The sequence below is a fragment of the Parasteatoda tepidariorum genome, chromosome 5 (genome assembly GCF_982258835.1).
Source record: "Parasteatoda tepidariorum strain Cologne lab strain chromosome 5, Ptep-v5.0, whole genome shotgun sequence".
Classification (NCBI taxonomy): Eukaryota; Metazoa; Arthropoda; class Arachnida; order Araneae; family Theridiidae; genus Parasteatoda; species Parasteatoda tepidariorum.
The window spans coordinates 10,272,670-10,561,027 of NC_141759.1; the positions used below are offsets into that span (position 1 = coordinate 10,272,670).

General features: G+C 29.0%; 7 protein-coding genes and 1 long non-coding RNA gene across 16 annotated transcripts; 4 read left to right on the forward strand and 4 right to left on the reverse strand.

The window, feature by feature from the left end:
* The first annotated feature begins 9,774 nt into the window (after nt 1–9,774).
* Nucleotides 9,775–25,026, forward strand: LOC107437006 (zinc transporter ZIP1). Its single transcript, XM_016048868.4, has 2 exons — nt 9,775–10,473; nt 23,931–25,026. Exons 1-2 carry the CDS (start codon nt 10,150–10,152, stop codon nt 24,591–24,593), a joined length of 987 nt encoding a protein of 328 aa, XP_015904354.2. The 5' UTR covers nt 9,775–10,149; the 3' UTR covers nt 24,594–25,026.
* A 2,955-nt stretch (nt 25,027–27,981) lies between these two features.
* LOC147808558 (uncharacterized) lies at nt 27,982–28,329 on the reverse strand. Its single transcript, XR_015433606.1, has 2 exons — nt 28,193–28,329; nt 27,982–28,154 (listed from the first exon to the last, which is right to left on the reverse strand). It is a non-coding gene; the product is annotated as an uncharacterized LOC147808558 (long non-coding RNA).
* A 1,208-nt stretch (nt 28,330–29,537) lies between these two features.
* On the reverse strand, nt 29,538–142,190 carry LOC107437007 (NBAS subunit of NRZ tethering complex). 2 transcript variants are annotated; one of them, XM_087163397.1, is made up of 58 exons: nt 141,786–142,190; nt 138,480–138,519; nt 138,285–138,390; nt 137,855–137,902; nt 135,601–135,644; nt 134,475–134,608; nt 132,200–132,294; nt 130,820–130,876; nt 127,521–127,758; nt 126,383–126,448; nt 123,987–124,115; nt 122,563–122,682; nt 119,907–120,050; nt 118,880–119,052; nt 116,168–116,237; nt 115,179–115,304; nt 113,240–113,391; nt 111,927–112,082; nt 110,858–110,936; nt 108,196–108,437; nt 106,979–107,056; nt 105,710–105,775; nt 103,343–103,472; nt 101,978–102,112; nt 99,951–100,124; nt 98,044–98,114; nt 95,102–95,170; nt 94,476–94,535; nt 93,604–93,726; nt 93,384–93,486; nt 88,185–88,405; nt 87,180–87,292; nt 85,755–85,834; nt 84,348–84,443; nt 82,046–82,167; nt 79,494–79,581; nt 78,722–78,796; nt 77,749–77,903; nt 71,890–72,019; nt 68,822–68,957; nt 68,609–68,685; nt 65,067–65,228; nt 61,732–61,934; nt 59,238–59,348; nt 55,103–55,350; nt 53,922–54,037; nt 50,108–50,206; nt 48,640–48,753; nt 48,277–48,368; nt 46,836–46,992; nt 43,617–43,762; nt 43,244–43,327; nt 41,548–41,656; nt 41,340–41,426; nt 40,384–40,526; nt 38,588–38,714; nt 37,726–37,854; nt 29,538–29,958 (listed from the first exon to the last, which is right to left on the reverse strand). In XM_087163397.1, exons 1-58 carry the CDS (start codon nt 141,870–141,872, stop codon nt 29,656–29,658), a joined length of 7,038 nt encoding a protein of 2,345 aa, XP_087019523.1. In that variant the 5' UTR covers nt 141,873–142,190; the 3' UTR covers nt 29,538–29,655. The 2 variants fall into 2 exon arrangements, 1 of the variants encoding a protein (XP_087019523.1); XR_015433605.1 differs by lacking the exon at nt 41,548–41,656.
* On the forward strand, nt 142,181–153,766 carry LOC107437008 (U3 small nucleolar RNA-associated protein 25 homolog). Of its 7 annotated transcripts, none has more exons than XM_087163398.1 (8): nt 142,181–142,262; nt 142,425–142,502; nt 143,622–143,726; nt 145,009–145,122; nt 145,204–145,311; nt 146,734–146,783; nt 149,122–150,273; nt 153,172–153,766. In XM_087163398.1, the coding sequence occupies exons 2-8, from the start codon at nt 142,481–142,483 to the stop codon at nt 153,712–153,714; spliced, it is 2,094 nt and encodes a 697-aa protein (XP_087019524.1). In that variant the 5' UTR covers nt 142,181–142,262; nt 142,425–142,480; the 3' UTR covers nt 153,715–153,766. The 7 variants fall into 7 exon arrangements, with proteins under 7 accessions (XP_087019524.1, XP_071041125.2, XP_071041126.2 ...); XM_071185024.2 differs by having other exon boundaries at nt 142,192–142,246; nt 142,410–142,502; XM_071185025.2 differs by having other exon boundaries at nt 142,192–142,246; nt 142,410–142,502; nt 145,207–145,311.
* An 849-nt stretch (nt 153,767–154,615) lies between these two features.
* LOC107437009 (uncharacterized) lies at nt 154,616–180,121 on the reverse strand. Of its 2 annotated transcripts, none has more exons than XM_087163400.1 (11): nt 179,952–180,121; nt 179,371–179,484; nt 168,756–168,830; nt 167,508–167,567; nt 163,230–163,286; nt 163,041–163,071; nt 162,782–162,868; nt 161,872–162,025; nt 158,431–158,575; nt 156,667–156,776; nt 154,616–155,547 (listed from the first exon to the last, which is right to left on the reverse strand). In XM_087163400.1, exons 2-11 carry the CDS (start codon nt 179,459–179,461, stop codon nt 155,299–155,301), a joined length of 1,059 nt encoding a protein of 352 aa, XP_087019526.1. In that variant the 5' UTR covers nt 179,462–179,484; nt 179,952–180,121; the 3' UTR covers nt 154,616–155,298. The 2 variants fall into 2 exon arrangements, with proteins under 2 accessions (XP_087019526.1, XP_087019527.1); XM_087163401.1 differs by having other exon boundaries at nt 163,041–163,067; nt 163,226–163,286; nt 179,952–180,093.
* A 17,297-nt stretch (nt 180,122–197,418) lies between these two features.
* Nucleotides 197,419–205,847, forward strand: LOC139426388 (modifier of protein aggregation 4). The gene is made up of 3 exons (XM_087163402.1): nt 197,419–197,555; nt 203,255–203,378; nt 205,621–205,847. The coding sequence occupies exons 1-3, from the start codon at nt 197,549–197,551 to the stop codon at nt 205,694–205,696; spliced, it is 207 nt and encodes a 68-aa protein (XP_087019528.1). The 5' UTR covers nt 197,419–197,548; the 3' UTR covers nt 205,697–205,847.
* Nucleotides 205,848–239,134: 33,287 nt separating this feature from the next.
* LOC139425568 (uncharacterized) lies at nt 239,135–242,199 on the forward strand. Its single transcript, XM_087162615.1, has 2 exons — nt 239,135–239,985; nt 240,084–242,199. The coding sequence occupies exons 1-2, from the start codon at nt 239,135–239,137 to the stop codon at nt 242,197–242,199; spliced, it is 2,967 nt and encodes a 988-aa protein (XP_087018741.1).
* A 30,134-nt stretch (nt 242,200–272,333) lies between these two features.
* LOC122271136 (NPC intracellular cholesterol transporter 2 homolog a-like) lies at nt 272,334–281,040 on the reverse strand. Its single transcript, XM_043051333.3, has 4 exons — nt 280,823–281,040; nt 276,135–276,242; nt 274,493–274,695; nt 272,334–272,448 (listed from the first exon to the last, which is right to left on the reverse strand). The coding sequence occupies exons 1-4, from the start codon at nt 280,908–280,910 to the stop codon at nt 272,353–272,355; spliced, it is 495 nt and encodes a 164-aa protein (XP_042907267.3). The 5' UTR covers nt 280,911–281,040; the 3' UTR covers nt 272,334–272,352.
* Between the last annotated feature and the right edge of the window lie 7,318 nt (nt 281,041–288,358).

A 288,358-nucleotide genomic window follows, 5' to 3' on the forward strand; every position in this document is an offset into this window, starting at 1 on the left:
GATCGAAACGCTGCCTTTACTTCTTCTCATTTTAAAAAGTTTTTGAAAAATAATAAGATTCAACAATTATTGACAACTGCACATCATCCGCAGTCTAATGGCAAGGTTGAACGCCTTGGTCAAACAATAATTACGCGTTTAAAATGTAAAGTTAATGAAAAACCTACTAAAAGTCCCTGGCCTATTTGTTAAAAGATATAGTTAATACTTATAACTTAACTCCCCATTCGGTAACAAAATTTCCACCTGCATACCTCATACATGGTAGACTCCCCTAAGAAAATCCCTTAAATGAAAAAGTCTATCCACCTGTTGAGGAAGCTAAAAAAAATAGCAATTCAAAGAACTAAAGAATATTATGAAAGAAATAAAATTTATTATGATGCTAGATTTTTAGATATAGACTTTAAAAAAGATGAATTAGTTCTGTTTGAAGAATTTACTTATCCTAATACGAGGAAGTTGTCACCATTTTTAGTGGACCGTATGAAATTCTTCAAAAAATTTCAGAAGTTAATTACAAAATAAATAAAAAGAATAATTTGAGTAAACAAAATTTTGAAATAGTACATATTTCAAAGCTTAGGAAATATCACAGCCCACAAATGTTAAAATTAAATCATAAATAGTTACCAAAAGAAAATTTTTACTTTCTTCAAGGGAAGAAGTAATCCCTATATTTTTGAGAGATCCGAATCGCGTTGTGTGGAGATGTTTGCCTCACCATTAGTTGGGAGTAAGGGCGAAGTAACTTGAACGTTTTTTTTCTCAACACAGTGAGAAAAAACTTTCTAAACTATTTTTGTTTTATCCAGTCTGGATCTCTCAATTTCACAGTGCTTCATTAAACTCTGTTTTCCTCCATTTTAACGGGGAATACAGAGTTTCATCAAGTAAATAACCCCATTAACCACATAGAATCTTAAATTCTGATTAAATGACACTTAGTTGCCCACCTCTTTCACATAAAAATTGTGAATATTTTTTAACCATAGAGAATCGTAAATTCTGATTAAATAACACTTGTTGTCCAGTTCGTTTTGCATGAAAATTTTGTATATTTTTGTGTGAAAAATTTTTGAAAAGTTTAGTAGAATAGTTATATAAAAATGTTTCATTTTTTCTTTCTGTTTAGTTCACTAAACAGATAAATTGTATTATTATGTTTTTATTGCTGTTGCTGTAAATAATTTTTTCACATATTGGAAAAATGTTATTTACAGTAGGAAAGAGGACAGTCATACCAACATAAATTTTATAAATTCGTAGTATTCTAAATTTTATTATTATTATTATTATTTTTTTTTTTTTGGCTTACCAAAAAAAATTTTTTTTTGGGGGGGGATGTAATACAAAAGTTATAAAAATACTTTTGTATTAATAAAAGCATTGGAACTTCTTCGTGTTCATAAAATGCAGATATTCTATTTTGGGACTTCAAGGCTGAAAACATGCCAATGAATAATAATTAGATTTATGTTTCAAAAGAGGAGTTATTTTAAGATCTTTCACTTTTCATATAAAGAAGGATTAAACGATTTTCGATGAGTATTAAATGATTTGCGATGAGGCGTAGGAATACAAGAAATGCATCATGGCTGCCCTTTTTACCCATTTTAATTATCGTATAAAACGGAAGAGCAATGGTTTTACCGTGGCTTTTTGTGTTTTACGTGTGTTAACAAAAATCCGTCAGATTTGACGCGATCTGTGTGTCTCCCCCTCCAGCCATGGGGAGGGGCCAAGACGTCCGCCTTCAACATCTATTACTAAATAAAAAATCAGTGCAGAAAATAGTTTCTTCATTCCTGTAATTTTGACAATTATTACATAAAATATCGGGGCTTGGTCCCAAGATATTTCATATATATATATATATATATATATATATATATATATATATATATATATATATATATATATATATATATATATATATATATATATATATATATATATATATATATATATATATATATATATATATATATATATATATATATATATATATATATATATATATATATATATATATATATATATATATATATATATATACTTTTTATAATTTTTCCACGCTTTTACCGCGTGAACATCTTTGTCGGCGATTGTCTTGTCTCTAACAATCCTAAAATAAGTTAAAATAAGATGGAAGAGTTTCAATTGTCTTTGACACACAATTTTAAAAAATGTTGAAATACGTAGGAAATTTAAAGAGTATTAAAATTATTAATTAACAAAGGAGAGCAAGCTAAATATTAACTTTCAAACGAAAGTAAAAGCTAATCATTAAAGAAAGCTAACATACAAGCTATACAAATTAACAAAGGAAAACTAAAAAAAAAAAACATATAAAAAACAAATTAGGAAAGGATAACTAACAAAAAAATAAGCTAACAATTAATAATTAGCAAAAGAACTAGTTAGCAATAAATCACAAAAAAACAACAGTTAATAACTATAGAAAACAAGCTAACAATTAATAACTAGCAAAAAAAAATAATTGTTACTAATTAATAAAAAATCAGTCGAAGGAAATAATTAATCCCTTACTAAACGTGCTTTTGTAGTACGTATTATTTTATTTCACTTTCACAATTATTATCACAAACTATTTAACACAGTGTATTATAGGTAAGTAAACAACTTTTAATCTAATTTTTTTCATTGTGTGCCGTCAAATTTCGAAATCGTTAGAAGTGTGCAGCCACAAATAAAAGGTTGAGAATCACTGACGTAATCTAAAATGAAATATCTATTTATTTTAATCTTTCGTTAGGAATTTAATATTTGGTATTTGCATAAAATTTGTTAGTATTATTTCATTTATTATAAATGAATCGATTCACTTATTTACTAACAGTTTGCGAAAAAAAGAAATATTCTTGAAATAAAAAATAACAACAGATTACAAATCAAATACATCTTTACTTATAACATTTTCCAAAAATCATACTTTGAATGTTTCTTTTTAAATAATTGTAATTGCTTCATTCAGAAATCTCATCATAAGATTATGAAACTTTAGAAATTATAAATATATTATTGGGAGCTTTTAGATTTAACGAACTAATGGCTAATAAGGGTTATTTAATTTGTCAAAATTTTATAACTTTATATTTATTTTACTATAAACATTTTATTATATTTATGATTATTTTATTATTTTCTATTATTTCTATTTATTTTATTTCAAATTTGCAATTGATAAAATGCGTAGCTTTTTACCACTAAAATCTTTTAGTTTTAAAGGTTCAATAAGTGTCAAAATAAAGTGTGATAAATATGTTTCATTAAAAAGGTAGAATGTATGAAATAAACTTTAAACTTGCTAACTTAGAATTTATTTATTTTTTTATTTTTTGTTAAATAGTTGTTAATTTGCTTAATCACATTTTTTAAAATAATTCTTAGTTTAAATAACATGAAAGAAAATTCGCATTGCAATTAAAAAGAAAAACCTGCTTTTTAAATGTTTCTCTTTCTTGTTTGTTATGACTTTTTTTCTCTTTTTTTTCGCAATTGCAAACTTATGCATTTTAAAAAACAAACTTATTCGTTATTTTTTTTTTCATTTAAAAAAAAAACATTATTTTCTTTTTTTTATAACATTTTTTATAATAAATTACACAAGTTCAGTTTGTAGTTTCACAATTTCAATGCTGTCGTTCTAGCCATAAGGGTGATTCGCGATTTTTTTTTAATATTACAAATCCGTGTTTGAAGTTTTACTCGATACAATTATTTTTAATACTTTAAATTGCAATATATCCTCAATTGTTTTTATATTTGTCGCTGGATTTTATTTTTTGCTTTATCTTTTACCATTGTGCATGTAAATAAATTATGAAAAAGTTTTTCGGAAAAATATTTTTTAAGTGCCACATAAATTTGTAAAAGACTTTTTGAATTAGAATTAATTGCATCAATCATGATAATCTAAAATATCATTTGAATAAAACTAAAAAGCACTAGTATAATAATAACCAATAAATAAAACAGAATATACTAGTTAATATATAAAAATTAATAATACTTTAGCTAATATTTAAAAAATACTCTTAACAATCAGACAAAAAAATTATAGTTGATTTTTTTTTTCTACTTAAAATTTGTAATACAAACAATAAGTATTTTAATAAGATCAAGTGTCAAATTGAATTTAAGAGTTCGATGTATCGAACGAGCTATGAGCTATGAATCAAATACATCTCGGTATATTGGCGCGAAGCGCCACTCACCGATTCGTCGAAACTATGTGGTCATAAGCTAAAAAGTCCTAAGTTAACCTTAAAAAGGTACACTGTAAAGCTCAGAATTGAGTCTTTGATGGAGTTCAACGTCGATTGAAGGGATGAGGCATCAGTTGGAAGGGGAGACCCCCTTTAGTAGCGTTTGCAGCAGGGACACCACTTCCTGGTCTTTCATGAGCTCTTGTAACTCCTTCACTAGTGATACAAGTCGATGGGCTGTGGTTGCAGGAGTCTTGGCTTTGGTCTGGATATTCTTTTTACTGGGGCGGGCCTCGCACCCAGTAAAGTTGGAGGTGTGGCTATTTCCACAATTGCAGCAGGTTGCTGGAGTATCTCGGCTCTTAGTGCACTGATAGGAAAAATGCCCTTCGGCACATTTCATGCATCTTGGATTTTCTGTACACGTACGCTGAGAGTGTCCGTAGCCCTGGCATCGGAAACATTGTAGCGGCCGCCGGCCGCCGTGAAATCTCTCTACGCTAACCGGGTGATTCTTGATCTCCTCCGTGAAGTAAACTTTCTTGTGATTGGCTAGCGTGGGCAAGATGACTAGGAAAAGTGGGAGGAGCCTAATGGCTCCACCCACCCTTTTCTGAAACTGGATCACTTTGTAGACTTCTATGTTTAGCTTCCCTAATTCTAGAGAAATTTCTGCAGTATCAAAGTCCTTTGGGAGGCCTCGAATAAGAACTTTTAGGAACTTGGGTTGAGCTTTCTCGTCTGTAGTTGTCTCAGTCTTTTCACTGGTGTTCTCCTTCGTTGTTTCCGTGGGGGCTTTGTTTGTAACTGCCGGGGTAGTAGTAGGATCCGAGGCTGAAGAGTTGGTTTTCTGCCTTGCTGATTTTGCTTTGCTTTGCTTCTTCTTCCTCTTTCTCCTCTTCTTCCCTGGAGGTTGTTCTGGATTTTCAGAGTCTGAGGCCGTGGCCTCGACACTGAGCTCCATATTTTCCGCCGCGGGGGGAGGGGTGATCTCGGCTGTTGGTGTGATAATTTCGGGCGTTGTAGTGGTTGGCTCGGGAACGCTAGTAGCTTCATGGCTTGGCATTGGTTCCTCCTTTTTTGTCTGTTTTCTCCTTTCTTCCCTTCTTTTACTATCTCTCCTCAACTTGCGAACTACTAAGACCGTATCAAGCATTTTTTGAAAGTGGTCGAAAATCTGTCCATATTCGCAGGAATTGAGAAAAGTCTGAAATAGTTCTTTTATTTCGTTTAGTTCATCATCACTGAACCAACTGTAGAATGCAACTGGAAGTTGAGTTGAATCTGGATGCATAATGAATTTTGGGTGGACTTTACTGGCCTTGATGGCTTCTTCATATGTATCGTAGACGATAACATCCACGTACTCTCCATCCGATTCCTCCTGCTGAGGTGTGATTGGGCGGCTAGGCGGTAGCACCTTTCCGCCGCGAGCTGTTCTGTTGTACGGCATTATTCGCTCGGAGATAAGACACGTCTTTTCAAAATGACTGTATCGAACGAATTGAAAAGTTTTTATTTAATAAAAACGGATAAGGGGAAAAACTGGTGGTAAAATCATTTCAGTTTTAGCTAGTTTTCGGGAAGAGTTTATTCTATTCTTTTTTTCAAACTGCTCAACAATACCTCGACTCGACTCGATCTGGTTATTGGTGAATTATAGTGGGGCTTTTCGGAGAACTCCTCCAGACACCCGTCTCGCGTCGTGGCGTATACTATGGTTACGAGGAAAACACTTCGACACTTCGAATAGGGGTGTAGGGAAAATAGTTTTGTCTTAATCTTAGCATAGGTCATCGTGAGTAAACCAGTCGACACCTTCTTTCCTCCATTTCACCCCCATTAGAAACGTGTTCTCGCTTGTTACCATAGTAGCAGACAGTCCCAAGACTTTTAGTCTGAAGGAGTTCTCCTCAAAGCAGCACTATATCTGCCAGCGGTAGCGGTCACTACACTTCGCTTTAGGGAACTGGGACAAAATAGCATAGATAATTGGAGGAAAATGAGGCAGTTGGTGGCTGAAATAGCATGCTGTGGTGCACAGCTTAAGTAATGATATTTATGTAAAAAATGAACTATGAGATGAATATAGAACCTTATAAGTATCTAATAATAACAAAAATATTGAGCATTGAAGTTTAAATACAAATTAATTATCTAAAGGGGGAGCAATTAGTTAAATATCTAGGGGTGGTATACTCACAAAATGAGAATCACTTTTGTTCCCTTCCTCTTCTTAGTATCCATCAGAGTAAAGGGGGAGGGGTAATTATGTATTGAATCGACCTAACATTATCCCATCTGAGTGCAGGAAATTTAAGATACGGTTGTAGCGTTTGAACTTGAACTAAGGTGTGATACAGAGTACCTGTCCGCGAAGCGGACAATTCACTCTTTCATCGAAGATTGTGCCCGTGGGCACCTGGAATATTGTCTATAAGGGTGTAGGTATTCCACAGTGTGGCTGTGGATGTCTTGGTGGGGTGAACTCCGCCTCTACGTCTTTTCTGTGAGCAGAGATCTAAGTAGATTCTGAAGATCTGGATCCTTGAGAAGCAGCTGCATTTCCTTGAATAACAAAAGGAACCTAGTTGCTTTGTCTGTGGTTTTGATGGGCTTTGCGGGTCTGCTTCTAGCGTTAGAAAAGATTTTAATTTAAATATGAATTATTTGAAATGTAAGCCCTAGTGGTAGTTAACATTGACTAATTAAAAGGATTGAATTGATGAGAATGTTCTTATAAGGTTTATGATGGTCATAAATGGTAAAGTTTCTGATAGACTTTTTTCGAGGTATTAATAACTCTATATTCATAATTTCAATAGGCTCTTCGTCTACACATAGAGGATGCCCATGAAATATACTTTTCTCTATGTAATTTAATTTACCAGCTTTTTTAACTGGCAGTGCTGCCATTTTTTTCCAGAAAATTTTAAATTTGTTCAAAAATTGGTGTCAAAATTTGTGCTTTGATTTTTATTCGCAATTTAAATCCAGAAGTATGATTTGACACTCCCCCTGTGGTAAGTGTGTCATGAAAAGCTGCACATTTTTCAAAAGCTTCAGCAATCAAACATCAGCCCTACAGTCGATCGGTTAGTACCTGTGCTTTTTTTTCAGTCACGCTGGATAAATCTAGTTAAAGATCATTCTCACTTCCTCCGATTATTTCGTTTTCGATAAAAAAAATCGTATGTGAGCAAGAACAGATGGGCGAAAACTATTTCATCGCTAAAAACTCAACAATTAAAATCTCAATCGTATGTGAAAGAGTTTTATTCTGTGAGAATGGCCAATGCCAAATACTATGAAGTTGTCTGAGCCCTGAGCTAAATTTTTTAATTGCACATTCAATTCCGCCTTGTCGTCAATATTTTCTTTTAACTTAGTTCCAATCTTCTTTTTTTTTTTTTTTTAATTTATCCTCATTTTATAGATTTATCACACATATTTAAGCAAATGGTATGCATTTCATGAGTGCGACGTTTGAAATTTGATAAATTATTCCATAACACTGGGGATCAAATTTTTTTCCTGCTCCATGAGAATTTCGAACGGATCTTAGATATTTTCGTGTCGCTGATTTCTGATCTTCAATCAGTTTCTCTGCAAGCAGACGCAACAGTTTTTGTGCAATTCAGTAATGTGTTCCTAATCAGTGTATTTTTAAGTTTCATTCGAGTGAATGTAGATACTGGTAAGAAGAAGACGGTAATACATTTCAGTTTGTGATGAGAAACGTTAAGGTCACATGTTTTATTGTCTCAAGAGTTATTTTCAAAGGAGCAAACAAGTGTAGACCCAAATGCGTAAAATAAGTAAATGAAAGTTTAAAAAAAGACTACCCTGATTGATTTTTGATGTAATGACCGGATCTTGACGTTCCAGGATTCATTCTTGGTGGTTTAGGAGGATGACTTCAATAAGCTAATTAATTTGAGCAAACGATATTTTAAGTCACGACTTCAGACATAAAAATGAATTTTTTTCTGAACAAACATTCCTTTTTTGACAGATTTGGATTTCTGACCTACAAAAATAGAAGTTCGCCTATATCTGAAAAGTTTTGTAAGGAAAGTGGTCCTAAATTTGGATTACTTTATAATTATATTTTTAAGCAATTAAAAAAAATGCACTTAATTATAAAATTTGTTTATCTTAAAATAACTGACAACTATTCAAATTTTCATTTGGATGCAGCAAAATAAACTGTTAATCAAGAATTTAGGCAAAACATAAACATTTTCCTCAGAATGCTGCTTCATAATTGCTCTGAATTTTAATAAAAACCAGTTCTGAAGCCAGCGAAGAGGTTTTACCATATTTTTAACATACATAAAGCTGAGCTTGTTTCGTAACAGAACCGGTTGAACTTCTTTCCTTGCTTCTAAAATCACCTAACTTATGAGACAAAAATAAACATTCAAAACCAAACTTTCAAGAAGCTGCATCCCATTCCCACTGTGAATTCCCTGGAAAAAATGATTTTAATACTTATCTAATATTTTTAATTATGTTTTTTTATAACAATAATTAGGGCTCACTCCAGGGCAGGGACTATTGTCGCCAAATGTTTTGCTGATATTTGCTATGCATGGGTGGCAAATTTGTTCCTTTCAAATATGGTTGGAATTTATAAAATAGTAACGAAAAATAGTTTTTTTCTTGCATTGAGTTCTATGAAAATTTGCTGCACTAATTTTATTATTTAATGCACGGTATGGAGTTCAAATGCGTCGTGGCATTCAAATAGAATAACAGAAAGTTACTTTTGCAGAACCTTTTTTAATTTAAATTATGAAACTTCAAATTTACGTGTTGTGCTATGATTTGCATTCATGTACTGTCAGTATAAATGTTCATTAATGAAATAATATTTCTGGCTCTTTTAGAATTGACGTTATTCAAAATTTTATAATTTTAAGATAATTAATTTTTAGTGTAGTATTTTGCAAGTTTTTACTTTCACTTTTCTCTGTTTTCCTAATTTATTTATTTACCTATTTACTAGAAGCATTTTAATATCCATGTTGAATCCATTTTCCAAAATTATTTTTTTACACTTAATTTTAATAAATGGTAATCTTAAATAATTATGAACTAATGAATCAAAATAGTTTCAGGGTGTAATGGATGGTAATTAATAACTTTTGATATGTACCATAACATTAATTATGTAATTGCGAAATTCGATTTTTTTTTTGTCTACCATATTTAGTTTCTGGATCACTAAATGAATATCTAAGCAGTCCTATTGAACCACTAAATTTTCATATCTGGTTATAACCTAAATAATAATCGAAAAAATTTGAATTTTAAGTTATGCAAATTTTTACTTCATTTTAAAAGATGTAATTTTATAAGATAAAATACAAAATTGGAATGAAATTGGTTGATTAATGCGTGAAAAATCGAATTTTAAATACGCGATATTTCCGATCAAAAGTATAGTTCAAAGTCGAAGTTATTTTTATAACACTTTGTCCGTCACACTGTAATTGTTTGCACTGCAAGTACTGAAGTGAAATAAAAATGGAATTTCGTAATCAATCAATCAATGAGGCTGTGGCAGTGATGACATACTTTTTATGTGCATTCTGCGCGATATCGAAACTTGTGTTCTTTTAAATACTTCCTTTAGCATGAGTCATAATCATGTGATTTCAAATTCACTATTTTTATCCATTTCTTCAATATCAAGTATTGATTGTAAAAATTTATTCTGTTGACCATTCAATCTTCCATCCTAATCTTCAATTTTCCCTGTTTTTATCTTCATTTCATTGATGTATATAATATTTACCTTTACCAAGTTAATTATTACTCGATGATGCAGCTACATTTAGTTTATTAAAGATTCTTTCTGTTCTTTTATATTTTGCCTTTATTATCTTATCCATTTTTTAATCCAAATAACATGGATCTTTCTAGCGTGAAAGTTCTTTCTGCACTTGCGTTGCTGCTTTTAACATTTTTTGCATCAATGTTACCTTTGTGGATATTTAGGCAACCTTTATCGCTTTATGATCCTGCGGATAGGCACATAAATCGCAGAAAAATTTTAAGCTTTCTGAGCTGTTTTGCAGGAGGAGTATTTTTAGGTACATGTTTATTGCATCTATTTCCTGACGTTGGAGATCAAGTTGATCACATAGTTAAATCTTTAGATTTGACTCCTTCATATCCCTTAAGTGAAATGTTGTTAGGATTCGGATTTCTTATTATCTTAGTAGTTGAACAGGTAAGGAATATTTTGATACAAATAGTAGTATGTAAAATAATCAAATTTTTATGAAATAATTAGGTGTATTTACAAAGTTATTTTTGTTCAAAAGGGTAGATTTCCGTATCCTGATCTGTGACAGAATAATCGCCAAGTCATGGCAACTTCCGGGCAGCGGACCGTGTGATACTAAAAAAAAAAAAAATCACAAAAAGAGACCAACTCAAAAGGTGTAACTCATAGCCACCCCTGTTTAAAATCTATTTTGCACCTTGGCGATTGTAGTTGGCATAACAGATCACGATACAGAAGTACTTTATGGAAAAGCTTTTATTTAGACCTGAAATTTGTTTGAACAAATCCTCTATTTTTCCGATGAATGTTTTTTTTTATAATATGGGTTTGGGTATCAGTACCTTTCTGTGTTAACTACAATCGCCATTTTCAAACTTTCTAAAATTTTTTAAATAAAAATGTGCAGTTGTTGTTCTGCGAGATTTCCTTATAGTGATCTGTGTCAGAATAATTGCAAAGTATTGGCGACTTAGGGGTAGTGACTGACTATAAATTAAAGAAAAACATCTCAGAAATTGACCAACTCAAAAAGTATAACTCCCTGCCACCCCCGTCAAATATCCACCTGTTTCTTTAATAAAATTTGCAGGCTTATAATCTATTTGGCGATTGCAGTTGGCACGACAGATCACGCTTACAGAAATATCCCCGTCTTCCTGAGAGAGGCTAAAAGTTACACCCGTCAAGTTGGTTTATAATGTTTTTTTTTTTTTGTTGTTGCCGTTTTTCTCATTCCATGGCCTGAAAATGGCCAAAAGTTGGTGATTATTTTGATGTATTTACTAATACAGAGATCTTCCCATATGATTTATCAGGGGTCTGTCTAGGTTTTTCTGAGAGGTACCTATTTTGTGAAAATATAGACATAATTTGTGAAAATTAAACATTATATTTAAAAATCCAACACAAAAATATGGCTAGAATATGGATTTATCATTTCTTAACGCAGGGGCGCGACAGCCCTTAAGGGCCAAGGCCTAATGTGCCCATATCAGTTTTCTTGACCTTTTTATCATTTCTTAAGGAATACAAAAGTAAAATTTTAGGAAAAAGTATTTTGTGAAACTACCTTTTTCCTAAAATTGAATTTGTGAAGCTACCGTTTTTCCTAAAGCTGAATATGTGAAGGTACCGCTAAACGGTAGTAAATTCGGTCTGGACTGATCCCTGTTTATGCATATGTAGTATTAAGGGTACATACGTATTAACGCAACCAGGCCAAAATTCGCATAAATCGCCAAATTTGGCGACCCTACTTACGCCAACCCTACGTGTTATACGTGGTTTTTCGTAAACAAATTATTTTGCTTACTGGTTAGATTGAATGCTGTGAAATAGGGTATTTGAGATCTGCCTGCAAGTGAAAAAGATGCTGTTGAATTGTTACAGGGATATGGAATTATACCGAACGAACGTACTTGTAAAAATTCTCATAAAATGAAACTGAAGATTTCCGCCGAAAAAATAATTCTGCAACTTATTCAAATTCGAAACCGGAAGGGTTTAATTGCTATTTTATATTTTAAAACAAAATAATATAAAAAACTGTATTTGTTATGAGAAATAATGCACTATGTGATGTCGAAATAATATGTAATCTAAAAAGTTATTAAAATATATGCTTATAATTTTGTTTATAAAATACTTTGTTTTATAATAAAAAAAATTGATTTCAATTTTTTCTACTTACGCCAAATTTGGCGATTTATGCGAATTTTGGCCTGGTTGCATTAATACGCAAGTACCGTATTAAGTATATAATACAGGACTGCCATTGGAGACTAAAAAGGCGACTAAAACGACTATTTTAAAGCAATAGCAACTATGGCGACTATTTTAGTAGAAATATGAGTAAAAACAACTAATTTGCAATGATTTGCGTAAAATCTGCGACTTTTTTAAGCCGAAGCGACTAAAGTGAAGAATAACTTCATGAGCTTCCCCCATTTTTTTGCCATGGTTTCGTTTTATCCTAACTTAATTATTTCTCACTGTTTGATGCCAAAAGTATGACAGACTTATTTAATCAATCAGACTGATGGTATTGGAATTCGCACATACGTGAATGCTCCTCCAGTCCTGCTTCAGAAAGCTAGTGTAATATCTCTGAGGATTAAGTTTTTTCCACTCTTTTTAGTTTGAACGAATTAGAAAAATTTTCTTTAATTACACAAAATTTGTTGTTAATTTTTTTAGAGCTATTTAGAATAGAAAAAAGGGTACATGGTGATATTCGTTTTGTCTAGTTGTGATCGTAATTTTATTTGATAAGCTTTAAAATTTGGAAATGTGTCGGTTATGAAAAATAAACAAAATAAAACAGAATTAAATTGCAATATTTATTATTATTATTTTTTAATGTCTAAACTAAGCAGCTGCAAATTAGAACCGAGAAAGGAAATTCAAGTTTCAAATTCAACTGTTCTGTAACAGATAAAAATAAAACTCCCTGTTTTTTTGCGTAGTGTGAAAGAATATATTGTTGGTAAATCCACAAATAAATGTAGATTTTTTATTGAATATGAGTATCTAACTGCATGTTTTTTGAATTTTATGCTATTACGGCACAAATAATTAAAATTATGTTAGAGGAGGATATGATGTTAACAACTATTTTATATATCTTGGACAGGGCTGGCAGGTTTTTGACATGTGACAGTTTTTGACGGTTTAAACCGTCATGTCAAAAACCTCACTGTCAAAAATGTCAAAAACCTATATTCATATGTGAAATTTAATTAATACATAAAATTTATATATATTTTATAAAGGATAGTGTTTCTAAATATGTTCTAGAAAAAATAAATTTAAAATTTTGAAGAAACACTTATATTTTGAATGGTAACCAAAATCTTGTACTTTTGAAAACTCACATCTTTTGTAATATTATGTATTCATTTTCATGTGATATTGAAAATCTTACAGAAAAATGTTCAAAACTAGTTATGTGCTACTGCATGCTGCGAGGAACAAATGAACTAGACTATTGAATTTTGAATTAAATTTCTACTTCCATCATTTTCATTTTGATTATGTAGTGTGATGCATGCTCTAATTTTTAAAATTATGTATTTAATTAGGATACCGTAAAATACCGATAAAGCGCCCCCCTTAATTTTGACGAAAATCGGCGTGATATAGAGGTGGGCCGATAAACGGTACTCAAGAAAATTCTAAGCACCGTCTTTCTTTTCTGCTCAACCTTTTACATTCAACTCTCCCACCACACCCTAAATTTTTCTCACATTCTTATCAGTGAGTGTACATTCCAATCAAGGTGACCTTGACTTCTAATCTTTTTCGTTTTTTCTTTTAAGAAATTTATATTGTTAAGACAAAAAAAATCAGCTATATTCTTTTTATTTTGAATTTTATTCTGTTGAAGTAACTTACTTTATTTTATCTTTTAAAAATAAAAACGAAGCCTGAAGAAAAAAATAATAATAAATCTGTATCAAAGGAAACATCTGTTTCTAAAGCAGTTTAAAATAAAGTGAGAAGTAAAAACACCCGCATTTCCAATGAACAAAATAAAGAAATGGAAGTTGGAAAAAACTGATCAATCAATCTTGACAGCTGTGCTTTACTGCCCCCGAATTTCCCTCCTCTGTTTGACCATAAATTGGCCACACCCAGTTGACATTGAAACTACCACATGGACAATAAAATGAATTTATCCCTTTTGCGATTTTTTATTCGATTCATTAATTTTTTTTATTTTGTCGCTTTTTATTTTTTCTTGTTAATTGTTGCTTGCTTGCTTTTTTTCTTTTTTTATCGTTATTAATTTTTAGCTTGTTTTTTGTTGCTATTCATTGTTAGTTTGTTAGCATTTAGTTTAAAAAGCTTTTTTTTTTTTCTTGCGAGGTAAGCGTCTTTTGTTAAAACAAAATGTTATCTAAAAGAAAAAACGAGAACTATGATCTCGCTCCAAAGAAGAAACGATTATTTCTTCTTCATAGGATTCTGATTATTTCTTCTTCTCTTATGATGGGCCAGTTTTAAATTCACCCCATCATAATCTATGATCGAAACTTGACTAAATTTATTGGTTTTTCTGAAATTAACAGTGGAATTGAATTATAGTAATATTTGGGGGCCATATTGGAATTTCCGAAAGAGATCCGAAGTGCGGCATTTCGTCAGTCCCGTGAGTGTCGGATTTAGGGTCCTATTCTTCCTTTTCTGTTCACTTAAATTACAATTGCTAAGGCGCTAAATAGATTTCTAGCTTGCGATTTTTCTTCAAGCTGGGGGTGGATACAAGATGCATACCTTTTAAATTTTCTCCTTATGCGATGTTTTTTTAAAATTATTATTTCGTTTATTTATTTTCTTACAGGCTGCTGCCGAAAGTTAGCTAAGAATTGGCGATGTTCTGCAGCAGATCGCGATACGGGCGAATATTTCGTCGACTTCGTTATTAATTTTTTTTAATAGTCAGAAAATTATTTCTTAAATAACTTTCCTTGACAAATTTTTTTGCTACAAAAAAATATTTCGTCGGAAGCGCCGCTGCATGTAGGAGGGGGGGGGCGTTTTTTGGGTACTGATTGGCAATCTGCATAGATGTGAAACTACAGGGGGGCGCTTTATCGAGTTGGGGCGCTTTATCGGTATTTTACGGTAATTAAAAAATTTCCATAATAATTTGTTTAAATATTTCATGGATCAGTGACTGTAATGTTCTTCTGTTTAGTTTGACTTTTGTGATTGGTTGTTAGTTTTTCAGAAAAATCAGTAATTCTGAATTTTAAATCTTCAATTTTTTTAAATTCATAGTTAACATAAGACAATACAAATTTAAGTGCTTTCTGTTAAATACACAGAGTAGTTAGTGTCGATTTACAGTATATTCAGCCTATTCATTTACTATGCTGAAAATTTAGTTTATCCAAATACTTGTGAATTTCATTTTGCTGAATACTATACAGTTTTGTTGAATATCGAAATATTCAGCTGTTGAATATTTACTTCTTGCTTTCAAGATATACATTATTTGTATTCTTAATACAAGTGGAGAAAAAAAAATTAAGAGATAAAAATTGTTTTAAAATGATAAGTGTAATAATTATAAATGAATATAATAAACTATATGAATTATATTTATCATTATTCATAAATATAACTATACTTTTAAATTCAAATTAACATACTGGATAATAAAGATATTCAGTATAACATTTAAAAAAAAATTTTGTACACTTGTATCAAGTTTGTATTCATACAACATAACTTGTAAATTCCTGATAAATATTAGTTATATGTTCCTTATATGTCAAAAATGCATAGTAATAAACTTTTAATTTTCTTAAATATCAAAAAAAAAAAATTTTTTTTTCAAAATATAAATATTTAAAAAATTTTTGTGCAAAATTTTTCTGCACATGTATTTGAATATAAATTTCTGAGATTTTAAATCTGTTATTTTGCCTTCATTTTAATTAAAAAATATTTTAAAACCTGCTGATTACCTATAGTATAGTTAAATTTCAATATAATGCATGGCAACTGTTGGTAGTTTTGAAGTTTATATATTTTCTTGGCAAACTTCAGTTGCTGACGGGTTTTCAACGGTTTGAACCAGTATTATACCCTTGTCAAGTCAAAAACCACTTTTTGACGTTAAAAACCCAACCCTGATCTTGGAGACTATTTAGGAGACTTTTTTTCATATATGATGCAACTAAAGCAACTATTTTTCTTGTTTTCATCCAGTGGCAGCCCTGATAATATTATTTTGATTCAAATTTTATATTAATGGGCCCTAAGTTATATATAAATATAAGCCATTTAATTCTGTAATTTCTTAATAAGAGTGAAAGAATCACATTCTGACTAATCTCATCTCCTAAGAGTGATAAAAAAATAGTCATTTAAATGTAGAACAAAGAAAACCTGGTATTGTTATATCACACCTGAAGCTTTCTGTTATTTTGATTAGTCGAACAAACTGTGGGAGGTTTTTATGGTGTTCCTCTCCATGTAATGCAAATGCGAGTTAGTTTCAACAAAAAGTTCTCCATGATGGAAGATTTCCCTAAATACTTTATCCAAAAGTTCCCTTGTCTTCTGAATTAGGTTCAAAATTACAAGGCTAGGGAGTTAAACATCAGTAGTCATAGAACCAAAAATTGGGACGGCTGTTCAAGGGCGGTTTAAAATAAAAATATATATGTTCAGATAAAAAATTTTGGTATAATTTAATTCTTATAATGCATTTTAATAACATGTTATTTCTCATTATGGTTTTGTGTAAATTTTATTTGTTTCGGTATTCCATATTTAAGTATTGCTATCTTATTTGCAACATTAAAAAAAAAAAAAATATGCATGAATTACTGTTGTTATTTATTAATACTTCAAAGTATCTTTATTCACATGAATTAAATTTAATTCTGCGTAAAGGTTTTTAAAATATATGACTATTAGCAGTATTATTCAAAATATATTTCTTGTTTAGATAGGGTGACCTGGGGTAATTATTGATCAAAAAATGCAAACATCTATTTTGTGAAAAAACTATTCAAGATAGAATTTTAATATTTACTGGAAGTTTGAAGCTATATGAGATGAATCCTATTCTACCTTCTTTTGTTTGAAAATCTAATTAGAATTTAAAAGATCTTAAATTTTTAGTGATCAGGAATTACCCCTTCTCTTGATCATTTCCGGGGTAATTCTTGATCATTTCTGGGGTAATTACTGATCACCAGTTTTTATAGTAAATGGGCTGTTTAAAAATAATTATACAATAGTAATTAACAAATAAGACATTAAGATCAAACAAATAAACCAAAAAGATATGTTTAAGCTGCTAATAAAACGTTTTATTTAAAAGCAGGAATAAAGATTAACTCTTCAGCTCTAGCAGCAGCTCTCACACTGAAATTTTCATTTTCAATCATTAAAAGAAATTCACTATTTTTGCTTTCTAGAAGCTTAGTATCCTTTTAGGCTTATAATTTTTCACCATATTTATATTAGGTTAATTTGTCAACTTAAAAATTATTCTAACAATGTACACACATAAAATTAAGATAGAAGCAAGGTAAGACAAACTAGAAATGGTGCATAACAGAGCACATTTGTCTTGTATCAGGGGTCTGTCCAGACATTTTGTGAAAGGTCCGTTTTTCGTGAAATTGTGATAAAATTACTCACATTCTTTCAACCAGGGTCCGCTTTTATGAATTTGTGCAAATAGGGTCCGTTATTGCAAAAAAAACTTTTTTCAAGGAGTTTTTAAATTGTATAGACATACAAGATTATGCTCAACACTGTAAAATTGTAATTAAAAAAATTAAATTTTAAAAAATAAACAACAATTGCTGCTTCTAAATTAGATATGCAACATACAAATATTTGGTATTTAGCCTACACTGCTGAACGCAAAATATTAATTTCGGACGAATAATGGAAGAATCGTCTGCCGAAGACAAAACTTAATTCGTTTACATCCATCTTTCTTGTTTTCTGCCCTGGAAAGGGTTTATTCGATTTACAAAATAATAATGAAGATAAACAAATTTGTGAAGGGTCCGATTAAAAGAAAAATCATTTTGTGAAGGGTCCGTTTTTAAGTTAAAATATTTTGTGAAGGGTCCGTTTTTACGAAAAGATATTTTGTGAAGGGTCCGTTAACGGACCCAAATTTCTTCTAAACAGACCCCTGCTTGTATACAGTTAAAAACAAATTTTGTGATTATAGTTAAAATATATTTTATAGTTGTTCCACTTAATAAATATGAACTGTTATTTAAGAAAAGAAATTTAACTATTTATTAGCTATTTTTTAAACTATTTATAAGAAGAAATGACAATGATCAGGAATTACCCCAGTGATCAATAATTACCCCATCTGTAGGGGGCAACATTTGATATAGTTTCCTATAATCAATTATAATATTTACAGTAGATGTGAAACAATTAAACAAAAGCTTACACTTTTTTTATATCAAAGAAAAAGAAAGTAACTCAAAATATTTATTATTAAGAGAAGGAGGGGGATCTTTGCAGAAATGTGCACATTTTGAAACCCATCTTTGAAATGGAAAATACAAAGAGCGGTTTAAAAGATACTTATTTTGTTAGATTAAACAAAAAACTATTATTAACTAAATGTAGTTATACTTTAGTAAAGTGTACAAGCATTCTTGTCCATGTCTCAAATTCAAAAAAAAGTAATTTTTTTAAAATAAAACTTAGGTGATCATTATTTACCCCAGAAACAGAGTGATCGTGAATTACCCCGGGTCACCCTACCTAACATTAGTAACTTCACAACAATAATTTTAAAAATGCTCTTAAAATATATATAGTACCAGGGGTACGGACCCTTCACAAAAGGATTTTTCTTTTAATCGATCCCTTCGCAAATTTGTTTTCTTCATTATTGTTTTGTTAATTGAATAAACCCTTCCCAGGGCAGAAAGCAAGAAAGATGGATGTATACGAATGAAGTTTTGTCTTCGTCAGACGATTCTTCTATTATTCGTCCGAAATGAATATTCTGCTTTCAGCAGTATAGGCTAAATACCAAAAATGTGTATGTTGCATCTCTAATTTAGAAGCAGCAATTGCCGTTTATTTTTGAAATTTTTGTTTTTTTAATTATAATTTTACAGTGCTGAGCATAATCTTGTATCTATTTGCAATTTAAAAACTCATTGAAAATTTTTTTTTTGCAATAACCGGACCCTATTTGCACAAGTTCATAAAAGCAGGACCCTGGCTGAAAGAATGTGAGTAATTTTTTCACAATCTCACAAAATGTCTGGACTGACCCCTGAGTACATCAACTTATAGCAAACAGCATAACATCAAAATTATTTTACATATTGTACTATCATTGCAATTCTTGATAATATTAAACTCAAAATTTTAATTTGTTACATTAATAATGTTAAAATGACCTATAAAACAAAATTGAAATAAAAATTAAGTAGATGTATGTATATTTTTTTAACCTAACAGATTATATTTCAATAGCAATGTGATATTAAGCATTGGAACATGAAGTTACCATGAAATTGAAAAAAAATTAAGTTGTTTTGTTTTTATTTAGATACAGAAATTAGAGTGAAAAAAAAACCTTAAAAAAATAAAATCATATTAAAGTAGAATGTCAAGGAATACCTCATGATCTGTAAAAACAAGATACCTAAAGAAGCCTCTTATGCAAATTACACTTAACCAACACTATAATCATTCCTTGTTTCGCTTTGAAGAAATTAACAATGTTTTCTTACCTATCAAATCAGATGCAACATACAACAAAACTATGCAACAACAATCCAAAACTATAATCTTCTGCGATGCAACGCATACTAATGTATGTATGAGTTAATTAAAATTAATAAATTTTAAAAATAGCCCGGAGTGTGTGACAGCCGGTCTGAGCCTCAAAGGTCACCTCCGTACACCAAGAAATCATTAATGTGAGTGTCATGTATACGTTAAAATAGTTTTCGCCACAGACAGTTAAGGAATCCATGATTGACTGCTAAGTGATTTAATTTACTACCAAGGCTCTTTTTCTAAGCATTACACATTCAAATGTGTTGGCAGTTAATTAATTGTAGGAAATAATAATGAATACAAAACATTAGAAACCATATAACAGTTTTCGAATTCTATGCTAATGTGTTATGAAGATGTAGAGGGAATCTCAGAAAATAGAGTTTATTCTACAATCAATTGAAGGTTGTGGTATTAAAAGATTACCAATTATGTTAATGCTTTGTATTAACTAAGAAAATAATTAAATAAGATATTAATTTAGTTTTTAAATGCTAGGAAATTTGCTATGGATATTTCAGCATGACAATGAAAATTTTACCTGTGCGTAATTATTGTTTAAACAGTTAATTAATTTTTTTCAAAATCGAATATGAAAGAAAGGCAGTGCTTTTAAGTGAGGGCAACTTATTTTTAAAAAAAGGGCAAAGAGGTTTGGCAGCCCTTCAAAAAACGCTTAGGGAGAACACTGAAAAACTCCCTAAAATATCACTTTAAACAAATAAATTATTTTCACCCTCTTCCTTTACTAACAGAAATCAGGCAAGTTTCCTCGACTGTAATATATATAATATATATATATAATATTGGTAAGCTTTTGACAATTGTCAAAAACCCGAATTTTGGTGTGGAAAATATTAAATAATAATAAATAAAAATGTGCGAAACTGTAACTTTTTCTAATGTGTTAATTATTGAAAATAAAAATACAAAACCAATCATCATATAGAAAAACACTTAAGCAACATCTTATTAATTATATGTAAAATCAATTTCCATTTTAACTCCTTTCCCTGAAACATGTAATTACAAAAAAGTAGTCTGTTGGCTGTCTGTGCTTCAAGTTCATTTTCAGTTTTGTATGATAAAGACCGACATTTACAACTCTTCTTTCGATTGATACTGTGCTGCATAATGTAGACGTTCTAAAACTAATATAACATATTAAAATAACATATAATTAGGATATTTAATCTAATAATTGTACTAAATATTGATAATAACTTAAAATTAAAGTCGTGAATTGATTGAATGAAAAAATTATTAACTCATTTAATTAAATATTTATATTTTTTTAACTTATAATTAGTTCAGTTATTAGGGAATATATTGTTGTCATAATTTATTGGAAATATTCATGTGCATATATGCTGGTGTGCAGAAAATTCTCAGAGCCTCTAATATTTACTAAAAACAAAGTTTTATTGAGATCAAAATTGTAAAGTTTTTTTTTTTATTTATTATTATTTTTTTAGTACAATAACTCTTTTTTTTTTAAATAATTTTGGGAAGCATAGTTTATATGTACAGAAAAAAATTCATTTAATTTTACACAATATTTGAATAAAAGAGCATACTTGTTAAAAATAATAGAAATCAAAATATAATATTATTGAAATAATAATAATTTATTAAATTGAAATTTATGGTCCTTCTCATAAACTTACGGAGTTCAAACTAGTAATAAATACGCAAAATGATATTTAATGTTTTATTAGCAAAAAGTAATTTTGTGAAGTGACACATTTTTTAACATTTAAAAATTTTGTAAAATATTTATTCTGAAATTTTACCATGGGTGCCTGAATTTTCCCCAAAACCTAGCTCTCATAATAAAACATATTCTGCTCACCTGCACGTAAGTAATAACAACAAACATTGAGAATCAAAAAGAAACTTTATAAGTTGAGATCCGACAATTATTGTCGAACACTTTATTTTAACTGAATATAAAAAATCTGCCTAAATTATGGCGTAAAAGAATTAAAATCAGTATTTAAATTGATAATAATTAACAACTCATAGTTATTACCTGTACTAAATACTGAATGGTTATAGCAAATGATATTGATCTTAAAATATTAAGAGTACAATGTTTTTAAAAAACCAATTAATAATTTCCAAAATTTCGGTTACATTTTTTTATAAAATATATACGTTATAAATCAAAATTATAGTAGTTTATGATAAAAGTATTGTGCATAATTTTTATATCTAATAAAATGTCCTCAATTACAAAAAAGAAACTATCTCCAAGTTTTTGACAGGTTTTTGGTATGGCATGCCCAAAACCAGTTTTTGATGTCAAAAACCCAACCTTGTCTGTGACACACCAACTCTATCACATTAACTGTTAAAGGAATTGCAATAATTAATACTCAAGGTTTTTTTCCCTCGTAAATTTCTCAAAATCGTGAAAACAAATTACTATAACATTTGCATAAAGTAAGAACAAAAGAGATTAATTTTAAAAAGAATCAAAATTTTTAATACAATAAAATGGAAGAAGATTTTGAGGAATATGCATTTCTTATTAAAACTCTCATATTACCTCAATTTATGTTTGAGAATGATGGCATAAGTAGTTATCCGAATGCTTAAACCTTTTTTCTCTTACTACAATGTCCTTTTAAATTTAACTAATAGAGTGATCTTGTTTAGTTATATCTGATCTTGTGTTGGCATAATCTATTGATCTAGTTTGAAATTATATTTTTCGTACAATAAATAATCTTTACAATATACGTTAAATTATATAAAATAAGTGGTATTTTAAATTTTTTTTGAAATTAAAACCCTCATTTTACCTCTATTTATCTTTGAGAATGGTGGCATAAATAATTACCAGAATGTTTAAACCCTTTTTCTATTACTACAATGTCCTTTTATACATAACTATTAGATCTGTCTTGTTTATTTATATCTGATCTTTCGTTAGCGTAATCTGTTGATCTTGATTGAAATTATAGTAGTTATATGTTTAATAAATAATAATTTTTTTAGACCTTTTTTTTCAACATACATTAAATTATATAAGATAAGTGGTACTTAACATTTAGAACCCTCTTTGTAATGTGCTATTTAAAAACATTACACCAATTCATAAATGTAATTTTTTAAGTTTTTGATCTGGTTCTATCTAAGATTAAAAAGCCTCCCAACTTTGCTCCTCTCTGTTCCCCAAAACTTTTCTGCCTTGTTAACTTTTCTGTAAATATTTTGTCAAATGAATTTCAGCGAAAAAAAGTCAAACAGAACTTGAAGATTTACTATTTCAAAACTAATTTGAAATTGAAAAAAAAAGTGAGTGGTATTTTATTTTCAGACACAAGAATTGTCTGAAGATGCTGCCAAAAATTATAGTTTAGGGCTGTGAAAGTTTCTTCAATTTTGAAAAATTATTAAAAAAAAGTCAAACAAAACTTTAAGATTGACTATTTCAAAACTAATTTTATATTTAAAAGAGAAAGTGAGTTATATTTTATTTTCAGACCCAAGAATATGTAGCTGCAAAAAATTATAGTTTTAAGGCTGTGAGTTTTTCTCCAATTTTGAAAATTTGTTTTAAAAAAGAAGCAAAAGTGAAAAATTTAATAAGTCTCCGCATTTAAAGAAACAGAGATAGATTTTTAAGCATAAGAGTACATGGCTGCCAAAAATCATTACTGAGCTGAAAACACTTTTGGGTTAGTTAAATTGCCTGCTCAAAAAATAAGCCCTTAGACTGAAATAAAGTTTTTCAAACACTAACAACTGCATCAATATAATTTTCATATAAGATTAATGTTAAGGATATTATTTTTTTTCAGGAAGAAAGATTGATTTTTGTTGAAATTTATGTTCTTCAGAATCTGAAATTACTAGGATCTGAAATAGAGAAAATATGTTTTATTTTTATTTTTAATGATTTACAAGTTCTTATATCTGTTATAAATTTTTATTCTTGATCGTATAAAACTCTTCCTTTTTTGTTTCCTCTCTATTGTAAAAGCATGCAACCAATCTTCATACTTCTAAAATAATTAGTTTTTATGAAACTAATCTCAATAAATTTATTATATTTGAATTCAAACATGAATTTTTATTTTGTTTCAATTTAGATAATCCAAAGCTTCAAGCTGAGTAATAGTTCTGATGAAAGAGGAGCTGGAAGGAGCTCAGAAAGCGCAAGCCTCCTTGTGAACGAAGCATTAGAGGACGGTGGTGACAGTGCCCGTTACGTAACCCAAACTTACGGCGCCGTCGTAGGAAACAACCCTCTCAGTGAATATAACATAACCTTCCCACAAGAACAGCCTCAATCTGAGTTTCGATCTTTGCTTTTATTATTTGCTCTTTCCTTGCATTCTGTCTTTGAAGGCTTGGCTATTGGCTTACAGTCATCAGTTCCGAATGAGCTCAGAATTCTTATGGCTGTTTCTATTCATAAATGTATCATTGCATTTTCACTTGGTCTGAATCTCACTCACAGTCAGATGAGTCTGTTTAGCGTCATTAAGAGCAATATAGTCTTTGCCCTGACATCTCCTGTTGGGATTTTGATTGGTGTCGTAGTGATGAATTACGTGAAAGGCCTGGCCCTGCTCGTTACTGGTGGTGTTTTGCAAGGTCTTGCAGCTGGCACTTTTCTTTACGTTACACTTTTTGAAGTTCTTCCGAAAGAGTTTAGCTCAGAAAGAGATCCGGATCGACTGCTCAAAGTTTTATCTGTTGTCTTAGGTTATTCACTTGTAACTTTCTTGGTGATAGTTTTACCTGATTAATATGGATAGATTCGTTGATGGATTTATGCAAAACACCATGGTTGAGATAATCGTTTATCATATAAGAACTATTGTTATGAGATTAAAATTTGATATCCTTTCTAGATAATTGGGCAGATGTTGCCCCAATTCGCTCTCTATCAGGGTACTACTTTAAGTAAGTCAAAAAAAAAACCACAACATATACCGGGGCAAACTGGGTTTAAAATATTAACCATATGAAGAGAGGGCAGGATCTCCACAGTTAAAATCTGTGCTTAAAATTGAATGAATTAATCACTTTATTATTTTTTTAAGAAGACAAAGTGTTTATTTTTATCTTTTTTAATAAGATGTTAAGATCGTTTGTTATATTTTTAAATAGAACTTGAGTTGTAAGAATAAAATGGTATATTCCTTAAGTCATAAAATAATTTTGGACATACAAAGAAAATGCATAGGTAACTAAAAAAAAATCTGAATGACATATATTATGTGCCTTTCCTATGCCTTGAATTCTATGTGCATTTTTATACTAGTCTGTTTTTGTAATAAGTATATATAAAAATTTTATATTTTCCTACTTAAAAGTTAATAAGGCAATGAATAAGTAAACTATCTTTTCGTCTTAAATTTTTAAATAACTTTTTTTAATTCTTTTTTTCAAAATTTGTAAAATCTCTAGTTTGGTGCAAAAAAAATATAAAATCAGTGAATAAATTTTATCTTTTCTGTTACATTTTAATTTCGTAATTTCAATAAACCCTTGCTGCTTTCCTTTGTGCCAACTTGGAAGTGTTGAAAAAATATTTTGCTCAATTATTAAATAGTCACTTAATTCAAATGTTGAAAGGGAATAATTCAAAACCTTGTCACGTTGAATATTTTTCAAAGTAGAGAATAGATTTTTACGGCTGAACTTCTCACGCTTTTTATTTTTAGAGATTAAATCAGGGATATTCATAAGTACACGTAAGTAGAGTTGATTTAATAACATAAATGGTCATATATAAATGTGTAGACTGTTCAGAAAACAAATCTTATTTAAATGTGAATTTTAGTGGGCAGAAACAATAACACTTTAAATAAACTGTACACAGGGGTTTAGAAAACATATTTTCTTACAATTTTAAGAAAGGAGATATGCATACTGCTCCATGCCACAGCTGTACAGAAAAAAATAATGATTTAATGATGCATTTATTAATACAACTTTACTTTATTAAGCTTTTAAGATAAGTTAATTTAAGGATTTCTTTTTTTAACATTATGAATTTTTGATGACTAATAGGCTATGATCTTATTTAAAAGGTACATTTAAGTCTATATAGTTTAGTTGGCTACAGTAGGGGTGCACAACTTGCGGCCCACCGACTGTTGATCTGTGGCCGGCGGGAACTTCTAAACGCAATAAAAGAAATTCTATTAATTTGGTTTTTGTTTAAACATTGTAAATTTTCTTAAATTAAAATATTTAATTCAAATTTATATTACTCTAAAATGCGTATATTTTTTGCATTTCATACTGAAAGCTTCTTTTTGGTTAGAACTTATATCCCCCCTAATATTTATATGTATAGCTATATATGTTTGATAAATTAATTATTGTGAAAAATTGAAAAAGTTTTTTAAAAATAAGTATCAGTTTTTTTAGTTTTAAATAAATTCAAATAATTAAAAGCTTTTAATTTTTTGCAAATATGTTATTAAGTTTACTGATAAAAATATTAAGTGCTTGTAACACTAATATTTATATAAAAATTATCATATTTGCCGCTAACATGACTAGATATGCGTGCGGCCCTTCGTTAATCTACCTGCTGTGCAAGTGGCTCTTCACTCAAAAAGGTTGTGCACCCCTAGGCTAGAGGAAATGCTCAAAAATTTTATGACTTGAATAACAATAAAAAAAAATCTTTTTATCAGCATTCTAAAAAAAAAAATTTTTTTTTTCTTCTTAAATATATAAAGTAGGTATTTCTTATTTAGAAAAAAAGACATAGTTTGCTTTTATTTATTTTATCTCATTTATTCAGTTCCATTTAAAATTTCAATCTAAAATGCACATATTTATGATGTGATACAACAAATTTTGTTTTATTATTTTATCTACAATATGTTATGTATGATAATGGATTTTTTTTCTTTCTTTATTCCATCTTTTTTTTAAAGCTACTTTATTGGCAGATAATATTTTTTCCACCAAATTTTTATCTTTATACAAAATTTTTTGTTGTGCTGAAAGTTTTATACGTAAATGTCCAGTTTGTGTGGTATATTTAAAAGCTTTATATTTATAATTAAACTATTCAAAAATTTTAAAAAGTATTGTCTTTCAATTTTTTTTCAGCAGCTTAATCTATCTATATTCCCATGTAAAATGTTTTAATGTTTCATGTAAATTATAATTGAACATTTTAACATAAATGTTCCTAATGTATTGAGCCTTTAGTTAAGTTCTCGTGAAATATCTACGTACCATTTTCTCCATAGAAAATAGTGGGAAAACTAGTTTGTTTTGTAGGAAAGTAACCATGCTCATATCTGCCAAGTCTCTTGTTTTTAAACGAAGACTCCTGTATTTTACGACTATCTCCTGTTTGCCCGTATATTCTCAAATTTCTCCGTACTTGTTAAAGAAATTTATTTTAAAAAAAAAAAGAGGCAATAAAATATCTTATGATGGCAAAAATACACCCCTTTTTCCTCAACTGATAGTGATATTGTCAGTACTGCAGTATGTTGAGTGTTAATAGTTTAAGTAATTATAAATAATGGTTTTAAAAAAAATCTTCTTTAGATTAAGATTTATATGCATATTTTTTACTTCACTAAATGTAAGTGCTTATATTTCCAATTTTGAATTTCTCTTTTTGACATACATGATGTATCAAAACTTTACTCGTAGCCTAAAAAATATCCCTATTAAAATTTCAATTATTTTATTTTTCCAATGTTGGCAGGTATGCATGCTAAATGGCAATATATTCTGGGTTAGACGCTGAAAGGGTTAATAAGAAATCAATTAAGTATAGTATTATTGTGTACGATTTGCCTAGGAATTTTATTAGCAGACAATTTCAACTATGATGTAAAAGTAATTAGGTAGTTTTAGGGATGTGTTTTTGTTTGGGTATGTAATTAAGATAAAAAAAAAATGTCTATAACATTTTAGTTTTCATTAGTTTATGCTTTGTGTTATTTTTGATCTTGCAAATTATTATTTCATTAAAAAAAAACTATTAAAAGTATTTATAGTGTGTATGTTATATTTAATTATTGTTGCTTAAATGTCGTGTTTTTATACACAGGAATCTCGAGCTTTATTTACTAGAACTGTCCTTGATGTTCAAAAAAATGAAACATCAAAGGTATTTTCAACATTGTATAAATTTTATGCTTTCATTATTTTTAGTTTCATTTGTGTCAATTTTATGCTTTCATTATTTTTAGTTTCATTTGTGTCAATTTTATGCTTTCATTATTTTTAGTTTCATTTGTGTCAATTTTATGCTTTCATTATTTTTAGTTTCATTTGTGTCAATTTTACGCTTTCATTATTTTTAGTTTCATTTGTGTCAACTTAATACTTTAATTATTTTTAGTTTAATTTTGTGTACTGTATTTCATTTATTGTGAGATTAATTTTGTGGAGTATATTTTAGGATTTTCTCTTTGCATCTATAATTTTTATTAGTGAAACATCTAGACCGAATAAGTTTATGAAATTATTTAGTAACTTTTCTTAGTAAAAATTGTGCTTCATCATTATTATATTATTTATTTGTCTTGCAGTTGATATATATTGGCATAATCACTGATAAAACTATTATTTCTAACTTAGGATTTTACATCTAATACTTTTTTTTAATGAGAAATTATTTTTAAAATTTGCACATATTCATAATCATTTTTTTAAAATTCATGTTTGTTCTCATCATTACTGCTAAACTATTTTTCTTATTATTTACTATTTTTCAGATTAGTAATTAAGATCATGTAAAATGTTGCATTTCATAAATACTTTATGGAAAATAATGCATTTTAGAATTTTGCCAGCATGAATTATTTGTTATTTGTTATGTTACTGAACATGAATCTTGTATCATTTTCTGTCTTTTTTTTTATAGTATGAATTTGTTGACTTTATTATAAAAGATTTTTTTTTTTTTTATAAAAATGAGCATTATTGTAAAGTATAAGTCTATTTATGGTTTAAAGCTCTATTTGTAAAGTTCCTATTTCAATTTAAAAGTTTGTAAATGATAAATTAAATAAAATTATTTGTGTAAAACTCTTTGTATCTTTTTTAAGTATCAAATGTCTGTGGCATTTTAAAAATTATAGATGTTCTTAAAATAAAAAGATAATTCATACATAACAGTTAAATGTATTTCAAACCTATAATTGAATCACTGCATGCAGAAATCGCTGTAGTCCTGATAACTTTTCGAGAAAGCTGAATAAAGGAAAACATTTTCTGCTTTTCCTATCGGCTCAAAAAGCATCGAAAAAATTGTTCAGGGTCTAATATATAGTTTCTCAACCTCCAGTTACTAGAAATAATTATTTATATAAATTTTAGTTGGATATTCAAATAGGTTTAGGCTCAAAATATCTTTCATTATAGGGAATATGTGAATGATCCGAAAGAAACTGATCAAAAAAATTGTTCAAGTGCCTTAATTTTGTCTAAGTCAATAATTCAAATTACTAACCTTATTAGTCTGCAATAAAATATCTAAATATTTTACCAGTCTTTCGTGTAAATCGGGTTGAGAAACAATCATTAGTCCAGTGCTTAGATCAGCAAGTTAAAAAAAATTTCTGATTTTGTGTACTGATAGTAAAAGCAGAAAACAGTTTTCTTGAAAAGTGGTTATTAGAATTGAAGTCTAATTATTCATTTTATAGTTTTGTTTCAATATTGAAAAATTGTTGTATAAATAAATGTCTACTTATAAATAAATAGTCAACATAAACTTTTATTTTAAAAAAAAAAAACTTGTTTACATACATATTAAAAATATAAATATTTTTTTTATAAAACTATATTCTTTGTCTTTACAGTTTATAAATAAATTTATGACTTAGATACGGACGACCACCTTTGCAGCACACTCATCGCTGCTGAGTAAGTGCTGAGGCTGCTATGTATTGATTTGTGTATTAGCAATAAACTTCCAGCTTCTGATTCGTAACCTGCTTCACAGAGTTCTTTCACTATGGTATCAATGGATTTGTAGTTGTCTTGCACAATATCGTCTTGTCCATGTAGTAAAAATTCAACCACTGGCTTGTACAGTCCAGTTGAAATAATTTGTGTTGTTAGGCTACGTAATAATATTAAATCTAGCAGTTCATTATCATAATCCTCTTCACTGATCTAAATAAAATAAAATTTCAGAAAATTACTTGATATATATCACATAAATATATGTATTTTATATTTATTATGTTATGCATGTGTTAGTGTAGAAGTTTTTCATTCCTGTACTTATTAATGTTATTCATTTTTTTAATAAGTTATTTCTTTATAAGAAATGAATTTTTTTATGAGTAATATAATCCTTTTTATTGATCTAAGAAAAATGCTTGCTATTTATGAAATAATATTACTGTATTTTATATTATTAATATGTATTAATGTAGAAGTTTTTCATTCCTGTACTATTTAATGTTAGATGTTAGATAATAAATTTTTTAATAGGGTATTTCTTGATACAAAATACATTTTGTTTACTAAATAAATAAGCTTAAGTCAATTACGTTATTTATTAATATATTTTATTAGGTTATTCATATTTAAGTTGAAATAGTTATAAGTTAATAATAAGTTATTTGTATTATTGAAATATTTCTTGTATTATTGGCTATATTTTTACAAAGGATATTATATTTACTTTTATTGGATATATTCATATTTATTTTTGAAAGTGTTTAAGTTTGCTTTAAAAGTGAATATATATGCATAAATTTATTGACAATATTTTGTTTTTAACACAGTTTTTAGAGTCTTATATCAGAAAAACCAAACAATTTGCAGACTACTTTGAAATAAAAAAAATGGCACAATTTAAATAATATACATGGATAATTTTGAAAAGAATAATTGTAAATCAATAGAAATCAGTAAAGTGGAAAAATCAATTATCTGAAGCAATATTGTTCTAGAAAATTCTGGGTAATAGGTTCTGTAAAGTACATTCATACAATAAGTTTTTGGTTTAAAAAGGTACTACTACGATTAACACAAATTAGACAGTTTAATAAAAAGAAAAGGTGAAAATAAATTATATTTTCTGTCTCGAATGAATAAGATCAATATTATCCTCTAATTTTCTTTCATCCTTTCCATTACCCTTGAAATTTTTTGTTTTTATAATTATGAAAGAAAAATGATTTTTTTAAAAAATTCTCTAGTCTATTTTTATCAATACACCAAAGGCAGGCGAAAAGTATTATCAAAATAAAAAATGAATTGAAATTTTAGATTAATTTTTATTAAAAAAAAAAAAAAACTTTGATACTTATAAGAAATATATACAATGCAAAACAACTTATTTGAAAGAAAAATTAAGATTCTGAAAAACAGAACAGAAATTTACTAAGTATTACAAAAAATAGCTAATATGCATGTTAACTATTTGTAGCACATTTTACTGATATAAACTATGTTTTTTATTTCTTGGCTCAAATTATTAGAGCAATAAAGTATTCAAAAGTATGAGTTGAATTAAAACTATATTGATTTACAATTTGTTTCAACAGTAAGTCAACACACTTTATATATTGATGACATTTTTACACATTAAGATGTGATCTTGTTGCTAGAGTGGACACATTTTAAATATGCTAATTAATAAGTGCAACTTATGAATTAAGCTGCAGAATTAGATATGAGAACATTATTTCTCTACCATCTTAAAACTAAACAAAATTCATAATTGAAAATTTTTTTTAAATATCTTAAAATGTTATGCTTTCTCATTTTAGTTACAAACTTAAAATTTGTGTAACATTGAGATTAAAGTTGTTTTTATCTCTTTCACTGTCCTTAAAATATGGAAGGTGATCACAATTTGAATCTCAGACATCTTCGCAATATGGAAGTTAGTCACAATTTGATAAAATCTGTCTAAATAGTTTTGTTAGGAGAGTGGTTGACAGTTAGATCTTTTCGCGTTTTTAGAATAATTTTCAAATTTGACTAAGAGAATATAATTTGCACTTTAGTAATTGAAGATCATTAAATCAAATGTTGTTCATGTTTTATGGGGGTGCTCACTATGCCTATTGCAGAAGTCTCTGAAAATTTATTTTTTGCATGAAGAAATAAATACTAGTTTAAAAACATGTAGCCACACACAAACATGCCCAATATAAAAATATAACATGAATAGAAGTTTTTTTGTGCACAACAACTTAATTATCTTGCTTTTTTTTAATGGAAAGAATGTTTTTAAGCGATTTGTTTAAGGCCTTCCATTTGCTCAACATATGAATTAATTGAATTATGGTTAAGTGGCACATTTTAGGAATGCCTAAGTTTAAATTATGTGGGGCCGTCTCCAACTGATGCATTTCATAAAGCTCTCTGCTTGTCGAAGTTAATCAGATTCTATTTTATCATTGATTGAACAGGCTAACTTTTATTTTGTATTAATAAGCCTTTTTCTCATGAAGAGTACTTAATGAATTCATTTGTGTGCTGATTCTTTATTCTAGTATGAATCAATCTGGGTTTTAGTTAGCTGTAAAATTGAGGCTATAACCTTTATTATCATTAATATTTCACACTGATACCCTTAGAATTAAATGAATGTTATAATAATATTATATAAATTTACAACCACTTACAGATTTTCAAATATTCATGATTTTATACTTAAAATAAAAATATATTTATTTACTGATTTTCCTTATAAAAACTAAGACATGAACTTTTTGGCATCCTGCAGGTCCCATTAGCAAGAAGGCTCTGGATGCCATGATGGCACTGCACGTGCCAATTAAAGGCACACGAAGAAGATGTACTCTATGCAGCCGCAATCACGTCCAAAAGAGAACAACTGTGCAGTGTAAGGAGTGCAGAATCGCCTTGTGTTCAGAAAAGCAGAATAACTGTTTCAACTTATACCATCAATTTATGTCTGCATATTATTATAAATCTGATTTAGTTTATATTTAATAATTTTATAAATATATATTATATACTGTTATGTTATATTTCAAAATATATTCACTGCAACCAAACGTGTTGCTCACACTTGTGCAAATGGAAAAATCATTATATTTTAGGGATTTTGTTTTTGTTATAACTTTTTTTTAATAAAAAAAATAATTATTTATCTATGTTTATATATTGATATTTCAAGTCTATGTGGTGGATCTGTGTTTTTAAACTTTATTGCAATGATTGCATGTTTTCAGTCAAAGGAGAATCACTGCCACCTGTCATTTATTATTATTATTTTTAAAAAAATGTGATACGAGGTGCAGTTTTTATATTTCCAAGTGGACTGATCTAACAACTCCTGAAAATATGTCAATTACATACCCGTTTCTAAATGTTTTAATGTAGCCTACCGAAAAGCACTTCTGTACTTGGCTGTAAAAGTTTTAGAAATGACACTTTTAAAGTCCTCATTTAAAATGCTCTTTAATTTGAACATCCTTAAACTTTTTTTTTTTAGTTTTTCTTTTTTCAGTTTAGGCAGAGCCGGATTATACCTTTCGTAGGCCCTAGGCATAGCCGTTTTTGGTCCCTCCCCTCCTTCCCCCACTCCTCCCCTCTTTTCATAATATATGCTAAAATTTTCTTGCATATTTTATTTTTTTACATTTTTATTAATATGGATTTTAATTTACAAATTTGTTTGTCGAACTTTATCTGCAATACCGACATACTGCCGATATTGCAGTTGATATCGATAATACCATTATGATTAGTTCGATCGATAACTATGTAAACACTTCACGTCAACAATACAACAACAAACCAGCAAAGAAAACAGTGAAATTGATAGTGAGATTAATTACAAGAAATATTTATACTACAAATAGCTTCATAGTTTTCATGATACTAAGAGAACTATGATAACTAAGTGAAGGAAATTAACATTGTCAAAAGTAAATCTTTTGAAATTATGAATGCAGAAGGAATTATGAATGCAAAATTATTATTAAAATTATGAATGCAGAAGGAGAAAGATCTTTCTCCAAATTAAAATTGATAAAAAATTATTTGCGCTCAACAATGAATCAAGATCGTTTGGCATCGCTCGCACTTTTGTCTATTGAATACGACATTTTGCGTAGTTTGGAATTCGACAGCATAATACAAGATTTCGTTGAATCCAAAAATCGCAAAAAAGTAATATATTAGATCATAAGATTCTGCAAAATAATTTATTATCGAAAAATATTATATTTTTATTTGTATCTTCATAATTTTGCGCAAAATACTCTTGTTGTTTTTAAAGCTAAATTATTTTTGTCAACAAATTTTTTTCTCCAAAGTTTTTCGTGGGCCCCTGAATTTCGTAGGCCCTAGGCACGTGCCTATAGGTTAATCCGGCCCTGAGTTTACGAAACAGTAAGTCTACATGATATTTGCTCAAAGACTATGGTGAATGATTCATCTTTCCAGCCACCAAAACCAAAAGATTAGGATGGTCAATGCCATTAAAAAAAATTTAAACTACGTCAGAATAAAAAAAAAAAAAGTATTCTGAAGGAGGACTTTAAATTTGTTTTCTTAACATGTACATTTTTTGAAAATTTTATATTTCTACATTATGGCAGTCTGAAGTTATTTTATCAGTATGTAATGAAATACATACAATATTTTCAGGAGTTATCTAATCGGTCCAGAAAATTAATAGATGCACCTTGTAGAAACAAGATTTTTAAAAAAATGGTTGATTTGTATGTTATATTTTCAAGTGCAATATCAATTGATGAATGTGATGATGAAAACAAAAATGGTACACACCAAATTAATTTTTACAGAGTTATGAAATAATTTATTTTACAACCTTTTCATTGTTTACATGTATTAAATTTAAAAAATAGTTGTTAAGATATATGAAAATTAATTTTTAAAAAATTGGAAAAATTTTTTGCAATAACTAAATGGTAAATTCAGTAACTGCAAAAAAAAAAAAAAAAAAAAAAAAACTAGATCTACTCTTAATAATTACTTATGCACTAAATTTTTTTTTCTCTTACATTATAAGTGAGTCATAAAAGTTGTGGAGAAATTTTCATTCAATTATTAATGAAACGTTATTTACTAATATAAGAAAATTTAAGAGTTTTTAGTCACTTTTTTGCAATAAGGGTAAGTATGTTTTAAAAAGTAGTAACCAAATTTTCAGACCAGACTAACTTTCTTGCATTATTCACCAATTTATCAAGAATAATTTTTACTAATAATAACAGTGAATAATTTTGAAAATAGAATGTTCATTAAATTTTGATGCATATCTATTATGTAATCAAAAATGTTTTAAAGCACAGTTATAAGATAATGTTTAGTAAAAATTTGTCTCTTTTTTTAAAATATTTTTTTTTGTGTTTTGAAATGTAATAACTATAATATTGTGTTCTATATTAGGTTGAATCATAAATATATTCTGGTACTTCCTGAATTTCACTATCAGGGTAAGAAAAGAAAAATCCCAATCTACGGTGAAGGTCGGTTGTTTTGGGTAATTTATTAACTACAATATAATGCTCAATACAGCCAAAGTGAACTCAAATTATGTATTATCTTTGCTAAAAATTCATTATAAAATATTTAAAAAAAATTATAATACTATAGTTTTTATTCATTATTTTCGTTATACAACTTATTTATTTGAATGAGATGCATTTATATTAATTTTTGTATCGTACAACTTGCAATCAAATATTTTTTTCTGAAAGAGAAGCTCCCTCTACATATTTTAAGTTGTAAATTATATCCATACTAATCAATTTCAATGATTTGGTGCATTTCTGTAAGCGTACTTTCGACATGGTAGTTGCCTGCATATATGACTCAACATAATGATTGAATAATCCTTGCATATTTTCAATGGAGCAGTATCGGTATTTGTAACCTGACATTTGAATAATTCTAGCATACTTTAAATGTGGAATTCGCCTATATTTATGACTCTGAATAAAATCCTAACATATTTTCAATGCCCATATATATAACTCAACCTAATGATTTATAACCTTAGCATACTTTCTAAGTGGAAGTTATCTTTATTTTTAAGTCAACCTGAAGATTGAATAATCCTAATTATCATAAAATTGTTGATTGAAAACGGTGATTAGGATTTCGTTATTATTGAACTGTTTCTTTATTTCTCATTTTCTTCTCTGAAATCTCATTCTTTTTTATGAGATACATTTTTCACTATCTATTTACATTCACTTCCATTTATATCTAATATATATTTACAATTGCATGTTTTGCTCACTCAAAACACGAGCTTTATGGACTTCAATAAAATAAATAATCTTCTAAGAAATGTTACATCTTGTTTAATGTTCCCTGTTCTGCTCAAACTGTGTCATTGTATGGAACGATTAAATTTATTATTATGGATGAATGTTTATAATATGTATATATAAAAAGTAATATACATGTTTCTTTTTCAACAACTTAGCATTTGAATTTAAAGATAATTAATTAATTTCTATGGTGTGATATTTTTTGTTTGCTTTGTATATATTTTATGATAAAGTTTAAAGTAAATTGCATTGTGAATATTATTTTATTTATATATGTTAACAAAAATGACCATTTTCTTTGATTAAATAAATAATTACTTAAAAACTTGAAAGTTTTTTTTTATTTTTTATTTCAGGAATGTAACATGAAAGTCATATTAATAGAGTTAAAAGATAATCAAGAGATTTATCCCATTAAATGAACATTTTCAAAAATATTTTCTTTAAAAAGTGTTGTTTAGCAATAATTATTAAGAGGGTAAGGATTAAATTATTAACTAAATAAATTTTTGGATTTTTGTCGGACAAATTTTCCAATCCAGTTAATGGATAAAGGAAGTTGAAAGTAACTTTAGATAAACCCTATATATGTATTTTGTCCTTCAGCAGGAATAACTTCAAAAAGTATAAGATTTTTTTTTTTAGGGAAATGTAGAACTAAAAATAATGCTTTATGCCTTTTTTTAAATATAGTCATATTTATTTAATATTTAAAATCTTATCTTAATCAATACCTTAATTGCTTTTTAGTTTTTAATTAAATTTACAGCATTCAATTTTAATATAAAAATTTCTTTGAATTGAAACATCTTATGATTTGTTATAAAAATACACTGTGTAAGGGTAAATACAAAAAATCTCATGAGTTTTTCAAACTAGCTTCTACAAATACGAAAGTTAAGAAAAAAATTCTGAAAATATATATATCAACTGTTTTTATATTATGTTGAGTTTTCTTGTCGTTACTCATTAATTATAATAAGAAAAATCGAACTTAGTAAATAAAATTTTATTTTTATAATGTTTATTTATATAAAAAAAACTAAAGGAGATAAACTTTATGAATGCTAAATATATCAAGCATTATTTTGTTGTTATAACAGTTAAGAATAAAAAATATTAGATGCAAATAAAATTTGGTTCAGATCAATTTTTTATTTATATGCTTATGCATTCTCATTTACTTTGTCCTAATCTGACTAAAGTTTATATCGTCTAATTTATAAAAAAAAACAATAAATGCCCTGTTGAGTAAAAAGTTTTCTGCCAAAAAGTGAAGATTTAATCATTAGATCAAAAGTCATTCAGAGAGGTCCTTTTTTTTGTGCACTGTACATTTTATTCTAAAAACACGATGTTTAAGTATTATATGAACTTAAATTTCAAACTACATTTGGTTTGAGATTCCTCTTATTATAACTACTTGAAAATAATGCTTTTCCCATTTAATTGATATTCATAACATAATTTAAAGCTAAATAGAAAAAATATTTATTGCAAAATACAAATCCTATACATATATATTCAATTTTATTACTTTAAGCTAAGCTCCTAAATTATTAATTTATAAAATAAGCATAACAAGAAATACAAGCGTAGTAAAATTCAAAAAAAAATATTATGATTCATGATTCTTGTTTACCTGTAAAGTAACTTTAAGTTCATTCATAGCTTCTTCATGTATATCACTATAATTAGTTTTCAAAGCTGATTTGAGGACGTAAAGAATCTTTCTCTGTTCTTTTATCTTTTCAAAGACCAATTGAAAACACTATAAATAAATAAGAAAAATTAATTGAAATTTTTAAAATGACTTAGCGCATAAAGAAGCACTTTAAATAAATAGCTTATTTTGTAATGATAAAATGATTTTTAATGTTTTTTTAATTAAAAATAAAAAATGTTATTTAACTTATAGTCTAAAAGTTGCATTTCTACTGAATAATAATTTTTTTTAATAGTATAAAGATTATTAGAGTTTATTAAGTTATAGAAGATTGCTTTGAGATTAAATTAAGAACAAATCAGTAAAAATGCTTCATCTCCAGTTTACAAATAAAAATAATTTTAAAAAAAACACCCATTGCAAATTTATTATTAAAAATATTGTCTGAAATTGAAAATAAAATCCATAATTTTCTTTTAGTAGTTTGTCTTCCTTGCATTGTTAAATTTAACAATCTTGTATTAATCTGGACGTAATATTCATTAAATATAGACATCTGGTAACCATATTAATTTCTGAGTATTTCATCAATTGAGATTTTCATGAGGAAAAGATGGATAAATAGAGAGTTTTTTTCTTTGTAAATTAGATTAAATTTTGAACAAATTTAATACCTGTCAGACTATTGTAGAGTATTTTATACACTTCAGATGATTTAAGATTCAATGCAATTTGTATAAATTACACTTAAATCTGAAAATAATATTTTAAATAACAAATAATAAAGCTATTGTATCTATTTATAGAAAAAGTAGTAAAGTAAATTGAGCAAAATTACTTCTTTTTCAAAACTGGGATAACTGAGAGCTTTTTCTAATATAGAAACAGCCACTGCCAGTGATTCTATAGAGTTCAGATCAATCAATTTACACATCAATTTGGTCCATTCGTCATCCTTAGGTTCCCTAAAAAAATTTAAACAATATTAATTGATATTGGGAAATAATATAAATTGATATTGCAAAATTTTATAGAGATTACTACAATTTCTGAAGGTGTAATAAGCATGCGCAAACATTATGTCCTGATAATGACATTTAAAGAAATTTTTAAATGAATTGCACATGGTCATTAGAATAAGTTTATCAAGTAATTCTGAATTTAATATATTTAAAAAAATATAAAATACAAAGCGCAAAAAAAAAAAATTTAGCCTGATCTTTATGTAATAAATGCCTATCTTAATGGCTCAAATGGTTGACCCAATAAATATGCTAATTAATAAGTCTTAACTATTAAATTAATAAATTAGACACAAAAAGCAACTTCCTCTGAATTGAATACTTCCTCTGAATAAACATACCATGCGCAAACATTATGTCCTGATAATGACATTTAAAGAAATTTTTAAATGAATTACACATGGCCATTAGAATAAGTTTATCGAGTAATTCTGAATTTAATATATTTAAAAAAATATAAAATACAAAGCAAAAAAAAATTTAGCCTGATCTTCATGTAATAAATGCCTATCTTAATGGCTCAAATGGTTGACCCAATAAATATGCTAATTAATAAGTCTTAACTATTAAATTAATAAACTAGACACAAAAAGCAACTTCCTCTGAATTAAATACTTCCTCTGAATAAACATAACATTTCCGTCAGATTTGGATTAGTGACAATCAAAATAGGGAAGCTGCAATCTAGGAAACATGAATCTATTAGTTTAGTTAGACAAGGGATCACACATTTGGGGCCCTTTATTAATTTCTTTGCATATTTCATTATATCTTATATACATCCATACCTATCAACTCATATAGTCGTTGAAAAAGATTTTACGAAGTGGTAGTAAGACAGTTACGTTTGGAAGAATTTTCTAAAAACAAAACTGTTAAGTCATCTATAAGCATACTTTGCCAAATAGATCTTGTCGTGGCAGTTTAAAAATTTCTTTGAAACTTAAAACTTCAAGATATAATACACCGGAATGCTAATGTTGCTACCACTAAAAAACTTATTTCCCAATGACTGTAAAAGTTGACCTCTATGTACATCACTGAGCAAGTGAAAATCTGCTCTTTAAAACAAAAGTTATTTAAGATTATGTTTTTAGCATACTGTGCTATTATCACATCAATAGAGTAACACCTCATAAAGTTCCCCCCCCCCCCCCAAAAAAAAAAACATCTCAAACACTTTACAATTACAAATGTCTCTTTGTTCTTTAAAGGGACCTTGAAAATTTTTTTAAGTAGTGTGTGTCCATAAATAGAATTTGTGACAAAAATAACACTTAGAAAACTTTTCCTTTCACATTTCTGCAGACATTTTGTTTCTTACTAAATTAGTATGGAAAAAAAATTATTTTTATTGTACAAATACTTTGGTAGGAAGGAATAAATAAAATTAATTAAAAATAGTGCAAGAAAGAAATCGATTTTAAAAAAATATTGTTGATTACTTCAGTTTAGGTTGAATTTTAAAATTTTTCCCTCGCCATTTTAGAGCCAATAATTAGAGCAATGCTCTTTTTTAGCTTTAATTTAGGAAAAACTTTGTTTAAAAATTAGAGTCACAGGTTAAAGCAATTAAAACCATTTTGCAAGCATATTGAACTTAAGGTGTCACCTTTTTTCAGTTGACGTGAATGGAGGCCAATGAATGAGTAGTTTGGAAAGAGACTGAAAATGCTCAATATTTCGGCATAAACTTAATAAGTTGTCAAATAACAACCTTCTTTGGAATTCTTCTTTTATTTCTTCATCAGAAATCTATAAAGTAGTAGAATATGAGTTTAAGAAGTCACAAAACATGAAAAAAAGTAAATAAGCTACTACAAACTTTATACTATTAGTAAATTATCAGTAAATAAATAACTGAATGAATTTCTGAGAAAGACTTTTACAATATTGAAAGTACTTATAACACATATGTAATATTACAATTCGTCTAGCACCAAATAGAAGTTAAATATTTATTAAAAGGAGTGATTATTTTAACCCTTATTAGTTTAATAATTTTAAAAATACTTTTCAAAATAATATTTTAAACTGATGTCATTATGGTACAGTTAAGTTTGTGTATATTAAGCTTTGAATAAATGCTAAACCACTGTAAGTGCAAAATAGTTTTTAAAATAAGATGATAAAATAGATGATAAGATGAAAATAGTTTTTAAAATAAGATGATAACTAGAATTAAGAACAAATTAGGGTAAAGATCTGACATAATAAAAATAAACCATAGTGAGAAGAGAAATCTACTTTATTATGCAATCAACAGCAATAACAGTTTCATCAAGAAACTAATATTTTGTTTTATTTATGTACTCAAAAAGAAAAAAATTTCTATTGAAAATATAAATTCCAATTTATCTAAATCTTAAAGAAATCTACCTAAATTGAAAACATATTCATTAATAATTATGTTTTATTTATGAATTCAATAAGTAAACATTTAATTTTTAAAATCTAAATTATAATTTTTAATCTTTAAATCTTAATGAAATCTATCTAAATTCAAAGCACAATATTCGACTTGTTTCACATGACTTATAATTTAGAAGCAATATTATAAATACTCACAACTATGTCTGGAAACATAGAGGAAACAACAGCTTGTGTTCGATAGAGCAGTAGCAAATCACCATATTCTGGGGAAAGGCAATCGGTCTGAAAAGAATTGATTCAAATCATGACATATACCACCACAACTTAAATAATTAATTATGGAAATCCAAAAAAAGAAAACATTTGGATTCAAACTATTTGATTTTTTTGATAACTGATATACTTTTTCCAAAAGTTGGAGAATATTCAATCTCACGGAAACTGAGACATCTGAATCTTGGCAAAACTCATTTAACATTTTTGCCGCAATGTCTTCAATCATCAATTCCTCTCTGAAATGAAACATTTACCTACTGGATATCAAACATAATATACTAGGCATCATAAAAAATACATATATAGTACAAAGTCCCGGATCAGAATGTAATTTCACCGGAAATATCTATTTTCTGTACTCTTTTTTTAACAATCAAAATAAAAAAAAAATCGTTATTTTTTTTTTTTTTAAATCCTTTTATTTTTTTTATTCCTTGCACTCTGTTAAAGAAAGCATTAGTAAAAAAATTTATTTAATTTGTTCTTTCTGCCTTATGAATAGCTAAACATTTATTCTGTTTCAATAAGCACACTAAAAGAGTTATAGAAAGAAAACAAGAGTAATAAAAGAAAAGCAAACTTTGGGGGAAAGAATAAACTATGAATATTAATGAAGCTGAATATTAATAGTGTTTAAAAAGGGCACTAGCAGGCCAGCTTTGTTTCCCTTTACATTAAAAATGTTTTTAAAAATATCTGATTAATTTAATTTTGGAAATGGATGCTTCTTTTTAATGTAATTTTTATCTAATTATCTATGCTGCTAATTAATCAGATCAAAGGGAAAAAAGAATAGAAAAATCTGTCTTTATTCATAAAAAGAAAATTCAAATTATCATATGCTTTATTTTAATTAACATTCATTAGTAAATTAAATTTCATACAACCTTTTGGAAAATGTTGTCTGAAACTGATCTTAATAATTTTTCATTCGTTATTTTTTAAATTAAATAATGCAGGTTTTGATGTTTATTTTATATCTTGATCTTGAAAATCTTATTATCTTGAAAAATCTATTTTCTGGTCTTGTCAAAGTACCGACGATTCTGTATATGGGACAATTTCATTCTGTGAGCACTAGTCTCAGCTTTTACCAAACTTTCAATTGCATCTGTCTGGTTTTTTGATGCAAGGCTTTTCTGCAACACAGAACAGGTTTTCCACATATTTTTCAATGGGAAAACAGTAACTAGCAGAAAAATTTTGGTAAAATTTGGCCCAGTGAAATAACAGTTGAGGGTTACAAGCTACAAATGCAAAGTTTTATGACTTGTAACCAAAAATCAAAATATGTTTAACAGTTTTTTTTCTTCTGAATTCATAACCCTCATTTGTTAAATCAAAATGTACTTATTTAACAGTTTTTTTCTGAATTCATAACATTCATTTGTTAAATCAAAATGTTCATACCATATAAATATTAGCAAAAAACAATTCATACAATTTCATATAATTTTAAATTAGAATAAAATGTAATTACACACTTGAGAAAAAATATCAAAATTAAACAACAATATGAAGTTTTACAAATAATTTTTAAAAGTTTTTCAGTAATTCAGATGATTTCATTTGCTTATATTACAATATTATAATTATTATTATTAATAAGCACCAATATATGAAATTATAAGCAAAGCTATTCAAGCTGTATATGTATCATAAAAAAATGTGACTTTCTATGATTTTAATAGAATAAAGCAAATTATTCAATTAAATAGGATTTAATATGAATCTAAAAAAATATCAAATAAAATTACTTAATTAAAATGATGCAAAAAACAAATTAACCAAGTAAAAATAAACCTGGAATAAGAAATCATTACTTTTCTTTTGATATATCTCCTAAAATAGCCTCAACTGTATGAATTAAAGATGGTGAATTCCCAATACCTAAATTTTGAGATTGCCTGAAAAAAAAATAGATGCAGTTTATAAATGAAATGAAATTTACCAGAATAAGTAAAGTTAGAACTAACAAGACAACTAACAGAATAAGTAAAGTTAGAACTAAGTTAAAACTAACTTGAAGATGTAATTTTTTATTAGATAGAAAATAAAGAAAATTAGATAGAATATAAGAAGAAGATAGAATATAAAGAAAATGTAATATTACATAACTTACACAAACAGAGAATATTTTAATACAATAGAATATAATATTTTTTGTTGCAAATAATAGTGAAAATTGATAATTACTTTAATTGTTTTAAAATTTTGTTGATTGCTTCAATGTAAGCATCTGCAGGCTCCCAACCAATATCAGCTGGACAACAGGATAGGAAAGTTTTAAGGAGTTCTAGATCAGGACCTTCCAAAACAATTTCAGTCAAAAGATCTTGCAACTGTAAAATATGCAGAAAACATTAATTTACTAAAACAAAGAAATTTTTAAAAAATACTGAATTAAAATTTTTTTTTAAAGAAGAATCAATAATGCTCGATGGACCAAGATGTTATAAAAAAAACTCGAAGCAAAATCCAGCGACTAATCAGAAATATTGAAGCAAGGAAGGAAATTCTTGATATCAATCTTCTTGAAGCCATCCTGATTATTCAGGAATCTCGGTAAGAGGTAAAAGAAAGTACAATTTCAAATTACGTCCGTAATTCATCTCCCCTGATTAGGACAAAAATGAAAAAAATAAGGAACACTAAAAATACAAAAAAATGAACCAGAATGGTTCTGTTTAGTGCCTTATAGGAGGAATTCCAGAATCAGTTTTTTGGATATTGATTTTGACAATGTAAATAACTAAATATCCATCAGAGTCTGATCTCCTTCTTTAGGTTCTGCACCAAGGATTTCAAATTATTAGCCAGTAAATTAGCCAAATATCTAAAGTGCTCCCCAATTTTTGAAAGTCTTTGCCAAACGCAAATCTTCATAATTTTTATGGTAAAGTTTTTCCCAATAGAAAACTATTTTATGGTGCTTTGTTTCAGGCTTATATTATTTGGACCCAATTCTAATTGGTTATGAGGCACATCTACCAACAACAAAAAAATTCCGATTTGTTTAAAAAAATTCAAGGATCAAGTTAAATATATTTTTTTCTTTCTAGTGGAAAAAAAATCATTCACCAATACTTTTTCCAAGACACAATATTATTTGCAAATTCACGACTTTATCCCATTAGCTGAGGTGGCGAATGCTAAGCGCGGGTTCTGCTTCTTTGCATTAGTATAGAAAAAGATGACTCAAATCATGAGAATGGAGGTCATCTAGTTCTCTTATTGGTCCTCAGGTTCTCTCTTCAACAGACTCTTCGATCATATATTCAGCCAGTCAAGTATTACAAATGAGGTATTTAGTGCTCTGTAAGTTTTAGAGAATTTCTTTAATAAAAGAATGAACTTAAAACAAAAGAAAGTTACAGACTTTTTTCAAACAGTTTAAAACATAAGTTACAAATTTTGTCATTATTTTTGATAATGAAACTGAAATGTTACATACTTTAAATATTAAAGAATTCCTTTTGAGTTTTTGAACGATTCAATCGCTAATAATGGTGAATATTGGTTTTATTTCACCTGTTTTTGTTCTTTGTCTTGTTTTTGGTACACGGGATAAAATCATTATTTTATACACACAGTAATTAGTAGCCCATCTCAACCCAAATGTTTCTCACTTTCTTGTTCTAGTGGGTCTAAAAAGCAATATCTTTTTATTGTAATGTTGTCACTTATTCAAATCATGTGAACCATCCAATTCATTCTATTTATTTTTATATATTTAGTAATATCAGGTTGTTTATAAATCTTGTACAGTTCAAAGTTAAATCTCCTTCTCCAGTTATTGTTTTCATTTACACCACCAAGTAAACTCTGCAAAATCTTAAAAATAACTATAGTCTGTTCAACGAGAACTGATAGTGAGAGTAAACAAAGAAGCGTGCTATTTGGCGCAATATTGTTGTCTGCTTGGCTCCGGAATAATGACAAATAACGCCTATCAGACAAGCAAAAAATCTTATATCTAAGAGGGTTGTTTCTTTCGCGCCGTGGCGTCTTTTTGCAAGTGTTTCATGAGTAATATGGAAAATAAAGTGATGCTTTTAAGTCCTCCTAAAAAACGGCAGAAGAAATCTTATATAAGTAAAGCTGAGAAGGAAATAAAATTGAACATTTATATAACAGAAGTGCATTCAAAACCAGTTGTTCCAATCATTGATGTGGCTGATCATACGGCTTCTGCATCGAGAGTTGGCACAGCTTCTGCTTTCAGAATTATTAAAGAATATAAAAGGGATGGTATATTACATTCACCGAAGAGGACTAAATCTTGTAAAACTTTTTTGGATGACATTGACAATTTCGACAATAATGCTGAAGAAGAAAAGTTCATGATCTTTTCCGCCGTAACGAAATTTCGACAATAAACAAAGTTTTCAAAGCTGTGAACGATGATTCTGACTTACCAAACTGTAAAAAAATGACATTTTATTCCCTGTTAAAAAAATTAGGCTTCAAACATCAAAAACGAGGATGGACGGAACAGCTCACTCATTGAAAAAGATTAAATTCTTAAAACTTTGTTCTTTTCTGCGTAGTTTAATATAATTATTTTTGTTTGCGGTACAGTTGTTAATTAATTACAGAAGTTCAAATGTTACGTAATATTAAATAATTTTGATACTTCATTCTATTTTCAAAAACCTATTGAATTCGAGGTTTACAAACTGCTTTTTTTTTATAGGTTAAGTGGGTATATTTTTCTTAACAAAAGATTTTGTGCGACATAAAAAAGTTTCTTTTAGTGTAATTATTTTCGTAATACTTCCCTTAGAAAAATAAAGATAACAGTTTAAAAAAACAAATAAATGCAGTTCCTTCAAATATATTTTTAAATCAATCAATAAAACATGAAACTATTTTAAATATTATTTAACTTTTAATAAATTTAAAAAAAATTGTAATTATGAAAATAAAGAGTATTTTTTTAACATATTCTTTCAATTCTATACGACTTTTACGATGAAATTATAAAAGCTATGCTTTGCATAGATATTTATGCAAAATACATTAAAACTAATTTAATTTTTATTTAAAAAAAATGCATTAAAACTATTCTCAAACTAATTCTAGTGCTTACTGAAACAATTAGAAACGTATTTTCATGTAAATATTTTACTTTTGTACTTTCTTATCTAATTTTAAGGTATCAAAAACTGAATATCGTTTTCGTTTTTACATAAAAGTGAAAGCTCTGTCGATTAAAACGAAATCGCCAATTCAGGGGAAAAACCGTTGAAGTGGCAAACGTTGGCGATCAAACAGCAACCCTTATGTTTACTTCCACTATCAGTTCTCGTTGAACATACTATAAACAAAAACACAATTAAAATTTATTTAAAAAAATATATTAAAAAACAAAAATCTAAGAAAGTCAATGAAAAAGAGATATTTGTAACTTACTTTATTAATAGCTGATTTAGATAAATCAAATTCTTTGCAGTAGTTCTTTATTTTGGGATCAAAACATTCCCTTAACTGAACAAGAGTTTCATCTTCAAGTCTCTGAAGATGGGATTGATAAGAGGTAAGAGTTACAACAGCATCATTCCACTCATTACTGCAACAAAAAAAAATGATGAAAATTATAATCTTTGTAAGGTTTTATACAATTTATAGGAAAATGTTCACATTTTTTTACATTAAGATTTGTGGAAATTAAGAAAAAGGCATGTGAATTATTAGTACCTATCACTAGACTAAACCTGTCTTTTATCTCAATCTTCAAAATGATATCAACAGTGCTGAAATTATTAATCTTATATTTTTCTAATACCATTTTTACTTTGAACAGAAAGAGAACTATGCTCTTTTTCGTCTCTCAAATTTTAGGTAATTGTGAAAGTGAAAATCCCTGAAAATTTTATGTGCAAAAACTCGATAATAAGATATTCAATTTATATACTATTCATATTTAAAACAATTTTTTGAACTAAGATATATCATTAAATTACGTACCAATAAAGAATATCAAAATTTAAAGCAACTAATTTAAGAAAACACTAACAAGAATAGTGATTCTTATAAGAATCGTGAATATACATAGCGATATTGGGTTTTTAAATTATGTGGATATGAATCGTGATATTCGATTTAAGAACACGAAAATACAAATCGCGATGTTGGATTTTAAAATCACGTGAATACGAATAGCAAAGCACGATTCATAGAGTGAATACAATTCATAGAATTTTAAACCAGGTAAATACGAAATTCGATGTTTAATATTAAATTCGCGTGAATATGAATTAAGATATTAGCAGGTTCAGGCATAGTTTGAAATATTAAATACATTCCGACAAACTAAAAAAATAGCAAAACAAAGGAGGAGTCATGTATATGAAAACGTCTTATTAATGTGATTTAGCAAAGGCTTTCAAATTTAAATTTTAGAATTTAATTCTTACTTTAAATTTTATATTCCTGCAAAAAATTTTTCAGATCCTAAATTTTGGTTTGTGGAAATCAGAGAAACAATGGTCTTGAGATACGCGGAATTCTGCGAAAAAATCACATGCCCTGCTTCTAGATATCAGACCTGGAGGGATGATATGAAAAACTCGGAATACAATCATCCCAGGATAAAAACTAAATAATTTATCCATAAATTGAATTGAATTTTTTTTATTTATTTGGGCTACAGATTAAAGGTTTAAAATGTTCTTCTCAAACATAGTACCAAACTTCAAAAGGTGTAATAAATTACTTTAAAACAAAAATATGCCAACAACTCTATTATTTATCAACTGGTACAGTTATATAAAAATTAAATACATAAAAGAACTAAAATAATATTTAGCAATAATTCATTTTATAAACTGATCTAAGAATTAAGTTTTGTTACCTGAGTAATACATTACTTTTGTGCTTTGAGCTTTTAGCTCGACATAACTTTATAACTTGTTTCACAATATCTGACCTACAGTCAAGATCCATCTTGAAAAAGAATAATAATGGCAAATATTAGAACAAACAAAAGCAAAATTATATGAAATTTAAGTTAAAGTAAGTTTAAGTTAACAAAGTATAAATGTTGAGCAAGTACAGATTCAAAATAGATATTACAGTTGAAAACATTTTCTGAAACATGTCTAATGCTCATCACACATTTAAACTAGCAGAACATGATTTTAAGAAGAAAAAAACATAACGAAATATTTTCAAAAATTTCAATAATATTGTTTAAAACAAAAGTAAATTGACTTACGTTTTCTAAAGCTTTTTCTGAAAATATCACAGCATCAACAAATAATATTACATCAGAAGGATTGAGACGTTGCAGCATATCTGAACAGGACTTGAATCGTAAAATCCATTCAGTCTGTTAAAAAGTTTATAATTTATTACAATGAAATATACTTTTCAAAAACTGCACCATGATTCATTCAAATTTTTCAGTATGATGCTATATCAAGAATATACTATATATATAAAAAAAACTATGCATTATAATACATGGTACTGGTTCACAAAGGAGAGCCTACTTTGAAGTAACTTTTTGGTGAATATATTATAAAGAAATATACTTTTCAAAAATATAAATATGAGTTATGAGGAATTCTGCCATATTCATGAAAAAATTCCATGCCCTATTTCTAGTTATTAGACGAGAAAGAATGATAAACCTTGGTAGGCAATTCCCCCTTGTAGAGGCTGTTAATTGTGATAGCCAGAAAATAATGCGATTCCAGGGTAGAAGGATTGAGGGTTAGGTCGAAGGCTGAAGGTAGGAAGACTAAACTGAATAGTTCCTGCTAGGAAGGATACCCGCGGAGGAACACAACTAACAACTCCGGCTAAGAGTGAAGAGTCTGCTGTCCAATATTTAAGGAGAGGATATTTTGCCATCGAGGTTGTTGAAGCGTCCGAGACTCCGTCCCAACACTTCGTTTTGCCCGGTGACTCCCACTTTCAAGAAGAGATGCTTGCATTCGACAGTTTAAGTTTTTAATTGTTTTAATAACTACTTTTAAATATTTTTTACAAATAACCTTTTTCTGGAGTTTGTTTGTTTATTAATGGATTGTTAACATTTTCTATTAAAGAAGATGTTTCATAGCAATAGTGCTTTATTTGACATTTTCCAGTTTATCATTAAACAACACCCCTGTTAACTGTTGTAAATCACTAATGTGTATAAAAAAATCTTTTAACTGTTATACGAGAAACAACATTCCAATTATTTCAATCTTGTTTAAAACTACAGAGTTTATTTTTCCCTCCAAGGGGAACATTGAAAAATTAAACAAAAAATATAATAAAAAGTATTAAACATATAGTTTAAAGTTTAGGCTTATATCAGTATATCTCAAAGTATTTAATATCTTAATAAATTTTTCCATACTCTGTTTTAACATGAGTGAAAGATAGAAATTTTTTTTGCATAACTGATTAGGCCAAATGGAGCTTTTCTGAATTGATAAATGATAAAAAAAATTTAGACAAAATTAAATTAAGATGCAATGGCAACCTGTAGTCTTAAATAAGTTACTAATATCAATACTAGTAAGACATTTCATTTTTTCTTAAAACACATACTAGTGACAAAAATATCGAGAAAAAAAACAGCAACATTGAAATGCAAACTGAAAATTTAACTTTAAAGAAAACCTTCATAGATTGCAAGTAAAAAAATAATAATAAAAGGTTAGAATCATGATAGAAGTCTATTGTACCTTGTTTGACGGAACTTTTGTGGTGGATGAGTTTCCTTCAAAAAACTCTTTCTGAGTCCAAAGACAATAAATATTTGATGGCTCATAAAAAACTTCACCCTAATATAATTTAAAAACATAAAAGGAACACATAAAAACATTGTATTTCATGTACATAGTTAAGAAATGAACTAAGAATGAGAATAGAAATGAACTAACATGAATTTAGTGCAATTATTAAGGTTTAGATCAATAATATTAACTATTTGCACAATAAAAAAACAGTTGGAAATTAAGTTCATGTGAAATCAGCTAGTCACATAATAGTTTTTTTTTAAAATTTGAATTTCAGGCACATTACAAAAATGCAAAATTTAGTTATTGATTACACCAGTGTGCTTCCTAAGCAGTTTTAGAAGCGCGGCCCGACATATCCGCCCTTTAATCTCTATAAATGTGTTCTAGTTTTCCTTTTTTTGTAAACTAAGCCCCCATCTCATAAAAACTCTGCCTTTTTCACTCATATTCCATTTAAAAATAAATAACTAATTGTTTGAATAATAATTACACACTGGTAAAATTATATGTATTTATAGGTTTAATTCTGATTGTTTGATTGAATAATTCTGATTGAATTTGTTAAGTTTCTCTTTTTTTCAAGGTAGAGGGGTACATTAATGAATTTTTTAAGTGATCTTAAATTTTAAAGTTATTTTCAAATCATGCCTTTTTTTAAAGAAAGCAGAATTTTCATAATTTTCAGTTTAAATTCTAGAAAAAGCTTTCAAGTGGTTTATCAATTAATCATTTTTTTTAGTTTAGTTTATTTATTTTTTAAATTTATGCTCAGAGATTGTCTTTTAGCACGCTTTTAATTATTTTTTTAATAAACTAAAAATTTTTGTTTTGTATTGATAATTTGTGGGAATTACTTTTTCAGATATAGACATAAAATATTACAAGAGAGAAATTTAAAAATTTTTGAAAATCAAATTCAGTTGTTACATAATATTACACAATTTGATAAATTGCTACAGTGTCAAAAGTGTGTCCTTTCAAAATTCAAAGTGCCTTTTTTAATTCCTAGGGAGAACTCTGGATTACACTACATGCTGTTCATTTTAAAAAAAAAATTATTACATGCACATAATTGCAATTTTATAACACAAATTTATCAGAAGAAAAAAATCTTATTTGAGTGTTAATGATTTTAATGTGATGTTTTGTATAAAGTAGAAAATTAATAAAATGTGTAACTAAAATTTTTATTTCTGTAGTAAAAGGAAAAGAAACACAAAAGAAGTCATATTCTAATCAGAAAACTTACAAAAATAGAAAACACAAATAAGTATAATCGTTTTTTTAAATTAAATATTATCCTTTTTATTTGAGCTATTAACAATGTTTTAATTTATATTTAATTTTTATTATAAATTTCAACATAAAAGTAATGCTAATTTCTTTGGATCAAGAATTATTTTTTAACTCTATTTAATTAAAAATAACAATGATTACACTGGGAAACAAATTTTTTGTTGCATTCATAGAAATATTGATATTGCTTAATTTGGGGGTGGGGATTTCAATTTATATATTAGTTCAATTTATAATAACTAAATGAAATTAGTTTTGCTCTTTTAAGTTACAGTTTTTTTTTTAAATTAAATTTTTGCCTCTCTTTCATTGAAATGTACAAGCTATATCTATAAGGGGGTCACATAAATGTTGGGATAAACTTCTAGGGCAGTTAGGGCACATCATTGGGATTAAAATTGCATAACCATAAAGAAAAGTAAGAATACCATAAGGAAGAGTGAGAAGATCCATGAGTAAAGTATTTCTTGTTTGCTGCAGCTAGTGGTCTAATACCCTATAATAAGGTGGAGTGGAAAATAAAAGTTTTCGATAACTGAAAAGCATTATTTCTCAAAAGTTAATTATGGACTAGTTATCTATGAATTTCAGACTTTTTATACACCATTCCCGCAAAAACCATAAAAATTTTAAGTCCTTTTTTTTTTTAAAATTTGTAAAAAATAAATTATTTTTTTAAACTTGTTGAAAAAAAGTAAATTACTTTCCAAAGTTACATATTGAATTAAATATTATCGGTTAATTTTTTCATAATTTTCATTCTATGCAATTATCTTCAATTATGCAATAATTTAATTAAAATATGTTGGTAGTTTAATATTCACAAAATATTTAATTGCTTAGTAAATTAGCTGAATGGGTAAAATAGTAGCCCAAGAGAAATTATTTGTAATTTAAAGCCAAACAGGAAGATAAGTTGGGATGTTATAATTGAATTTGGTTATAATAGAATAACAACAGACAGTAGAACGTAAGTCAGTGGAATTAAACGATAAAGTTGCTATCAAAGTATTTGGTAAAGAATTTCAATTCCAATTCTACATTAAGTAAGAATCATTGCTTTAATAAAAAGAGAACATGAGAAGATGGAGAATCTTTAAAAATTGCACAATTACAGAAAATAAATCTCAAGGTTTGAAAGTAAAACCCAAAAAATTGAGATGCATTCAAAGGAGAATCTAAGCTAATTTTTGATAACGCACCATGCAATTTCGTTTATCACGAGCATTGCAGTTGCAAAAAAGTTTAAAAAAAGCAGGGTGTTTATATGACCTGAGAACCGTTAGACAGATGTGTATTGGTTCTGTTAATTTGGGAATCTCTGAACAATAAGAAAAACAAACAGGAAAGACCGAAAACCAATCTAGTTTTAGATGACGCACAAACTTCCAAATTTCAAGAAATCAAGTAAAATCCAAACATTGTAGTTGCATTAAAAGGAAAAGAAACACATTCTGAAAAAACTCCCAATTTGATGTCAGAGAAGTACTAAAAATATTGCACTTTCAACCACATTCATCCTCAGTCAGATCTAAAACCAGAATCAAACTTGGGATAATTGTTATAACATGTGACCCATATGGTATTTCTGGAACAGATTCGATGCTACCTTTGCATGAGCTTTACCATATGATTTTAAGAAGGTTTCAGATTGATGAAGTAAGTATGTAATGTTCCATAAGGATGTTATATCATGTAAATGTTCTTTGACCAACGTAGATAGATGTATAAGTTCAAAGAAGAAAAGAAAACTAAAAAAAAAAATATCTGTAAAATCAAGTAGCAAGAGAAAATTGCTATCCTTTTTCCCATCAAAGTAAATCCATGCATTTACTTTGATGGGAAAAAGGACAAGACATCATAGAGGTGGCAAAAATTCCCTATAATTCCCCCATTGCATACTTAAAGTAAAATAGGAACACATCAAATACGAGGTATTAGAAAGCTGTTATTTGTCTGTTTAATATGAGTTTGCACTGGATGATATTTGAGGTTAACTTATATGATGCAATAGGCATATTAAGAATTATCTGGACTTTCAATATTTGGCTATTATAAATTTTAATAATTGGCTTTTTACTAAAAATTATTTTTCATTATTTAAAGCAATTAATTCATGCAGAAATGACTATAACTTTTAATTAATTAAAGTTCAAGTAATTATTTTTCATGACTTAAAGTAATTTACATGCAATTAATTCATGCAAAAATGACAATAACTATCAATTAATTATAATTCAAGTTATTCTAAATAATGTTTTAGTTGCAAGTGTAATAGTTTTTATGAATCCAAACAACCAAACAGAAAAATATGGTTAGTGTTGTACTAACAATTATTATGCGGCAAATCAAGATACCATACATTAAAATGCCAAAAACATATATGTAGATAAATATTATTTATAAAAGAGGTAAAAAAAGTCAATTGAAGATAAGTTTTAATAAGTGTTATAATTAATACCTGTTTTGGAATGTTAGTAGCTGCTTTAGCAAAGACATGTACACTAGATTCATTGAGTAGACTCATTAAATAGCTGCTGGATGTTTCTGAACACATTAATTTTTTGTAATCAATATCTGAAATTAAATAACTTGTTTGTTAGTTGCAAAAACATGGTTACAAACATTTTGTAGCATTTTATAGCACTAGGTATTACTAAATAATTTACTAATGATTTTTGTACATTTAAAATCTGATAAAGATTGAATTGTAAAGAAATTATAAAATAAATAATCCCAAGAAACTGAAGAGGTAAGATATTACCTCTTATAAAAAACTTATTTTGCTTCAAAAATATATAAATAGGAGATAACAGACAACATGTTTCCAGCACTCAGAAAATGCCCATTTTCAAGACTTGCCAGACATGAATGGAAACATAAGTGATTTGAAATATAATACGAAAAGTTGTCAATGAAAAATGGAAAAATGAAGGTGAGAAACAAAACTAGGAAAACCACAGTAATCAAAAGAGAAAAAAAAAGATTAAAAACAAAACAAGAAAAACCACAGTGGCTAAGAGAGGCAAATCAGGGTAAAATGCATTTCTACATGCTATCAAAAGGTGATGAGGAAGGAAACCTATTTAGTGCTTGAAAAATGTCGACTGCTACTTCCTTTTTATGTATTTTTGGAAGGGAAATGAAATTTCTATTCGAGTAACGCAAAGAAATTATTTGAAAATAAGTTGCTTTTTCTTCAAAATTAAATAGAAAAAATCAAATATAAGCATATAGTCTCATAAAAAAGCCTTTAAAAATAAATAACATAAAATTTGTCATTAGAATACACCATGATGAAATTTTTAGTAAGAAATAAAGAGCAAAACCTTTAGGAAAATCAGATAAAAATAAATTGTTAAAAAAAAAAAGAAATTCTTTGCATATATTTTCATGGAGAAAACTTATAATGTAAAATTATGTCATCATTAACACAATGGTAAGACTAAAATGAGGTATTGTATTTTTTTTTCCAAAAAGCTGTTTGGCAAAAAGCTATGAAAAAAAATTTATATTATTCAGCTATGTTCTCGTTGACGTATGCAATTTGGGCAGAGGGGGTACGATTGTTCTTGCTTTCCAGTGGCACCATCTATGGCCAAGAATTAATATTCAACTATGGAAAAAATGTATAACACTTACTTGCCATAGCTGCCTTAAACTTTTTCAATAGATTTTTGTGAACGCTGGGTTGAAGCTTCAAATCATCTTCATTGTCCCCACAGTCTTCCAACAAAGAGAAACAAGTTGTTAGTTTTTCATGGTCTTTGCCATCAATACCCGGATAGATATTATTTCTCAGCCTGACTTCAAATGCTTTCTTCTGATCCATAAGTTTCTCCGATAACTTGAATCTTTCAATGCGTTCAGTTAAAACTGCAGATGATACACTGAAAGTAAAAAAGGAATTTCTAAAAAACTGAACAGAAATAATATCATTAAACAGTCAACTGAATGGTGCCAGTGGTGTAGTTATCCCTCACTCCACTGGTGGCTCAATCCGAAAAACCAACTAAACAACCGGTGCGCATAAATAGCAAGAAGCACACTAAATCTGTGATGGGTTCTCTTGTTGGTAGTGGTGTGGAAGATTGGAAAGAGAGGTACTAGCTCAGACGCTGTCCATGTCGTCTAACCAGATTAAAATTACATAGCATTCCAACCATGGCTCCTAAAAGATAAAGCACTGAAAGACTGGACTAGGTACTTGCCATGTTTGGGTGATGCATGCATGTAATTTGAAGTACAACAATGTTGCTTTTTTTGAATGATATTCTAAACTTTTTATCTTCAAATATTCTAGGTCAATTGATTTTTACTCCTTCTAACTCATTCTTCTTAAAAAGATTACTTTATCTTTGATAGCTAAAAAATTAAATATAGAAAAATTAAAAAAAAAATAAATAAAGTAACCACATCCAATGAGGAAACCCCATCTGGCGTTGTAGCAATACTACACCATTTTCTTATAACCTGTGCCCAAAAGAAAATGAAGAAAATGCACTTTCTGTTTGGAATTTGCAACAGAACGCTTATGGTGATTTTTTTTCCTTTCAGATTACGTTAAGAAACGTTAGATCAGTGTATTTTTTAATTTGCAAAAAGAGGAAATGAGTACAGAGATCAGGGTTGGGTTTTTGACGTCAAAAAGTGGTTTTTGACATGACAAGGGTATAATACTGGTTTAAACCGTCAAAAATGTCAAAAACTGAAGTTTGCCAAGAAAATATATAAACTTCAAAACTACCAACAGTTGCCATGCATTATATTGAAATTTAATTATACTATAGGTAATCAGCAGGTTTTAAAATATTTTTTAATTAAAATTAAGGTAAAATAACAGATTTAAAATCTCAGAAATTTATATTCAAATGCATGTGCAGAAAAATTTTGCACAAAATTTTTTTAAATATTTATATTTAAAAGAAATTTTTTTTTCTTTTTGATACTTAAGAAAATTAAAAGTTTATTACTATGCATTTTTGACATATAAGGAACATATAACTAATATTTATAAGGAACTTACAAGTTATGTTGTATAAATACAAACTTGATACAAGATACAAGTGTATAAAAAATTTTTTTTAATGTTATACCGAATATCTTTATTATCCAGTATGTTAATTTGAATTTAAAAGTAGTTATATTTATGAATAATGATAAATATAATTCATATTGTTTATTATATTTATTTATAATTATTACACTTATCATTTTAAGACAATTTTTATCTCTTAATTTTTTTTCTCCTCTCGTATTAAGAATACAAATAATGCATATCTTGAAGGCAAGAAGTAATTATTCAACAGCTGAATATTTAGATATTCAACAAAACTATATCATATTCAGCAAAATGAAATTCACAAGTATTTGGATAAACTAAATTTTCAGCATAGTAAATGAATAGGCTGAATATACTGTAAATCGACACTAAATACTCTGTGTATTTAACAGAAAGCACTTAAATTTGTATTGTCTTATGTTAAAAAGATTATTAAGAAGATTTAAAAAAATATTAAAAAGATTTTTCTTTAAAAGAAGATGTCTAATGTACAAAACTGCTAATAAATCTTTAAAAATGTCTAATTTTTAGTATAATCTATACCAGTGCTGCGTAAACTTTTTTCGACCGCGACTCCTTTTGTGGAGAGAAAATTTTTGGCGACCCCTAGAGGTAAATGTTCACAAATATAATGTATATTTCGAGCATTTCTTTCGTTTAATTGAATAAAAACATCATCATATTTAACTCATATTAATTTTATTTATAATTTTAAGAAAATACTTTTTGTATAACACAAAAATCAGTAAATTGCCCTTTAATGAGATGTATGTGGCTGCAAGTTTCTAATTATCTCATCGATGTTTGGATGTATGTTGCTAATTGCAATTCGCATATCATCTTCAGGTTTTAAACGCGAGTGGTATTTAGTTTTTTTTATTGAAACTGGTTTGCTAAATCCAGTTTCACATAAATACGTTGATGCAAATTGTATTAACACTCTGATGGCATTCTTGCATAAAACGGGATATTGTTTTTCCACGGATAGCCAAAATGTTTGGCAAGGCTGAGTCTTAAATTGATTTCGAAGAGTATAATCACTAATCAGATCTATCAATTGCTCTTTCTCACTAATTTGAAGCGTTGAACTGCATATGTCAAAGGAAAATGGATCAGGAATCCAACCAAGACCGTTTTCAGGAAAATCCTCGAATCTTCTCGAAAAATTTTTCTTTAACTTTTCAATGTGATTGGAAATGATGTTTTTAAATGTAAATATATCTATATTATTTTCCTTTATAAAATCGTTAAAGCAAGGGAACATGTTGGTGTTGTTTTTATTCAGTTCAGTTTGCCAGAGACTAAACTTAAAACTCTTAAAAGCTCAAATTTTACTGGCTGTAGTTATGATAGTTGAATTCTCACTCTGCAAGCTCAAATTTAAGTCGTTAAGTTTTTCGAAAATATCAACTAAATAGCTCAGCTTCCCTAGCCAAACTTCATTGATATAATAACTTGCCAATCTATGTTTCTTTTCGATTTAGAGCATGTACACTTCAGTTCTCAAATCAAATATCCGTCGTAGTATTTTCCCACGTGAAAGCCATCTGACTTCGGTGTGTAACAGTAATTTCTCATACGTTGAGCCCATCTCATTGCAAAGTATTGAAAAGAGACGGCTGTTGTGGCTGTTGCATTTAATGTAGTTAATTGAACTAACAGCGTCTTGTAATACGTTGTGCAACTCTTCATCCATATCTTTTGCAACAAGAGCTTTCCGATGAATCATACAGTGATTAAATATCATATGAGGTGCCACCTTCTGAATTAAGCCTCTGAGCCCTTCATTCGAACCTGTTAATGCTGCAGCACCATCTGTACAAACCGCAACACAGTTTGCCCAGGTAAGGGACTTTGTTTCAAAATATTCATTTATTACTTCGAATATTTTTTCTCCAGTTGTTTTTCCTTCCAAATTTTTGCAACATAAAAACGTTTCTGTTATATCTTCATTAAAAATAAACTTCACGTAAATAATTAGTTGTGACATTTTAGCAATATCGGTAGTCTCGTACAGTTGTAAAGCAAATACAGATGAATTTTGTATGTGTTTTATGACTTCTGACTTGATATTTCGTGACATTTCGTAAATCCAATTGCAATTAAACAGTGAGTGATGGCGCTTCACTCTTTATATGTACACTGTATGGTATGCAGCATGCAGGGATAATGCATTTCATAAAAATTTGGCGACCCCCACAGGAGTCGCGACCTAGTTTGCACACCACTGATCTATACTATACACTAAATTTGGTTATAAATAAATTTCTTAATAATATCACTGCAGATTTTCAATAATGCATGAAAATGAATACATAATATTACAAAAGATGTGAGTTTTCAAAAGTACAAGATTTTGGTTACTATTCAAAATATAAGTGTTTCTCCAAAATTTTAAATTTATTTTTTCTAGAACATATTTAGAAACACTATCCTTTAAAAATATATAAATTTTATGTATTAATTAAATTTCACATATAAATATAGGTTTTTGACATTTTCGACATTTTTGACAGTGAGGTTTTTGACGTGACGGTTTAAACCATGGTTTAAACTGTCAAAAACTGTCACATGTCAAAAACCTGCCAACCCTGACAGAGATATTAAAAAAACTTTAAATATTTTAAAATGCTTAGAATATAACTAGGTAAGAATTTCTCTAATTTTTCATGACTCTAAAACTGTAAGTATAAAGTATGATGAAAGAGATGTTACCTGGATTCAGAAAACAAATACTCCAAATGAGTCATGTATAAATCCCACAGAGATATGTGATAATGGTTAGCTAAAGTAATAGCTGTTTGGAAGACACTATCATCCAATGTCCTAAAAGTTAAAAAGCAAAGAATCAATTAACAAAAATGCTTTCTGAATTTCTCAACAAAGAATGTAAAATGAAGGGATATGAAAAAAATTTTTCTTTCCTCAATGCCTAACATTAAGAATTTTTTAGAACCAACGATTAAGCAGGTTTGTTAAAAACCAACAAATATTTGTAAGTTAAATTGAGAATAAAATTTTGGGAAGAAGCAATAAGCAATGATGGTTTGAAACAATGCACACATTTTAAAAATGATAAGTAATTGCGAAAGTTGGAATGGGATAAAGAACTTTTCTTAAAATCATCAGGTGAGGGGAAGATAGGCTTAACTGCGCAAACAACAAAAATGTAAAATAATAGAAGCATATTTATGAACAAGAAGACTTTTGGTGGAACTAACCCATATTTGTGCTACACGGAAATGAAAACCCAGAAAACCTATCAAGGTTAGCCTGACAGCAAGGGAACTCTAACTCATGATCCATCTATCACTGAGGATATTTTACCTCAGCACTGTGGTTGGTGTGAACCGGGTGAAGAATTCATATCAGCCAACCATTGCTGGAATTTGAACTTGGGTCATCTCATTGAGAGGCAAGAGCTCTATTCTCTGAGCCACTAAGAAGGAAACTTTCCCCAAGGCTTGATCCAGAGAGCATAGAGAATAAAGCATTAAGAATAGAGGGCATAGAGAACAGGTGGCATAGAGCACACATCTCCCAATGAGGTAGCCCGGGTTCAAACTTCAACAATGGTAAATTCCGCACCAGGCTCACAATGACCACAATGCTGATGTAAAATACCCTCAGTGGTAGACGGATCATGGGATAGAGTTTCCTTGTTATTGTGGACTTTCACTCCGCAAATGCGAATTAGTTCCACCAAAGAGTTCTCCCATGATGGCAAAGTTCGCCCAATACTTGATCCAAGAATTCCCTTAACTTATGGATTGGGTTTAAAATTACAAGGCTACAGAGTTGAACATTGGTTGTCGTAAATTCAAGAGTTGAGTCGGCTGTTCACACACTGTTATAAAATAAAATAATATAAAAATAAGGTAACTGATATGTAACTTGCCTACCATTTATTATCATTATTATAATTTTTCACAAGATGTCATCAATTTGCATTTTACACAACCATACGGTGAAGCTAATTTTTGCATGTTCATTTCTTTTTTACAATCCTCAATGGATTTTATTTTATCCTTCAATGTAAGGAATATTTGCTGGCGATAGTCATTCATATTTTGAATATTCATACAGACATATACTATTTCAATGTTTAGTACATGAAGGAAAAACATTTAATCATTTAACAAATACTGATCAGGTGCATGTACACATTATTTATTTTGCCCAAGTGTTGCCCATTTCTATTAACTCCTAAAATAAAAGCTGACAGATGACACACCAACGATTACTGATCATTGTGTATGATTCTTGTAATTTCCGCAGATCACTAATAATAAATGCATTTTATTTGTAACAGGCTGAATTAAACTGCCATAACTACGACTGACTTCAGCATGACCGATTAAAAATTTCAATTGAATAAAATTTCTGTAATTTTAGCCGATCACTCTACACAGATGCAGCTTATCTGTAGTAGACGCAACTGCACTTCCAAAGCTATGTTTAACTATTGTATAAATGCTTAAGAATTGTTAACAATGACTTAAACTCAATGACAGATGCGGAAAATATGTTTACTAATGAATATTACTGCAGGTAGGAGATAAAAATTGAAATAAATTGACTAAGATACACCCTGATACAAAATGTATGTTAACAAAGAGTGGCTGCTGCTCAGAGGTTCCCCATAACGTAAAGCCTATAGGAGACGTTCAATACCATAAATATATGGTCGTTCTTTGGAGGTTGAAGTTCTTTAGAGATAATCATTAATGGAAGCTTTACTGTATATGTTCATAAAACAAAGAATAACATTTAACATGCTATCAATGTAAGATATGTGATAAACATTAAATTTGCTAATGAAAAAATCATATAGAGATTTCAGCAAAAAGAAAAAAAATGAACTTGCTGTGGTCAGTTAAAGGATAAAAAGATATACTCCCATTAATTACTGGATTGTTCGTTTGGAACTAGTTGACAAATACACTGTATAAAAAATGGTGCAGTTTTAATTTAAAGAAAAACAATAAATAAAAAATTTATTTTTTATAGAATGTGGAACAAATTTGAAATAAAAACTCATACTATACAAATAAAATTTTAAGGAACAATTAGATGAACAAAATACACATAAAAATTTTAAAAAATAGAGAAGAATAACAATACAATGAAGAAAGAATAAAGTAAGTAAAAATCAAGTTAAACAACGTTCATGTTATATAACTTACAAACATTCAAATGTATAACTTACATAGAAATTCCTAAAATGGTGTCCTTTTTGTATTCATCATCATTGGCAAATCTAGTTGCATCCACACCTCCTCCAATGCTATGCAAGATTTCTGCTTGAATAAAGTCATATAACATCTTGTTGTACTTTTTCAACAATTCCCAATAACGTAATGACTTTTTATTAGCAGCCAAAGGAGGTTCTGAGCTTCTCATAGCAAGTACCTAAATTTAAGTGGGAAACATTAAAATATAGAATGCAAAATTACACATCTATTAAAATGTTAGAGGTAGTTAAGTTACTAAAAAATATATATATATATATATATCAGACCAATCCTGGAATATGGAGCACCAGTCTATAGTTGTGCATCTGCTTCAAACCTCCAACGACTTGAACGAGTCCAGCTTTCTGCTGCTCGCATTATTACTGGACTCAGAAACAGTTGTCCAAATGACATTGTCTTGTTTGAGGCCGACCTCCAGCCTCTAGGTCTCAGAAGAAATTATCTCCTTACTAAATACTTTAACAAGCTCTCTAGCCTTGGACACCAAAACAGAACAGCAGATTATCTACAAAGGTGGAGCAGCAACCAAAGACTAAAGAAGAACAGCCCACTTAGCCAGGCCGTAGTTAACAACGTACTTGCTGGAAATGTCGAGGATTGCCTTAATAAACAATTCATTGACCCAACTGAAGGACTACCTGGTGTTTATTTCCATCAACATCTTTCATCACAAGTTAACAAGAAGCTGGATCACCCGGAATTACTTAAGCAACTTGCTTTAGAGGTTATTAATACCATCCCCAAACAATCAATACTGGTGTACACAGACGGAAGCAAGACGGAAACATCATCATCTGGCAGTGGTGTCTACATCAAATCAAGTAATGTCTCCCTCAACATCTCCAAAAGGAATCCTGATTTCTGCTCGGTGTTTAGAAGTGAACTCATTGCTATTGATACTGCCCTGGATTCTCTTCTAACACTACAGGATCAAAATAACATCTGGATCCTCTCTGACAGCCTCAGCTCCATACAATACTTAACGCATTGGAGGAAGGTGAGAGACAAAACAGGTGCTTCAATCCTACAAAAAATTAAAATCCTCTCACGATTGCGTGAAGTCCACCTCCAATGGATCCCTTCTCACGTTGGGGTTCTGGGCAATGACATCGCCGACACTCTGGCTAAGGAGGGGACGAAAGAAAATCTGATAAGTCCAAATTCCCTCACCTTCATGGAGCTGGCATCAAAAAAGAAAAAAGAAGACCTCGCTTCCTGGCTCGTACCCCCCAAACATCACTGGTACCAGAGCACCAGTCCAGGAGGTGCACTCAACATTCGGTGCAACCGCAAGGACCAGACTGCACTTACCAGGCTTATCAGCGGCCACCTTAAGTCCCTTTCTTTTGAGGGTAGTATTAAAATCTACCCTAACTGCCCCAGGTGCCACAACATGCAGGCTTCCCCCCAACATATACTGGACTGTCTAGGTCTGGACAAAAGGGACATTCTTAATAACACACTTATGGTGGCCGACTTCCTCCGGGTGATGAATTTCATGGACATAGTTTAGCCCTGCTAATTTTGGGGATAAGGAAGAAGAAGAGAAGAAGATATATCAGTATGTGATAAATGCTGAAAATAGCTACTAATATGTACATTTGGAAAAAAAAGCTATGAGATAACTTCTGATTTAATGATTAGATTTTCCTATCCCAAGTTAAAAATTCCATTAATTCAAAGGGCTTATTCGATTTAAGTTAGTAATAACCGGGTAATAAATCAAATGAACTGTGATGGCATAGTGCTGAAGGCAATGATCTGCATCACTGGGGTTCTACTCTTGGGGTGGTTCGTAGCTAACCGAGCTGCCGGAAAGTAAAAGTGGATGGTAATGCTAACCATCATATGGATGGGCAGCATTACTAGCCTTTTTTACTCTCCATCATATGGATGGTCAGGAAACTGTGTAGCCTTAACCTACATGATTCCTAAGTGATTGCGGGAATTCTTTACTTCAATAAATTTAGACACAACAGTTCTTATAAATTAAATTTTTTTAACATATTCAAAATTGGAAACAAGGGAGTAGTAAAATTTTTAACGATATTATAGTAGCAGTAGTTTAATTATCTATCCGTGACACATGTTAAATGTAATGGAAGGTAATACAGGCAGTGGTAATAGTGATACAGGTAACAGTTATATGTAGTGCCTTACACATGGGAAGTGAATAAAAATGAAATTTTAAACAACAAACTTTTTAAAATGTCACGGATTTTGTTCAAATTTTGGATTTTGTCCGATAAAACTACATTCTTTATAATAATGTAAAAATGTGCATACTTTAGAATTGAAAGTTCGTTCGAGTATAATTAAGTAAAATAAAAAATAATTATGAAAATCCATTTTTTGCATGGAGTTACTTTAAAAAATTTTTTTTTCATAATTGTAAGCAAAAAATAAAATTGATATTAACTCCTAACTTTAGACCGGTCTAAAATTTTGACTATTTTCTTGACCTAACTATTTGAACCATATTTTGGGGGACAGAAACCAGGATCCTTTGAAAAAAAGGCTCATTTACTCAGAGAAAGTACGATTTCGGGACTGATTTCTTAACATAAAATATTTGTAGCACTATCCAATTAGCATATTTGAGGTCACCCACTCCAAACATTGAGTCTTAGAACATAAAATAAGATTATTAGTTCAAAAGTTATTCAGGAGGCTTGAATTTTTTTTTTTGCACAGTATATACATAAACTAATTGAATGTTAATTTTCTTTAAAATTTAAATTAAACGCAAACACAGTCTAAAATTAAATATTTCATCATTTACGTTAAAAAAAGCATCACACATTTCACAAATGCAACTTTAAAATGAAATTCCTCATAAGTTTCATGGTACTACAGTATGACCTCGAAAATCTGGTCGCTTACGAAAACTCTTACGTCAAGTTCGTCAGAAAAAATTTTTAAAAAAAATAGAAAATTGCTTAAAATAAAAATTTAAATGTAATTAAATAATAAATGTATCTAAACGATCGATTATGGAGAAAAATGACAAAAGTTTGATTTTGAATGTCTCTTATTTATTATTTAAAGTGTATATTCATGTTAAGTTGTTAAAATTGACGTCGGAGCTCTACACACGCGCGTTTAATCGCGAAATCGGCCTGGCGAATTTGAAACTTCGATAATTCTATCAATTTAAGTAAGGTATCTAAAATCCGGAAATTTCGGAGATCTGGACCTTACAAACCCCTCAGCAGTTCGGATTTTCGAGGTTGCACTGTATTGTGATATACTTTTAAACAATATCGTAAACATTTAAGAGTTCTCTCACTTTTTCTATTAAAGAGTTTGGGTCCATTCCTTCTGTGGTATCTTCGGGAAAAGGAGACATTTTCAGTGAAATGTAAATTTTTATTGCATAGTATAAGCTGGCAGCCTGTATTACAATAGGAGAACTTGGAAGAGATGAAAAAAGAACCTCAGCTTCATCTGCCTGCAAAAAATAATATGAATTTTAAGTTAACACTGAAACACAAGCTTTGTCTCACCTAGAAAATTAAAGCTATAAAAAATTGTATACCGAATTCTTTGTAATACCACTTTGTTTGAAAACGGCAATAAATGTTTTCAGGCTGCTTATTAAAATCTGAATCCACACTTAACTTTAGAAGGGCTGTAGCTATAACAATATAATGTTTAGGTATGCAGGGCCCATGCTAAGGATTTCAAATAATTAGCAAAATATCAAAAGTATTCGCCAATTTTCGAAAGTCTTCGCCAAATGCAAATCTTAACAATTTTTTTCATAATTAATTTTGTTTCCATAGTAAACTATTTTATGATAGCTTATTTCAGGCTTATATTATTTGGACTCAATTCTAATTGGTTATGCAGAACATCTACTGAAAATTACTGAAATCGAATAAAAAATAATGATATTTTAGAAAAGTTCATTTTGAGGATCGAGTTAAATACATACCTGTATATATTTCTTTATAGTGGAAAAAAATCATTTGTCAATACTTTTGCTAAAACACAATTTTTTTCCCGAAAAATTTACAACTGTGGGCCTGGGTATGATACAGCTAGCTATATACTTGTGCTTTGCCCCATTTATCATTTTGTCTTGTTTCAGATTAGAAAATTGCAAATAAACAAAAAGACATTTTTTGTGTTCGTTTTTAGAAGTCTATTTATAGTACTAAAAAGAGAAGTGTACATTTGTAAAATCTTGACAGGATAAACCTTGGATAGGGTGAAAATTTGCTCTAACTGTCCCCAAGGTTAGATATGCCCCCTCAAAGTTTCAGTTCATTTCCTTATAAAAGAATGAAAATTTCAAGCTCTCCTGGATTCGTTGCTCAGTGGTTAAGCTAACCGTCTTCTAACCAAGAGAACAGGATTTAAAATTTAAATTGAGACATTTAATTTTGTTTCTAGATTTCTAATCTAACAAGATTGATAACTATTTAGTATAAATTTTGTTACATTCAATATATAAATTATTTTTCAATTTAAATAAATTTTTCGAAAAGTTTAAACTCTTAAAAACAAAAACTTTGATAGATGGTACTTTTATCCTGTAAATAAACTAAATTAATTATTTAAAAAATCGCAATAAAATTTTTTTTTAAATTTTGCAAATTGGATTTTTATTTTTGTTTTGCAACAAATTTTTTTTAATTTTTATTAAATGTAATAATGAAAATTTTAACAAAATTGCATTATATTTCCTAATAAAAAATCATGCATTACCAAAATTTTTTATTTTTTTATTTTTGGTGACATAATCTTCTTTTTCCGTAACAAATAGTTCTTTTCATTTCATTCCTTCTTTCGACCTTTTTCACAAGAATTAAAATGCAATTTTGTTTATATTTTCGAAATTAAATTTAATAAAAACTAAAAACATTTTTTGTTTTTATAATAATATATGTTAGTAAAAAAATATGTTAGTTAAATTAAAAAAATAAAATAAAATTTTTTTGTAAGTAATTAAGTCATTTTAATTAAAAAAAATTAAAATAAACATCTATAATTTTATTTTCTTTTTTAAAAGAAATTAAATTTAAAAAAATAATAATTTATATAATGAATAAAATATACTGAATAGCTACATCTATAATTTTCTTTTCTTTTTTAAAAGAAATTAAATTTAAAAAAATAATAATTTATATAATGAATAAAATATACTGAATAGCTATTCTCTCTTGTTAGATCAGGAATCTAAAAATATAAATGTCTCAGTTGGGATTTGAACCCCCCCCCCCCCAAATCTTCAGTTAGATGGCAGATAGCTTAACTATTGTGACATAAATCCACAGAAGTAATAAATTTTTATTAGTTTAAAACAGGGGTTTCCAACTTACATGAGGCGGGGGGCCACAATTGAAAACACAAATCAAATGGCAGACCACAACTTTATCAAAAATTTATGTAGATTCTTTTATGCTTGAAGGTACATTAAATATATTACTGTCAGATTTTTACCAAGTTGTACAAAACAAAAGTATTGAATTACAAATTAAAATAAGAAGTAGATTTTAAATTTTTTTTAATTGTATATTAAAAAATTCGGGCTACAATAACTTTAATGTGCACCTATGTATTAAACAATTAATGTGCAACAGATATCTAATTGTTAAGATGTAAAACTTTAAAAAGGTTGGCATTAAAACTTACATAGTAGCACACAAAATATTCAATGAGAAAATTGAGGTTTGTCTGCTGCAACCACCAGAGAATAGATATTCACATTTTAAATTTAAAATTTACATATGTGTGTGAATATTTTCGTCCAAAATGAGTGCTTCAAAAAGTTAAAATCGGAGAATTTCTTCGAGAAAATTTCGGATACACACATGCTAAATTATATTCACAAAATACAAAAAAATTAAATAAGAAAGAGCATTATACACGATTATTTTTGTATTTGAATAAATATTTTCTTGGACGCAAAACCTGAGAAATTCTTTTTTCTGCACTGCTGGTATGTTAATTTCACAGAAACTAAGAAATTAGGTTTATATTAACAAGAAAAGTATTTTAAACCCATATAGATTTTTTATGAAAATTGTCCGCAAAAAAAATGACAACTAATATATTTTAGTTCGTGGGCCACAAAAGAAGGCTTCGCGGGCCGCCAGTTTGAAACAACTGTTCAAAAAGTAAAAAAACTAAAACTTTATAAGAGCCTTTTTTACCCCAGGGGCAGCAGTAGTGGCAAATTTTCACCATAAGACCTGTAATTTAAGCTTAATTTCGATTACAGATTTCACACAGGTGCACCTCCCTTGTAAGTTGATAATGTTCTGTAACCTTGTAATTAATTTCTTTCTTTCTATCTTGAAGCATTTTTTAGAAGGACCATAAACTAATCAATTTTCTTCCAGGGGCCCAGAAAAAAGGCTTGTCATGTAGCACACAGCCATTTTAACATACCGAACACCATTTTTATTATAGCTATAGCTGAGGCCGTTTGACAGTGAAAAGGGCAGATTTGAATTTCAAATGGCTTCCTGCATAAATTGAAATTGTAAACAACTATTTTTATTTTAACTAGGTATTTAAAAATACAGTTTTACACACAGTGCAATAGAAAAATATGCCCTATTGAAAATACCAAATATAAAAAAAATTTGAATTCGTCAGAAAGGTAATTGAATAAAATATACTGTGTTTAGTTGCATAATATCGAAGTAGCAACAGTATTCGGGCAACATCAAGCTGTAATAATGATGAAACATGTTTTGGGAATATTTTAATACTTATTGGAAAGAGGTGTCAAAAGATCAGGAGTTCAATGATAGGAGTTCCATTGTATTTAATTATCGTCAAATATTCTTTTCAAATACGAGTTTAATTTAATCTTACCTTTTTAAGACTCAAGAGAACCGAGAGTGCATACGTCAAATCTTCCGGCAAGTAAGCTTTTGCAACATCGAGTAAAACTAAAATTAGAAAAATGTATCATTATGAGATACTTAAAAAAGAAAAATAACAGAAAAATCAGCCACTTATGCACAATTTTGGAAAAAGTTTTTTTCTAAAATTGGAACTTAATGGGTTCAAAAAATTAATCCATACCAGAATTTTCTATGGAAGACGTGGATGATTCATTCTTCAATGCATCCTGAATCAATGAAGCTCTTAAAATAGAAGAAGAAATTTCTAACTGTTGATGCAAATCTGGCCCTGCATATCGCTCATAATTGGCTTCAATCTGAAATGAATATAAAATTTATTGGTGATGATGCAACTGTAAATAATTTCAACTCAAATAAAAATATATATAAAAATTTATAAAAAATCATTGAAGTGATAGTTTTTAGAATTTACTTAAACTAAATTGCATGCCAGTAAATTAAATTCTATTAATTAATTAATTAACGGGGAAAGTGAAATAACTTTAGTTTTCAATGCATATTTACATTAAAAAAACATCCTGTATGACCAGAATAATCTAAAGCAACATTTTTTATTACTAAGTAAAGATGGATTTCTAAGCAATACCCATCTTTGTCTTTGTTGTGATGTCAGCTGTCACTTTCCGCCATCATTAACAAATCAGTAGTTTGAGTGTTTTAACACTCAAACTCCTAAATTCTATTTTCTGAGTAACTACTATTGTTAATTTTAAGATTTCACTAAATTCTTTGAGGCCTTCTGGTGTTGCCATGGATCGCCACCAAGCCTACCCTTTTGAATCCTCTTTTTTACTGAGAGTCACGTGCGTGCACTTAGAGTCTACAGTATTCTCCGGATGCCCCCTGTCGGGGGATGGACGGGGTTAAGCTTTGATCATTAACAAATCAATGACGACAGTCTTTAATTGTGGAGCCGTGGCACTGCCTCCCAATCCAGAGAGTACATAAGGACTTCACTAACTGATGTTTGCTGATATTCTTCTCTTACCCAATTGTAAGCATGTTATTCTGTTATACATATATGTGCTTTATTGTTGGATAATTAAATACAGTTTTAAGTTATGATTCTTCATTGAGGATACCTCATCAAAGATGTACACAATATAACAGTCTTAGTATCCAAAGTAGAATTTAAAGCTCAGCAGCAAAACACTTTTTCTTTTGCTTTTCTTTTTTAATTTCGACATCATATACACCAAGAAAATTAAAAATTTTAGAATTTTTAACTTTAACAAACACTATTTAGATAAAAACGAAATATAGCTTCCAAAAGACTTGATTAAAGTGTTCAATTTTAAAGATATTACCATTTCAGTAAAATTTACCTTAGCATCCATGAAATCAAATAATTTAGGCATACAGTATTTGAATTATAACCATAACATCGGTACTTATATAAAAATACAGTTGACAAAAGTAATAACACAAACAAAGAATTTTTTTCTAAAGAAGTTGAATTAAGAAATTAGAGTTATGGAGTTAAACATAGCCGAAACCTAGCCTTTTTAAGATTAGTGCTGATATTAATCAGAAATCATATGAAGTTAGTTACAGATAGTTGCCATGTCATTTCGATATGAAAGAAAGACAATAATATTTTCTATTTGATAGTCAACTATAAATTTTTGAAAAGCTTTGATTGACTTCTACACTACTGCTTTTACTTTATAGTTTCTAATACCTTGACAATTTATTTTAAGTAAGCATGTCGCACTAGAGCTGCCTTGACAATTTATTTTAATTATTTATGTCGCACTAGAGCTGCACAATGGGTTATTGGCGACGGTCTGAAAAAAATTCCTGAGGATGATCCAAAGACATGCCATCACAATTTTGATCCTCTGTGGAGGGGATGGCTCCTCTGCTTTGGTAGCCTGACGACCTGTGCTGGAAGTCGAGCACTTTACAATAGAATATTCTAACAAGCACTGATACCGCACACCCTCAGTTCCTACGTAGGCTGATTAAAGTGGTCACTTACCCCCTTACTGACCGCAGTCAGTGATGCTAGACTTCGGTGTTCTACTGAAAACTATGTCTTCACGGTCAGCCCACTGTAGGACTCCACCATCTGATAGTAAATAGTTAATTTACCCTTTAAAATTATTTACCCTGTTTTACATTAAATTATATGTACTTTTGGAACTTAAAGGCTAATTTATTATTAAGACAAAAATATAAGGAAATTTAATTAAGCATCTCAGGAAAAAAGAAAACTTAAGAACCTGGTTCTGTCCAACCTTCTCCTACTTATAGTAAATAAATAAAATTGATTCATGTAAATTATTAGAATAACAAAAGCTATGATATTTGTATTGAGAACGATTGATGAATCAATAAATGCACAGTACTGTACTGGATGCAAAATCTAGCAAAACTTGCGATTGATAGTAATTATTTTCTGGCACAATGAAAAGTAAGATTTATATACACAAGGAGTTTCATGAAAATAAAATTCTGCAACATTCAAGTTATGCCGAAGGCTTGAAAACTGTAACCCCTGGCATATAAATATTTAATCTGAATACAGATGAAGGAACTTCTCTAATTTTGAAAAAAATTTTGAAGATGCTAGATGGAGGAAATACTAAAAATGAGGGGGAAATATATTTGACAAGATCTGAATGTTAATAAATCAAACTACATAATTAAAATTTATAAAACAATGCTATCTGAAGATTTTTAATTAAAAAAAGTTGACCTCAACAGCTGTTAGATCATCAAACTTGAATACATCAGCTGCATTTGAACATAAACATTATTGCATAATTAAACATTACAAAAGAAAGAACGTATGTTGAAAGTTATTCTCTTCCCAAGAAAACTTAATACATATGATAATTGACACTTTGTAAATAATATTGCACTACATGTACTCAATTGATGCTTATTTATGCTTCTGATACAATTTCATTCCAATGATTATTCTGCCATGATTCTGATTTATGCTAGAAATAAAAGTTTTGAGGAGGTATAATGTCATATATTAGAATTTTTGTTCGGGCATGTATTAGAGATTAAATTGCCCATAATAAAATGTAAAAATTTTATGACTTTTTGAGCGCTTCAACAGTTTTATGTAAATTCCATATTACATTTGGATTCTTGTAAATCAGGATTCTTAATAAATACGCTTTATTAGGCTATAAATTTTTAAGTATGTATTTACAACTGATAAAATAATTTTTATATTTAATATGGAGGATACGTTGTTCTTTTAATACTTACCAAACTAATGTGTGAGTTCTCAATAAGACCACTGTAAAAAGCACAAACACCTTGCTTTGTAAGAGCAGCATTGCCATCTTCCTTAACATCAGGTGAACTACCCCATAATAGACCAGGTGGTTGAACCCAGCTAAAATTAATAATTAAAAAAAATCTTGATGAATCAGTGCGACGATTTAAACGGATAAAGAAAAAATTATGAGATGAAGATGGCCTCTTTTAAAACTATAACAAATAAAATATTTTAAAAAATATATAAAAAAAATATCAACAAAAAAAAACAACAAAATATCAAAAAAGAAAACAAAATAAAAAATACATTGTACTTATGTTTCTTTTTTTAATATTTCAATAAGCCAAATACAGAAAAAATTTTGAAATGGAACTGCTTTACAATTTTTGGCATTTATAATAATATTAACTATGAGCACTTGCTTAAAAATATATGAGTTACAAACTTATCAATCATTGTAGCAATTTTTTTAATTAGTGTTTCTTTATAAAACTTAATATTAAAAATAAATAAATCTAAATAATGTGGGTTTGGTATTAAAAATCGTACAACTAAGAATCATGTTTTGAAATATTATGTTATTACATAACAAATTAGTTGGATCAGTTTTTTTCTTAAACAATTTATTTCCTCACATAAATTATTAAGAAAACAATTTGCATGAGCTTGAAACCTATTTTTAAGTCCTTGTTGATAAACATTAATACAATGCAACTTTTTAACATGCTGCACGATTATTAAAATAATGTTTATTAAAAATGAATAATAAATAGTCGGTAAAGAAACTTGTGAGAAAAGTCTTTGAAAAATATTTTGGTTTAAAAAAGCATCAAGCAAAATTAACAAAAAGAAAAATAAATGGATTAACAAATGTCTCTAAACTAACTCTAAATTTAATGCTTTTTCAAAATTTCAGCAGTAAATTTATTCTCAAAGATTTTGATGTTAAATTATACAAATAAAGGTTAAATAATATTTGGCTTTAAAAGAAGAATTCTTTCAAAATTTATGTAATGATTACCTGTAACTTTCAAAAAAATCTTAGGAGATGTTATTTCAAAAATTAGCATGGCCATAAGACCACAATAATATACTTAGCTTATTCATATCTGACAGTTTAAAACAAATTTTGATTAAAAAAATGCCTTGGAGATGTCATTTCAAATATTAAGAATACCAAAAGATCAAAACAAGACACTTGGCTTTGTCTAAAAATTTAAAAGAAATTTTGACTATAAAAATTCACCTTTTAAAAAATGTATTAAAATTTAAAAAAAAGTTTTGTTTTAAAGAATAAAAATTTATCAATTGTATCTAAGATTTTTATACATGGACTGTTAAACAGGTAGACCTGTACAGATATCCATCATAGCCCAATTCAGATCTGTGTCTTCAAACAAAGAGTCCTAGTTTGATAACAAAAAACATATTTTGAGTGCTGTTTGTTGTGAAAAGAGATGTGTTGGACCTGGTTCATAAACTGAGTGGGACAGTGGTGAATATTACCACTTTATAACTTTAACAAATAATCTATTGCGTTCAAAATAATCAAGACTATAAAACGCTTTCTCTTTTCCCATAACATTTAATGCTCTTTGGCAACTTCACTATTTGTTGTGCTTTTAATGTAGGTTAATCTTCAAACACTAAAGTTCTTTACCCTAAGCTTTTGTTGACCCATTAATTAACCCATTTTGGTTAGAGACCAACTACAATTATAAAATCAATGTAAACATTTTAATATGATCGTCAAGTTTATGTTGAAGTATATATTCTTCGTTGCAAATTTTTGAGTGTAAACATAATGTGTACTGGCTAAACAGATATCACATTTTAAATAGTGCATCATACTAGTAACCATATAAAATAAATTTATGAAAAAAGGTAAATATCTTTAAATTATAAACTAAATAAATTGTTTATTACACTGAATATGAGGAAAGACCATATGTTTGTAAAGAACAAAAACTTACCACAATTTGTTGGAAGAAAAAGCACCCTCCACAGAATTAAAAAGCAGCGAAAGAAGTAAAGATGGTTGTGATAAGAATCTTAAGAGGAATTAAGCAATTGTGAAATTTATTTACTTTTTTACAGTGATAGTAAAAAGAAGAAAAAGTATGAGAGGTTATAGATAAGCTTGAAGAATAATAAAAAAAATGAAAATGCAAATTTAAACTATAACTAATGCCTTATGACATGCAGGAAAAAATTTATATTATAAGAAAAGAAAAAAAGAACACGGATTCGTGAGAAAGTCTTGTTTAAACGAAAAACATTAACTAGGGTGCGAAAAAAGTTTTCCCTGTATATTAGGCGTAACTAAAATCCACAGTGTTAATGTATTGTTTTTAAAATAACAATACTCCCTTAGTTCTAATCACTGGATAAAACAAAGGGCAGTAACAATTCAACAATATTTGATACAAATATACTACGGTAAAAGAATAAAATACACTATGGTAAAAGAATATTATGGAAAAGAATAAAAATATCATGGTAAAAGAATATTTATTGTATTATCGGAAAATTAATACATTATAATATCTAGAATAGAGCAAGGCCTGAAAAATGCACAACACAAATTAAGAGAATGAAAATATTTATAACTTAACAACTCTAGACTACTAAAAAAAATTAAAAACTCTGGTGCAATAAAATACAGAGCAACAATATTGCTCATACTACAATGCACCATGGATTACATGTAATCCACAAGTGCACAGATCTAATATTTGACAATCATTTTCAGACAAAAGTTCTTCTTTTACATGTTTAAGAAATTTTAAATTGACATTCAGTCCTTTCATGCTAATTTACAAAAATAACTGCAAGTCTAATTCAAACACAACTTTCTAAAAATTTTGTAAAAAATGTTTGTGCAGAAGAGCGCCTTAAAAATACTGCATTAAAATATTTTGTAGAAACTCTATTAGTTGAATCACATTAATACCTTACTACAAGATCCATTTGACATTTTTATGAATTATGCTTTATTTAAGGCTTCATCAAAACATACTAAAATTTTTTTATTAATTAATGATCTTTGAAGCTTTAAAAACTCTAGCTAACCCATAACAAATTAGGCAAGACACCTTTCTTGCAATATGAGTATCTGTAAGAATCTGTGAAAATATTTCTCTAATAGCTCATTTTTACAACAAAATAACTTCAAATTAACACACTGGTGTGTTGGAAAAGATTGAATATTGCAATTCCTGTTTCCTGCTACAGAAAATTCATTTTAGTTCTGTCACCTGAACATACATTGAGAAATTTCATGCACCTTATGAGGAGGCGTATTGGAATACAGATGCATGTGCAATGTCATCCTTAGGGAGAAAGTAAAACACAAAAAGAGGTACTACCTAGAAGGGAGGGAAGGGAGAAAGAAGAACAGAAAGGAGAAAACGAAATGAATGATTGATGAGCTTCCGTAGTTGGACGGCTGACATGGCTGCTTTATCTACTTTTGTAATGCGAACTATGATTACACTCTTTATTTTTGCCAATATTTAAAGACATTGGTTTTTTTTTTCAAAAAGAAAAATTCCTGGCATTTTCCCAGTATTTTATAACATTTTAATTCCCTGTATTTTCCCGGTGCTGTGGCAACTCGATTAATATGCAAATTTAAACCTCAGTAGTGCCCTAATTATAGAAAAATTATTTACTAAGAAAAACACATATAAGAGAAAAAATTATTTGCAACTATAAAAAAGCAGTTATGAAAACATATTACTTTCAATACTGAAATTTGTAATAATTTTATAAGAATGACTAAAGAAGAAAGAATGTTATTTCTCATAATTGAATCATTTGCAGAAAATATATATTAACCTATTTATATCCCAAGTTTTATCATTTTTCTGTCAGAATCTATAGAATTGTTCTTTTTTTTTTCCTTTATAACAATTTTTTTAATCTATTGTAACAAGAAAATTGTATTAAAAGAGGCCATCACCAAAATAATAAAAATGAATGCAAAATTAGATCGAATATTTCAAACAACAAAATATATCATAAACAAGAAAAACAAATTTAAACAACACATTTAAATTTTGAATTAACAAAAGTGATTATGCAACAAATAGTCTTAAAGGATAAAATAAACAAACTGTAAAGTTTAGAATGTCATATAAGGTTCGTGATGAAGTTTTTAAAGTGTTGAGAAAAAATGCAAATCAGTGAAGAGTAAGAGTGGAAATAAACATAAATGTTTGCCGTTTTTTACTAACATTGCCGGTCTGCAATGATTCTATTCATATTGACTGCTAGTCAGATCAGTGCTATTTGTCATAACATAACACCAATAAGCAAAAATATTGCCAAATGACAGATTGCCTAGTTTACTAGTATGGTGGTCATTTTTCGGATGATATTATGTTCCAAAAATGTGCCTTGCACCACTTTCGTCGTTTGGGCCTTGTGAGCTGGTGGGGAGTCTTGTTGAAAAGTTCCATAAGTGAATTGAAACAATTTAAATATTAAAGTAAAGTAATTAACTATCACATGTAAAAATTTTAAGACTTTTTTCGTTCTAATTATAGACACACTGGTTTACAGAATGTTTTCAGAATAAATATGATTTTAAAAAGTGGTGGGCACAGCATTAATATAAATATGACTTAGATAGCAAAACTTACTGAAGAAACTTCAATTTTGTTAGCATAACATATAGTTAGATAAAAAGTAATATGTATGCCCTGGTGGCTCTGGGGAGAGGGCATTTGCCTTCTAATGAGTTGACCAAGGTTTGAATCAAAGCTGTGGTTGGTTGACCTGAATTCTGCTCCTGGCTTGCACCACAGTGTTGACTTAAATTATACTGCATGGTAGATCATGGATTATGAATCCCCTGGCGGTCAGGCTAATCTTGGGAGCTTTTCCTCTCCATGTAACGCAAATGCGGGTTAGTTACATTAAAAAGTTCACCACAAAAACTAGCTTGATCTGATGCTTGATCCAGGAGTTTCCTTGTTTCCTGGATTGGGTTCAAAGTTACAAGGCTACGGAGTTGAACATTGTCAGTCATAAACTCAGAATTGGGTTGGCTTTTCAAAAACAGTTATAAAATAAATAAAAAAAGTATTGTGAATGAACCCTTAAGAAGCCAAATTGTCAATGTCTGACCTCAATTGTTACAAATTTATAGTCTTAAAGTTGGATTTTATAACTATTTTATAATTATTAAAAAGCACAAAATAGGATATTTTTCAAAAATTTTAGAGAAACTTAAAAAAAATTTGAATAGTACCAGAAAATATAGGAAAATAATAAAATAACAGAAAGTTCCTATATCCAAAGATCTCATGCAGGGTTATCACACAATTTCAGAACAAAACATTTCCTGACTTTTCCAGGTATATCAGGTAAATTTCAAACCATATTTTTTCTAAACCATGCAATTCTTAATCACAAAACTTTGATTATTTTTTATTTGTAATGCCAAATATTAGATTTTGTGAGCAGAAACATATAATAGAATGAGAATGGAGTCATGGAAAAGTTTCACTAAAAAGTGGAATTTTATAAAATAATTGTATTAGATGTTTAAATTATTTAACTCCAATCACAATAACTTATTACTGTTACTGACAATTCAAAGACTGGTTCTTTTCCAGGTATGATAAAGAAGTTTTCCAGGTTCTTCGTAAAAAATTGCAACTTTCTTTGACTATTCCCTGCTTTTTAGAGTTAAAACTTAATTCCTTGACCCGTGGGAGCCCTGTCATGCCATATTAATTGGATTACTCAATAATTTTTATAAAATGAATAAATACATGAATGAAAAAAATAAATAAATGAGAATAATATATTTTAATTGAATAAAAAGGTGACTTTACTTGACAGCATCTTTCCAGAATTGAGCACTTTTAACTGAAGTCAAAACAACTTTAGCAGCAGTGTGAGTTGTAGAATGAAGCACTTTAAGAGTCCTTCCACTTTGTTTTAGTATTGTATTTACTGCTTTACTATCTTCATCTGTCTGTCTTACCTCCTAAGAACAATAAAAAATTGAAATTAAGTGAATGACAAGCATTTGTAACAGGTCTATATTCATTTTTATTTTAAAATTTGAATGACAAAGTAAAAGTATTATATTTTGTGAATAAATAAAATTGCAACCTTTGTATTCTTTCAAGTAATTTGGTTCCACACACTAATTCAGCGTTTTCTAAATGATGTTCCGTGGAAATCTAGGGTTCCATAGAAGAGTTAAAGAGGTTCCGCGAGTTATAACAAGTGATGATATTTTAAACCTTTGATATTTAGACTAAACCTGTAATTCATAAATTATTTAATTTTTCGGTTACCTTTAATAAATTATTTTAAGTGAAATGCCAATGAGATAGAAATGCCATTTTGAAAAATAAAATATAATTTGAAGTTATGCATAAATAAAATAACTAAATTCTATAATAAAAAAATATGTTTCTTTAAAACTATTTTTGATGTCTATAACCATTCTTTTTAGTTTTCATTTTCAAATAAACCATAATTTAGACTTTTTTAATTCATCTCTGGCTTATTTTGTCTATATTCACTACTTGACTTAACTAAAAATGTAAGCATAAAGGACTGAAAATTTAAGTGTCAGACATAAAACAGCATTTAAGATTATTAATGACAAATGAAAAATCTTCATTTTGTTAAATAAATATTTCAAAAATAAAGTAGTCTCTTATCAATTATCAATCAATGCATTCACAATTGCTGTACTAAACTTTAATAATAAAGTCAGGGCTCCTATGAAAGAAGGTTGATTATTTAAAGTTCTATGGTCAAACAAATTTGGGAACTACTACACTAACTTACCCCATCTTCAGAATCTGCAGAAGGAAAATGTGCTGGCAGATCTCCAACAAGAAATTTAACTCTTTCCTGCAAAACCTGGAAAGGAATTACACGGCATGAATACTCAACTTAAGTTCTCAACTAATGAACTGCATGAAGCCAATAGCATGATTACAAACAATTTATTACTCAAATTATAAAAATAAAGAATCCCCAAACAATTCAGGAATTAAAGAAAATTGATCAGAATACAGAAACAGAATAATATGGTTTAAAAACCATTTCAGAAGCTTGAAATGGAAAGATTATAAGAAAATTAAAAAAGATATTTCAATAGATACAACATAAGATACAAATTTAAGAATGCTGTTCTTTTAATAAACATAAATTTAATTTTCTTTAATATCATATTCATCTTAACTGAGACAGAATTCTTTGCGATGGCTGCACATTAAAGTAAATAATATTTAGTTAAAAAGAAATCATTCTTTGGAAAAGTCGTTATAGGATGGTAAAATTTTCAGAATTGTAATTGCTTCAAACCATAGTTATGAAGAATTCAAGAAGCTTTGTAAGAATGTTATGAAAGAGAATCAGGTTATAGCAGCCACAGCAGTTGCCATATACCGGAGAAACAAATTTTAAAAAGTTGTTTTTTCAATGTGTTGTTCAAGGAAGGTAGCGCAAAGAGGTGAGATTTTACTCAGAGCTACAATGCTTAGAGCGTTACATAGAATAACAATCAAAATAAGCAAGTTTAAGTTTTTCGTTCATCAAGGGGAAAAAAACTCACCTGTAATTCCAATTCTGACTTAGTTTTTAATATGGTTTCAATCAAATCTTCTGCACAGTAAGCAAGAGCAAAAGACATAAGAGACTTTCTGAAATTAATAAATGTATTGAAAAAAGAAGAAACCTTGAATGCACAATTAATTACTTAAATTTCTATTTTTAAAAATAAAATAAATAAACACATCTAAAATGATTTTGTTAACTATTTTTCGAAATGCAAAGAGAAGAATGCTGAAATTGTAAGACGCATTTAATTAGAAAATAATAAATCTAAATTTCAATGGAAATAAAATTTTTAAAGTTAAAAATTATGGTGATTAGCTGTCTTAAGAAACTTGACAGCAGGGTGGGGAAAAATATTGCCCATTGCTATAATTAACATGTTTGCTGCCAATTTCCTGCCAACACATATGCTACTCTAGTGATTATCACATGCATGCTTGAAATTGGCAGCAAACACATTAAGAAATATGCAAAATCTTATAGCTTTGAATTTGCTGCTTCAATGGACAAAAAATTATGAAAATCAGGCAAAAAATAATTAAAATTGAGAAAATCATTAAAAAAATCACACAGCTTGTAGTAGTGCTTATTGGTTACCATTTCTTGACAAGAATGTTTATGCATTATTTAAGAATTATATAGTTCAAATCAGGACTCGAAAAACAGCCCGTCCGCGGCGGTCAAAAATTCCCCGAGGACAACAAATTTCTTGAATGCGACAGCCATTTTCCTGCTAATTGACATTCCAGATAACTTGCCTTTGTCATTTAAATTATTTCGTAAAAGAAATAAATTATTTCATAAACGAAATATTAAGTTACTATTAGTAACCTAGTATTTCTTTTATTACTGTATAATGTAATTCTAGTATTTGTAATCCTAGTAACTACTAATTCATTGTGCAATTTATATAAATGTTTGTAATAAATAAGAGAAAATGATATTTTTATTTATTTAGAAGCGATGGGCTAGTTTCAAAGGAGGACGGGTACATTGTTGGACAAGCCGTACTCGAGGACGGGTAAAATTTCTGAGTTTTTTCGAGCCCTGGTTCAAATATTTTCTGTTGTTTTAATGGCATCAAAATTTAGATTGGACCATCAAGGCTTCAAAAAACATTAATTTATAATTAGTAAGCTTTGAACAGATATTTCTGTCAAGAAATGGCAACTTTTTAGCACAACTGATTTTTTAATTTTAAACCCTTTTAGTCAAATTTGTACACCTTTTAGCATTTTGAGAAGGCAGGAGATATAAATTTCACAGTAATGAGATTTTGTATACTTCTCAATAAGCAACAATGGTTCATTGGTTTAAGACACTGAGTTGTCAATTAGAAAAACTGGGTTTGATCCTCAGTTGTGGTTTAAAGCGCATCCAGCATCCTTAGATCAATGGGTACCAGCTTGCCTGGGTAGTAAAGGCGGCTTGTGCGCCATGCTGACTACATTACCACAATCAGGCTGTTGGTCTTGAAATTGCTTTGCATCAACCTCTATGACCCCCTGGTCTCAAAGTAGACTGTTGCAGAAATACTTATACTAATCAATCATTGCAGTTGGAATTTTTTTCCACAGTACAACTAAAGATTTAAGACATCTCTACTATTTCAGTCCCCTCTACAGAAAAGGTGTACCATATATTACTTACTTAAAGAAATAAACAATACTTTAAGTTCATGAGGTTAGTTCTGTAACACAGAGCTAGGAAAATATGCCTTGAAATTCTTCAACTTTCATGTTCAGTTCATCAGCACATATTAGATTTGTCTCAGTGTTTAAAGCACTGTTCTATAATTGAAAAGTACAGATTTTTATCCCCTGTGGTGGCTTGAAGTCTTGCCAGCTTTCAAGCGATGGATCACGGATTGCAAGGGAACTAAAGACGGTTGATACATAATGCTGACAACATTGTCTATCAAGTCCTTGGTTTTAAAATGTTGAAGCCTTAACCACCATGACACTACTGGCTGACAAACAAGTATTTTAATATGTGTGTTTGCCTCACAAATAAAAAAACTTAGACAGCATGGGCTGAACCAATCAACTTTTCTCATATGAATTTTCATTGCAAAAAATACAATTTGAATGTAACTATTTTCCATTACAAATAAAAGTTTTAACATAAAAAAATTTATATAATTTTACTCCCAATCATTTAAGCCAATTCAACTTTTTTAATTCTTGTGAATGGCTTTAAAATTTTTTAGCAAGTTTTACAGGTTTCTTGTCATATAATTTAACACATTTAATGACTTTTTTTAAAAGCTATTCAAGTGATTGAAAATCAACCTATAAAACACGCTAAAGATAACAAAGATTGAAAGCATGCATATCTGTCATAAAGTTTTTGTTTTCACATAATTTACACATAATTTTAACATTATTGATTTACAATGAAATACTTTGTTTCAACAATCTCTTTATGGCGACAATATTTTTACCACATTTTAAATAATTTGAAAAATGCAATATTTAAAAGGATGAAATAATTGCTTTAGCACGTTTTATTTATAATATATGATATAAAAAAATCTTAGATAGGAGTTACCTTGCTGAAACATCATCAAATTCATTACATTGGCCTAAAGTATAGCAAACCAGCCAGCCCTCTTCATAACCACCTTCCATAATTCTCTTACATGAAGAATAGCATTCTTTATAATCCTTAACCTGCAAAGTTTGCTTTGTTACAAATCATTAGCAAAACATGTCCATAGCTGCCAACATGGATAGGAAAAAAATCCAGTAGATTTTACAAGATAACATAAATTTCGTGATAATTGTTGCATAATGTACTAAATATTTCATGCATAGGGAATTTTAGGGATTTTTATAGTCATCAAAACAGAAAAACTGTGATATTTTCCAGTTAGGATGGACATTAGATGAACTTGAAATGTTATTTATTATATTTATTGTTAATTTTGAATAGTAACAGGCATTTAATTCATCAAAGACAGTTAAAATATTTTTAAATTTATTTAGTTCTGAATAAAAATAAATGGAACATTTTAGGACAGAAAAGTTTTAAACTAATTTTTATAAATGAGGCCAGCTTATTATGTATAATACTTATTTTAATATTCAAGCAAGCAATAATTTGTGCGAAAATCCTATTTCATTAGGACTTCTTTAAACTTACTCAATTTTAGAGAATTTTATTTTCTAAAATGTACAAAAACCAGGAGAATTTTTATCAATAAACCAGCAGAGACTGGAAAAATCTAGTAGTCTACTGGAAAATCCAGAAGAGTTGGCAACTAACTATGCATGTTATTTTCTTAAGAAATTTAATGACAATTTCAGATACACAAGATAAATATGCAAAAAAAAAAAGATTTATTAGAAAGTTTCCTGAGTTGAATAACTGATCATAAAAGTATTTATTATATAAAGACATATTCAACATCTAAAGCACCAGACAGTAATACAACAGTAACAGTCATCTGAAAAATATTCAGGATACGATCTAATCCACCTAATCAAACATATTTATAAAATTGTTTAAAATTTATTTTTTAATTTAAAAGTTATTTCTTATAATAAAAGTTTGCTTAGAAGTTATTGTAAGGAATTTGTAAATGTTTTTACGACTTTGTAAATATTCCAAATGAATCAGTTTGATAAGAAAAATTGCAAGTAAATCTCGTCATTCAGAGAAGAAATAATGCCTAAAGAATATTCTCAGGACGGCTCAGCTTAGTGACATTTTTACCAATTTGGCATCAATCTTGGCACTTGAAGACTATTTTTGCAACAAAATTATAATTCTGGAACTACCAGTTTAAAAAAAAAAAAAGGATCAATACTTACGGAGTTTTGGGATAATCGTCTCTGATTGATCTCATGAAACCTACATAAAGAGGGTGTCTCATTGTAGAGGAAATAGTCTGTTTGTGACTACAGTAATGGTTTAACCAGAATTAACTCATTGACCTAAAGGAGGTTTTAAATACTATGTATTGCTGCCATTGCGATGTTATTTGAGCTGTATTTGATTTCAGTAAATAGCAATATTTATTTAAAGTTTCTAGTAGTAAAGGTTTGAAGTCTTTTTCCACTTATTTCTAATCCAAATGAATCCCTGTGCTTGGAACATTAACTCAATGACTATTAGAACAATATTTTTTACATTGTTGCAATGTTTTTCAGCTAAGTTTGTAATGCCTGATAACTATCCACTGCCGTAGTGCAAATTAGTAACAAAAAATAAGCACCTTTTAAGCACTTTTCAAGCACTTAAAAAATATTTTTAAGCACTGTAAAAAATATCATAATTAAGCAGGGTTGGAAAGCTTTCGACAATTGACAGTTTTATCTTGTTTTAACCGTCATGTCGGGGGAAAAAACATTTTGGCATTGTTATTGGCAATTGTCAAAAATCATGAAATTTTGAATCATGTAAAGCGAATGGCGTTATCATATGCTACGGACTGACAATACGTCGAAATAGATTGGAGGTTGAATTAATTGTGAAAACGTTGAATAGAACAATGTGAACTTTGTCTTTTGGCATAATTCAAAGCGAAAATCTACATAGTAAAGGAAAAATCCCATTTTGAAAAAGAGAAAATTAAGCACTTTTTAAAAACACCCAATGAAAAAAGCACCTCTAAGGGCTTTTAAAAAACGAAAATTCAAAATAAGCACCCTTAAGCACTTTTTAGAAACGCTACGCACTCTGACTGCTTAAATCTAGTTTTCAGATAGTATTCTCTGGCCTGCAAAATCTCTGCCTCCCCTATTTATCTCCTTTAAATTTTTAAAAGTGGCTCAGATTACTGAAGTGTGGGTAATTTGATAATTGGCAGCTAATTCTACTCTAAATTGGATAACTTTCAACCACTAACTTGAAAAGCATGATCTCCAAGTAATGTCCACACCTTTCCCTCCCTTTCATGATTGTTGGAGGTTCCTGCCCTTAGTAGAAAAGCAAGTTTCATAATCTAGGCAAAAATAAAAAAAATAGTTAACTAAAATATAAAAAAACAAGCATAATCATTATTTTTTCTATTGCATAAAACAAATCAACTGATTACACTTTGTAACAGATAATATTATTTTAAGTATAATTGTAATTTAAGAAATTATGTTTTCATAACAAATGTATCTTCTTAGCTTCTAAATAAATGCGACTTAAGTGGATTCCTGTCTCTATAATATAAGTTTTGAAATTAATACAAGATACATAATCCGTGAGGCACTATTACAAATTGTAGATTTTAAAAATACTTTTATATTCGGTAAATAGGAAAGCAAATTGTTCATTTGCTTGTTTGACTAGAATATTTTAAGAGGTTAAAATGAAATTTTTTAAAATTATTTTAATCAGCGAAAACTGAGGGCGAATGTAAATTGTATCAATAACTCTCCTGTAGATATAGACAACAGCATTATCAAAGATAAGACAGATTTTTTTAAAAATCTTTTTATTAATTGTATTATTTTTGTTTCAGCCTATGATTATACATGCAAAAAAAATTGTAAAAATAAAAACCTTTAGTTAACTTTTATTTCACTGAAAATGAAATGACAGTTTTTAAAAAGGATATTTTAAATTTTCTAAAAAAAGCAGTTAATATTACAAAATACATTATAATATATATTGGAGTATAAATCAGCTTTTCAAACTCTCAAAATTTTACAAAAATTAGGGGTTGGCCTATACACCTGTAATAAAGTCAGAAATGGTCATGAATTATAGAAGCTTTATGAACAATGAGATAAATATGAATAGCTCTCTCTGATTTTACCTGTTTCAAAAAAATGTATTGTCTTTCATCATTTTTTCTTTACATATAAAGGATTTCTTTTAAAAAAAATCAAGAATAAGAAAATTTAAGATTATTTATTCAAGAGTATTTCAGAACATCATCTGTGTTGGATTCCAAAACATTATTCATCTTTATTTAAAGGCAAATGTATCATATCTAGAGATATAATACACTGTTACTATGTGATATATTTTTAACTTGAAAAAGTTTTGCGCTTTAATTTTAAAAAATTCAGATTTGTTTTTTAAGTGATTGACTTATACAACCGACATACCAGAAATGTACTATTTTGTAATCAAAAATAGTGAGTCAATACATTGAGATATACGGTAAATGTATATAGCAATATCCATGCAAGTTTAAATGAATTAATATCAGACCAGTAACGCCCTTAAATTAAGAACATACTTTTAATAAACTATCATCTAGTTATCAATTTCAATAGAATCATTAAATTCTTTTAGTTTAAGTAACAAAATATACCTTTGCCGACTTTTTATAATTCTTAGCTTTCTTTTGCAAAGCCTCTTGAACAATGGTCATTCTATTTTCACATAACCTGACTATAAAAAAATAGACATTAAAAAATTTATCATAGAATAAAACATGGCTACATCAACTATAGTATTATAACTATTTATATTTTTAATCAATCAATATAACTCCATATTAAATAAATAGACTTTTTTTCATTATCATCGGAAGAGGTTTGTTTTTGTGGGGTCTTTTAAAATTTCTTTTTTATTATTACAAAAATTTGACATGAGTTTTGGCTAATGCTCATGAGTTTTATTTACTTAGCCATCATTAGTGTTGTGGCAAACTGTGTATATGTCCGTGGCTCCATATTTTTAGGAGGATCCCACACTTTTATAAAGAAATGTTTGTACAAATCTAGATTTTGTTTGCAAATTTAATGGACATATTTCTTAGAACCACTCAAAAGTAAAAACTATTCATAGAAATTAAAACCATAATATTAGAAAATAAAATGTTAAAACATTTTTAGCAGATCGTTCAAGAGGGACCCGTAAAACAGAATTTCATATTTCTAATTTATTGGTTATGTTCTTGAGTATTAAAGAATATTTATCTTTATAAAATATATTTGAAAATGAAATAACAGAAAAAAAACATGCAAGGTTGATTATTTTTAAAGAATAAAAGTTTTTTTCCAAAAAAACCTTAGATGAATAATGAAATTTACATACAAAATTTAGTTACAAATATATTGAGGTAAAAGGGACCCTGCAAAAATACAAAATTAAAAAGAGGCTCAGAAAAATACTTTGCTCAAAGCCTCACATAGAAATGAAACTGATTTACAATATGGTTTGAAAAATGTTAATTATTTTGATTGTACTGGTTTGATTAAGCATCTAAATGATTTTAAATCATTTTTTTTTCTAGAATGATATGAATCACATTATTGGTTTTGCAAGCATGTATTTAATTAAGGGAAAATAAATGAATTTATTAATAATAAAGGCACTCTAATCATTTCAAGATCTACATGCATAGTGAATCAGAAAAGGAAAATAACATTTTTGGTTCTAGGAGTATGTATTTAAGCAAAAATCAGCAAACTCATTAAGAACCAAGCACTGTTATCATTTCAAGAGAGTTTAATCAATCTGAAAAAGTATATAAATTAAAATTTACAATTACAGTTTCAGGTTCAGATATGTTAATGAGATATGCAGTCTTAAATGTAGATATAGTATTTCACTGAAAATCATCCCACTAAATGAAATAATGATTAAAAGGTAATTTTCATCAGAAAATATGATCACATGATTTTTGATGCAAGTTATTATAAAAAAGGAAAATATTTTATCTTTTGCAAAGTATGATTTCAATGGTATAAATAGCAATAAAAATGAAGGCAAGACAATATTATTTGCATACCTTGCAAGGGTAAAATAACTACACCCAACTCTTGCAGCAAAGAAAGTGAAGATATCAGATCAAATTCTTCTTCTATGCTAGATGGTACATCCTCAATTAAGTTCAAACAAGATCTGCAATTTTGTGATATTAGTTATAACATAACGCATATCAAAAGAGTTATATTTAAGAAAATTGAAAACCAATTTACAAACATTATTATTTTTTGTTTACTTTATTTTTACAAAATATTATGCTTTATTTTAAAAATATATTCTGCATTTATTCAAATTCAAAATATTTTTCTTATTTTTTAATGAAAATTTACAAAATATGAGACACAGAAAATTGCATACATATTTATTTCATTAAATTTAAGTTGCTAACTTGCATATTTATGTTTGAGGATACATTGAAAGCAATTAAGATTAATATCATGTGTGTAGCAGATTTTTATTACATTCATTATAAAAACTGTGAATCCAATAATTTCCATTATACTACAAAAAAATTTGCAATGAGAAAATTTTTGAGAGTTTTTTCCCCTTTCAATAACAAAAGTTGTATGATTTTTTTTAGTTTGTACACGTTTCTGAAAAGTAACTTCCTGAACATATGTTGTATTAATACAGTGCGAAAAAAATTTATGTTAACCGTTGGCAACCAAATATTCAGGGCTACTAATTAAGTAAATAAAGTTTGACTCGAGAATTACAGAGTTTGAGAGTTACTGAGTTTGATATTAGAGTTGCAAATCAAAGATGATATTTCTGATATTTTTCTTATTTTAAAGACTCTTAATGATATATGGATAATATTGAAACCATTGAGATCTTACGGAAATCTCAATACAAGTGAAAGTTATTACTTTGCAATAATTCTAAGGTATAAGATATTGTATACATCTCAATGATAATGTCATTTTCCCACACTATTCCCAAAAGATTGAGAACACTTTGACTTTCACAGCTGATCCTACTATCTACATTTCGATTGCTCATACAATTAATCTTAAATATCACTCACTTTGCCAAAGACATGCAGGAGTCTGAAGCATCAGCAGCAGAATTGAAATATTCTTGAGAAGCCACAAGGACAAGTTCCACTGACTTCACAAAAGGTAGTTTAAATGAAGCAGGTCCAATGAAATTTTTCTCTCTCTTTTTCTTGTTGTTGCACTCCATCATTTTTCCAGCAAAAGTTATATTTTCATTCTTACCAGAGCAAAGAAGAGAGTGCAACACAATCTGAAAATAATTATTGCTTTAATTAATGATGATATGAGGAAAAAAGGTATGCTTTGCTGAGGCTATTTTTTAGAGGGATTTGTGGGACAATTGGAAGCAAACATTTAAAACCTATATTCTATAGATGTGTGAATCAACTTATAAAACTTATTTACTTTAGCAACCTTTAAATAAATAAAAAAAGTTTAGGAGACTTCACATTATATTTATTTATAGTATATATTTACAGTATTATTTATAGTATTATTTATTTATCTAGTATATATAATATTAGGTTAACAATTAAGTTCTTGCTGCTTCTTTTTTAAATTTTTTTTAACTTTACTTATATTATTAAATGCTTTTAGCACCATGTTATAGATCATTTGAAGGTGGAATTTTTATTCTAAAAGAATCTATCTATTTCAACTTGAACAACAATATATATATATATATATATATATTGTTGTTCAAGTTGATGTTTGTTAATTTCCACAACTTTCAAAACTAATTTCCAAACCAATTTCTACAACTTTCTAGCCTATAACAGTAACTGCTAGTAATAAAATCACGGTATAAAAAATCAGCTCTTTTTACAATTTAATAATAATAATGAAAAAAAAAGCAGAATTATTATAATATTAAAATGAAACTTTAGGGGACAATAAGTTCAATAAAAGTTATTTAAAAGTTAATTTAGTTACATATATATATATATATATATATATATATATATATATATATATATATATATATATATATATATATATATGTAACATAAAAAGCTTCAAAAATTATTTGTGTGAGTTTTAACATTTCTTGATTTAATTTTTGCCACACCGTAATTGCATTCATATATTAAAATTGAATTTCAATAATTATTGCAGTTGCATTACGAAAAGAAAAAAAATTTAAATGGCATTTTCATTTAAATCCTAATCACTGTAAAACAAAAATATAATTTCTACTACTCAAAAAATCATAGAAGCTGTAACACATAAAACAATATGAAAATAATTTCTCGAAACACTTTTCAATCAAATAAATCAATTAACTGAAAATAAAAATTTAAAGAAATAAAAATTTCAATAGTAAATACTATCAATATATAAAAAGTAGTTTCACTTTGAAACATCAAATATGGGAAAAAATTAAAATCATAATCATTTAAGAAATTGATTTATGAGAAATGTAAAAAACTTTAACTCAAAGGATTTGGAAAAATGAATAAAATATTTGTTTTTAGAATTTGAATTGAAGAGTAACCAAACATTAATGCTTGAGTCCAACGTAGGTAATTAGTTCATAGCTCAGCTCTAGCTCAGATATGTCCATAAATAAACAAAGTTTCTTTATTTCTGAACTTTAATTCCAGCATACAGATAGGAAAATGATCAAACACAAATTGAAAAATTTAGTAACCAAATACACTTCAAAAACACGTTTAAAATAGAAATGAAAATATTTGAATCCCCTAACAATAGTGACAAATTAAATTATCAATTAAGATCTCTGCACGAAAAATTACTTTAAAAAAATATCCAAACTAAAATTTTGAAAAGAAAAAAAAATATTTATGTCCAAGAAAAAAGAAAGAAAGAAAGATAGAAATGAAAAAAAAAAAAAAGGTAATTTGCAAAATAACCAAACTTGCACTTCAGATTAAAAATAAGGATAATAGCTAGATCAGTCGAAAATTAAAAACTGATTTACCTTAATACCATATTAAATTTGAAAGCTTTGTTTTGGATTTCAATTAGTGATAAATTGTGTTAAACGGGTTGTAATGTAAAATCTAAAAAGACTGATCACCTTTTCTGATTATAAAAGCAATTTGTCTGTACACATATTTCCTGAAATCCGGGTTAATAATTGCAATAAAAATACCAAGAAAGAAAATAAAAGTACAAATAAATAAATATAAAGAAAGTAGAAAGAAAAGTAAAATAAAAGAAGGTAGAAAGAAAAATAAGAGAGAAAAAGAAAAGAAAAAATGTTATAGAAGGCAAATTTTGGACATAGAAAAAATAAAATTTTTTGTGTGGATATTTTGCTATTAAAGTGATAAATATTAAAGTTAAATAACAAATAAAGTGAAATAAAGACAATATTGAAATCTTGGACTTCAGAATAACAACCACTGTGTCATTTTTGTTTACAAACAAGGTAAACAATACTCAAATCTAATTTCAGATTGAAATTTTTCCAGGAAAAATGTTTTTTGTATTTTGTGTTTTACATTTTAAATTACACATTTCTAACAAATGTTTATTATTTTTTATCATGACTGAAGAGTTAACTTAAATTGTATTATTATGAAGAATTCTTATAGTAAAAAAGCTGTGTTGTGATCTTTAAACAAAATACTTTTGAAATAGAAAAAGCTGTTAATTCAGAAAAAAAAAAAAAAAAACTGTTGAAAATGAAAATTTTAAATTTGCTGATAAAGCTACTACAGGTTTTTAATTGTGTTAAAATTTTTACAATGAGAACATATGTAAATGTTTTATAATTTATATTACTTTTATATATTGTCAATTTATATATTACAAATTTGATTTTTTTCCCATTTTAATTGTACTTCTACCATAGGGAAGATTTTGCAAATAGATAATTTTGAAATTTTTGGTTTGTAACTAAACATTTTTGGCGAGGGGGGATGTAACATAAAAAGCTTCAATTAATCTTTTTATGTTAGTTTCTTTGCTATAAAACTTCATCCTAATTAATTATTCTATTTGAAATACTTTCTCACACTTTTAAAAGCCACATCCTGTTCTTAAATCTATTTTTGGCTCAAGTATGCATTCAATTAAGAGCAGGACATTTTTCCCTTTGCTCTTGTGTGGGAAACGTTCGATCTATTTCATAAACCAATAGCAACTACTAAGATTTCCCTCTTTCCCTAAATTAAGACATTTTACGGATTTTACTTTGCAAGATTTTCCCTAACATATAACCAAGGAGCGCAACTTTTCATGGGCACTTTCACTCATTCTCATGACTGCTCTTGTCTAATAATTAATAAATAAATTTTGTACCCTCCTTCCCGACCTATGACCTGTTTTAATCCTTCCACTCGGCAACGACGTTATATATATATATATATATATATATATATATATATATATATATATAAGTTCAAAATGAAGAATAAAACAAAGAAAAATTATAGACATATGAAAAAAAAAGGGGTGGGAAATAATAAGTAAAAAAACAACAAACAACATTTTATAAAAAAAAAAATAAAAAAAAAAAAGAGTGAAATGTTAATTAAAAAACCGGAAAAAAAGCCGGAAAAAAAAGATATAATCTTTTCTTCAGCCCACACAATTATATCCGCTAAACAGAGTGCTTTCTAATATTGTATCAATAAAGCCAAAGCAAAATATATTAATACAAAGCAAAATATATTAATACAAAATATATTAATAAAATTTCTTTATTAATTTATACAATTCCATGTGCAAATCCATTTCGGGCAAATCCGTGGTTAAAATTGTCTGCTAAAATTTTTTCTTTGTTAATTTTTCCATGTGCAAATCCATTTCGGGCAAATCCGTGTTAAAAATTATCTATTGAAAAAAAATTTTTCTTTGATAATTTAAATAATTTTTCTATGTGCTAATCCATATCGCGCAAATCCGCGGCTAAAATTATTTGCAAAGCAGGCAATTTATGTTTCTCTTTTCTATTTTATATTTTTTCTTAAATAAACATCTATCTTCTAAAACTATTTATGATCAATTTTTAAAATTATCCAGTATAATATTACCTTGTGCACATCCATTTCGGGCCCATCCTTGGTAACTAACAAATCAAAACTCAGAATAACAAATCACTTCAGCAGTGCAGTAAGAACGACACTTTATAACCCTTTTGTTACACTCAATTTGCGCTTTTGTTTTCATATTTTGTAATCTGGCAATCTTTCTGCGAAAACATTTTTAAATCATTCTTGAAAAATAACTGTCCATGTAAGTTGTTATGATTTTGCTACTCGCTTTATAGTCCCCCCTTTTTAATGTTTTTTATTTTTATTTTATTTTTTATTTTTATTTTATTTTATTATCTGTTTTTACATGTTATATTTACTTTTTATGATCTATTTTTATGTAGTTATTTTATAAAAAAAAAAAAAAAAAAAAAAAAAAAAATTTTTGAGTGCTCCTCACACTATTGTATTAATATATTTTGCTTTGGCTTTATTGATACAATATCAGAAAGCACTCTGTTTAGCGGATATAATTGTGTGGGCTGAAGAAAAGATTATATCTTTTTTTTCCGGTTTTTTAATTAACATTTCACTTTTTTTTTTATTTTTTTTTTTTTATAAAATGTTGTTTGTTGTTTTTTTACTTATTATTTCCCACCCCTTTTTTTTCATATGTCTATAATTTTTCTTTGTTTTATTCTTCATTTTGAACTTATCTAATGAGTGCTGTTTACTTGCAGCTAAAGCGCAATAAATGTTACTTATTGTTTTTCTTAACTTTCTTAGTGTTTTCTTGTATTTATTTATTTATTATATATATTTATATATATATATATATATATATATATACATATATATATATATATATATATATATATATATATATATATATATATATATATATATTTACATATATATATTTACATATATATATATTTATATACATATATTTATATATATGTATTTATATATAATCTTTTGTTCTACGGCAGACACTGAACATTCATCCTTTACCATGGAAGACACTGGAAGCATTGCTTATTCAACCTTATCCGATGAGCACCTGCGAACCTAAGTCATGGAGGCCAGCAACATTACCCACAATACACTGCCACTAGATATATATATTCAAATCATTCAAAAGCTGTTTATAAAATCGGCAGCTTCTAAAAACTGCAAGTGAGAATCGAATGAATAGAATCAAAAGTCAGTGGGCAGAGTAATTACTGAAAAAATTACAGTAGAGTAGGCTTTATAATGGAGAGAAATTTAAAATGCATTTACTTCATAACAGTCTTCATACGTCACACACTTAAACAAAACTTTGTGCATTTCAAGAATATCAGACAGCAAATTGGTCCATTCCTCTTCATCTAGAACAGGAATCCTTTCAAAGATAAGATAAAAATTGCGTAAAAAACTAAAATACTTGCAAAAAAAAAGTAATAAATAAATAAAAGAAATTAAATAAAATTTTAAAAAAGGAGAAAATGACTGCAAATACCTGTGACTAGCCATTCTGGTCAGCTTCACTAAAACCTTTTTCACCTCCAACATGTTGTTAGAAAGGCTCTGAACCATAGACAATGTTACAGCAAAATTATTTTTCTCTAAAATTTCTGCAACTCTAGAAATGATAAAATTGAAAAAAGATTACATGAAGATACATTATAGGGAGTACAATAGAAAGTAAAAAATTAAACATCAATTTTTATACATTATTATTATTCTTCAGTTGTGTATTAAATAATACTTTTATAAATCAATGTGCACATTTAATGATATTGAAAGTTTTGCTAATGCCCAAATCGATTTTTGATAGTAATAAAACAGAATAGGAAATTTTAGTAAATATATAAGAAAAAGATAAGTTTACAGAAATTTTAGGAAGATTGATATACAATATTATGATTTTTGATCGTAATAAAATAGAATAGGAAACTTTAGTAAAGATATTAGAAAACAAAAAATTTACAGAAGTTTCAGAAAAATCAACATGCAACATTATGGATAATTTAATGAGAAAATGAACCCAATTTACAAAACCAAAAAAGAGACAAAGAAGTAAATAAACAATTAAAACATTAAATCAAAAAGCAGCTAAAGCAGCAAAAACCAAATTTGCTTTATTTTAATTTATGTATTCAAACAGACATTAAAGCAGGAAAAAGTAATAAAATAGAATATGTGTGTCTGTAAGACAGCACTTCTTCAGGGGACACCATGTCTACAAACACATAGGAGCTTCTCTGTTGTCTGTGGAAAAACCAAAACTGACAGGGGCACTGAATTTAAATCTGCAAACATACTAATTTACTTTAAGCTATATATAAACCTTTTAATGATTTTTACATAGTTAACTAAATCAATATTTACCGTATGTGTTTCTTCAAATCAGCTACAGTTGATGGTAAGCTACATAACTTGCGATAAGTTCTGAAATAGAAGTTAGGTATCAGAAAAATAATGGTATAGGAGAAGTAAAAACTCAATAAAACATTTAAATATGTAACATCTATTTGAAATGCTAATATATATATAGCAAATTTTCAGTTATTATCTTTATTTTCCCATAAAAATACAGATTTGTTCCTAGAATAATAGATTTCAGTAGTATACAAGCTATTTCTAAAAGAAAAAAAGTTCCTCCCATATTACCTCATATAGGAATGGAGAAAAGGAAAGAAACATTTAAAGAGATCAGAAAATTGACGACAATGCCAGAAACTTATGAATTCATTACACCACTACATTTTTTGAAACAGAAATACTTGACTATAATACCTTCATTTTTTTTGCAACTATTTTTCCAGAATATTAAATAGACATTTCATACACATTATGTATGAAAGCAATGGGAGGGGGCATAAACAGAAAATTATATACTTGAAAAAAAAAAACTTACATTTCACTTGCTCACAAAATAAAACAATGAAATAAATACGAAAAAAGGTATTGATGATAGAGTTCTTTTAAAAATGATGTAACTTTAAGATACTTACTTGTTGAAGTAATCAGGCAATGTTAAAAGAATTTCATAAATAGCTGCAGCATTTTTCAACTCGTCAGTTCTAGAAAAAAAATAAGGTTGATATAAAATGACACCAGATTTATGCGTACATAATTTTTTAAAAAAAAAACAACAACATTCCAATAGCTTAGTGTCTAATAAGACAAGTAATTCTTATACAAGCTTTAAATAAGCAGGTATTGAACTATTAAATAAATTTAAAAATTAGTTAACAAACATCTATCATCTGTAAATGAGTGAAAAATTATATAATATAAATAAACATCCCTTTATTTTATAAAATTTAGGTTTTGCTATTTAGTAAAAGACACTCCACAGAACCGTCTTTTTTAATGAGCTATGGAAAAAGCTCCGCTGTCTTCTACATTTTGATGCATTTTGAAAACACATTTTTATGCAATCTGCAACTGGCCAATTGCAGCGTTTTAATCAGTGGCCCAGGGCTCGAAAAACAGCCCGTTCTCGGCGGTCAAAAATTCCCCGCGGACAGCGTATTTCTCGAATCCGACGTCCACTCCATTTTCCCGTTAATGTTCATTTAATGATAATTAACGGGGTCCCGTTAATGATACATTTTCAATTTTTGTTATCTTACAAGAGACTTACAAGTTACAAGGCAGCAAAATGACCCACAATACAGCAACATACTGCGCACGTTGGAATTGATGTTTTCTCTGTCAGGGAGTACTCCAGCGGTTGAAAGGGGCTTTTCAGCAATGAACTTACAAAAAAAAAAACACATTACGTACTGGTCTTAAACAAGAAGCGTTAAACGCAATTATGAACATCTACCTAAATGGAAAACCCCATTCAGATTTCAGTGCAGAAATCTCTGTAATTCATTGGCTTAATTGTGGAACTGGCAAACGTCATATTTAATTCATTTAAAAAACGCAGTACCCTCGGATAAATTGACATTTCAGATAACTTGACCTTTGTCATTTAAATTATTTCATAAAAGAAATAAATTATTTCATAAAAGAAATACTAGGCTACTATTAGTAACCTTAGTATTTCTTTTATTACTGTATAATGTAACCCTAGTTTTTGTAATCCTAGCAACTACTAATTCATTGTGCAATTTATATAAATGTTTGTAATAAATAAGAGAAAATTATATATTTATTCACTTAGAAGCTACGGGTTAGCTTCAAAGGAGGACTGGTACATTGTTGGACAAGCCATCCTCGGGGACGGGTAAAATTTCTGAGTTTTTTCGAGCCCTGCAGTGGCTACTTTTTAAAACACGTGATCACTCCTTAAAAACTCAAAATGTTTAACGATAAAAAGAACTGTTGATATCAGTAGTGTGGTTGGAGAGCTAGGTGCAGTGAGTTTGATCCTGAAGGCAGCCAAAACAACCAACGTATATATGCAGCAATGTGCAAGTTAAATCTGGCGAGGCTGAAAGTCCTCTCGTTGGATGTCGTGAGGAAGTTTGGTGAAAAGGGTACCAGCTCAGGTGCTGCCCAAGTCATCTGATCAGGTCAAAGTTACATGCTATTCCTGCCATAGCCATTAAGAGATAAAGCCCTGAAAATGGGGCTTGGTGAATGGACAAGGTTGGATGATGGTGATATAATAAAAGGCATTTTGAAGCATTTCTCAAAATATAGTAAATATTACACAATCCATTTTTTAAAATAAATGTTGAGAAACAAGTAAAATATACGTATATAGTAATTTTCAGAAAAATATATTCATAATAATTTCCTATTCAAGAAAAAAGTTCATGGGTTGCAGTTTTGATGAATAAAGTTGCAATCAGCGGACAATTTCTTAATTGTCATTTGTTATATTTTGTTGCTCTGAGGCTGGTAGCAACTGCTATTTTTGTCCTATACTATTTCCTATCGTAACATTCAGGCTGAATCCCATGCTCCTTAAAAATGCCAGGATTCAAATGTAATTTTTTATTTATTAACAAGTAAATTCTTTCAGAAATGAACACTTAATGCATTTCTTTAGAGTGGTGCAATTTATGACGTTACTATTGTCAATGTCGTGACACACTTAATTATGCTATAACTCATTTCAATCCTAAATATACATATTCAACCACTGTGTGTCATGGCGGCAAAGTTTTCACAGTAGCATGTGCAGAGTTGTAAAAAAATAAAAAAAAACTGAAGAAAATAGTAAGTAATCTTCAGAAACTATACCAAAGTTTGCCTCACTAGGCTGTCAGATATTTTTGTAGGCTTCGATTGTAAACATAATACAGTACAGAACCCGTTATCCGGAAATCAGTAAATCGAAAAACCAAAAAACCGGAACGAAATTCGATAAATTTTCCCGCCATTTTTAACAAAAAAAATTTTTTTTTTTCCTCATAAGATTTTAGGATTTTTCCTTCTTTTTTGAAAGATGTTTACCTTACCATCATTTTGGAAACAATCATTAGTGTATTACTTCGTTTTTTCAAGATTATTTCCAAATATTTTTTTTTTAGTTGGGTTTAACAATAAAAAAAACGGCTTTCTGTACCGATTCAGAAAACCGGAAAAATCAGTTATCCGGAATAGCGATGGTCCCGATCGTTCCGGATAATTGGTTCCCTACTATACAACAAAAATATTGCTCAAAATTAATTTATATGCATAAAAAAAATCAATTTTAATAGCACCTTCAAGAACTAATCCTAAATAATCCTATACTCAGTTCAGCTACTGAAGTATATACCCATCTTCAAGGAGTTAAATGATTTCATAAGGAGTTTAAAATGTTTCATTAAATATTTCTAACTTTATTTTAAGGATAAAAAAAACTTGCACCAAACTCATTCCTAAGTAAGGCACAATAAATGGAGCAGAACTGTTTATTTTTAGCACTGCCACATGTCTTAATTTAACACTTAAAATGAAGACATTTCCTTGAAAACTTACAAATATAATATGAATAAAAAATACTTACCTCTCACATGCATAAACACAATCAAGCCCAAGAAAAACCATGTCATCAAATTCGCACAAAATTGAGCATGTCTAAAAAAGTATTAAAAGATAAGAATTTTTAGGTTAAAAAAATTACAAACTCATTAAAAATTACCTTACAGAAAGTTAAAAAAGTATCTTACACTAAAATAAGATAAGAAAGCATTTAAAACTTTGTACGGTAGACTCTCAATTGAACGGGGATGATCAGGGAATGCCATTTCTCTAATAAGGTTACATACAAAATGATGTAATTGTATAAAAATTTAAATGAAAATTTTTAAAAAATAAATCACACAAAATACAAACTTTTTATGCATTAGGACAATAATAATTTAATTAATTTAAAAAGAAAAGAATACAAATTTGAAAGTAATTTATATTTATTAGTGCAAACATGGATTCAAGCTGAGGAAGAGGTAGCCAATGCAATATGAAAAAAATAATTTTAAAAAAATGAGTATAACTTTTTTATAACAAATTTTAAACATGTTGAAATCTTTAAATTTTGTTTGGTGATACAATTAAAAATCCACTTTGATCGCTTTAAAAAAGTTCCCCTTGAAAAAAAAAATTTAAAAAATATGATTGCCAAAACGTGATTCCAGGTTACTTTTTGGCAAAATGATCTTGTCATCGTTTTTTTTCTTGCTTCAACTCTAACCTTTGGGACCTCGTCAATCCGTTTGGGACCCTTTTTATTTGTGATATTCACCTGAATTAATATTGAAAACGATCCAGTTTGAACTGTAGATTAGAATTTCTGATTCTTAATTAAAACAATAAAAACAAAAATATCGTTCAAATGACGAAATTATCTTTATTCACAACTCAAGAAGTATTTATGGTATCTCACTGGTCCCACATCTCAAAAATAAACTCGCCAACTTGATGCATAACAAAATTAAGAGTGAAAAAAAAAGAAGTTGAAAAACGTGATGACGTCCAAATAAGGTGCACACGTCATCAAACCCAAAACAACACCCATTTTGCCAATGGGTAAAAATAAAAAATGGGTTCTTTATCCTACATTCTTCATCTTTAAGGTCACCCCTAATAACTACCCATTTGAATAATCAAGAACACGGTTAACTGAGAATTCTATTTATTACTTTAAGACAAATGTAATTTACAATAATGATTTCAGAATGACGATGGCTCAGGGAATAGAGCACTCACTTCCTAATGAGGTGACCCGGATTTGAATCTTAGAATCAAAAATTTAATACGAGTTCCGCTTCTAGCTAGCAAGCACCGACTACGGTACATACATTAAATATCCACTGTGGTGGAAGAATCATGGGTTAGAATCCCATTGCCATAGTGCTAACAGTGGAAGGTTTGGGGGTATTTCCTCTCCGTGTAATGCAAATGTGGGTTAGTTGCATTAAGAAGTCCTCTAAAGAAAGCTAATCTGTCCAAATTCTTGATCCAAATCCTTATCTTCTGGATTAGTTTTAAAATTACGAAGCCAGAGAGTTGAAAATTGAAAGTCATAAACTCAGAATTGGACCAGCTGTTCAACACCAGATATAAAATAAAATAATGTATTCACTCTAATACTATTGTACAGCTCTCAGGAGAACTTCTCCAGTCATGTTTCACGATGTGGCCGGTATTATGGCTACGAGAGAAAGTCACTTTCAATAGGGGTGTGGGATGGATATTGTTATTTCGATCTTGGCACAGAATTGATACCTATGTTTCTCCATTGCACCCCATTGGAAATGTTACAATACACATGTTACAATAGCAGCAGGCTACACCAGACTTTTAGTCTGGAGGAGCTCTCTTGAAACCTGCACAATAGTTTTAAAATATAAATACATCAATTTCAATGACCCAGTAATAATCATTAAAAGAAATGTTAAAAACAAAAATTACTACCTCTGATTTCAAACTTTCCATAAACATCTTGCAGTAACTTAAATCATTACTTGACATATAGAGAATATAATTTTTGAGGAGAGGTTTTGCAGATCCCGAACTATATTTTTCACACTGATTGAGATAAGGTACTAACCACGAATACAAATGAGCAATGAAGTTTTCTTTTGGTGTCTAAAATGGAAAAAAAATACATTGCAAATTAAAGTAAAGAAAACTATAGTTTTACTGCCTAAAATCAACATGGTTTTACTTGAATCTGATAAGTGGCTACAAACATTCAGAAAAAAATTTCCCTTATTTTTATTATTGATAATAAATTCTTAAATTGATTTTTTCCAGTTCCGCCTTATTTGTGCAGATAAATTACAAAGAAATTTTAGTCATTCTTAAAGTTTAAAATCTAAAATTTTTTAATCGTCATGAAAATATAGCAAATAACAACAAATAACATAGCATATTAAAAAAAACAAAAACATAAACAATATGTTAGTTATTTAAATATCTCTGCGAAACACATTTGTTGATTGTTATCATAAACATCTATAATGAAAATCAAGTTTTGGAAATTAAATATTCTAAATATTAAATAAAAAATACTTCCATGAATAAAGAAGTGCACCAGCAACTTTTGGAATAAAACCAATAATATTTCTTACCAATTTTTTAATAATATAGAGTGGAAAAAAACCCCATAGCTTTAGAAAATTCCATAAGAAAGAATTCCCCTACTCTAACCCACATAAAAGCTTGCCCTTGGTTTTTGAATATTAGAATAGAATCTCTGTTCCTTTTTCTAATTTTCTTGTTCTTTAGCCATCCTGTCTAATTAAAATTGCTAGTTTCTTTAAACTTTTGTTTGATGTATTATAAAATAAAAGAAATAACAACTGCACTTTTATTGATGTAAATAAGAGACACTAAATGAACAGTAGTAAGTCATTTGTTTCTCTTATTTTTCCCTTAAATTCTTAAAATTTATGTTTGTAAAACACAGGAATGCAAAACCTACGATGGTTCTTTTCCTTTTAAGAGGAGCTATTTTATCTTAGTTTTCTGTAATGATATTTAAATACAAAATAAAGAAGTTTATCCTAAATTTATAAGTTAAATTTTTCTAGAATATAGATTAACTTTCTATATATTCAATTACAATAAAATTAATTTAATAATTCACTATATTTGATTATAATATTTAAGTTTTGGAACAAATAAATTAATTTGCTCGCAGAAATTTTTTTATTTTTAATAACAATTGTCACATAATTTTTATACACGATGTAATTTATTTCCAACTGAGTATTTATTTATATTTTTTTAATTGGTTTTATAACTAAACTGAAAATTATTTTTAAAATTAAGAAGTACTGAGATCAAAATTTGCACTAAAATCACATTAATCATGTGAGATTTGTCTCTAAATAAATTGAACAATTAAACATAATGGGCAAAAGTTCCAAAAATAATCAAATATCTCATTAATCAAGTATTCTGTATCAATATACTCGAAAATTAATTATCATCCTACTAATGCTTTATAAACATACCTATAGGTTTACGATTCATAGAAAATTAATACATATTTTTTTTACCAGGGAGTGTAATAAATTTTTAAATGCAGGACTAGAAATTTTTTTTAGACTTTTAGAAAACTGTTTTTGTGTCCAATAAAAAGATTTTGCTAGACATTCATTTTGAAAAAAAGAAAAAATATTTTGTCTTTTCTAATACTAATATAAAAAGACTTCTCTTGATGTTATTCTCTAAGCATACAATATATATCACAGAGTTAAGATAAAAATAATATAAATTGGTAAATGCCTTAAATAAAATATTTTTCACATTAAAGTGATAAACAAAGAAAACAATTATGAATTCAAGTAAAGAAATAAAAAAGCAGATTAATAATAGTAAGAAATATTAATGCAATAGAATTATGACAATCGAATAAATTATTATATAATTTTTCTTTCTTTCTAGGATAAAGTAATACATTTTTTAAAAAAAATAGTAAACAGATTACTTACTGTGGACATAATGAGCTTAACTTTTTCAGAGTCACTCAGTTTTTGGAAATCAGATAAATTTAGGTCTTTTTTTATTCCACAATCATAAATTAAAATCTCTAAAGTCTTCAAGTCATCATACAATTTCTCCAAACCCTAAATCATGACAAAACTGCATAAGATAATTTAGCATATGGTTGGGGAAAAAAAGTTCAGTCTTCTTCATTATAGTACTATTACAATTAAACAAATCATGAGTTGAAAATAAATACGGCTATAAGCCTAAAAAAAGTAACAAAGTTATTAAATAGTATGTAAAAGTAATAAATATAATATGACACAAAATTCATGCAAAGCATATTTTAATGTTTTTATAGAAAAAAAAAAGATTTTAAATATTAAATTGAATTTAAGAAAAAAAAATGTGCCCACAATTCAGATGTTATAAAAATTGATATTTAACGAAATATTAAAACAACCTTTTTTTTTCTTCTCAAAAACACTTCAAACTTTCATAACTAAAATCTATATCAGTTGTTTAAAGTAGATAACAAGAAAAATGAAAATGTTAAAACATATAACATTTGATCTATAATTATAAAATAAGAGCCATCTCTCTTAGATCTCCCCAAGTCTCCCGCTAACCTGAGAAACATCAAACTGCTAACAAAACAAAAAATTCTAAGACAGCAAGAAACTTTTTACAGGCAGCAAACTCTTGGAGCTCCCATGGAGAGCCTAACATCATATGCTTTTAAGACCCTCCCTAGAGCTATCAGAGTTTAATGTTCCAGATTGGCCTGGCAGACATGTACAAGTTTCTACAGACACATCTATACCATATTGGACTTGTAGACTCTCCTAACTGCATTTTGAGTGAGAAATCTATTGACATGAATGGCGAACATCTTTAGAACGGTTCTGCCCCTCGGGAGGCCAGCTTTTCTTTATATTTCAAGAAACACTCCAACCTTGAAGATATCTCTTTCGGCATTCGATTGCAGATGTTATGCTTTATAAGCAAATATAAGGTTGTAATTAAAAAAATAATTAAAAAATGCTCGAAAGAAATTATGGTACATGATTCATAATCTACTTCCACAAGCTACACACAATAAAAATTAAAGAAATAAAATATGGGAATAGAATTAACGTTAATGTAAATAATATTGCCTAACATGTGCATAGATTATGATGAATCTATAACAATATGCTAAATAATAACTCTGAACGATATTATCAGTATGTAACTAACACATTTACAACAAGCTTCTTCAAAGGAATCTACATCAAGGAATCCCCTTTAAAATTTGAGAAGTCTCTAGTTCAGGTCTCTAATATTTCATTATTGATCTAGTTATACACTTATACTATTAGAATGCTTACTTGTATGTTTCTTTGCATTCCAAGTTTCAAAAGTTGAAGAGCATTATCTACAAGTCCAGATCTTGCTTCTACTTGCTGTGCTCTTTCAATAAACCATTCTGTAACTACTTCAGATGATAATGAATAATTTCTGGAAATAAAAATAAAACACTTTTAAGAAGATAGAATTCGTTAAAATTAAAGTGGTTATAGATGATGAATTAGAAAAAGTTTTTATTTGAGCATTTTTCATTAATTGTTAATTAAAAATTCACTAGGTTCTCATTAACTGCAGTAATTGTGATAGGACCTACTTTGAGAAATCAAAATATTTGGATAATAGAGGTAACATTGTTTTTAAATTTATTTTCAGAAGTTAAAAATAAAAACATTTTATTTCAAAATCTGATTGCATAACTGTCCCAGATAGTTGCATTCCTTTCTCCATTTTTTAAATAGAACATTTGCACAAAGCAGCATCCGATTCTGAATTGTTAACTGATTTCAATGTCTTATATTCCTTTGTAAGTTTTGTTAGGATTTCTGCTGATCCCATTTGCATTATGATTATTCACTCCAATTGCACTATTCATTCCATTTACACTAACACTTTTTCTTGCACAGGTAACATGATGCTTTCTCACAGTAGAAGTAAGTGCCATAATGGTCAAACTAAACAAAGTAATATTATAAAAGTGTGTTGTAGCCTCAGACTTTTTTCACAACTTAATTTTCATTTTCGATAATGACAATCACATTAATGATAAAAAGATAAGCGTTAAATACACAAATGTTTTCTTTTCAATATTTGAATCATGATTTTTTCATCCTAAACAACCTTAATATGACAGCCACTTAAAGTAAGAATTGCAAAAAGTAGAGTCACAGCAACATCTTGTTGTCCCTTGGTGCAATTTTACTTGAACCAATTTTATGTCATAAAAATAAACATTTTAATTCTTCAAGGCACTATATTAAGGAAATATACAGAGAAGATGCATTAATCTTAATTGGCTATAAAAACAGTCGATGTAGAATTGTAATAAATGAAGAAAATATGAGCTTTTATATCTCAAAATTGCTTACAATATTTATTGCAAAAATATGGTGTACATTAATATAAAGTCTTTGAGAAGTTATTTTCCCAATTGGATAATGCAAGAATTATTTTAAGGAATACAGGAAGGAAGACAAGAATTAAAACTTTAATAAATTAGAAACTCTAGTTTAATCTAACCAGTGAAGTATATTCTACACTCTTTTAGAGAACAAACTAAAAGTATTTACACTTCCAAATAAAAAATAATGTCATTGAGCGCAGCCTCTTCTTAAAAAATTCTGATCAGGTCAGTTCATAACGCTTTAGTAGATCTGGTTTACTAGTAGAGATACATCTAGTTGTGGTGCTTTTGCACTACTTAATGTAATCAGATTAGAACCATTCACTACACTTTATCAGTTAAAAAAAGCAATTCTATTAGGTTCTAGGGCAAAGAATCTGATTGTTTTAGAAAAAGAAAAATTATTTATTGAACCAAAATACACACATCAAAATTTTATGTTATAGAACAAGTTCACTGCTTTTAAATTCAAGACATGAAAATAAAAATATTTTAATTATACATTTAACTAAAATATACTTCTTGTGTTTTAAACAGAGAATGCATTCTTTTATAGTAAAAGATATGAAAACTATTAAAACTTACGCAAATGCTGTACATTACAAAATATTCTTATGTACAAACATACTATCGACACAATCCAAAGATACAATCACTCCACTTTTTTTTTCCTTCCTTTTTTTTAAAAAAAATATCAAACTTGTAATCACTCTAAATAGAATTATCTTTATTTTTTTGGAACTGAAATATTTAAAACATTTCTTCTTTTACCAATTAAAATTCAGTTTTTTTTCTCTAAAAAAAAAGAAAAAGTAAAGGATTATTTCTAAAAAATGTACTTTCTTTCACAAAAACATTAGTTCAACATGCAAAACGCTAAGTTTTACTCTGATGACATCCATAGCTTAGGAATAAATGTAACGCTACAGTTAACACTAAGTTCTTATGTCTCAATTACCAATATATATCAACGTAGTTAGTTACATTTCGTCTTAAAGATTGATTTTCAAATTATTTATAACAGCAGTTACAAAAAATTCTTAGTCCTCTATTTATGATAGTATACACTTTGAAAACCACAGATTATGCCAATGCATAGCATTGGATTTAATAAAAATAGTGTTTGTAAATTCTTGAACTTAACAGAATAAAAATATAGAAGATATTAAATTATATTGACACAAATGAACACTACTATGTTAAACATTATTAAGCATAGATATTACGTAAGTAACCAAATTATAAGTAACCAAAAAAATAAAAATACCTATATTTTAATAGCCCTTTGTTTTTTTCATAAAATTCTTCTATGTATTCTTCAGGGATAACAATCCTAGAAAAAATTTATCGATATTAACAACACCACAACTTATTTTTTTAAAGAAAATAAGAGCAAGAATAAATTAGCACAGGTACAAACGCTTTATGATTATTAGTATAGAAAAAAAGACAAATAAAGCTTAAAATGTTATAAAATGCTTTTCATTCTTTCTAATTGAAAATTTCACTGAATAGAAGGACCAAAGTTTTTTCTTCAAAAATTTATGTAAGATCCATTTTAAATTTTAAAATTAAAGCTTATTTTCTGATTTGAACAGAAAATCTGACTTGGAAAGTATATTAATATTTATTATTTTCACAGTACTCATAATTAGTAATAATATAACAGAACAAAGTTTAAAGTTAATGAATACATTCTTAAAATGGTTTATGCATTTCGATTGAAAATAAAAAAAACTACAAAATTTTTTGAATTAAAAAAAATGAAAATTCCAAATGAAATTTAATGTACATTTGCTTTAATTTATATACTTTAAATAAATAAATAAAATAAATAAACATTTTTCTGATTGAGAAAAAAAATCCCAAAGAGTCGTATCAAAACTGGGACTTAACGGTTACAAGACATACATTCTTACTACTATTTCCCGTAAATAAGAATACAAAGTTGCTTAAAACTTAAACTTTCAAATAAAAAATGTATTGTAAAAAAACGAAACAAATAACAAATATCAATACTTGGCGAAAGAGTAATCTAAAAAAGAAACATAGATGATTTGCAAATATCAGTTTCTTTTTTATAACACTTTGTCAAGATAATACTTATTAGATAATTAAATTATAATTTGAATAAAATATGTTCCGTGAAATTTTGCTTTAAAAAAAAGTTTTTTCCCCGTAAGTGGCTAAATTCATTTTAGTGAAAATAGGTAGCCATGTAACTTAATGCATGAAAGTACATTAAAATCTGAATACCTTTAACACAAGTTTTCTTTACAAATTAGCGACCAAGCACAGTTTTTTTATTGAATAATAACGTAATATACAGAAAAATGAATATGTTGCGCAAGGAAATAACCAAGTCTAACCTTAAACTAAAATCACACCGGACAGTTAAAAGATAGATATAATAGCTTCATCTTTTTCAAAACTTACAAACAATTAAAAAACATTTACAAATTAAAAACCTGGTTTATTTAATTTTGCATTAAAAAAAGTTGAATTTAAATTAACAACTAATAATGAAAACACTTACTTGTCAAATTCATTTTCGCACCAGTCAGGATCTCTAAGTTTTTGTTCATGCCACGGATAAAAAACCATATCTAAATCACTGTCAAAAAAAAAAGACAAGAGAATAAAAAAATTAATTTCATTTATCATTACTTTGAAGAAATAATTTAGCTCAAAAGACAAATATTTCCAAATGCTGTGAAAAGACAAAAAAATCTAAAAACTATATTTTTTTTATAAATTACATACAATAATTTTTAAAGACTACAAGTTGCACTACTCTGGTATAAAGTTTTCGTTTTAATAGAATTGATGCTAATGTAAAAAATTATTAAAGATTATAACTTTTTAAGAAAGAAATATTAAGTACATAACGTCTATTGTGCCTTTTGCAATGTAAAAGCTGATGCGTATATCATTTGTATACAGAACGTAAAAACAATAATCAACTGTCATTAGAAACATTTTTGTCTTGAAAGCACAAAATGATTGCTACTTGTTAAGGCAGGGAGGCTAACTTGGCCCCTGGCCTGCAGGTAGAGCCGTTTTAGACAAGTACAATCTTTTAGCCAACGGTCCCTTGTATCAGTAAATAAGTATTCTTAATTTTTCCTCTTCTGAAGAACTTAGACTAATATTTGTAGCTTCATACAAAAAGCAACAGAATAGTGTGCTAAATAAAAAAAATGAACACCTCAATATCTTTTTGCCTAATGATTTTATCTTCATGTACTAAGACATTAAATTAATAGAATTATGAAGATAAGATCTTAGTGCATGAAAGACTATTAAGGTGCTCGCTTCTTTATTTTGCACACTGTATATAACACACTTGTAACAAGCAAATTAATAAACATTAAATTTTTGATTTAATGAGCAATCCATAATAGGAACTTACTTGTAATTTTTGCCTTTTTTAAAGAACTTAGACCAATATTTACAGCTTCATTCCTAAAGTAACAATATTAAGAAAGCAAACATTCAATATTTTTTGACTTAATGATTGGATCTTCATTCACTAAGATGCTATCTTAATTAAAGAAAAGATAGATTATCTAATTGATTTGATTAAGATAGCCCCTTAAAGGATGAAAATCCAACCGTTAGATCAAATGTTATTAAGGTGCTTGCTTCTTCATATTGCAAACTGTACATAGCACACTATTAACAAGCAAATTAATAAACATTTATTATAATTTTACTATATAAATTTATGAGAAATCCACAATAGGAACTTACTTGTAAAGAGGTAACAGAGACTGGTAATCGGAAGGGGAAGTGGTCTCAGGAAAATTACTGAGTATTCCCAGACGGTGAGGCAATGTTTCTGTTCCCATATAAGTGAAAAGCGTTGCTACTGCTTCCCAATTAGAGTGAAAAGCAAACTGAATGGTTGCTTCCAGGCCACATTGAGATCGGAATTGTTTGAAAAACTTGGGATCAAAATGCTGCTGTGCTGCAACAGCTCCACCTAGGATTATCTAGAGAAAAAAAAAATTTCTTAAACAAAGTTAAAAGCTTGACAATGTTTGCATTCATACATTAAAATATAACGAACATCCCTTCACCAGCATCTTGCAAATTTTAATTAAAAATTTGAAGCACCCTTAATTGGTATTTTATGGCATTCTGATTAAATCCTAGATGGTACTCCTCGGTCAGGTAAATCTTAGTTTTATGGTATTCTGATTGACCGATCTAGTCTAAAATATTTACATACCTAGGTAAAAAAATTTCAAAATTAACATTTTATTAAAAAATATAATTTTTTCAAACTCAGGATATGCTGGGCAATATAATTTTTAATTCTTGAGTCCCATGTGCATAAAATATTCAAGAGTTGTTAGATGGTAAAGGGCAAATTTAGGAAATTTTGGTAACAGCCAGTTGAAGCAGTTTTAACAGTAGAAACTTTTTCAAAAATATAAAATTTCGAATGGTTAAAAATTTTCAATAAAAAATAATATCAGGCATTTCTTTTGAAGCATCTCTCAAAATAAATTAAATATTACAAAGCACATTTGTAAAATGAAGAAAATTTTTAAAAAACAAGCATGAAATGAAGTAATTTCCTAAGTGTTTTGAAATATTCATATTAATTCGAGATTTATTTAAAAAAATAAAACTAATAATAAAGTGCACATTTTTAATAAAAAATGGTGACTGACAGACAAGTTTTTAATCACTATTTGTTATAGTTAGCCATCCTGTGATGATCGTTAATTTTGATCTAAGCCGTAACTCATAACCAATGATAAAATGTTATTGGCTTGACAGTTGCTAAATTTTGATAAGTGAAAAAATTTGAATGAGAAATGACAACAATTGAGAACACAGTGAATATTTTATCTTGTATTATAACCGTCGTTGAACAGCCGACCCAATTTTGGATTTATGATTACCAATGTTCAACTCCGTAGCCTTGTAATTTTGATCCAGATCCAGAAGACAAGGGAAATCCTGGATCAAGTATTGTGAGAAATTTGTCTTTGTGGAGGACTTTTTTTCCCATGGAATAAACATGCATTTGCGTTACACAGAGAGAAAATGTACAAAATCTCCCACTGCTAGCCTCATGGCAAAGGGACTATAACCCATGATCCGTCTACCACTGAGGATATTTTACATCAGCACGGTGGCCGGTGTGAGCCAGGTGCAGAATTTGTATTGACCAGCCATCATAGGGATTCAAACCTGGTTCATCTCATTAGGTGGTAGCCGTTCCATCACCTGAGTCACTGGGACTATCTTGATGGGCACTTTAGCTATTATAAATAACAAGTGCTGGAAATATTTTTTACAATATCAAACACCAAAAGGTTACAGATCCAGATGAAATATTTCTTTATGAAATACAATGATGGCATCTTTGTAATATCATAAGGCATGCAAGGTGAGTACTTTTTGTGCTCTGTACGTTAGCTTTATTTAATTTTAATATTTGCTTTATTTTATTTAATTTTGCCTATTCTTAAACTTTAAGTTGCTGACATCCTCTCAAGAAAAAAAAATTTTTGTACACTATTTATCAAAGTAAAGCAGGAAAAAAAATCTGTATGGCTTTGATTGGAATATTGATGCTCAGAGGCTCAAAACGAAAGTGACCAGTAAAACAAAAGATAATAGAGCAATATTTAATGCAAAATTTGGTTTAGCTTTTTTAGTCATTCACATTTTTAAGGTAAATAAGTAAATTTAACTTGATTCCTTTATTCTCAAAAAGAATAAATGTACATGACTCAGCTACTATAAATATAGTTACATCCGAGAAGGGATTGGCAAGTGATGAGTACAAATTCTTTTTAATTATTGCATATGGCATTTTTACAAAAGTCATACTAACAATAACACTGAATTAACAATGACACCCATAAGTATATATCAATATCAAATTTTGATGAAAAGTAATGTCTTTCAGTAGAAAAAGGCTCACATTTTATAGATAAGAACAATCAAACAATTAAAATTTAAAAGTCACGATAGAAAAATTATATCATTCAATGAAGTACTATTTAAAAGATTTTTTTTAAGAATTGTAAAACCTTAGCTTAACTAAATTTTGAAATACTGACATTGATTACTCTTGCCTTAAACCATAGACATGACAACATATTATAACATCAGTGTAAATATTATTATTAGAAAGTATAATCAGTCTGGAAATGTAAACATGTGTTTATTTGTTATTTAACCACAAAGAAATTTAAAAAAAATACTAAATGAAAACAATAAAATAAGTCCTAAGATAAAATTTCAATTTAAACTAAACATTAAATCATTCTTTAATAAGTTTATGAAGCTTATTACTTCTTTAGAAATACAGAAATTAATAGGCACATGCAAAAACATTATAACAAAAAACTTAAAAATAAATTTAGAAATAAAAGAAAACTAATGTTACCTCATAAGTAGTTAGCCTGTCAACATAATTTAGAAGCTTCAAACGGCATTGGCATAGTTGCTTCTGTTCCAAATTAAGTCTGAAAATTAATAACAGATATTTATTATTCATTTATTATTTTGGTACAAACTGATTATCTGTGGACCTTGTCATAACAAATAATAACCCACATTTTTTGTAGTCTGGACATAAAGCAGATTTATATTTCCTTAAAATATATATTTATTATAACATATTTCAAAATGGAAAACTCAATGTTTAGAAACTGCTGAACATTACTTGAGCAGAATGGATTAATCACTTTTTAACTTATGAAGTCTTCATATAATCAATTTATGTTGTTTTATAGCAATCCTTAAAAACATGCACAAACAATGTTTTACTATGACTACTTCTACACTTCCTGAATAATCTAACTAAATATAGTTTTTATATTGATTACTTGAAAACTATTGAAAAATTGAATAAATTAAAAAAAAACATCAGTTTTTTATTTTAAATTGGGCATAATTAAATTTCAAAGTTTGTAATTACAATTGATGCAGACAATGCTAAAAGGGGGTCTGCAACATTTTTACGAAAATAAGCTTTTTGTTGGTTTTGCAATATCACTGACCGATTATCAAAAACGGAGTTATTATATAGACTACCTAAAAGAAGAGAATCCGACAATGTGAAAGCAATTAAAAAAAAATTTTCACAGTTGACACAGTTTATTTGTTTTTCCAAAGTGCAAACTTGTAACATACCCCTTTTAACATTGATCACTTCAATTGCTTAAAATTTTAACTAAAGTATGCAAATTTTTTCATAATAAAAATTATAGTAGATATTAGTAGACAAAAAAGCAAACTTCAACAATCTCGTCAATTAAAACCTAATTCCTTAGTTATCCCAATACAATGATACATTTGGTCAACCCGATTTTCACATTAATTTTACTGTAAACAACATAATTTACGATAAGCTATCATCTAAATATCAATCTTACATCACTTTAATCAATCTAAATATCAATTATATATCAATTACTATATGAAAAGTACGAAGAGATAAAAGCTATACTTACTTTGTAAAATTAACCTCTTTCAGGAACTCTGCTCTTTTTTTCTGCTGTTTTATCCTCCTCATCTCATAAATCTCACCAGCATCATAATTGATGTCATAAGCAAAATGGTCCATATATTCATCATCAAACTCATCATAAAACGATGATAAGATAAACCTAGAAATATTTAATTGTTCTTAATGTACTAAACAGCAAGGGATGCTTGAATCAAGTGTTCTGAGATAGTTTCAAAGTTATAAGACAACAGGATTTGCTATAGTTTTGTTATTTAATGTCAAACAAAATATATATAATAAAAATGCTTTTCTTAAAAAAGTCAGCAAAAAAAGGGGAAGACTAAAAAATTTTAATGCCTGACTAGGAAAAATGATGTAAAATTTTAGAACAGGCCTATATTTCTTTTCCTTATATGTCGAATGAAAACAGTTGGATGAAAACAATTGAATGAAACATAAATGAAAACATTTATTCAGGAATAGTGTAAACTGTAATACAGAATAAGTACCCCATCCAACTTGATAAAAATTGCAAACATGTTTGATAAACTGTACCAAAGAGAAGGGAAGAAATCTATTGCATATAATAAAACCTAAATGTTATTTAACAACTTAATTGTATAAATGAGACATTATAAAATTTCTCTTTTTATTCGGTTAGTCGTGTTTATTTTTATTACGAAGGTCAAGCACCTGAGCATAAAAAGATAATAAATATACAAGTTAAAATTGAAATGCATAAGTAAGCACAAAAGCAGTTGTAAGTGAACTTTGGTAGCTTTGCAAAAAAGGCCTGTTAAAAGACACACTCTTGACAACCAAACTAATACTTCTGATAACTTTTTTTCTCCATAATGCTTTGTATTTACTGCATTAATGCTTATTTGTGTAGAAGCTTATTAATATGAAATACTTCTTAGTTAATGATACATAACACTACTGATTTATTTTCCAAATAAAAAAGCTAATGTAGATATAATGTTAATGCCAATTTTATTTTTTAAATTATAAAAGTAATGTTTTTATTAATAAGCATGAAAAAAAGCATATCAAGACAAGTAAAAGTTTCTTTTGGATAGATATTTTTCACACTAACATACTTAGAAAGGTTAGTAAATATTTTGAGATTTTACACACCCCAGAAAAAAGTGACATGATTATGTGATTTACAAAAATTTAAGTAAATAGTTTGAGATTTTTAAACCCCAAAGAAAAGTAACATACTATGTGATTCATAGAAAGGTAAGTAAATATTTTGAGATTTTGCAATCCCTCAAGAAAAGTCACATACTTAGTGATTTAAAAAACAATTAATACCTTCCTTGATCCTCGCCTCTGCCAATGGCAACAAGTGCTTTTACATCTGTGCCTCTCATACCATAATCAAGAAGTTCTTTGGCAGCTTCAAAATTTTCAGGCACTCTTTCTAGGCATTCATGGAGAACCCAGGATCGCTTTTTGATTTTACTCTACAAATGCAATTATTGAAACTATCACTATGAAAAACTTGAATAAAACAACAGCTATAATAAAAATTTGTTATTAAAGAAACTTTTTTATTTAAAAACTATTGTATGAAATGTATCTATATAATTTTATAAAAATTATCTAACATTCTCAACAAAAATGAATTTTTAGAATAGTTAGAATGCGAAAGACTTTAACCTAAATTTATTAACAGTAAAAATATTATAAAACCTATTTCAAATCCAAAGTAAATTATTTATTTGTCAAAGAATATAATATTAAATAAAATATATTTATCAAAACTATGTTTTTGCTCCATTAAAAACTTGGAAAATTAACAAATTTTAAAACATGATAAATTATTTATTAACCTCTTTTTGACAATCTAAAATTTAGTCATGCATTATAAATTACAAGAAAAGTCAAGAGAAAGAAGAACAACAATATCAAATTTAAAAATTATTATAACTCAATCAAAATTTTAATGACATTACATTTCAACTAAACATATAAATAAAAATTTGATATCAAAATATTATACAAGTAATGCATATAAAAGAATGAGTTCTTTGTGTGAGTTAGTTTGATGAAAATGTCACTCTTGAACTTATTTATTAAGCATTATTAATTTATTATTAAGTGCATTTTAAGGCTTCTTTAATTAATAAGCATAATTAATTATTTAACGTCATAGCAGCATAAATATAAAACACTGAAGCAATAAATATGTTTCAGCACTAATGATTTAATAATAAATAAAGAATAAACTACTTTTTTGAGAATTATTTTTAACACAATCAAGCTTTAAGCATAACAATGCTTATAAATAATGTAACATTAAATATATATATATATATACTGATAATATAAATTAATTTGAAGTATTTTTCAATCTTCCTGAATTATGCTCTTTTATATAAGCAAAATATTTTGAAAATATTAGAATCATAAATAAAATAATAGTGCATACATACAATAAAAATTTGTTTACACAGAAAACAGAAAAGTTTTAAAAAATCTGAAAAATAAAATTCAGAAAAGGACCTCTTACCCTTTTACGATTTTGACTGTAGAATATAAATGAATTATTCAACAAGATTGAAGGGGAAAAAAACTTAACACATTCTATAATTAGATTTTTTTAAAAATTTTAAAAACTATCAGAACGTGAAGTTGTTCATGGTCTGTATTATTTTAAGACTGCTTAGAAACATTATGACTTAGCTTTAAATTTACACCCATAAATTTATTTTATAAATATATTTCTGTAGTAGAGCAATACTACTTAAACGTTAAGAAATCAAAATTGTTTATGAAACTTATATTAGCAATAATAGCTCAATATAAAATATATCTTTGGAATATTTACCATTTTTTCAATCCATGAAATTTAAATTATATTTTATAAGTAACAGAAAATTAAGTTATTTATATTATCACTTAATTTGCTGCAACAGTCTGACTTATCTACAATCAATTAAAATGTGCATTAATGCATTATAAAATTAATGTATTCACTAATTCTGTTTTCTAGCATAACCTCAAGCTATTATGATCCAATAAAAAACTTTCTTCTGCACTTTTTAAAACTTTTCAACGAATCAAGTTTTCCGAAAGAGAAGAAGCTGATCTATATCCTTACTACTACCTAGAACTAAAATGTTAGACTTATACATGCTAGATTAAAAAAACTTATTATTCAACGACAATACCTGTAAAATATAATGATAAATACTTCACAATGTGTTAAATAGTGACACAATTTGAAGGTAAATAATACCAGCCTTACCAAATAATCATGAATAGTCTCAACAGTAGCTGGCATTTTTCTCCATTGACGCTGGTAAACAAGATCAGTATCTAAATTATAGGTCTGAGCAAGAGCCAATGCTTCTCCATATTCTTCGTTGTTAATCTTTGCAAAAAGATAAAATAAGAAATATATGAAAACATAGCTTGCAAGTGAGAATGCATTGGAAATACGGTATTTTGATAAGAATACAAACACATAAAAATTAAACTCAAAATAAAATTGTTTTCTAAATTACAATATCTTATTCTAATTACTTTTGTTAGGATAATTCTCAACTGGTTAAATTTTTATAAGTTTCTCTTTTTTTTTTTGGAGGGTATAATTGATGAATTTTTAAAAGGATTTTAAATTTTAAAAATATTTTTTCGATACCTTTTCTTTTTAAAACTAAGCAAAATTTTGAAGAAAAAGAGGCCTTGTTAAATATTTATTTCCTGCCTCGTAATTTTCAGATCAAATTGTAGAAAAAAAAGTTTTCAAATTGTTTATCAATAATCATTTAGTTTTTAGTTTGCTTTAAAAAAAAAATGCGCACAGAGATTATTTTAGCATGCCTTTAATTACTTATTTTTTCATAAACTACAAATTTTTTTCTTATTTTGATAATGAGAGAGAATTACTTTTAGAAATATACACATAAAATAGTATACGAGGGTAAATTTTTAAAATAGTGCAAGAGGAAAATTGTTGAGGATCAAATTCAGCTACTACATAATATTACACATTTTTACAGTGTTAAGTGAGTGCCCTTTCAAAACTCTAAGCACTTTTCTGTGAGAAAGTACCCTGACCTTTTTTATTCCTAAAGAGAACTCCGTGCATAATGTTTTCATAAAAGATTTTTATAAAATAATAATGTAAATTTAAAAGTACAAAGCAAATAATAATAATAACAACACTAAATAAACGTTTCAATAAATCATGATTAGTAGAAGAGAAAATATTTCATAGCAAGCCAAACTTACTTTTCTCACATATAATTCTTCAGGTGTTGTAGATTTTAAGCAGAGTAGACGATAAACTTTAGTACTCATTCTAAAATAAATAATTAAAAAAACAAAGATTGATATAAATAAATTGATTTTTAAACTTTAATAAGCTCACCACAACAGTTAACAGACTTAAAAACTGAATTCCTTTTATAACTGTAGAAATTCAATTAAAAAATAACACAGTAGAGTTTCTGCTACTATTTTCCTCAAAAATAGTAGCCTAAATAATTTTCTCAGAGGAAAAATTAAGTTGCTTTCCTCCATGTAGTAGTGTTTGAATAATTATTACAATAAACCAACAAAAAATATGAATAGTTTCAAGTGCATTTCCATTTAAAAGGTATTTATTAAAAAAAAATAATAAAACTTATAAGTTTTTAAACAATAATATGTAAGAAAAGAATGATATAAATATTAATATTTATTCCTTTCCACATGTTGGTAGCTTTACAGTATTCTGCTTCAAGTTTATTAATGTTATAAGTTTAAAGAGAAAATTTAGTTCTTGTTATTTAATTATACTAAATAACAAATCTTTATGAAAAGAAAATGAATTAAAAATAAAATATCTAAAATTACAAAAATTATTTTGTCACTAATTATGCTATTTAGTACACAGTTTTTTTTTTTTTTTTTTTTCAAATTTCAATTAGTATCTATTACAAAAAATAATTAAGCATCATAGACATCAATAATAGATGATTTATTATGTTTCTCCAAAATGAATTAGTATCATTTCTCCATTAGTTTTTTTCTTTAATATGTCACTTACTTGTTTTTAAAATTCCAATTAGAGCATTTTACCAAAATGAATTATTCATTGTTGGCGTCAATAATAGTATGGCAGTTTTTTTTGACTTTCATTTTCATTAATTTTGCTTTTCAGTATAAAACATTTTTTCTTATTACAAATATCATTAATTTTAAATTATTTATTTTAAGATGTTTAAAAAGCATAATTCTATAAAAAAGTAAACAGGAGGTTTAACATTATTTAACACACTGACGAATCTGAACATAAAAAGTCATACTTTCACCTGCCGTTTTTTCCGCCTAGCAAAACTGGCTTTTCTTTATTATCAGATTAGGAATGTGTAATAAGGAGAAACATCTCCCAATTTGGCCCATATTCTAAACTGCAAGTAGGTTAAATACTAATTTGGAGACATTGTCCACTTATGCTACAATGCTAACATTGATCATTGAGTTTATCTGATATATCGATTAAGAAATAAATATTTCAGAAAGTGTTATTAAACTCCTTTTTTGGTTAATGAGAGCTTTCAGGAGTCTGCCCAGACATTTTGTGAAAGGTCCGTTTTTGTAAAATTGTGAAAAAAATTACTCGTAATTTGTGAATATAAAATAAACGTTAAGTCACATTCTTTCAACCAGGGTCCGCTTTTGTGAATTTGTGCAAATGGGGTCTGTTATTGCAAAAAAACTTTTTCAAGGAGTTTTTAAATTGTAAAGACACACAAGATTACGCTCAACACTGTAAAATTATAATTAAAAAATTAAATTAAAAAAAATAAACAGCAATTGCAGCTACTAAATTAGCGATGCAACATATAAATATTTGGTATTTAGCCTATACTGCTGAACGCAAAATATTCATTACGAACGAATAAAGGAAGAAGCGTCTGTCGAAGACAAAATTTAGTTCGTTTACATCTGTCTTTCTCCCCCCTTTCCTGGGAAGGGTTTATTCGATTAACAAAACAATAATGATAGTAAACAAATTTGGGAAGGGTCCGATTAAAAGATAAATTATTTTAAAGGCTATGTTTTTAAGTACTAATATTTTGTGAAGGGTCCGTTTTTATGAAAAGATATTTTGTGAAGGGTCCATTAATGGACCCAAATTTCGTCTAAACAGTCCCCTGGCTATATAAACATCACTAACCCTATCGTTAAAAGTGTCTTTAATTTTATTTATACCAATCGTGTTGGCTCAAAACTATTGAGAAAATTTCTTTTTTTTAATGTCTCTCTTGAGCGATCTAATTGAAACTTTTAAACGATTTTTAGGACCAGGGGGATTTAAATTGTCCGTTTTACCTACTGTCCGAATTTCAGGACAATAGAAGCTACATATGAGAGACACACACACACACTCTTTATTTTATAATTATAGATTTATCAAAAACCACAAAAAAAGCATGTGGTGTAAAACTATAAAAATAGTAACTAATGAAAAGCAAAAATCTATTGAAAGAGATTAAAATTTAGCAACCTTTTTCAAGCATGTTTCTTTCAGTCCATTATTAAAAGCGAATACGAGGACTTTTTTTTGCTTTAAATATATAAAATTTGCAATTAGATCAAGGTAATAGTTATAACTGAATAATTAAATAGATTAAATAAATAAAAATGAATTAAGTTTCTACCACTTCTTCCATTTTTACGTGCACATAACATCCCTGAGATCATAAATAATTAGAAAGGTATTTCAAACAAAGGTTAATTTCTTAAAAAATTTGTGATCAGCTGCTAAGAAATGATCTTGGTTACCACTGTCACTCCTTCATAAAAAGCAGTTTTGATTTAATTTAAAATACGAAAGCTTTAAAAAAATAGAAAGATATCTATCGAAATAAAAAAAAATTAAGGTTGAGTTTCTATTCATATAAAATATTTTTAACGTTATTTCTTAGGAGGAGGAAAAATAGGGAAATTATATACTTTGTTTTCTTCCTGGGAGGTTGGAATCTATCAAGGTCTGTAATGAAGTAAAGAGCCCTCTGTGCCATTTCATAGCTGTAAGTAAATATTGAAGGTTCCTCATCATCACTGCTTTCCTCATCACTCAACGAATCTTCTGTATCACGTTTCTTACTTTTCAACCTATTTTCACACTATGAAGAAACACAAATGAATTAAAATTGCAATCACTGGTTGCTATGTATAATAGGGCAAGATGAACAGTCTCCACTAGCCACTAAATGTAACAAATAGTGATCAGAGTATTGTTTATCAGTCATCAAGCGAATTGTCACCTTTTTCAACAAGCATTTTTTGCCACCTTTTTCAATGAGCATTTTATTATTCATAATGAATGCGGAATTGTGAATAGTTTGAAATATTTTGAAAATTATTTTAAATCGGGCTTGTTTCTCACAATTTTTCTTTGTGGTAGAAATGAATCTTGCAATTTTTACTACAGCTTAAAAAATGCTTATATTGTTAATCCTTTGACGCAGGTGGGACACTAGACCATTTATCAATTTTTGAGACAATGATTTCATCATAAATCAACACTATTTTGTGATCATTTCATTGGCCATTTCAACACAATTTTTTGAATTCCTATATAATGATAAAGTGGAGTTCAGGTCTCTTGCTGATGGCAGCAAATTAAAATTTTTATAGCTATGGTGGATGAAAAGAAGGTTACAAGTAGACAAGTAAGTTCAAGAGTTGTAATTAAACTAGTTCTACTATCCATTCTGCCTCCAACAGACTGAGTGATACATTCAGCATCTACATGGTTGAGCTAATGGCTATTAAAATAGTTAAGGGATTTGGAAAAAAGCACTTAGTAATAAAACTACTAAAAGGGATAGAACACTACTAAAACTTTTCATTGCAGAAGTTGGAGTTATTTCTGAATACATAACTTTAAAATGTGATATAGATAATTGTGACTTCAGGGTCAAAAAAGTTTTCTTTTTCTTGTTTAACAATAGTTGTTTTAATAAATAATACTCACTTCTATTACAAGAAATCCTCTGTCACAAAAGGAAGTGACAGCTGGTGACGGTTCAAACCACTCTGGTGAAACTCCCAACAGGTTCTGAAGAGAATGAATAGAAGATACGGTGACAGCTCCACATCTCCTCACGATTATGAGAGACTATGCAAAACAATAAATAATTCTGTTATTTTCACTATGATGAAACAAATCATTTTTCAAATATACATGTTTTTGTTTTTAAAAAAATTTTGAAGGATTTAATGCATTCACAGAAATGTACATAAAATGTAAGCATAAACGTTAATAATAATTAAATCAAGCTAACTGTTTTAAGCTTTCATGTCTGTCACGCTAGTAAATATTGGGTGTACAAATAAGTTCCAACCACTCATCACAAAATGGCACTGCCAGAAGGTAATGTAGAAATTGACTGGTGTTAAACATTTTATTGTAAGTTTGTTCAACTGGTAACAACATAACCTTTAAGTATTTAGTGATTCCGTATTAGCATTACGAAATTGTTTTCGTGCAAAAATGTCAAGCTTTGTGCCAAATAAGCGTCATTTGCGGGAACTTTTGATTTACTTCTTTAATTTGAAGAAATCTGCAGCTGAGGTGCATTGATTGCTTGGAGCAGCATATGGTGCTGCTGCTTTAATTGAGAGAAGCTGTTGTGAGTGGTTTCAGAAGTTTAAAAATGGTGAGTTTGACGTGGAAGACGAAGAATGCAGAAATTGTAAGAAGACAAGGAATTGGAAGAATTATTGGAAGAAGATTCGTTCGAAATGCAAAAAGAGCTTGATCTTAGATTACAAGTGACCCAACAAGCAATTCCACATCGTTTAAAATTGTTGGGAGTGATCCAAAAACAAGGAAGTTGGGTTCCATATGAACTGAAGCCAAGAGACATTGAACATCGATTTTGTATTAAAATTAATTTTGGTGTTTGGAAACACATCAATGGGAAGTCCTACCCCACAAGCCGTATTCATCGGACATTGCCTCTTCAAATTATAACATATTCTGGTCAATGGTACATAGTGTGTCAGAGCAGAAATTTACATCATTTGAAAATACCAAGGAATGGGTCAATTTGTGGATATCCTCGAAAGATGAAGAGTTCTTCCAACGTGATATCTGAATGCTCCCAGAAAGATGGGGGGAAAGTTGGGTCTAGTAATGGAAAATATTTTGAATAAAAGATAATGTACCGTTTTTTTACTATAAACTGCTAGTTTTTGATTAAAAAAAAAGGCAGAAACTTATGTGCACTCCCAATATTTTTTAAAAAAAGGTACTTCCTTTAAATTTTATTATTTCTGTCACTGAATTAAGTCTTGTTTAGTAAAACAGAAATTTCTGCAGCTAAATTATGTACAGTAATTCGCAATATTGCTAAGATACTCCTTATCCGTGACCATTTTTCGTCATGGATAAGGTACATTTAATAATATTCATATCACGCTTCACAAGTAATGTTTAATAATAATCACAGTAATTGGTCATATTGTTAAGATACTCCTTATTCGTGAGCATTTTTTGTCACGCCATATTTTTTTAAAATGTTTTTTACCGAAAGAAAATATGTATAAGTGGCAACACAGCAAAATTTGTGAAGATATCTTGGTATTTAGTAGCTAAAATTTGGCAAAAAAAAGTTGTCTGATATCGTGTTTGTTATCATGGAATTGACTAGGCGTGTGAGCTATCATAAGCATGAAAGCACAAATGCACATGTTTAAAAAATTTTTAATGAAATTTATTTTCTTGTGTGGACAACGGAAACCCGAAACAATCTGTGTTATAAATTGGAAAGAATTGAAAGGCTAAAACCAAATAATTGACACCAACAAACAAAGTATTCTATACTATGTTCTATTATACTTATGCAAGTTCAATAATAATAATTTTATTCATCAAAAAATGAGTCTTAGTCATGCTATTTTGTTTTTTAAAAGTTAATTTTTTGTTTTTGCAAGTTTTCCTGTGGCATGTCATTTATTGAAATTTAAATTTCTTTTTTCAATAACTTTTGACAAAGACTGACTTTGCAGAGTCTCAAAGTTTTTAATAATTGATTTAAATTCTTAAGATTTTAAGCTAGAATATATTTTAAATGGTTTAACTTAATAGCAAGCCAAACAAACAGAGTTTGCAAAGCAAATCATAGAAGATTACATGACTATCTTTGAGGGTTGGGTGATAAATATTGCTTGAAACAGTTTTGCTCACAACAATTTGTTACTTGTGCAGCTCCAAAGAAAACAATTAAATAAATAAATTAAAAAGAGCAATTGCTCAGGTCACTTTTATATTTGTTTTTCTTTGCTATTTGTGTGAATTTTTTTCTTTGACTTGCAATTAAAAACAAGACAAAAAAAAAAAAAAAAAAAAACCAGTACCAAAATTTTCATAAACTTAAAATTTTGTAGCGCCACACTATCCTACCTGACTGTAACATAAATATTTTAAGTGCAAGCAGGAGGGATGAAAATTATGCATGTACCTCACACTTTGAAGCTAACTAATATAATAATGGCAAAAAATGCAAATTAGAGCGAGAAAAAAAATCAGGCACGGTTCAAGTTGCGAAATACATTACAGCAGTTAGTATCCATGCAGGATTGGTAATTACAAATAATTGTCAAATAAAAAGTTACATCCCACTTACATCTTCTGACCACCAATTGATGTCAATGACATGAGAATGAAACACATCAGACAATTGGAAATCACCATTTTTCTTCACTCCAGGTTCACAGTGTTGGGGGTTCACATCATTGTAGTTAGGCTAAATAGATAAAATGAGAAAAAAAGTTTTAACTGCATGTCACTTATTTTTCTCTTCTTTACAATTATTTTTTAAATATATTCAAATTCATTTGGTCAATAAAGTGGTAAGCACTAAAATAGAATCATTTATGATTTTTACAAGCAGTGAATACAACAGTCATAAAATAAAACTGTAACAAGATTTTTACAATGTTGTTGTTGTCTCATGCCACTAGTCAACAACGACAAGCCTATTTTAAGGCAGAGGGGTGCACTTTTTGTTTTCTCATGGCGCCATCAATGGCCAAGAATTCAGCTTCTGCCACACAAATATGTCACAGCCCGTTTTAGAAGAAAGACACGTTCACATACCATCTATCCATTTGCAGATTGTAATTTTGACCTGAACTAGAGCACGACCAGTCTTCAATCCAGTACTCCCAGAGGTATTGATTTGTTATAGGAATTAGGAGGATGTTGTGACCCCAACAGATTTAGTGTGTGCCAGTCATCATTTCGTACACGGGGAGTCCTCGGCTGGCAGTGATCGAACTCACAACCTCTTGGATATGGACCCAACCAAATCAGTCTACAGTAAATAACCTGAAATTTTTTCTTAAGAAAAGGCTAAAGGTTTTAAGTGATTAATTGACAACTCTTGAAAAACACTGATAACTTATCTTTAAGCTTTAAGGTATCAGATTATTTCTTTAGGCTAATTTTGTCAAAATCACCAAATTTCAGATTTTTACAAAAAATAAAAATCTCTCTCAAATACCATTTGAATTATATTTCCATCTTAAACAAAATTGAAGTAATTATATTTTTTAAAAAAATATGTACCCATAGCCTACCATACCAGGTAGTTTTTCCTTTCTATTTTTAGAAACAATAGCTCAAATTCTATTAGTCTAACTTAATTTATTTCATAACCAACGTTGAACAGCTGATCTGATTCTGGATTTGCGACTATCAGTGTTCAACTCCGTAGCCTTGTAATTTTGACCTCAAAACTCTTTTAAATATTTCTAATTATGTTTCACATTAAATATTTCTATCTAGAGCTAGATTTACAGAAGTTTAATTTAAACAATACAAAAGGATTGAACATTTATCAAAATTAGCAACTTATAATTTTAACTGTGCTGTAAAACTTCTTTTTCGGGCAAACTCTATGTATAATCTCCAAAAGCAAATCCTGAAATTAATTAATAATGGTTTCTTCTGTTCATAAATAATTTAATGACATTTTTTTCTCAATGGCTCTACAAAAGATAAAGAGCATACATTTAACAATCATAAAAAAAACAATTAATAATGAACCTGCAAATTAAGAGGCCAATGTTTCTTCAGTCTTAAAGATGGTAGATCCCACAACGAAACGGCTCCTGAAACATGAATTGAAGCCAAGAGTTTACCACTGGGAGATATGCTCATCTTAAAAATGAAATCCTGCAAAAAATAATTAACAGCATTCAAGCCTTTTGTTACAACAATTAAATTAAAGCTATAAAAAGTTTTTATTTATTAGTTAATTTCGAAGCAATGTTATATATCAAAATAACAGAATTCATATATTTGTTTAAAAACTTAGATTAATCATTACATGTTGTTTTTAGTTTTCTCAAGATGTGAGTATGCAGGCATGCTAATAATACACAAGCATGTGAATACTGTTTTCAAAAAGTTTTCTTTTACAGAAAAAAATGTCAGCATTACTTATTTAAAAAAAATTTACCAACTTACCTACACTATAAAGTAAAACAAGGTAAGTCAATAAGCTATTTATATGTTCCATGCAGCTATTTTTTTCCATCTCCATCAGTTTTATGCTTAAATAGCTACAGTTATATATAAAGATGCTATGAATGATGCAGAATATGCATCTTGACATGTATTTCATGCATTTGAGTTTTACTCCTCAAAAATTCTCCAAGAGTGAAAATGTTCATCATAAATTTTTTTCTCAAAATGTTATTGTAATTTCGCAGATACGCCGCATCCCTTAAAATTTGACTATTTATTTGATTTGAAGAGACTATTCGTGGAGTGGTTGCGGGAGGGGAATTCATCTACAACTTCTTCTGTTGAAAGGAAAAGCTTCTGTTGCGCTATTGTTACATTCTAGCAAACTTTTTTCATCTGCATGGTCAATTCTTTAAATTATTATTGATCGTAAATTACAAAAATAAATCGCAGCAAAACATAAAAAGGGGAAAAGTAATAATAAAATTTTAGTGAATAAATTCAACAAAATAGAATTCTTAAGCTCAGATAGTTAAAAAAAAAACACTGGATAGGTTGCACCATTACATATGCTAAACATACCAAAATTTAATGTTTTAAATCATAAGCGCTGCTGCATATATCCGTGAATAGTTTACCCATAGTTTTTTTTACACCTTTGTCATGCCTCCATTGACGGGGTCAATTATGGCATAAATTTTGAACAGGCTGTTAAAATGGTAAATAGAAAAATATACATAAAATTTTGAAATAGATTTATTTTACTAAATAAATTTTGCTTGTTTTAGAAACTTTAATTTCATTGATCAGTAAATAATAATTTTAAAAAAAACTGAAAATAATGAGGAATAATTTTTTTGTTTAAATATTTAAGTCATAATTCTAGGGTATTTACTTCATATAATTCATATTTTAATTCTAATATAATCTGCATTATAAAATGGTAGCAATTTAAAAATATAATCTCTGTTTAGAAATTCCCCCTTCTATTTTAAAACTTATTCCACAAAAATTAACAAATGAGATTTTATTAATAGCAAGCTCATTGCAAAAATATACATCAATATTTAGGAAATGAATTCTGTGTAGTTCATTAATTGTGGTAAGCAAGTAGACATGGCAAGGACAAAACCCCCAATCAGGCTGTCAAGCATTGAATTATGCTTCTGAGCCGTAAATGATATCCTAGCCTAGAAAGACTAGGTTATTTAGTGAAGTGTCACAACAGTAGGAATGGACTGTCATCAATGCTTTATGTTCGATTCGCCAAGCATTTTAGAGAGTCCAAATAGTTAAAAAAAAAGTCAACTGTTTGAAAAATCTCCTTCTGTTTAAGAAATAGTTCATTAGTAAGGAATTGAAAAGATAAATGTAGATTAAATTTATTAACAGATGTTTTTTAGATGTAAAACTCTGTTAGTTCAAAACAAGCAGATATAAATAAAACAATTTTATTATTTGTTAGTTTAATGCTTTTAATTTTTTAAATTGTAATTTACTTTATACCTAAATAAACCATTTTCTCTACAAAAAAAAAGAGCTCAATATGGAAATAATTAAGAGGAAACTGAAACTGTTTAAGACGTTTTGGTTTAAATAAGAATATTTTAAGTTTGACTGCATCTTTAAGGTAAGATTTATTATTATCTTTACCTTTAACTTACCAGGGCAGGGGGGGGGAGAGACAAAATTGGGAGAAACATAAACATCGCCATAGAAATAAATAAAGTATCATTTTTCATAAATGTATCACATTAAATTGAAAGAAACCAAACTTAAGAAGATAGAAATAATAGTTTAGGCATGCTCCAATTAAGATTTTATGTAATCACAGAACAGTTTAAAAAAAGAAAATTATTTAATATTAAAAGAACACACAATTTTAAAAATATTTAAAAAAGCTTATGCTGTCAAAACCTATCGCACTTTATTTCTGATTCCATTCAACATTTTAAATTTTAAAAAATGCTTACATCTTTTGAGCTTTGATAGAAATTATATTGTGAAAGTATATCTTTCCAGCTTTTTTTAGATTCCACCTGAAAGAAAGGCATAAAAAAAACATGTTAAAAATTGTTTCCAACAAACTTTCATTATTTGTAAAAAGAATTAATAAAAAAGTTAATAAGATATTTGCAAGAAAATTTTATTTAGACTATTGCTAATTATTGTTACAAGGTGTATTGTTTATTTTTTCCATAGGGTTATTTGAAGTCAAAAGTTTATGTCAACAAGCCCATTATATTCTCCCATCCGTGCAATGAAGAAAGAAATTCAATGCTGCATCAATAAAATTTAGGAGCATTTATGCAAAATAACAATGGAAAATTTCCCTAAAAGAATCTGTATGTGCCCCAAAGCTGCAGAACTCATTTGCCTAATGTGTTATTTCACATAGAACTCTATTCTCTGTACTTTATAAACGAATAAAAAAAATCTAAGACTTAGAATTGTTCTGGTTACTCTCACTGATTAATCAGATCTGACATGACTCAAAGAAATAAGATAATGAAATGGCATGGCATAGTTGAGTACATGGCTGGCACTAACATAAACATAGAAAAATGGCAATATAGGTGCACAGTGGGTGGACTCAATCTCTCCACAGCTATCTGCAGCTTCTGGTGGATTGCTCCCTAGTTACTCCAGTCTGATACATCTGAATGATAATAAAATGGAAAAAAGGCCAAAAACAATATTTACACTATTTAAAATACTTCATTTTTTCTCTATTCAGTTCAGATCTTGAATAAATTTTAGGACACCCTTCATAAAGGTTCAAGTTAATCCTTTTTTTTAAATTTAAATTTTTTATAGTTCATATAATAAATAAAATTTTATAGATTAACAAATTATATAAAAGTTCTGAAGTTTTACATGATTTCTTTGTGAGTTATGCCAACCAAACAGTCACGTTTTTTTGGATATACATTTACACAGCATAAGTAGGAGAGCAAACTCTATTTTTAGAACTCGTACTCAAACATACTGGTGAAGTTCAATACTGGCTCTATGAGTTAAATAAAGTTTAATGCAGTAGGGTTTTTTTCTTCTTCTAAATAACAAAATTACAATGAGTTTTTTTTTTAAAAAATTGCAATGAAATTTAACCTTATTTTCATCCATAGATAGTGCCAGTTTGTAGTGAGGATATTCAGAAAGAAGTCTCCATGCTGAAATTCCCATCTGAGAAGCCTCAGTTGTACCCTGTATGAATGTCAACTTCTGAGACCTGCCACAGGCAATCAAAATGTTATCTGTCCTGTTATACACAACACTCGTAATTCCATGAGGATAACAGTTTGACATGGAAAACTGATCTCTCCTAGCCTGGAATCCTTCAGATGGACTGTACGAAATTTAAAATCAATTTTATTAAAAGAAGATTTAAACAAACTAAACTAAATCAAATGAATATCATAAACAACAAGCCGAAACCACAAATGTAGAAAAAAAAAGGACTTCTGAGAATAAGACAATAAAATATTTAGTATTGAACGGGTTTTCCCTGAATTCATAAACTAAATTTTACAAAAAGGAAGAGTACATTATAATGTTATTATAAGCAGGTCCCGGGGTAAGCATTCGTCGCCTCGCCAACTGTGATAAAATCGTAAATTTGGCAAATAAAATTGTGTTTTGGCGAATGACTTTTCCACTGGAAAGAAAAATATATATTTAACTTGATCCTCAAAAATACATCAAAATGAATATTTCTAAACAAATCAGTATTTTTTATTCGATTACAGTAATTTTTGGTAGATGTGCTGCATAACTAATTAGAATTGGGCCCAAATAATATAAGCCGGAAACAAACTATCGTAAAATAGTTTTCCATGGGAAAAAAGTAGTTAAGATTTGCATTTGGAGAAGACTTTGAAAATAGGCGAATAATTTTGATACTTGGTTAATAATTTGAAATCCTTAGCACGGACCTTAGGAGCGCTGATGTAATTATGAACCAGCTGTTTGTGTATGTTTGAAATAGTGTGCTATTATACATAAAAATTATTCTCTCTAATGAATCTCTCTCATAAAAATTATTCTCTTAAATATCTCTCTCATAAAAATTATTCTCTCTAATTCTATTATCTCTAATGATTATTGTTAGAATAGCATTCAAATAAGCATTAAAAAAGCTATTTTATCGATATTTAATAATCCAGTAACCAATTTTCTAAGTCGGCTAAGTTGTTCACTAAATCATTAAATTACCATAAAAAAACTATCTATTTGAATGTGATTATTGACTATAATCATTAGAAAACATAAAATTAATAAAGTTTTGTTAAATAACAACATATTAGTACAAATGTACACAAACAACCTGTCCATTATGGAAAGGTGTCCCTTAAGGCTTATGGTGACATTTCTGATCATTTGTTGCTTTGCAATTCTAAATTAATATGAAGTTTGTTACCTTCTCATAAATTCAGCGTCATCCTGTGTATATAATACCATAAGTGAAATAAAGGTTTTTTTTTTAAAAAAAAGTTATTACTATTTCCAGAGTACTTAAGAGGAGCAGCATTCAGATCTATCTTTGGCAGAGTTACAGTAGGTAGACCAAGAGACAAAAAAAAAAAAATAAATAAAGTATATAAATATATATACATATATATATATATATATATATATATATATATATATATATATATATATATATATATATATATATATATATATATATATACAGTGAATTCGCGATAACTCGAATCTGATAGGACTGACGAAAAACTTCGACATATCGGAAGTTCGACTTACCGTTAGTTTCGGTTTTGGACTTTCAAAATATTGTCGGATTATTTAATTAATGCTTATTAATTACAAATCTTCTAAATGCTTGCAATATTTAAGATCATTTTTCTGACAAGCCATTTACGATAAGACTGTTTGAAGCACTTTATGATACCTTGGTCCATCGGCTGCAACTTTGCTGTTGTGTTTGGCGGGAGAAACTGCAAGTTTACTGCTTTCAAATTAGGTAGATCACTTTGCGCTGTGCATTTATCCATAAAGTAGTTATCAGTTTTCTTTTCCTAGCGAAGAATTTCCGATCCAATTTTCTTACATAGTCTTCAAATAATACTGATGTCATCCGAAACTTTTTGTTAGACTTGCAATCCAAAGGATACGTTTTTACATTCTTGAAACATCGGGGATTTCGGTATTTTCCGATAGCAAGTAAGGGCAATTTCTCTGTCCCAGACGCATTTCCTCCAACTAAGACAGTTCAGGGGGTAAAATGTTCCTTGCTCATTTTACCCCCTGAGCAGTTTTCATCCTTAAACATCATAGTCTTATTTGGAAGACATTTAAAAAATAAACCCATTTCATCAATATTGAAAACATTTTAACTGTATCCTTGAAGTAAATTTTGTAACGTTTCATTTAACCACTGTTCACATACTTCAAGAGGGACAGCTTTAGCTTCTCTATGAAGAGTGCGAAAGACATTGTGTGTGTGTTGCAAAGGAAGGGACAAGATATCAGCTCCTAGTTTTTTTTTCTTGCTCCAAAAGATCCAAAAAAAATCGAGTTAAAGGGAGTAAAATTCGAGTAGTCGAGAATAATTAACATGAAATTGAAGATAAAAGAGTCGGGACCTCATAAAAAAATCGAGTTATAGTAATATTCGAGTTATCGTACTTCGAGTTATAGCGAATTGACTGTATATATATATATATATATATAAAAAATTCAAATTGCCAACTTAACAAAATTGAGATTATGACACAGTACCATTGATAATATGAAACAGAACAATATTAGTCAAATGAATATTTTTAAGAAAAAAAATATGAAAAAAATAATATACAAAAATATAATATAAAAATATTACAATCAGATTGTAATATAGAAATAAAAAGATTTATATCAAAAGAATGTGAAAAAAATTTCCACATTTAAAGCCCTTAAAATAATAAAATTTTTATGAATTATAAGAGAGAATCAAAAAAAAAAATTTTTTTTTTATGAAATTTTTGAGTCAGACTGAATATTTTGAGCGTATTTCAAATATAAAAATAATTTACCTTCAACAACCTTACTTCTAAACGAAATTAAGAAGAATTTACACTATTATTTTTTAAGAATTTATCTATCTGAACCTCTATTATACATTCAATTTCTTAACCTAAGCTGATTGCTAAGTTCAGTTTTTAACATAGACACTCGGTTTTTTTCCTCCTTATAAATAGAAGAGGAAAAAAAATTTCTTTGTACAATATTGTATCATTAGTTTAAAGTAAACATCAGTATAGTTTAGTTTAATCATCATGGTTTTTACGTATTTACACACCATTATTTACTTATTTACAACTAAAATTCATTAATTTAATTCAAATTTATAACAAAACTAACAAAACTCATTCTAAAAAATGCAACAATAAAAAAAATTAATGTCTCACCTAATGTAAAATGAAAAGATAGTTCCTTGATAATTTACAGCAAGAAATTCGTAAGTCCTATGTGGAAAAGAAAGTTTTAAATACATCAACTATTTTCTATAATCAAAAGACATAAAAGTAACAGCTCTCAACCTTCTTAGTTGTGCGGATCCACTACTAAATATACAGGTAAAATATATAACAAATAGACACCTAATATATTAATATATGCAAACAGGTATATATATATATATATATATATATATATATATATATATATATATATATATATATATATATATATATATATATATATATATATATATATATATATATATAAATAAGACAAAAATACTAAGAAAGAAAAAAGAAAATTATAAGAATAAGAAGAAGAAAAATTAAAAAGAAAAAAATTATTTTTTTATAAAAATTAAAAGGAAAGAGATAAAACAACAAAAGTATGTAAGATCGTCAACAGCTCACACGATTATACCAGCAAGAATAGTGCTTTCAAATATTGTATTAATAAAGCCAGAACAAAAAATATCAATACAATAATATGAGGAGAGCTAGATAAAAAAAAAAAGAAAATGATTCAAAAATAAAAAATTATATACAAGCAAAACTCACAAAAATAGTGCTTTCAAATATTGTATTAATAAAGCCAGAACAAAAAATATCAATACAATAATATGAGGAGAGCTAGATAAAAAAAAGAAAATGATTCAAAAATAAAACATTATATACAAGTAAAAATCACAAAAATGCAAGAATTAATCACAAATGCCAACAATGCAGAACTTCTCATCTCTTTTAATACTTAAATCCAAAAGATTAAAATCATCAATTCTCATTATGAAACAATATTAATTACTTAGGGTAAATATTTAACAAAATTATATAATTTTTAAAATTAAAGATAATAAGGTCATTAACTCCAAATTTGATATTTGGAGTACAATTTTAAAAAAGACACATATTAATTAGAATTACCTGTCAAATAATTATTATAGATAATAATTAAAAATATAATTATTAAATAAGACACATATTATTTAGAATTTCTCAGAACTCAAATTCAAAATTATCAATTCATTAAAAATCTTAAATTTTTGCATTAATTAGTAAAATATACTATACAATTAAATTTTAAAAAAAATATTTTTAAAAACATTTTTATTCATTTAGCTGAAAGGGGGCACAGAAAGCTTTTGAGTGATGCCACCCCTCACTGACATTAGTGAATCATGTCAAAAAACTGGCAAGATATACCATGGCTTAGACTCTCAATGAGAGTGCACAACCCAGTGCCATATTGCCTCAGGTGTATGGGGATTTGGAGATATGGAACCTTTGAATTAGAATATTAGATTTTTTTAAGAGCTAGCATTAATTATCTACCATTGAGTATTTTTCACTCTAGCATCAGTAAATGCCATTCCAGCAATAGCATAACGATAGTCTTGTTTTCCATTAGGAGAGGGAGTTTGTACCATCTATGGAGGAAGAAAATTAATCAAAATGTAGAAAACTTTAAATTGATTAATACAAGGTATAAAGCAATGAAAACAATTTAATAACTAAAATAAATATTATATAACAATCAATAAACAAACATTTAAAGCATTCATATTCAAAAACAATGATTGATGCTTTATAAGCCTTTACTTATATTGTTATCATCATTATAAAAAAAGGAAGCAAAAAAAAACAATTTAAAAAATTTCATTTTCTGATGATAGATTTTAAACCGACAAGCTGAAGTCTTACTGTTCCTTCTAATTTTGATCTGAATCTATATCAAAGGATATCGAAAATTTTACAGAAATGTCTACTTTTATTGATGAAGAATTGTAAGTCATCTGCTAGTGTGAAAATAATTTTCTGTTTATGCTGAAAGTGAAATTTTTTTCAGGAATAACTAAACTCGAATTTTCTTTATTATCCTACTATTATTCCTAATATTATTTCCTAATATTTCAGATTCAGCGTGTTCAAGTTATAAGTATCTAAAAGTATACTTAAGAATTTTGAGGTGCATTCAAAAATAAGTCCATGTCCACATTAATCATCAAAAAATCAACATTAAGCATGTTCACATTAAAGAAGTTCAAGATATTTTATTATTTTTTAAAAAAATTATATTCATAAAATTAAACTTTGTCAAACTATTAGCATGCTATATGAAATAAATCCATCAAAATGCAAAGCGAAAAACATAAACTGAAAGATGGAAGAATATAGAAACTTTTCAGCAACAAATTAAGAGCTTCACTGGCTTGTAGTATTTAAATTCTCTGACAGTTAAAAATTTACATTTGAAATTTTTAAATGTATTACATCTTTCAATGACTAAGTGATGAAAATATTAATAAGAATTTACAATGAGCAAAGGATGTCAAAAAATCAACCAAAAACCAATAATTGTAAAAATATATAGTTTAAACAATGCACAGATCTTTTTTTTAAAAAATCAAAGTAACAAAAACTAAGAAAAAAAATAAAAATTACAAATTTTCTGAAAGTTGAGAACTAACGAATAATTCACTAAAAATTAAAAAAAAATAGTAGAAATTAATTTAGAAGGTACAGGAAGTAAAAAATTATAACTTTTACATTCATTCTGTTATAACAAAAACTAGCACATTAATAGTTTAGCTTGCAAAGAGAGAACAGTTAATAATCAAATGCAGAAGTAAAAAAAAAAAAAAAGAAAACTTTTTAACAATTGTTTTGAAACTTTTCAAAATTCAAATGAATGCAAAAACTATAACAATGCAGGATAGACAATAATTTATGAAATTGAACATTAAATGGGTAGGTATTTCAGATAAGATCCAGAAATTATTAGATTGATCTAGGAAATTAATTAATAATTAATCTTGTAAAATCACACCTCGCACAATTACACACCTTGCATGTAGTTTAACAAAAGATTCATTAAGTGATTGAAAAAAGCAAGAGATTCAATTTGGAAACTTTAATTGAATTTAACAAGGAAGTAATGTAAAAAAATCCCACTGCAAAAAGGTGTAAATACTAATTTCCAACACCCACTCTAGGATTGAACAAACAGTTGGTGAGTTTCCATACTTAAAATTTTTGTAATACCTTCTTAATTGTTCTGACACTGCCCCTCGAAAAGAGCCAAAACCTCTAATCGGTTTTAATCTTCAGATCCTTCTTTTTTCGGTATGTATAAAAGATTTTGTAAAGAATTAAAATGTTTTGAAAACTAACTTTTAATTTTAATACAAAGTATTTTCCAGCTTAGTGCCAACTTTATTCATTAGAATAAAAATTCATACCAACTATAAACAAAGCAGTTTGTATATCTGAGAAAGTAAAATCATTCTTTTTTCTAGCTTCTTTTTGGAAAGAACAAATGTGTGTGATTACCAAACTTATTGAGACTTATTTTTCGTAGAAGGAAACAGCCTTGTATATGCATTGTTACTTTTAAAATGTCTTGGTAGCCAAGGTTCTGTATTTCCTCTGTAAACGAATTGCAGATTGCTTTTTCGACCAAATATTATTTTTATTTTAAAATTTGAAGAAATTTGGTGCTGCAAAAGCACCATACCTCGGAATTCACCCAATGTAAATAAGCAATTTGAGTATAACATATTGAGCACAAATAAAAATTATGTTAGAACTATTCAAGTTCAGAACTTACTTTATCTATGGTAAACATATGAGCACCGATTAAGTCATAGAAATCAAGCTGACCATTGCTGTGAGCAAATGCTAACATTGTACAATCAGGAGACCACAGCAACCTCCTCCACTGAGGATAAGTGTCTTTGATAACTGCAATACAAGGCAATAAAACTGAATCAATTAAAGTCTTTTGATTTTAAATGAAATCAATAAATACATAAAGGAACTAAATATCAAATAATTTATACAGTACATAATCAAGTATTGACACAATTTACCTTCAAATATAATTAGAAACACTTTATATAATGGTAATTACACATCAAAATGAATTAGATACAAGTCATTCAGGAACTGATTTCTGAAATATCATTTAATTTTTGGTAAGCATACTAGTGCAGCTGGAAGAAAAAAAATGTTACTATTCTCCATTCAGGGACGAAAAAAAAATCGTCAAACTTTTGAAAGTGCAAAAATGTTTTAACACCTGTTTTAGGTGTGATTTTCTTGAAATTAAAAAAAAAAGGGGGAGGGGGAGATTTTGGTCATCATAATGGAATGAATGGTCCAGTTTTGATGCTCAAATGGATGTCAAAATAACATCACGTCCATGGAATAGCAACCGGGACATCGTGAAGCATCGTTATAAAGGGAGCTCATACTAAAGATAGTAGACTGTAGTTACTTAGATGATTTTAGACTAATAATCATAATATATTTTTCTTTTTTCTGCTCATAATAGAACACACCAAATAATAGAATGAAATAAAAAAAAGGAATCAATCAGGAGCAAATCAAAAGACACTAAGTAAATTAATCTTCAAAACTATGTCATGAAAGGTTTCCTTTTTGAAATGCTAGAGGATTCTAATATGACTAAGGTGAGAAAAGTTTTTCTTAAATGTGTCTCAATGATGCAAAAGTGTTCATCTCAAGCAGAGACTACCACTTAAAATTATAACTTACTTTAGTTCAAACACGTTAAAGACAATATTTATTCTGAATTTCATCTTGACTCTAATAAACACTGAAGTGTTTTCTGTTAAAAAAAGGTATGAGAAAAAAAAAACCTTCAATCTCACATATAAAAGCTATATATTAAATGATATATAAAAGATATATATTAGTAACTAACAAATTACCTTGAGTCTTTCCAATTATTGTCCCGAATTCATCCCTTGATGTTCTGAAAATTTAAACATAACCTAACATTAAAATGCAGAAACATAATTTGAGAGAAATTTGTAAAATAATTTCTTGCACAATTAGTTTACTTAAATACAGAAGCAGACTAAGATTTTTCAAATAACATAATTTGTAATATTCTATCAAGGCATGTCATCAACTGTCCCAATTCTATGATGTTTCCAATTCTTCACTTTGTTTACATTTGGGACCTCTGTTTACAGCTGGTTTAAGGATTCAAAGTAGTCATGTTACATATTAATACAGTAGGGAACCGATTATCCGGAACGATCGGGACCATCGCTATTCCGGATAACTGATTTTTCCGGTTTTCTGAATCGCTACAAAAAGCCGTTTTTTTATTGTTAAACCCAACTAAAAAAAAATTTTTTTTTGGAACTAATCTTAAAAAGAAGAAAAAACGATGGAGTAATACACTAATGATTATTTCCAAAATGATGGTAAGATAAACATCTTTCAAAAAAGAACAAAAAATCCTAAAATCTTATGAGGAAAAAAATTTTTTTTCAAAAAAATGGCGGGAAAATTCATCGAATTTCGTTCCGGTTTTTTGGTTTTCCGGTTTTCTGATTTCCGGATAACGGGTTCTATACTGTATCATAATTAAAATTTGCATTTTTTTTAAAACTTAAGTTAATCACCATAGCTTATGCTTTTTTTCAAGATTGTGTGGGCATCAACCTTATGTAAATCGAAAAAGGGTATAAATAATTTTTTTGTTGTTCACATTTTTATTGCTTTTTCTATTGCTTTTACTAAGGCAATTACATGAAGAAAATATGAATGCTTATTTGTCTCCCATTCATAGTCATTTTAAGTTTATAAGTAATGTTTTTATAGATTATGCCTAGTATTTATATTATTTATATATATATATATTTATAATTTGTATATATTTACTATTTATATATATTTATTATTTACATATAATGCCTAGTTGATTATGCATTGGATGTTTCCTTTTATTGTATCTCTGATCAAAATATATATAAGCCTTCATAGCATGCTAGTAAAGTTAATAAGTTTATGATAAATTGCTGCCAGTGTCTAACAGACAAGCCATTGCAATGTCTTCATCATAGTCAGAGTGTGTTATCCTCACAACATGTGTTTCTTTATCCTCACATTTTTCAAAATTGTATGGTTAGACAATTCTACTACCTATTGCAGTAACACCACAAAATTTAAGGTGATATTGAGAAGATAAAAAAATATTTTAAACGTATGTTTAATAAAGATAATGTCAAAAAAATATTATAGTAATATTAATTTAGAGTTTTTAAAATAAAGAAAAGAGTAAATTCAAAAATAAGTTTAAAAACAAAAGCTGCAATACTTGCTTTCAATATGAAAGTTTTATCTTAATATTATAAGAAAAATTTTCAAAATAAAAAAATAGATAATAAACTAAATACATCCTAATATAAACAATGTGTTTAATTGTTTAAAATGGAAGTTAATAAAAATTATATTTACTGAATTATGAAAAAAAAATCCAACTCTTTTTAATTTTTGCCAGTTATAATTTAAATTTCTATTGATAAAGTTCAAAGTAATGACAGACGAATGACCTAAAAAATCAAAAGATTTTAAAAACTATGATTAAATAAATTGCATTGTTTAAGAAAGATGATACAATTAGAAAAATTGAGAGCTTCATGAGTAAAAATGAATAAAAAAAAGTTTCTATATTCCTAACTAAAATATAAACTGAAAAAGAATTTTAGTAACTTAAAAAGAAACAAAACAAGTATATTTAAATTTAACAAGCATATTTAAATGTTTATATAGTTTAAAAAAATACAATAATGAACACGCATACATTATAATACATGCTTAAATCAGACAAACTTACACTGGGATTTTATTGATTTAAAACTTTTGACAAGGATAAATTTTAATGTTTATTGGCAAAATCAGAAGTAAAGGCAAATGCAAAGGAAAAAATAAATTTTAAAAAAAAGAATGAAAGTTTGTTAAAAATCATTTCATGATCTACTATTAGGAAGTTAAGGGTTTTATCATTTCTTTTACTACATCAGAAACCATACTAAGAATCCAAGGACCATAACTTCTCAAGAAAAGAGTTAGGCAAACAAAGAAAGATGTTTTCAAAATTATAAAAATAATATTTTAATAGAAACTAAGTATTCTTTGGAAAGGAAACAAAAACATTTGAAAATCTGTTACCTTATTTCCAATGAAGTATCTTGCAGAACAGCAATCACAGCACCACTTCTGAAAAGGAAATTTTTGTACAACGTTATTGCATATCTATGACAATGGCATAAGACTAAGAGATCTATATAATTCATAACTTAATGCTAATCCGCAATTGACATTGAATCACAGCACTTCACAATGACATTTCAAGTCCTTAACCACTGAGCCATCGCAGCTAATTTTCTAAAACTTTATATCTATTGTAAATTTATTAATTTAAAAGCCCATTACCACTTACTTACTTTTCATAAAATTTCAAGTCATTATTTGATATTTTATATTGACCTACATTCTTCATTTTCTAGAATCTATTGTTTCCAATTAATGGTCCCATGAGAAATGACTGATCAAGGTTATAATGTACTCATAAAATAAATGAAACAAATTTGAAATTTACCCTCCAATAGCGAATGCCCATGGCATCTGAAGATTGTTAAGTTGTTGCACCAGTAATGGAGGACATAACTGAGAGGCAAATGGACCCAAAAACTTTGAAAGTATCCCTAAACATAAAAACAGTTTAGTTAGATAACTAAGAGAATTTTAAACTAAATGACATTTTTGAAAAAAGAAGAAAAAAATTGGAATTTACCTTTTTCATTGCCATCATTTTTATTTTCATTTCCTTTGATCTAAATGATAGAAACAAAAAAAAACAAAAATCATGAAGAAAACAAGTTATAGTTTCATAAACTCAAATGTTACATACATAAGACAAGAGTCAGGAATTTTTATTAAAATATCATTATAATTGTACTCGTAGTTTCTGATTTCGCAACATGGCCTATTGAAATAATTGCAATATGAAAAACAACAAGAAACATACATAAACTGACAAAAGATCGAATTACAACAACTATCAAATCACATTGACAAATAGATGAAGAAATGAAATTTAAAAAATGCATAAAATGTTTTCTGTCAGCAATATTTTTTTAAATGTAATTAAATTATGTTAATTGCTCAGAAACTAATAATAAACAAATTTAGCAATAAGATTAAAAATGAAATTAAAAAGATTTAGATAAAGGAATAACATAAAATGATTAGAAAAAGCTTTTTATGTTACATCCCCAATCCTTTAATCTTTCTCCCGATTCCATGAAAGGGAAAAATCAAAAATGTTAATTAAAGCATCACTTGAAGTCAAAATAGGTTGAAAGACATGGTGTGATTATCAAAGTGTGAGAAAAAGCATTTAGTTTAGAAAGAAAAAGATTCAGATAAAAGAATAACTTATAAAGATTAGTTGAAGCTTCTTATGTTACATACTCACAAACAAATATACACATATATCTAGCACAATAAAGATAAAAAGAAAAAAACTAAGAAAATTAATAAATTATATTTACTGTAGATAAGCTGCAAGCATATAGAATTCATAAAATAAGTTAAAAATATAGAGAAAACATGGAAAATAATAAACATTACTAAAAAGAGTATAAAGAAAGATAAATAATTTATAGAAGAAAAAAATTATTAAAATATTTTTTTTTTGAAAAAAAAAAAAATATTACAGTATATTAAAAAACTGGAAAACAAGAAAAAATTAAAGATATAATCTCATCAACAGCGCACATGATTATATCCGCAAAAGAAGTGCTTTCTAATATTGTATCCATATAGTCAAAACAAAATATATCAACACAATAGTGTCAGGAGCACTAAAAAAAAAATTGAAGCAAAATGGAACACATAATAGTAAAAAATATGTCATTTAAAATACAGAAAATAAACTTAACTATTATTTACTTAATGTGTTCTATTTTGATTCAGATTTTTTTTTTTTTTTTAGTGCTCCTTACAATATTGTATTGATATATATTTTGCTTTTGCTACATTGATACAATATTAGAAAGCACTCCTTTTTGCAGATATAATAGTGTAAGCTGATGAAGAGATTATATCTTTTTATATTTTTGTCTTCTGACACTTTTATATATATATTTTTGTAATTTTTTTTAAAAATATTTCATGTTAATAATTTTTCTACTTTTCTTTTCTTCAATCTGCATTATTTTCCATGTTTTCTCCTTATTCTTTCTTAATTTCGTTGTATACAGTGTTTTCACTACAGTGCGAGAACGCGAGAATCTCGCATATTTTTTTATATTCTCTCATTAAAAAATGATTACCGCGAGAAATTCGCTCATTCTATAAACCAATTTCAAAATTCGCGAATTTCTCGCATTTTGAAAAAAATTCTCATTTGCGCCATTTAGAATAAAATCCGTTTCACTTTTCTTCCTGGATCTTTTATTATTTTCAACATCTGCCCCATTATCTAGCTTCCCTATTTACCAGTATTGTTCAGAACCTTTAAGAACAACAGAACACCATCCTTCGGAACGAAGGAACCTCTTACAGAACGCATTTCTCTGCAACCATGTGTAAGGTTTCTTCATGTAAGATGTTCAAACTTTTTGCTCGTTAATGTAAGTTGGACAAATACCTTGTAAAGCCAATATCTTCTACTTCGAAACGGACAAATGAAAATAAAACAAATGTGGGTAGAAACGATCAAAACGAAACAAATACGCATTTGAGCAACCTAATGAGAATAGCTGATGAAAAAGTAGATGTAGAACATTTTCCATATGATGATGCAGCAAAAATATTCAATGCTTTAAAAATTAGAAGAAGTTAAAAATGCATTATAATTAAAGAAATGATATTTTTTTTCAAGTCTCTTGGTGTTTTTTTGTTTTTTTTTTAATTTTTGAAATCTTACTTAACTTTTTGAAATTTCACCCTGTTTTTGAGAAAGGGTGAGAAATTCTCACCCATTTTTTTTCTGAGATGAAAACACTGGTATATATATAATGTTGATTTGATAATTTATAATAGCACTCTGTTAAGGAGAGGATAAAAACCATAATCAATGAGAACTGAGTAGCACATAGTGAATCAGTAAAAAAAAAAAATGCATAAATGAGTAAATAAGATTTGGCAGCTTTAGCATAGTTTCAGATTAAATTAAAAACAAATATAGAATAAAAATGCATTAAAAGTAGAGAAGAAAAATGAAACTATTGTTGTTGTAGTTAATTTACGTCGCACTAAAGCTGGACGATGGGCTATTGGCAACGGTCTGGGAAACACCCCTGAGGATGATCCGAAGACATGTCATCACAATTTTGATCCTCTGCAGAGGGGATGGCACCCCCGCTTCGGTAGCCCGACGACCAGCACACGAAGTCGAGCACTTTATGGCAGAACAGTTTACCAAGGACCAATACCGCACACCCTCGGTCCCTACGCAGACTGATCCAAGTGGGTACCCACCCGCACACTGACCGTAGTCAGTGATGCTTGACTTCGGTGATCTGTTGTGAACTGTGTCTTAACGATCAGTCCACTGCGGGACAAATGAAAGTATTAATTACCAACAAGAGCAAATCACTCAGCAATTGTAAAAGATACTTACAATTTTTTTTAAAAATTAAATATAATTTTAGGAGAATTTTTGATAGTTTTTAGAGCTTTCTGCTTCCATTTTTAAGTCAACAATGCCTAGCTCTGATAATAACATTATTGACATGCAAATATATGATTATATCAACTTGGTATTTATTTTCTTTAAAGCTATCTAATATATGTGATAGTGAAACACATTATATGTTGAAATTTATTATTGTGTCTGTTAATTATATTATTAATGGAACAAGAGCTGATAGCCGTTTGTACAACATTAAATACAAACCTTATTGTAAACTCAGACGGTTTTGTAAGCTACGTCTGACGAAAAAATTAAACAGTGGGGGACATATTACAGTACCGCAGTGTTGTGAGAATCATATTTCCCTGAATAAAAACAAATTAAGTCAAATCAAATAATCTTAAATGAGTGATAAAATTGAAATTTAACAATTTTATGTACTGAACATAATTTTTCTACCTGAATTTCAGGCTCTTGCTGCCATTCAGCATAAATCAGTAGTTCATATAAAATATTATTCAATGTTGTATTATCAATTTCCTGCATTTTTAATAAATATAATTTTGAGAATTAAGTTCTTTAACACGAAATCATTTGCTAATTGCTTGTCAACTTCTGGCCAACAAGTCTTTTTCGATGGTAAATAAATATAAGATTGAAGTTGAAGTTTATACTAAACAAATAATATTAAAACATAATTAAATAAAAATAGTGTTTTAAATATAAAAAAAACTCCATTTTAAGAAATTCTTTAAATTAGCAATAATCTAGGGTTAAAAAATGTAATATTTACTTTAAATATAATTTTTTAAAAAGTACGGCATGAAAAAGAAAGCGAAAACCGCGCTGGCATCGTGCCAACTTTTTGTTACTGAAGGCTAGAAGTGAAAAGAGCGGGTCTCATTTATAATAACAATTTTAATAACATAACACGGAGTTCCCTGTTGGATTCCGTGGTAGCATGTTGTATTTGAAGAAGAGCCTCAGAGCTCAAATAAATATTGATAGGCTAAATTAAGCCTTACCTATTGAAACGCAGTGCTATAAGCGAAAGCAGAGAGCACGCCGCACTTTACTTTACTCAATAACATAACATAGCAATTTATTGTAACATAAATTTAGCAACGTGAAAGGGACGAGCCAAATATTTAATCATGGAAGATTATTATTCTGATGGTTCGTCAAACATTTACATTGATTAATCTTTTGATTATTATGAAAAGTCACATGAATAAGCTCTGTTGAAGATCGTATAAATTGATTGCTAATGTTGTTGACAAATTACTTTGCGTTTAAACTTATTACTTGCGTTTAAACTTAGATTTCTTATAGATTCCTAGAGAAAGAAAATTTTCTTTATAAAACTGCATTCTTGCAGTGATTACATGTCCCATATCTAGAGAAGGCATTTTATCACTTACCTTTGCAATATTATAAATCAAAAGTTTGCTGCATTCTTTGCTATTATAATTTGTTTGTTAGTATGTCATAATGTTTGTATAAAACTAGTGATTTCTTTTGAAAAAAAGAAGTAATTGCAATTTTGATCATTTGATTTTGTGAAATACAGTCTACATAATGGGAATGTATCTTAATTGTGATCAGTCCCATTATCTTCAATCCCAAAGGTACCCTTACAAATTGTATTTTTTTTTTTTTTTTAATGTCTAGGTTTGTTCTGGGGTGGCTAGGAGTTAAGCTTTTGAAGTCGGTCTCCCAATATGATTTTTTTCATTTCTTCTGGGCCACTGCTTGAAAGTGGCCAAGATTTGGTCCTCCCTGCATATTCTATTAACTTTTGTAATTTTTTTTTAAACTTATCACTAAAGATTTTTTGTTCCTAAATATCTAGTATGTTTATTTTTAATCAGTGTTAAAAACTGTTTTCCAATATATATTGAAATTCGTTTATTGTGTTAAGAAAATATATTATTTTGAAATCTGTTAGGAAAATATTAAAATTCTTTTGGTGTGAAACAGAGCAACATCGTTTAACAAGTAGTATATAATGACTTCTAAAATCTGATTACCTACTCAATCATCAAATAAATTTAAGTTATTTAAAAGAATTTTCTTCTCTATAATGTTTTAAATGTATCTAGTGTGCTCTTTATTGAAGAAAAAAAATTAACAATTTTCACCTATTGCAATAAGATGTTTTTTATAAATGTTAAAGCTTAAAAGAAAGTTCATTTGCATGCTTTACCAAAAAAAACGTATAGTGATTTCAAGAATAGTATTAAAATTTGATTTAGTGTACTATCATTTCATCCCAAAATTAATTTCATATTATAGAAGAAAAATCACTTAAGAGGTCTTTAGATGATGAATTTAGTCGAATGAAAGAAAACTCTAAAAAGTTGAAGGATGAAAGATTTGCATTAGAAAAAGAAATTGAAGGTAAGCATTACCCTGTTAATTAAAATATCTTTAAACATCAAACATACATAAAAAAAATTTTTTTTAGTTAAGTTAAATAAGTTTTTTTATCGCTTTATTATATTGACATATTGTTTTCTTCATGCTTGAATTTTAGTACATTTATTTCACATCTATAGAAATGTTTTAGATATGAGTGGGTTTGCTTGAGAAAAAGTTATTGGTGATGCTTAGCAATTATAAATCTTTTTTTTTTTAGAACATTGAAAAGATGTTTAGAATTTAAAAGATTTTCTAAACTGCCCATTATTTTTTTAGATTTACAATTTATAACTTATTTCTCTTTGCACTTATATTTTTGTTTAAAAGTAGTTTTTTGGTAAAAAGAATCACAGCCAGAGTTTTTTAAAAAATGTTTTCTGCGACTCCAGTTACTGTTAAAATTTAAAATGAAATTAACGTGAATTTTTAAAAAAATTTTAACGTGAGTAATTAATTTTATTTATAGGCTATATACATTAATAAATATTTTATTTCTTTCAATTTTATTGACATATTAATAAACAAATATTAAGGGAAGAAGGATGCCATTATTCATTAAATGGGATATTCACCATTATTCTCAGCTCTAAGGTTTATCAAATTGGACCTCTATCATATTAGATCTTGCCAAAGCTATACTGTTTCTTAGAAATTACCAATACCAGTTTTTCAATTTCATAATATTTTTCTGTTATATCTGTTACTTTTATATGTGAGGAAGTTTTACAATTGCAGAAGTTAGAATCATTAATTTCCTTTAAGAACTTCACAGCCTTGTTTCTAGCTTACACTTGGTCCCATTTAGTGCAGTTAAAACATGAAAAAGAAAATAATAATATTTATTTATTTTTTACTTTTGAAAATACATCTAAAAATAGATGTATATGAAAGACATATTGTATAATAGCTTAATTGTAATAATAATAATAGTAATTCAAAAATGTTTTAGCATTATGTTGTAGAATTTTCTTCTGGTTTATCTTTGTGTTAATGTTTTTGTTTCACCAAGAAGAAAACAATCATAATCCCTTTAAAGCAGAAATGCAGGTCATAGATTCAAAAATGTATTTTTAAAAGACAGAGACATCTTTAAATTAAAGTGTTAGAGAGTCGTTTTTTAATTACGTTAATTACTTGGGATGAAAGAAACAGCCAGTGAATTTATTTACACTTAGAAATGATTTATTTTCTATATTAATTTGTTTCTAAGTTTACTTATAAAGTGATTTCATAATATGTATTTGTTTATTTAAAAATGTAGAATTGGAAAAAATATCACAAAGTAATAAATCATTGGAGGAAGAAACAATTTCTGAACAATCAGAACAAAATGAGTCTGAAAAAGATGAGTTAGAAAGAACTTTGAAAGATTCAGGTATTCATAATTGTAAATAAAAATGTTTCTAAATATATTTGTAAAATCATTTCTTGATATTTATTTGTTTATTTAAAAAAGTAGATTCTGGACAAAAATCAAAAAGTAAGGAATCATTGGAAGAAGAAACTATTTCAGAACAAAATGAATCTGAAAAAGATGAGTTAAAAAGAACATTAGATGATTCAGGTATTCTTAAAATTTAATTTATTACATAAATATTAAAGTTGTACTGGACCAAAGTTTCAAATGATCGGTGGTCAGATAATCAGGGTTTTACTGCTGTTAATAAATAAATAAATTTATTTTATCCTCTAATTTTTTTTAAATGTTATACTGCAATCCTCCCATTTGAACTTGTTGAACTGTGGACAATTAACTCCTTCATATGAGCTTGAGCCCGTGGGCGCCTGTTATGTTGACAATGGAAAGATGGGTAGAGTGGCAAGCGAAAACACAGAAGCGGTAGTCACAAATCAGTTTATACTAATAGTGAAAGGACCTAAAATATAGTGGGGATGTATACAAATACTTCAGGAGAGTTATATACTGATATGGCAGATGTGGGGAAAAAACAAAGTTACGATATGAGAAAGTGGCAATATAAAAGTTAGGTATAAGCTAGGGGTGGCAATCCTCCCATCAAAATAACTTTTGGTTTTATTTAAGGATTTGTATGATATTGTTTTATTTATATTTATTAAAAAATAATAAAACTTAATTTTTTTGCTCAGATATGTAATTTTCTTCTTTCTTTTTTTTTAATAATTTTTGCTATTACTTTCTTAGTTTTTTTTTATCACTTTCTACTTTTGTGCCATGTTTTGAAAATTATGAAAAATAATTGCATTTTAAAAAATGTTCAAATCACAATAAATCATTGAATTTATGTGCTTTTAATTTGAATTTTACAACATGGCTTCATAGGGTCATTAACTAATTAATTTTTCTAAAATATTTTGTTATGTCAAAAATGGAGATTATCATGATAACAATTGCTATAATTTTCTCATTTATATTAAAAGTTTTCATAGTGTAATTTAATTTTAACTGTAACTTTATGTTACTAACAAACATTGCCAGATACTCTATATATAATTTCTGATTTAGTGTAACAACTACAGTACTGAACCGAATTCCTAAGCAATTGTAGGGTACGAACTTGAAAAGATCTCATTATATTATTTATATTACTTTTATATAAATGAGGCATAGTGACTGTGAAGCATTATAGTTTCATCCCTGGTGGTAGCTTGAAATTCAATCAGCTCTAAATTGGTTTGTACCAGGTCTATTAAATTAAATATGAGGAGGAATGGCTGAATAATAAAGGTACTGAGGCAAATCAACGGTACAAGTTTGTCTGAGAACTAAAAGGCAGTCACCATTATGCTGACTACATCATGCCATTTGTTCCAAATTTGTGGAGTCTGGAACTCAATGCTCCCCCCTCCCCTGCCGCGAATTCTAGGAATATGTGTCATATACGTGTCATTATTATGAATGTTCAATAGTATGAATTAATAGTGAAGTATTTTAACAAGATTTTTAAAAAAAATTATTTTATGACGGTGAAAGATATGATAATAATATTATTATGTATGCTTATAGAGGAGGAAGTGTCTGAAAACGATTTGGAAGATGAGACTGCAGGCTCTGACGTGAGTGAATCTGTTCTTAAAATAATTCTAATAGTCATTGGTATGCAAAGGAAGGGCTTTTAATCTAAGATTTTAACATTGTTAGAAAACTCTTTTTGTGTTTTCTAATGCATGTAGAAAAATAATTTATTACTCATATTTTAAGAGAAAAATTTTATTCGAAACTACAACTAATAAAAGTTATGATGACATCTATTAATAGTTTTGCCAGTGCTGCAGTAAGTGTTACTGTCTTAATAACTGATTTTTTTTTTATTTGAAAAAAAAAGGAAGAAAGAGTAAGCTGAAAATTGTCTAACAGGATAATTTTTTAATATCTTAGAAAAAAAAACTTCAATTTAAAAAGAGAATCATATTTTATAATTTGCTACTTTTGACCATAGTTAGTGTTAGTAAGTCTGTCATAATTAGTGATAGGTTTAATAAGTCTGTATTAAAATTATATAAATATAAATAAATCAGTAGATTTATATTATATCCTTAAATTAAAAATCAGGGATGGAAAAAAGTTGCAAAGTATTTTTTAATTTGAAAGCAATATTCATTTAAATTCTGAGGAAATATTTTTTTTCATAAACAAATAGTAAAACAATACAAAAACAAATATTTTTAACAACCTCGGCTTATACTACTGGTACATACTTTCCATAAAAATTGTATAAACAAGCGTTATTTTAACTTTTATACAAGCATTTTAAAATGAATAAAATATGCTAGCATGAACTCTGGTTTTGCTATTAGCCTTTCTAAAACTAACAAACTATGACACTAATTTGAAAATAAGAATTGTGGCTTAGTGGGACGGTTTTTATCCAAACTTTCAATTTGTAGCGTTCAGAGTTAAAAGGGGGTATGTTACAAATCTGCACTTTTGAGGAAAACCAAAAATATTTGTCAATTGTGGAAAGATTGTTTTGATTGCTTCCTAATTGTTGGATTCTCTTCTTTTGCCAGTCTACATTTGATAATCGGTGATTGATAATCGGTGATTGATATTCCAAAACCAACAAAAAACTTCTTTTCAAAAGATATTACATACCCCCTTTTAACATTGACTACTTTATTTTTTGAATACTAAAATATTTAAAAATTAAAGACACATCAAAATAAGGCTTTAGAAGGAATTGACAAGGTTGCCACAGGCTACTAAAATGTGACTATTTGCTACTATTTTCGGCCTCAGTGGTGACTTTTTTTGCCTGAAAAGGCTAAAAAAGCAACCATTTTCAGGAATATGCGACTATTGAAAGACTTTTTTACTCTTAGCGAAGTTTTTTTTTTCTCAAAAATGAACGTTACTTTCAGTCCCCTCGCTGACACTTTGCCTACCATGTGCGTAATGCTCAGTGACATCATCACGCTAAACCATCCCTTGTTATTTCACTTCACTGAAGGAGACAGCTGACAAGTTGTTAGAAGAAGCGAATGAAAGACTTAAGGAAGCCCTTAGGAAGATATGCAAGGAATTAGAGTTGCACAAGGCATGATTGAAGGTATTCTGTCTGCAATTACAACAAAAAGAAAAAGAGCATGAAACAAACGAACAAGAAATAAACTAAATTGTTAATAAAAGAAAGAAAACTCATATACAATCATGTATGTCCAAAAAGCCAAACATTTTTAATTTTTATTAGATTTAATAAAGTACTTGTTATTTTTTCTTTCTGAGGGGCAGTTTTGTTCTTTTTAATTGTTTTCCTTCTATTAATATTTTATTGCAATTAGACTTTTGTTTAGGTATCTATTTTCTAATATGTATACCTTTTATATTTGTACAAAACTTTTTTTTAATTGGAGCATAGTTCATAGTATATGACAATTATGCTATAATTTTAGTTATTTGGCTACTATTTTTGATAAATTTTTATCCCCGTTCAGACAACTATTTTCGTAGTTTTAAGCAACTATTTTCCTGCTTGAGACTACTAAAAGAAACTATTTTTGTTCCTTTTTTGCTGTGGCAACCCTGAATCGAGGATAAAATTTAGAACAAAGCTCTCAATGAGAGAACACTCTTAATAAATCGACACTCGACTGCTGTCTTTAAATTTAAAACTAGCCATGACTGTGTTACCAGTTCATTGAACAGATCCAGAATATTCTCTTACCCACTCTATGTCCTTTGAAAAAGTAATCAAATAATGAACATGAAACATCTTACCTTAGTGTTTTAAATTTTTATTGTTGCTTGTTTGAATTTTCCTGAATGAATGTTTCTATTCTTTGTTTGTTCTTTCTGTAGGTATGATCAGAATGTCATCACTTGAGCAAATGATACATCAAGTGCAACTGATAGAAAAAATTATTTTTAATGTGAATTTTCTACCTTCCATTCTAGATTGAAGAGGAAGTTGAAGAGATATCAGATCCATGCGTGAAACATTTTGAATTCACATTACCTGATGAATGCACTGAAGCAGCTCTGAGGCCTAAAAACCCAAGATTAAAGTACAAGCTTGCAGAGGAAGTAGAAATGCCTGGTTTAGGACAGATGAATTTCTTTAAAATGTTTCCACATCTTGAGAGCCCACCATTGGATAAAAAAAATATATCAGAATTTGCATTAAAAAAGAATTTGCTTTCAACTGTTTCACAATTAAAGAAGCAGCTTACCGGTTTAGAGATGTCTTTTTTAAATATCATCACCAACTACATTGACGTATTGTTTACCAAGCAATATTTCAAGGTCCGAGAAAAACTTCGACGGGCCTATTGCATCCACATTCTCAACCATATATTGAAGTCCAAAGCTAGAATAATTCACCATAACAGCAAGATGAAAAAGAACCCTCAAGCAGAGTATAGAGATCAGGGATTCACGCAGCCAACCGTTTTTATTCTCGCCCCTTTCAGGGGTGACTGTCATCGCATTGTCAATCAGATCATATCTTTGATGCCACCCAAGTGCAAAGTTATGAATAAAACTCGCTTTGAGAAAGATTACGGACCAACTGGAGCTAAAAGCAAAAACAAACCTGAAGACTTCTACGAAATATTCGATGGAAACAACAACGAAGACTTCAAGATCGGACTCCGCATCCAGAACGAACATATCACTCTCTTCTCCGACTTTTATAAATCTGATTTGATCATAGCCTCACCTCTTGGTTTGAGACCCATTATAGGGGATACTGATAATAGGCAAGGGGATGCGGACTTTCTATCTTCTGTCGAAGTATTCATTGTTGACCGATTAGATGTCCTCGTGATCCAAAATCCTGTCCATCTTGGTCATGTTTTGCTTTGTATGAATCACCTTGTTAAAAAAGAACACGGCAACAAGAAAATTAATTATTTCCGAGTGAGAGAATATGCATTGGATAAAAAAGCAAAATACTATCGGCAAAATATCTACCTTAGTGCAGTGGAGAATTCTTCTTTTGTGTACAACTACTACATGAGCCATTGTTATAATTATGTGGGTCACATGAGATCTCATGATTGGGTCGCGCATCCAATCATTGAATTCATTTATCCTGCTATGCAAATGGTAAGATACACATCTTTATTTGTTAATTGAAAATTATTTGAAAGTTTCAATTATTTAGGCATGGAGTGAAAGCTTTCAAGTTTTGAAAGTTTTTTGACTGATTTCTGTTTTTTTTTAATAGTTTTAGAACTAAGTATGAAACGAGTGAAATTTAAAAATAACAAATTATAGTGAGTCTTCAATTAAGCTTCAATTTTGTCAATTCTCACTTTGAGCAATAAGCGGTACTATTTTACAGAATTATGTCACTTCATATTTTCCCCCTCTAAAAATGTGCAATAGGAGTACACATATTTACCCCACTCTCATCAGATTGCAAATCAAATGGCCTCTTTAAAAACATAATTTGTGACGTTAGGTGTTTGTAAATAGATAGACCAAATTTTCAGTTTCATTTCAATTCTTTTTGCTTTAAAAAATTAATTTCAACAATTTAATGTATATACTATGAACACAGTGAAAAAGTATCTATATTTTCTTATTAAATCCATAGAATCTGCTAGTTAAGTGCAAATGTTTTGGTAAGACCAGGGTTGGGTTTTTGACGTCAAAAAGTGGTTTTTGACGTCAAAAAGTGGTTTTTGACATGACAAGGGTATAATACTGGTTTAAACTGTCAAAAACTGAAGTTTGCCAAGAAAATATATGAACTTCAAAACTACCAACAGTTGCCATGCATTATATTGAAACTTAATTATACTATGGGTAATCAGCAGGTTTTAAAATATTTTTAATTAAAATTAAGGTAAAATAACAGATTTAAAATCTCAGAAATTTATATTCAAATGCATGTGCAGAAAAATTTTGCACAAAAATTGTTTATATATTTCTATTTTGAAAAAAAAAAATTTTTTTTTTTTTTGATATTTAAGAAAATTAAAAGTTTATTACTATGCATTTTTGACATATAAGGAACATATAACTAATATTTATAAGGAACTTACAAGTTATGTTGTATAAATATAAACTTGATACAAGTATAAAAAAAAAATTTCAATGTTATACCGAATATCTTTATTATCCAGTATGTTAATTTGAATTTAAAAGTATTTATATTTATGATTAATGATAAATATAATTCATATTGTTTATTATACTTATTTATAATTATTACACTTAGCAATAAAACAATATTTTTCTCTTAATTTTTTTTCTCCACTTGTATTAAGAATACAAATAATGTATATCTGCAAAAACCTGCCAACCCTGGGTGAGACTTCTGTCAGAAGAGTCATTGAAAAGCTTAAAGCTGTACATCACGCACATAGAAGCATACCTAAAACATGTGTGCATTGTCCTTTTTATTAATGTAACTGTAAAAATGTAATTTATATTGTATTTTATTACTTACAAAAAATTTTTTATTAAATTATTAAGTAAAAAAAGGGCAAAATTAAGAAGTATTATATTTCATGCTTTGTAAATATGGAAATCGAACACACTGAATTTCGTTAATTGCACTAACTGAAGCTGACTACCCCTGGTTCAACAAATTCACTTAATGGAGTGATTGAATTTTAAAGGGGTGATTTAATTTTTTTTACCTGTTTGGTATTTGTTTATGTAGATCAACTAACACAGGTGATCAATATACAGAGGTAGTCATCTTAACAGGTTTGACTGTAATGTATTTTACTTGGCCTTCCCCCTTCATTAGATTTGGGTTAATGTCTTCATAAATTTTAATATTTATCATATCTCGGACTATCTGAGCTAGGGCCTTAAATGGTGGACCTTAACTAATCTCTTGTATCTGCCAAATGGAATTGTTTTTATAAACTATGGTTTTGATATGTTTACCATTGCCCCCATGTTATTGAAACAAACCATCGCATACCATGAGCGATTGAATTTAAAACTGGCTGAATCACGCTATTGGTAGAAAGTGACATCACTGCTTGTGGGAAAGTGGATGGTATGTATTGGCTGGCTTTAACACGATTTTGGAAAATTGCTGAAAACTTACCATTTAAACAAGTTAGGTTTTGATTTTCTGTTTAATAAACTTATTGTTGATTTTATCAATCTCAATATGTATAACAATTAATTCTCAAATGTGTTTTTAGTAGCCTCAATAATTCAAAACAAAATAATAATAACTGTTCAATCGCAAACAATAATGTAATTTGCTGAATTTAAAAAAAAGCAAGAAAAATAGTAACGCTACTATTGTGGTTAAATTTTAATGAGACCTAATAGGTAAGTAATATAAATAATGTGACTATGCACAGTATTTTGTTTTGTTACAAATGTTTGGAATGCATAATGCACACGACTAAATAAATATTTCTTTTACTTATTAAAATTGTGCAAAATAAATGCTATTTACACAATTTTGTGATAATTTCTATTAATAGTCAAAAGTCATGGAAATAAAACTTAACATTGATATTATGTACACATTTACAGGAATGAAATAAGACCAGAAAACGAAATCTGTGGCCAAAGTTAAGTAAACACCAATCGATGTTCCCCTACATACACGTAATCATGTCATTTTCTAATAACATGATATGGCCACTATGAAATTTAATCGCTTGTCACATGTGTGGCTGCCCATTCTTCTGGATTTTTATATTTAATATGATAGCAATTTTTTTCTTTCTGTTTTAATCAATACCAAATATATTAATCGATACATTTTGCTACCATTATGTTTAAAGAAGGTCTATTAGTTACCTTATGTTTAAAATGATGAAATTATTTAAGCTTTTGCCTACAGTTTTACTTCAATAGTCATTTAATTCTAATACTTTTTATAATGAGTTTAAATATTGGTGGTTCTGTCATCATTTTTATAATATAGCTCTTTTAATTGTTAGTTTTCTGTCATTTCATTAGAAATATTTATCCGCACTGTTGGAAAGACCTTTCTTACTATGTTTTTCTCATTTGCAGTGTTTCAGAGTTCTTGACTCTGATAATCCTCAGCAGGAATACAAAGACAGGCGCAAGTTTTTCACAGAAAAGATTCTCCCAGAGTTTGTCAACGACAAATCTACCGTCCAGACACTCATTTACGTGCCCAGTTACTTCGATTATGTGGAACTTCGACATCATTTCCGTACATCCGAAATCAGTTGCTTCATGATGTGTGAATACACAGACAAAGGAAAGAAAGCTCAGGGTAGAGATCTGTTTTTCAAAGGACACAGACACTTCATGTTGTACACAGAACGTACCCATTTCTACTTTAGACATTGGATCAAAGGTATCCAGCATGTTATATTTTATAAACTGCCCACGTACCCCAAGTTCTTTCGAGAGATATGCAATTCTCTAATGGATTCCCATCCAAAGAGAAAAGATGAAGAGAGGACGTGCACCGTTATTGTGTCACCCAGAGACTTCTTGCAGTTGAAGCATGTGGTGGGTATTCAAGAAGCTGACAAAATGCTGAAATCTAAACAAAAAACTTTTGTAAAATATGTTGGCAGCTGATTAATAGTAAAATGGTACGATTATTAATAAATATATATTTTTATTGTTAAAATGTGTAATATCTGAACCTTTTTTTTTATAAGCATTGGATTCTTCTACTTTTTTTGCACTTTCTTCCTTTTTTCTGATTTTGAATCTTAGATCACAGACTCCCAAAGTAAGTTCCCTGAAAATCTACACACAGTAGTAAATCAGAGAAAAATAAAGAATTAAAATCCTGGAATGAACTTAATAATTTTAAGTTTGCTTAAGTTTTGTAGTAAACAAAAATAATTATTTATTTTCATTGAAAAGTAGTACAGTCAAATTTTATTATAGGGAACTGCCTGTTGACCTAGCAATAAATCCACAATAAACAATGGTTTATACTATATCAGGGGTCTGTCTAGGTCTTTTTTAGAGGTACCTATTTTGTGAAAATGTAGACATAATTTGTGAAATTTAAAAATTTTATTAAAAAATCAACACAAAAATAAGGTAAAATACGAAAATATTTTTCGAAAATAAGTTAAAAGTATTTTTTTATGAAACTATCGCTTAACGGCAGTAAATTTGCCCTGGACAGATCCCTGTATATCAAAGTCTTTTGAAATTTTTTTTGGCATAGGTCAGTACTGTTTGATATAGTGATTATAATAGTAAATAATTTAGTTTTAAATTCTCAACTTAAAGATAATAAATTAAATATTTAAATAAAATATATCACATTCTATTTTTGATTGACTGCAATTCGAATCAACAATTAGTAAAGAACTCTGAGAATTAGAATATTTAATGCTAATTTCACTTCTGAGATAAAAATTAACGAACTTTCTTGTTCTTCCTCAACATATAAATGATAGAGGCATGTGCTGCATAACAACTTGTCCACTCTAACTTAAAAGATTTGACACAATATAAATGAGCAAAATGAAAATGCAATTTTATTATGCTATAAAATAAGATATTTTACAAATCTCCATACAAAAGTGATTGTATGCATATATATACATTTGAAAACTACATTACAAATTGAAATGACTTATGTGAATACTTAACAAATAATTTCAGTAAATTTTAAAAGTGAAATAACCATAAGAATATGCTTCCATTATATGGTAATAAACATAACACTGATTAAAAAAAACAGTAAAGTTATAATTTATATATTTTTTAAACTTCAGATTTTAATAATTTAACCAGCACTAGAATAGGAGTAATTAATAATATGGAAAAAACTTTAACCACTTTTATTTTGACAGACTTATAACTCAGTTAAACAAAATCATTGTGCAAAATTGAAATTGTTATGGTTGATTTCAAAATAAAAACTTATTTAACAAAATAAACTTAAATTTTTAATCAACACCTCTTTCAAGAAATTTTAGAAATAGTTAAATGAAAAAATTGAAGGAAAACAATTACATAATAGATGAATTTTCTTTTAATAACATTTAAAATCCAATAAAATTATTTTTAAAAAGTAACACATTTCAAACAAACTCTTTTTTGTTCAAAATTTCTAATACCATTAGTTTTTCTACCTGCTATTTACAACCAATGATGTTGAACATAATATTTACATATTAAAACTTGCTATTCAAATCAGTCTAAAACAACAATGTCCATCACAGGTATAGGCAGAATGTTTTTAGCATTTGTAGACAGCGCTTTCTTGGGAGATTTCTTAGTGTTTGCTACCCGGACATCAATGCAACTTCCACTCTCCATGTCCAGATCTACAGGTGTTTCATCTGGTTGAATTACCTCCCCATCAAACTCAAATGTCAAATTTTCCAGTGGAAGTTTTCTTTGATCCGCATACTTTTTCATCACTTCTAAGAATTTTTCCAACTAAATAAACAAATGAGAAGGGGAAATTGATTTTTATTTCTCCATAAAAAGCAACAAATAAGAAGGGAAAAAAACTGAAATTTGGTTTAACTGGATGACAAACACTCAGGAAAAATTTTCTCACAACTGATTTTAGTAAATTTTACTTAATGCTTCCTAAAATTACACTTAGCTTGCGACTTACTATTCGAGTTCCAAATAAACTTTTTAATATATATATTGGATTACCTTGAAATATAATCGAGTGCCTGTCTATATTTCCTGTAGTTATATTAAGATTAATTTAGCGTTTATTAGGGTTTTTTTTTATTAATATTTTTTCACTCTTTTACACACATTATCGAACCTTCAACTTTCTAAATTCCATTTTCGATCTGGTAAATTTTGAGATTATGATCTATAGTCTTTCTCCGATTTGCTGTTTAGTTTTGTTAGTTTTTCTTGGAGCAGTAGAGGGTATGATTATCTGCGGTAATATACCCTCAATTATTGAAACTGCCCTCACACTGGCTGCATGGCAATACCCTCCTGACGATGCTGCCATGTATGTCAGTGCCTCCAATTTTATTTTTTATTATTTTTCCTTTCTGTTAGCACTTTTAGTGCCTTCACAAAATGGATTTTTAGTTTGCCAATTTTTAGTTATACTTCATCCTTGTATAAGGAAATAACTTTTCATATTTTGTTTTTAAATATATTCTCTTCAAATATATATATATATATTGAACATCTGAAAATTAGTTCATTTTCGCTGACACTTTGCATATTTTAATGAAATTTTCAGACACTGCTCTGATTTTTTCAGATTCTCTACTTTTTATTGTTTTCTGGTTACCGTGATTTAACAAGCAAATAAGAGGGGGAAATTGAATTTAATGACTAACAGAATGACAAATAAGAGGTGAACACTGAATTTTAAACATACCGCAAAAAACATTAAATAAGAGAAAAACGCAGAAGTTAAATTTTAACAAGCAATTACACATTGTGATCTGTATTCCCGTACATACATAACATTTTTTTGATTTCGATTTTCAGCCTTTTTGGATTGTAACCAAACTTTTCCTTGAAAAAATAAAATCATTCCAAAATGAATAAAACCAGTACAAAATTACTTACTTTGTGTGCTCGGATTTCTGTCTTTTTTCTAGTATCATTAGACTGCATTTTCAAGAGTAGTGTATTTGAGTTATTCATATTCTCCTCATCTTCATCATATGGAATACAATCTACAAAGAGAAAAGCACATTCATACGCATATGTACATATTTTTTTTAAAAATTTGCAGGGCAAGTAACTTGTCATGTAACAGTTAATATTTGATGAAGAGGAAAACTATTTGACACGTTCAGAAAATTCCTAAGTTTTCACAAAACTCTATGGTTCAAAAAATCTACAAAAATTTCAATTAAAGGCAGAGTTCATGCTCACAAAATGAAAAAATTAAAAATTTCTCTCTGATCATTCCAGGTCAATATACATTATATTCCAGGTAAAAAAAATACTAATATTCATACCATTGTCTAAATTAAGTTATTTTTAAATAAACTTTTTAATTTAATAAATAAATAAAATTTGAAATAAATTTTACATGTCAATGTAAAAATTTAAACTAAAAGATTAAAACTAGTTACTTAAATAATCTGACTTTCTAATAACATAATTGATTTAAAACATTAGTGTGAAAATCAATTATTAAGATATTTGATATGATTTAGATATCAGTATAAAAATCTTTAAAATAAATATAACAATAAATGAGGAGAGAAACAATATTTTACGCTGAATTTATCAAGAATAAAACAACCAAAATTGCAACAAGAGATAAAATGTCGGAGAGTAACTGAAATTTTTTTTTTTTACTCTGAACTCTCCTTTACTTGCAAAAATCTATGTTTTCTATATTACCTTAATATTTATGATAGAAAAGTGTTGTGAACAGAGCAGAAATGGAACACATATATAAAATCATATTACATATGTAAATTAATGAATGACCCCTATTATATTTTCATTTATTATTGAATTGTTAATTTAATACAATCATCATATAGACTTAAATATTTAAGCATTACAAAGTTGAGAAATTTATTATACATATAAAAAATATATCCTTTGAATTTAAAAATTCAATAATTAATTAAAATTAGTAATAGGTTTCAATATTTCTTTATCAAATAATTAAAAAAAGAATTTTTAAAACTTTTTTTTTTGGGGGGGGGGAAGCAAGTAGCTAATCATTTTCGCCAGAAGTGAATTAATGCATGGTTCCTCTCCACAATTTTCATACTTCTATGATCGTTGAATTTTTAAAGATCAATTGTTTTCAGTAAATAGTTTTTGGAAATGGTAAGATTAAATTGTATAAAATTAGTTGCTGCATATGCTTAAAATCTTCAATAAGTGAACGGTCCTAATATTGGTACTTTATTGAAGACTCAATTGAATTTAACTCGAAATAACTCATGAGCACTGAAATTTCTAAAAATCACAAATTCAGTAAGATAGATAAGAAAACTTAAATATTAGTAGACTTTTAATTTTTTTACCAATTAGTGCCTTCTACTAAAATGAATTAAACATTGTTGGTGCCAATTATAGTATGATGATTTTTTTCACCTTTCTTTTTAACTACTTCTAGTATTATTTCTCAACCAATTTTGCTGTTCAATACATAATTTATTTCAAATATCAATGACTTTAAACTATTTAGTTTTACAGAAATAAGTTTTAAAAGCCAAATTTAAGTCATTTTTTTTAAATTATGTACCATTTTCAATTATGTTAATGAGCAATAGCTAATTTTGGCATTTGATACTTCAGGGACTCGACTAATCGCATTAAAGTAATGAAACTAGTCAGAAGTCAAAATATCAAGGTTACCTATTATATCACAGATGCGAATGCCAAGACTTTCAGGAGTGTCAGTTAATTTGATGTTGTTGTCTCCTAAACAAAGCAGAAATCCTGTTGGTTTCAGCCCATGTAAATCTGCAACTTTTTGAAAGATGGACTTAAATTCTTCTTTCTACAAAAGAATGAAATCATTGTTAATATTTTGTTATGAGCATTATGTTTTTCAGTGCTGAAATTTTGCTAAAAGAAATAACACCAAAACAAAATTAACAACCTAGTTTATCTCAAAATGCAAAAAAAAAAAATAATAATGTCACTGCACTCCCCTCATGAAAGAACCTTTTTACTTAATAATAAAGCATCAAAAAATCACATAATGAAACCTCTGTCATAATGATATTTCAAAATTAATCATTTAAATACCAATATTCTTGATTACTCAATACAAAACAATTGTAAAAAAAACTTTATCTTTTATACAGTAATACATTTAAAACAGAAAAAAAACATTTTAACACCAAAAAGAGCGAAATTAAAATTGGTGGAAAAAGAAAATGAGATACCGTTAAACAAGATTGAACGTAGGAAAATCAATGGGTTGTAGTATTCAAAATCAAATGTATGGTTTAATTAGATGTTAGTTTAAATTAGTAGTTGAAAACTTGAAACTGTTTGATATGAATAAAAATGTAACCCAGTAATAGACTTGCATTTTCTTTTTTTTCTTCTAATAACCGTCCTTGAACAGCCGACCTAATTTGACGACCGAATTTGACCTCGTAGAAGATTTTTTAGCTAACCCACATTTGCATTACACTGAGAGGGAAATCATGAAAACCTCCCACGCTTAGCCTGGCGACAAGGGGACTGTAACACATGATTTGTCTACCACTAAGGATACTTTAAGCCAGCACTGATGCGAGCCTTGTGCAGAATTCGTATCGACCAGTCATAGCTGGGATTCGAACTCAGTTCACCTCATTGGAAACTATTCCTTGAGCAAAAAATGGCTTTAATAGAAATGCATTTTTAAAAAAAATAACAAAATGTTAATATAACACTTGAAAAATCTAGTTAATTGATTATTTAAAAAAAAAAAAACATTGTGCCACTGTTTATAAATTCTATACCGTAAACCGGGGCGAGTCTACCCATCCAGGGGCCAGTCTACCCATTTTAGTTTTATTTAATTTTCACTATTTTAAATTGCAAATAAAAAAAATTTTACCGACGGAGGACTTAATTCAAACTCTAAAGAAGATGGCGCTGTAGTAGTTTGATCCGTTTTTATTTATTTGGTGTCTTTTTAACCGACCTGTTCAAACGTCTTTTGAGAGATTTGTATTGAAAATCAGCAAACTTTTAGTTGGTGCTCCGTAAGTATATTATTATTATTACTATTTTCACTTTGGTTAAGTGATAAACTTATCTAAGACTAAGATTACATTAATTTTATATGAAAGAAAAAAAAAAAAGAATGTAAGTTTTGCTGTTGTAAACAAAAAGCCAGAATTCGCGGGGCGAGTCTACCCATTCGTATTTAGTTTTAATAAAGCATAATAATATAATTTAGAACTTAGTTTATATTAAAATTAAGTCATTTTAAATGAATTTGAGTATATTATTTTAATTCTGCATTGATAAATTTATCATTAATAAGAAAATTTATAGGTTAAATATAAATGTAAGTATAAAATATGTTTATTTTACCTATTTTTTCAATTTTTATATGACAAAATTAACTTTTTTTATTTAATGCAAGTTAAATAAATAATTATTTATAAATTATTATTACCTCCCGAAAGAATGGGAAAAGGATTTTTCATGATTCCCAATGTTTGAATTTCGATTTTGTTAATAATCTTTAATTATTATTATTTAATTGTAAATTTATATTAATTTTAATTTATTTTTATCAACAATAATCAGAAAATTTTTTATTTTATAATGTTAATGATTATAAAAACAAAACTGTGATCAAAATGTGATAATCAATCAAATACTCAATATGTGTTATTTTATGAATAAAAAAATGGAATATATAATAAAGTTATGAATTTCACTTCATAAATATCCTATATAGTAACTAAAATAACAATTTAATAGTAAAATTTGATTATTTACAATGTTAACATTCATTTTAGTAGAATGGGTAGACTCGCCCCATACGAGGGATTTGTCAGCAGTTCTATAAAAATACACAGTAACAGACAACTGTTAATATTTTCTAAAATCGATTTCACAGCTTTAAAGAGGGATAGATAGCGATTCCGAAACACCTATTAAAAGCCTTTTTTCATAATTATTTACAAAAGTTTGACCACTTGAAAGTTGACAAACTGAAAAAATGGGTAGACTCGCCCCGGTTTACGGTAGTTAAAATAAAGGAAACATTGTAATGAACTGATTACTGTTTAGTAAAATACTTGCATAAATGTACACTAATTTGAGGATTTAATTTCTTTGTCTTCTTTATTAAGTGTTTGAGTTATGAAGTTTGTTAAGTGCTTGTGAAACTTATTTGTTGAGTTTCTTCATTAAAAAATGCTTGCATAGATTTATATTAAATTGGGGATTAAATTTCTTTGTTTAGCTTAACCCCTTCCTTCTTGCTCCTGTGAAAATGATGGGGTGATGTTTCGCCCTTTATTTCTTGCTCTTGTGATATTTCCGGGCTGAAGTGTTCAGTAGTAACGGGCCAAAAAGAATAAAACTAATTCATTTCTTTTGCCCAAAAAACATTTTATTTCTCATTTTAAGAACCAGGTGGAAGTACCGGGATATTTTTAAGGTAATTGTAGATAGATAGTTTCTTTTAAACTAGAAGATATGAAAACAATAAGAGATGTAGGAAGGAAATTCGGTACTACCGTCCAGATTGTGACGTTGGCCTCTATATCTCATGCTTTGAAATTTATCACACAAGAAAAAATTACTAATCTTTATTTATACTATATGTAAGTTTAATAAAATTCTTTTTTAATGTTTAAAACACATATTTTTAAAATTTTCCTTGCTTGCTTCAAAACCAACATTAGTCATAGACCCTGAATGTTGGCTTTTCCTAAAAATTTATTTTTTAAAATTTTTAAAATAAAAACAAATTAAAAATGAATATATATATTGTTCATACACATATTTTTGTAAAATTTTCAGGGATAAAAAAAATATGCACTTTTATTACCGTTTTCTTGAAAATTAACAGATCGTTAAGGGATTAACAAAATAATAATAATATTTGCGTGTATTAAATTTCTTCTTGCAAGAAAGTCCAAACTGCCTAAATAGTAGGAATAATATGAATACATTGAAGGCAGACCTCAATACTGCCATTAACATAGCAATATTACATTAGAAAATATATGACTTAGTCGTGACTTTTTCTATTTACTGTATTATGAGAAATATTTCATAATCATTTTGTAAAACTTTTTGACCAACTGAACTAAACATGAATGGAATACTCACCTCTGTAACTCTCACTTTTGAAACTTTAAATTGATATTTGACTTTAATAGCGATTTCTCGATTGGTATCTTCTTCATTTTCCAACACAATGGGAGAATCTAAGTTGAGAATATTATTGCACTTGGCAAACAACAGTTTATTCTCTTCCTCCATTCTACAAAATAAATAATCTATATAAAAAAAAAGTCTAATGTAACAGTGGGAAAAGGTCCTAATTGGTTTTGGGTTTTTTTCTCATTGGCAATTTAATTATATAAAAAACTGAATTTTATGTAACTCATAAAAAAGCAAGTGGTATGTTGCACAGCAATAACTTAATGAAATTTTCAAGATCAGGTCAGTTAATCAAACAAGCATAAAAATATTGCTACTAATTCAAAAAGTGAATTTTTTTCCAAATTTAAATTTTTACAAAAAAAGAAAATGCTTGAGCGTATGAAGCAAGTGCTAATTACCAGTGCCAAAATGTCAACTTTTATTTACTGATAAATAAACATAATAAAAAATTTTCTATCATATTGAGCTGTACTTGAATTTGTAATATTTAATAGGTGTTAGTTCTAAGTGGCAAAACATCAGCATGATATTACTTACTATTAAGAAAATCTCCTGTAATCAAAATCTAATTTAAAAAAAAAAAAAAAGATTTTTTCTAATCTAAGTTATCTATTCTTGATTTCTTTGCCTACATAAAATTTCTTATACATATAAATCTGTATGTGCCTTAGCAAAAAATAATAAATATAATACAATACATAACAATACAATAATTTTAACAAAAATGAATACAGAAATTAAATATGACAGCTTCTAAAACAGAAAATACTTTGACAACTATCATATACATAAAAAAAAGAATAAGTTTGTAACTTATTCTAAATAACAACGAAAATTACAAATATTTATTAACCTTTTTGACTCCCTTGCAGTTTCTAATTCGATTTCTCTGATCCGCCGCTTGGCGCTAGCAGTAAGCTTAATAACCTCATTATTGTTGCTAAAAATAAAAAAAATACCACTGTTACTATTATATTACAAATATGCTATTAAATCATTAATGGATGAAAGATATTAACAAACATATTTTGTTAACTAAATATTAGAATTCTTTTAAACTAATTGTATAGATGTATAAAAAATAACAAAAGAGAAAACAATACATGACCTACCTTGTGTCAGTATCATTTTTTCGTTTACTCCCTAAGAGGAAAAAAAAAAACAATTTTATATAAAATCCAAATCTTCTACTTTGTAAACATAATAAAACACTCTTTATTTTTTAAATAAGCATTATAATTAAAAACATTACAGATTGCTGTAAATTACAAAAAAAAAAGTTGTTAAATATTATAACTTGCCTTTCTTTCTTCCTCTGGATCTTGCTTGCTTTTTTGCTGCCATCTGTCTAAGCAATTCTGATAATTGAAAAAAAAATAATAATGAGACAATAACAAATACAATAAGGTAAAAATAACAAGTAATGGATCTACAGTTAAAAGAATGATTATTGATAGTTAAATTAGGGAGTATATAATAATGTTTGTTTATTAATCATCTTTTCGGTACTTCACTGGGAAACTTTTTTTTCTTTAAATCTTAATGTATTACCTATCATATTTAAAAAGTTTAGCAATGCATTTTTCAAAATCAAATAATCATTTGATAAGATATTACAATACATAACAATGCTATTTGATTTACACTTTCAATTTATGGCAATTCTAATTCAAAGGATATACATGTAAATGTTGATGAAAATCTATCTTACTTTATTTTCAAAACTATATGCTGAAAATAATTCATATATATATATATATATATATATATATATAAGACATTTTTTATCGCTACTCTTTGAGATAGACAAGATAACTCACCTTCAGGAATATTTGCCGCATTCTACTGTTGTATTAGTGAATATGGTTATTAGTTGCAATTTATTATTAATTTTTAAAGTAAAAGAAGAGGTAACTTGTCTTCAGGAATATTCGCTGTGCTCGATTGTTGTATCAGCAAATATGGTTATCGGTTGCAATTTATTGTTAATTTTTAAAGTAAAAGACAAGATAACTCATCTTCAGGAATATTCGCTGTGCTCTATTGTTGTATTAACGAATATGATTATTGGTTGCAATTGATTATTATTTTTTAAAGTAAAAGAAACAAGTTTTAAAGGAATTCAGGGTTCCCACTCTATGATGAGATTGAAATTCAAGGACTTTCCAGGACTTTTCAAGGACCTCAACAAAATTTTCAAGGACCTCAATCTAAGACCAATTTTAAAAATTATTCTCTTCTATTTTACTAGAAGCAACAATGCTTGTTGTGGCAATAATTAATTTCAAATATAATACCTAAATACTTTGCCTATATAGAGAGAAGAGAGTATATGTATTATGGACTAAAATTTATATTTTTTTAAAAACAACCCTACTGGTTTTACATATTAATTCACAAAATCATTTTCAGCACAATCTATAACTAATGGTAATGAGGTGTTAATGGTGAAATTCTTTAATCCTGTGTATTTCCATGTGAAGGCTGCATGAAAGACAGAGCTAAATCTTAGGTATTCCATATTCCATGACTATTCCATAACCCCCTCCTCTCCTCTATTAAACATCGTTTCTGAAATTATTCATCCATAATTTACACAACCTTCTCTAAATGTTATGCAGCAACAATTCTTTCTGAAAATAAAAATTAGAAGGAACATATCCCATTTTCACCATGCTTAAAAGCATTATTCGTTATGTGTAATCCACAACTGCCAATGAATATGATCTGGTGGGAATATTTCTCTTTTAATTCACACTGAAGCTTCTAATAGAATTTCCAATTGACATAGGGTCCATCCATGGATAATTGAAGTATTTTAGAGAGCTTTTAACCATCATCCATGCATTTGTAAAAAGAGGACAAAATATTTTCTGCAGTTCCATGATCCATAAATTGGGAGGTAAGATACTTAGTGCAAAATTTATTATCAATTCCTTACCATAATGTCCATCTGCTTAGATTGTAGAGACTGATTTAACGTCTCATCAAAGAGTACAGTGTAGCAATCAACATTCTTCAGCTCATTTATAAGAATCCCTTTGAAGTATAGTGCCAATCCAAAGGAGCCCAAATAGGCTCACTTTGTGGCACTACAAAAAAATTTTCTCGCTATACAGCTATCAGCAAACATTTTGGAGAACAATTTACTAATCCCTCCACAGGAGTTACATGAATAATTATTAGTGATGCACTTCAGACTCCAGAGAATTTCAGCATCAAGCACATTCCTTTTGACCAGATAAGAAGACAATGTTACCTCGGCCACTAAAGTTTGTTTCACATGGGGCACACGATGTTGAAGGAGTATTTACACCAGATGAATTAGATGTTGATGTCTTTGGAAAAGGAGAACTCGGGGCATGAGAATGCTTTTTTGTTTTACCTTTCTTTCATGTGTGATTTCAGAGCAGATTCTTCCATTTTTGCGATATCGATCTCCTTCATGCATAATCGGCACCTGGCTTTGAATTTCTTTTCGGGCATCGATAAAATCCATTCTTTATAAGCTTGATTATCCATCCATTGAGGATTAAAATAGCACTTCCCAGGCATAACTAGTCTAAACTACATAACACAAATACGAAGCTGTGCCTTTGCGAATACGCTTTACAATAAAGTTTTGAAATGACGCAAACGTAAGGACAAGTGCGGATGGTAAAACGGCAAATTTATTGAAAACTACAAGTTACATATTGTTACGAAATTCAAGAGTATTCCAGTTTCGATAAGAAAAAAGAAGATCTAAGCATATGCGACAGAAGATGAAGTGGAGTCTCGCCCCAAACGCATTGATTGTCTGCTGTGCTCCGCGCTTGGCAGTCACCAAGACGCTAGGTCCGGTTAGAAACGGTGGCGTTAAAAACCACATGAGAGAGCTCAGGAACAAAACAGAAAGAACGAGAAAGATCCGAGGGTGTTTTATAAAAAGGGCCGTCGGCAGTATTGGACAAATTCAAGGACCTATCAAGTTTTTCAAGGACCTAAGACGTTTTTCAAGCACTTTCAAGGACCTAAATTTAGCCAAAAAAAATTCAAGGACTTTCAAGGACTCTCAAGGACCGTGGGAACCCTGGAATTAGAATTTTGTTTTAATTTTAGTGCTCTGAGGGAACAGCACAGAAGGTGTGACAAAAGCGTGTCATTGCACCGCTGAAAGTGTGTATAGTTTTCTGATTCATTAAGATATTGAGATTTATAAGTATTAAAACTAAACTTAAGAAAGATTCCTCCCTCCTCATTGACTGCAATGTTAGTAATGACATAAAGAAAAGAAGGACCGGAAAGTGCAGGACCATCTGTATCCCGAAGTCTGAATTTCCCAGGATTCTGAATCGGCCAAAAAAAGCCGCTTATCGATGTGTTAGCGAACCCAAATTACAATGAAAAAGAGTAACATATCTTAAAATAAGAAAGAAAAAAAATTCTCCTAAATTTAAAAAAAAAAAAACAGTAGGAAAATAACATTTAAAAGAATAAAAACATTTACAAGTTTAGACAAGAAAAACAAGTTTACTTAAAATTCACATATTTATTTTTTGTAGATTTATTAAAGTTATCAAATTAACTAATATAAAACAAAACTAATGATTAAAAAAAACAATGTATATTTCATACCTAATTATAATGAACAAAGAAAAAGGTAAAAATACAAGGAAAACTTATTTATCAAATTAAATAAAAACAACACTTGAAAAGTACCTAACAGAAACAATAGTTAAAAAAGGCACTAACATAAATAGTAGAACACTGGACAAGGCAGGATATCATAAAATAAACTGATTTAAAAAAAAAAAAACTTCACCTTAGAATTTATGAATAAAAAGTATATATTGAGTACAAAATTTATTGTAAATGGTGGGGGGGGGGATGAAAGAAAACTCAAAACGTGGTGGAATCAGAAATGTATCACTTTAAAAAAAAAAAAAGAAAGCTGCAATCTGCTTCATAAAATAATCATTTCTTTTCATTTCTCTTTCGTCTTCTGTTCACTGATATACATGAGAAATGCATTCCCCCCACCTCCTCGTATATCAAAGAAAAAACGAAATCAACACACCATTCCTTTATGTATGAATGACGGCAACTTATCAGAAAAACGGCTCTATCGGATACACAGGAGAAAATAAAACATTTATCCCTTCCCTGCACCTGCTGTATCTAAAGATCATCAAGGTCACAAAAGAAGTAACAAAGTTTTCTCTAAACAAACGGGGAGAAAAATACACCCCCCCCCCACACACACACTTTCCATTACTTAACTTCAAGAATGAGTCAAATTTCCACTTTTTTGGTTTCCCCTCAATCGTTCTATATCTAAATGGCGGAAAACAAAGCAAAATTTCCCCGGTTTTCTGGATACCAGATAAATGATTCTATTCTGTATAAACATCCATAGAAGTTGCAACAATTTGCAGTGCCAGCAGCTTTCTGTAGAGATTTTGCTGCGAGGAGTGTTATCATATAATAAATTATACAAAATATATGAAAATATTTAAAACAATACAAGATAAATGCATAAATAATTTATACTTAAAATTGGTACAATATAAGACATATTAAAGAATCAGAAAAGTTACCCTTAGCTTTTGAACTCAAGACAGAATCCTTATCATCCTCTTCTATTTCCTTAATGCATTCTACAACAAATAATTTAAATAATAAAGTAACAAACAATTTTAAACATGATTACAAGTATAAAGTCTTAATTTTCCATGTTAAACATTTGCTTTGTTAAGAACAAAAATCAAGATATAACATTTAAATTCAATTTAATTAAAAAACAGTTGATTCCCCAGCTCAGGTAGAAATAAATAGCTCGTCAGCTGATATATGTAAGCAAAATTATAACTTAACTTCAAATGTACATATAAAAAGAAAAATTCTTTTTCACCTTCATCATAAGTTAAAAAAGAAAATTATAATAATTCAGAGTATTATATTGCATTTTTTTTCCAGAGGGAGTTTGATAATTCCTAATTAAAAGATTGCTCAAATATAACTCTTATTTTGCCTATTTAGAATAATTGTGAAAATAGATAATGAAAGGGGTAAAGAATTCATATTTTTTAAAAATAGATCCATAGTAAAAACGGACTCAGAGATATATAAGTCCAAGTCCTGGATTTTAAGGAAATATCAGTTACCAAAAAATAGCAGAATCACTAATGTATAGTTTTATATTAAGAACCATTTGATATAACTCTACAATCAATATTATATCTCAACAGATAATAAAATTATTAGTTAGAATAAAAACTAAAGGCAGATGAAGAAAAACTTAGAGGATAAATAAATAAAATTTATTTAAGAATTTTTAAGAAAATTTAAATTTAGTACAAAATCCTCTAAAATCTAGTTAAACCTGCAAATATGAATAGTGAGCAAAAAATTGATTTTTATGAAATTACTGGAAAAATAATAGAAATTAGGAACTAAAGGCTTAAAAGATTCTTCAATGTGCAGATATTTTTTAAAACTATCACAGCTGAGTACTATTTGTGTTGATTAGGCTCCTTGTGTTATCCATTATATTTAATAATTATCAGTTAATCTGAGGGTAATAAACACATTCTTAAAATAATTTTGTTATCATTTGTTTTTTAATCTTAAAGAAAAGAACTGTGAGTTAGATTTCATCAAATATATACAGATAAAAAAATATTCCACATTAAGAAAATAAAATTACGAATAAAGTTTTATATGATATAAAACTCAAAGATTAATACAAAAAATGTAGAAAGATAAGTTTTGAATTGTGAACTTGTTTTTAAAAAATACAAATGAGTTTAAGCAATAATTCAAAAACTAATTGATATTATAAATACCTTGATCATTTTTCAAGCATTTCTCTTTATTATCTTCTGATATTTCTTCATCATCATCTTCAAAAATAAATGACTCTAAAATAATAATAGAATAAATTATCAATAAATTAATAAACTATCATCTTTATACAGAAAAAATAATGAATATTATTTAAATATTTTAACTTTTTATTAATTTTTATCTTAAATTTATTAACTTATTTATAGGCTTACGATACCTACAATAATACAGTTGAACCCCGTTAACACGAAATTGGTGGGACTATCATAATTATTTCATGTTAACCAAATTTTGTTTTATATAATACATCATGATAACAATTTATTTTGTACTATTAATACATGTCATGTACTACATTAATGTATACAAACAATTTCATTTGGAAAAAAAAAATTTAAATAAGCTTTAAAGTTATAACTACTTTATTAAACTTTTATTTTAACTATTTTATTTATTTGCCGATCTGCAACTTCAAACAAAGGAAGAAAATAGAATTCCTCAAAATGAATGATTGGGATTTTATCATCAGCCAGAAAATTTCAACTTACACTTGTATAATACAACAATAATTGATTGCTGACTCACAGGACCAAACATGTATTTCATGTTAACCCTCTTGGTGGAGCTTACTTAAAATAGTTTTTCTCTTAGAAGGTCGAGCATATTTAACAGAGTTGTCCGTGAAACGGCAAGGGTCAGACAAAAGGAATGCCTCCCCCCTTTTTTTCCATTCGCTGTTAAGGGAATTATTTACGCTCTATGTGGTCAGCTTTTGGATGGGAGGGTCAGCCAAGGGAATGACAGTTTGATGGATGGAACTCGTTTTGTAGATCACTTTTCAACTATCTTTTTTGAATCCTCCTGCAATTCAGTGTTTGTTTCCAGAATGTTTTGATCTTTTTACAATTTATATTTAAAAGACATGACTGTATGGCCCTCGCCTTTCTCGTTGATAAAGATTGTTAGACAAATTTTATTCCAGTTTTAAATTAAAATAAAAAATTAATTATAAAAAATATAATATGAATCTTGAAATAAAAAAAATAAACATTGAAAACAATATTATGTAGTTTAAGTTTCTTTCTTTTTTATTATTAAATTTATATTGATTTAATGCTTATCATCACTATGCATGTCGTTTATAATTACTTTTAAGATTCTTTAATTTTCTATAATATTTAATTTTGCAGGGTGGCAATCTTTTTCTTTTATTTAATCTAAACCATGATCATTATCTTCATACGTTATGTATTTCTGAATAACATTATGGAATATTTAAATTAGTTTGAAAATAGTAATGTGTATCCTTTAAATCGATATATTTCTTGGGTCAATGCTAATATTAACCTACGAAAATTTTAAAAATTACTCGTAAATTTTTTTAATGCATGCAAACTGTGTGTTGCATGGTTATTAGCATGGTTTGCTATTATTCATTTTCTTTATCTGCTCAGAATTTTTTGTTTTTCTGAATTTTTTAGAATTTAACAGATTTAATTCTATTAGAATTTTCAGACATTCAAAATTAAATTTAAAAAAATGTACAAGTAAAGTACAAGAAATATAAGTGAAAATTCTTATTTAAAGCCAAAATAAACGTTGGTGTTGTTAAAAACGAGCACATCCCCTAATCACTCTAAAAAATTATTCATTGTATAACTCAATAAAAAATTTAGTTTTTAACTTTAACATAAGAAGATAACCAAAGAACATTCATTTCTTTACAGTTCTCCGATTTTTTCTTCAGTTTTTAGATTGATTTTAAGGTGGATACCTAGAGAGCAATAACTATTTAAAGTAGGCTTGATTTTAAATAGTTTGTTTCAAACCGATGGAATTTGAAACATTTTGGCAAAATCTTTTTTTGTCTATGATATCTATGAATATTCAATAGTATTTATCACATTATGCATGCCGTAGACATTAGGTATGAACTATAAGATAACGATTAAGAGAATAGCTTGAAACAAGTTTAAAATGAAAAACTTAGTGGTTAATTGCAAACTTTTTATAGAATTTCCTCTTGTGGTTATTTTTGTTTAAAATCTCTACTTTTTCGGTGTAAAGAAGAATAAAGGAAAAATATAAACTTGAATTTACTATTGATTTCAAAATTTTTTCTCAGTATTACTTTTATTGGAATTTTGAATTGTATACATTTTTTATTTTATAACAAATCAATAATTGAACAAAAAAAAGAAGAAAAAAATTTTTTTAGTAATAAATAAAACGAACCTATAATAAACAAACGTAAATTTAAAAAATCACAAAGATCATAATCTACATTTATGAATTTATATTCTTGAAATGGTTCCATTTTTTGCGATTCCTTCATATTTATTTATATATCCAGTCTCTATCCATATCAGTAAACGTCATTGAAAGAAATCACAGAATGATCCAAACTGTGACTAAAAGATTTCTTTTCTTCAATTTCTTGCATAATCATATATCCTTTGCACACGCCAATTTAAAAATATGTAACCCTACTAAACAGAATTTGAACCTAATTTTTCAGTTATAGTATAATAATATGACCAGGTTTAGAATTTCAATCAGGAAAACTAAATATTTCAATCAAACTTCATATTTTGTGATTTAATTTAAACATTGGTTTCTCTAATGAAAATCATATTACTTTAGTTTTTAAAAAAATCACTTTTTAATAAGAAAGTATTCTCAGAATAAAACAATTTTCTACTCATAATGTTAAAAAAGAACAAAAAACAATTAATTACGACTCCTATATTTATGTTTAAATTCTCTGTCTTTTTGTATAAAATTTTAATTTCCTTTTTTTATATAGGTACTATTCACATTTTTTGGAAGATCACTAGAGTAAGAGCATAATCGTAGTCATCTTCTAACTCTTTGCACGCATTTTCTTTCACAAAATATTTTTCAAATCTGATTAATTGAAATATATTCAGCAATAACGAAATTCAAACTAGTATTAAAAGTCTGAAGTTAAGATTATCAAAAAATTTCTTATTAGCTCTTGAGAAATTTTTAAAAATAGAAATGATTTTAAAGTGGTAACTAATTTGATACAAAATAATGCATGAAAGAAAATCTTTTGTTCATACTACTATTCATAAATTGCTGGTAAGAGCTTTATAAAAACGGGTTTAAAATCCTTCGATTCTAAAATCAAAATTTTTTTTCATTAAATGGAACGATTTTATGATGACTGATTGATTCAATATAATTATATACTCAGTAAACACGAACTGTATTGATTCTGATATCCCTATTAAAATTTAAAGTTTATAAGTTAGTAAAGTAATTACATATTCTGAAATAAGAATAGAAATCAGTTTGAGAAGCTGTGGACAAATTATATAGAGTTTAGTTAGGAATTAGTGATCTAGAAAAAGGAAAAAGCAAACATTATTTAAGAAATCACGACTTCATGAAAATCCAACACCAATAAGAGATAATTGATTAAAAGTTTTTGCAACATAAAATATTTGCAGTTGACAATCTTTTTACCAATTAAATATAAAGTGAAAAAATTCAATGTCACCAAACTATTTTAGACTTTGAGAATGGTCTATATTCAGCTTTTGGGAGCCTTGATAGAGAGTATATACTCCCTTTATTTACACTACTTCAAAGTTTTATATTAAATCTACTTTTACTAGATGACATGACCATTTTAGCTATTTTATTAGTGAACTTATTAGTGAAAAAAAAGAGGTAGCATATTTCATTTTGCGCTTTCTTTTGAAGCAATAATACATTCTAATTGAAGGAAACTGAAGATATCCTGGGGTCAACACTGTGTACTAAGTGTTAGTTTTCAAAGAATGAAAGCAAATGTTGCAACAAATTTCTTGAAGAATCACTTTCTAAGATTACAATAGGTATAGTCAATGCATGGGGGAAGATTCGCGTTTTGAAAGAGTGATATTTCCTTCTCTGCAAGGGGTCATTTCCTGTATCGCAGCCCAGTAGTTGCTAATTGTATGGAATTCCAAGCTTTGCACATTTCTGGAAAGAAGATAAATCACTCTCTGAATCCTTGGCACTCTGTTTTTAAACCTAGTTTGTAAATTTTTCTCTTTTCTATCTGTCGTCTTACAGGAAAACATTTCTGGAGAAAAATTATTGCATCATAGTTTGCAATGAGAAACGTATTTATACATGTAATTTGAAAAAGGAGGTATAGAACAGAATTTAACTAACAGTAAACAAATTAAAACCAAACATTTAATTTATTGTCTAAAATAATAAAGTAGTGCATAAAAATAAAATACCTTCACTGTAAAATGAAATTTGAAAATAAAATGTACTTTAAAAATCAAATATATATATAATTTTAAAAGTTATCCATACTTTAGCTCGCAGATAATTTTATTGTAACACCTTCAACGATGTTTTCTAGAATTTTAACCACAACCAAAATTGCAGGACCATCATATTTGATATTTTTGAAACAAATGCTTTGTTGTCAAATTTATTTGGCAGTTAATTCATAAGTAAAAAAATTACACATTTTTAAACCGTTCGAAATGCTATCTTAGCACATATTTATTTCGCTAAATTATCTAGTAAAAATAATTTTCCTTAGTTTCTCTAATATTAATTTTCGAAAATTTTTTTCCATCTTACTAAATAAATATTAGATTGTTTGGCCTTTTTTTTGGTCAAGTAAGAGTAAAAAACTGTGTAATACAAAAAACTTAACTTTGCGTTGCCTTTTCTTTTGATTATTGTCCTTAATATGTATTGATTATAATTAAACAGAAATTTGAAACAAATACATAAGAATAGTATTATTAAAGAATTTTGATAGAAAAAAAAACTTTTAAGAAATAAAAAAATTTTTATGCTCTTTTTTTTACCTAGTATTGTTTTTTATACTAAAATGAAGTTAGTTTTGGATACATTTTTAAACAATATTAGTTTAAAAAATTATAGATAACTTTATGAGGAAGAAGAAAACTACTAAGTAATTTCTTGCTAAATAATAAGAGCTATCCGAAATTCATGCTAATTTGCAATTCGTTAAATTCCTTTATTATGACGCAATAAAACAAGTATCTTATTTAGTTTTAAAAATTTTACTCACATTATTAATAAATTACTTGATAGTTTCACTTGATATTAAAATTGTCACAGGAAGTAATCAGAGTTTAGCTGGGGAAAATTGCTTCAAAGTATTAGTATATGGTTTTTATATAAACTTGAAACTTTTAATTAAAATTAAACTTAAAAAGATATTTAATCTCGTTGGTTTCTTTGTAGTTATAAGATTTTTCATTTTGCAAAAAAATTTTTGAATATGCAAGCTATTTTTTAAAAATTTCAATATCTGTCGTTCGTATTCTGTTCAATTTTTTTTTTTAATTTTATTTCTGTATAAATTTCAGATGCGATAATTCAAAGAAAATGCTTAAAGCATGAAAAAAAAAAAAAAAGAACAGACTTTTATTTATTTGTTTTTTATTTATTTATTGTTATTATTATTTTCTTTTAGTTCATATCCTTCTTTGCTTGAAAATTTTTAAAATAATGTGAAAGAAATAAAATAAGTCAAAATCTAAAGTAAGTCAAAATCTCTTCCAATTAAGTTCACAAAATAAAATTCAATTAATGAATATTATCAAAATATCGAATTTACAGTACTTATAATGAAACTGCCGAACATTATTAATAGAGATATTTTAAAATTTATTCAAAATAAACAAATATTTAATAATAAAAAATTTAAAACAGGGTTCCCACTCTATGATGAGATTGAAATTCAAGGACTTTCCAGGACTTTTCAAGGACCTCAACAAAATTTTCAAGGACCTCAATCTAAGACCAATTTTAAAAATTATTCTCTTCTATTTTACTAGAAGCAACAATGCTTGTTGTGGCAATAATTAATTTCAAATATAATACCTAAATACTTTGCCTATATAGAGAGAAGAGAGTATATGTATTATGGACTAAAATTTATATTTTTTTAAAAACAACCCTACTGGTTTTACATATTAATTCACAAAATCATTTTCAGCACAATCTATAACTAATGGTAATGAGGTGTTAATGGTGAAATTCTTTAATCCTGTGTATTTCCATGTGAAGGCTGCATGAAAGACAGAGCTAAATCTTAGGTATTCCATATTCCATGACTATTCCATAACCCCCTCCTCTCCTCTATTAAACATCGTTTCTGAAATTATTCATCCATAATTTACACAACCTTCTCTAAATGTTATGCAGCAACAATTCTTTCTGAAAATAAAAATTAGAAGGAACATATCCCATTTTCACCATGCTTAAAAGCATTATTCGTTATGTGTAATCCACAACTGCCAATGAATATGATCTGGTGGGAATATTTCTCTTTTAATTCACACTGAAGCTTCTAATAGAATTTCCAATTGACATAGGGTCCATCCATGGATAATTGAAGTATTTTAGAGAGCTTTTAACCATCATCCATGCATTTGTAAAAAGAGGACAAAATATTTTCTGCAGTTCCATGATCCATAAATTGGGAGGTAAGATACTTAGTGCAAAATTTATTATCAATTCCTTACCATAATGTCCATCTGCTTAGATTGTAGAGACTGATTTAACGTCTCATCAAAGAGTACAGTGTAGCAATCAACATTCTTCAGCTCATTTATAAGAATCCCTTTGAAGTATAGTGCCAATCCAAAGGAGCCCAAATAGGCTCACTTTGTGGCACTACAAAAAAATTTTCTCGCTATACAGCTATCAGCAAACATTTTGGAGAACAATTTACTAATCCCTCCACAGGAGTTACATGAATAATTATTAGTGATGCACTTCAGACTCCAGAGAATTTCAGCATCAAGCACATTCCTTTTGACCAGATAAGAAGACAATGTTACCTCGGCCACTAAAGTTTGTTTCACATGGGGCACACGATGTTGAAGGAGTATTTACACCAGATGAATTAGATGTTGATGTCTTTGGAAAAGGAGAACTCGGGGCATGAGAATGCTTTTTTGTTTTACCTTTCTTTCATGTGTGATTTCAGAGCAGATTCTTCCATTTTTGCGATATCGATCTCCTTCATGCATAATCGGCACCTGGCTTTGAATTTCTTTTCGGGCATCGATAAAATCCATTCTTTATAAGCTTGATTATCCATCCATTGAGGATTAAAATAGCACTTCCCAGGCATAACTAGTCTAAACTACATAACACAAATACGAAGCTGTGCCTTTGCGAATACGCTTTACAATAAAGTTTTGAAATGACGCAAACGTAAGGACAAGTGCGGATGGTAAAACGGCAAATTTATTGAAAACTACAAGTTACATATTGTTACGAAATTCAAGAGTATTCCAGTTTCGATAAGAAAAAAGAAGATCTAAGCATATGCGACAGAAGATGAAGTGGAGTCTCGCCCCAAACGCATTGATTGTCTGCTGTGCTCCGCGCTTGGCAGTCACCAAGACGCTAGGTCCGGTTAGAAACGGTGGCGTTAAAAACCACATGAGAGAGCTCAGGAACAAAACAGAAAGAACGAGAAAGATCCGAGGGTGTTTTATAAAAAGGGCCGTCGGCAGTATTGGACAAATTCAAGGACCTATCAAGTTTTTCAAGGACCTAAGACGTTTTTCAAGCACTTTCAAGGACCTAAATTTAGCCAAAAAAAATTCAAGGACTTTCAAGGACTCTCAAGGACCGTGGGAACCCTGTAAAAGTAATTTGCGATAATATATCCCCCCCCCCACACTTCTCTAATTTTACCAAGAAAAATTTCAATTTAAAAAAAAATAATAATGAAAATTAAACAGCAATGAAAGCAACGAAATGTTTAATTTGGTATTAGCAAAAGAAAAATAATTAAAATAAATAAATAAAATTAAATAAAACATTAAATTAATTTTTCCCCTTCACCGACAACTTTTGCTATCAGTACAATTTAACTACTAATGAACTCTAAAATAAACTCACAACTCCTCTGTGATTTATGATGACGGCTATCCCCACCTCTCAATTAGTACCCAGTCGGCGGTCGTAGGGGAAGGAAAGTGTTGAGGTTTGAGTTCGAGATTAGTTAGATAGTTTGAGTTTCCTGTGCTGGCAACATCTTATTGTTTTTATATTCTTTTTTATGTAAATAAAGTTAAGTTTTCAGTTTGTTCTACGTGACTTTCAGTCTGATTTGCTCTCAACAAAATCCAACATTTGGTGCCGAAATAATTCGGTAAGTCATACTGAACCTTTTATAATTACTTTCGTCAAAGTTCTGAATTGGAATGGCTACCGGTAGTGAAAAACTTGTAATATTTAAACGCAAATGAACGACGCTACGTACCGCCATTACGAAACTAACGACTAAATTGAACGATGCTGCTAGTACACAAACTGAAAAAGAATACAACATTGAACGTTTACAAGATAAAATTAAAGAATTAACCTTGGCAGACGATGAAATACATAATTTTTTAAATGATGAAGAATATCAGGAAGACATAATAGAATGCGAAAGATACACAGAATATGCTCATTTGGCGCTGGTGGGAACGCCTAATAGGAGTTGTCAAGCAATGTCTACGAAAGGTACTCGGACGAGCACTTCTTGACGAGGAAGGTCTGTCCACGGCCCTCATTGGAATAGAAGCCGCTCTGAACAGCCGACCATTGATATACGAAGATGACAGTTCCACAGCCTTAACGCCAAGCCATTTCTTGACAGGGCGAAAACTAACGGCCATTCCATCCAGCCCAAATAACAACACAAAGTTAAGAAAAATCTACAAGCAGCAGCAGGACTTACTCGACTGCTTTTGGAAAAAATGGTCTAAGGAATATTTGCTTCAATTGCGGTCATTTCATCAAGTTCGTAATCAGGACAATATCATTAACATCCGAATTGGCGATATTGTACTTCTACAAGAAGATGTCCGACCACGTCACATGTGGAAGAAAGCTAGAGTGGTGAACTTGCATGAAGGACGAGATGGAAAAATAAGATCCTGTGAGCTGAGAGTTAATGGTCACAATATAACCCGTCCGGTAGCTCTGGTCATCCCCCTCGAGGTCGACCAGGGTGGGGAGGATGTTGAGGTTTGAGTTCGAGATTAGTTAGATAGTTTGAGTTTCCTGTGCTGGCAACATCTTATTGTTTTTATATTCTTTTTTATGTAAATAAAGTTAAGTTTTCAGTTTGTTCTACGTGACTTTCAGTCTGATTTGCTCTCAACAAAATCCAACAGAAAGTAAACACCAGTCAAAAACTCGGGCGCGCCGCTAGAGAGGCAGACAGGCAACCCGAGTTATTCCGGGCTTGCCGCTTTACGTGTAGATATCAAATCCGAGTTATTACGGGTCCGCCGCCAGGAGGATTACGCGATATTTCAGATTAAACGGTTTCACTTTTACTGAGGCTCAACTTTAATCTTTTTAAAATTATTGGAATCAATATTAATAAGTTTTTTCTTACAGTTACAACCAGGGCATGATCTCCTCTTTTAATATCAGTAGCAAACCCATGGTTAATGACAGCAATTTTTAAAGCTATATTACATTACATTTAACTTGGTAGTGATGAAACTAACGTAATACTGCTTTACAAATGGAATATAAAAGGGTTACTGAATGGATAATCTTATATATTAATACATGTATAAAAGTTCAAATAAATAACGCAGTTTTATACTATTTTCTTGCTCCTAGGTATCGCATGTGTTATTATATTGAAATTATGTACTAAATTTGATACATTTAATTTAATACAAGATTTTTAAACTTTTATTTTAGGAAATACATTTTTTCTTTTACTACTAATGCGGTTTTGGTTAAAAGAACTACTACAAGATGAACAACAAAAAAAAATTGTGGTATAGTAAGGCTCAGCTAAATAAAATAAATCAATAATAAAATAAATTTGCACTTTTAGACCCTTAAATGTTGAACAAGAACTATTTATATGAACTCCTCCAATCAAAGTCAATACAATTTTCCAGCTTATATTAATGATATTTAACACATAACTTTCGGATCTTTTTATCGTACAACCTTAGCGATGCCATTCATAGATTAAAGTTGTCTTCCTTAAAATTATCTATCTAGGTGACTCTCTAAGATTCATTCTATACTTATAAAAAAGGCAGGGTTTTGGAAACAAAAAATGTGTTATTTTTTCATGATAGAAAACTATACTTTCATAAATGGGTATTGTATTTAACATAAAAGGTTGTGGTTCTTCAGTGACACATAATATTTTAGGCCATAGAATTGTCAGAAAAAGAATCCTATAAAAATATTCTGTATGAAAGAAAATTTTTAAAGAAATAATTGGCAATTTCTATGATTTAGAATAAATTCTATGAATCTTGACTTGCAAAATTTTGGCTGTTTTAATAATAGAGCATTAAAATTATTAAGATATTAAAACTATGCCATTAAAAGGGTGCAATTACAAAATTAGTGCATGAAAATGAGATCACTCTTACTTTGAAATGTGATAATATTGTATTATAATCTGAAAAATTGAAAGGAAATAGAATTGTTCAGAAATACAGATATCTTCCCATCAAATTTATTTATAAACTAAGAAGGAAGTGTAAACACTACACGCATAACTATAAAAATCAAAGAACAAAACTGATATTAATATAAGTAGTTTTTGCTTACTTTGGTAAACTTCCATGTTTTCTGCCCAGATTTGATCAATTCTAGTATCAAATATTCTATCTTCTGGTAATATTTCATCGTCAGAGTCCATCTGAATATATATTGTGACAATCCCTGAGTTAACAAAAAAAAATATTAAGATCAGTGGGGTAACAAAAGTATTTTGTCCTCTGAGGCAGATTCTTAATATTCTTATCAATGTAATTATGACTTTACCCCCCCAAAAATTAAAAGAAGTAGAATTTACATGAATTAAATGAAAACACCATAGTGGGGTTTTTTAATAATTACATTTTGTTATTAACTAATGAGTTCTAGATATTAAGTTTATAATAGATAAAATACCAACTATATATATTGAAATACTTGTATTTCTGCGCTTTAAAATTTTTAATCAACCTATTTAAAAACATGTATTATTAGAAATTCATTAAAATATATTCAGTGGCAATCAAAAAATATATGCGTTTTAGTCATTGCTTCCATAAAAAGTGTATTTATACATATTAGTAAATGCAATTTCAAGACAAAAGAATAGAATTAAAACAAAGAAATATTTAATAAGATATAAATATACTTACTTTTAATCGAACAGACTACGTAAATATTATCCTACGACTTATTATTTCCCAGTAAATATTAGAATTTTAATAAGCCTCTCGATTCCAATCCAAAACAATCAACAGAAATCAAAACTATTGATGTCATTCTTGACCAATAGCGTGATCCGGCTACTCTGTGCGAGCGGAAACAGATCTCTGCTCCTTTAAATGCGCGAATGTGCAAATAAAATATTAAAAGAATCAAGGCAAAATTTTTACTTTAAGCATTTATTCTTAGTAACTAAAATTTAAAAAAAAAGATAAGCTGGTTTATTGAATTTTTTTATTTCGTTTTATAAACGGGAAAATTTTTAAAATTTTAGTAAACTGTAACCGCATTGAAATCATCAAAAAGAGTCAATATTTATATGCAGAGCAATTTTTCTTATTACCCCTCGGGGTAGTGTATAGCGTGAGGATGCCTGTGAATCCTCAGGAAACAGGATGACCCCTCAAGGCATGTTTTCAAGCATGCGCAGTATACTAATCATAATGAGTAACGCCTCCTCCCTGTCCTTCCTAGTCAGATGACTACGCGATAGAAAATGGCGAGAAATGGCATTTCAAAAATGTGACTACTTCAAATTTATCCAAAACTAATCAAGGATTACATAAAGGGTATGTGACTATACTTTATTCAAAATATTTATTATCTGCCTTTTCACTAGAAATTTACATCTCCTTAAGAGTTGAATGATCATTTCTTTAAAATATTTAACTAACGAAAATCTTTGTTTGATGTCAAAATGTGCAATGACTGGTGGATTACCAGAGGAAACCCGAATAGAGAATGATTTTTAAATTTAAATATGTTTATGCAATTCTTAGTAATAGTATTTAACGAGCATTTAATAATATATAGAGAAAAGGCAGCAATAAATATATAGAATAAAATATATTTACTACTCATAATACTGTGTTCCCTTTTGTTCACTCATTGACTCAATAGAATATTCATAAGATTGCCATAAATGACATAAGAAAAATAAATAAAAAAACATTTCATCAAAGCAATATATTATTTAAGCAATAATGAACTTCTAATCACTGTTATAAAAAAATACTTTATTTTCTTATAAAAAAAACATTAAATTTTCAGAGTTCATTTCTTATTCCCAAAAATTCGTTTGAAATTAAATATTTATATATAAAAATATAGGGTTTTTTTTTTTCATTAATTTTACTTCATAAAACTTTAAAATATGCAAATTGATGTGCAATATGCAAATTTTTACTTTAAACTTCAAATTTTTTTTATTACTATTATAATTAAGGTGACGTTCCCATTCTTTATTACTAAAAGCATTCCGAAAACAAAAAATCCAAATAAATATTGAAAAAAAATACCTTTTAATTTTACTTTAATCTAAAAATATAGCTTCTTAAGAAACATTTGAAATTTTAATTCAAGTACTTAAAAATGTTTCAATCTTCATAATGCATTTGTTTTTTACTCAAATTTATCAATTTCATTTCATATTTTGTTTTTATACTCTTTCATTCAGTTGATAACAAAATATGTTACAATATAAAGATTTAGTTGAATTAAATCATAAAACAGAGTCTTTGCTAGTGTGGATTATATATTTTTTATTCTGTTAATAGATGGCTGCACCAGTTATTTAAAATAAATAATAATAGTTTCTTTTAGTTAGTGGAGACGTATATCGCCAAAAGATGGCACTGAGATACATTGGAATTTTACTTTTTGTCTGGACTGTCAAATCTAGTGGGAGGGGAGGGGATGTTTGACGGATGCTCTTAAATTAGTGGGAATAGTTTTTTCTTCTCTTTTTTTCTCACCGTTTTTCCCTCTTACTCCTTTCTGAACACTTAGCAAGGATATAAGAATGATTTCTCGTACTTTTTGTATCTAAATTTTTAAGATGTCTCATTTCACATGTTTCTGTCCTTAGATTTTTGCTATGATTTTTCATTAATAAAAGCACTAGCATATTATCTTTTGGTTATAAAATTAATAGATAATTTAAAGGATCATTAACTGGAAAATGAACCTTTTATTAATAAAATTATTCTTTATGTTTGTTATACTTTTTTAATTAACATGCATGAGAATTAGCCACCCACAGCAAATGTTTGTTTCACATCAGTGTATCATAAATATTCATCGTAGAGTTAAAACCTTTGTTTATTTTATTTACGAAAATATTTCACAATTTTCTCCAATTGAAAACATTTGATGTTGCACGTAGTACTTTCATTTATTATTTATTCATTATTATTATTATTATTATTTTTTTTGCATTCTTTTTTCTACTGAAATTCGATGAGTCACGAAAAAAATTTCTTAAAATAGTCTATAGTGATTTTATTTCCATAATTTTACTTTTACTATTATAACAATGCAAACTGAGAAAAAAATCTGATTTAGGAACTTTGGATAAATGTTTTGCTTACTCTTTTCATTATCTATAGTACTCATTGTAACTTTGACAGTAAAACGTATTTCAAACTGCTAAAAAAAATTTATATTATAACGTTTTATTTATTTATTATTTTTTTATATATATAAAAATCAACTGTACATATAATATTGAAACTTGAAATATGGTTCTTGCTTGAAATATGGATAATTCAGAGATGCTCTCTGTTTCCCTAATTCCCCATCAAGAGAGAAATCATTAACCCTTTGGCGCTGGCGAAGCTGTAGTGATGCCAGCCAACGCCACTTTCCGTCATTATTAACAAATCCTGAGCCATTTTTAAGGATGGGCCTGGCCCAAGGCATGAAGACATGTGGCAAATGATTGAATTAATACGTTCTTGTAGAAGGGGACTCGAAACTTGATTTCTAAAGGGGTGGTTTGTTTTACTCAATTACTGCACCAGTTATACAATTCTTGGAAAGAGGATTTTTGTATGCCAGCCAAAAACAATAGAACAATACAAATATTTCTTTCTATACATACATACTAGAACATACTTTATGTTTCTTTTTATTTTTGAAAAATTAAAATTTTTATATGACAGAAAATTTGAATTATGTGTTTCAAATAATACTTGTTTTCTTAAATGTATTGACCGCACCTGTTTTTTGAGAAGCAAGTTTAAAAAACGAAATTAGTAAATTGATATTTTTCTTTTATATAAAAATAATACAAAATCATTATTTGTACAATTAAAATAATTATTATGAATATGTAATTATGAATTTAAAATTTTTAAATTTAGCGAATAAAAAATATTAACGATAATTCTAAATTTATATTGCAAAAATTCATTTATGAAATCAAAATTCATAGCTACTAATAAATATATTATTATTAAATAAAAAAAATTCTTTTATGATGACATTGGTTGCTTAGAAAATATATTATTATTATTGTTAAAGGAAATTCTCCCTAGTGTAAATTTAAAGAATAATAATGAAGGAATTATGAGACTGAAACACTAAAAAAAATTTTAAACAAATACTTCCATGTAAATAGATGGTATAACAGGTGAATGAAAAACTAGTTTTTGTAAGAAAATTATGAAGTAATTTTGTATTGTAAACAACAAAAATTCTATCCCAACCTATCCTTTATAAAAATTAAAGCTTCAATCTTGATTCAAATTCTTCATTTTTTTTTTTTTTAAATTTTCCCACGAAAAATCATCTAGCTTCTCTTTCTCACTCTCTCTACTTTTAACTGAAAAAGATAATTTGGAGTTCAGTAGTACAATTAGTTTTTAAATTTTCATTTTCAATGTGAAAAAAGTGCATGAACGAAGTACTTGAGTGGTGCTTGGAAAACAAAAGGTTTCAGGGCATTGAGCTATTATCCCCTTATATTTTCTTCTTCATATACTTCTTTTTTTTTCGATTTAAAAAAGATTTAATTATTTGTCAATCATGAGCATTGAATATGATGTCTGGCAGGAAATGAATTTTAATGATGTGACAGAAGACTCTCAAAAACCATGAAAAGTACTGTTACCTTAAACTTTCAATACTAATTATGTATTAACGCTTTTATAATAATGTATTTGTTTTTCAACCTTAAAATAAAATAATTTTTTAAAAATGATTTAAGCTAAAAAGTTTTTATACTAAAATTAATCATAAAGGACTCCCAAATAACGACAGGCCCAGGGCCCCGAAAAACATAAAAACGGCTCTGAACAAATCGATGACGACAGTCGAACAGCGGCGCTGCCTCACCGATCCAGAGAGTATATAAAGACTTTACTAATAGATGTTTACAGCTAATCTTTTGTTACTTAATTGCTAGCATGTTATCTTGTTATAAATATGTTTTTTGTTGGTTTTTAAATACACTTTTTAAGTTATGATTCTTCATTTGTAGTCAAAGATGCACACAGTTTAAAAGAAAGAGCGACGTCCCTTTTATATATTTTTTCAGACAGTTTAATTACTAATAGAAACATGGTTTTTTTATTTTTTAAATACATAAGAAACCGTCTAATAGTTACTTAAAAAATCTGTTAGATTATCGGAATTATATTTGTATTAAAATCCAAAAAAAAGTAGTTTGAAAAAATGTTTTTTTATTTACATTCAAAAATTTATCAATAATTAATTTTGAAAATTAAAGAAATTTACATGTTGAATTACTTATGTTCACTTATGTTTAAATGATTACAAATAAGTGCAAATTTGGAAAGGCATTGTTTGGAAGTGCGCCGTCAGTCCATACTTCGCAATGGACACTTGTATCCTTATCTACATTTAGTTTTCTCTATTTCATAACCATAAATTATTATAATTCAAAATATTAAGTTTTTTACTTATTTTGACTTTAATTATTACGAAATAATAAAAAATATTTTGAATGAAAATTCTGCGTCAAAGGGTTTAACCTTCTACTATTCACCTGACTGTTATCTGCCGTGGAATATTATCTCTTTTGCATTTCTGTGTTTCTTTTGTTATCTATTTTGTATTGCTTACAAAATTAAATGATATCTTTGGAAAGTTCCAGCAAAATATTTTTTTTTCAATTTCATTATTATTCTTTAATAACTGGTTTGTTCAAATGTAATTTAAAATACCTATTGTAAATGAAATCTGCAAATTTAAATATAGAACAGCAATGTTTATATAATGAAAAAACGTTTATTGAAACTGTATTAAAAAAGTTATTTTATTTAGCTCTTTTAAAGTATGTGAATAAGCACAATAAATTAGTCAGCTAAAATGCTTGTTAATTATGGTGTAAGCAAAATATTGATTGCATAGCAAAGATATTGCTTGCATTCAGTATTGTCACCTGGAAGAGTCATTCCACAGTATTTTCAGTTAGGGGTTGAATAAATTCAAATTAATGCAGCGAAAAAGCGAGAAAATTATTACTCTCATGATCATTATCTCCACTATTTTCATTTTATGATCAATAAAAAGCAAGGTCACAGAAAGGGATGTTTTATAATGTATTACATTCTCCTTTTTTCCTGACAACCTTAAATATTTCTATAAAAATTTTAAATAACTACTAACTTATTGCTTTTTAATTAAATTGTGATTAACTATTACTCTATTATTTTTCAATAATTACTATTACTTAAAAAATTGCATATAATTTTACTTATTAACTGCTTTTTTAAATAACTATTACTCCACTTAGGCTCCATCATTAAATTCATGTTTGTTTTGTAGAAGGGAAAATTGAAGACTGAGTCGCAACGAACATTATGGACCTATATCCATGACCATAATGTCCTTGCAATTAGGCCGTTATCTGGTAAAAAATAATATTGCTCTCGGTTTTTTTTTTCTTTTCGTTTTTTTGTTTTTGTTCACATGATATGTTACACGATGTACTAAAAACTGAACTCAGTGGCGCGACAGCCCATAGAGGAATATCTAACTCTTCTTCATGTCAAAAGCAATAAACTAGTACATAGGTTCTCAACCTTTTTAACGCTGCCGCCCCCAGAAGGAGCAAAAAAAAGTTTAAACGCCCCTTTTGTGAAAATTCAGTTATTTGGAGCATAGGGTGAGCTGAATTATAAGAGGTAACATTTTTAAGCAATATTCTTACGCGTTAACATTGTTTGGTTTTTAAAAAAAAATAGTGTGAGCGTTAACTCGATACTTTTCTCCCAACAGGTAATCTATTTATTATAATCAAAATAAATACGGTAATGAGAAAACAAACAAAGAAATCTATGCTAAAAAGAGTTATTTAAACTTAATTAGATAATTAAAAAAACATCAAAAATAATTTTTTACACTGAAACGTGGTATCAACGAAGCAATCAAGTAACTATGTCAGTGGGATGATTGTGCTTGATGGTTCAGAGCTAGTTTCTTAACATTCGGTTCAATATTTTCAGTGAGGTGAAGACGCAAGTCCCCTCGTTGCACGATTTCGAGTCGATTTCTCTTTTTTGTGACTAGATCCGTCCAGTGCCGTAGCGAGCTTAACTCGCGCCCGGGGCACAATACCTTTTTAGCGCCCCCCCCCCTCACTCGAAAACCATCTAATATTATAAGTTAAATATACCCGCAAAGTAATAAATAAATTAAGTAAAATAAATAAAGTCATTGGCTCAAGCTAGGCATTAAATTTGAGACAAAAATTGTAGTTGAGAAAACAAGACTAGATTTTGAAATGTATATGATCATCTAGAATTAGTTCAAAAGATACCCATTATTTATTTTACATATTTATAAAGAAATATTTTAAAAACACGGAGTTTTAAAACAATAAAAAAGTAAATATTTATTATCTCTAAGGAGATACATATATTTAACAATATGATTATAATACATTAATAAAACTAATTACTATGTATAAATTTTCCGCTTTTGATGAAGCAAATTTATCAATAATATCATCAAAGTTGATCATTTCAAATTTTTCTCTTTCCACACTTAAAAATGCTAAGTCACTTAGGCGATCTTGCCCCATCGTTGATCGTAGATATGTCAAAATTAATTTTAATTTGCTCAATGGCCATTCGCAGCTAGCAATTGATACTGAGAGAGTCAGGAGTATTTGAAGTGCCACTCTCAGGTTTGGAAAAACATCTTCTCCATACGGATTATAAAAGTAAGAGATTCTAATGGAGTTTTAAGTTCAATTTCTTTTCTACTGCGGGAGTAACATTTTGCAGTCACAGACTTCGATAAAGAGTTCTATTCCATTGAAATCTGTATTATAAAATTCCCCTAAATTTTGAAAAAAAAATTTCAAGGTCGTTATCAACATTATCCTTGTTTAGTAAATTTTCAACGTCTAGTAGAAATCCAAATTTGAAATTAAGGTCACTTAATCGTGTAAATCCTGTATATATTTCTTGTTGGAGATGATCAAGAACGCTTTTCATAACGCGAGAAATTTCACTTTCTGCGGAAAGACTGACATCTGTAGCCAATTCTCCGGGCATTTTGCGGCGTCTTCTTACACGTATTGTTGCATCAATATCCCATTTTTCACAAAGAGATTTCGCTTTTTCTATTGCCTCTTCACAGAGCTTGTCTCGAATTTCGGCTAGTTCAGTCGCTAATGATTCAAGATCATGGAACGCTTCTCTAAAATTCATTCTAGGATCTTGTAATCTGAGCTGCACACGATCATTCCTCCCTAAGATTTCATATCAGAAATGAACTGAAGTTATGAAACTAAAAGTTAGTATATTTCGCAACAGAATTGGAGCACCCTGCAAATATTTGGAGATAATATATGTAACCACACAGCGTAGATGCCATAAGGAAGTGCTGACAGACACAGGTCGAGTCAGCCCTGCCATTAGAAAAGACGTGTCATTTCTATTATTAATATATTATTACAGTTTGATTAGTGTTCCTTTTTATTTACGAATTAACATTTATTATATTTCACTGGCGCTAAATTTAAAATATATTTTCCAGAAATAAATTATAATAAAAATAAAAATTATTCAACGATTTTGTTTTGTTGACCATTTGGCGCCCCTTTGTGAGTAGCGCCCGGGGCATGATGCCCCCCCTTGCTCTCCCCTCGCTACGCCACTGGATCCGTCACAGCACTGAATCCTCGCTCGACAAGGTAGGAGGAAGGGAAGGCAATTAAAAACTTTTTGACGATAGCCCACAGTCCAGGGTAGAGACGACTTATGTTATCTTGAAGTCAAAATTCTGTGAGACGATCACCATTCTGGAAGCTAGCTTTCTAAGTTTCATAAGTTGAAAGTTCGACCAATTCCTCCTGAATATGAACCTCTGCTGTTTCAATATTCACGTAAGGGTTCATAACCCATTGAGGGACTTCCAGGGTCAACACATCTTTAAAACGATTAGAAAAGCCCATGTACAAAGACTCAAGATGTTGACAATATTCTTGTATATCACCAGAGGAAATTTCACCATTCTTTTTAAAATCCGATAACATCGAAAATTGGCTAAACTCATTCCTACCAAAATTCTGCTTCCACAAAATGAGTTTTTTTAGAAAGGCAGAAATAACTGATTTTGAAGTGATCAAATTGAGTTCGTTGCCTTGAAATTTTAAATTAACACCATTAAATTTTGCAAATAAATCCGTCATGTAGGCAACGTCTATCTTAAATTCTAGCAATCTGTCTCTCAGAGCTACATCTTTGTCTTCCAGGCACTCAAGCACAGAGTCGAAAAGATTCCAAAACCTATTGAGACAGGTCATAGCTGTCTGAATAATCGATCGTTAAGAGTATTATTGCGAATTTTGTTCACAGCAGAGATAACGTATTGCAGTGACTGATGCAAGCGGTCACTGAGATTTTTTCCAACTAAATGCTGTCTGTGAATCACGCAGTGAACAGCTAAAATATCTGGTACCTCCCTCTTCAAAAAGGCGATAAACCCACCATGTCGACCCACCATTGCTGGAGCTCCATCAGTGGCAACAGACATAATATTCGTAAAAGTAATGTTTTTCTCTTTAAAATAATCTTTGACAGTGTTAAAAGTAGATTCTCCTGTGGTATCTATAATCAAGCTTCGTGCAAAGAGCATATCTTGAACGATTTTTCCTTCCTCAACAAACCGGACATACGCCAACAATAAAGCCTCATTACTTGGCAAGGTTGATTCATCAACTTGCAGGGAAAATTCATTCGATATCAAAAGTTTGCATAAGGAATCCTCAACATCTTCCGCCATCTCATCAATTCGTCCCCGCACTGTATCGTTGCTTAATGGGATATTTTTTATTACATTAGATGCGGCTGGATGATGTAAAACTGTTTCTAAGACTTCCTTAATAGCTGGAAGTATCAACTCTTCGCCTATGGTATGAGCTTTCCCAGATTTGGCAATTAATTTTGATATATTATAAGAGGCTATCAGACCATCGTCGCATTTTTGGGACGAGGTTGCTAGTAAACCCGAGACCGAAGGTGCCTTCAGAAACTTGTCCTTGATGTTCTTGAAAAATGACAAGTCTTTATTCTGTTTGTCAGGGTGAATTTTTTGCAAATGCTCCTGCAAACGAGAGGGTTTCATGGCCTCATTCGATAAAACTTTGTTACAAAGTAAACACATAGGTAGTTGAGAGTTCGACGGTGATTGAACAAATCCAAACTTCCAGTAAGTGGCATTGTATTGACGACACTTCTTTTTGTTAAATGACATTGTTGGCGGCAACAAAATGCAAACGATGAAAAAAGAAAAACTATTTCTTAAAATTAATGAATAATATACTATGAAAAACTAATTCACACACGTACCTGGACAAAGAAATAATGAAATCGAATCGAAACCTGGGAAAAAACTGAAAGGAGTGAATGAAAACTATCATAAGAAATACTGATCAAATCAAACATTCTTACTAAAAGAGCATGCACTTCAATTTCGCCAAACGGCTGAAATGAGTCAGAGCTATAGGAGACAGTCTTAGAAAATCCGATAACAGTAACGGCAGCTGTCTGCCAAAATCTTAATTGTGAATTAATAACCCCCCTAATATTTTTGAGGATCCTAATAAAGCAAAAATGGAATACACTCGAATTTTAAAACAATAATAATAATTTCCTCTCGTTCTAGTAATGATTTTACTCTAAAAAAAACTAAACAGCATAGCACTTTCGATTTAAAATTATTAAGCGAATATGAATATCAAATTGACGCCTATCCGTCCAATAGTTCAGAACACAGTAGTCACCCCGCACTAAAATCTAAAAATAGATCTAATGAATATGTAACTCTCGAAATTCTGTGCCAGTCTAAATTTGATGAAAATAAAACCGCAAATTTATTGCTCGATAGTAAAAAAAAAAAGTTTTATTCAAAATAAATAAACCGTTCCCAAAAATAAGAAATTTATGAATCAAATTTTCACCAAACGGCTTAAATGAGTTAGAACCATACGCCAAATGGTTTGAAAAAGTCAGAGGCAAAAATAAATGACTCATGCGCTGTGCAATACTGTTTCGAAACGGAGAATAGGTGTCGTACAAGTTCGTCTTATTGCTGGTGCAAATGATGCATCGAATATTCTTATTTTTTCATTTAATATTAATTTAAGATTTATTTTACTTATTAAATTAATCTTAATTTAATAATTTTATTTGGGAGTTTTAAAACTAAATTTGAATGACTAACCATGCTCATTGCCCCCCTACCGCCCATAACATATCCAACGCCCCCCTACAGCCCAAAACAAGTTCCCTGCCCCTCAGCATACTCCCACCGCCCCCGTAGAGGAACAAGGGTATAGTATAATAGGAAAATTTGCCCATTTTAGTGAAATATATCAGGAATATTCTGAAAGTGTTATTGATGCGGAAATAAGTTTTATAAGAGTTATTTTAACTCTAAATTTATTTTTTTATTTGCTTTGAACGTGAAAATATCAGCTCTAAAATGATGAATTTTTGCAGACACGAATTCGAATGGTTCAAATTTGAATTTCTGCTTGTATAAATTCTAAAATATTAAAAAATTAAATACTATAAAAAATTTTAAATATGAAATTTCTTAAAATAATCGTATGCTCATAATTAAAGTAAATATTGCATAACATAAAATTCCGAAAACCGCATTATACGTCAAAACATAAATGATCAACGTCGATGGATAGACAATTGCAGTGTCTGCCTGAAAAAGGCAAATTACGTTTCAGCTTATGTAATGGTATTTAATTAGAATTTTTGGTAACGGTTGGCGTCATTCGTTTCGCTTTTTCTTTTTTAGAATTTATCTGTTCCTGATCTTTGATTTTAAATTATTTTAAAAAATAGTTATTTAAAAGTTAAAAAATATTTACATTGAGAAGGAACTATTGATATCTCCGAAAATATTAATTGTAAAAGGGCATTATCTATCGACCTTTTTTTTTTTTTAGAAATTTTTACACACTTTTTGTTTCTAGAAAACTGTTTGTCTACTTTAAGTTTTATAAACACATTTATATATAAATATACATACGTATACATATTACGTTCGCAAACATATTACGTATCCATACATATGTATACATGTGTATAGATATACAAATATGAATGCGTATACATACGTATATGCATAAATACTTAAAATAAACTAACAGTTTTCTAAGAAAAAAAAAGGATGTCCCCTCCTATGTGTGTTGAATAGAATGAGATATGTAACAGGAATCGAATAGAGGGTTTTAAGTTTTTATTCATGCATTTTACATTGCTTATTCCTAATCGTATTTAATTATAAATATTGTTCCCAATGCATTTTTTCTTGCTTATTCTAATGGACTAATATTTAAAATGCGTTTTTTTTTATATATAAACTATATTTATTTAAAAGAAACTTCTTACTGCTTTAAAACCAATTATGCCACACACTTGAATTTTATCTCATGCAATTAAGCATGAAAAACTAGATCGAAAAGTGTATCAAATGTCTTCAGATAGCCCCTATATAGCGAAGCAAAAAGTGTGAATAAGTAAACGTCAAGAGTAGTTTTTTTTTATACATGATTGAGAATTTTGAACTATTCGTTCTATAGCTAAAGTAAACTTTATAAGCAAAATAAATTTCATAAAAATTAAACTAAAACAAATATTAAATTTAGAATAAAGTAAAATATTGATCAATATATATTACAAAATAGTTTAAAATTATCTCATGCATTATTTAATATTTTTAATGTCATTTAATATATTAGAACATAACTAAAACGATAAATTAAAATGCCCAAACTAAAATAAGTAATTATTATATTGTAAAATTTATCGTTAAAATGATTTACGTTGCAAGAAATGTTAAGGAAAATATTTCATAAAAATACATAAAATAACACTGCAAAAGAATTAAATATCTCATTAAAGTCCCCATTTTTTTTATAATAATCAGCGAATCTGAGTTATAACAGTTATAACTAGAACTTAATATAGCTAGACTATTATAAGTTCTAGCTAGAAATGTATATATAGTATAGCTAAAAAATTGATTTCAAATTTTTTTTATTCCCCTTCTAAAAATGTTTTCCACAAATAATTTCTATCAGAAATCTCTAGGGATATTTTTAAAATTTTTGTCTATATTTGATATCAAAAAAATTTGCTATGCTCTAGAATTGAATGTATTTTAGTTGATTTTAAAACTATAAGTTAGATATCCCTGAGTTACTTCACCCAAGGCACCCTAAGTGCTCATGTGGTAATTTTCAGTCACAGAAGTTATTTTTTTATTTTTTTCTTATTGTAGGCAACAGAAATCAATTATGTATTTATGTTTTTTTGTGTTATGTTTTTTTTTTTTTTTCAAGTTCATGAATAGCTAAAAAAATAACTTCATAAACACATCATGGATATTGCTCTAAAAATTTATAATAACAATTTAAAATAATTTGAAGCATTAGGTGATTAAGTTTTAATGAGATCTTTTAATATGATACGTATATTAAGTTGTCAGACGGTAATAAGTTTTTGAGAAAAAGTGAAAATGACTTCTCCCATAAACTAACATGGATGTAGATTATAGCTAAAAACGATGCCAACAGTCTTAAATCAACTAACAGAAACCAATCGAATAAAACTCTTTTAATTAGACACGCTTTTCTATAAATAGCCTTTTAGACTAGTAAAATTTATGGTCCGTGTTCCTTTTACTTGCCCAAGGGCGCCCCTGGGACTTCATGATGTTTTTGGAAGTGCGAACAATCAAAGGAAAAGAGGGGAGCAAGTTGAAAAGGAAATGAAAGTTGAGTACCTAAACACCTCATTGAAATGTAGAGAATTTGGTTTCCGGTCACTTTTTGAGTATCACAATTTGAAAAAAGAAAAAAATATATACTATTTATTCAGTATAATATATTTATTTTAAAAGATTTACAAGGCAATGTGCTTCTTCGTAGATTTTTGTTTTAATACAATTAATTGGAACTCAAATTTTCAAGCGCTAACCCTTCCCCCTGATTGCCTGGGACCCCAGGCGCCAAGGAGAATTTAAAAAAGAAGAAGAAATAAAAGTACATGAAATGCTCTTGTATGTTCTAAAGCATTCTAAGTGGCATTTTCCTTGCAGTTGTCAAATCTTCAAAAAAATAAACCACCGTTTTTGTTTTATGCAAATACACACTTCAGTAAATGAAATAAAATAACAAATGTTCTTAAATATTAATTATTTTAACTAATAACACCTCATCTACCACCGCGGTGCGGGGGGGGGGGGAATACACGAGGTTTAAAGGACGCACGATTCCAGAATTAATAAATTTCATCTATATTGATGAGCCTTCTACGGCCTGCGGTCTTTCTTAAACATATAAATAAAATAAAAACATGAATAAAATAAAAACTATACATTTTTTTCACAAAAAAGGAAGAAAAAAAATAAGAAAGAAAAAAAGATTAGGAATTTTAAATTGCAAATGAGTCTTTGAACGCGCCAAATCTAAATCATTGTAGTTTTTTTTATAGCTCTTTTCGTTGTTTTTTACTACAAATTTTCATAGTTTTTAAAATCCCGATAATTTTACCTCGGCAGAATTAATGCGTGAATTTCGAATTTTAGTAATGCTTTTAAAGCTCTTTATTTGAGTCCATTTCAAAGTTAATCCAAGTTATTTTCGATCGCGTTTTATCGGAGGTAAAAGAGCTACCGATAGTAATAATCTCTTTTGAAGTACGTTATTTATGTCAGTCTTATCGTAAAAACAGGCTATTTTTCCATTGCTTGTTTTCGGCAATACGCATTTTCTCACGGTTTTGAAAATACCATACTTTTAATATATATTAACACGACACTAAATCGCGAATATGCACTTGATTTGTGCCAAATTCATCAAAAATCTAAGAGATTTTTTATTGTTCTTTCAACTGTTATTGCTAGGCTTCTCCACAGGGTTTTAAAAATCCTGTTATTTTTAATCCGGCAATAAAACGACTTGCAACTTTCGAGGCATTTTAATCATTAATTTTTATGTGTTTTACTACTGCCGATTTCATCGTCCATCCAGCATGTTATTTTACAATCTTTTTTTTCTTCTTTTAAAATAGCCATTATTTCCCTTTTTTGATTTTTTCAATACAATAACATTATTACAAAACGCAAAATTCGACTGTAGGATTTAATGCGTTTTTAATTTTTTGAGCTTAATTTCTAATTTTTGGTAGTTTAAAAAAATAAGAAGAAAAAACTTTTATGATTTAATATTCATGAAATCTCTTATAATTCACTAATTAGCAATGTCCTAAGGTTAAGAATATATAGAACTTAATCCCAAATTAATATTAAATCTTATTTTGAGCAATTATGCGTGTTTTTTTTTTAAATTTTATTTTAAAATTTAAATTACCCCATACGATTTCTTCACTTAAAATATTTACTTTGCAGTTATGTTCTCAAAAAATATTTATCTCTTTATTTTTTACTTTCATTCAAGAACATTACAGTTAATTGATTTTAAATTATACTTTTATGTTACTTGATGTGATATAAAACCGTCACTTTTTCCCCATCTTTATATTTTTCGTTAAATCTATCTATTTATTCATTTATTTTTGATAAAAAGGAAATATTTTTATTTATGAGAGTATTATTTTGGTTTTCTTCAGTTGTTAATGCTTAAGAGAATTTAATTTTTTCAAATATATTACAAAGCTGATAAAAAAGAAAGAATTAGTTGAATGAATTAAGATAATAAAAAAGAATTATAATTATTTAAAAGAATTTAATTTAATAGAAATTTATCACTTAGTGACTGATGAAAAGAGCTGTGTGTAAAACACTTATGTTTACATTAAAATTATATCTAATCTATTTAAATACTTGGAACGTAGCCCTTCATTCAGAATGGTAGTGCACTCTACTATAGATGAATTCAATGTTGTTACTCAGTAACAATGTGCTTTTCTAAATTTCGCCTTTTCACCGCGATTATTAATTCTTTGCTAATTCATATAAAAATAATTTAAATTAAAATCTATAAATTTTTATAAATTAGAATAAAATGAATGATTATAAATTAAAAATAAAATGAATGACTATAAATTCCCGATTATCTCTTCACAGTGTTCTTGTCTCATATAATATTTTTCAAAAAATTGTGTTTAGTCTAAGATTGAGTGCATTTATAATTTTTGCTGTGGGGGGGGCGCACCTAAGTCTAAAACATAATAAAATAATATTAATTCCATAACATACATAATAAATGACATAAAAAACATAATAAATAATATTAATTACAAAAATACCTGTTAGAAAAGTATATCAATTTTGAATTTTTTCACATCAAAACTTTAAAATAATGAATGTAACTGAGAAGCAAGAAAATATGAACAATAGGAATTTTTTTTTGATCAGTAAAACAAAACTTAATGGAAAAATTATTTTTGATATAAATGTGGCATGTGTACAGATGGATGGAAATGGAATTTCTGAAGTTGAAAACAAATTGTAAAATTTGTATTGGAAATTTTTTTTTTAAAGATTACGTTACATTTGAATTTTCATCTGTGTAAGAATTAATCAATTTTAAAGAATAAAACGTGGAAAAAAATGCAAATAATTATTAAATACAATCTAGTTTAAAGAATAAATGTGTTAGTCGAACAACATTATTATCACAATAAAACTTAATATTGATATTTCAACTGTAACTGTTGTACCTATTTTCTAACTTATTAATTATTCTTGTATTTCATTTCAATTTTCAAACTCAGCTGTTTACTTGAACAATAGGGCAAAAATCTTAAACAATTTTTTCACAAAACATATTTATAATGAAACTACATAAATTATTTATGCTACGTCCTGTGATTGCTTTTTTTAGGTGCACCTAAATACTTTTCATTTTTGAATGCTTATAAGTTTAATTTTTTTAACTCTAATCTGAAATATTTAGGATCCTCTCAATCATCTTATCTTTCATAATTTATTGCTACCAGCTACCGAGTAAGCAGCCTATTTTGTAAGTTTTTCGTTCATGCGTATCCTTTCTCAAAAGGTTGGTGAAGGGAAGGGAAGCATCAGTTAAAAAAAAGTTTAGAAAGAAAGATAGTGGTGGTGCCATCTACAGAGGCGTTATTGAAATATAAGAAATTTTTAAAATGATTTGTGTAAATTTGTAATTAAATACATTGAGTTTGGGAAAAGAATGCAAAAATTATGTGTTAATTAATTCTAATTATGTTAGTCAATTTAATGCAAAAATTTCCTTATTTTGTCGATGATTTTAATCAAGTCTATTCTATTTCGCATTGAAGTTAAAAATATTGGCCCAAACTTTTTAAATTCATTACTTTGTCATGAATTCATACCTCCCTCAAATATGACGGAAAATTTACCTACACTCAATAAATAAGTGCCTCAAATTTTACATTATTGCTTAGTCTAATTAAGGAAACATGCTTTATATTAGTCACACCAATTGTATCACGTGTATGCTTGGGTCACATTTTGTTATGATTATGCAATATTTCTTTTGTATTTTTTATTAAATAATCATGTGAAGACTCTTGAGTCAATGAAAAACGAGTGAACAAAAGAGATCTTATTATGAGCAGTAAATATATTTTATTCAATACATGAAATGCTGCCTTTTCCTTACATTGAATGATCGTTAAATACTAAGGATTGTATAAATATATTTGCACTTACAAACTATAAATAATTTATTCGGATTTCTGTTCGCAATTTTTGCATTTTAACGTCTTAATCACCAGTCATTACATTGTACATTTAACATCAAATAAAGAAAATAGGAAAGAAACTGAACATTGATTCTTGCAAAGCTTTTTATTTATTCAACGTTCATTAATTAATTAAAAAAGATGATCATTCAACAATTAAGGAAATACATATTTCTAATGAAAAGGCAGAAAATCAATACATCGAATAAAATATAATTACATACCCTTTTAATAATCTTTTATTATTTCTTGATAAGCTTTGATTTGAAATGAGCTTTGATTCTGGAAATGAGCGCGCCATTTTCTGTTCTGCAGACGTCTGTAAGAAGGACAGGGAGGAGGCGTTACTCATTATGATTAGTATACTGCGCATGCTTGAAAACATGCCTTGAAGGGTCATCCTGTTTCCTGAGGATTCACAGGCATCCTCACGCTATACACTACCTATACTCGGAGAAATATTGTGTTGTGAAAATTGTAGTTGGTCCTCAGTCTAACTGGCTCTCTTTGACTTAATTTTTGTTTTGTTTTAGAGTTCCAAAATGACACGTAAGTTACTGTTTGGTGTCATTTGAGTAATACTTTAATTTGTTAATAAATATTATTATATCTATATCACCTTTCAACGTTTCCTCATATTACAATTTTTGCCAGCTTTTAAATGAGATGCATTTCAAAGAAAAATCTTATTATTTTATTTTTGAAATTATCAACAGCAAACATAATTTCATTTATAACTCTTTTGCAATATTATTTGGATTACTGATATTTGAAATGTTAGCTCGTACAAAATTTCATCAACCGTCAGCAATAAATTTCTTAGCATAAACTAAGCATAAAATTACATTAGTATTATTTATTATACTGCTTTGTAATTTATCTTTTTGTTCTAGCATTAGATATTTTTTTCCTTTTTATCTTTAATTTATTTCGTTGGAGAATAAGGCTTTTTATTGCTAGTGCCTACCAGTTTACTGGATAAAATTGAAATCTGATGTTTTAATTACTGACTTATAGAATATCTTGATGTCAATGATCTTACCCTATGTTTTTTGTTTACTTTTTTATTTTGGATCATTGTGAATATTTTTGATTTAATAATGCAATTCTTGTCATTTGACCTACTTTTTAAATTCGTCAGAGATATTTAAATTTAATCTCAATTTTATTTCTTAAATTGAGTCATTACATATTTTCACAAACTGAAGTACATTTTAGACTACCTTGTGGATGTTATTATCTGACATCAAAAAGTTTCAAGCAAATCTTCAGAATCAAACATTTTTCTTCCATTTATATAGCTATTCATTTTGAGTTGGATATCTTTATCAATATGTATGGTTAATTATTTTAAAAAGCATTTCTTTATCAAAGGAGATATTTCTGTATCGTGATCTGTGGCAGAATAATCGCCAAGTCTTGGCAACTTCTGGACAGCGGCTCGGCTCGTGAGAAATTTAAAAAAAAAAAAACATCACAGAAAGCGACCAACTCGAAGGGTATAACTTGTAGCCTCCCCTGGGGAAACATCTAAAACTTTTTTTTTTTTTTTTTTTTTAATTTTCCCATTTAAAATCAATTTGGAGATTGTAGTTGGCATGGCAGATCACGATACAGAAACATCTTCTGAGCTTTATAGTTCTAGCAATTAAAACTAAAAGAATTATGCTGGTGTTAATTGCCTTGCGTGTATGATTTTTATTCTTACAATATTTTTATCTTTTTCGTGATGCTATCTTGCACTATTTAAGTATAACTCTACATTAAAAAAAAAATTCTGAAATGCTATATTGTTTTTGCCATTTTTGTCTGGTATCAATTTTGAACCAATGTTTGATTATTTATAGTCAAGTAATGTTATTATATTGTTACCTAGTTTTTTTTAAAAAAAATTTATTATAATTTTTTTTAAACTTTTCCCATAAATTTGGTTTATGTTGCAAACTTAGTGTGTTTCACTCTTATAAATTATCTTACATTTATTAATTGAATGTTTGCTGTTAAAAAAATTTAGCAAATGAAAGTTTTTTATTTTTTTTAAAGTTAGTGAAATTAATGTAAGATGCATTTCTAAGGTTAATTATCTCTTTTTTACTTTTTAGGTATAATGTATTTTTTATGGTTATTGTCAGTTAATGTTAAAAACAAGCACATTAAAATTGTTATACAGTGTTAAAATAATCATGTTTTTTGCTATGAGTAGTGCCATGCCTTCTGTAAAAATACCTCCCTGCTGTAGAATTTAGATTGCGAAACAATTTTTTCAAAACTGTAAAAATAACCTTATGTTGTGAGGATAAGGCTCTATGACTGCAAGGAAAACATAGCATCTAATAGGCAATTTATTAACTTAAAATGATGCTCTATGTCAGTGAAAGAAAACTTACGGTTTTTCAGATGAAGTTTGTTGCACAGTTTATAACTAAAAAGAAGTTAGAATAAGATTAATGATACTCAAAAGTTAGAATACAAATTATACTATTTAAGGTCGAACAACAATATTCTTTTTCTTCTATTTTATTCCCCAATAAATCCATGAATTCTCTTTGCATGGCTTTGTAAATTAAATCTTAATAAATTCTAGATACTTCTATATTACCAGCAGCAACTGAGGTCAGGTGGCACTCTTGACAGCTAATGTTTAAAATAATGGTGCAAAAATTGAAAAGGTCTAATAAGTGAAAATTCTGAGGACAACTTCCAGTCAGAGCCTGGCTAAGGCAGGGGCATATGGGGCAGTTGCCCCGGACCCCCAAATCGAATGGAAAGTTTATTTTACATTTCCTTCTTTAATGAACTTTTTTTAAACAAAATATCTAAACATTGTAAAATCTGCTAGTTTTATGTTAGCTTCTTCATTAATCTATCGTATGAACACAAAAAATCTATACTTTGTAAATCCATAGCTTTCTAAGGCGGAATTCGGCTAAATTTTCACAATTTGGTAAATCAAAAACCTGTATTTTCACATATCACAAAATGCGATATGTTTACAAAAAGATGGGCTTCTGATTGACTTAATTAAGCCATCCTAATTGCGAAAATTTAGCTTAATTCCGCCCCAATGGCAGCAAGGATATAAATTTTTTGCAGCTAGGTGACAAAGTTAATAATCAGAGAACTGCATTCGGCATGATGGACATAGAATTGTCAGAAAAGAATAAAATGGACAAAACGATACCTCCCCTGACCATTGAAAGAAGTAAAGTACAGTTCTTTATTAGTGATTCAGAGGGGGCCTCAAAGAAGTTTTGCCCCTTGCCCCAATTAGGCTAAATCAGTCCCTGAGTATTGTTAATATATAATTAAGATTTAATGAGTAGAAATTTTAAGAAACGAAAATGTGCAGTTAAGTAAACCCTCAAGAAATGAAAAAAATTACTGCTGACTGTGATTTGTGAAAAATAGAGCCATAAACATTAATTTCAAATGACATACCCTTCCTAAGAAAGGCACATAGAGGGGTTTATATCACTTAAAAGGGACTTAAAACCAGACAGATGTGCAATGTCTCATGATAACAAGAAAGAGCATATAAAATAAAAAGATTTTTCCAAAAAGAATGTGTGAAACTTTGTAAAACAATAATAATAATGATATTTTTCTGTGTTTTTAACAATATCAAATTGAAAAATTTCCATAAAATAAATTGAAACTACTACGAAATTGAGGATAAATAAAAACATTTTTAAAAAAATAAGTAGATAAAAAGCAACATTGCTGTCAAATTGGGACAAAAACATTTACTGTTACTCGTAAGCGTTCTGGTTATAGAGACTACAATTAGAATAGAATCATGAGTGACAAGTATATTTATTACATGTTATACTTATTTGCATAAAGTTGATGCCAGTGCAATTTAACCAAAGTAAACTGTTATAATTAACTCGAATTTTAAAGTAAATGTGCATTCTAAGCTATGACATAGTATGATAGCACAGTATGACATGCATTAGACAACCTTACTTTCTGTTGACAGATCTTATGTTCACCCAAAATAAATAAACAAATTCCAAAAGTAAGAATTCAATTAGTAAGATCGGTAAACTAGCACATTTAATATTACAGATCGATCGAATGTTATAAAGTAGGCTGGTTTTTAAATTTTGGCAAGTTCCAAATAATTGAAATCAAACGGTACTTTTTACTTAAAAATGTTATTCAAATTGTATTTTCTGAATTTCTAGAATTATGCTCTTTATTATTTTGTTTAATGTATGCTGATGCTTAGTGTACAGGCTAATTCTTAAAGAAGTATGCAGTTTCAATGTGCTGTAAATAAAGAACAATGTAAGATATATGTTACCTGCAACGGAATTGTATAGGATTGTTTAAAGTTTTGTTACAAATGCTTACAGATGTTCTCTGTGTTACCCCTTAATCAGTGAACACGCCCCGAACTAGTAATCCATTTTTTCCTAAAATTGCATATTAAGGTATCTGAATTAAGACCAGTGTTAGTGATTAATTCCACTTAACTTTTTGTCGATGAAGCAACATTCTGCATCTGTTGGAATGTAAACTTGTTTGCTTTTCGGAGTACAGATAATCTCAAACACACAGATCAACACTTAAGATTCTCCAAATGTAAATGTGTTTTAGGCTGTGTTGAGAGCAATTCAGAACCCTTCTTTTTTCAAGAGCAAGTCACAGGAGCAATTTTTTAGAATTGTTTACTCTTTGATTAATGCCTCATTTGCAGGACGACATTGAACGCTTCTTTCTTCAATTGGATGGTACACCACCACACTGCTCAACATGCAAGATTACCTTATGAATGTCTCCTTCACTGATAGATTGGGGGAGCCACAGAATACAACATGCCAGTTACTCAATGACCAACCAGAAGTTCTGGCCCATTACCTTGTGATTCCCTCCTGTTTATCTAGCAAAGCAGAAATAGTGTTTCACATCCACTATAAATGATGACTTGATTCAAATACCTTAAAATGCTTTTGGGTGCAAATGGGTTGTGTCTAGTGATTAAGAGGTCACATATAGAACATTTTCAACTGTGTCTAAAAGAACTTAAAATAATCCCATACAATTTTGTTACAGGTAACATACAATATCTTATATTATTCTTGATTACAATTCATTGAAATTTTATACTTCTCTATAAATCACCTTGTATAATGTATTTAAAAACTGATAAGTTTTATAATTGAAAAGACAAGAAAAATATATGAGACTGGGTTTGGATTTAAAGAGTAAGACCAAAAGGACTTGGGGTGGAGGAATTGAGAATTTTTTGTGAAAGTTGTAACTCGTAAGAGTTTTTCTTTTTTTCATATCAGCTATTCCAACATGCTTTAACTCCAATAATAGCTTCTTTAAAGCTTTTTTTTTTTTTTTTTTTTTTACAATTTTAATGAGCAATTTTTGTAAAAACAAGATTTTTATAATTTATTCTCAAAATGATTTATCTTGAAAACAACTGCATACTGTGTGTTAATTGTTAGTGGAAAAAAATATAGATATTGTGTGGGCAGATTGGCTTTTATAAGGTTTTATTAGTGCAGCATTACTCTTAGCCTGGTGGTTGTTATGAAATTGAAGGTAACATATTAGTAAATAAATAAATAAAACTTATTTTCCTCAGACTCAAGTCAAAAACATATGCATACTTTACAGAAATTACTGTATACATTATTTTTGTATTAATGATTCCATTTTACTCCAAATATCATAATTTATTTTTCCATCAACAAGCTCAATAATGTGGTTTAAAATTTAGTGTCGGTAACATTGTATTATGTATTAATGTGTAGGGTTAATTAAAAAAAATAAAATTTTGATTTACCATGAAAGAAGTCAAAAAAAAAATTTAAATGTAACTTTCATTTACCAAGAAGATATTTAAAATACACAAAAATTTTCAAATTGCAAACTTTCAAACTATAGATCAGTTCAAGTCTGTTATGTGCCATATTAAGATTTAAAAAGTATCTTGTGTAATTAGTGTTGTTTAATGTGAATTTTTCTATCATTACTGCTGTTATATGATCTTGTTAAAATCTAGTTTTTATATGATCTGCTGTTATGTGGCGTTGTTGTGCTTTTGCCTTATTTTATCTTTGATTAACACATCAATGGAAAACTCAAAACTAAGATTGGAGTAATTTTAATGCTTAGAGAAAATATTTTATGCGGCTTTTAAATTTTTTCTCCAAAGTTTAATTTGACCATATTATATTAATATAAAAGGAATGGGTATTGCAGTTACAGCTAAGTGTTTGCATTTTCAGGTGGAAATCAACGAGAGCTTGCTCGACAGAAAAACCAGAAAAAACAAAGTGAACAGAATAAAAAGTCTGGTGCCAATAATAAGGATGGCAATAGAGGTTTAACGTTAGAAGAAAGGCGTCAAAGGTAAGATTTTGTATTGGAAATTTCGAAAATATCTTTCCTTTTCACTTGAAGGAAGTACTAAAAGTTTACTTAAAAGCGTTAATAAATTCATACCTCATTTTTTATTTTGTTTTTAACTGATATCAATTGAAGAAGATATGCTATAGACTAAAATCACATCAAAATAAAAAAAAATTTCAAAATTATAGTGCAAAAGCTATTTCTTTTTAAAGGTAATAGATTGCAAATTTTACATATTTATGTATAATAAAGCAATAACTAACTAGTATATGACTCACAGTTACATATTTTAGCTATAGTATTAGTAATTCAAAAATAGCATTGCAGATCTGTGATAGAATTAATTATAAAATTGGAAGGTAAATATTGAATCTTTCCTTCTTTTTTCATCTATCTTTTTTTTAAAAAGAAGAAAAGGAAACATTTAGTTTGCATAACGGCCAAATATTTCAACTAGTGATGTAACGAATAGTGATGGGGCTGAATACTTGCTTTTTAAAAATTTCTCTTTTGATAGTAATTTTGTAATTAAAGTAATTTTCAAATTTTAAATTAAAAATGAAATAAATATTAACAAAATTGCTTTTTTAATATTTGTATAATTAAAAAAATTTTAACAACTTGATTTATTTTTTGTAATAATTTAAATATCTTGATGCCAATAACAAGGCAATATGGCTTTTATAAATCTAAATAATTAATAATAGCATATTTTAGTTATAGTTATACTTGTAATTTATATGCTGTTTTATTTAAAATAAGAACTCATTACTACTGTTAAATGTATTCTTAACTTTCTTTTTTGTCAGAAAAATTATTAAAACCCAGAAAATTAAGAACTTTTTAAAAAGTTTCACTTTTGAAATTTTAATTTTGTAATTAAACAATTTTCAAATTTTAAATTAAAAATGAAATAAATATTAACAAATTTGCTTTTTTAAACTTTCTATATTTTAAAAAATATTTGTATTTTAATGTAAAAGATTCCAATGCTTGTTTAAATACATATGATGATAAATTTGCAACAAGAAAACGTTTTTATTTATGTAACATTATTAAATACACTTATGTATTATACAACTTAAATTGAGTAAATGATAGATTTTCTAATAATTAATGCAGCGAAATGTAACCCTGCAATATTCATGATTAAATATATTTAAAAACACATTTGAAAAAATTTCTTTCTTTATTATGATGAATTTATTCAGCCAAATATCTAATAATATTCATATTCAGCTGAATAACTTCATTATTCGGCCGAATAACTTCAGTAGTCGGCTAAGCCGAATAGTGGCCGAATATTCGTTACATCCCTAATTTCAACTTTATTGTGAATAATTTCTTTGACTTGTAGATTTTAATATTCTTTATGTGTTTTTACATTCGAAATCGGCTCACAATTTGCGTTCGTAAGAGTTTAAAATCTTTCGTATTTTTACATGTTCTAAGCCCCGCACGTTAAGATTTATTAAAACTCCAATATCGCAATTTGTATTTTTTAATTTTGAAAAACCAATATCAGTGATAAATATTCAAATGATTTTAAAACTCCATATCGCAATTATCTTAAGACCTAAGTTTTTTCTTAAATTAGTTACTATTATGGTGTGATATTCTCCATTTTAATTTTAAATTGTAGTTCAAAAAATTACATTAAGCGTGCAAGACGTATAAATTGAAATCCAGTTTTTGCTCGTAAAATTTTCACATACTGTCACAGATACCCAATATTTTAGTTTTAACAACAATCTCACAATTATTACTTGAATCATAAGCTTTGATGATCACATACTCTCAGGAAACTTTTGACATTATCACTGAAAATGAACAAAAAGATCCCAACTTGCCATGCATTCAACCACCAACTTTTAAAAAAATTCAAAAGTTATTAAATTGTAAATGAGTACACAATAATTTACTAATCTGCATTAAACCGGGGCTTAAAATTAAGAGTGATTGGTTCAGGACTATCATAAAAGTAAAAATGAGATAGGGTATGTTGGTTTTTTTTATTTTTTAGTTTTTTGTTTTGAACTGTGTTTTATCACAAAATAGCATATTTTGTTGTAACTGTAAGCATTACTCATATTCTCTGAATTGTAATTTTTCATTTAAATTCACTGAAATAACTTCTGTTTTTTTTTTAAATAATATTTTTTAGATACTGGTCCTTTGGCCCAATGACTAAATTTCTTTAGTTTCTACCCTTGATTAAACAATAAATTATTATTTTTCTTAGGGATGCTGAGCAAATGAGGCTTAAACAACAGAAAGCCCTGGAAAAACAGGGTCAGCAGCAGCAGAAATGTGCGTAACGAATCTTAGTATAATGTGTGTGCATCTGACTATTCTGAAAAATTTTTAACTAATGAATGCATTTTAAATAATAATTATTTTTCAACGCCTATGTGATTTGATTTTGTCTGTCTATATGTTGACTGCAATAAACTTTTCTAAGTAAGATTAGTTTGAGATGTTTATTTTGCTTTAGAGTTGAAGTTTTTTAAATTAAAATAATACATGTAATAAAGTTATCAAAACAATTTTATGTTTGCTGGATAACTGCTAAAAAATCAACTTTGCTAAAATACTAGCATTTTAAGTATTGATAGCTTTTTTGTTTTACTATCTGGCTTGAATGCGCAGGAATAAAAACAAGAAAAATGTAAACAAGGCAGCAGAAAAAAAGTTTTCATGCGATGATTAAAAATAGGGTTTCCAATTTTCTATGCTTTTGGTGAAAATCTTCTTTCTGGTGGTAAAATTTCCATTTCACCTTTTTCTCATCCCTATTTAATGAATGAATTTAATATTTGAAAAAACTGTATTAACATCAAGTCTCATCCACTAGAAGTTCAAAAAGAAAATGTATTTGAATTTGAGTGGATGAATAGGAAGTATTTTATTAACGGTTAATAAAAATTCGAACAAGATATAGGGAGAGTTGTGAAATTTTCATAGGAATTGAAAAAAAGGGACTTAAGGTAGCACCGACTTCCAATTTAAAGAGCATTTAGTGATTTGAAGAGCATACATAAGTGCTAAGTATTTAGTGATTTGGGGAGCATATATAGAAATGCTAAGTGGGAATCGGAGGTTACTTTGAAACATATCAAATAACTTAATAACAGGACTAAAAAAATCTAAAACTTTTTACTAGCCGCACATTTTTTTTTATATATGCAAATTAATGAAAATATAGGATAGGGATGTACTATTTACGGGAAAAAAGGAGCAAAAGCTACATTAAATTTAAGTCATCAACAACGTTTAGTTTAGGTATAAATCAGAAATATTAAAGATTGTCAATAAAGAAATATTAATATTATTAACAAGGGAGTATCGAGCACAATCAAGTATTAATGGAATAAATGCAAAGCATTATTAATAACTGAAAAATAATGTTCGAATTATAAAGTACTATCACCACGTCCATGCCCTTCAACATGTAACATGTTGAAACAATGTTGCATACTTTTTCATTAATTATTTTCTTATGCCCAGAGGTTTTTGTAAACTTTAATTCTATCAATGTAAACCTTACTATAGGAATTTAAAAGAAAAAGCTAAAGTTTGTCAACGGTAAAAACTCCTCTCGTCAAAAAGTCTGAGGCTGTCTGCTGCTTTGGAAACGAGATAGCGCATTTCAGGGAGGGTAGCTTCTCTTCACTCTGGAGGTAACACAATGGAATGAACCAAAGTAAAATATTCCCGTTCTCTCGGAAATCAGAGTCAAAACCAATGACCCCACACCCCTATTTGAATGAGTTATACCTCGTGACCATAGTCACCTCCACTTGTCCAGACGAATGGCGAGGAAAGTTCTTACCTTAGACAAACCATAACTTCATTGAATACATTTTAGCTAACGTAAATAGCACCACGGTGGATGAGGAAATTGAGCGTTTGCCTCCCAATAAGGTGCCAAGGTACGAGTCCCAGCTTTGTATGGTCGATACGAATTCTGCATCCGGCTCGCATCGACTGCAGTGCTGACTTAAAGCATCCGCTGTGGTAGACGATTAATGGGCTAGAATCTTTTTGTTAGGCTAACCGATAGAAGGCTTCTATGTTTTCCTTTTAATGCAACGCAAATGAGGATTAGTTTCATCAAAAACTCCTCTGTATAGGCTAGTTTTTCCCAATGCTTAATCCAGGAGTTCCCTTGTTTTCTGTATTGCGATCAAAACTGCAAATACGGAGTAGACGTAAACTCAAAAATGGATCGGCTGTTCAACTCTTATGGTGAGCGTTATAAAATAAAATAGTTAATGTAAATAAATTAAATAATAATTAGGTCTTTTGAAAAAATAATTGTTTTTGCTGCGTTTTTAAATGCTGTTTATTCGCCCTATCCGGCATCTAGCAAATTTTATTTACGCTTAATCGGTATTTTAAGGTAGTCTGATTGAGCATTTACCAATCTAGCCCAAAATATTTACATACCTGGACAAATGTTTTCTGCCTAAATGTGAAAACATGCCCGATTTCCAAAAATTGAAGATTTTTAAGCGATTAAAAAAACAGTTAATATTTATAATGTAAGACAGTTCTTTTGAATTATTTTTAAGAATATAGTAAACAGTATATTTCTAAAGGGAAGAAAAAATTTAAAAAACAAGCGTGAAGTAAGTAATTTTTAAAATTTTATAAAATGTCTATAATAATTCCATGTTTAATAAAAAAAAATTTGCCTGTGGTGGTGCATTTTTGATTAAAAACGTAACGAACAAATAGCGATCGATTGACTCACTATTTATTCGCTATTTGTTATATCTAGTCGCCTTTGGTTTGATGACAGTTAAATTTTCCTGTATTAGATCGGTCGTCGATCCTGATGGTAAATACCCGCACCATGTTTTTATTTTTCGAATTGCGCTTAGGAATACGGGAATCGTGATTTCTTAAAATTGATGAAAATAGTTTTCGAACTTGATCAATAGGCTTAGTGTTAGGTGTTGTATACACTTTTCTCGTGCTTTGTAAAGTAAATGTTTAATCGAAAGTTCACCTTGAAGAAGACACCTGAAACAATAAATATCTTTCACTTTCCTTCAAAAAATCGGAATTTCTCACGTTCTCATTATTTTTCAAAGGCGCATTTATTTGTTTAGAAGCAATCGTATCTGGCGCAGAAATAAAGTATTTTTATTTTGAAAATAAAATTGGTTCTAAGATGTTCGATCTCTAATATCGAACAAGTGCAAGTGCCTGTTTTATTGTATTTTGAATTCTCCAGAAAACAATTAGGTTGAAATATTGAATGTTGTCATTCGAGATTGCATATTTAACAGTAATAGAAATCGTTTATGAATGATTCTTTAAATGACTGAACAGTTGTTTTTTAAAATTATAGAATGATGGCAGTACGATAAGTGGCACCTATAACTACATTCGGATAATGCAAAAGTATTGATTTATAAAAAAAGCATTGATTTATAATTTGAACTGTCAAGTTCATTTTATATTTCTATTTAAACGTTTTCAAATGAAAGTTTTTATTTTAATTTTATAATCGCCGTTGAACAGCCGACGCAATTTTTTGGGTTTACGACTACTAATGTTCAATTTCGTTGCCTTGTTATTTTGAACCCAATCCAGAAGACAAGAAAACTCCTGGATCAGTAGTACCCTCAGAGGTATTGATTTGTTATGGACACGGAGGACTTTGCGACTCGACAGATCTTATGTGCACCAGTCACTGTTTACTACACGGGGAGTCTTCGGCCGGCGGGGATCGTAAAAGAGGGTAGCCGAGCTGGTGCCGCTTAATCTTAATCTAGTGAAATAAGCGTTAGGACCGTTCTGTCTGTGAGCTGGACTGAAGGAGATTGTTTTTTGCGAAGGTAACCCTTTAACAGTTCATTTGTAAAAGGAATGAATTATTTTTAAAGATTAACTTGATATGATTTACCTCACAAGTCACTTGCTGTCGAATTAGAATTGCTGCACTGTTGGAATGGATCCAGAGCTGGCTGTCGGCTAACAGGCCTCTTTTGCTTGTTTGCGCAATTTTATTTAATAATCGTCGATGAACAGCCAATTTTTCGGGTTTACTACTGTTAATGTTTAACCCCGTAGCCTTGTAATTTTGAATCCAATCCAAAAGACAAGGGAACTCTTGGATCAAGAATTGGGAGAAATTTACCTTCGTGGAAGACTTTTTGATGGAAGTAGCTCTCATTTACGTTGCATGGAGAGAAAAACCTCCCACGGTTAACCTGATGGCAAGGGCACTCTAGCCCAAGATTCGTCTGTCACTGTGGATATTTTACGTCAGCTCTGTAGCCAGTGCAAGAAAAATGCAGAATTCGTATCAACTTGTTATCGCTGGGATTTGAACCCAGTTCAGCTTTTTAAAAGGGGAACGCTCTAATTCATAGCCATCACAGGTTGTTGGCGTAAATGTGATGACCTTTAGCGAACGATACTCCATATCCTTACAAACTTGCAGCTTTCTAAACCGGAAGTAGAGCAGGTCAAGATTTCGAGATTGTTGTTGTTAAAATTTATATTCACGATCGCAACGCTTGCTCTCTAGTGGAGCCTGAAAATATAAGGCATTTATTTATTAAGTTTTCATTCAGTTCTATCATAATCATTGGCAGAGTCGGAGGTCATTTTCTTAGTAGCAAATAAGAAGCAAAATTTCCCTAAGGGAAGGGCAGAAGAACTTTTAAAAAAACTAACCAGAACATTGGTAAATCTTTTTGAAACAGAACACGCCAAACACTTGAAGAAAAATTTCTCAATAATTTTTACCTTTCTGTTAATAACAAGCTTGACCGATAATTTCCGATTTCGTGATCGCATACTGTGATGTTGCTACATCACACGTGCGTTGTTTTTCTACTCCTCAATAGTTTTTTCAGTTTTCGTTCTTTTAACCACAATAGCCTAATTTTTCTTATCGATTTCCCCCACCCTAACTTTAACCGTGTACCGCTTTGCTCTTTTCCGCGTGCCTTCTTGGCGGCAGTTGAGGAAGCCGCAGTGTGAGAGAAACAACGGTCTCATTTTTGATATTTTCAAGTTCTCCTCCCAATAAGTTTTTAAAATGCTTCACCCCTTTTAAGGTGTAAGATGTAAATCAATATTTAAATTTTAAAGTCTCTCAAATAAAATGTAAAGGAAAAGCATATTTTATTTTATTTAATCTTTGGCAAATTAAGATGAGCAGCACGTGTGCAGTGTCACCAATGGTTGGCGAGTTTCCATGATAACAATTACCAAATCTACAATCCAGGTGTTTACGAATCGTCTATGCTAGAATTCTTCTTTTTAAAGGAGATAAAAAGGCAGCCTCGTCCGAATGGAAATTTGAAAATGTGTGTTCTAATAGAATGATTAGAAATGGTGAAAGGGGAGCCATCTCCATCAAAGTGAACCAACAGAATGTCTGATGAATAAAATAAAGTTTCCTAACACTTCCTAATGAACTGTGTGCCCTCTTTAACTTCATCTCAAATGCACTATTAGACCAGTTACGGAACCTGGAGATCCTTCTGGAACGAAGGATCAGGTAATTAATTTGAACAATGTTTTGTTACTGATACGATCACTCTTTTATGTTTTTATTTATTTTATTCTAAATTTATTTAAATAGTAACAATACAACACACACTGTTACAGATGTGTGTATTACGGTAAAATAATTTTTTTTATTTGGTCTTCAATTCATTACTAATTAAAGTCATCATTGCTTAGTTTATTCCAATGAATAAATAGGATATCAGAACGTGGAGAACTGTTATAGAATAGTATATATTTCTGATTCTCTGAAAAAAAAAACAATTAAGAATCATCCGAATTACTTGAAATAATATCATTTATGTTGATCATTAATAAATTTTTTTATCGTTTTTTTGGAAAGTATTTTTTTAAATTTTGAATGATAAATTTCATTTAGAATTTAGCTATCCTGTTTTAAAGTTGCAGATTGAAATTCATATCGAGATCTTGCAATTATAAAATTTTATTGTGTCGTCTGTCATCTTAATGTAATGAAGGGATAACCTATGTAAATATTATTTGAGAATAAAGTTTTCAAATGAAAAACATATCATTTTGGAATTCTCCGGATTTATAAAGTGTTATAATTTTTTTACTAAAAGATTTTGCTTGTAAACAATTTTTTTTTCTTATTTGATAATAATTTTCTATAGAAAGGTTTTCTGCGTCCGATTATGCTTAAAAACAAGAAAGTTTATAATTTTGATGTGAGGAATTTTTAGAATTGTTTTTTCGTTTCGTAAGCATTTTTTATTTTATGTTTTTTAGTTTCTAAATAATGATTTTTATTAAAATTTAAAATTTTTTGCTAAAAATTGTTGTCCAAAAACATTTTTTGCAAAATTAAAATACATAAAATTATGAGCTTATGTATACTTTTTGCTTATTTCAATGTTCATAGTAATATGATTCTTATCACTATGGAATGTAAAGTTTAAATAGGCCTTTCATGTTATATTATTAAATTTAGTAAAACTATTTCTCAGGCATTAGGCATATTTTTTTCTAATTATTTACAAACATTTTTCCGATGTGTTTTAGATGCTCCTGCTCTAAAAAAAGAGATACCGCTTTGTTTTCGCATGCATAAGAAAGAATATCAAACATTTTTCTTTTTTAAATTTCATAAGCCAACGAAGGAACGTTAAAATACAACACTGAAGACATTTTTAGAGCAATTGAATGACTGTTTCTATAGAAATCACAGGAATTCGTCTTATGCAACAAGCCACTATATTTCGTTGCAATCGCGAATTCAAAGCACCATCCAAACCATTAGAGTTCCAATTTCTTACTTATTCTTCAAGCGCTCTCATTGAGTCTCAATATTTCAATACTATCACTGATGTTTAACAGTAGCGGGAATGAGTCCCAGCAAGTACCATGCCTTCCACGCCCATTGCGCAGAAAGCTTTAGTAAATTTTTGCTATACTTGGTATTAATTAATTAAATTTAAATGAATTTCAGAAAATATGATAAAATTTCGTATAACTAAATACTGGTAGATATTAAAATAAAATTTTAAAATGTCTTTTGCTTTATTTTAAAAAAAAAACATTCTTAAGGTTTTATGAATAACAATGTAAGGAAAACTCAGTAAATTGCTTTGATGGTGTAGGACTCACTCTAATTGCCAGAACTTTAAGAAAGTTAAGATATTTCATAGTACCATTTTGGTTGTCTAAATAAAGGTATATTTACAAAATGTTTTATTATTTCTTACGATTTTAACAATTTCAACCTTGTGGGTGGACATAGTTTTTTTGAAAATTAAATTTTATTCACGTTAATCGCCGTTTAACTTCAGATCGTAATTACCAAATGCAAGCTGGTCCGCACTGCAGAATAAAGCATGGAAAATTAAATTAGGCGCTACTGTCTGATGCATGTTAACTTTATATGTTGACGATTAACATCATGACGACGCCATTGGTATGTTGACGATTGTATGATAAGCAAACATAAATATTCCTCCTTATAAATATACTTTTATAAATACTCCTCCTTTTTAAAATAATTGTAATATTAAAGCATAGGTCATCTATCATTACACTTCATCTTTCTTTATGAAATGTTGACTGTTATTACCAGAAAGTGCAATATTCTGTCGTTCTCTACTAAAAATTACTACTTAAGTAAAATAAAATTATTCTGACTCCATTCTTACGCGAGTATTTAAATTACAAATGAGCCGGATCACACTATTGGCCGAAAATGATATCAGGGGCATGCTGAGTATTGATTAGTATTTTGGAGACAGGTGTTGATTTGGCGACATATTTTAGATTTAGTTTTTAACCGCACTCTGCATGCACGTGTTATCAACAAATACAATTAAACAACGTGCAATTAAACAAATATTTCTTGAATAATTAAAATTGTGATAAATAATGAAGACAGAGGATTCACATTTACCACAGTTTTGTGGTAATTTTTATTAGAATCTAAGAAACTGATATTAAACTATACTGCTTTTACGTCATGGGCAACTGGGCCTGGTCTAGAAATGGGGGGAAACCTAGGCATAGAATTTTCGTAGGCCTCAAGGTCATTACTTAAATCTAAATTTACATATTGTTTGATTATAAAGTTTTTAAAATTATTTATAAAACAGCTAAAATATTATGTATCTGTAAATTTGAGCTTATATTTATTTCAATTTTTGTTACTTTATAACTGTAAAAGAATTCTTAAGGTGGGGGGGGGGACAAATAAATAAGTAAATAAATAAAAAAGCGTATATGTAATACTCACTATACCATCTTAGATTTGCAAAAACATTAATTATTTTTATTTTTCTTGTATTTAACTTTGTTTAACTCTAGTGATTATCTTTAAATCTATTAAAACACAAATATTGTCTGAAATACTAAAGAGGACATTTACTTTTCTCCCCCATTCCAACGACGTTGCAGTATTACGTAAACATTCACAAGGAAGAAATAAATCAAGAAGAAATAGAATTTTGAATCTTTTATTGATTGTGATGCCTCGAATTCTAATATGTATTTTACTTTAAAACCATTTGAATGTTTCTCAGGCTATTCACACGAACTCCCCCCCCCTTCGAAAAAATCATTCTTGTTGTATATAACAGAGGAAGAAAAAAGATTACAATTAGTATTTTAGTAAATGATTGAATTTAACAAAAAAAGCTATTTTAGAAATTAAAATTTGTTTTAGTGAAATGTTTTTAATAAATATTGATGTAATGCGGGATTTACAAGGAGAGAAGGCAATCAAGATAATGCTATTTATTTATTGAATTATGTCTTTCCCTTGAAACTTCTTTTTATTTTTAGTATTTAAAAGGGACGTGAAATATGACTTTATAATTATGCGGTTCTTAAAAAAACAGATGGCTGATTCAAAGATCAATAATTTAGTTTTCCATACGACACTCTTTTTAGAGAAACAATGAAGTTGAAATAATTTAATACTTTTAAAGAATATTAAAAACTAGTGGGCTGCGCACCCTGCTCGCTAACGCTCGCCAACCTACGAAAATTGCTACGCAATGTTATATGGTTTGCTTCGCAAACCAAGCTAGCTTCCCTCGTTAGTAACTGAGGTACATTGCAAATGCACAAAATTCTAAGAATTCAAAACAATCATTCAAATCCATATAAAAGCTTTTTTTTTTAAAAAAAAAGTTAAGTCTTTTTAGTAAATACTAAGTCAATAAAATAAATTTGAATTCAAATAAATGACATGTAATTCGTTTAACCTATTTGAAATGTGCTATAGTATAATTCGTGATATAAATCAAAAATCGTCAAATAAATTCGTAATATATAAATTCGTGAAAAAAAGCGCTTTCGACAAAATACTGAAACAGAGATCTATCGACAAAGACTACTCACTTCTGCCTAGCTTAATAGTATGAGATTGCCGCATCTGATGTTCCCTGGTTATTTCAGTTTCCGTTTTTAAAAGTGCTATATGTTGAGACACCTCATCTAGATTTAGCATGTGACATTTTTAGCAGCAATCATTGGTCGATTTTCTAGCGTTGCCATTCGGGGAGTTGTAATGAGGATTTTTTTTTGTCGCCGTGTAAGAGAAATAGTAACGTAAACAAAACAAAGCAAACGTTGCCACCGGCGGAAAAGAAATACAGCCGAAATTTGGGAGCCACGTAAGAGAATTATATATATTAGATTTAGAATAAAGTTAAACCCTTGCTTAATTTCCTTTATTAGCGATATTTTTATTGGCGATATAATGTCATGTGTTTTTATCAAAATTTAATTTTAAGTGACAAATAACAAAATTTTAGGTTTCAAAAAGTAAAATTTAAATTACCAACTTCTTTAAAGTAATATTGCTCAGTAACTGTAGTAGTGTTTATCCACAGACCCAATATCTACTTAGCCTTTGGAATAAATTGTACTTTTAATTTTTAATGGTATTGCGAGCATAAATGTACAATAGAATTCATTAGAGTTAATTTAAGTCAATTTTAATATTAAGCAAATTTTAACACGATTTCGTAGCTATTTAAATTTCATGTTAATAAGATTAGACACATGCAAAATAAAGTCTATTATTTTCATATCTAATGCAAAGCTAGTAACAGTGAAAGATACTTTATGCCATTCGACAGAGATTTGCACAAATTATGGCAAACTTCGTTTTCCTATTACTCAGCATTTTTTTTTACTGGGATCAGTTATCAAATATTTCTTTTTAAAGAAATGGGAAATTTTTTAAAATCTTTTATGTATCTAATTTTTGAACCTATTTTTTGCCACAGAGTCTACAAATGTGTATCCTGGTTGATGATTGTAAAACACCGCTTAAAACTTCTTTCTAACTACCCATATCTACCACCAACTCTAGCACTAATAACCCGGCAATTTCATTATTACATTTATGTAATTCTTTATTTTAAAGTATAAAATTAGTATTAAGTTAATATTAGACTCAGTTCCAATAGACACATCTATTTAATGATACGGAACTTTACTGCGTACTAAAGCATAAATTAAGCATAAATTAAGTTAAATTTTTTGAAAAATAAAGTGTTTTGAAAGACTAGTTGCTCCGCTCTTCCCTCTTGTCAAAAACAGTGATTGATTTTCATTCATTATTGTTTATTTTTCCGTAAACGTCAATAGTTTCTACAGAACATTTTGGTTTCAAAATACAAATATAATTTTGCTTTATGTAAGAACATTTTGTTTATCCTGATGGAGTAGACGATTATCTGGTTTTGAAAAAAAAAACTGTACTTGGAAAGAAAAACTAACCTAAGCAACAATAATGAAACATTTTGGAATAAATATATTATGTTTAAATGATTTGCTTAACCAAGTTAAATGTGAATAATGAAATCATGTTAAAGCCATTAATTTACTTTTTAATAAAAATGCCCCCTCCTCTCACAACAGGGATGACAAAGACACATGTTTCTAGACTTTTTAGTATGTTTTAAAGATATCAATAACCATATAAAAAATATAATTTATTCCCCTCTTACAAAGAAAACTAATCTCACGAAAAACCCGCGCTTATTACCCTGTATCTTAATAAGTTGCTCAAAAGTCTTCATAATACTGGTAATTTTTTTTTTTGTATTTAAAAGAAAAAATATATATATACTAGCTGTACCCTGCGTGCGTTGCAACGCTTTCAGTTTGAATTTAAATTTTGTATTTAAGTGTGTAAATGAGATTTGTGGATTTGTGATTATGATTTGAATAGAGAATTTTATTTAATGGTGAAAAAACCAGTGATAGTCTCAACAGTTAATTCTCCAGGATATCGTTAGAGCATTTTTAAACAGACATGTATGGTGATGCACACCGACCATGAAACATATTTTGGATGATGATTTGAAATAATTCTGGATCAATGGCGTCATGAATATTTCTGCTGATATGAGCTGACCAATTTGTCCTGGTGTGCGTTTTTCAATAAGCCAAATCATGTGGCAATTCTCTTTTTCTGCCGTTCAATAAAATGCATCAAACACCGTGTCTCTCTAAAAACATGACTTTTCGCAATAAAACCAAGTTTAGAGCTTAATATTTGTTTTAACTCACGTGTGATAATGTATCATGAAGATCCGATGATGTTTGCCTAAGTTACTAAAGCTCTTTAATTTTAGCTCAAGCAGGATTGCATGTGAATGTAATAAATAACTCTAGCTGTCCATATGCGCACCGATACTTGTAGCAGCACCGAATGAAGTCATTTGGAAACATGAATGTACTGACCTATATTCGCCAAGAAAAGTTTCTATTGATTTGCTTGACCCGATAACAACGTTGATAATGGCTCGGCTGGCGACGTTAAATCTGGTAGTTACACTTTGCCTCCAGAACAGCAAATTCCAGCTGTTTCATTCTTAAATTTGAGAGCACTACAAAACATACATAATTGATCCATTTTTCCGATGATGACGCTTGGGTGAAAGACTATAGTTGGTTGTCGGATCATAGTGAAATGCACTCAGATTCAAATCAGAGTATTGGCAGCGTCTAAATAGCGAAGTGCGTTCTTGATTGATTTTTATTCTTGCATCCCGTTGCTCTGATGTTTCCGACGAACGGGCTTGATAAGTGCGTAGTTGATTTGTTAACAGTCTTCTTTCCCGTTGCTCTGATGTTTCCAAGGAACAGGCTTGAGTAGTGCGTAGTTGATTTGTTAACAGTCTTCTTTCCTGTTTCTCAGACGTTTCTAAGGAACGGGCTAAAGCATTGTGTTCTCGATTAGTTTCAAGTCTTTCTTCCCGTTGCTCCGATTTTTCTGAAACACGGTTAGTTCTCTTCTTGCGTGCTTGAGATGTTGATCGACTAAGAGCGATTCGTTTAGGCGGCATATTTTTGCAAATATTCTCTTTCAAACAAAAAGAAATGTAGAAGTTGACAGTGGTCGCAAATTTGCTAATTCGAAAATTCACGTATTTATTTTAAATAATAAAAAAGCAATAAAAATGAAATAAATTAAATAAGAAATATAATAATGATAAAATTTAAAACAAAAATCTATTTTTGGTAAAAATATACTTGTGGGTGCCCCTTGACGAAATTGGTAACTTATGTTTATCACCATTCCTGTTTGCGCGGAACACCGCGGTAACAGGAATGGCTGCCGAAACATAATGATATTTTAATAATACATTGGAAAATTTCAGCAAGACATCGGCCAAAACTTTATAAAATTGCAATGAACCCAATGTAAGCAAAATTAATAAACCCAATAAAATGCATTTTGACTCGAAATAAAAATTAATGGAGTAAGCACAGAAAGAAAAGGAAAAAAAAACATCTCACTTATTCATTAAGCTTGAATTTCCTCAGTTTTAGGTGCACAGAATTCTCTAATAGCAGTTAGATACTGTCTAAATTTATCATGAATAGAATCTGTGTTCCTCCATCGCCACATAAATTCGGCGAAATACGAATTGAAAATGGCGTCTGTGGTATCGGAATGGCGAAGACATTTTTTTCTAAAGTCCTTTTTTTATGACTGCCCACATACCTTCGATCCTATTGATCAGAAGCAAAAGTAAGCTAACCAGCCGGTATCCAACATAGAACTAACGGACTTCTGAAATTACATATACCGCTGAACATTTAAAAATAACGCTGAAATTTAAACGAATCAGAATCACGATTGGGATTCAACATCGGCCAGCTTGGAGATCAACCGCTATCACAACTTGGTGAGAGTCAAGGGGCACCCTCAAATATAGTCTACTCCTATTTTTTAAATGAAATAATTAAAATGAATGTGAATTCGCAAACTTTGTAATAATAAACAATCTAATAGTTTTCAAATGACAACTGTCAGCAATGAAAAATTGCATACTGAATTGAGCTAAAATTGCATACTAAATATAAATAATTATTAAAAGCGTGCAAGATGAATAAAATTTGCTTTTGCCTTGATTTTTATTAAACAGTTTTCACAATACTAAATCCGTGATACGACCAATAATTACGAAACTTATTCTCGTTGATTTTACGTGCTTGTGCTCACCTGAAATAAAGAACCGAATTATGATTAAATATTAAAGTATATGTAATTTACTTTTCTAAAAGAATAGAGCTATAAGATAGAAAATATCACTGTTGTTATCTTCAAGATATTTGAAAACTGATTCGTATACAGCAAAATTTAAAACAATGGCTAACTTTTAACCAATCAGAAAATTCCATTTCGATTTTCGCTGATACCGCTGGAACGGTTTGTGGCAGAATGTTCTATTGTGAATCTAAACCATTCTCGAATCCTTCTGAAGGTACACAGAAAATTTCATTTAAATCAGTCCAGCCGTTTAGGAGGAGTTCAGTGACATACACACGAACAGTCGAAATATATATATAAAGATATATATATCAACTTTTTATAGTTTTATACTGGTATATCAAGTATTCAAATTTAAAATTTTTCTTTTTGATGTTTTAACAATGACATAAGTAGCCTATTTTTACGAAACTATTATATATTAGGTTTTATTAAGGCTCCTATACTATCAGAGCTGACCTATCAAGCAATATTGGAGCAAACAAGTTAGCAAGTTAACGTTACTTTAGTATTCGTGATGTTATTACAGAGATGCCAACTGCTGCGGACACGCCAAAATAATTTTAAAAACGGTAAATAACTACCAAGTATATTTTGCAAATAGTTGACAATATTTGCTTGCTTTTAAAAATGTTAAGCATGTTATACGTACTGTAAAGTGGTGAATTATATAAGCCTAGGTATTGTTTAGAAATAGTGGTGGATTAAAATCTACTAAATCGAACTTAAGAAACCAAGAATTACAATTAATAAACTACCACTTGAAAATATTTATTCGATGTGCTTATGTTAGCTCTTTGCTCCAACAATAAATGATAAGTGGCCTGTCTAATTCAGGGGCTCTAGGTTTTATGAATGATAGAGCAAGGATGATTACAGAAACCTACCAATTGACCATCAGGACAAAATATGCTTGCCATAACTTCCATTCAGTTACGATATTACCTGCAAACTCTATTGACTTCAGAAATGATCAAATAAGAAATAACAAGTCGACAGGTTGAAAGCTCCTCGAAAAATAGACTCCCATTTTCAAGACTTGTCGGATGAGAATGTAACGACACAAAAATGATTTTGAACTAAGTTAAAATAAATGTGAAATAAAGTTACCAACTAAAAATGGAAAAATGAAAGTGAGAAACATTACATGAAAACAACAGATGCCTAGAGTGATAAAAATAGAAAACAGAAAATAAAAATCACAGTGGCCGAGAGGTAAATCAGATTAAGAGGCATTTCCATTCGTTATGAAGAGTTGGGGCGGAACTAATGTCGTTATCCTGGGAATTAGCATTCGAATGAATAAAACAAGATGCCTCCTATACCATCTATTTACCATAAATACTTAATTTTTATAATTAATAAAATCAATTAATCGTGTATTTATATGTTTACATTAATTAATTTTTTCTTGTATTAAATAATCCATTTAAATATACAAAATTGGTATAAAAATATGAATTTAACTTACCTCTTTTTTTTATTTCTATTATTATGTTATTATTAAAAATGTTGGAAATAGTCCATTTAAAGCCAGAATATCCTTTATTTATTATTTCAATATCTTACTTTCTTTTTTACGAATGTTAGTTTTTAACGATTTTTTTGGATTATTCCATTAAAATGTTTCATGATATTATTGTATTAAAAACGCGTCCCTAATCGATTTGACTTTGCCAATATGTTTAAAGCCATTCAAACTCCAACCCTTGATATTTTAATCCAGGAAAAAATAGAATTATTCCACTGTATCATTTACTACATCTTACAACTTAAGATTTCTGAAGAACGAGGGCGTTACTTGATACTTCAGGAAATCCGAAACTTTTTCAAGTCAGCTTCCCCCTCAGTTCGTCATATTTGTCTACACTATATTTCATATGAATATGTGAAATGTCTTACATAAGGAAAAAACAATGGTAATTAATTCATACAGTTAAATAAATTCGCAAAAGTTAATATATTTTTACACTTTAAATCCACTAAGTTACAATTCTAATTTATGAAGAGGTATCATTATTAAAATTAGAAGTATAAACAATGTAGAAGAAAAATTGAAAATACCATTGAAACTAGAAGCCGTTGAGTCCTTTTAGGTATAATTTGTGAGCTTAATCTAATGCCCGTTACTTAACTTTTTAAATAATGTAACATATATGTTTTTTAAATCACCACTTTTTTTAAGAAAAAACTATTTATTTAATATTTCAAATACAATCGGATGTATCTAAATAAACATACGTTAATGGATTTTGAAAAAGCTTCTTCTCCGTTATAAACGTTTGAGAAGAGGCTAGCTAGGCGTAGGTCAATGCGATAATTTTTCAATCACCGGTAGTAGGCAGTGCAGTGTAGTTCCATGAGAAAACACGAATCTGTCTGAAAATTCATTGTCGCAAAAATGGTGTGGACTGCTTTTTCATGGCGTGAACTGAGTCCGATTGTACCGATCATTGATGGAAATATTTATATTGAACTACTTGGAGACTACTGCAGCCATTTATGGGTTTTATGCAACCAAGTAAAGATGTCAATTTTATCGATGATAATGCGTCATGTCACTGGGTCTTAATTGTTCGCGATTTGTACGAAGAACATTCTAGACAATTCCAGGGAATGACTTGGTCGTGATGTTAGTTCGTGCACAAAATAGTGTTCTTGCATCGCTTTCGCAATTGCGGACATCTTTAGAAGCTTTCCGGCTGAATGCTACTGCAAGACTGAAAATTTCAACTTTTCTATACTTTTTCGTAATTTCAAAGTCTTATATAGAGTTTGTGAAGCAATATAAAACTGAGAACCTAAAATAACGGCACAAACGCTTCCTTATTGTAGAAAGCTACTTGTAACAAATATATTTAAAAAATGTAACAATTATTTCATATAAATTTGAGAAACATTATTAAAATATTGGAAACTTACAAAGTTATTTTTTTAATTTTAAAATTGGAATAGATTACTTGCATTGGAATAGAATGCTAAAAGCACCGGTTTCTGAATGGTGTTCCGTAGAAAGTTACAGAAGCTCGTTAAGTTAGGATTTTTTTTTTTTTTTTTTAAATCTGTCATACGTTTGTATTTAACCAATTTTCCATTACTTATTTAGGTTAGTTTTATGAAATTGAAATAGAAGTTTTAATAAATGTTTTTTTATCAATAATAATGCATTGCACAAATTGAAAAACGATGTTCATTTACAAATTACTGCATCAAAATTTCTCACCAAGCATTAAAATTCATAACGAACTAGCCAAATTCAAGAAGGACGAATTTTTTTTTTCTGATAGCATTTCTCACAGTTCTATATCAAAAATTGTTATTCAGTTTATTTTATCCTATTTCAACTTAAATGGCCGAAACTAAACTTCTTAACAATCAGAAACGAAGCTTCAATTGTATTCAAGAATATTTAGCTTTCAAAGAAATTTTGCTCAATTGATGCTTATAATTTAATATTTGAATAAGTGCGAGTTTTCAAAAATTAACTTGCAGTGACATACTGACCTGAATCCAATATTAAATTAATTTATTACTAATTTTATATTTTAATATAGCTCTGCTTTAACCCTGTCCCGCCTCCCCCATACGAAAAATCCAGGGTTAGAATACTAATGAAGGATCTGTTTTGGCCAAATCCTTAATCCTATTCTAAAAAGGCTTTTAAAAATCTCTTCAATTCATTTGTTTATTTTCTTTTGGTTCCAGTTTCTTTTAATGATATCAAAGTTTAAATTTTTCGGGGAAAATATAATTCCTAAATCATTATAAACTAGGTAGACAGTAATTATGTGTTCGATATCTTCATAACTCGTTCAAACTTTACAGTTCGGGTTCTTCCCGAACAATTTTGAACGATAACTACCCTGGGCTCCATTGATACTGATTGGTATAGAAGTTGGAGCAGATTTTTCGATACCTGACTGGATAAATTGGTAAGTGTTGTTCGGTCTAAAGCGAAACGCCATCTGTTGTAATTGTTTCGAACTAGTCAGTTGCTCTTGAATTCTTGTTTGAGCCAGTCGCGGCTACCATTGCAATAGTGCAATGATTTTGGTTTGATTATTTACAATCGTTAATTAAAGTATTGTTTGTTAAACTTCTAGTATTCAATGAACCAGTGCATTGTGTACAATCGTGTACAAGTGTGTCGTCTCTTTGTATTATTGTTATCCCATCTTTGCTACCATGTTGAAAGGTTATTCTTCATAAGTTCTGTTCTTGTTTGTTTTGATGGTACGTCATATAGATCTATTGTTGATTTTTGGCATACCATTTTGGTCTGTCTGTCAGCTTCTTCATTGCCCTCATATCCTTCGTGGTTCAGTGGAATTGAGTAATATTGTTGTAAGTATTTTTAATCATTTGAGCTAGGTAGTCATTCGTGTTTGTGTTGCTAAAGGCTTGAACACTGGAGTGGGAGTCAGAATAGATGTTTGTTTCGTTATTGATATTATTTTGGTGTATCCAGTATAGGGACTGAAGTATAGCCCATAATTCTGCTTTGAAAACTGTTCAATAATCTGTAAGTTTCTGTTCAATAATACTGTAAGTCTGCGAAACTCTGCAAGACGACCATCGACATATATTACGAACGCACATTCTATTTTGTATTCTCCATTATAAATTGGCCTGGAACCGTCAGTGAATATCTCAATTCCATCTTTTGTTGGTAAATTTTAGTCAAAATTTATGGATTGTAATTCTGAGGGATGTATTGGAGCTTTGTCGTTTTATAGCTTAAGGACTGTATGTTCAATTTCTGTAAATGTGAAAGGTTGGCCAAAGTTATTACTTATTGCTTCAGGAGTCCTGTACTGATTTAAAATGATATTTCATTAATGGTTTCAGTTGTGTTGTTTGTAAATGTACCATCACTTCATTTTTGTTTCTATAAGATATTATCGTTTGAATAAAGTGTATAAATGTAAAGTGTCTAGCAGTGACGTAGCTTGTTCCGAAACATTCCGGTGTAGTTTTGTTTTCAAAATAGAAATGTCTTTTCTTTTTCTGTTTTGTTATTTCTTTATTATATTTGGCTTTTTCTTCTTGATATTACACTCCTTTCATCTGTCTTTGTTTACGATCTGTTTCACTTTGATATTTCCGTCTTTTTGCACTTAGCCTTTTTCTAAGTATGAAGAGCACTAATGTCCGCCACTTCAGACTCTGTTTAAATGTCTTGCCCACTTTCATTTCTACAGATCCTAATGATGTTGTTCCTTAAGATATTTACACAAATCTGCAGTGTTTTGAATTCTCTTGTTTCTTGCTTTCCTTAATAGTTGCCTTAATTTTAATAGAAAAACCAAATAAATTTATACCTGAATATCTAATTCTATTAGGTTGTTTAGTTGTTGATCTTTCAAAAGTTAACCCCTTAATGATTAATCGATGGTCACTAAGTGTTTTTCTGTTAACGACTTGCCAATTATGTATCTGAAGATCTCTAGAATAAATATTTAGATCAATCCAGCTTCTGCCCTCAGTAGAGTCATAGGTTGGCGGTGAATTAGGGTCATTTGTAACTTCTAGGTCTATGAAGTTAATAAATTCCATCACTTCCACTGCTCTGTTGTCGTCGATACCACTCCAGAATGAATTTTTAGCCTTGAAGTCTCCATTTATTAAAAATGGGTAAGCTATGAACTTCTGCAGATAAAATTGTATATTGTTTAATGTCGGAGTGAGTTCAGCTGAGGGAGGTACATAGGTGGAAAAGAAATAGAATCTATTTTGTTTGTAGTTACATTCATCCACAACCAAGTTCTATTCAATAGTTACTGGGAAAATGTCAGTCTGGCCCTTTTTAAAAATTACCGCTCTTCTCGGTGTGTCGATTCGGTGGTTCTCGGCGATTACTTGAATATCTGTTTGAAATCTCGTGATATAGTTGTCTGTATTGTAATACGGTTCATTAATTGATCCAATGAGTATATCTATAAAGATAAAGTCTGCTGCATGCAATGAATTAAAGTTTATCGTGTGATAAAAATTTGTTCTTGCTTCTTATCCATAATTAATTCGTTTTTTGACCTGTCCTCGTTCCCATTGATAAGACTGGCAGAATTTATCAAGAGTACTATGGTTAATACATACTTGGAGATAATTTATATTTTTCGCTGGTGTTTCTGCAATTAATGAATCTGATTTTTGACTAACAGTCGTCAATCTTATAACTCTTTTGGCAGCAATTGGCACAGACTTCCTCGTTCTTACAAAATTTCGATATATGACCAAATCGGTAACACTTAAAGCATTGCGTTACTCTGATATCGACTCTGCCCTATGTTGAGTTTACCAAGAAGCATGAGTATACTTTAATATAAACAAATATAAATGATAACATAAAAAAATACTGGGTTGTAAGTACGAGAGTATGTAATAAGTAAATTGGGGAAAAGGCAATTTTAGGCGGTGCTTTATAATCTACGTAATTAACACCTTTGTAGAATTTTTGCAAAAAATGTAGTTCGAAAATTAGACATACTAAAGGGCTAAATAACTTAAACTCTCGATTTTGTTTTCAAAAAATTAACAACTGTACTTTTTAAAAGTGGTTAAGAGACAAGGAAACAAAGTTTTTAATTATTTTATATATTTTTCTACTAAGTAGCAAAGATAACCTTTCTTTTAATAGCATTGAATTATGTTTAAAGGTTATAGGCTTTTGTTTAGTTATTTCTTACATAAAATTTAAATAGTTAAAATTAATAGTAAAATTGAATTGATTTCAATTGAAAATTTACTCTAATGAATTCCATTAACATTATCCAACTAGCAATATCTTACAAAAATCTTTAAAAAAAATTACGTTTAATTCTGAGTGCAAAGCAAAGTAGACATAAGATTGGTAGAAAAAGTAGGTTTTTAGAATCAAAATCTTCAGGTACCGGTTCAATAACTATCAACGATGAGAATAAAATAAAAGCAAACTTAAAAGAAATAATGCACCAAAGCAGGCTTTTTTTCTCTTTTTTTTTTGAAGATTTTATACTGTGCAGTACACGGCCTTTAAAAAAGTGGAAAAAAGATGAAATCCTTAATAACCTTATGTCGGATTTTCCCATAGTCAATGGCTTGAAGGTCTAATATATTCTTAACTTATTACATTCCAAATAATTAGTTTTTTACTTATATTTTTAACTTTTTATGCTGTTTATTACTCTTTATAGGCAAAAGGAATTTCAATCCCAAAAAAGTCAGGAAAGGTTTTTTTTTTCTTCCCTTAAAGGAACATACCTTTGTTTCGGATGATTTGGATACTTGACCTTCGGGCAATGAGAAATAGATACAATCTTTTAAATGTGTCCCAAGTCAAAAATGCGAACCCCTAAATGTTAATTTACTTTTTGCATATTTTGACTAATGTCTGTAACTTGTCGAGTGAATCGTACTTTTAGCTTTTCTGAAAAGAATAATAAAGAAGTTTATTGTTTACCTATCTAAATTTTTTGCATACAAATTTTGATAAATATTGGCTAAACAGTAACTGAGAAAATAATAATTTCAAAATTTTCATTACTCAAAAATAATTTGTCATAAATTCCTATATCTTATAATTTAAAATGAAATTATAAAAAAAAAATTAAAAACGAATACCTTACAATTAAAAATGTCGTAAATAAAGAATATTGAGTAACGATTTAACCTTATTATATTCTAAGTCGTAAATACGCTTTTCAAAATGTTACATTACGCCCACTGCGAAATTTTGTCAAAAAGAGTGTAGCATGCAAAACTAAATTATTAATCAGTAGTACTAATCTGATTTTTTTTAAATTTTTCTTAGAATCACTTTATTGAAAAATCACAGTTCTGTTAAAAATGCCAAAAATGAAAGAATTTTCAAGGAAGGGTCACAACTCATGAGATTGTCTTATCTTGATTGTATCCTTTGTTTATAACTCTGAATATATATTTTTTTAAAAATTAATAAATCAAATATCACTTTTTTGCCTATACCCTTTTTATGAAATTAAAGCAATTACTAACTAAAGAATTGCAATCTTTTCGATCCTGTTATCTACTATACGGAACGTTTTTTTTTTCGGAGGGGAGAATGGTGTGAAAAGCTGAAGAAACATTCAAATAGTCTTGAAATAATATACATATTCAAATTTGGTGCCTCGCAATCTATTAAGAAATTATTCAACTACCTTTTATTCAAAAGGATATTTGCTAAAAATCTCAGAATTACAAATCAAAACCTTCTCCAAAAGACCGAAGTTCAAATAGTTCCATCAAAAGTATCAATGGAAAATAATAAAATTTTGCATACTTATTACTAATGGTATTGAAATCATTTCCGAACTACCACCAAAAGTTTTAAAGACATTCCAAATTTTTTTTCTCCACCAAAATACAATCCAAAAATTTCGCTTGAATCTTCCTTGTGCTACAAACTTGTATAAGAATTATACATGACACTGGGGAACAATTTTTTGTACTACATTTATACAAGTACTAAATCATATACATTTAGGGATTGCAAATCTGTAAATAAGACAAAAAATATATGACATTATCGTATAGCATCATAAAATAAAAAATATTATTCCCTTCTTCCTACCACTCCCTACGTGGTAGAGAAGTGAGGATACTTACTCTTCACTGGAGTGGATTTTAAAAAATTTTGGTAGGGACTGCGGTATTGAGCTGCATAAAAACTGTAGCTTGCAGTGGAAAACCGATGATTCGAAATCAGCGACATTGATATGTCGAAACAAAAATTTCAAGCAACAGAAAATTAAAAGTAACAAAAAAATTGATTCCAATTAAACAAAACTACTACTTATTTAATGTGAAAACTACTTGTTAAAATTAACTACCACTTTGAAAAATAAATATAAGTTTAAATAATATTTCAAAAACCATCGATATAATAATTGTATTTGTATTTCTCAATAATATTAAAAGCAGCTACTTGCATTTTTAAAATATGCTGGTAGATGATATTACTAAGAGGAAATGTCATCCAATTCTGTGGCTTTTAATCGCTGATCTACGTGTTTTTTTAATATTTGAGTTCATTTTTCTTAAAGTTTAGGTAAAAAATTTTAAACGAAATAAAACCTTGCATTATAATTACAACCCAGAGAAAAATCTCCAAAAAAGAGAGCGAGTCTTTTATGGCCGTTGGAGTGTAAATTAGCTTCCGAGGCAGCAAATTTTTAGTCAGAGTGAAAATAAGCAAGCGTTGCCTTGTACAGTCCGAAAAAAAAAAAAAAAAAAAAAAAAAAAACGAATCACCCTGAATAACTTTCGCTCTAATGATCGGATTTTCACGAACTAAGTGTCAATCTTAATGGTTCCTGGGGGTGACCTCAAATATGCTAATTAATTAGTGCTAACTATTTATTAAGTTACGAGATCAGACACAAAAACATACTTTCTCTGAATAAACATGCATTTTTTTTACATATTTGGATTTCTTATCTTCAAAATATAGGGGGTAGCCGCAATCTGGGAAATGTGGTCCCCATAGTTTGGTCAGCATGAAGCAATTCAAAAAAACATTGCACCCACTCATAAAACTCATTTACCCAAAGATAATTTCATGCAAAAAATAATTTTTAATAATTATTTATTATTATTTAATTAAAGTGAGGATGAAAAATATTGAATTATAAGGTATGAATTTCTTTATACCATATTAATCTACATATTTTTCAATTGAAAAATCTAAAGTTTCAACTGTTTTTAATTATTAGAAGCTGAGAAAAATTTAAATTAATTATTTTTAAAAAAATAATTTGGCGACAATAAAGAAATAACTAATCTGGGTGATTAATATTAAAATGTGATAAACTTGGAGGAACTTGACTTCGCGCGCGTAGCGTAAAATTTCATTCATATTTTTTTCGCTAATAATCGTTTGCTAATCTTTTTATTTTTATTTCTTTCACACAATAAAATACGATGTTTCTTTTTTAGTCATTTAATAATTTATTTGCAATTTAGTAAAGAATTTTGAATAAAAAACACTTTATTCAACAAATGTCTAGTTTTAAAAGCGTGCTTCTGATAGAATACACCAGATTGTGCTTATTTAATGTGATTATTTTTTATTTTTTTTATTTTGTTTTTCAATAACTGATACAATTCCAATAATATACATACGTATGCATAGATTTGGAATAATATATTTATCAATTTCTTGAATATATATTTTATAAATATTAATAAAAATACGTAGTTAACATCTTTAAACATCTCTCACAACATCGCGAATTTCTCAACATCTTATAGGGTAAACTAAACAATGAAGGAACACTTAAGCTTAGCTTGCCTTTAAAAATAATTCATAAAAATTTCAAAATTTTTAATTTTGGCTAAATGATGGTGTCGACATATTTGTTATTAAATGCAAATTATGTCAAAAAAAGTTAGATAACTTACATAATATTGTTTTAAGCTTTTGGTGGTTTAAATAATAAGTAGTAAGATGACCAAGTGAAGGAACAGTTCTTACCAGTGAATAAACACTAAATTTTCCAGTGAATGAACACTTAATTTTGAGAATGTTTGATGCTCGTTAGGAATCCGTAGGCCACACAAATGTCTAAAAACAAGATTTTTCTTGGAATTACGACATATAACCATAGTTAACCCTTTGGGGACGGGTGATTCAGAAAAGCATTCGTACAAAATCAGAATCAAGTTGTATTTAAATAAAAAACGGTAACTTAAATGTAGTCGTTTCTAATTTTACATACTTACTTTGCTTTTACTTTAATTATTGTTAGTTTAATCATATATATAATCAATATTAATTCAAAATATAACTAAATAGTTTTATTTTGAACAAAGTAATGGTGAATTAAATAAATCAAACAATTATAACTCCGCCCACAAATAAACTGCTAAAGAAATACTTTGATTACCAGTTTTATCTTTTCAGCCACACAAATGTCTAAAAACAAGATTTTTCTTGGAATTACGACATATAACCATAGTTAATGCAGAAAATATTACTCTTTTTTCAATCATGGAATGGAAAGTAAAATATGTTTGAATACATAATTTAAAAAAAATGTTTTTCTTTTTTTTCTCACAGTTTAATAGTTCGTTCTAAATTATGAATGTTTATCATAGTGTAATCCAATGATGTTTTTATTATTATTATTATAATTCGATCATTTTTTTGTTTACTCTTTTCCCCATATTTTTTAAGCTTTTTTTTAATCTTTTTAAGTATTTTTTTCTCTTCGTCATGAGTAATTTATTTCTTTTTCTTTTTATTTAATCTTCCTCTTTTTTCCAAATTTTTGGCCACTGTAAATGTGTCTTCAAAATTTCTTTTGATTTTCCAGTTCCAATTCCAGAATTCCTCACTGGATAATAAATGAGAAAAAGGAGTTTCGAAGTTTGAGTAAATCCCATCTCTCATTGACTTATATCTAGTAGTTACTTATGAAACCAATTGTTTTTGCAACTAACAATGCCTCAAGAGGACTTATCTCAAAATCAGTTTTCAAGATACTTTCATTATTAATGTTAGTTGTCTCAGCTTCAGAGCCAAAATTTGATTATACAATTGTTCTTTTTGAAATAAATTCTTCAATATTGAGAAAAGCACAGGCTATTGGATATTTGGGAGATTAAAGTTTTCTGTCAATGTTCTTTTAAAAATTTGCAACATAACTTGTGAGATTTCCTTCTCAAGCTTCTGAAGAAATAGCGCATCGTTACTCTCGAAGCACGTGTTTTGTTGATAAGTTGTCTTGCTCATTAACTCTTCGTGTCTGTTTTGCATGCATTTGTTACAGTCAACGTTTTCTACATCGAATGGAAAAATATCGCATTTCATAAAAGCATTTTAACTTCATCAGTTGATGCCTCAAATCTTATTTAATGGATGTAACATTTTCTAGACATATTGTTTTACAATTCTTTTGTTTTCAAAATCTAACGAGAGATTTCCAAGAATTAGGTAGAAAACTAAACCAGAAAATTTGTTTTGAGGAACAAAACTTGCTCAGTTTCAAATTGATATGAGATTTATACCTATCCAGAAGAAGCAAAATATGGAATTTTATTGCATTTTTAATTAGCAATGGGTAGAAACATTTGCAATATATTTGTAAAATGTTGCTGCGGTCATCGTTTCATCTCATGAATAGCTTTTTCCAATGAAATATGTAGCAGGGACTGATTCTGTAATATCTCAACGAATTCTTCTGTAAGGAAAAACTACCAATGGAGGTACTTTTTCTTTCCTAGGTACTTTAGAATATAAATCCTTATAATTTTTATGGCCGAAGATTTTTCCCGTTTAAGGGCAGTATTCAACTCTTGTTTCATTCACATTGTAAATGCAATCACTTTATAAAAGGATGCCAGGGCTACTTCCCTTCTAAAGATTCTTCTGAAGTTCTTAAAACCAGTATTTCAAATTTTATTCTCTAAGGGAAGTTTTGCCTTTTGAAATTATCTTCGCATTGCACTGAGTTATCGGTGGATGTCGCCTTAAAAAAACTTCACCCATTTTTCACCTAGATAATTGTCTTTAAATGGATTTTTCCTACCAGTTACCGTTAGGACATTAAAGACGTCAATAAGATAATAATTTGGCTAATTATTGGCACAAAATCCTGCAAAGAAATTTTCCATTCAAGCTTTTATTATTATATTTAGTTGTTATATTTAGTTAATAAACATGGCTTATTAAGGTGTCTAAGGTATGATGTAATAACTAATCACTACATTTTTAAAGATAAATAATAAATTAATTATTATTATAATTCTTTAAATAAATTTAGCAATTAAATTTGCATATTTAAATGAAATTGTTATAGGAACTGTTCATACAACATTTAACTGAATTTTAGGAGTCCTCTATGTCGCTGAACTACTAATTATCCATGTAAAATCATATTTCACACATACTATTCATTCACTGGGAAATCTATTCTCAGTGAAGGAACATGCCTGTTCCTTCACTGGTTAGAAGTTGTTGTTTTTTTTATTTTTAACATAATTTTGATTTATAATATGACAAAAGGTACAAGAAAATTAAAATTTTTCTTTTATTTTTATTAACTTGAAAAAATCCCAGTAAAGGAACACTTGTTTATTCATTGGTTTTTCATCGCTCTGTAATCCAGCTAATAAACACCCCCTAATCACAGTACTTGTTTATGTTATGATGCTTAAAATAAATAAAACGTAACTTCAATGACCATATTTTGAATTCTTTTTTTCACAATGAGAAAAAAAAAGCATTATTATATGCAATTAATTGTAGTTTAAACGGATAACAACAAACACTGACCTTATAATTTTGTCAAAGAAACAAGGCGTTGAACAGATACTAACAAATTCAAAACTTTTTCCAGAGAAGACTCAAAGACCAGGTAACTAAATGCATTGTTAGATGACTTCCTATTGTTAGGTAGTAAGCTACTGTTACCAATCAATCTAAATTAAAACGTTTAAAATCTTATTTCTAAGAAATATCTATGATATGCTCCATCATTTGTTGGTTTACCCTATATCATCCTAATCTTAAAAGAAATTTCCGGAAGTGTATCGCAGAACTATTTTTCCAACTATTTAATTAAATTTTAACATTTTAAAAATCTTATTCTTTACCATTTTACGTTTATTATTTCTTCATTAATATACTAATTAATTTTTTCAGTTCTTTAATTTAGGTTTTCTTTAAAGTAAAGTTCCTTTCTAAATTATAGTCAAATTTTCTTAAAAAGAATTATTATCTGCTAGTTAAGAATAAAACCTTGTTAAGAAATTAAAAACATTCCGCTGTTTAAAATTAATTAATGCAAAACAGCTGATTATTTACTAAGCATACTATTTTTTTTGAAAAAAGAGTATAAATTATTGATTGTCTTTTTTTTTTGTTTCTCGCGACTTCAACATAGATTATCTAAAATAGTGTTGATGTTTTATAAGTCACTACAAAGAGGATAAAGATACCGAACATGAAAAGCTGTGGAATACGTAGCCAATTTTTTTAGTGTCTTAAAATATCTCAGTATCTTAAATGTCATCCTACTATCTTAGTTGTGAAATTAAATTTTTAATTATCTGACCACGTGTGATTCACTAATTATTTCATTATATCTTTTACTCTTTATGATACCAAGTAGATTTTTTTTCCTGATAATATACTAAACTATTTTGTTTAATTTTTTACTTTAGCATGATTTCCAAGATATTATTGTAGTATAATTTGTTATCAGGAAAATGCCTTATTTTGTTAAGCAGGAAATGCTAAAAATTGAAATTTGTAAGGATTCCGAAGCTGTGCCAATTTTAGAGTCATCTGATTTTTAAAAAAAATGCCATAAAGAAATACACAATTTCCGAACTTATTTTAATAAAAAAAAATTAAAAAAAAAAAACGTGGCAAGTAGGCTAACATACTTTTTACTGAAACTGTGAAAACTAATTTTTCCTATATTTCGTCAAAAGAGGATAAGAATGATATTGCTCCAAGGGACCTACTCAATAATTTCGCTATTTCCAGAATGAAATCTGTTTGATCGAAACATATTATTCCTTGAAGATTAGAACGAGGGAAAAATTAACTTTTATTATTTATCTAAGCTTATTCCATTTATTTAATGATAGCGGTATTAAGGTTAAGGATATGCGTTGGAAGCTCCGTTTATTATTATACTATGAATGCATTAAATCATGTAGCTTGAATAATTTAAAGTAAATTATTTAATAATTTTAAGCAAATAAGGGTGTAAAATTAAACTCGATCGAAATACTCCGAAAGTATACCCTGAAATATATGTAGAATAAACTTTGGAATCGATATATGAAAAATACCTTTTCAAACAACTTCGAGTAGGACGGAAACGCTAACTTGTTTAAAAAAGTTGTCCTCGTAACTATTTAATTTCGACTCCTGGTACTAGGGGACATTCCATTTTCACATTCGACTTTTGAAATTTCAATTGTAAACGGAATTTTTTCATGACCTTAAATTAAAACGTTAAGGCTTGCAGCAAAAAAAAAAATTTTTTTTTTTTACTGCATTGATTTTTTTTACAAAGTAGTGAATTATTATTTTTTCAATCTAAGAACCTGTGCCTATAACATATGTAAAACTTATTTTAATATCGAGTGAAATAACTTAATATGTTGTGTAACTAAATGGATAATCCCAAGAAACTGAATCGAAAATATAAAAACTTCATTGATTTTAAAAAATATTAGATGATAATAAAAATAGACATGTTTTGAGCGTCCAATAATAAAAGTCACAAGTTATCCAAGCCTGACAAGTCTTGAGAATGGGCGATTATATTTGAAATCTCGAAACATGCCGACTTTTACTTCCCTCTTCATATGTTTTGAAGCCAGTTGAGTTTTCATCGTCAATTATACTGTTTTACATTTGGGTCTTGATCATTATTTTGATAAGGATTTTACACTCGTTAAAGTAAACATATGCATTTTAATATTTTATCAGGATTCATGTGGTCTTTAAAAACGTAAGAACATCAATATTGTAAAAGTTATATTTAACTTAAAAATTAACATTTTGACACCAGATATTTTGAGTTAATGAAATTAAATATTTTATCTTTTAAGTTTTTGTGCCCCCAATTCAGTATCTTAAGGATCTTACGAGCTCTGTTTAAAAAGAGAGCATCAGATATATATAAGAAAACAAAAATAACCATAGTAGCAGTATTTGGTGGTAAATGTAGCTTATCGTAATTGAAGAATATGCTGTGCGACATTTTATGGTGAATTTGCGAACGAATAAGTTTCAGAATGTATCGAAACATGAGGATGCTATTTGCTAATCATCTTTATCCAAAGAAAACGATGTAACCTAAATATCTAGTAGAATGAAGCGATTTTTTAAACAATGAATCCTACAATATGCAACACATTATTTCAATATCTTATTCATAAACTTAATATATTTCAATCTTTTTAAAATGCCACTAAACATTCAGCAATTCCTTGAGTTATAGAAAAAAGAAATATCGTAAATTATAGAAAGCCTTGTGAATGTGCATTAGAATTATTATACATTCTACATTTTATTTTTCAAGCACTTTTTTTTTCTTCTTCAAACTTTCTTGCCTAGAAGACTCGATTAAAGCTGTAAAAATGATTATCCCTAAAATTTTGTATATAGCTATAATAAGTTATGTTCATTTGATTTTAGTATAAAATCCTCGAATAAATATAGTAAAAACAGTGTAATCTAAATAATATCAGATAAAAATTTCATGTATTTAAATTCTAAAAACTGTAATAAATAATTTATAAATCGATTCAAATTTACTTTTCAAAGGAGATTAAAATAATTTTTTTTTTTTGCTTTTTGGACAGAAATCCCCTAAAAAAATTGTTTATTGCCTAGAAACTTCGAGATATTTACTATTAACAATAAATTAAACCCCTCCGAGCAATCACTGAACATTATTTCAATTGTTTTACTATCAGAGCTTGGTTGCGTAGCAACCTAGTAAAATTAAGCACTCCTCTTTTGAATTAGTCAATGGGTTATCTTAAAATATTTATTTGCGCAGGCGACTTTTTTTGGCGGTTTTCTGGACTATCGCCAAATATATAAACCTTTATTGCGGCCCAATTTACCATCCAATTTTTTTAAAATTTTGTCTACCCTCCCTAATTCAAGTGTCTAGTTTCCAAATATGTAAAAAAAATTATATGTTTATTCAGAGAAAGTACGTTTTTGTGTCTGATTTCGTAACTTAATTAATAGTTAGCACTAATTAATTAACATATTTGAGGTCACCCCCAGGAACCATTGAGATTGACACTTAGTTCGTGAAAATCCGATCATTAGAACGAAAGTTATTCAGGGTGATTCGTTTTTTTTTTTTTTTTTTTTTTGCGGACTGCACAGTACTTTTTGTTGTTTGAAACATAGCTGTCGCTAAACGTTTTAAAGCATTTATATTCCTAGTGATTTGTAACATTTATTGAATTAGTGTTGACGTACTGTTTACACTAAAAGGTAGACTACGTAAAAAGGTAAAGTACATCGAATTTGCTCTGTCTTCCAGACTGACATAGGAAACATAATACCCCCCAATAACTACGAAATTTCAGCAGTTTCAGAAGTAGATGTACTTCAGTTGTTGTCTCGTATCCAGAGATGCCAACTTGCTTCGCTTTGTAAAATAGTATTTTCTATTGGTAGCGAAATTTAAGTTACTTTTAGTTTAGTATTTTTCCCTTTAAGTAATTTTTTCACCACTAAATATCAAAAATTATAAGCATCATATCAAAAGCAACGTTAAATTGGTTGCTCTATTAAAAAGTAAGCGTACCTCTCCTTCTGTAGCGATTTTACCAAATAATTTGCTACCACTTTCCTAAACCTATTTCAGAACGCGGAGCATTTGGCATCCCTGCGTATCTTCTGGATGGTGAGTTATAAAAATAATCATACAAAATTACAACTGGGATGAAAATAATCTATATATATATAAAAGAGAATGTGTGTCTGTCTGTCCTCTATAGACTCCTAAACCATCCGACAGAAAGCTATGAAACTTAGCATACAGATAGTTCAAAGCATTCTGTCGACATTAGAACATTCTGCGACAAACCGTTCCAGCGATATCAGCGAAAGTCGAAATGGAATTTTCTGATTGGTTAAAAGTTAGCCATTGTTTTAAATTTTGCATTAAACGATTCAGTTTTCAAATTTCTTGAAGATAACAACAGTGATATTTTCTATCTTATAGCTCTATTCTTTTAGAAAAGTAAATTAATTATACTTTAATATTTAATTATAATTCGCGCAAGTTTCTTTATCAGGTGAGCACAAGCACGGAAAATCAACGAGAATAGGTTTCGTAATTATTAGTCGTATCACGGATTTAGTATTCGCGATCGCAACGAACTATAGGGGGCGTTGTTGTATGAGACGCATACCTGCGATTTCTATATGAACCGTCATTCAGTTACTCTGGAGACGTCGTTAATGTAGCGTGTAGCATTGCAACGTTCCTTCTTTAATGTGGCTTATTAAATTTAAAAAAGAAAAATGCTTGATATTCTTTCTTGTACAACCGAAAACAAAATGGTATCTCTTATTATTAGAGAAGGAATATCCAAAACACATCGGAAAAATATTTGTACATTAACAGAAAAAAATATGTATATTCTTATAAGAGTTAAAACCTAATGCCCGAGAAATAGTATTACTAAATTTAATGATATAACATGAAAGGCCCATTTAAACTTTACATTCTATAGTTTTAAGAATCATATTACTTCAAAAATTAAAATGAACAAAAAGTATACATAAGCCTCATAATTTTATGAAATTTAATTTTGTAAACAAAGTTTTTTGACAACAATTTTTGTCAAAAAATTTCAAGTTTCAATAAAAATCATTATTTAGAAACTAAGAAGCGTAAAATAAAGAATGCTGACGAAACAAAAACAAAAAAACAGTTCTTTTTTGTCGCCATTTTTAGTGCTACGAAAATTCGTCTTTGGGATTTGCCAAAAACAAAACAAGATGCAATTTTATTTTTTCAGGAGGGAAATATTTTACCGAAAAAACGAAAATGTACCAATTCCCACAACATGAAACTTTATCTTGGTAAACGTACGTTTTGGAAATGTTATTTCATTTGGAATCTTATTTATCAGATTCATATGGCGATATGATTGTTTTGAATCTATGCTAAACTCTATATCGGCTCATTTTCCACCGAAATCCGATTGACTATTTTGATTTTAAATAAAGTGTTTTATTTTATCAATTGTCGCAAAAATTTTAAGTGTAGATTGGCGGCACTTAAAAACCGCCAAATCTGTAGCGGCGGTGGCGTTAATACGAAAGTACCGAATTTTTATTCCATACTTTTCTGAATCATATTACTTCAAACATTGGAATATACAAGAAGTATACATAAACACATAATGTTGAAATAAAAACTTTCATATTGTTTCTTTTTTTATTATTCTTATAGTTCTTAATCAGACGTAAAAAACCATTCTGTAGAGAACCATCATCAAATGAAAAAAAAATATTTACAAGCAAATTTTTTATTGTAAAAATCATTGCACTTACCTGATTTATAATTCCCGGAGAATTCCAAAATGATAAGTTCCTTGTTTGAAAACTTTATTTTCAAATAATAGATACATAGTTTATCCCTTCATTACTTTTAGATAACATACTGCACAGCAAAATTTTATAATTGATATGAATTTGAATATGTAGCTAAAAACAGAATAGCTGAATTCTAGTTGAACTTATTCTTTCAAAACTAAAAAATACTTACCAAGAAAACAATTGAAATTAATTAAGAATCAGCACAAATGGCACTATTTCAAGTAATTTGGATAATTTTTTATTGTTGTTTTCCGAATTATATGGATACAGAAATATATACTATTCTATAACGAAGAAGAATATGCTATAACTATTACAATTCTGTATGTTCTGAATTCATATTTATTCACTGGAATGACGAAAGCAATGTTGACTTCACTTTAATTCGTAATGAATTGAAGACAGAAGAAATGCATTTTACCTTAATACACACATCTGTAACATTATCCGAAATCGGAAGTCATCAGTTGCAAGTTTGTTGATAATAGAAATTAAAAATTATTGAGGAATTTTTCTTCAAATGTTTGGCGTGTTCTGTTCCTGAAAGATTTACTAATATTCAGGAGATTTTTTTCAAGTTCTTCGGCCTTTTCCTTAGGGAAATTTTGTTTCTTATTTGCTGCTAAAAAATGGCGTCTGATTCTGTCAATGACTTTGATGGAACTAAATGAAAACGTGATAAATTAATGTCTGATATTTACAGGCTCCCGCTAGACGGCGTAGTCGAGCGTTGCGATCGCGAATTGTGAAAACGGCTTAATAAAAATAAAGGTGAAAGCAAATTTCATCCAAAAAATGTCAAAATAACATTTAATTAGTAATGATGTTTGAAATTCAGCTTAGCAGTATGACGTAATGTAATATTTGCTAGATTCCTGCATCTGAGATTATTTGTATTATTGTTATAGTTTGTATTATTCGCGTGATATCATATTCTGTATTATTTCTACTTTACAATGACTGAAGATGGCAACTTCTATTATTTTTTATAGAATGTAATACGTTTGTAAGTTGTTTTTTAAGATGCCAAAGAACTTTTAAGATTATTAATACGAGAAAAATTTTAATATTTTTTGAAAATACGTTTTATTTAACCCCTCAATTATGCCACCAAAGCGAAGTGCCGTTGGTCGATCTACAAATCAAGCGAAAAGGAGAAGAGAAAAACGAGCTTCAGAAACAAGTGAGCAGAGACAAGCTAGACAAGAAAGAGATCGAGATCGCACTGCTCTTGCTCGAACATTAGAGACAAGTCAGCAGAGACAAGATAGGCAAGAAAGAGATCGAGATCACACTGCTTTTGCTCGAACATTAGAAACGAGTGAACAGAGGCAAAAAAGGCGAGAAAGAGATCGAGTTCACATTGCTCTTGCTCGAACATTAGAAACGAGTGAACAGAGGCAAGCAAGGCAGCAAAGGAATCGAATTCGCGGAACGCAGACAAGACGAACGATACATACTGACTTGAATTTATGTGGTTTCAATTACAATCCCCTTTACAAATACAGTCTTCACCCAAGTGTAATTATTGAAAAAATGGATAAAAAGTGTACGTATTGTGAAGCTCAAAAATTTAAAAATGAAGCACCAGGTATGTGCTGTGCAGGTGGAAAAGTAAAGTTACCAGACTTGCTTTCACCACCTGAACCATTATTAACTTTAGTATCAGTTGAAACAAGTCAATCAAAAAAATTTTTGAAAAATATACGCAAGTACAATTCATGCTTCCAAATGACATCGTTCGGAGCAACAAATATCGTTAGCGCAAATTATATGCCAACATTTAAAGTACAAGGGCAAATTTATCACCATGCTGGATCACTACTACACTTGACAAATGCTGATCACAAATATCTTCAGATATATTTTATGGGAAATACCGACGAACAAATCAACAGACGGTGTCAACTGAATATGAGTACTAAACGAGAGATTGTCGCTGAATTACAAAATTTGTTTGAACAACATAATGAATTAATTAAATTATTTAAAACCGCCATTGAACAAATGCCATCTGACGATTACAAAGTAATAATAAAGGCAGATTAAACAGGCAGATTGGTCAGCATCGAAGACAATTCAACGCGCCAACGATCGATGAAGTGGCAATTGTCATAGTTGATGAAGAATTTACTTCTCGCGACATAATTCTTCATCGTAGAAATGGTGACGTCCAGAAAGTATCAGAAACGCATCGTTCATATGATGCATTACAATATCCCATTCTATTTTTGCAAGGAGAGGATGGGTATCATTTTAATATTAATATGAGAATTTCTACAACTAATGTGGACATTAACAAAAAGGTCAGTGCTATGCATTATTATGCATATCGAATGATGATTCGTGAGAATGCTGATAATCATATATTGAAATGCAGACAATTATTTCGTCAATACATTGTTGACATGTATGCAAAAATAGAAAGTGAAAGGCTCCTCTACATACGACTAAATCAAGTCAAATTGCGTTCTGAAGAGTACATCCATTTACGTGATGCAATTGTAAATGATGGCAATCTCAGTGAAATTGGAAAAATAGTCATTTTACCATCCACATATACAGGCAGCCCAAGACACATGCATGAATATGCACAAGATGCAATGACGTATGTTCGTGCATATGGTCGTCCAGATTTTTTCATCACATTTACATGCAACCCAGCATGGGATGAAATAAAGGAGCTTCTATTAACTGGACAATCGCCATCAGATCGTCATGATATTTCTGCACGTGTATTTAAACAAAAGTTAAAATCTTTAATGGATTTTATTGTCAAACACCATGTATTTGGAGAGACGCGCTGTTGGATGTATTCCATTGAATGGCAGAAAAGAGGTTTACCACATGCGCATATTTTAATATGGATTATGGAAAAGATAACACCTAACCGAATTGATGAAATCATCTCTGCAGAAATACCAAACATTGAAATTGATAAAGATTTGCACGATATTGTCTCAAAAAATATGATTCACGGTCCATGTGGCTCCCTAAGTAATAATTCACCATGCATGTCAGATGGAAAGTGCACAAAGCGGTATCCTAGAGACTTACTTGCTGAAACTATTACAGGCAATGATGGATATCCACTCTATCGACGACGATCTACCGAAGATGGTGGAAAATCCATAAAACTAAAAGTACTCAACAATACTATTGATGTTGATAATCGTTGGGTAGTACCATATTCTCCATTACTACTAAAAACGTATAACGCGCACATAAATGTTGAGTACTGCAATTCAGTGAAAGCTATAAGATATATTTGCAAATATGTGAACAAAGGAAGCGATATGGCAGTGTATGCACTGGAAAATACAACTGCTTCTAACGATGAAGCCACTCAATATCAACTGGGACGCTACATAAGTAGCAATGAGGCTGTATTGCGTATTTTATCATTTTCCATTCATGAGCGATATCCAACCGTTGTTCATTTAGCAGTACATCTTGAAAATGGACGTGCAAGAGCAATGTCACCACCGCCAACAACATTAACTGAATTTTTCACATTATGTAGAAATGATACCTTTGCAAGGACACTACTGTACTCTGAAGTACCAACTTATTTTACGTGGAATGCATCATCAAGAAAATTTCAGCGTCGTAAACAAGGTGGAGCAGTACAAGGTCATCTAAATTTATATTCCACCGATGCATTGGGTCGTCTGTACACTGTACATCCAAATAACGCAGAATGCTTTTACCTGAGATTATTATTAATCAATGTTCGTGGACCAACATCTTTCCAAAAATTAAAAACAGTCAATGGCCGTGTGTGTGCTACATTTCGTGAGGCTTGCCAGAAATTAAGTCTCTTAGAAAACGATGCTCATTGGGATATTTCACTCGCTGATGCTTCTAATACAGCTCAACCACCACAGATACGTACACTATTTTCCATCATACTAACTACATGTTTTCCGGCTAATCCAAAGGATCTTTGGGAAAAATATAAAGACTATATGAGTGAAGACATTTTACATCGCATGCGTAGAATAAATGCTAATCCCAACATTCAATTTACATCAAATATATACAATGAAGCATTGATTTTAATTGAGAATGTATGTTTGACAATAGCCAACAAATCACTGACAGAATTGGGAATGATTGCTCCAAATAGATTTGGTAATGACATTTTCGATCGTGATATACAACGATAAACGCACTTCGATGTTAATGAATTACAAACATTTGTTCGAATTAATCTTCTAAAATTGGTATTAGAACAACGAACAGCATATGACACAATTATAAATGCAATATCTAACAAGAGCTGTGGCTTATATTTCTTAGATGCACCTGCAGGTACTGCAAAACTTTTCTTATTTCAATTATTCTGGCAACTATAAGATCACAAAATAATATTGCACTTGCTATTGCATCATCTGGTATTGCAGCAACTCTTTAGGACGGTGGTCGAACAGCACATTCAGCATTGAAATTGCCATTAAATGTGCAGGTAATTGAAACTCCAACATGTAATATTAGAAAAGATTCTGGGATGGGGAAAAGTACTAAGATCATGTCAGCTTATAATATGGGATGAATGCACCATGGCACACAAGAAATCATTAGAAGCACTCAATCGCACATTAAAAGATTTTAGAGGAAGTGAGTAGCTCTTTGGTGGTGCACTCATTTTGCTAGCTGGTGATTTTAGACAAACTCTACCAGTCATACCCCGTTCAACACCAGCAGATGAATTGAATGCATGTCTCAGATCATCAGTGTTATGGCGGTATGTGGAGAAAATATCTTTAAAGACCAATATGCGTATTCAATTACAACAAGATGAATCTTCTGAACGATTTACAAAACAATTGTTAGATATTGGGAATGGTAAAATAGAAATGGACCAATCCACACACTATATTACATTACCAGAAAACTTTTGTCACATTGTAAAATCCACTGATGAATTGATTGCAAAAGTTTTTCCAAATTTATCGCAGAATTATAAAAATAATCAATGGGTTAGTGAGCGTGCTATATTGGCAGCCAAAAACATTGATGTGAATTTAATAAACTGCAAAATTTAAAATGAAATACCTGATGAAGAAACATATAAATCCATAGATACCGTTGTCAATCAAGATGAATCAGTTAATTATCCAATAGAATTTTTAAATTCATTGGATCTCCCAGGAATGCCACCGCATATTTTATCTTTGAAAATTGGTTCCCCAATCATCCTTCTACGAAATATAAATCCACCGCGACTATGCAATGGGGCTAGGTAAAAAAATTAATGAATAACATAATTGAAGCAACAATTTTAAATGGAAAACACCGAGGAGAACATGAACTAATACCACGCATTCCCATGATACCAACGGATACTATATTTGATTTCAAACGTCTACAGTTTCCAGTACGACTAGCCTTTGCAATGACCATTAACAAAGCACAGGAACAATCATTGCAAGTATGTGGATTAAATTTGATAAATCCATGCTTCGCACATGGACAGCTGTACGTTGCGTGTTCACGAGTTGGAAAACCATCAAATTTATTTGTTCTTGCACCAGATAGGAAAAGAAAAAATGTTGTACAAGCACTACTAAGATAAAGTTCACCAATCATCAAATATCATTCATTTCATGATGATATCGTTTGCAATATTGTTTAATATCACAAGTGAAGAAACATGTTTATTCTACCATCAACTATGTATATCTACGTTTCATTATATTCAAATGACATATATGTAGGGATAATTTTATTATTAATTTCCATTTTGATGTATTGTATACATTTGATCATTAATCACAGCAACGTGTGAACGGGTACAGCTAGTATTTAATATAAAGTAGCTTTTAATTCCACTCAAATGTGTCCAATTGATGTTTTGTAGTTCGTCAACGCTTAATATATGGATTAAAAATTAAAATAAGTCGAAATATTAATTCAATTTATAGTGCGCCAAAAAAAGAAGAAAAAAAACGTAGCCTTCTTTTTATGTAAAGTAACTTACTTTAACTTTTTGTTGCTTAAAAAACAGCTGTTACTTAATGTTTTAAAGCAATTAGATTTACATTTCTAGCGGTTTGTAATATTTATATATATATATCATATCAGGGTAACAAATCCCGATATTTTGTTACTGTTTTTAATTTACATTTGTAGAAATAATAAACCGATAGATTTAAACAGGCTTTATTCACTGGAGTATGATGTAAACAGAAATCTCACCCACTCTCCAGCCGGAGGGGGAGAGACACAGATTTCCCGTCAAAACAGACGATGTTTAGATGGTAAACATAGAACACAAAAAGACACGCAAAAACCATCGCTCTTAGGTTTTATACGATACTTACAATGGGTAAACAGAGCAGTCATATTGCATTAACCCCTTGGGGACGGGTGATTCAGAAAAGCATTCGTGCAAAATCAAAATCAAGTTGTAATTAAATAAAAAACGGTAACTTAAATGTAGTCGTTGCTGATTTGACAGACTTACTTTGCTTTTACTTTAATTATTGTTAGTTTAAACATATATATAATCAATGTTAATTCAAAGTATAACTAAATAGTTTTATTTTGAACAAAGTAATGGTGAATTAAATAAATCAAACAATTATAACTCCGCCCACAAATAAACTGCTAAAGAAATACTTTGTTTACCAGTTTTATATTTTTACCCTGATTGATACGGTCTTATGCTGTCACGTATTTGTGACAGTCGGCGCGAAAGGGTTAATTGTATTCCTACGCCTCATTGCAAATCATTTAATACTTTTAATACTATAAACTTTTCAAGTTTTACTATTTAATTCTGTACCAATTTATTATAACTTTACGAAACTTGATAAATTTGAAATCAAAAAGTTCAAGCAACAGAAAATTAAAAGTAACAAAAAATTCATTCCAGTTGCTTATCAATTAAACAAAAATACCTATTAAAATTACCTACCACTTTGATTAATAAATATAAATTTTAATAATATTCCAAAAATCTTGAGCATTAATGCTGTTGATCTACATAACACTGACTAAGAAGACTACTTGCAATTATAAAATTTGCTAGTAGTTGGTGTAAAAAAAGAAGAAATGCCATCTAATTAATTCTAACCATTTTGCGATTCTCCAACTCACTGGCTTTGTACCACTGCGGCAAGTTGATTTTTTAAACAAAGAAAATCATAATATTTGAATTTATTTTTCTTTAAATTTAGGTAACAAATTTTAAACGAAATAAAAGCTGGCATTATAGTTACAACCAAGAGAAAAATCTCCAAAAAAATAGAGCGAGTCTTTTAAGGCCGTTGGAGTGTAAATTAGCTTCCAAGGCAGCAAATTTTTAGTCAGAGAGCAAATATGCAAGTGTTGCCTTGGACAACTTTTTATGTAAAGTAACTTACGTCAACTTTTAGTTGTTTAAAAAGTAGCTGTCACTAAACGTTTTAACCCTTTGACGGTTATGAACGAGTTCAGCTCGCAATCGAATCGTGCCTCATAATGCGTGCAAACGAGTTCCGCTCGGGAGCAAGATTTCTACCGTAATGGTTAGTAACGAGCACTACTCGTGTAGTGAAATTTTTCTCCAGTGCGCGCTGACGTGCTGAGCTCGTTCGCCATTATTATTCTGCATTGACTATCTTAAAAACTAATCCTACTCGAGAAGCATAGTTAGTTTTACTGCCTGCAGATGGCAGAATAGGTTCCACGAATTTCTTTTCATAATGAAGGGGGAATTAATTTTTTTACCTTGTTCTTTTTATGCGTATTTCGGAGCGTTTTTTTTAAATGGTTTTTGTGAAGTCTGAAAAGCGAAAGTCAGATAATTATGATGATTATGATTGTGATACAGAATAGAGCCCCTATAGGAGCCTTAATACAGAAAGCTTATCAAGTTTTGAGTCTGATGAAGACTTTGTTCAGAGTATTTAGGTAATTACTGCATTTAAATTCTTCATAAATTTTACATTAGTTGTATTTATTTAGTCTTTTCAATTTAATATTTGTCTTATATTTATAATTAACTATAAATAATTATCATTTATTATTTTAAAGTATGTAGAAACTACTATTTATGTACTACAAATATTTTTAAAAGGCGTGAGGCGAGCTATCTACCCCATCCAGAGATGCCAACCCTCTCCGCTTTGTAAAATAGTATTTCTTAGTGATAGCAAAATTCAAGTTACTTTCAGTTTAGTATTTTTCCTTTTAAGTATTTTTTTCACCATTAAATATCAAAAATTATAAGTACCATATAAAATGCAACGTTAAAGCAACAATCTACTGGTCACCCACCGACCATTCACCATTCTCTTATCAGACACGGTCGAGCAAGGTTCTCCTGCAAAACCGGTTCCTATCATGAGCGACGAAGAACTTCACGACAGGGCTGTAGCAGTGGGTCAGTCTGAGTGTCGCGGGGGCCAGACCCCCCAGACGGTCGGGCATCCCGGCTACAGATCCTGAGCCTACCCATTCAACCCAGCCCTTTTCAGGGCTCTCCGTAACGGATATGGGAGCCGCGGAACTATACGGAACCCTTGCAGTACCGACGGGGACGGCTACGCCAGAACCGCACGGGCTGCCTGGGAGCTGTATAGGATCCAACACGGTTAGGAAAGGCAATGAGTTTACCTTCCCCAATAAAAACTAGATGAGGAAATCCTAGTTAAAGAAAAAGTCGACAACTTGGAAGAAATGAAAGATGGAGTGGACAGAATAAATAATAGGAATCCCGACAACGAAATGCAAGCAATTGTTTCTATTTTAGCCAGCTACATAGAGCAATTAATAGCTAGAGTCACAACAGATGGAGACAAATTAACCAAGCTCCAACAAATAGAGGGTTATTATAACGAACAGATGAACTGCGAGATAAAAAGTAGTACAGTTAGCAAGATAAATACTAAGAGCGAAGGTCGCTTTGGAAGGCGCAAAACACTTACTCTAAAAGAGCCGATATCTAAAAAACAGTCATTTATTGAGAGGAATGCTTACCCCCCAGTCCCCCCATCAAATAAATTTAGTCCACTAAGTGAAGAACAAAATTCAAATGATAATTATATGGACACGGGAAAATCAAATTGATAACTCTGAGATTACTGTGGACAACAACCACAAAAAGAGAAAAGCTTCGCCAGAAAAACCTAATGCTACTAAAAAAGCAGGAGTTGAGGAAAACATCCAAATAACTCCAGAAAATAACTCAGATGAACCTGATGATAGTGAGGCTAACGAAGCATTCATACAGCCACCCAGAAAAAATATTAGACCACCTCCTATTATAATAAAAGGAGAATTCGAATATAAAACTTTCTATGAATTCACAAAAGAAAATAATATAACAGATTATATAGCTAAAGAATCCTATGGCAACTTTATTATAAAACCAAAAACTGAAAAAGCTCATAGAGATATAAGAAAATATCTTGAAGATAAGGAAATAGGTTTTTACACCTACCTTCTCCCATCTGAGCGCCATCTTAGAATGGTCATAAGAGACATTCCACACGGATATACAAATGAATGTGTCCACGATCTTCTATTAGATCATAACTTTACACAAGTCGTAAACGTTAGACGAATGACTAGAAGAAGGAATGGAGAAACTGTTAATCTCCCACTCTTTATTGTTACATTAAAAAGAGAAGCAAACTACAAAGACATTTATAGTCTCAAATACATGAATAATTTTAAAGTCAGAATAGAAAATTTTAAAAATAGATCAGGCTCAGTATCACAGAGCCACAACTGCCAAAATTTCTATCATTCAGCCTCTGCTTGCCATCTCCCACCGAGATGCGTAAAATGTGGTGGCGATCACATTACCAGTTCATGCTATAAGCTAAAGGAAGAAGAACCAAAATGTTGTAACTGCGGGGAAAATCAATCACCAAGTTACAATTCTAATTTATGTAATGGTAAATTAAAAGTATTAACAATGTAGAAGAAAAATTGAAAATAGCATTCAAATTAGAAGCCGTTGAGTCTTTTTGGGTATAATAAGTGAGTTCGTTACTTAACCTTTTAAATAATTTTAAATCGATGTTTTTTAAATATACCACTATTTTTTTTAAAAAACCGATTTTATCAATATTTCAAATGCAATCGCTTGTAATAAAATAAATATTTGTCAAAGCAGTTATAACGCTTCTTCTCCGTAATATGCGTTTGAGAAGAGGCAAGTCTTAACCGTAGGTCAGCGCGTTAATTTTTCAATCAATGACTGAAGGCAGTGCAGTTGTCTATAAAATCATTATCATCAAGGCACAGTTCAATTATCGCACCATTATGGTTAGGGCTGCTTGTACCTATCATTGATGGAGATATTTATATTCCGCCTACTTGGAGACTAATGCAGCCATTTATGGGTTTCATGTAATCAAGCAACGATGTCAATTTTAGAGACGATAATGCGTCAGGTCACCGGGTCTTATTGTTCGCGATTTGTACGAAGGGCAATTCCAAGGAATGATTTGGTCGAGAGGTCGGCTTGTGCACCAAATAGTGTTCTTGCAACGCTTTCGGAATTACGGATATCTATTGAAGCTTCCCAGGCTGAATGCTACTGCATGACTGAAAATTCCCACTCTTTCAAGTTTCAAAATGTCTTATATAGAGTTTGTGAAGCAGTTTAAAATGGAGCACCAAAAATAACGGCGCGAATGTTTCTGTATAAAATTTAACAGTTATTTCATGTAAATTTACGAAACATTATTAAAATTTTAGAAATTTACAAAGTTATTTTTTTAATTTTAAAATTGGAATAGCTCTTCCATGGCTCTCAAATGATTAAAAAAGTTTTGAAATTTATATAAAAGTTGGATGGTATTCTCATGCTGATAAACTAATTATTAGAACTTTCCAATAAAATATTAATTCAATAAAGCAAAAAATTCAACAAAATCACCTTAAAAATTACTGAAAAAGTTTCAAAAAAATATATTTTTGACTAATTTTGTAGATTTGCAAATGATTCTTCATTTAGTGTTTAAAAGGTCACATTTGTTGATAATTCGTTTTCAGAAGAGTTTTAAAATTATAATTTACAAAACACCAACTTTTAATAAACCATCTCTGTTAAATTTTTTCAGCAGAAAATGTTTTAGAAGATTTTAGATGACAAAGTTGAAAATGGCACGCACCATTTTGAATGATTTGTGTCCTTCTGATCCATGCAAAATGTGTTTCGACCAAAAACATGAACGGGAAAAGGGCTCTTCTGAGACCTGAGATTCCCACCCTTATGAAAAAATCGAGGTATAAATGCTGTATAAACGAGGTATATTTTAAGGGTATAAAGGAGGTTGTTATTTAAATACGTCGTTAAGGTTGAAAAGGGTGCAAATGAATGGCTCAAAATCAACCTCAAATATACCTTAAATATACCTCCAGAGGTATATATGTTTCAACCTGAGGTATTTAATTTTTCATCTGTGGAGAGGTAGATATTTACTACTTTAAAATGTTTCATTTTCAACCTTAGGCCATTACTTATCAGCCTGAAGTATATTTTTTTACACTTGTGGAAGTATTTATTCAACAACCTAAGGTGTGTCATTTTACACTTTAGGTTATAATAAATCAACCTCAGGTGTATTTTGTTCTACCTCAGGTAATTATTTTTCAACCTCAGGTATCTAATTTTATGCTTGTAAAGAGATATATTTATCAACATGTGGCGTGTCGTTTTACACTTCTGGTTGTTATAAATCAACCTCATGTGTATTTTGTTCTACCTCAGGCAATTATTTTTCAACCTCAGGTATATAATTTTATGCTTGTAGAGGTATATATTTTTCAGCCTTAGGTGTGCCATTTCAAACTTCTGGTTGTTATAAATCAACCTGAAGTGTATTTTCAACACTTGGAAAGGTTATTTTTTATTAACGCCATGTGTTCCATGTTCTACCTTAAGTTATTATTTCGTAACCTCAAGTTTATATTTTTGTATTTTTAGAAGTATTAATTTATCAACCAAAGATGCGACATTTTGCACTTCAGGCTCATGCAGCTCAACCTAAATTTTTTTTAGTACTTACGAAGGTGAGGTGTTATACGGACCACCTAGTTTATTAATTTTTAGACTCACTATGTAAAAAATATAATCTATGTAAAGATATTATATATATTATATGAAGAATAATGTATATCATTACATTTTTTTCACCAGTAGAGATCATTTATCAACCTAAAGTTTTTAATATTAAACCTTCGGCAGTAATTGCTTCTTTTGTTAAGCTATAAAAGAAAGTTTCAAATGCATTAATTCTTCTATAATTTTAATAGATTGAATTAAATCATCTAAAAGTAACTCTTATCCAAATTCTACAGTTAGTAAAAATTATTTAAAGGAACTCATACTCGTATTTTTAGAAGATAGTTGTCTAAGGTGCTTGAATTTCTAAAGCTATAAAACTACAAATTTAAATAATTAGTCAGCTGAAATTCAAATTACTTTTATTTAAAACTAAAATTTAATTTTTTTTACAAACCAACAAAATTATTTTAAATACTGTTTTCGTCTACATGTTGAAACTTGTAATTATTGGAACCTAAAAGAAAAAAAATACGAATTAGTAAGAAAGTTATATTTACAATAATAGTGGCAGGTTTTGAAATATTAAAATATTAGAAATTGTTTTTTTTTTAAAAATTTAAATTAACTGGATGAAATTAATTTTCTTTTTTAGCTAAATAGTATTACTCTTCTGCCATTTCAATTCAATCCTCGTAACTAAAAAGCATGACAGATATCACAGCCACAAAATAAAATACACTGAAGACAGTACTATCATTAACAACATTTACAGAAATTCAAATACATAATTCCAATCTTATTTTGCAATTTTAACAGATCAATTCATGCCGGCGTACCTCAGGCCTCAATACTGGGCCCAACCCTCTATCTAATCTACTCTGCCGACTTCCCAAATTTCAATGAGAAAGATAATATTTGCACTGCGTATTACGCTGATGACACAGCGATTCTCAGCAAATCACTGAACCCCAACCACGCTATTAAGAATCTAAAGCAAATCATCCCAAACATTGAAGAATGGTGTGCAAACTGGAAAATCTCCATTAATGCTAGCAAATCCTCCTTACTTATTATGAGAAAAAGCAATAAGAAGAAAATTAAAAACAGTGACCTCCTATCATATAATGAACTAATTCCAGTGGTTAAAAAAGCAACCTACTTAGGAGTGACCCTCACCCATAACATGAAATGGAATTCTCATATCTCGAGAATATCTGCTGAGGCTGAAGGTGCATTCCAATCCCTCAAACCAATTCTGAGTCATAACTCAAAATTAGCCCACAAAACAAAAAGGACCTTATACCTGCAATGTATAAGACCAATAATCAGTTATGCAGCCCCAGCTTGGAGCGCTTTAAAGCCCACACAAAAGCGGCAACTTGAAACCATCCAAAATAAAATGATCAGAAGATTCACGGGAGCTCCCCGCAGACTTAGAATCAGCGATATTAGAAGTGACCTAAAAATTAACTCTATTCAAGAACACATAGTTCTACTATGTGCCACATTTTTCAAAGACGCAACAAGCTGCACAATGAGCAACTACAACCAAATTTTTGACTTCTCAGAGATAACATTAACTACAACGGTATTTTTTCTCTCAGACGGCGTTCTTTCCAAACGCTTCACCACCTAATTGTAATTATTTCTCTTAGACAAATCAGGGCTCTTGTCTGTACACCAATGAAGCCAACAAGGGGGGAGGTGAGGCAGGCAGGAGCTGAGATTCAACTTCAATTTCTTATCCTTGTAAATATCTTTTGTATATATCTTCTCTTTATTTTTAACTCACTATGTATTTTATTCATATACCCCCACTGAATTGAGCTTAGGCTAATCACCATATAACCCCACTGAGATGAATGAGTTAGGGCCCCTGGCGGGGCCGAAACTTAGGTAAATATTTCACATAGGTACATAGGTATTTGCGACAGTTGGCGCGAAAGGGTTAATGCTACCGTTGCCAGAAATACGGTCACACACAGAGGTCTTGTAATGGTGAACCGGCATGCGTGAAATGTGCCAACTCACATTTCACGTACTTGTGTACGAAACCGATATGCGAGCCGGCAAAGTGCATAAATTGTGATGGTGAGCACCCAGCCTGTTTTTCAGGCTGCAGTGCAACTCCCGAAAGAAAACCTAGAGGATACCCAGCCAAGCCCAGGAAAACCTCAAACGCAGCTTCCAGATTTCTGCTCATCTTTAAAGAGATGCAGCAGCTATTTAAGGATCAGGAACTACTAAATCTACTGAGATCTCTTATTGCAGATAAGCCATAGTAGCGGAGATCACACCTTCAAGTCAACAGACTAGCATGACGCCCACAACTCTCTCGTGATTTCAATGTCTTGTGTCTAATTTTGATAAATATTGACTAAAAAGTAACTGAGCAATAATATTTCATAAAAGTAGTGCATTAAATTTTCCTGATTCAAAAATAATTTGTCATGAAATCCTATATTTAATAATTTAAAATGAAACTATAAGAAAAAGAATTAAAAACGAATATCTTACAATTAAAAACGTCGTAAATAATTAATATTGAGCAACGATTTAACCTTATTATATTCAAGGTTGTAAATACGCTTTTCAAAATATTACAAAATATTACATAAATTTTGTCAAAAAGAGTGTAGCATGCTAATCAGTAGTACTAATCTGTTTTTTTTTTAAAAATAAATTTATCTTATTTATTTTTTTACAGAACCACAGAATTAAAAAATCGTAGTTCTGCTAAAAATTCCAAAAATAAAAGAATTTGCAAGGAGACAACTCATGATAATTGTCTTATCTTGATTGTATTCTCTGTTTATAATTTTGAACATTTTTATTTAAAAATTAATAAATCAAATTTCACTTTTTTCATATATCTTTTTTATTAAATTAAAGCAATAACTAGCTAAAGATTTGCAATCTTTTCTTCTCTGTTATCGGCAACGCGAAACGTTTTTTTTTTTTTTTTTTTTTTTTTTTTTTTCGGAGGAGGTAATGGAGTGAATAGCAGAAGAAACATTTAAATAGTCTTGAAATAATATACATATTCAAATTTGGCGCCTCGCAATCTGTTAAAAAATTATTCAACTTGATATTAATATTTTATTTTAACTTAGCGAAGTACAGTTACACATAAATTAAAAGCTATGTGCAAGACATGGAAGGAGTCAGCAACAAATAGAGGAAAATGGAGTGGAATGACAAATGCCTATTTTAAAATTGGGGGCAATATTTGAGGCAAAGAGGAATATTAATGTATGCATTTCATATACATTTAATCGTCCAATCAATGGTGAGCTTTTACTAAACAGTAACGCCTACTTTCTTTTCCACGCTTCCGAAGTACGAACAGCTTGCATGCGGTCATATTCATTTTAAGTTAACTGGCGAGCAACGTAGATAAAATTTAGTATTCAGTAATATAATGGGAGTCCACTAGATTAAAATCTTATGAAGATTAATGAATCCACTGCATTTTGAGAATTCTCCTTTAGAGATTTCCAACCATGAAATGTAACTTTGCTCATGACAGGCAAAGACATGCTCATGCTCACAACAATTGCTCATGAAATGTAACTTTGTTAAAGTTCTTTCAATCATGTTGAGTTCTATACAGATACTACAGGCTATTGTGCTTTCCTTGCATTTTTATAAATAAAATCTAATGGACAATAAGTTCTTAAAAATATGAGAGTTATCGATTTTCATTTAAATTTCATGAATGCAACTTAAAATTTCACTAGCAGAATCTACCAGTATTTAATTATGTTTAATTTTATATACATTTTGCATTTCCTAATTTTTAGGATCCCACAGATCATCGTTCAATACCAAATTTAAGCTTTCTGCACAAATTATCAAATTAATTTGCGCGGAAAGTATGATTATGAATGTGTTAGATATCCTATGCTGGTCGAACCAACGCCTCCTATAACGAAAAGCCTCCACACTTACACGTTTTTTGAAAGGTAGTCCGATCAGACCATTATGAAGGTTTAACAATTTACGAAAGACCCATTTTATACAAAATCTATTAAAAAGTAGTAGCGAATATATGTCTTAAAATTTGTTTGATTTATAAGTAATAAATGGTTTGTCTTATTTACTTGTCAACCACTATAAATTCAATTCTCAAATATATATGATAAACTTCTCCCAAATACTCTTAATTAAAAATTTGTGTTCATGCGCACAGCTGGTTCTCTTTTTAAGCAGTCTGCGCAGACTACCTATCAAAAACCGTGTGGAGGCTCCTAGCATTAAAGTAAAATTTTAAAAAATCCGTGGAGTAAGATTCACACGCATTTTCATTAGATAACAAATGATGTAGATTTTACATCTATTTATAGCCGTTGCTCTTAATTCAATAACTACATGATAAATTCACACTTGCATTATTAAATTACCTTCTCTTTTCAATAGAATCACAATATTTAATAACGTTTTTCTATGGCATAAGTCACAGCCACCAAAGAGTTCTAGACCTTTCGAAGGTTTTAATAATCTCTATCATGTAGAGTTCGTCAAAATTAATTTTATCACATTCGCTCGTAATAAAATAATATTTTATCACATTCGCTCGTGATATTACTTATAGTGAAGTATTTCATTCTTTAGGATTGCCTTTACCATAAGCAAGCTATTCCTGCCTTAGAATAGAAAGTAAGCGTTGCTTTCTTTCATATATAAACCTTTTTCTTTTTTGTATCAAAAGAAATGTCACACAAGGAGATGGCATACAGTGTCTTATGTAAAATGCATTCGTATTCCTCTTCACTCCGGATTAGAGCATAGGGACTCTAACATTCCTCTCCATCATACTCTATTTCTGATTGCCTCCTTCCATATCTTGCCGTCTGTCTTTATTTATGGCTGTTAATCGAGGGCTCCGTCGGTGCATGAAACGATGCTTTTTTGTAAATAATATGCTATTTCCATGACTGCTGTGAGTTCACAACTGTTTCATGACTGTTAGTCAAGTTAAAACTATTTTTAACCAGCTATCTCTATGTTTTTTCTGAAAATTGAGCAAAACATTAGTATTGAGAGAAACCGCAATTTTGAGAAAATGAAAAACGCTTGTGATCAAATTTTTCATTATTGAAAAACTTACTCCTATAATGCTGTATTATCTGGAATCATAAAAATTTTCAAGTTATTGAGAAAAAGTCATTGATTTTGATAATATATATATATATATATATATATATATATATATATATATATATATATATATATATATATATATATATATATATATATATATATATATATATATATATATATATATATATATATATATATATATATATATATCTCTTACACGGCGACAAAAAAAAGCCTCATTACAATTCCTTGAATGGCAACGCTAGAAAATCGACCAATGATTGCCGCTAAAAATGTCACATGCCAAATTTAATTGAAATGGCTCAACATATAACGCTTTTAAAAACGGAAACTGAAATAACCAGAGAGTGCATAAGCTAGGCAGAAGTGAGTAGTCTTTGTCGATAGATCTCTATTTTAGTACATTGACGAAAGTGCTTTTTTCCACGAATTTATATATTACGAATTTATTTGACGATCTTTGATTTATATCAGGAATTTATTTGTCTTACTAGAATTTATTTGTTTATGCAGGTTTTTCCATTGCAATTCACTTGTTTAAATTTTTAATAGACTTAATTATAGCCAAAATATTTACCTTTTTAAGGAGATATCAGTTTTAGAAATTTTATCTTAAGATTTTATACTATAGCACATTTCTAATAGGTTTAACGAATTACGTGTCATTTATTTGAATTCAAATTTATTTTAATGACTTAGTATTTACTAAAAAGATGTAATTTTTTTTTAAAAAAAAGTTGTTATATGGATTTGAATGATTGTTTTGAATTTTTAGAATCTTGTGCATTTGCAATGTACCTAAGTTAGTAGCGAGCGAAGCAAGCTTGGTTTGCGAAGCAAACCATATAAGATTGCGAAGCAATTTTCGGGGGGTTGGCGAGCGTTAGCGGGCAGGGGGCGCAGCGCACTAGTTAGATTTAATTTTTAGAGAAATCGAATTTTGAAAAACTCGTATTTTTAAAATCGGTATGTTTATTCAAAGAAAGTTTGTTTTGAGAACTAATTTTATAACTTAAAATAATGAATGAGCATTTTGATGGTCAATCCCTTGAACCATAATATTGAGTCCTAGATTGTGACGATCCGACCATTAGATCAAAAGTTATTCACGGTAAGGGGAATTTCTTTTCCGGACTGAACATTTAATGTTTTTTAAAAAAAATTTTTGTAGAAAGTGGCACTCACTCATTGTTTAACAGTGTATTACGAGATTTCAGGACTGTATATAATGAAATTAATCTGGATTTAATAGTTGTGGGCGTTTAATTTTTGCGTACTGTACAGACATTTTTTAAATTCTTTTTAATGCTATGAAGCTCTACCCCATTCTCGCTATTCCCCACTATTGATTCGCATTCACCATTTTTAATTAAAAGAAGAAGAAAAACAGAACATTTTGGTTTCGAAATATAGAATTATTTTAGTTTTATGTAAGTACATACTGCAATGTGTTGATCGTAAGGAAATAGACGTTTACCTGGATTTGAAAAGTAATCGCTTGTGCTGTCAAAAAATTTAACTTCAGGAATACAGATTGTAAGATTCTATAAAAGGAAATAAATGAATAGTAATTTTACTCGTTAAAGTGACTTATAACAATCCAAATAGGAAAACGATTTTTTTTTTTTATGTGAACATGCGTGCAATGAAATAAATCCTCATTTAATACCTGTGACCGTTTATTTTTTTGTGTACTCTAAAGACAGTTTTAATATTCTTTTCTTAATGCTGGGAGGCTCTGCCCTATTCTCGCCAATCCCGACTATAAATTCGCATTATATATATATATATATATATATATATATATACAATTTAGTTTTTTATTTTATTCATGTTTTTCACGTTAATTTGTGTATGTGTATATATATATATATATATATATATATATATATATCATATAAATGCCATATTTGAAGCTGCAATTGAAAATTTGAAATTTTCCGATATCAAATCCTGTTTTCTTTTCCTTCTTGGGTTTAATTTTTCATTTTATAGGTATTTTCATAATAAAATCCACAAAAATTAATGCCAATATTTAAACAAACTAACAAAATAGTTGAAAATTACTTGGTAAATGGAAGAAACTAAAAATAAGTCACACAATTGTTTAGTAATTAACCAATCACGTTTACCAATTTATTAAATTGTTCATAATTATTCCGTGATTTGTAAATGAAAATTCAGTAATGAAAACAATGCGACATTTAGTGAATTCTCAGGTTTACTTCATAATGTTAATTGACGAATAGTATGCAATTATGAAATCTATATTAAATATATTTGTTTTGAAATCTCAACACCATATTTTCAGAAAGTTATTTATAACATACATACTTAATAGTATTTAGTAGTGAATTGAAATTTAACGTGCAATATGACCTTTGGAGTTTTGACTATGATTAATATGTAATTTGTCCATTTAATTGTATCTTTAAAATATGATAAAAATATTTTGACAATTCTTTGCATAAATATAAAAAAATGACTTCTACTATGTTATTTTACATAAAACATTGGAGGAAACTATATATTTTTAATTTCTTAAGAAGCTCGTAATTTTTTCCCCAAAAGTCGTTACTCTCTCATGTTCTCTTATTTAAAAATGAGGTATTAAATACCTTGGAAATTTAATCACTTCATTAACCGGTTAACGCCCAGCGTCATATATTTAGGACAGTTCCTGTTTTCAAAGACATTCACTGAGATGGGAAACTTTTTTTCAGCATTTTCATTTATCTGGGCGAATTAAAAGATTCTCAGATACCACAATGATTTAGTTATTTCTGATTAGATCTAGAATTATAAGGAGCAGGTACTTTTTGATGAGTAGGATGTCATGGTCGTTTGAAGGGCGTTCAATTCTCTCCCACCTTTGGTTCACGGCCTTGATGTCATGCTGAAGTATCCGATGTTGCGTTAGGGACAGTCCGAGTACAGAAAGCCATCTGTGAATGATACCCAAGGATGCTGCCAACTGATGCTGTTCATGCTCTACTGATGTCCTCTTCTCCCTTGCGAGGCCGGTCATGCTGATTATCCTGGTGAGTGATACTGATTTTGATCTCGTCAGGTTCCTGAGTCGGGAGAGACAATACTGACAACTGGCCATTTTGATTGTCTAGATTTTGAGCCCGCCATTTTGTTTTTTCAATTCATGCCGTATCATAAAACAGCTCGTGGTGGAAAGGTTTCACTTTCTGGTCGTAATTCACCGTCGTACTGCAAAGAATCCACATCATTAGAAGAAATCATTGCTACCTGTGGGATCTCAAAAAGATATTTTCCATTAGTTGAACATAGACATATTGACGATCTTGTAGAGTTTTACACTCAGTTTGATACAGAGGAACTGATTCGTTTAGACAAATTACTAAGCAAACTGCTCATTCAAATAAGATCAAGTTACCCTGGAGACTATGAATACTCATACTTCCTAAAACTGACAAATGCAGCTTATCACGTCAGATGGAAGAGGAAAAACTTTCAAGCAGAAGAAAACAAGGATATGAATAAGAAATCCATTCAAGTCGAATCAATAATGATTGAAACTAATCCAAGCACTGAAGACATAACAATGGAAAATAAAGATGAAAACCTGATTACAACACCGAATACAGAAACTGACACGGACGTCAATATTAACAATAATACAGAACCACCAGCAAAGAAAAGAAAAAAGAAGAAGAAAAAGCAAAATGCAGTTAAAATAATTGAAGATAATTCTACACTCATGTCTACAAACAGCTGTCCTTCTTCTAGCCAACATAACTCAACAGATGACGCCACTATCTTGCCGACAACAAAACCTAAGGAGGATATCGACAAAGTACGGGATCCCCCCAGCAAATCTGAAATAACACCGCAAGCCAGATTTATTAAGGTTTTGGTCCGGGGCCTGCCTGTGGACTTTGATACAGATGCCATTAATACAGAATTACAGAAAAACAATATTGAAACCTTTAAAATTGTGCAGTTTAAGAAGAGAACGGGAGAGGCCTATCGACTCCTCCCGCTTTTTCTCATAATCCTAACATCAACGGCGAATCACCATAGAGTTTTCGAAGTCACCAACATACAGCAGATCCCGATCAAAATCGAGCGATTTCGAGGAGGTCGAGGATCAATACAATGTTACAACTGCCAAAATACCATATCATGTTTTTAACTGCCCTGCAGTCGCTGCAGGCCTTCACCTCTTAAACTACCCCACAGAAGAGGATTTGTATTCTTTTAATGCCATAGAAATAACAAAAACTATTCAAGCACACCATGAAATATGATTCTATAGAGGATACGACACCAACCAACCAACCAACTGCCAAAATTATGGACATACGCAAAGCCACTGCAATGCACCTGCAAGGTGTGTAAAATGCGCTGAAAACCACAGGTCTCATGAATGCAACAAAGACAGAACAACTACTCCAAAATGCTGTAATTGTTACAAAAACCACACAGCCAACTTTACTGGGTGCGAGACCCGACCCAGCAGAAGGAGCCCTCGAGCAACATCAAATTTGAAGATTAAACCTGCTCATCGATTAGTGTCATTAATCAACGAATTACAGGAATTGCTCAAAAATGAAGAAGTGCTCCGCCTTCTGCGGGGAATCATCGGAGAAACTTCTTAATCCCAGTGAGTTCTATTTTTATTTTCAAGACTCTCAAGTTAAAATCACTGAACTTTTCACAGCAGACTTTTAGTTAAGTTAAATTAAATTACATTAAAATTTATTTTCTGGTAATATAGCCAATTTTTGCATATATATTTATCAACTTATGCACGTTAAATTCTTTGCAAATTCTATTATTGCATATTTCTAATATTTCTCTGATACGATATATTTAATGCATTTTCTCCAAATATGTTATTTTGTCATGTATCAAGGTATGATTTGTCTATATTCATCAATTATGTCTTTCATTTTTCAAAAATCAATTATTGTACATATCAAATCATGTTTTATCTTTATTTTTAATGTAAGTCTAGAATCAACATTTCGAATGTTATGTAAAAGCGCCAATTTGTCATATTGAAAATTTCATTGTTTTATTATTTCACAAGCAAACTGCTTGATTTTTTTTATGGCTACCACAATGTAAATATGTTCCTTTCAAATTATGTTTATATTTATATGTGTCAATTTAGATTTGATATTCAAATGTTATATCTACCATATTTATCTATGTCAGCCTATGTATATATATTTCAAATTATCTTTTTATTTATATGTGTAAATTTAGTTTCGATATTCAAATGTTTATTTACCCATGCAAAGTGCTTGTAATTTTGTATTAGCTACCACATCGACTGCTAAATTCAAAATGTTATTACTTTAAACTTATGTAAATTTCTAGATGTATGGGATAGGGGCCGCTGCGTGGCCCAGGTGCCCAATTTTTTATAAATAAAGTAAAGTAAGTAAGGTACTTTTTGATCTATCAAAGACTTTCTGAATGCCCTAACAGTAGAAAAACCAATTAATTTCGATAATATAATATACCACCTTCTCCATAAAACCACTTCTTGTATCATTTCAATATAATATATTCGGAACAAAACGGGTTAAACTAGATTTTGTGTTTACGACTACTAATGATTAACTCCGTAGCCTTGTAATTTTGAACCAATCCAGAAGATAAGGGAAGTAATGGATTAGTACGCCCAGTGGTATTGATATGTTATGGGAACATGGAGGACATTGCCTCTTGACAGATTTACTGTGCATCAACCACCCTTCACTATACTTCGTCTTCGGTCGGCGGGGATCGAATCCACGAGCTCTTACGCCCGTATTCACCATTGACCCTAACCCTCAGTCAGAGTTCAAAACAGGTTTTATGAGAGCAACTCTAGGTTAGAGTCCAAAATTTCATTTCACCGTGTACGTAACTGCGAGTTACTCTAACCCAGAGTTAAGTAACTTTAACCTGAAGGTATTCCCGGTTAGAGTAACCGGGCATGCGCAGTAAACGAGTGCTTGCTCATTTACTTTGTTTTCTTCGTCGGTATTTTTTATATTTCTGCTCTTTTTCGTTTGATAATTTTAATTGTTTTGAATTTCGATTCTTATTTTGTATTTTTGACCTACAGATTTCCCCGGTTTGAGCAAACGCTGATATGAAGAAGGAGATTTTTTTATTTATTTATGTTTTCAAAAATAGCACTTTTGATGTTCGGTTGCTTATGTTCAATGAGGTCAATTTTTCACTTGATGCAACTATAATTAATTTATATCTTTGCTTTGCCTTCAAAAAAATAGCATACCATAATATTAATAAAATGAAAATATATAAATAAAATGAAAATTAAATAACACTTTATTAATATGCTCGGTTGCTTTTTTTATGCTTAATAAGATCATTTTTTTACTAGATGTAACTATAATTAATTTATATCAAATAAATGATTATTAATAAAATGAAAATTAAATTTTCTTGAGTTAATATCTTCTACAGAAGATACTATATATATTTCTCAAATTATTATTAGCAGTCGTTACAGCACTTAAATAATTTTTCACTCGAAAAAAAAAGTCGTGGATAATAAAGATTGCGGCTACAATAATTCAAATGAATAGTTCAAGTAAGAATATTGTAAATAATTTAACTAACTTTTACTTATTTTTTTAAAGGAAAGAAAACAATCGATACTTGAAATAAATATAAAATTTAAAGAAGAATATAATTCATTAAATGTTTTTTGATTTCGATAATATCAATCGAGATGATAGATCTTGCACAAAAATAAAAATAGTTTAGAGTTGAACTTCCAAAATAATGTGCAATATTCAGATATGAAGATAACGAAAAGAACTTAAAATTTTTTTTTTAATCCATAAAATAAAGCTATTAATTAAATTTAAAAATATATACATTATTTTAAATATATATTAGAAATTATGCTGAAATAAATATTACTTAATCAATGCAAATTCTGATCCGAGGTAACATTTTAACTACACAATAATTTTCATCAAATAACTTTGGAAATCAGGAAATTTAGAATTTTATAAGCATAAAATAATCTGCTGAATATTTCAAAAAAATAGGATCAGTTGGAAGAGATTTATTGCTTAAAACTATATGAAATTAAAATGCCCGTCTTTAGTTATAATTTTTTATATATAGCCTGACTACTTTATAACATATGGGGCATAATATATATATATATATATTATATAACTGATATATTTCCATGTACAATTATCTAAATAATAAAATTTTTAAAGGCATAAAATTTTTTTTAAATTTTAAAATTTCGGAATATTTGTTCCGATTATGACATTTTTCTTTAAAAAAATTGTTATCTTATTCACCATATCACCGACGTCGATTCTCTCTTATCATCAGCAGATGGCAGCACAATAGTAGTCATTTATAACTTCTGAATAATATGAATGTGTTGATTTATGCTTATCTGTACTAAGAAGTTTATTATATACAATTTCATTTAAAATTAAAAAAAAAATTCTTTTCATTGGTTTAAGTTATCGATAATATGTTATGAAGGGGAAGAAAAAAAAAGATTAAAAATACGCGCATAAGGATGATAATGATGTTAGCATAATCCCCTTGATCATAGTGTAAAATAAAAGTATTAAATAATTGTGTGAAATAAAAGTATTTTTAATTGAATTTCAGTTACATTTCTATGGTTGCTAGCGGCTTTATGATATCCATAATAATAAAATATCTAAATTCATAATAATAAAGCTCGGATCATTTTGCTCATCAATACAAGTCAGTTAGGAAAACGAAACTAAACATATTTTTTATTTGACCAGTAAAAGAGAGATTCAAATTTAATTACTCGATGCAATCTTTTTTTCTTCTTCTTTTAATAGAAATTTTTTATAAAAAAATAGCAACGAAAATTGAAAACAAACGCTGTTAATACGGCTATAAATCTACCGCCTGTAACTGCCGGTCAAGTAACCCGCAGTTAAGAAACCGACAGTCAAAAAATAATGGTGGAATCGCTTTTGAACTGTCGGTCAAAGTTTCCGAACCGGGGGTTTCGGAACTGGGAGTTACGCGCTAGGTCAGAGTCAACGGTGAATACGGGGGTTAGACATGAGCCAGGCTATCCTACCAGCCAGACTGTCCCGGCCCAGTGGCCCCCATCCCCCCCCCCAAGCTCTTGGACACATTCTTGGGCAAATTCTAAATCCCCCCCCCCCAAACTATTCGCTTTATTTAGTGTAAAAATTCCCACCCCCAAGCTTTAAGTAAGCGCATCGTGCGCCCACCTCCCCCCCTGGTGGGGGCCCCTGTCCCATATTTTGAAATTTTAACATCTTATATCTCATAATTACTCCTCACAGAACTTGAAAAACTTATTCAAAATGAAGAAGTCTTCAATTTATTGATCGGACTCACAAAATCTAGAGCTCCCGAAACATCTACAAACTCAGCATAGACTTTTTACCATCGGCCAATCAGACGCCAGTTTCCATGAAGCCACGCCCCCTCAACTTTTTGTTTTTTCTAAGATCACAGTTCGCTCTATTCTTTTACTTTTTCTCTATTTTCAGTTTCCTAGTGACTGAAACAACATCTCAGAGCCACTTAATTTCGATGAATGGGTTAAAGCAGCTTCGCGGCTGTGTACCCAGATTTGGACTATATCTACCATTCTTATATCTCATAAAGTATATTAAAATTTCAGGAAAACCAAACAGCTTCATTTTATATATATATGAATCATTTTGCGCGCAGTTTTACTTAGAATTATCAATATCGCACTCGGTTCACATTTCCGAAAAAAAAAGCTTGATTGCAAAGTAGGCGTTTCCTTTCATAGTTTCAGCTTGTGGGGAACTTTCCGGGAAAAGTAGGCTTTACTTAACGAATTTATTTATAGTTAACTTTTTCGCAACTTAACCCTTTCAAGACAGTATGATAAAAATGTCCCACTTTCTTTGACCAGTATTATAATGCACTGCATTTTTTTATCGCTATTTATATTTAAAACTTTACCGTTTTTGATAACTATTGCGTTACGATCAACACAGTAGTAATAAGTACTTACATAAAACTGAAATGATTCTATATTTTGAAACCAAAATGTTGTTTTTTTTCCTCTTCTTTTGATTAAAAATTATGTATGTGAATCAATAGTGGAGATTGGCGAGAATGGGGTAGAGCCTCATAGCATTAAAAAGAATGTAAAAAATGCCTGTACAGTATGCAAAAAAATAAACGATCACGGCTATTAAATCCAGATTCATTTCATTATATACTGTCCTGATATATACTGAATTGATATATACTGAATTCATTATATACTGAATACACTGTTAAACAATGAATGGGTGACACCAACCATAAAAGATATTAAATGTTTAGTGTGGAATAAAGTGAACCTTACTCTAAATAACTTTTGATCTAAGGATCGGATCTTTACGATCTAGGTCTCAATATTATGGTACGAGGGATTGACCTTCAAAATGCTCATTCATTATTTTCAGTTGCAAAATTAGACACAGAAACACACTATCTCTGAATAAACATATCGAATTTTAAAAATACGAGTTTTTCAAAATTTGGTTTCTCAAAAAATTAAATCAATTTATCAAAATCAGCGCCTTTTCTCAATAACTTTATGATTCCAGTTAACACAACATGTGAGCAAGTTTTTAAATATTAGAAAATTAAACCACAAACACTATTCATTTTCTCAAAACTGTGGCTTCTCTCAATATTGATGTTTTGCGCCATTTTCAAAATAAACATAGAGAAAGAGAGCTGGTAAAAGATAGTCTGAACTTGACTAAACAGTCATGAATAACTGTTGCAAACTCACAGCAGTCATGGAAATAGCATATTATTTACAAGAAAGCAACACTTCATGCACCGACGAAGCCTTCGATAAACAGTCATAAATAAAGGCAAAGGGCAAGATAGGGAAGGAGACAATCACAAAAAGAGTATGATGGAGAAGAATGTTAGAGTCCCTATGCTCTAATACGGAGTGAAGAGGAATATGCATGTGTTTTACATAACACACACACACTTAAGTATCTCTTAAGTACTTTCTTAAGAGCACTGGACACTTCAACCCCCTTATATGGTCTTCCTCTAACTACGACCCAGATGACCCTAAGTGCAGGAGACGGCCTAAGGCCATTCTCCATTACTATAATAACCTCCAAGACATCGTTTGATGATTTTTCTATCCCCCTGACTGGCTCCTCTATCATCATTACCCTTTTCCACCTTCTTGGGTTGGCCCAATCCTTCGCGGAATTACTGCGGCTCATTCTGAATCAATTTACTAATGCAACTACTAACAATGCTAATCACTTACTGCTTATTTGACAATAATTTTAAATAAAAAATAATAATTTAACATATTTTTTTTCGTAAAGATTAATGACTTCATTTGTTTGTTTATGTTTTTACCTGTCTGTGTTATCCCTGATTTGTGCTGTCCTTTCTATCTTCTTTTTCCACAATATTATTTAACTACCTAACATTAAGTTTACTAACCCAAATAATTTCAACATCAATGGCCTTTGATTCAGTTTGTAATCATATAATTTACGGAGGGGGCCTTTTTGGCCAGGTACTCCGGTGCACCTATTACTAGTTTCCACACACTTTGTGCTATTTCCTTGTGAAACATTTCTTTTGATACAAAAAAAAAAAAAATAAAGTTTATGAATTAAAGCGAGTAACGCCTACATTCGTTTCTGAGGCAGGAACAGCTTACTTATGGTAATGGCAATCCTAAAGAAAGAAATACTTTACTATAAGTAATATCACGAGCAAATGCGATAAAATGTCATTCTCAAAATTTTGACAAACTCTACATGATAGAGATTATTAAAATCTTCAAAAGGTCCAGAACCATTTGAGCACTATCTGGTTGGTGTGACCTATGCCGCAGAAAAGCATTATAAAATATTGTAATTCTATTGAAACGAGTTCTATACCATCAATCAATCAATATGTGGGGCCTCTCCTAGCATTGTCATTATTAAATCCACATGGAAAATGGGTAATTCTAAATAAGCAAACTGACCTATTATTACAACAAAAAGGAAAGATTGAAATACGGTTATAAGAAAGTACCAGTAATTATTTATTATAAACTTTATTATTTATTAAAAGTGTTCTTCAGCTTAATTAACTAAATTATCATAATCATTAACTGCTGTATAGTAAAGGTAAAGCTTTCTTCGCTTAAAGTGAAAAGTGGAGAAGGTACGAAATCTCTAAAAACTTCTGTAATTCGCAAACCTACCGAGTGCGGAACGGCCTGCAATAAGGGCAACTCAAACTATTTATAACTTACTATCTAATTATCGAATGCTATTTATTACCCATTGGCAAAATGGGTCTTGTTTTGGGTTTGATGGCATGCGCAACTTTTTTGGACGTCATCACACTTTTCAGCTGTGTTCAAGAGTAATAGTAAAGTGTGCGCATGCGTTGCTATGACGACCGCTGCTGTTTTTATTTCCACTAGCAGACATTTTTTATTTACAAATTAATATTTTAAAGTCATTTTGTATTCTTTTTATTATTGACTTATAATCACTGGCTTGGCGGTGATTTCAATATGAATACTGAAGAAGGAAAAGTATTTGAAAATCAATCCGACGACAAGCATCAATTAAGACTGTTTTTGCTATCTATGTTTTGAAATGTTGTGGCTTTTTCTTTTTGGATGTGAGTCAATCCAAAAAGAAAAAGCATTTGACCAATGGGTAACCAGTGACCGTAGTAAGGAGATTGCAACTTTTTTTTGTAATTTCCTGTTTCTTTTTATTTATTTTTGTTTATTCATTTATTATTTTAATTTTCTAACTCACTTGCAGCACATTTTTCTATATGACCTGGAAATAACATGCAGTTAGGACGAGATTTCCACTGTAAAACATAATATAACCTAAAGTTGAACCCAAATTATGAGTGGCATTAATGAGTAAAATTATTTCCTATTTATTACATCTTATTGTGTTACTCTTTCCATGTTCAAAAGTTTAATTATTTTCATAAGTACTGGGATTACACTAGGGAAAAAATTTGTTGTACACTTCAAAGAACTTGATTTTTTTAAATTCAGGTGTGTTAAAACTAGTCTTTTTGGGAAAGCCGCAGAATTTTTTTTTAAATATTCCTTTTTAGTTTAGTTTTTGTCTGAATGTATATGTTTCCCAAGAACGAATAGATTTGCACACATCAGGGAGTAATATAGGGGATAAGGACTTCCCACTTTTCCCGTGGGGGGTTTGAAAAGCCCACGCTATTGACAAACCGGATTCAAGCACAAAAAGTATATTATTTTCTGACATTCCAGCCGTATCTAGACATTGAGAGTAATCTGTGTTGATCATTAAAAAACAGTTTAATTAAAATTCTAAAATATTTTTATTTCTGAAAAACCATTATATCATTTTGTATATTGCTTAAAGATATCTAAGAATCACTTGTAATTTGCTTAAACCAGTCTTAAAACCAGAGATCATTCAAATTACGGGCAATTACATACTTACGTTTCGTTATTGTTAAGTTTTGGCTTTCAGAACTTTAGTTAATTACAATGCAACAGAAGGAAAGATATTTGCGTATTCAACCAAAGTTACCAGTTTGAAGTGTCTTAGAAACACGTTTTGAGACAAATATTATAAACAAAAAAAAAGCGCGTTGTTATCAGACAACTTCAAAAGTATAAGTTAAGTTTTGGCTTTCAGAACTTTAGTTAATTACAATGCAACAGAAGGAAAGATATTTGCGTATTCAACCAAAGTTACCAGTTTGAAGTGTCTTAGAAACACGTTTTGAGACAAATATTATAAACAAAAAAAAAGCGCGTTGTTATCAGACAACTTCAAAAGTATAAGTTAAGTTTTGGCTTTCAGAACTTTAGTTAATTACAATGCAACAGAAGGAAAGATATTTGCGTATTCAACCAAAGTTACCAGTTTGAAGTGTCTTAGAAACACGTTTTGAGACAAATATTATAAACAAAAAAAAAGCGCGTTGTTATCAGACAACTTCAAAAGTATAAGTTAAGTTTTGGCTTTCAGAACTTTAGTTAATTACAATGCAACAGAAGGAAAGATATTTGCGTATTCAACCAAAGTTACCAGTTTGAAGTGTCTTAGAAACACGTTTTGAGACAAATATTATAAACAAAAAAAAAGCGCGTTGTTATCAGACAACTTCAAAAGTATAAGTTAAGTTTTGGCTTTCAGAACTTTAGTTAATTACAATGCAACAGAAGGAAAGATATTTGCGTATTCAACCAAAGTTACCAGTTTGAAGTGTCTTAGAAACACGTTTTGAGACAAATATTATAAACAAAAAAAAAGCGCGTTGTTATCAGACAACTTCAAAAGTATAAGTTAAGTTTTGGCTTTCAGAACTTTAGTTAATTACAATGCAACAGAAGGAAAGATATTTGCGTATTCAACCAAAGTTACCAGTTTGAAGTGTCTTAGAAACACGTTTTGAGACAAATATTATAAACAAAAAAAAAGCGCGTTGTTATCAGACAACTTCAAAAGTATAAGTTAAGTTTTGGCTTTCAGAACTTTAGTTAATTACAATGCAACAGAAGGAAAGATATTTGCGTATTCAACCAAAGTTACCAGTTTGAAGTGTCTTAGAAACACGTTTTGAGACAAATATTATAAACAAAAAAAAAGCGCGTTGTTATCAGACAACTTCAAAAGTATAAGTTAAGTTTTGGCTTTCAGAACTTTAGTTAATTACAATGCAACAGAAGGAAAGATATTTGCGTATTCAACCAAAGTTACCAGTTTGAAGTGTCTTAGAAACACGTTTTGAGACAAATATTATAAACAAAAAAAAAGCGCGTTGTTATCAGACAACTTCAAAAGTATAAGTTAAGTTTTGGCTTTCAGAACTTTAGTTAATTACAATGCAACAGAAGGAAAGATATTTGCGTATTCAACCAAAGTTACCAGTTTGAAGTGTCTTAGAAACACGTTTTGAGACAAATATTATAAACAAAAAAAAAGCGCGTTGTTATCAGACAACTTCAAAAGTATAAGTTAAGTTTTGGCTTTCAGAACTTTAGTTAATTACAATGCAACAGAAGGAAAGATATTTGCGTATTCAACCAAAGTTACCAGTTTGAAGTGTCTTAGAAACACGTTTTGAGACAAATATTATAAACAAAAAAAAAGCGCGTTGTTATCAGACAACTTCAAAAGTATAAGTTAAGTTTTGGCTTTCAGAACTTTAGTTAATTACAATGCAACAGAAGGAAAGATATTTGCGTATTCAACCAAAGTTACTAGTTTGAAGTGTCTTAGAAACACGTTTTGAGACAAATATTATAAACAAAAAAAGCGCGTTGTATCAGACAACTTCTAAAGTATAAATTAATGATGTAGATCACGCGTGGTACCAAGTGATGTTGTTCATTTTACTTATCTGATACAGCAAATAAAAAATAATTAAAGCGAACACAAAATAATTAAATATTTGGATACGTGCAATATTTTTCTGATCAAATAGAACTATGAGCTAGAAATTATTACTTATGTTATCTTCGAAATATTTGATAAGTGAATCATTTATAGTAAAATTTAAAACAATAGCTAACGTTTGACCAATCAGAAAATTCCATTTTGTTTTTCGCTCATCCCGCTTGAACGGTTAGTCATAGAATATTCTAATGACGACAGTGAGCTTCTAACTGTCTGTATGTCGAATTTCACCGCCTTCGTCTGGATGGTTTAGGAATCTATAATGAACACACACACACGCACATTCACAGAAAGACGTTCATTCAGATATATATATGGATATAAATGAACTTTAAGAGTAATTTTCTTTTACTGAAAATATCATATTATCACCCAATTATTGCAGATGATTCATTCGAAAATTCGAATTTGTACACTTAAAACTACCTTACTAATTTTAAAAGTATAATTTTTTATAAATGATTGAGACCCTTTGTTGAGTTGCCAGACTAGCCACACTAAGCCAAAAAGAGTTAACAAATGTGTATCCTCGTATACGGCAGGTTAAGGAAAGCATACTTTTCTTTTTGATAATAAAAATTCAACAGTTCTCTCTTAGTAATGCTTTAATGTAAAAATATTAATTTAGGTTTCTGATTTTCGTCACTTGCCTATTCATCGCAGTTAATTGCCGGGATGCAGCGCAAGAAAACATATTTGAATTAAGCAATCGCTCTTGGACTAGAGACACAATGAATTTTTGCTACGATTTGTGTTATTAATGATGCAACAATGGTTTTTATTATTTTTATTTTTCATGCATTTCCATTTATTTAGACTTCTGTTTGTTTCCTGGAAAATGAAAAAAAAAAAATAAATAAATACAAGACTAAATTCAATATAACACCAGTTTATACAAAGATACATTAAATCTTGAATTTAAAATATTTTAATGAAAAAAATGGTTAATATTTACATATAACTGTAAATGTATTGCTTTACATTTGTAGCTCTTTTTTTAATTTTAATTTTTGATAAGATGTTTCCTTTTTGCATAAAACTCTAAATTTCCAGTTGCACAATTTTGAAGAAAAAAAAAGGAGTTTTTATATATTTTTTATTTTTATTTACTTTTTAATTGACTGAAAAGTAAAAGTTCAGTTAAAACAGGCGCTACTTTAAGTTTCGAAATCAAACACAATAAACGTACTTTCACCGAATATTTTACCTTTTTAGATGGATTATGACTTCTAATCCTTAAAACAAAGGCCGTGGTCAAAATCTGGGGAACATGGTCCAAATAGTTTGGACAGGAGGTCCGAAGATTAGAACTCTTGATGCTAATTTTATATTTTGGGTATTTCGCCATATCTCAAAAACTTTTAAAGCGAATTGAAACATTTTTGTGCACAGAATTCTAAAATTTTTTTATCCAAATATAATTTCATGCAAAAAAATAATTTTTGGGAAATATTTTTTATTTTTATTTTATTAAATAATAGTCGAAAAACGTTTAAACTGTAAGGTATACAGTTTTCGACATCATTTTAACAAATGTAAATTTAAAATGACGAAAATCGAATTTTTAAAAACTATCACGTGTTTTGTAAATCAATTGCACCCGCATAAAAGTGTGCCAAAGTTTCGCCATTCTGCCAAAATTTGCAGAGAAATTTTGATTGCTAATTGCAGAAATATTCTATGCACCCATATCCATACTAGACCCATCTCTTTTGCAAAGTGCGGGGGGAGGGATGGAGCACTGGTTATAAATATCCAAATAAAGCTTTCGTTTAAAACGACTGCATGGTTCACTCACGTTTAAAAAGTAAACAGTTAAAAAAGAATGAAAAGAATTTTGTGTTGTTTTATTCTGATATGAACTTCATTGAAAATGGAGAACAAGCAATTTTAAAGAATGACTGAAATATTACTTAATTCTAATGGGAACTTCATAGAAATAAAAACGAGCATTTAAAAGAAAATCGCTGCTAAAATATTTATTTTATCTCAACTTCATTGCAAATAAAAAACAAGCAATTGAAAATAATGACTAAAATACTACTTAATCCTGATGGGAACTTCATAGCACATTAAAAACTAGCATTTAAATAAAAATGCTGAAATATTACTTTGTCCTGACAGGAACTTCATAGCAATTAAAGAGATGCTCTTGAAAAAAAAAATTAAAATATTTATATATCCTAGTAGGATCTTCAAAGCAAATAAAAAAAAGCAGTTGAAAAGAATGACTAAAATATTACTTTATCCTGATAGGAGCTACTTAGAAAATTAAAAACAAACTGCTAAAAAACTACTAAAATATTTAGTTACCCTGATGGGAACTTCACAGTAAGTAAAAAACAAGCAGTTGAAAAGAATGACAAAATCAATCCTGATAGGAACTTCATAGCACATAAAAAAACAAGCAGTTTAAAAAGAATCCTGATATATTACTTTGTCCTGATGAGATCTTAGAAATTAAAAAGAAGCTTTTTAGGAAGAAAAAAAAAGACTAAAATATTTATTCATCCTGATAGGGATTTCACGGCAAATAATGAACAAGCAGTTGAAAAGAATGATGAAAATGTTAGTTTATCCTGATGGGAACTTTATAGCAAATAAAAGAAGAAGAAAAAAAAACAAGCAGTTAGGAATATTGCTGAAACATTACTTTAAACTGATAGGAATTTCATGGAAAATAAAAACAAGCAATTGAAAAGAATGACTATAAAATATTACTTTATCTTGATGGGAACTTCAAAGCAAAGTTTAATGCTGTTGTCTGTTAATCTGGAACTGTCGAAATACTCTGTTCTAATTCTCATAGATATCTAAAGAAAAACAACTTCTAAGATTATTCATAAAAAATTAGGTTATGCATTAAAAAGTAATAATTAACTAAATAATAAATAAAAATAAGTTTTTAGTGCTGAATTTTAATTTTATAAACTACTTAATTTTTTTTGCCGTTGCGATTTTTTATACTAATCAGTTTAAGTGAGACAATTTTTTATGCAGAAAAATGTGTTGTAAACCAGAAAAAATATACTATTTAATCTTTAGAGAATAATTAATTTCGGCTTACAGTTGCTCGAATTACGCTCTAATTTGTAAATGAAAATATGTAATCATTTAAAGCATTTGATTCAAGACCCGAAGTTTCATCGATTAGAAACGAAGCATGGTGAAAAGTACGGAGATGCGAACTGTTCCAAATTCAGTTAAACATTTGCGAATTAAACATTAAGTTAAACATTAATTCATCTTTTTTAAGGGGCTATGTAACACTTTTACGAAAATATTGCTTCTTGTTGGTTTTGGAATATCAATCACCGATTTCAAATACCGAGTAATTTTCTAGACTACCTCAAGAAGACAATCGAATTTGGAAGCAATTAAAACAATCTTTCCAGAATTCACGTTTTTTTTTTCTGCTTGAAACTTCAGATTTGTAATATACTTCTTTTTAACACTGAAAGCTTCAATTATCATTACAATTCAAAACGTTTCATGGAATACAAGAGTTTCACTACCACTTTGAATATGAAAATGAAATCTTCCTGTTAAACCAAAAGAGTTAGATGTTAAATAATCCTACTGGTGTCGTCCCCAAAAAATATACAGTATGATTAAAACTAGTGTGGTTATTCAACCTGGAATCCTGGGTCACCACTGTAACAGAGCTCATGCCATAATTTTCTCCCATTAATTATTTTCCTATTGTATATATCTATTTTATTTTTATCTTATTTTCTATTAAATTTGCGTTGAGTATTGTGCGTTATAAATACGTATAAATTTTATATTTAACCCAGACCTTCCTTAATATTATCATTATCTACACCATTTATTTTATATTGATTATTATATTGTCGTTTAATTATACCCCATGCCACTCTTCATTTCATGATTGTTCATGTCACACGAACCCCCTCTCGATTATTTTGTGCTGAGCACTCCCTCTTCCTCCCATCTCCATTCCTCCTCATGATCGATTTGTTACCACCGACGAATCGGTTAATGTCGCTTCGTGGCAGCGCACCGAGATTTATACGATTTCTACTATTCTACCTTTTGGAAATCAAATAAAAAACATTATACTTTCACTTCACTTATCAAATAAAGTTGGGTACCTGATACAAATATGGCCTTTTTCCCGGGACCCGGGTACAGAGGAAATTTTAACTCCCTTCTAAGATAACAATTTTTAGCTCAATATTTGGGCATTTAAATTAACTATAAAAAAAAATAATTGATAATTGTTTTGTGTTCGAATTCTAAAAAAAATGTCTACTTCAAGCAAGGTTAGACATTTCCTTGGTGAAAATTGTTACCAAATTATCCTTTATCCATCTCCCCGTAGAAGAAATATACCGCCCTATTGCTGACCGCCGATGGACAAAATTTTTGGTTTCAAATATCTCAGTGAACAGAATAAAATAAAAAATTTAGAAATAAAAACGCCGCTAAATTAGAGATAAATAGTTAACAGGTAAACAATATATTTTATTAGTTTTATTTTAATTTTTAAATTATTCGAATCATGAAGTTAAAATTGCAAATTCGAATTCTTGATTGCCATTTCGTGAGGTTCCGAACCTGGTTAAAGTTTATATATATATATATATATATATATATATATATATATATATATATATATATATATATATATATATATATATATATATATATATATATATATATATATATATATATATATATATATATATATATATATATATATATATATATATATTTGCTTAGTTGTTAATGCTGGGTGTAATAATGGATAAATTTAATTCATAGGTTTGAAGAAGTCTTGTTTTCGCCAAATCAAGAATTTATAAAAAGCATCTACTACTTCAGAGCACTTACTTCGGGAAAGATGTTTCGGACGGGAAGATTCAAGACGTGTGAATATGACTTTCCTTTTTGAAATCCGATTTGTGGGTCACAGTTTTCTCCGTCCTCTGTGGTCACTTCCGAGCACACAGGCTTGTCCTTCGTGTATGGCATCCTAACGCGACCCATCACACCCGAAACTCGAACAAGCATGTTCTTTACATTTTCTTGTAAAGCTTTAAAAGAAATATCCATATTACTGTTAAAAGAACAATTCATATTGTCATGAGAAGAAACATTCATATTGCTATGAAAAGAACCATATTTTTTACTATGAAAAGAAATATGCATATTACTTCGAAAAAAAACATGCATATTGTTAAGAAAATAAATAAATATACATATTACTATGAAAATAAATCTTCACAACATCCAACCTCCACTGAACATTATAGCCTTGTTACCACGACTACTCTACTCAGTTTATTGAAAGGAAATGTTCTAAAAAAATTTTCCCCGACATAATATTTTTTGAATTTAACTGTCAAAAATGTCTTTAGAAATTTCCACTATGCTTTATTTAAGAACTATGTTTAGCACAGTTTTGAGTTCCATGAAGAATCCTAATTTTTAAAAAAATTAATCTGTTTGAAAATTAAGTAATTAACTAACGTACTTCCTTCTCCTATGACTATCCACACATTAATGGGGAAAGCATGCAAAGTGTTGTTATAGGTTATGAGTTCTGCTCTATGCCACCTGCAGCCAACCCATTTCTTTCACAAGTTGTAAAACTTTTTTTTTAATTAACTGGAAGTTGACAACTTATCCGCAAAGCAATTTAAGTTATTCCACCGAGAGCCGAGTCGGTACTTCATTATTTCAATTCATATCGGCTGTTCCTCACTAAGCCGAAGTGTTTTTTTTAAATTGAATCGATGTAGTAGAGCCGCGAAGGCTCAGGGGATGGAGCGTTCGCCTTCCAATGCGGCGAACCGGGTTCGAATCCCAGTCGTTACGATTTCCGCATCCGGCTTACACCACCCACAGTGATGACGTGAAATATCCTCAGTGGTAGACGGATCATGGGTTAGAGTCCCCTTGCCGTTAGGCTAGCCGTGGGAGGTTCTCGTGGTCTTCCTCTCCATGTAACGCAGATGCGTGTTAGCTACATCAAAAAGTCCTCCACGAAGGCAAATTTCTCCTAATACTCGAACCAGTATTTCCCTTGTCTTCTGGATTGGGTTCAAAATTACAAGGCAACGGAGTTGAACATTAGTAGTCGTAAACCCATGAAATTGGGTCGGCTGTTCAACGACGGTTATAAAATAAAATAAAATTGATGCAGTAATCAAAGAATGAGTTATTTAAATTATTTCTTTGTTGCATTTAAGCCAGTATTTGATCTTACCTACTTCGCGTATGGGAATTTCAAATCTTAAATAATTTTTGCTTTGAAGGTTATACTGATTTCCCTTAAAACAAATTTTTTTTTTATTTATTTATTTTTGTTTGTTTGAATGCGCCAGTTTATAAAGAACGTATAAGATTGTATAAGTTTATATTAAGAACATATAAGGCTTTACAATACTCGAACATTAGAAAAAAAATGCTTCCCAGGTGTTTTCGGGATTAATAAAAACGTTTTCAACTCCAGGTAAAGGGATATACTTACTAAATTTTGTGGTCATGTAATATGTGTAACCTTTCACCAAAGTACAGTTGCTACCACTAGGACAATCAGACATTTCTAGGGTAACATTGCTCGAGCTATTTGTAATCCCTGTAAGAAATTGTAATAAAAATTAATAAATAAATAAAATTTTCAGCAACGCGTTAAGGCCTGGTTTCTTAGGACAGGACGCCGTCAGCTGGAAATCAGTGCTAACCTTTGATTGGTCCATTTGTGAGTTTGATAGTATACGTCATCGAACGCTCATCTTGAACTACAATTGACGTCCAACTCAACTGCATTTGGATTACAACGTGACGTTAACCACAGAAGCAATGGCGGACAACATCCAACAGTACATTGAAATCAGCCAAGACTTTGATTTTGACATTAAACATAGCTTCTTCATTAAACATAGCTCTCTTCATTTAGCTCAGCTATAATATGTTTTTTCTTGGACAAAGTCATTATTTGTTCTCTAAAACACTGGTCGACAATAACAAAATCAATACAAATTCAAAATAAATATTTGTTTACGTTATTAACGCATGCGCAATGAGAGATAATGTCTGCGTTGAACCGACTGCTCACGCTGATCTAACAAAAAAGTATTTTTTTGGCGTTAGCTCTACGTCAACTTTCCGCTGACGCCCAGATAAGGCGCTAGTTCTAAGAAACCAGGCCTTGAGCTAACAAACCAGTATTTCGTTGGCGTCCCGCTGACGCCCAGATAAGGCGCTTGTCCTAAGAAACCAGACCTTTAGCACGAGTGAGTGAATGAATTAAGCAATCGTTTGGTTTAAATTATTGCATAATATTTGAATGACTCGGTTAAACTGGGAATGAAGACACTGATAAAAAATTCAAAAGCTGTAGCCAATTTTATTCAAACTATCAAACAAAAATTTCAATTTCAATTAAAGCTTCACTTAATATTTTAAGTTAATATTAATAAGATGAAATTTCCACTCAATTCAAAGGTATATATATAACTTTACAATTATATTGTACTGTTTTTATTATATAATTTTAAAATATGAATAATGTATGATATTTGGGAAATTATAAATGTAGATAGTAAGAGTAAAATAGAGTAAAATATAGATACTATATAGAGTAAAATAAGAGGTGACAAGAGTTAATAAAATTGTCCAGATTGATTAAATTGGTTCATTTCTAAAAAAAGGAGTAATAATTTCGGAATACATTTTAAGTTAAAAATACTCACTTGGAAATGATTAATGATACACAATTTATCAATAAACTCATTGTATAAAGAACAGGAAAAAATATCCATAAAAGTTTAGCAACTCAAGTATTATTTTGTAATTAAATTTCAAATATTCAGTCTAAAAAATCAACTGGACGCAAAATATACTTTTGGATAAGAGGGAGGAAAAAGAATGGTGACAGAATTCGGTAATATAATTTTATTTAGTATTTCTATATTGCTAAATAAATATAAACTGCTGTTTGTAGAAAATGCAACACCATGAAGGAATCATCAGAATCAAATGAAATTCGCAGCAAATGTCAATTATAGGATATTATGCAAATTAATAAAGTTTCAGAGCCATCGCGTGTGCGTGGCGCGCGCAGCGCCCTCTGAATTGATGCTGAAAGCGTATAAATAAAGTGCTGTAGCGGGACGTTGAAAATAGTCTATGATTATTTGTTAGTGGCAAACGTTTAGTGAGACCTGAGTATGCCTCCACGACGGAAGAATAAGAAATTCAAGCAACTTACGGAGTTTGAACGAGGGAGGATAATCGGCCTTCGAGAAGGAGGATTTTCCTATCGCGCAATAGCAGCTCGTATGCAGCGGAACAGTTCCACAGTGATGCGAGTTTGGAAGCAGTGGACCGACGAGCACCGAACAACTCGAAAAACAGGCACTGGACGACAGAAGGTGACGTCAGAGCGCGATGATCGACACCTGCTCCGCATGGCGGTGAATGATCGCACAGCTTCCTCCAGGCAGCTGGCAGCACATTGGTCTACTGCTACAGGTGTACAATTGTCGGCTTCGTCAATTCGTCGTCGTCTGCTGCGCCGTGGATTGCGTGCAAGGGTGCCATTATACAGGATTCCCCTCACGGCGGATCATCGACGGCTGCGTCGGCAGTGGGCTCTTGAGCACAGAGACTGGCGAGCTGATTGGCACCAAGTTGTCTTTTCAGATGAATCACGCTTCAATTTGTGGACCCATGATGGCCGTGTTCGTGTTAGACGTTATGCCGGTCAACGCTGCCTTCCTGAGTGTATTATTGAACGACATAGTGGTCGAACACCCGGAGTTATGGTCTGGGGTGCGATTTCGTATCATGGACGATCCAATTTGATACGAATTGAGGGTAATCTCAATAGCAACAGATACGTCCGTGAAGTGCTACAGCCCGAAGTCGTTCCTTTCCTTCAAGGCATCCCTGGAGCTATCTTTCAGCAGGATAATGCACGCCCACATGTTGCGCGGACTGTTAGAGACTTCTGTTCAGCACAACGCATGCAACTTCTTCCTTGGCCTGCTTATTCGCCGGATATGTCGCCTATTGAGCACGTGTGGGATATGGTTGGTCGGCGTCTCACTCGTGATCCGCGTCCTGCAGTTTCCAAAGACGAACTTTGGTTGCGCATACAAGCGATATGGAATTCTCTTCCTCAAGCAGATATTCAACATCTGTTTGACTCCATGCCACGTCGTATAGCAGCACTTATTGCAGCGCGTGGTGGCTGCACCAAATACTGATTTCGGACGCTTAATTTGTTTCTTTTGTTTTGAAAATTTCATCATTTATTTGTATCAGTACAAGTCGTTTCTGCATTAAATTTCATTTGATTCTGATGATTCTTTCATGGTGTTGCATTTTCTACAAACAGCAGTTTAGCTTGGAATGACATTATAAAACTATTGTTCCATGTTTTACTGTTTCACAACAATTCAGGAAATTAAATAAAATTATATCGCCGAATTAGTCGACTACCATACAAATCTACTCTCCCCCTTGCTTACTCCAAAAATTAAATGCAACGCAAGAGAATTTTAAAAGTACAAAATCTAATATTATATAGATTCAAAACCATTGTAAAATAATGTTAAGGCGGACTCTAGATAATATTAGTTTGTACAGAAACTAATGCTATATGATGCAGAGAAAACAGCGACGTTTTGTATCTTTTTACTTATCAGAAAGTTGTGCAAGATAATGTTATCTAAAATTAGGTGCTACTTGGGTTCTTATTTTAATTTAAAAATAGCATCGCAATTAATTTTAGAACTAAATATTATCACTTATATTATTAACATAACGTGATTGTTAAAATATCGCGCTTCATTCAAAGACAAACAAAAAATGTCATTGCTCTGTAAATTATACTAAGAATTTTGCCACGCAAAATCTTCATTCAAAGACATTTGTTTCCAAAAGACAGATTGTTTACATAAAGTTTGTATATAAATGTTTCCTTAATTTTGATGAACTTACGTATCATTTTATATACTTTATAATTTGATTTCTAAATTCATTTCAATGCTGCTTATTAAATAAAAAATGCACAGAATTTTTTTTTACAGTTTGAAGTCTTTTATTCAAATGTAAATTCTTAAGATCTATGAAACCAATATAAGTTAAGAAAAGGAAAAACAAGCAAAAAAACAAAACGAATCTGATAAATTTTTTTTGTTGAGGAATGATATCACTGCGTCATAAAAGCTAAGATATAAAGCAGTATGCTCACTTAATTTACTAAATTCATAAAACTAACTCAACTTATAAATTTTTATTTTTCATTAGTTGTTCGCTTTAACTCCTAAATTTTCCTAATTTTAAAAATCCTAAATTTTCATTCCACGATCATATCCGCAAAAAGGATGTGGGCTGATGAAGAGATCTTTTCTTTGTTTCGTTTACCGGATTTAATTTTTTTTTTTTTTTTTTTTTTTTTTTAAGATATCAAAAATTATATTTTTTTTTAAAAATAATTTTGAAAAATATTTTTAATAATTTTCTTTTCTTGTCATTATTTTTTCCATATTTTCTCAGTATTTTAACTTATTTTATGCGTTCTATATATTTGCAGCTTATGCGCAGTTAATAAAACTTATTAATTTTCTTCATTTTTTCTCTTTGTTTTTATTGTGCTATATATATATATATTTTTTTCTTCTTTTTTGCGTTATCTTTTGTTTTGATGCATAATAACTATAAAAGTTAGGAACTTGAAATTACACCAGTGTTATTTCGGAACTTAAAATATCATCTTCACTAATTAATTAGCATATTTGAGGTCATCCTTCAAATCATTAAGACTGATTCTTAGTACGTAAAGTTCACACACTAGCTCAAAAGTTATTCAATTATTATATATTGTTTTGTATGCTCACTGTACATCATTTAAAATTAAAAAAACACGAAAGAAAATAATCATAAAGAACATTCTAAGTTTTAGTTACATGAGAAGTTAAGCACGCTGAAAACGATTTTAATCTCGTCTTGCCTCCTAATTACGATTAAAAAAAATCAATTAAATACTGAAAAATAGTAAACAATTGTATTGTTTTAAATAAAAATTAAAAAATTTCAATTTTCAAAGACAAAGTTTTTAGCTTTTATTTCTGTTAATATATTTACAAAAGTTAAGACATTATTATCGATGATTCGAGATCATACCAAAACATAACATGAATCAATTACCTTCACAGTCTTGGTATTCGATTCGTCCAGCAAAGACCCAATGCACAACAGCAAAATAATAAACCAAAAGAACAAAATTATTGGCCATTTCCCTTCCTAATATAAATTTCTCTCCCTACCAGTTAAGAGTTGAGCGACTGAATGCATGGTGGTCAATATATATTTTTCCGCTGAATCTCCATTGTATCGTCATAAAAAAAGGTTTTTATTAAAGCCATTGTCCGAAAATAGGATAGAGGCCGTTAAATGGCCATTTTATTTTATTTTATTTATTATGAACCGTTTCATATTGTTTGATTTATGTCTTTCGTAAAAATGTGATTCTAGGTGACATTTACGAATCAATCGGTTGTCTTCTAAGAGTGATCCTCTTTTTATTGAAAAAAAAAATTGGATAATTATTTAATAGAAGATTTTAATGCCACACAATTTGACGCATTAAATTTTTTGGATAAAAATGCATGCAACTGTGCGAGAATGTATACAAGTGTTGCACAATACAATCAAATAAAAAATTAACAATTATTGTACAACAGGTTAATAATGTATAAAATTATTTAACTGTAAACTTTAATGTATAAGAAGGCCACTTTTTTAACAATTTTCATGCTTCTTTTACAATATCGAATACAATTGTGGCCCAAAACATTTAAAAATCAATGTTACAGTTGGTTAAGATACATTTGAATAATGTATACATTTCTTTGTACAATCCAATTAAATTACATAGTGTACAAAGCAAATGAATAAATATCAATACCATTGTTACGTAATTAAACTTATTAACACTGCATAGAATAGTTATACAGTACAATCAAATAAGAAATGAACAAATATTGTACATTACAATCGGTTAACAATGTATAAAATATTTCAACAGTAAACCTTAATGTGAAAGAAGGATAAGCTATATTTTTAACAATCTTATATTTCTTTTACAATAATGAATACAATTGTTACACAAAACATTTAAAAATCAATGTTACAGTTGGTTAAGACACATTTGAACTAGGTATACATTTCTTTGCACAATCCAATTAAATTACAAAGTGTATAAAGCAAATAAATAAATATCAATACCATTGTAACATAATTAAACTTATTAACACTGCATAGAAAAGTTATACAGTACAATCAAATAAGAAATGAACAAATATTGCACATTACAATCGGTTAACAATGTATAAAATATTTTAACTGTAAACCTTAATGTGAAAGAAGGATAAGCTTCATTTTTAACAATTTTATGTTTCTTTTACAATAATGAATACAATTGTTACACAAAACATTTAAAAATCAATGTATACTGTTAGTTAAGATACATTTGAGTAATGTATACTTTTGTTTGTACAATGTAACTAAATAACAATGTGTACTAAACAATGGAATAAATATCAGTATCATTATTGGGCATTTAAACTTAATAACACTGCATACAATAGTTATACAATACAATTGAAGAAAAATTTACATAAGTTTCGTTAGAATAGAATAACAATGTAGATTATTGTGTTATAATACTATTGAATAACAATTGTACGTTGCTCTAATATAGAATTATTGACTTCAAAACGGAAATTACAGTTTTTGAGTTCGCATATTAGGATTCAGATAATGGGAAATTTAAAAATGGAATGGAAAATTTCGTATAATATTGGTAAATTAGTATATTAAGTTAAGTAAAAAAATAATCATAAAGCCGGAAATTATTAAAAACCCATGGTTATGCCTAACCGGAAAATTCACCTGAATATATTGATTAATTATTTGTGTTGAATTGCGAAAAAACAAAACACAAAGTTCCTTATGTTGATGGTACAAATTTGGTTCAATTCTCACATAGCCTGTTTAAATATAGAATTCTCAAGGCTGCTTTAATATAGAAATATGAACATTTTTATAAAAACTAATTTTTCAATGTAACGTTTCTTTTTTTTTTTACTGTAACTTTAAAAATATTCAATAAAATTAAACAAAATTTTTATCGCAATATAAAGTCAATTATAAAGCTTTTGTTCATATAATTATAAAGCTTCTGTTCAAAACTGCGAAAGTGGAATAATTAAAGTAGTTCTTTTATACTGCGCATACGTGGAAAATTTTCATATATCTTTTGCTTAATTTCGTTAATTGTATTTGGCAATTAATGAAAAAAGTTTGAATATCTCAAAAATTTAAATTTTCTCATTATATTTTTAAATTAATCTTATCAAATTTTTTTGTTTTATCTTAAAATAGTTTTGTTTTTTTCTTCTTTTTTTTTTAAATCTCTGGTTGGTACACGCTGAAATTAAAACACAAATGTTTATAGCGTTTTACTATAGATCATCTTATTAAAATACAATTTTATAATAGATAATATTGAATTTTTTTGTTTTTTATATTTCTCTTACCTGCTAACAACTTTTATTCTACCTACCTTTGCTAACAATAGTGAGCTTTAGAATGAAATAAAATTCTGTATAATTATTTTTATATAGAATTAGGTGCGATATTATTTTAACTACTAGATACTCATATTTTTATTGTTTATACTTACCTGTTTCTATTAAAATAAAGTAGTGTTCAATGTTATAGCTTTTTCTTCGATAGATTTAACAAATTTTTTTCATAGAAGACGAAAGTCTTAAAAAACTGTACCATTAGAAACTTAAAATTTCTTTCCGATTATTTTTATTTGAAAAGTTCCGAAACACAATAATACAATCGGGATGTACAAAATGCCGGTCATATAGAAATATGACTTGCACTTTTGGGTTCCTTCAAATTATTTTTTATTTTAAAAATTTCCAAAATATAATAATAATACAATCGGGATGTACAAAATGCCGGTCATATAGAAATATGACTTGCACTTTTGTATTCTTTCAAATTATTTTTAATTTAAAAATTTCCTATATGTAATAATAATGCAGTATTCTAGAAGAGAAACTCCTTGATCTCTAGGACAGTGGAGTATATTCAGAGGACTTCAGACAAACGCCTCCCCCTTTTTTTTTCTTCTTTTATAAAAATGAGTAGAGACGTTCGTCTTTTTTAAAAATTGGTTAAAATGTTTGCGAGACAGGAAGTTAGATGAATAAAATAAGGTTCTGTTTAAAATTCCATACTTCATTAACATATACATTTTAAAATGAAATGAAATTCGATAAAAGTATTTTAACATAAAGGTACGTGCAATATTGCGTGTTTAATACTTATATCTTTATTGTTACCTGTTTTTATTAAAATAACATGAAATTTAAATACATAATTTAATTCGATGTCATGGATTTATTTTTCGATAGAATTAATTCCATTGCTTTACGTTGAAAGATGAAATTTAACACGAACAATTGCAAAGAAACCCTTAACAAACTATAATTTCTTCGAATTATGTTTCTTAAAAATTTCCTAGATTCTATAATAATTTACAGAGTCCAGATATACCAAGTGATATAGAAAGGACTACCTGTCCATGACATTCGAGTCAGAACATCTCAGATGTATAGTTTATCTGAAGTAAGAACTCCCCTAGCCATTGGTCTGGACCTTTGACGGTGACTATGGCAACGAGGTATAACTATCTCAATGGTCATTGTTCAGGAGGGTCATTGTTCAGGACAGGTTTTGGCTCTAGCCGCCGAGGAAAATTTTTATATTTTTCTTGTGTATGGATGGTGTTTTCAGTAGAAATGTAAACAATAACAATCTCGAGCTCGGCACCTACTCTATTTCCGGTAAAAAGTTTGCAGCTGCTTACTACATGTTATTCTGATAGGCGATGTTTTCAAACGGATAATTTTGTTTTCAATAAAAGAAATAAATTAGATAATTTCTGAGCTCAAATCTGCCGTATTTCATAAGATATTAATATTATTATGTAATTCCGGGGAGTTTGGAGTGAGAATTTGCTTTAGTTATTTTGTTATTTATTATTAAAAAAGGTGACATGGTTGCTAGATTTTGAATTACTCGCTTTTTTGGCAGTCTTGATTTTGCCTATTTCCAAAAGTTTATTACTGTTTGTTCTTGTTGCAAGCTGTGCACCATCTTACGTTAGTGTTAACACTTTCAGCATTGCAAACACAAGTATTGTTAGCATTGTAAACACAAGTAATAAGTAATCAAATACATTGTTCGCAAGAATCTCAAAGCACAACGATGCCAAATGGCTTTAAAATACAACGGAAACAGTAACCCGGAAATTTAGGCGGTACCGAGCTTGCAGCGTTCCCTAGTGTAGAAAACACCATCCATTGATTCATTATGTTAGGATTTTCGTATATTTTCTTTGTTTCGTTTTCGCTGATGCAGCGTTGCACACTCATTTTAGAAAACGGAAAAAACAGAAATCTTTTTCACAGAATCATCTTTTGTTAAGCAAAAAAGATTGTCTGTGTGCTTTTGCTATTGATCAAATGGATTTCTTGACGCTGTATCGGTCAAAGAAAATTAAAGTAAAAAAATCGTGCTATTTATACACGGAAGCCAGCTTTATACGTTTTGCAAGAATTTTTCTTCTAGTAGTAGCAAAGTTTAGGTATTAATATTTATCATTCAGTAAATTTGATTTTAAGTTATTTTCGTCAAGATTAAATGCAAATGATTCACAAGTGATCTTGATACAAAATCTGTTATGAATAACCTTTTAAAATGTTTCTGATTGTTTACCATTCTAAACAATAATTTGTTAAAAGCGCAGCTTTTTGCATCACTGCTGACTGATATTTTGTTCGCATTATAATGAATTTTCAAAAATAGGTTAAATAGAATATTTAGTTATAATCTTATTAAGTTGGCTTTCTGGTCTAGAGGTCATCGCCAATTAATAGGCAATATCGACCACATTATTGCCAGAATGGATGTGTTTTTTAGAAAATGTCCAAATAGCGAATGAAAATGTAGACCTTTGAATGTAGGCCTGGTTGTCTCTTGTTCGGCCTTTGAGCCTACAGCTCCGTGGAACGGTAGGTCCGATGATCACATTTTTCTTCTATATCGAATAGTATCCAGGCAAAATAGTTTTGCTGACATATACTGCATACTATATGGTATCGAAATATGCAATAAAAAATAATCGATATTTCGAAATTTTAAAACCAGTAAACCTTTAAAGCGTCTTGGAATAAAATTAAAGTGGGAATAAAAATCTTAATACCATAATAGCCTTAATACCATAAAACTTAAAATACCATAATAGTGGGACAGCAGAATTTAATTATTTTCTAGAAGTGATCACCTTTACATTTAAAATGAGAGCGAAATCCTTACTTTCTTTTTACCTTGGTTTAACGAAATTGATTTACGATGTATTTGACAGCCACTACAAATAAAAAAATCCAAATAAATAATTCAAAGAAATATATAAAAGTTTTAACTATAATTTTTGAAATACTTTTTGCCAATTTGAAATAACTATAGCTTCAATAATAACTAAATTGACTACTCCTTCGTTACCACTTCAGTGAATCTTAAGCATCAGTGAATTTTAAGCATCAACTTTTCTGAAAATAACGTTTACTCATGCTGATACAATTCTGAACAACTCCAAAATCAAACAAACACAGTTTAGAGCAAGCTGCTCAATTTATTTTTGATTCCTTTTTAGTTATTCAAGCAAAGAGCTTGAAACATTCATAAAAGCAACTCCATTGCCTGCTCACATCATTGCTCAACCAAAACTGTTATAAAATTCCAGATGAATGGGATAGGGGCCGCTTCGCGGCCCAGGTGCCCAATAAAATCAAAACACTAGGACTAGGAAATTTTAAGTAGCCATCAGCACACTTCTTACTATTACAATATCAGTAGAAACGATAACTGCAATTAAATATCACGGATTTAAAAATTGTTTTAGCGTTTTTTTCTCCTTCTCACACGCACACGGAATAATACTTGAAAAGTTTTAAAATTTACTTTATTTCTAAAATATAAGTTATTTTTTATCCAGTTTTAAACACAACCCAATTCTATTCTGAATATCCAGGTACTTCCTATAAAAAATTTATATCTAATGAGATTAATCAGATGAAGAGAAAAGTAGCGACAATTTTCTACTGAAATCCTTTTTTCGGTAAGCGAACAAAGGCAAGTGACACATTTGCAAAAGTAAATTTTAATGACAGATTTTGACAAACTAGCAAACATGATCTATATTATATAAAACGCTAATACGTACGTATGTAGGTATGTATCAATAAAACCGATGATATTTCTTTTCTCGCGCTGGCAACAGTTTTCATTTTTAATTGATTGGATTCGGCGCGCAAGAGCACGTAGTGAGCAACCAGATAACAATAACCAGAGTGAGCATTATCAGGTTGTTCAATTCAGATTCATGCACTAAAAACATGACAATATTTAATTTAAACTCAATTAGGAATTAATTAATTAATTGAAGTGAGAATGCTTTAAAAGGCCGCTGTTGAATTGATACTTTTCTACTGGGAGCTACCTAAACGTCTAAAAAACGTTTAAGTGTTTGTATTGTATGCATTGAATTTTTTTATATTTCGCGTTTATTTATGCATTGAATTTTCACGCTTTAATATGCAGAATATTAGTGAAGCAATATTTGATAATTTATTTTGCTAATATGCTTCTTATTTAGCTAATGATTAGATTTTTTCACCATGTACAATCTAAATAGCTAATATACTTTTTTAAAAGCCAATAAGAACATTGGTAGAATTCTTCCAAATAAGTATAATACTATGTCTTTGATGATAAAATACTATGTCTTTAATGATAAAATACTAGGTCTTTGATGATAATATATTATGTCTTTGTACTAGAGCATTGTGTTCATTGGCGAGCGAGCGCAGCGAGCCATGGTTCACGGCGTGAACCACATAGGATTGCGTAGCAATTCTCGGGGGTTGGCGAGCGTTAGCGAGCAGGGGGCGGAGCCTCCTAGTAAACTCTTAAAATACAGAAATTTGTGGAATGCTCTTTCAAGAATGCTAACAGAAAGAACTAGGTGAACATTCATTTGAAGAGTCCCTTAAAAAAGAAAAAAGTGCATACCTGTCAACTTTTAATCCCTTCCATTATCGTTTTTCCCAGTGGTATTAAAATGGAATTAAAACTTCAATTTTAAGCAAACAAGTACACTGTATTTGAGAAAACTTAAGTTGACAACCATGAACTTGAACTGGAGTAGTGAACAAGGTGCCTGTCCGCGAAGCGGACAGTTGACTTCTTCATCTGAGGTAATGCCCGAGGCAGTGGCGTAGTGAGGGGTGGGCAAGGGGGGGCATCATGCCCCGGGCGCTACTCACAATGGGGCGCCAAATGGTCCGCAAAACAAAAAATTGCTGGATAATTTTTTTAGTTATAATTGATCTCTGGAAAATATATTTTAAATTAGTGCCAGTGTAATATAATAAATGTTAATTCATAAATATTATTCATAATATTTAATTCATATTAAATATTATATTAAATTCATATTCATATTAAATATATTTCAATATTTAATTCACGTCCTTGTCATTGCGCTCTGCTAAGAATAAAAATGAAATGTTATTAAATGTTATATATAAGTTTAATGTC

What these genes read in the sequence shown, in the direction of transcription:
- LOC107437006 (XM_016048868.4), top strand. Translation starts at nt 10,150, where the DNA reads ATGGATCTTTCTAGCGTGAAAGTTCTTTCTGCACTTGCGTTGCTGCTT. An exon ending in TTATCTTAGTAGTTGAACAG is followed by an intron (nt 10,474 to 23,930) that starts GTAAGGAATATT and finishes GTTTCAATTTAG; the next exon opens with ATAATCCAAAGCTTCAAGCT.
- LOC107437007 (XM_087163397.1), bottom strand. Translation starts at nt 141,872, where the DNA reads ATGCAGGAAATTGATAATACAACATTGAATAATATTTTATATGAACTA. An exon ending in GATACTTCATTGGAAATAAG is followed by an intron (nt 135,645 to 137,854) that starts GTAACAGATTTT and finishes TTAAATTTTCAG; the next exon opens with AACATCAAGGGATGAATTCG. An exon ending in TTGCCTGATTACTTCAACAA is followed by an intron (nt 94,536 to 95,101) that starts GTAAGTATCTTA and finishes CTTCTATTTCAG; the next exon opens with AACTTATCGCAAGTTATGTA.
- LOC107437008 (XM_087163398.1), top strand. Translation starts at nt 142,481, where the DNA reads ATGGAAGATTATTATTCTGATG. An exon ending in ATGAGACTGCAGGCTCTGAC is followed by an intron (nt 146,784 to 149,121) that starts GTGAGTGAATCT and finishes CTTCCATTCTAG; the next exon opens with ATTGAAGAGGAAGTTGAAGA. An exon ending in TTTATCCTGCTATGCAAATG is followed by an intron (nt 150,274 to 153,171) that starts GTAAGATACACA and finishes TCTCATTTGCAG; the next exon opens with TGTTTCAGAGTTCTTGACTC.
- LOC107437009 (XM_087163400.1), bottom strand. Translation starts at nt 179,461, where the DNA reads ATGGACTCTGACGATGAAATATTACCAGAAGATAGAATATTTGATACT. An exon ending in ATGCTTGAAAAATGATCAAG is followed by an intron (nt 167,568 to 168,755) that starts GTATTTATAATA and finishes TATTTGTTGTAG; the next exon opens with AATGCATTAAGGAAATAGAA. An exon ending in CTTGAGTTCAAAAGCTAAGG is followed by an intron (nt 163,287 to 167,507) that starts GTAACTTTTCTG and finishes TTCAATTATCAG; the next exon opens with AATTGCTTAGACAGATGGCA.
- LOC139426388 (XM_087163402.1), top strand. An exon ending in TTAGAAGAAAGGCGTCAAAG is followed by an intron (nt 203,379 to 205,620) that starts GTAAGATTTTGT and finishes TATTTTTCTTAG; the next exon opens with GGATGCTGAGCAAATGAGGC.
- LOC139425568 (XM_087162615.1), top strand. Translation starts at nt 239,135, where the DNA reads ATGCCACCAAAGCGAAGTGCCGTTGGTCGATCTACAAATCAAGCGAAA. An exon ending in GTCGCTGAATTACAAAATTT is followed by an intron (nt 239,986 to 240,083) that starts GTTTGAACAACA and finishes CAGATTAAACAG; the next exon opens with GCAGATTGGTCAGCATCGAA.
- LOC122271136 (XM_043051333.3), bottom strand. Translation starts at nt 280,910, where the DNA reads ATGGCCAATAATTTTGTTCTTTTGGTTTATTATTTTGCTGTTGTGCAT. An exon ending in CGAATACCAAGACTGTGAAG is followed by an intron (nt 276,243 to 280,822) that starts GTAATTGATTCA and finishes AATTTCTTACAG; the next exon opens with GGATTACAAATAGCTCGAGC. An exon ending in TCCGAAACATCTTTCCCGAA is followed by an intron (nt 272,449 to 274,492) that starts GTAAGTGCTCTG and finishes GTTTTTCTTTAG; the next exon opens with ATATCTATGAGAATTAGAAC.